The 250354-nt window shown below is 37.7% G+C and overlaps 4 protein-coding genes across 6 annotated transcripts; 1 reads left to right on the forward strand and 3 right to left on the reverse strand.

Moving 5' to 3' along the window:
* Window positions 1–7956: 7956 nt before the first annotated feature.
* Window positions 7957–35915, reverse strand: LOC134660523 (importin subunit alpha-1-like). The gene is made up of 12 exons (XM_063516297.1): window positions 35768–35915; window positions 33216–33369; window positions 31754–31901; window positions 29517–29598; window positions 26434–26651; window positions 23942–24033; window positions 17691–17869; window positions 16676–16795; window positions 14674–14747; window positions 12968–13139; window positions 9081–9182; window positions 7957–8085 (listed from the first exon to the last, which is right to left on the reverse strand). The coding sequence occupies exons 1-12, from the start codon at window positions 35828–35830 to the stop codon at window positions 7957–7959; spliced, it is 1533 nt and encodes a 510-aa protein (XP_063372367.1). The 5' UTR covers window positions 35831–35915.
* Window positions 35916–37064: 1149 nt separating this feature from the next.
* LOC134660482 (homeobox protein PKNOX2-like) lies at window positions 37065–72961 on the forward strand. The gene is made up of 11 exons (XM_063516249.1): window positions 37065–37887; window positions 61197–61296; window positions 62607–62796; window positions 64584–64713; window positions 65647–65723; window positions 66559–66643; window positions 67848–67922; window positions 69855–69994; window positions 70472–70607; window positions 71735–71815; window positions 72846–72961. The coding sequence occupies exons 2-11, from the start codon at window positions 61226–61228 to the stop codon at window positions 72959–72961; spliced, it is 1101 nt and encodes a 366-aa protein (XP_063372319.1). The 5' UTR covers window positions 37065–37887; window positions 61197–61225.
* LOC134660401 (uncharacterized protein K02A2.6-like) lies at window positions 50505–53663 on the reverse strand. The gene has a single exon (XM_063516138.1). The coding sequence runs from the start codon at window positions 53661–53663 to the stop codon at window positions 50505–50507; it is 3159 nt and encodes a 1052-aa protein (XP_063372208.1).
* Window positions 72962–89611: 16650 nt separating the features above from the next.
* Window positions 89612–233150, reverse strand: LOC134660465 (scavenger receptor class B member 1). 3 transcript variants are annotated; one of them, XM_063516217.1, is made up of 14 exons: window positions 232999–233150; window positions 159261–159433; window positions 119053–119144; window positions 118422–118582; window positions 98691–99087; window positions 98016–98117; window positions 97400–97425; window positions 96492–96576; window positions 94051–94184; window positions 93251–93372; window positions 92357–92491; window positions 91190–91308; window positions 90935–91066; window positions 89612–90105 (listed from the first exon to the last, which is right to left on the reverse strand). In XM_063516217.1, exons 2-14 carry the CDS (start codon window positions 159379–159381, stop codon window positions 89665–89667), a joined length of 2067 nt encoding a protein of 688 aa, XP_063372287.1. In that variant the 5' UTR covers window positions 159382–159433; window positions 232999–233150; the 3' UTR covers window positions 89612–89664. The 3 variants fall into 3 exon arrangements, with proteins under 3 accessions (XP_063372287.1, XP_063372288.1, XP_063372289.1); XM_063516218.1 differs by having other exon boundaries at window positions 89613–90105; window positions 98820–99087; XM_063516219.1 differs by having other exon boundaries at window positions 89614–90105; window positions 98949–99087; window positions 232999–233149.
* Between the last annotated feature and the right edge of the window lie 17204 nt (window positions 233151–250354).

The raw sequence follows: 250354 nt of genomic DNA on the forward strand, positions 1-250354 counted from the left end.
ACACTTTTTGTGATTCGTCTCAGGACGCATACGGCTCATGCTTGTACGTTAGATCGGAATGTAACGGACAAGTGGAGATCAACTTGCTATGTGCAAAAAGCAAAGTCACACCTTTGAAACCTACGACGATTCCGCGTCTAGAATTGTGCGGTGCCCTTGTTGCTGCACGTCTGACTGAGAAAGTTCTGAAATCTATCCGCATACCAATAAAAAGATGTATTCTCTGGACTGATTCATCTATCGTTTTAGGTTGGCTCCAAACGCAACCTAACAAACTAAAACAATTCGTTAAAAATCGTGTTGCTGAAATTCAAGAGCTCACTGCTAATCACGAATGGCGCCATGTGCCTACAGCTTTAAATCCAGCAGACATGTTATCTCGCGGAGTAAACATGTCAGAATTACAAGATTTATCCATGTGGTGGAATGGCCCAGATTTTCTAAAGGAAGATGAATCTAATTGGCCTAAAAGTAACTTCGTAAAAAACAATATTGAAATGCCAGAAATGGTAACTGCTACAGCGGTCTCCATAGACACAAATCACGGTTTAATTGATTACAAAAGATTTTCTAAATTACTTAAATTGAAAAGATCACTCGCATATGCACTGCGTTTTATTCATAATTGCAGAAACAAAAATAGTAAAAAATCTGGACCACTCACCACAAATGAACTACAAGATTCGTTCACTTTACTCTTGAAATGGTCTCAAAAGCAATCATTTCAAGAATATGATCATTTAGTGAAAAAACAATCATTGCCAAATAAAAATAAACTTCTTTCGTTATCTCCATTTATCGATGACTTAGAACTAATCAGAGTAGGCGGCAGATTAAACAATTCACAGTTCCCATTCGATAAAAAGCATCCAGTATTGCTCTCATCTAAACACGCATTAACACAACTCATATTTGTCGAAGAGCATATTCGTTTAATGCATGCTGGACCCCAATTATTATTATCATCAATTAAAGAAGAGTTTTGGCCTATTGGTGGTCGCAATTTGGCCAGATCTGTCGCACACAAATGCCTGAGGTGTTTCAAGCTACGGGCTCAAACAGTCAGTCCTATAATGGGTAATTTGCCTGAGCAGCGCCTCAATCCAGGTTATGTTTTTCAAACCACGGGTGTAGATTACGCGGGGCCACTTCTCGCCGCTGACCGTAAGGGACGTGGATGTAAACTAATCAAGGTCTATGTTGTAGTGTTTGTGTGTTTCACCACTAAGTGTCTGCACCTCGAGCTGGTCACAAGTTTAACAAAGGAGGCATACATTGCTGCCTTACACAGGTTTATTGCGCGTCGCGGAAAACCTGCAACTATCTTTTCAGATAATGGAACTCAGTTTGTTGGGGCCAAAAATGAGCTTAATGCTTTCTTAAAGCAGAACTCTTCCTCCATTTCCGAGTTTATGGCGAATGAATTTGTTGATTTTAAATTCATTCCAGCCTACGCACCTCATTTTGGGGGGCTATGGGAGGCTGGGGTTAAGTCTTTTAAACATCATTTAACCAGAGTTATAGGCGACTCCCATCTTACATTTGACGAACTCTACACGATTTTAGTCAAAATAGAAGCTACGCTTAACTCACGATTTCTATCACCAATATCTTCAGATCCATCAGATCTAAATCCATTAACGCCAGGTCACTTTTTGGTCGGACGTCCTCTTACCGCTCTGCCAGTTCCTCCACTGGAAAATGTAAATCCGACCAGATTGCAGCGATGGAATCGCGTTGAACAAATCCACCAGCACTTCTGGACGAGATGGCAGAAGGAATATGTCTCTGAGTTGCAGCAAAAGACAAAATGGAGATCATGCAAAGGACACCTCGACACTGGAACGATGGTCATCATCAAGGAAGACGCTGTGCCACCTTTAAAATGGAGCCTTGGACGTATCGTGCGTGTCCATCCAGGCATTGACGGAGTAAACAGAGTCGCCGATATCCAAACAAATCGAGGCATCATCAGAAGAGCCTTCAATCGAATCTGTCCTCTTCCACTGGATGACGAGCCTGTTGAAAGCAGGACTTTCAACGCCGGGGGGCATGTTAAGGAACCCTAATCTCACGGACATCCGAGGGGAGTGCACCGCGCGGGAGGGGCAGCCGCATCTAATTTGCATAATCACTCTTCGACGTTCGCTGTTGACGAGCGCACATATACTTACGCCCTTTTTAGAACTCAAAATCAGTGTCAAAATGGTGTAGTTAATAAGCCTAGATACTAAAAACTGCATGTACTGAAGAATTTGATTAAAAATAATTGAAAAGTTCATCTACTGAGTATTCATTGAAGTTTACGATCCAAGAAACAATTGACGCCATAGTCTACAATAGGTATGCCAGGACCAATTTCGCCAAGCAAGCAAACACACGGCGCGGCGAGCGCCTGGTAGACCAGCAGCATTCTATTATTGTTTGACAGTACATTTTATAATGTAGGTATCCAAAATGATAAAATATCGATATAAATGATGGTTTGTTTGTTTTGTTTTTTTATCACAGGAAACTTAAGTATATTTTGACTCTTTTGACAAAAGCCCAGTTCTAGGTTCATAACATCGTTAAGTTCGTAGCTTTCATGATTGCAAAACCACTGCATATGAAGTACTTAATATCTGTGTTGTTATTTGACTCACGCGTCTACACGTAAAACGTTTTCAAACCCACTCCGTAGTTAATAATTTAAAATCACCTTTTTAGTGAGATCTGAGGCTTGTGGCGTTAAAGAGATATTTGTCGCCGCACGCTCCAGGATGCAAAATAAGTGACTACTATTTGAGTAGCAGCGTATGTCCACATAATAACTATCCGTGAAGTCCGGTTTTAAGTATATATATATAAGTCAATATTGAGTAAACTATCTATATTATATTTATTTACTATTTTATTTTACGGTCTAATTTATAGTTTTTGCTTACCTATTGATTCATTGGCGTTTGGCATTGTAGTTTTAGCTTGTAAGTATGACTCTATTGACAGTTATAAGATGTACTACGGTATTTAAATAACGCTCGTCTGTAACTACATGATCTTAGATCTATAATAGCGACTCATAACTTCTCTGTTCGACTGTAAGTCATACAAGAGAGTTAAGTAGCGATTGCGATATAAAAAGCTATAAGTAGAAGGCTTTATCACACGTTTAGAACCTTAAGTGCAAATTGCAGATTATTACTCATATAGATGTTAAGGTTGTTCAATTCACTTTGAGCTATAAGCTATAATACTAGCAGCTTAACATGCAATATAGCGCCCAAAACAGCTACTGTAGATCTTAAATCTTTAGATGAACCTTTTAAACACTTTTATCTCACCAGAGCCTGTAAACTGTAAACTAAGACTATAGATGTAGCTATTCTAGAGCCAGGCTGTCTTTAGGTAAGAAAATAGGTGCTAAGTGTCGCCTAATTGTTTGTTGGGATTTATATGACGGTGCGCAGTGACCCATGCTGAACAAAATTCATTATTACTTGGTTATATAATATCTTACACCAATAAATCTTATGTTTTTGGAAAGCTAATGAAATGTCTCGTATATTTTGTAAATACATTAATTGCGATAAAGTTATAATTTATTAAGTAAGAACCATGTTTTAGCAGTACTTATGTGCATGCACGGTAAAAAATCATGTTTTCAATTATTTTGAAAATGACTAAAGTTATGACTACACTTATTGAAAACCAATTATAGTACGTTTAATATTCTTTCAAATGGTATCTATCACGAACTGATCAATAAAATAAAATCCGAGAAATAATGAAAAGTTGACGCCGATCGCCTGCCATTTACGTGACGGCGCTTAGTGACCCATGCTGAACAAAATTCGTAATTACTTGGTTATATAATATCATACACCAATAAAACTTATATTTTTGGAAAGCTAATGAAATTTCACGTACATTTTGTAAGAATATTATTGGAGTAAAGTTATAATTTATTGAGTTAGAAAATCAAATATTTTAAAATATTTTGTAAATTACTAAAGTTATGACTACGGCTATTAGAAACCATTTATTGTACGTTTAATAACCTTTCAAATGGTACCTATCAGCAATTGATCAATAAAATAGAACCCGAGAAATAATGAAAAGTTTACGTCGGTCGCCCGCCATTTACGTGACGGTGCGTAGTGACCCATGCTGAACAAAATTCGTTATTAATTGGTTATATAATATCATACGCCAATAAAACTTATGTTTTTGGTAAGCTAATGAAATGTCTCGTATATTTTGTAATAAAATAATTGCGGTATTGTTGTAATTTATTGAGTTAGGCGCATATTTAATCAGTACTTATGCCATCCATGCACGGTATAAAATCAAATATTTTAAAATATTTTGTAAACGACTACAGTTATGACTACGGTTATTATGAAACAATAATAGCACGTTTAATACTCTTTCAAACGACACCTCACACGAACCGATCGGTCCCATAGGACTCAAGATGTGAACAAATATCAATAATGGTCGGCCGCCATCTTTGCTCCCCTTTTTTTCGACCCGTCCCCCTCTCCATAAACTAAAACCGGTCATTTCGTATTCTAGAGATCACGAGGAACACATCCATAACAGTTTTAGGTATTTAGAAGAGATGTCGACGACTTTTCTCGAAACAGGCCGATTTCCACCTGTCTATAAGGAAGTTTTCTTTGAATGTAGTGGTTATATTCTCTGTAGGCTCAACCCGGAAGAATAGGAATAATAATGATGATAATAAAATTGTATTTCAAATAGTTTAATACTGATTAAAATATGTGGAATGGATGCTTGACATTTTTATATCCTTTTAACAAGGAATTCTTGTTTATTTATTTATATATATATTTCGGGGATCTCTGAAACGGCTCTAACGATTTCGATGAAATTTACTATATGGGGGAATCGGGCGAAAAATCGATCTAGCTATCTCACTTCTTTGAGTTTTTATATGTTTTCCGAGCAAAGCTTGGTCTCCCAGATATTTTTATTTATATATCTAAACCTATAGCAGTGTTTTTATAGTATAACTAAATAGATTCTAATTTACTTTTCTTATTTCAGACAACAACTGGAGAAACTGAAGGACCAGAACAAATCTTAGAGTAGTCTAGTAATAAGCCACCATGTTTGTAAGCTCATAAAATAAATCCACTATTTCTACAACAACTCACTATCATTATAATACAACAGCCATTGACATAGATATCTAGGCCCTAGGGACTGGCTCTACGGGCAATAATAATGAGGCATGACAGGGGCCAGTACAGCGGTGTGAAATCGCTACAATGCGATTGGTTTATGAGTTCGCATTACGCGCGCGATTGGTTGACGAGTTCGCATTACGCGCGCTATTGGTCGCAACTAGTCGCGTTAGACTGCACGATTGGCTGGAATTCATGGGTAACACCGCTGAACTAGTACGATGTTTAGTGCCCCATTAGCCCGTCCTTAGATATTATACGTCAATGACAACAGCCAATAACTTCCATAACTCCCCACCCAAGACCTTACCTCAAGTAACAAGAGCAAGTAAAAAGAGTAACACCTAGCCAAGGTGACAATCACTATCGCTTTGTGTCTCAATCACTATTCCATTCTAGTATGACAGTGACAGTTGCGTTTCCTTCACTACGGAGCGCTAGCGATTAGCATGTTGTCTACATGGCCTGTTGACCACCAAAGACATTAACTGATGCGCATGGCCACAGCCCAATATCAACCTTTGTGTATTCCAACAAGATTCTCACGACTCACTCACGACGACGCGCCCCACAAACAGAATCATACTTACTATAGTTACTATCTTTGTCTTACACTGGTACTATCACCCAAAAGGAAGAGTATAGTTTTCCTGGTTCTGACTGACAAATTGGTTTGACCAACTATATCAAATCGTGGCATGCGTGTGGGGCACGAAATGTACTGACTTTATATCAAGTCAACACTGTTACTGCAAAGTATGTCTGTACAGAATTAGCCCAATAACAGTTCTGATAATTGGAACTGACATGACTTGAGGGGTCAGTCTACTATGAAAGAGTGGTGACCACCCACACATGTCTTCAAACACTTTCAAGGGTAAAAATAGGTAACAATAAATGAAAAACCAATTGCAAAAGTAAAATTTTATTAATAACATACTTGGCTAAAAAAGATCAACTATTTCTTGTTACTGGTTGCTATGGCTACATCTCCGGGGTAACTTTTTTTGCTACGTCCACTGGGCAACTTTTGTCCCTGGGTCACTTTTTTTCTTAGTGTTACCATTGTCTCCTGACTGACATGATAAAATAACAAGAAATAGTTGGTGTGTATCAACTACTTAACTTATTGCAACTTAACAAATTGATTATCACATATCAGTCTCAACCCTGGCAATCTATAAAATCAATATTTTTACAACACCTATGCCAATATTGATATAGTAGTCAGCAGCAGAAGTTGCTAAACGGGCGAGGTGTTCAAAATTATCTTGACATGACTATTATTAAGAGTGTGTCAAGGTAATTTTGAACACCTCGCCCGCTTAGCAACTTCTGATGCTGACGGTAGGCGAAATTGAGATTCACTGTAACCTGATGCCACGAGTTACTTTCAGACTTAAAACATCTATTAATACTATGTTTTGATATTACAGTCGCCGTCAGATATATCGGAGCGGCCGAGGTACTCACAAATATCTGAGCACGTCTGTCTAGTCTAGAGTGCTCGTTCAGATATTGTGAACACCTTGGCGGCAATGATGAATGTAGTCCTAAATACAAATTATCACATATTAAACAATAAATTCCTATTCGAAAATACACTACTTTTAGGCCTTGGTCTTCAGTTTACGCCTAGTTACAATCACCATCAAATAAATCGGGGCTCACAAATATCTGAACACACTTCTATTATCAAGCGCGTGTTCAGATATTTTTGAGCACTTCGGCCGCTCCGATATATCTGCTGGCGACTATACTTAAGCTTTGAATTCCTCCGAAAACGGTGCCGTCATATAGCGGCCGCAAAAGACGGCCGTCTTTACGGTGGCGACATGTGGAAAGTACCACGGCGTCATAACACACCGTCATCCACCAAGGTCAAAGCGGCAAATTTGAAAAATGTAGGCGCGATGGGATAACGTCCCAACGTTGACAATCAACGTAACGCCGTCTAGGAAACCGCGCCATCTTGTTTACATAGACAACGTTCTAGTGACGTCAGTCAACGCTATATAGCGGCCTCCAAAGCTTTAGCCACGAAATTACATGGCCACTTAAATTAATTCAGCGTCACGCCCGTTGGCCGCTTGGTCACAATACAATGGCTTGTGATATCTGGTGTCAAGTAGCGGTACTGATAATTCCACTACTTGACGCTAGATGTCGACTACGAAATGACTCGCGTTTTGGTAACAAAACTGATGTATGGAGTTACTACTGTTTCTATACTTATATTTCTCTATGCCAATATGGCGTCCTTCAACAGTGTGAGGCTATGGCTGGGTGGTAGACGCTAACAACACATTCAGTGCCGAAAACCCGACTATCGGGTATTTTATGATTTCGTTCCCAGGCCGGACGGCCCGATAGTCGGGATCGTGGTACTACAGCTTTATATGGGTGAAACAACTTTTTCTTGTCACTCGTTGCCATGGTTACGTTCTCCTGGGTCACTCTTTAAAACCTGATTTTTAGGCATTTAAAACCAAACCACGCTTTTTTGTGATACTTATAAACCCTTTCCATTGAGGGTCGTCTACCAAACGTGTCAGAAAAACGTGGTGTACACTGTACAATGTTTTCTAACAAACTATGCTAATATTGTCTCTTGGCTAACCGGACAGTAACAACAAGAAATAGTTGATTTAATATTTTTTTGTGGCCCGGCACGGATGTCTTGTTTGGCTGGGTGGCAATGAATGTGTTAATGGAAGACCTGTGTCTTAGACACAGAGGCCTAGGGGCCTAGATGCATAGGGGCCTAAAAGTCGATGTTGTTGGGCTGGCTGGTGCCGAACTGGTATTCTCCGGTGGTCTGCTCCGGCGCAGCGTTCTGGTCCTCGTTGTCGGCGAAGTACGTGTCCAGTATGTGCAGCGTTTTCTTGTAAACCTGAAATATGAGATTTATAAATAAAATATCTGGGAGACAACATACAAAGACTCAAAAATGCGCGTTTTCACAGAGATAAAACCTAGCTAGACCGATTTTTCGCCCCCGAAAACCCCCATATGGCAAATTTCATCGAAATCGTTAGAGCCGTTCCCGAGATCCCCGGACCGGGCTGTTCATATAAATTACGTCATCAATCATCTATTTTTGACGATTAATTTGACCCCCCCCCCCCTAAAATCATTCAAAAATCATGCTTCGAATGACCCCGTTTCCTCCTATGTCAAGCTACCATCATCCGATGTCCAGAACTGATTAAATCGATTCTTAAGGAGTTAGAAAATAAAATATCAAATTTTGGAGAATAGTAGGCACATTTTACGGTAACAATCTTGGAGGATATAATCAAACGGAGACGCCATGTCTGTAATTTTCTGTACAAAACAGTCTGCCGATTTTTGCGGGGGAGGGGAACGTCAAATGTATGCGTAACGTAAAAATAGCCATGTCAGATAAACGTCAGTCCATACGTTGTGTATGACCGTTGGCCGCCTATTTTCGACAGAGGGGAAAGCCTGTTAATGGCTACTCCATTTAGTTGTATCCTCCAAGGTAACAATAGTAGTTTGTGTTACAAGGGATCAAAATGATATATTTCCGTCAAGGGCGTACATTGAATCCTGAATGAAGCGATGGATTCTACAATAGTAGAATCCTGAGCGTAATGAGGGATTCAAGTGTTAACGCCCGAGACGAAATAATTTTGATACCGTGTGACACATACTGCTTTTCACATGAACTATGAGGAAAATAAAAAAATCTTAGTGTTGACACAATCTGATGCTTAAACAGATTATTTACGCTAAAAAAATAATGTGCAAATAAATGTAAAAATAGTGTGCTAGAACAGAAAAGTGCCACTTTGATCCCTCCTAGCAGGGAAGAAAAAGCTCTTTTCCGAATAGGTGGTGTGAAAAAGTATAGTGTGTGCATACCGATTCGTTCTCGTGAGTCTGTAGAGCCTCGATCTTGTCCAGCGCGCCAATTTCCTCCAACTTGATGCATAGTGGTTCCACCTGCCCATACTTCTCGGCCGCCTGATTAAACGAAATAACACTTATAAATAAAAATAAATAAATAAATATTATAGGACACTTTTTACACTAATTGACTAAGCCCCACAGTAAGCTCACGAAGGCTTGTGTTGTGGGTACTCAGACAACGATATATATAATATACAAATACTTAAATACATAGAAAACAACCATGACTCAGGAACAAATATCTGTGCTCATCACACAAATAAATGCCCTTACTGGGATTCGAACCCAGGACCGCGGCTTCACAGGCAGGGTCACTACCCACTAGGCCAGACCGGCCGTCAAATAAATAAAATTTGTTTATTTCAGACCATGAGATCCATATTTTTATTAGTTAACCAGAAAAACTTACATCCTATGTTAGTACTTACATAAAAACACTTATAACTATTGACTATTTACTACCTTAATATTACCATAGAGAAAAAAATACATAGAGTGCTCACTCCATACATCAGTTTTAGTACCAAAAAGACTATTAGCATCTAACATCGAGTAGCGGAACTACCAGTACTGCTACTTGACAATAGATGTAGCAGTACTGATAGTTCCGCTACTCGATGCTAGATGTAGACACTGTAATTAATAGTCAGAACTGATGTATGGAGTGAGCACTCTTGTCTTATTATATTTCTCGATGATATTACTGCGTGCAGAGAGGAACACGGGGCAAAATGGATTATTTAGCCCTGCCTATCACCACCTCTACCCAGTATTTCGTGAGGTGGCAGTCCAGACGTTCGGACAACGTATAAACTATATACATATACTATATACATATAAACTAGAGATGTCATGAATATTCGGCAACTATTCGGTATTCGGGCACTTTGCCGAATATTCGGTATTCGGCCGAATGTTGCCTACTATTCGGCCGAATACCGAATATCTGTTGCCGCTAACGGAAAAGAAAAATTACAAAAAGAAAATACAAAAAATTAGATATAGCTGGTCAACCAAATCTTGACAGTAAAAAAAGGCGAGTAATTCAAATTTTCTATGGGACGATATCCCTTCGCGCCTACATTTTTCAAATTTGCCGCCTTTTTCTACTGTCAAGATCTGGTTGACCAAGTATATATTTAATATTAAAAAAGTATTATTGGAAAGTTGCAGTTAAACAGGAAGACCCTGTTTTTTAAGCATTTGTTGATTATGACATATTTTATTTTTATCATGGGTGTGATTTGATTGACTCTATTAGTACTGTTTTACAAAAAATATATCTTAGCAAACGTTGTGCTTTGTTGGCGAACAGTTCTCATAATAATTGTGACTCACAATGTTCGCATCTCATGCCGAATATTCGGTATTCGGCCGAGAGAGTGGCCGAATATTCGGTATTCGGCCAAACCCACTATTCGGGGCATCTCTAATATAAACCATGCGAGTAGAGTAAGCAATGAATATTATTGAATACTAGCGACCCGCCCCGGCTTCGCACGGGTAAACCTTAACCTTTTGGACGCCAATGACCGATATATCCGCACCGTAGGTTCAACGCCAAAGACCGATTAATCGGTCACAGACCACAAAGCAACATCGACCTACGTGCATATGCATAAAGTTCAATTTCAGTTTTGACACTTCAATGATGTGGCGTCTGAGTGACAGCTTTTGTGTTTGACACGGCGTCGAAAAGGTTAACAAATTAGAAAACCGCATGAAAATACATTTTCGGTTTTCCACTTCCACCTAAATATTTTCCATTCTCCATGATTTTTATGTATTTTATTGACACAATGAAAAACTAGGTTTATAGGTTTTCCTTTTTTTTTTTTTTTTCAAAAAAAGAAAATACAAAAAGTAAATCAAGCGAAACCTATAAACCTAGAATATATTATGCTGAAACGATCGATATCAAAATCAAGGTGATACGTCAAGATTTAGTTAGTCGAAACCGTTTCCTCCCGAAATGGAAATTGTATGAGATAAATTACCTTTTGTCAGTAGCTAAGTGGGCCACACTGAAAGTTTCTGGATTTTGATGTAAGAGACGGCTTATTTTTTCTAACTGGTCCAGGAATTTTCAGTATGCCCTAAGTATATAAGGAGCCTTGAAGGAGCGTAGAGAGCGTGGAGATCTGATCGAGACATAAAATACTAACCCAACACTATGATCTCAAAGACTTCCATAAGATGCTAGAACGCAATAATAACAACCGTCTGAGAGGTCATTAGTACCAGCTGGTGTCTCGCAGGTCCTACAATAATCCTCATAGACACTTCTTTAGCAACAGAGTGGTCAAATCTTGGAATAAAACTCCCAGAAGACGTAGTATCGGCCCAAAGTGTCAATGAGTTCAAGAACTTAGATAATTAGATAAGCACAACGCAAATTCTACTCAACACTGAAAACTCTGTTGATGACTCTGGATACAGGCATTATCAGTTATTTAACTGCCTGCCTGCTTTATAAATAATAATAATAATAAAATCACACATAATAAAAATATAAAATGGACACTTAACTTGGTTCCTTGTCGTTAGCTCTCCAACTCAAAAGTGAGCCACAACTGTCAGACACCCGCTTATATTTGATTAGACTTACCCCTTCCACCACTTCTTGGTAGGAATAACAAGTAAGATGTTTCCTGCACATCCGGTTATCATAATAATTCAATTTAACAAATGTATTTGCTACATTTTAATTTAATTTATTATAGAATAATAAATCGCAAATTAATACGAATTTAATATCATGACTTAGTATTATAAGATACTTTATTTACGTTACTAATGTTCTGACAGTTATGGCCAAGAAATATACATGGAGGGTAGTTGTGTAATTAAACAGCAGTTCTAACTTATTATTTCGATATACGTATTAGCTTAGCAAAAGTGGACTATTTCGTGAAAATGTGTGATCTTTGTTTTTATACTACGTATCTCACACGTGCGTGCGTGCGTGTGTGTGTGTGTGTGTGTGTGTGTGTCAGTAGCTATTAGTGTTGAGTCGCTCACTCGTGAGGCACCTCATTTGTACCACTCATTTTGTTAATTTGTCGCAGTACTTCGTACCGCAAAAATGTCTTACTTCACTCCTCTATTCATTTTACTTGATTCTAAAATTATCTTTCTCCTAAAAGTTCTATTCTTAACCTCCAGAATTGCACTCCAATTAAATGTTACTATTTATTTATTTATAAAGGAAGTGATGAATACATAAATATGTATATACATTAAATATTTTTGTCGCCGTTGGAATTAATGGAATAGTCGACGCTAAAAATATGCTAGTACCTCACCTCATTTGAAGTAAGACATTGTAACACCTCATTTTAGAAAATGAGGTACTCATACAAACTCATTTTAAATGTATGTTATTATTATTATTATTTATTATTTCATTTTAGACAGGCAGCTGATGCTGGTGCGTCTAAATCATAGTTCACTTAGCACGATTTCACTGTTTTGATAGTTTGTCGAGTCTATTTTTAAATTGATTCACACTTGTAGAGTTCACAACTTCAGAGGGTAATTTGTTCCAAGCATTTACTATACGATTTGCAATAAAGTTTTTCCCGATATTTGTTTTATGCTTTGTTGTTACTAGTTTAAGGTAGTGTCCTCTTGTGCGCGTGTTTGGGTTTCGAGTGAACAGGTCGCTAGCAGCAGGTGTCCTACCCATCACTAGTAGCTATACTTGGTCAACCAGATCTTGACAGTAGAAAAAGGCGGCAAATTTGAAAAATGTAGGCGGGAAGGGATATCGTCCCATAGAAAATTTGAATTTCGCGCCTTTTTTTACTGACAAGATTTGGTTGACCAGCTATATATACCTGCATGAGATTAGTGAGTCCGTCTAGGACTACCGTGACGGCGCGGTGGTCGGCGGCGGCCAGCAGGCCGCAGTAGCGCTCCAGGAACCCCGCAGATATGAGCGCGTCGAGCTGCGCGGGGCTCCCGCCGAGGCAGAGGTTGGTGATGGCCCAGGCCGCCTCTTTCTGACATCTGGGAAACATTAATGAATAATGATTTATTGGTAAATAGTTATTTACACGTCATAGTAGGTACATTATGATATTATACAAAGTTGTAAACACTTTAAACTTAATTTAACTTAAGTAACATGTTATTAAATAACGTCAGTTTTTATTTCCTAATTTATGATTGGGCCAATGACTTGTAGTCGGAGAAAAAATCATCAATTTTATAACAAGCTAATTGTATTAATATAGCCTTTAGTTTCCTAACAAACATCTTATCAGTTGGTGTTTGCTTTATATCATCATTCAATGTGTTATATAGTTTAATCCCGAGTACGTCCAGGGTTTTTTTTGACTGGACATTTCATTACGTTAGCAATGTTAAACTGAAATAAATGATACAATTTCATTGTTAGGGTTCCGTACCCAAAGGGTAAAAACGGGACGCTATTACTAAGACTCCGCTGTCCGTCCATCCGTCTGTCACCAGGCTGTATCTCACGAACCGTGATAGTTAGACAGTTGAAATTTTCACAGATGATGTATTTCTGTTGCCGCTATAACAACAAATACTAAAAACAGAATAAAATAAAGATTTAAGTGGGGCTCCCATACAACAAACATGATTTTTGACCGAAGTTAAGCAACGTCGGGCGGGGTCAGTACTTGGATGGGTGACCGTTTTTTTGCTTGTTTTGCTCTATTTTTTGTTGATGGTGCGGAACCCTCCGTGCGCGAGTCCGACTCGCACTTGGCCGGTTTTTTACTGACAAGGTTTGGTTGACCAGCTATAGTCACGTTGTTAAAATTCTTGATAGATAACTATTTAAAAAAAACCGGCTAAGTACGAGTCGGACTCGCGCACGAAGGGTTCCGTACCATTACGCAAAAAAATTGGAAAAAAAATCACGTTTGTTGTATGGGAGCCCCACTTCAATATTAATTTTATTGTTTTTAGTATTTGTTGTTATAGCGGCAACAGAAATACATTAGGTATCTGTGAAAATTAGAACTGTGTGTATCAAAAATTAACGCCATCTACTCGACAGTACGCCAAAGGTATGGCGCCATCGCTCAAAAAGATTGCACCGTACCTTTGGCCTAGTGTCGAGTAGATGGCGTTAATTTTTGACATTAACATATGGACACATATCAGTGAAAGAATAAGGATCAAAGTCAAATGGCGTTCTAACAGTTTTAATGTTCTGTCGAAAGATGGCAGTAAATGTACTGTGACTGCATAATTTACCTTACAGTAACCGCAAACGAGAGAGTCGAAATTTTGTTATCTAACCTCTCTATCACTCTTGCATATTCGAGCGATAAAGAGGCAGATAGTAGAGTTTCGATTTCGCGTTTCCCGGTAGGCCCTTTGTAAACAAACCGCCTTGATGTATCAATGTCATATTTTATTGTCTGTGAAAACTTGTCAAAAACTGTTTAAGGTGCAGTGTGTATAAGTTACTCTATGGTATACTTATGTCGCTAGTGCTGCACTCTGGCGGCAAAACATTGCAGTAATACTCCCTATTCCCTTTGCTTGTACTAAATGCACTTACTTGGCGTCTTCATGCGCTAGCACATGAATTAGTTTCGGAAGCATGCCCTGGTCGATCGCTCGCTGGATTTGAATCTGCAACATTATAATAATAAATATCTGGTTTCTGGGAGACCGAGCTTTGCTCGGAAAACATATAAAAAATCAAAAATGCACGTTTTTCCAGAGATAAGACCTAGCTAGATCGATTTTTCGCCCCCGAAAACCCCCATATAGCAAATTTCATCGAAATCGTTAGAGCCGTTTCCGAGATCCCCGAAATATATATATGTAAAAAGAGAGCAATAAAGAGTATTTGTATTGTATTGTATTGTAAATAAATAAATAAACAAGAATTGCTCGTTTAAAGGTATAAGATATATATGCATGACATTAATTAAACCTCTCCAGAGGGCCTCTACGTGTTGGATCTATATCTCCACACAAGCCTATCAAAAGATCAGGATTTATTTTATAGGCCCGTGAATTCCAAAAATGTAGATACAAATAATATATGTGAAATGTGAAATCATGTGAAAAAAAACCGGCTCTGTGCGTGTCGGACTCGCGCACAAAGGGTTCCGTACCATTACGCAAAAAATAGCATAAAAAACCGGCCAAGTGCGAGTCGGACTCGCGCACGGAGGGTTCCGCACCATCACAACAAGCAATAAAACGGTCACCCATCCAAGTACTGACCCCGCCCGACGTTGCTTAACTTCGGTCAAAAATCACGTTTGTTGTATGGGAGCCCCACTTAAATCTTTATTTTATTCTGTTTTTAGTATTTGTTGTTATAGCGGCAACAGAAATACATCATCTGTGAAAATTTCAACTGTCAGACGGACGGACAGCGGAGTCTTAGTAATAGGGTCCCGTTTTTACCCTTTGGGTACGGAACCCTAAAAACACGTTTGTTGTATGGGAGTCCCTCTTAAATAATAATTTTATTCTGTTTTTAGTAACTGTCTAGATATCAACGTTCATGTGAGATGCAGTCTGGTGACAGACAGACAGACGACTTTTCAAATCAGTACGGTTTTTGAGAACTAGGTAAACTATGGGCACGGGCTACGGGCACAGCCCAGCAGGTTCAGCAGGTAGCCGATACATAAACAATGTACCTGTGTGCCGGCTAGCCAGGCCTCCTTGACCAGCGAGGACTTGCCACAGCCCAGCAGGTTCAACAGGTAGCCGATACATAAACAATGTACCTGTGTGCCGGCTAGCCAGGCCTCCTTGACCAGCGAGGACTTGCCACAGCCCAGCAGGTTCAACAGGTAGCCGATACATAAACAATGTACCTGTGTGCCGGCTAGCCAGGCCTCCTTGACCAGCGAGGACTTGCCACAGCCCAGCAGGTTCAACAGGTAGCCGATACATAAACAATGTACCTGTGTGCCGGCTAGCCAGGCCTCCTTGACCAGCGAGGACTTGCCACAGCCCAGCAGGTTCAACAGGTAGCCGATACATAAACAATGTACCTGTGTGCCGGCTAGCCAGGCCTCCTTGACCAGCGAGGACTTGCCACAGCCCAGCAGGTTCAACAGGTAGCCGATACATAAACAATGTACCTGTGTGCCGGCTAGCCAGGCCTCCTTGACCAGCGAGGACTTGCCACAGCCCAGCAGGTTCAACAGGTAGCCGATACATAAACAATGTACCTGTGTGCCGGCTAGCCAGGCCTCCTTGACCAGCGAGGACTTGCCACAGCCCAGCAGGTTCAACAGGTAGCCGATACATAAACAATGTACCTGTGTGCCGGCTAGCCAGGCCTCCTTGACCAGCGAGGACTTGCCACAGCCCAGCAGGTTCAACAGGTAGCCGATACATAAACAATGTACCTGTGTGCCGGCTAGCCAGGCCTCCTTGACCAGCGAGGACTTGCCACAGCCCAGCAGATTCAGCAGGTAGCCGATACATGAACAATGTACCTGTGTGCCGGCTAGCCAGGCCTCCTTGACCAGCGAGGACTTGCCGCAGCCCAGCAGGTTCAGCAGGTAGCCGATACATGAACAATGTACCTGTGTGCCGGCTAGGATGTTGCTGGCCGCCCAGGCCGCCTCCTTGACCAGCGAGGACTTGCCACAGTCCAGCAGGTTCAGCAGGTAGCCGATACATCCAGCATCCAGGCAACGGTCAGTCTGAAACCAAATTTACCTTAAGCATAGAGAAATATAGTAAAGAAAAAGTGGTAACTCCATACATCAGTTTTCTTATTAAAACGCGAGTTATTTCGTAGGCGACATCTAACGTCAATTAGTGGAACTATCAGTACCGCTACTAGACACCGGGTTCGGCTTCGCATGGGTTAACAAATTATACACAAACCTTCCTCGAGAATAACTAAATCCATAGGTGAAAACCGCATGAAAATCCGTTCAGTAGTTTTTGAGTTTATCGCGAACATACGTACACACAAACAGATAAGACGCGGCGGGGGACTTTGTCTTATGGGCATTTTCACTTAAAAGTGTACCATTTACTTTTTTTCAAAAAATCCATCAACTTTTGGGTTATTTCTACTTAGAATCCTCGTGATTCTATCGATTTAAAAAAAAATGTGTTCTAAAAAAAATTACAGTTTCTAACGCATTTTACGTGCATTTTGTATGGACCGTTACAAAACTGACACCCAAAATTTGTATGAAAAACTGGGAACACGTTTTTTCTGTCTCATCATAGAGAAATATAGTAAGACAAGAGTGCTCACTCCATACATCAGTTCAGACTATTAATTTCAGTGTCTACATCTAGCATCGAGTAGCGGAACTATCAGTACTGCTACATCTATTGTCATGTAGCAGTACTGATAGTTCCGCTACTCGATACTAGATGCTAATAGTCTTTTTGGTACTAAAACTGATGTATTGAGTGAGCACTCTATGTATTTTTTTCTCTATGGTATCATTCAATAGTACTCGTGAATCCCAGTCTAAATAACCCAAAAGTTGATGGTTTTTCGAAAAAAAAAAGTAAACGGTACCGTTTTTTCTGAAAACCCCCATATTTTAAGGTATAGTGATGTGATAGCAATACCTGATCATCGGAGCCGGTGAGCATATTCCCGGCGGCCCTGAGCGCCGGCGTCTTGACGGCGGCGGACTTATGTTCCAGCAGTCTGACGACGCGCTGCAGCAGGTTGGGGGTCATCTGGACCTCCTCGATGCGCTCGTTGGGCCCGTCCGTCAGGTACGAGATGGCCCAACACGCGTCCGCTGTGAATAGTTATGTTAAATTAACCTTTAAGATAAGATAAAGATAGTTTATTTAAGTAGGCATATTACAATGTGCTTATGAACGTCAAATAAAGCTACACCGGCTCCAACCCTACACCTCTGCCCCGAAAAGATTGAAATCCCCCCCTCAATTGGAGGAGGGTATCCCAATATGGGACCGGCAACAAACTCGGCGGGACACATCTTTTTACAACATTACATCTTCTACTTAACATGCTTTTGAACGACAGACGGCGAAGGAATACATAGGTCACTAGATAAGTTTTGCAATAGACAAATATGAAACAAAGAGGTGGCCTGTCACATATACTTTTAAAACTATATGTACATAGACAATGTTTGGCCGGAAAACAATTGTTTTCGTTTTAAATTTATATATTAATAAATAGATTTACATTTTAAAAACGTCGGCGTGGGCTAAGGATGATTTACGAACATTTTATTATTATATTATATTATATTGTTTAATACACTAGCAGCTGAAAGCTGATGCGTGTATATCACTGCACTTGTTTTTTTTAACGATTAATGTTCATTTTTTGTTGTTTTAAGTGTTTGTCAAGTCTGTTTTTAAAACTGTTCACTGAAGGAGCACATATCACTGTTTCTGGTAACTTATTCCACTCACGTACGACGCGGTTCGATAGAAAGTGCTTCCTAGGATTGCTTGTACTGGGTACAACATTTTTATTTCATACTAAGTTAGAAAATAATAAGTAGATTTAAAAAGAAAGTAAATGTTTTCCGGCCAATTTCAGCCAAAAGGGCTGGCATCCAGGGCGTAGAATCCCAAAAAAAAAAGCAAAAATTTGACACTTTCTAGGGTCTGACAGGGCAAGCTATGCTGGCGCCATCTGTTAAATACTTCGACCGGCCAATCCCATTGGTAGAACACCTTTAATGTATTTTATTTTATTTTTATTTTATTTAATAGGTCGGGTTAGGTATAGATACATTCGATAGGTGTCTTAAGTTTATTGCACAGCTAATTATAGGCACACACCACATGTGTAAACTTAAAGTTATATAAATATAAGATTAAGAAACTAAATAAAATAGGAAACGGAAATGCGTTGTAATTCTACGGTTCCAACTTATGTGTTGAGTGATCGGTATTTATATGATCTTACATGTTATTTTATTATATTATACTAATATTATATGGTATAGGAATGAAGAGGTCTTAATGCAGAAGAGAAAAAAAAGCAAAAAAAAGCAATTCATTCAGCATCGAAGCTGTTGTTTGATTTTAACGATAGTTCACATAGTGTTCGTTTATTTAGTCCTCACATCTTAAGGGGACGGTATATGACGTTTTCGATTTAGACCTCACTTTGTGCAATCAATTTGTTCAATGAATGATTAATAACTGCATTAAATTATACGTAAATCTGTTCACGAAGAAGCCGTGTACCGGATCTTCACGCCATAATATTTTTTATTTGCTGTAATTCTCTACAAATCAACACTAAAACTGTCCAAAAATCAAAATATGGAGTTCCGTTTGAGCAAGACGCATTACAGTTTTGTCTTTGACAGTAATTGAGTTGTTGTGGGATTTTGAAGGCTAGATGACTAAACTACCAAATTATTATCTACTTATATTTTTACTCACAAATACAACACAGAAATTCAATCCCAAATGTAAACTTTCGTATAATTTCCATACATTGACGACATCACTCAAAACTCTTCTTCGAGTCAGATGGCCGTTGGCCTTGCATCGAAGCAGACGTGTACGTCGTCGTAGCTCGTTTTTGACATTATTATAGACATTTCATCATATACGCATACGAAAATGTATACCAGTAGATAAATTGTATTTCATAAAATAGGGTAAATAAATATAATCACGTCGAGCTCGAGACAAATTTTAAATGTGAGTTGTTGTTATTTACGGGTCGTAACGGTCGAAAACAGCAGTAAATTATCCTAAAACAATACGATTACAATCGAATTTAAGTAACTTGTTCCTTCAAAACCCGCTTAAAATGAAAAAAAGTTTAAAGACTCGTTTTACTGATTGGGATTGATTTTCATTATGCTGGTATCAATTTTGCGTCATTATAAAAATGTATATGACTTCTGTACGTCAATGACTTTTGATGTCAATTAATTGTAATCTTGTATTTATGTTAGAGAATATTATATGATCATTTAAATATTACTCATCTATTAATACGAAGCGTAATTCGTTTAATACCTAAAGACTTGCAGTGTCTACACCTACTTTGTTGACGTTCGTTCCGTCTATGTATGCGATTACGTAACGTGCTGTTCTGATAATCTTCAAGAATCAAGATAATTAATAACGGCAAGATCAGCATTTAGTACCAGCGAGTTTTGCGGATTTGGAGACCGAGATGAAGCTTACAGGCCAATATCGCTGCGGCCCGGCCTGCTTATTGTTATGTGTATAAATCGAATGTTATATAAATTTACTATAAAAAACAATGTTTTATTTCAATGACATTCTGTGCGTAGAGGTATGTATGTTTCGGTGATTATAAGAAATATGTCCACACAATAATCGTGCAAAGCAGAGACTGCATTATTTCTTTACGGTATAAGCGGTAAGGAAAAACTCATATGTACGAAATATCATTTGATATTTACCACTAGCTTTTCGGTGAAGGAGGAAACATCGTGAGGAAACCTGCATACTCGTAGTGGATACATTTGCGAAGAAATTCAAAGCTGTGTGTGAAGTCCCCAATCCGCATTGGGCTAGCGTTGAGATTATTGTCTATACAGGGTGGTCCAAACCTTGACGTCCAAAAATCGTGGGCTATCAGAATGTACCCCATATGTATGTTAGCCGATTTTTCGTAGTTTTCAAGTTATGATTTTTTAAACTTTTAATTTTTCCTATGAAATTCCGGGGTTCCCATACAGAGTGGCTGAAAAATAACTGCATTCCGTTGCCAGGGAGGTGTTGGGATTATACTGAGCAACTTTTATTATTGGACCAACCCCGAAATCGCGAAAAAAAAATTGGTTTTTTATACATTTTGGCTAGTCCATTTTCTATGGAAGGGTAATTTTTTTTCGCGGTTTCGGGGTTGGCCCCATTGTAAAAGTTACTCAGTATAATCCCAAAACCTCCCTGGCAACGGAAATGCAGTTATTTTTTAGCCACTCTGTATGGGAACCCCGGAATTTCATAAGAAAAGTTAAAAGTAAAAAAAAATCATAACTCGATAACTACGAAAAATCGGCTAACATACATGGGGTATATTCCGATAGCCCACGACGTGAGGAATCTAAACAAAAATTTTTGGACGTCAAGGTTTGGACCACCCTGTATATAGGCTGAATTATTATTATTATTTATAGGCGGTACGGTACCGTTATTATTTATCAATACCGCTTCGTTTTGAAGGTACTATACCTGTTGAAATATAAAGTACGGTACCGGTATAAAATTGCAGCAGGTACAACTATTTTTTATAGGTGTACAGTCAGCTGCAGAGAAAAGGTACCACCCCTGCATACAATCTTCTATGCCTGCAGCTGACTGTACCTAAACCATCACTGGCCGAGCGTAGGCGAAGGTCTCCGTTTCAGCTTGGGCAAAAATACTTTCGTTTGTTCGAATGTTCTCCTTTGCATATCACATTTCTCAAATATCTCGAGAAAATTTGTAAGCAGGTTCGGTAGTTGGATATAATTACTCGGTTTCTTTTTTTTTTATAAGTTCTAATAGGCAGAGATTGTCATAAAGGACTTAAGCGACAGTAGGGTCTGTGGTACTTAAGACCATTGTGATTATTAGTAGTGTCCGATCGAAGATTCGGTTTCGGCCAGTTTCGGCCATAAAATCATGTTTCGGCCGTAGTTTCGGTTTCGGCCAAAAAACGGCCGAATCTTTCGGCCTGGCCGAAACATACGAAATAGTACTTCGTATTATGAAACTAAACTATGTGACAAAGACCAAAAGTTGGGGAGCAAGTAGGACAACAATATTTATATATACAGAAATTTGTGTTTCGGTCGGACACTAATTATTAGGTACTTACTGATTACGCTGCGCCGCGTGGAACGTGAGGTGCGTTGGGGTAAGTGCATACAAATCATTCAAGAAAAAAATCCCTTTTAAGATCACTCGTGTGTCTGCCCCTAATAGACTAATTCAATTGAAATTTGGTACACATTTGTCACATATGACAAAGAGTCGGTGATCCAAAGATGGACTAGTAACGTAAATAAATGAACTTTTAACTTTGCGGCCATTTTTTGTATCGTGTGATATATCAGATATTAAATTATAAGATATTTACTAATAATAAGCATTGGTCAAGTAAATTATTTTTAGATTTTTTTTGCAAGTATGATATAGAACATTATTTCAATGATTTTTAAAATTAAGCCTATCCAAAGGCGACTTGGAAGAAGTGTCATGGGGATCTACATTCGTTGTGTGAAAAACAAGTTTTTTTGTCTAATTATCGTTTAAAACTCAATCGATCGGCAATAACGCGGGCACATAAAACAAAAAACTTCTTTTTTCACTCATAAAACTCCTTAAACCTAATAAGAGCTAAACAAAAACAAGTGCGAGTCGGACTCGCATTCCAAGGGTTCCGTATATTAAGTCCGTCTCACGCTTGACTGCACATTTCTTATAGATTTTCCTGACATATATAGGTAAAGAACTACTTTGTGTATTTTTTTCAAAATTTTAGATTCAGGAGTTTCGGAGAAGGTGGGCGGAGAATGATCATTTTTTGCCTATTTTCATGAATAACTGCTGAACTATTAATCCTAAAATCATAAAAAAAAAATTATTTGAGATTCTTACAATGAGCTCTTTTATTTGATATATAACACTATATAGTTTAAAAAACATTATTTTTTAATTTTTTCATTTACCCCCCCCCCCCCTCCAAAATGGCTGCCGTATTTCAAATTCTCTAAAATAAATTTTATTTACGTTACACGTCCATCTTTGGGTCACAAATTTACATTAGTGTGCCAAATTTACATATGTGTGCCAAATTTCAACTGAATTGGTCCAGTAGTTTCGGAGAAAATAGACTGTGACAGACGGACGGACAGACAGACAGACGCACGAAGAATTATATGTATATGCACTTACCCCAACGCACCTCTCGTTCTACGCTGCGCGGGGTTCATTGCCGCTCCTACCGCCGTAAGTGTAAGTGTAAGTACAACTACATCATCAAGGCTACGATCGAAGATAATCAGTTCAGCACTGAAATAATAGCGGTGGAATGCCAGTATAATATTTAATTATTTATTTTAATATTATAAATTTAATAGCAAAATAAATAGCGAATATACGATACTCGTACAAATAAATCTGTAAAGATCTTAGGGGTACATCAGCCGACATATATTATTAAATTTTATTTTGTCCGCCTTAAATAAATTTCCACCCTGCCGAAACTTTATTTATTTAAATTTCTAATTGAATTGATTTTTCGCCTTATGAATAACCGTATAGAGTAGTAAATAACATTTTACATCTGACTTAATGACATCTGGTTTTATTCGGTTTAACTTTAGAAAACGCGTATCTCGACAAAGCCATAATGTAGAAAATTATCAACAACCAAATGAATTATTAGAATTTAAATACGTCACGTGTGACATGAACAGACAAGGAAAGCAAGATTAAATGTATTGTTTCTCTTTTTTCTTTCAATGGAACGCTTTTCCTAAAAGGAGGCCACTAAACTCAAAACGCTATTTTAAAAAAAACTTGATGGGTCAATGACCTGTCCCAGTAAAGTGAGGTAGTGTGCGTGAAGTGCGCTTGTGTGTGAAATGGGGTAAATTGACAGAATCTGAAAATTTACCCACCTCTACTGTCGCCTTAATTCAACCTTGCACTCGCGGAACGACACCGCTGCCTTAAAAGGCAGGGTCGCCATGTACGGACGGCGTTAATCAAACAACAGCTTCGATGAAGATCATGATTTATTCTGATCTAATTGGGCAAGATACATGTTTTTATATGCAATGCTTACGTACTAAGTATATACTACACCACAGTATAAAGTTTTCGCAGTAAAACTAAAATCTCACCTAACACGTCAGTATCTTGTATTTCCAGTAGATCCGAGACGAAGCGTAGAGCCGGGGCGACCAGCTCAAATGCCACCAGCGGGTTTTTGTTCCTGCAACAATATTACATTTGTAGAAACAATAGTGTATAACACCCTTTTAGAGTATAGTTAGCAGCAGAAGTTGCTGAGCGGGCGAGGTGTTCAAAATTGCCTTGACATGCTGTTAAGCTTTGGATTCCTCCGAAAACGGTGCCGTCATATGACGGCCGTCATATAGCGGCCGCAAAAGACGGCCGTCTTTACGGTGGCGACATGTGGAAAGTACCACGGCGTCATAACACACCGTCATCCACCAAGGTCAAAGCGGCAAATTTGAAAAATGTAGGCGCGATGGGATAACGTCCCATAGAAAATTTGAATTTCGCGCCTTTTCCTACTGACAAGATTTGCTTGATCATCTATAATTTACTTGGAGGATGAAATATCATCAGAAGAGGAAAATAATCGTAGTACGGAATCATTTATTCAAATCTCGTGTCATTTATTCAAAATGGCGTCACCGCTATCTAATAAAACGTTCACGAAACTATCGACACCGTCATGACGGCCGTCATCTTACGTTACGTTGACAATCAACGTAACGTAACGCCGTCTAGGAAACCGCGCCATCTTGTTTACATAGACAACGTTCTAGTGACGTCAGTCAACGCTATATAGCGGCCGTAATATGACGGCACCGTTTTCGGAGGAATCCAAAGCTTCAGCGCTGTTGGCAGCACCGCCACCTTCAAGCCAACCAATGATGTGTGGGAACGCAGCCCTGCAGCTCCAGGATGCCAACATGCACGGCGAGGTCAGTGGCCAACCAGAAAGCGCGATGCTGGCGCCAGAGTTTCGCCTATGCAACGCATCTCCAGGCAGCGCGCCGCAAGCAGGGGGGTGTCACTCCGCAGTTTAGGTACATTTGGCCGGCGCGCCCATCGGACAGGCGTATGGCAGTGGGCTGCCGCTCGGCGTGCACGATAGTCGTGTCACGAGGCGCTCGCGCAAAATTGAAAATACACAATGGCTTCGAAACTTACTTCCGTGAGAATCAGACATACTATCTCCGGATAAAAAATGTATGTTTACATAATCAAAGCTTGTAATTCCTACATATTTATCTTAAAAATAATAAATCGGTGGGTATAAAGTCTATTTTTTTATTCGGTAGACTAAAATGACATTTCATAGTATGAACATCATGTGTCATTTCATACTATGAAATGTCATTTTAGTCTACCGAATAAAAAAATAGACTTTAGGTATAAAAACTTGTCAAGTGATAACCCCGTGCCGACACTCACAGCTTGGTCATAAAACTGCGGCGCGCAAAGGAGATTCACGGTTCGTGCGCGGTTATAAGTTTCAATTTTGCTTGCAGGCGGCGATATAGGTGTAATTTTATACCTAAACCTGACTTTTGTGAAGGAGTGAATTTTTTGTACGGTAGTACTATTAGTTATTCTGTGGTTTTGCTCTATTTTTTGTTGATGGTGCGGAACTCTCCGTGCGCGAGTCCGACTCGCACTTGGCCGGTTTTTTACCCTTTGGGTACGGAAACCCTAAAAACGAACTATAGTATAATATACCTGCAGAAGTTGCTGTAGGTCCACACCGCGGTCCGGAGCGTGCTGGGCGGGGCTCCGGGCGCCATGCTGGGCAGCAGCGCGGGCAGGGCTCCGGCGCGGTTATATCTCACCTGCAGAAGTTGCTGTAGGTCCACACCGCGGTCCGGAGCGTGCTGGGCGGGGCTCCGGGCGCCATGCTGGGCAGCAGCGCGGGCAGGGCTCCGGCGCGGTTATATCTCACCTGCACAAGTTGCTGTAGGTCCACACCGCGGTCCGGAGCGTGCTGGGCGGGGCTCCGGGCGCCATGCTGGGCAGCAGCGCGGGCAGGGCTCCGGCGCGGTTATATCTCACCTGCACAAGTTGCTGTAGGTCCACACCGCGGTCCGGAGCGTGCTGGGCGGGGCTCCGGGCGCCATGCTGGGCAGCAGCGCGGGCAGGGCTCCGGCGCGGTTATATCTCACCTGCACAAGTTGCTGTAGGTCCACACCGCGGTCCGGAGCGTGCTGGGCGGGGCTCCGGGCGCCATGCTGGGCAGCAGCGCGGGCAGGGCTCCGGCGCGGTTATATCTCACCTGCACAAGTTGCTGTAGGTCCACACCGCGGTCCGGAGCGTGCTGGGCGGGGCTCCGGGCGCCATGCTGGGCAGCAGCGCGGGCAGGGCTCCGGCGCGGTTATATCTCACCTGCACAAGTTGCTGTAGGTCCACACCGCGGTCCGGAGCGTGCTGGGCGGGGCTCCGGGCGCCATGCTGGGCAGCAGCGCGGGCAGGGCTCCGGCGCGGTTATATCTCACCTGCACAAGTTGCTGTAGGTCCACACCGCGGTCCGGAGCGTGCTGGGCGGGGCTCCGGGCGCCATGCTGGGCAGCAGCGCGGGCAGGGCTCCGGCGCGGTTATATCTCACCTGCAGAAGTTGCTGTAGGTCCACACCGCGGTCCGGAGCGTGCTGGGCGGGGCTCCGGGCGCCATGCTGGGCAGCAGCGCGGGCAGGGCTCCGGCGCGCAGCACGGCGTCCCGCGGCGCGGGTCCGTCGCCCGCGATGTTGCCCAGCGCCCAGGCGCTCTGCTCGCCCACGGAGCCCCCGCGGGCCAGGAGGCTCACCAGCTTAGGGATGGCGCCGCCCTAGGGACAATATAAAAAAAAATCTATATATTGGTAGGTACAAATTGTACAGAGAGTTACACTGAAACTTACAGATGCTTCTTTTAACATATATATTATTTTTATTTGTGAACTGCATGTATACGAGTGTTTGTTTATACAGAGTGCTTCCTGTAACAGGAGCAATAAATTAAACTGTAGGCTGTACTCCTCAAACTGACCAACATTTGTTCGGCAACTTTTAAAAATTATGAATTCTTTAGACTTCCTGTTTTTTATACAAAATAAATATTGCCTTCAATGTACGCTGACATCAGTGTGTTTGACGTTGCTTGTCACGCTTTAAACATAACAAAATTTGCAATGCATTGCGTCTTAGAATAAACTTTAAAGTGTAATAAAAATGAAAACCTGAGTTATTTTCAAAAGTTGCTGAACAAATGTTGGTCAGTTTGAGGAGTACAGCCTACAGTTTAATTTATTGCTCCTGTTACAGGAAGCACCCCGTATATGTATATAAACGCCTGTCTCGCCACGCTGCCCTCAACGACATCCTTAGAAGGGCTCTTGTCAGTGCCGGCGTCCCCGCAGCTCTGGAGCCCCGGATCGCGCGGGACGATGGCAGGCGCCCGGACGGGATGTCGTTAAGAGCCAACAGGAGTGGTCATTTCTCCATACAAACGTACTCGACTGTTTCCTCCGTGGGGTTTGAAGCTAGAGCAATGATTTTTTCAACACAGATTAATATTGTCAATATCTGTGTCGGACCGTTTTGCTTTTTTTGATATTTTTGTTTTTTAAGGCGCTAGAGCCCTTCAAAAATGGCCAAAATGGCCTAATTGACTATGCCGCAATGAGAGGCGTGCTATTCAAAACTGATATCAATTAGTCAAAAAAGCAAAACGGTCCGACACAGATAATGTCATAATCATTTAGATTTCCAAATTTGGTTACAATTGGTTAAGTTTTGGAGGAGGAAACAGTCGAGTACGAAACCTCGATTTTTTGAGATTTTTACGCAGTATTTTTCGCCTTGTCCTAGTTTTAGGAGCCGCTTCCGTTAGCGAGACGGGTATATTTACCTATAATATTTAAATCTTAGCTCCTGTTGGCTCTTAATCCCATGGAGAATGGGCCGCGCGCTGGTGTGTGACGCTACCTGCGCCGACACGTTGGCAGCGTCCTACATTCAAGCAACCAGCAGAAATGCCGGGGCAGCGGCGGACGCCCGAGAGCGAGCTAAGGCTTATAAATACAGCAAATAAAAATACAGAAAATAAAAAAAACGTGTAATGATTATAGCGAGTTATTCCCACTTTGTAAAATTTTAACTGTACATAAGAGAATTACTTAGAAGAGCATAAACGGCCAGCATTTAACAAATACAACACGAGGAGGGTACGCGAGGGGAAGTTAATACAGCCTCCGACGGTTAATTATTATGGGAAAAGGTTAAATAAATATTTATATAATAAATATATAAGGTTAAAAAAAAAAAGCTGTCTCGACGCATCGCTCGCCCATCAGTCCTACAGCAATGTCTTCATACAGTATTATGGTCCTTAAATGTAACAGGACTGATTGGCCAGATAGAAAAATGTGAATTAAATTTCACGTTTTCTCCATAGTAAATGTATGGAAAAAGTTTTTATTAATTTGTGGCTTTTTAGTACATTACCGTAAGTTGACCCCTAGGAAATTATTGATACTGGATAGGAATGGAATCGATTGGCATACAAAAACAGCATGTGAAAAATACAAGTTTTCATTTTCATACAAATTGTATGGGGAAAGTTTTCCTCGATTTGTGGCTTTTCTAGCAGGAAATTTTTTTTTGGTTCCATACAAGCTTTTGATCCTTAATAGGAATGGGATCGATTGGCATCAAAAAAAAAGTTTGTCAAAAATGACCTTTTTCTCGCACCCTGTATTTTTTTTCCAAAATCTGTAAAAGCCAATCTTCATTAATTTGAAATCGAGGGAAGGTCTTCTTAGACCGTTTTCTCGTAGCAGCACGGGATCTGGTAGCTGCCCTCACTGACCCAAAAAGAAAATCCATCCTGTATATATAATGTGTGAGTGTGTGTGTGTGTGTGTGTGTGTGTGTTTCCGGCCAGTTACTTATGAAGGTGTCTAAGTCGTCTCGCCATCTCTGTCTGGGCCTGTCCCGTCCGCGCTTCTTTTGCGGTATCCGTAATGTATGCTTGTAACAGAACGCAACTACAGACCGTTTATAATGACCCAATGCATATGGAAGTGACAGTGACAGCGACCGACATTTATTAAGTACAGACGCTGTAAAATTAAAATGAACTGTGTAACTTAGAGGTTCGCCTTAGCAGATATTACTAGGAGCTAGATTTAACTAGATGTCGTTTTATCGCATTTGTGTAAAACTTATTTTAAAATTAATACAGACTCAGTGTTAAAATAAACCAATGTTTTATTACTAAACATTACAGTATCCACTTGGTGGCTATACTAGCCCACCTATCTGGATGCATGCGGCAGACGTGACCCACCCAGTCTTTATTCGAAATATACCCAGCTTCCTTCCAGTGAGCTATTTTTACCTATCAGCACAGAATAAATAATACTACTAGGTACAGAAAATTCACTCTAACAAAACGCGTCTGTTACGACAGATATGACCGCTAGGTGGCGCAAGCGCGAGCAGGCGTCCGTTCCGTAGCGGTGCGCGGCAACTACTATGGCTAGACACCAACATTGGTGTGGGCCGCGTGTACTTGTAGCGACGCGACGAAATCGCGGAGTGAGCCACGCCTGCCTGCACCCACCTCTTCGCTTGTGTATAATTCGAACTACCACTTTACCTATCAGCTTAAACTGATTTAATCTAAATAGCTATGCAGATTTTGAACTTACCTCAATAACGGCCATAGTATGGTCATGCGTACCAGACGCGATATTGGTTAGGGCCCAGGCCGCTTCAAATTGCAAATCCACACTGGAAGAAAAACACCGGTTATTCCAAAATTAAGTACATTCGCCGTCAGATATATCGGAGCGGCCAAGGTGCTCACATATATCTGAGCACGCCTCTATTGTCAAAGCGGTAGCGTGCTTGTTCAGATATTGTGAACACCTTGGCCGCTCCGATATATCTGATGGCAACTGTACCTTCCTACATATATCACACATCATATATCATATATCGCCAGAACTCCTTTCAACACTGATTATAGAAATAAAAGGCGCAAAGATATTATATGCATGCAAACCGTACAAAGAAAATACGTATTTTCATCTAGATTCTTTGTCTTTTTGGGCCCATTTTTGTACAACAGGTTAAATGCAACACTAGACTTATACCCACTTAGCTATGCTTGTTGCAAGAATACTCTACGACGCGCCTTTCAAAAAAAAAGCGGCCAAGTGCGAGTCGGACTCGCCCATGAAGGGTTCCGTATTTAGGCGATTTATGACGTATAAAAAAAAACTACTTACTAGATCTCGTTCAAACCAATTTTCGGTGGAAGTTTACATGGTAATGTACATCATATATTTTTTTTAGTTTTATCATTCTCTTATTTTAGAAGTTACAGGGGGGGGGACACACATTTTACCACTTTGGAAGTGTCTCTCGCGCAAACTATCCAGTTTAGAAAAAAATGATATTAGAAACCTCAATATCATTTTTGAAGACCTATCCATAGATACCCCACACGTATGGGTTTGATGAAAAAAAAATTTTTGAGTTTCAGTTCGAAGTATGGGGAACCCCAAAAATGTATTGTTTGTTTTCTATTTTTGTGTGAAAATCTTAATGCGGTTCACAGAATACATCTACTTACCAAGTTTCAACAGTATAGTTCTTATAGTTTCGGAGAAAAGTGGCTGTGACATACGGACGGACAGACAGACGGACAGACAGACAGACAGACATGACGAATCTATAAGGGTTCCGTTTTTTGCCATTTGGCTACGGAACCCTAAAAATGACGTACGATGATACAGACAACTTACTAATAGTCGTAAAATGATTACCTACTGCCTACTGTATTCTGATATTTAATACTTAAGAACCTACTTTTTTGTTTAGGTAATAAGACTTATATTGTGTACTACTTATAGTTTATAATTAAGTGAATAATTAATAAATAGTTAATATTGTCCTTCGCTGCCTGAAACACAGGGAATCCTAGTTCAGGCATTTGTAAATCACTTGTCTTTATAAATTCTTAGTCTTTAAGAGCAACCACTGTACTATACTTTTCTCAATAAATTATTTGTATTTGTATTTGTATATATACATCCAAAAGAGTGAACAATGAAGTTTTTTTTTTTTACCCGACCCCGCAACGCAATGGAGGACAATATGTTTATTTATTAATGTACTAGCGACCCGCCCCGGCTTCGCACGGGTTAACAAATTATACACAAACCTTCCTCTTGAATCACTATCTATTAAAAAAACCCGCATCAAAATCCGTTGCGTAGTTTTCAAGATCTAAGCGTACATAGGGACAGACAGCGGGAAGCGACTTTGTTTTATACTATGTAGTGATGTATGTTTGTCCCTATGTGTCCCTAGACACTCTAGAGAGCGAACGCATGGGCCGATTTTGACTATTCTTACGTCAATTTGTTTTGTCAATTTTTTGCCAATTTTTGGTGTTAGAAATTTTTTCACATTGGCTGCAAAGCATAAATCTAGCAATTATTGGTCCACGGATGCTTACTCCACAGGTGTCACCTGCGCGTCGCCCTCTACTCACCAGTCGTATCTCTCCAGCGCGGCCACTAGGGGCGGTATGACCCCGGCCGAGACCATGGATGTGATGGGCGGGTTCTGTTCCCGGGACAGGACGCGGCGGGTGTCACCTGCGCGTCGCCCTCTACTCACCAGTCGTCTCTCTCCAGCGCGGCCACTAGGGGCGGTATGACCCCGGCCGAGACCATGGATGTGATGGGCGGGTTCTGTTCCCGGGACAGGACGCGGCGGGTGTCACCTGCGCGTCGCCCTCTACTCACCAGTCGTCTCTCTCCAGCGCGGCCACTAGGGGCGGTATGACCCCGGCCGAGACCATGGATGTGATGGGCGGGTTCTGTTCCCGGGACAGGACGCGGCGGGTGTCACCTGCGCGTCGCCCTCTACTCACCAGTCGTCTCTCTCCAGCGCGGCCACTAGGGGCGGTATGACCCCGGCCGAGACCATGGATGTGATGGGCGGGTTCTGTTCCCGGGACAGGACGCGGCGGGCTGCCCGAGCTGATGATGTCTGCAGGGGCAGGTCTGAAGACTTGAGGCCTGCGAATAACAAGTGTATTAGAGTCGGGCCAAGCCACAATAGGCTACATGACTAATTTTCATTTATGGTATCAATCGATCGGGTTTGTTTTTAGGATCAAATGTCTATATGGGACCCGTTGCATTAAAGTAAGACAAAAGTCAGAAATTGTAGTCAAAGGCCGACAGTCGCACTTCACTCGCGAAACGCCCTAAACAAAACGATAAGGGAACGTGACCTCAAGGTCTCTGGGAGCCCATCTTGTAGTATGGACAAAACAAGAAAATTGCGTTTTAGTCGGTGAAATATTGCTTTTATGTATATAGTTGCCATACGATATCTTTTTGGATGAAATGTAAGGAATCGAATGGCACCCTTACTTTTATCGTTTTTGGAAGTTAAAAAAAAACTTAAATTTTGAAACTTTCAGGTCCTGTATTTTTGTAATTTTTCAACATTTTATTTTAATATCCACGTTATTGTGATAAATTGCTCGTTTGCTATCTATTTTAATAGATTTTGTTATAAAATTCAACATGTGCCATCATCCCTATAGGGAACCTATTTGACAATGTCTGTTGGGCTTAAGTGCTTCTCAACTGGCTGAAGATCCTCATCCTTGGCCTCCGGAGACAGACAGGCCCACAAGAGACCTTCTAACTATATACTTATAACTTTGTGGCTATGTTCTTTTGGTGATTCAGAGACAGCTTGTTACCTTTGACAATGTCAGCCGGACTCAGGAGTTTCTCAACCGGCCGAAGGTCCTCATCCTTGGCCTCTGGAGAGGGCTCTGCGTTTGAGGAACTGATCTCTGGTCTACAAGAGACCTTCTGCCTATATACTTACCTATAACTTCGTGGCTATGTTCGCTTGGTGATTAGGAGACAGCTTTAGACTATTACCTTTGACAATGTCAACCGGGCTGGGAAGTTACTCAACTGGCTGAAGATCTTCATCCTTGGCTTCTGGAGACAGGGCCCTGCAGTTGAGGAACTGATCTCCGGCCTACAAGGGACCTTCTGCCTATATACTTACCTATAACTTTGTGACTATGTTCTCTTGGTGATTTGGAGACAGCTTTAAACACTTACCTTTGACAATGTCAGCCGGGCTTGGGAGCTTCTCAACCGGCTGAAGATCTTCATCCTTGGCCTCCGGAGACAGGACTATGCATTCAAGGGGCTGCTCATCCCTAGCTTGCTATAACCCACCTTTGACAATGTCAGCTGGGCTAGGAAGTTTCTCAACCGGCTGAAGAGCCTCATACTTGGCCTCCGGAGACAGGACTATGCATTCAAGGGACTGCTCATCCCTAGCTTGCTATAACCCACCTTTGACAATGTCAGCCGGGCTTGGGAGCTTCTCAACCGGCTGAAGATCTTCATCCTTGGCCTCCGGAGACAGGGCTCTGCGTTTAAGAAGCTGCTCATCTCTGGCCTGCTTGCGGAGCGCTACGCTAAGCTCGGCGCGCTTGCGACGGAGGTCCTGAGGAAATATATTAATTAAATACGTACCCACAAGCCTTATCTAAAATTCGTGTGGCGTAATTTATGGATGACACCCTAATTCCTAATAATGGATGAAGAACAACCATTATTATTTTTATTACAAAAGTTTCGACTATCTTTCTCTCTATCCCTCGAATACGCAAGAGTGACAGAGCCGCAAAGAGTTTACTGTCAGCTTTCTTCCCGTTTCGATGACGTATTGGTGGGCGTTGTCGAGGACTGCCAGCGACTCGCTAGGGGAGTTCACTGTTCGTAGGCGCTTTTCGCTACATACGGTTTTTCCCGTGTTATCGGCTACGCTTGTGGCGCTTAGCTCGCGCTGGCACTGGATGTGTTAAATCACTTTTATGATAAGTAAAAAAATAACAAAGAAGAACTAGTTTTTGACTCCATAATACACACATAATGTACCTACTAAAAAAACTATCAAAAGAGTCTAAAAAGGATTTACCTATGCGCGTGAGCATGGAAGGTTTTATTACAAATAAACATTGATTATTTTTTAACATCTATACAAATAACATGCATTTTGACTTTCCACAGGGGGGGTCTTTATTTTCTTACTTTAAATTTTAATATATCAAGAAGGAAAACATACCTCATCCATTTTTTTTTGTTACCTATTAGTAAAAATAGACAAGCACAAATTCACTAAGTAGGTAGTGAAAGTTACTTTTGACATACGACCCACACACCAGTACTACTACTAGTGTTGCCAGTATGCTAATGCGAAGGGCAAAGGGCCAAAAAAATGCATGTTTTAATTTTATTTTTATACGAATTTCATTGTGGTCTCAGCCAACAAGTTACAAAAATTACTACATATGTAACTACTGCCGTTTTTGTTTAATCTAGATACTTTCAGTGTTTCCCACATATCCATACTAATATTATAAATGCGAAAGTGTGTCTGTCTGCTACCTCTTCACGCTTAACCCGCTGAACCAATTTAGTTGAAATTTGACATAATGACATAAAGATAGTTTGAGTCCCGGGGAAGGACATAGGATAGTTTAGTTTTTATGTCGGAAATCATCCCTGCAGAGAGTGCAAAGGGCGGTAGAATTGAAAGAGTTAATGAATTGCCTAATAATTGAAGTAAGCAATGCACAAATTGAATGATTGCTATTAGCATTATCCAGGCGCTATACTTTAGCTGCTCACTAATTCCACGCAGACGAAGTCGCGGGCAAAAGCTAATATTACCATATTAGGGGTAAATCTTACCAGAGCTTACAAACATTGACTAAATAAGTCCCAAACTAAGCAAAGCTTGTAGTATGGGTACATTGGGTACTAGGTGATGTCATACATACTTATATAGATAAATAGTAAATACATATATAACATACATCTCAGGAACAAATATTTGCCCCGAACACAGAAATAAATGCCTTAGATTCAAACCCAGAAACTCCTGCTTTATAGGCGGAGTCACTACCGATTAGGCTGGAAGGCTATTATTAAATATTCACAACAGTTTTATAAAACTCATGTAACCCAAAAACTACACTTAGTGCCAGTTGTACCATCCGTATTTGACAGACTGATCAACGTCAGCCAGCGTGCCGCAACAGTTTAGTATGAAACTCTCCATACAAATAAATTTAGTGAACGCTTTAACAAATACAGTTTGGTGCAACTAACCCTTAGTTGAAGTGTATAAAATCAACTTGTTTAAGAAATGTTCATGTATTTATTTGTTTATAATCTTATACACTCAATAAAATTTCAACGATTTTCTGGTTAACACCAGTTAGTTAGGAATGCTCTTAACAGAGCATTCCTAATTTAGCGATTGGCAAGAGGGACACCGCAATATGTGCATGCCTTAGTCCCATACTTGTTAATCACTAATATCGCTATTATTATAAAGCCACTAAAAATAGATAAATACTTACATAGAAAATATTGATATCTAAATGAACAAATAATTTGCAACTTTATGTAAATGAATGCCCTTACACCGGTATTCAAACCAAAAGCCATTGACTTCATAGGCAAAGTAAAACTAACAGTAATTCCAAATAAGCTAGACGGTTTGCTATCTTACATAAAAATATATAATCCAGCAATAAATGATTGCATTATTGCAAAAAAGTTACATATTTACAATTTAGATATTTTGATTAGTGCAATTTTCATATATAAATTATATGATTTTTTCACTACCCTCTAGTTTCCCGAGTCTAAATATAACTTTTTGTAACAAAAATCTGTTATAATATGCAAAGTAACATGCCTATGCGAGTAATAAATTAAACATATACCTACAGACAGTATAAAACTTGAAATTGTAGGATATTATTAAAATTATTACGAGTTTTTTGATACAATGCAGAACAAAGGTGTTAACAAAGAAAGTTTATACTTACAGTAGTTCCGATACCGGCGTTTTTGTAAGCGGACAATCGCGAAGTATGATTCTTTTCAGACATGATTTTAACAATTATATAATAAAAGGACCAAAAACTAAAAGATATAAAGATTTCACAAAATCTCGGACACAAATCGACAGCTGGTATCTTCGTTGTGTGATTCGAAATTTAACGGGCGGAAATTAGGGCTGCCAGGGTAAATATAGATTTTAAATGGACATTTTAAGCATAATTATCTCAATTTTAACAGCTATTACAATTTATATTGAGTAAGAGAAAGTTGTTATAAAGATATTATAGTAATAATAGGAATATTAACACTATTAACACATTAACGTTAAATTAAAAGTGTAATACTCTTTTAAGGCTTTTGTTAGCTTGCAATACTAGCCTATGACGTGTTGCGTTCTGAAACTGGATTTTTGCTACAACTTAAACATTCGAATTTTGATTATTCTAAGTCTTAAAATTCCGATATTATGACATATTTTAATTTCCAATTGTAAGGTTTAATAACGAAACATTAAAGTGATTTCTTTAATAGAAGTTTATAACATAATGAATATTTTGTAGATCAATTTGGTACGAATAAGTACACCGTTCTGAAACCTAACCTGTCAAGTGACTAGAACATGGCGCTGCATTAGAAAATATTCGGGAAAAATGTGCAATTACATTATTAATAAAATGAATTGTTTTTATAATTTTAAATGAACAATATAGTTTTTCGGTTCGTTAAAAAAATCGTTATAAATTACTACTTTTTGTCATAACACATGATTATTTAACGGTAATTTACAAATTTAAGAACTTTTACTATTTTTATTATAATGTTGGCATACATGATATATCGATTATCGATTACATGATAATTAATCGTGTCATAATCGGTTGTAAACATTTAAACAAGTATCGGCTGTGATTTTTAATTAAATTTAATTTAGAAGCCGGTACTTGCCGTTGCTGCGCTATATAGGTAGTTTTTTGTTATTTTATCGGCTCTTAAAGTTATCTAAAGTAGGTAATTAAAGATCATAACATAATCAGCCTATTTATCAATTGATTGCGTAATCAGAAGGTAGGTATTAGATATAACGTTCTTTGAAGCGCTCGTTAATTGAAAACCTGTAATCTTTTTCAGATAAGAATCACCCGATTAACCTGTATCAAAGGCCAAGTAAGGCAACTTATTAATTTATAGAAAGTTTTGTGATGGGTGGCAGATTGTAGTCAGTAAATTAAAAGATACTCCTAATTTTAACACGGTATGTATTAGAAAACGTATAGCCAAAAAGAAATAAAACAACCTTTTTATCGTGAGCATCAGCGAACGAGTTTTCAAAGAGAGCAAAGACTTAACTCGATTATTAATCAAACTGCAATGAGACACTGCACCAGATTAATGCAGTCGAGATGAACGTCTGAAAAAAATAGACACGAATAAAATAAGAAAAAGTAGGAGGCGCTCTCACGACAGATATTGAGTGGTGGGACGGGCTTAGCCTGCGCAGAGACGAATTATTAGAACATAAAGACACATTTCATTGCGTCAACCTTTTGTATGATGAACAATTTAAACCGGCGACCTTATTTTAAGAAATAGTTGTAAATTAACGCTATTAAAACGAGTTTAAGAGCCGTCATGAGCGTTTAATTACGCAAACGTTACGCCGCTGGGCGTGACATCACAAATCAGCTCGTTCGGGTTGAAGACAACACGTCGGGCACCCATCCTTTTCTTTCGCCATGTTTAGAAAGGGAGGGCGATAGCCGGCAGGCCGGTGCTGATCGTATTCTGTCGAGGGTGTCGCCATTTTCGTTTTGACGAATATTGACAGCACGGCAGACAGACAGTGGCTCGACCGTCGGCGGAGCGTCTGCCACTATTTTTATTTTGATAGTGAATCACATAACGTGCTCGTGTTGTATTTGTAATAAAAAGCTGTTTATTTAATACTATCTCGCGTGACTTGTGATTGATAAATGACTGTTTGTGATTTTTGATGCTAACCTCCTTTTTAAGCTTAGTGTTTTAAGAACTGCAAGACTGTGATCGATATGTGCAAGATGTGCAGATGACTCCACAGTACCAAACGACACCGTGTTGATTTCTTCTGGTAAGTGAGCCCTATTAAGACCTCAATTGTATTGTATGCTTATTAAAAGCGTCAATGCATATATTACGATTGATATTTCGGAAAATACAATCGTTGGCCGAGCTCAAAGTTGGCTCATGTTGTGTATTAACGTTGCAAAATGGCAGAGATCCTTTGTTGCGGTAGCTCCAGTTTGTTTACGAACTGTCACGGGCAGTACACGGCCTAAGATATATTGCCTGGGCTGGCGACTATGCGTGGGCCTTTACCGCGAAGGAAACTCGACCTTATATTTCGCGTATAAGATATGAATTTCCTTAGCATAGAGCGCGGTAACGGCCCGTAGAATTAATTTATCACACGCCGCGCTTGACAAGTTGAAAACATAAATTCGACCTTGCCGCTCCACGTGGTTTGAAGACATTACGCTTTCTCTTCTTTTACCGATTATTTTCGTTTCGGAATAATCGTATACAATTATCGATTTTTTACTTATTTCCGTTATGTTGGCACAGGATTATATTTTTTTATGAAGATGGCTCGGTATAATTTTGACATTTTGACATACGTCAATCATCACTTAAAAAAAAATTTCTTACTTTTTTACATTTATTTATTTTACTGTTTTTTTTAAATTACCGTTCGTTTTGGATCATTTTCTGAATTTATTAAATGGTGCAACTGGGGCGTCGAGCAAAAGGATGAAAAGTTTTGAAGTGGTATTTTTTCCTTTTATTATGTGTACAACTAGTATAAAATTTTACATAATTATTTTTCTTTAAAAGTATTTGTTATTATCAGAAAGATTGAAATTGTGTTTGTCATTAACATAGCCTGGCCACAGTTAGTATTGTACTTTTCTAAAACAATCTTTTTTAGGGTACCCAAAGGATAAAAACGGGACCCTATTAAGTAGACTCCACTACACTGTCCGTCTGCCTGTCATCAGGCTGTAACTCGTGAACCGTGATAGCTAGACATTTGAAATTTTCACAGATGATGTACTTTTGTTGCCGCTATAACAACAAATACTAAAAACAAAATAAAATAAATATTGAAGTGGGCCTCCCATACAACAAACGCGATTTTAGCCGTTTTTTGCGCAATGGTACGGAACCCTTAGTGCGCGAGTCCGACTCGCACTTGGGCGGTTTTTTAAAGATCTAAGTAATGTGATTGTTGCACTAATGTGCTTTGAAACTTCATATTGTTGATTTTGGAAAAAAGAATTAGTTATGTCCTTATAGTTTCAGTTTAGCACTATTATATTAGTATTCCAATTAAATCATCTGGTGGAAACGCAGCCTAATATGGTGTACAGTCGCCATTAGATATATCGGAGCGGCCAAGGTCTTCATAAAATCTGAAGATGCACTCTTAACACCTTGACAATAGAGGCATGTTCATGGGGTTTACTGTGGGGCTGATTTAAATTTTTTGACTTGAATTTTTGAATTCTTGAATTTGACTGTCAATTTTTCTCATATGGTGGGTAGTGTTTAGGGATTGCAATCCGGTGCGGTGGATCCGGTAATCCGGCCGGATCCGGCACATTTTTCAAGCTACCGGATCCGGCAAAATTTACCGGATCCGGTCACAGACATTTTACCACAGTTTACTTGGTGAGACGGGTCCGCTCTGCAACTTAATCCCAAAAATTGGCACACACACTAATTTTTAACTTAGATTTTTTTTTCTCAGCTTCAAGAGACCATAGCCCTGAGCATATGGTCTTAATTTTAACTCGATATCTCCATGCGTTCCTGAGATAAAGTGTCTTGACAGACAGACAGACGGACAACAAAGTGATGCTATAAGGCAGCGGTCGGCAACCTGCGGCCCGTGAACCCGTCACTTGCGGCCCGCGAGCGTCCCTGGCTATTTTGTATGTAATATTGACAAACGACAACGTCTGATAAAGTCATAAATATTAACAGAGTACGGCTCGCGTCAGCTTCGTTTGCTACTATGTGGCCCTTGGCTGCTAAAAGGTTGCCGACCGCTGCTATAAGGGTTCCGTTTTCCTTTTGAGGTACGGAACCCTGTATACATGTAAAATTTCGTACATAAGCTCCAACTCGCAAGTAACATTTGTATGAACCGGGTTCGAACCAGGGACTTAGGGACTGAAAGTCCCATTACCGCAAGGCCACTAACGCTTCCAACTGAACTTTATGACAAAACAACCTCGTCCCAAACCGAGACATCGCCATTTTCTGAATCAGAGGCAGACATAGATGGTAGGATCCTAATAGATGTGGTATACGCGTGCGTCCGTGAGGGACAAAACATAGGCAATGCGACACTATGATTGGTCGAATTTATTTGTTGCCCACCATAATCCCTACTAATTTATGGTAGGGAATTAAAAAAAAGTGAGACTGTGACCAGGACAAACAACAATAGCGCTTTCGCTGCTATACCCCTACTGAAAGATACATTAGACTATCCCGTTCGGTCATTTCCCCCCGCCCCTCATGCCTGATCCAGTTAATATACTAGACTCATGGAGGCAGACGACTTTTAAATCCACTTGTTTTTACGACTGGCGGATTGACATAGACAATGCCGTAACCGTGGATGACCGAGCGAGCTCGAAGAGAGAGAGAGGGAAAAAATGTTTTTATATATCCAATGATATATATAAGATAAATAAAGTCTAAGAAAAACACGTGCTTCCAAAAATCGAGAAAAAAATATGCACGAAAAGATGGCCTAGGCATGTGTATATATGGCGACAACGTTTGATATTTAACAATTTTAACACATATCAGTGAACAAGGATCAAAGTCAAATGGCGTTCTAACAGTTTTAATCCTGTGTCGAAAGATGGCAGTAAATTTACTTTGACTACAAAATTTACTTCGACAATACGCCTCTACTAAATCTATACTAAATTCTCTGTGATATGTCCGACTGTTTAGTTCGCCTCTACATATGTTGTTTCTCGATCGATTCTTCAGTATTTTTGTGAGCAGGTTCGATAATTATATTATTAATTTATTTATTACTTTATTACCCTGTTGTGTCCCACTGCCAGCAAAGGCCTCCCTCTTTCTTCCACGCGTCTCGTTCTAGGACAATATAACAATATTAGGCCAATCTTCCCGAAAGACGTCAAGATCGTGCCGCCATCTCCTTCGAGGTCTGCCGTGACGCCGCACTATGTTCGGTGTCCACTCAGTAGTTTTCTTGGCCCACAAGTCGTTTGGCATACGGCAGATGTGTCCGGCCCAGTCCCATTTAAGCGGCTGTCAGGGCTTATTATATACTTAGATATTTCTCATGTTTCTAATTTATTGCGATAAATTTCTAATTTTCTATCTATTTAACTACATTTTGTTATAAAATTCAACATGTGTCATCATCTCTATTTCATTTCACTCCGGTCCGCTCAGTCCGTTACCTCTTTTTCCGCTTACTCTTTTTGGTGGACAACGGGCATATAGACTTCTACGCGGACGAAATGGCGGGTAGAAGCTTTCTAACGGCCAATTTTGCGTGGACACCTTACCTTACAAGATCAAATAAATAATACTTACTCCTAATATACACTGGAACCCATAACTTGCCCAGGAAAGTTATTAAAATTTAGCCATATCTTTCCACTTCAATTATACAGGCGGGCAAGAGTACTCTCAAAACCTAACAGACACATATCTTCAAAAGACCCAATAAACATAAGCTCTTCTACTTTTAAGCAGCTCCGAGGCGTCACTTGTCTGTAATGGGGGTCCTTTCCCGCCTTTTTCGCTGTCAAAGTCTTTTTTCGCGGGCGAAATTCCGTTTCGTTTCTGCATCGGTGCCAGATTTTTGGATAATAATTTTAATATTTTCCCTCGGTTAGCTAAGTTCCTTTGTTTCAACACAAAGGAGTAAAGTTTGCGTTTAGTTGATCGAGGAATGAAATATGTGTTATCTTTACGTTGGTTTATTTTTGACTGCGTAACAAGGGGTGTTGGTGTTGTGTTTGAAGTGTGAGTGTGCTCTGACTGTTAAAATGAGTCTATTTTAATTTTAGCCTGCTTTGATAAGAATGAAGAACGGCTAAAGCATAAACTGAAATAGATCATGTTCTATCAATTTGAGGGTATTATTTATTAAATTGGCAGTTTTCTGTGTCGCTGTGAAAAGGTTTCTTTTTTTAAATCGTTGCATAACTGGCTAAAAATGTCCACAATATTAACTTAAATCTGCTGTACTGCTTTTATGTGCAATAAAGTTTAATAGTACATTACATACCTAGGGAGGTGAATTCGTAAATGCTCCAGATCGCAGGTGCTTGTGGCCCGAACCGAAGGTGAGAGCCATAAATATGCGATCTGGGGCTTTACGAATTACCGTCCGTGGTTTGTCTAAAGTTTTACGTCTTGCCTTGGCCAGGAAGTGAGATTCTCTTCTCGCGTAGCGGGAAGAAAATACCACTTACGGGCCTAGAGTGACGTAAAATAAATAAATCTCAAAAAATACGAAACGTACATACTTGAAACACTGAGACATATTTACCGAATACTTTTTTGCAATTTACGTTGTAATTTATATATAATAATGTTTGTAGGGTTTGATGTAACTTTTTTTATCGATATCGATAATTTGCCTTTTATGTTTGTTTATAAAGTGTCATACATAAATACAACAAATTAAAAAAAATAACTTATTCCTATCTAATCTTAATTTAAACATATTTATGTTATTTTCGCAGCACTATTTTTATTAATTAGGGGTTCAATGGGTTATGTATGATTTCAGCTATTTTGTATGTTTGTTTTGTATTCTTATTATATGTATGCTAAGCTACTAAAACTTGATTTAAATGAATGGAAAGGGCTTTAAATCCATTATTAATTTATGGCTCTTTTCTGAAATAGCTAAATCCGCGCAAAAAAGGGATTTTTATAATAATTATGTTTCTACACCCTTATTATTACGCTATTTTCTGACAACTTGAATATAGAATGACGCAACGTGACTGTCCGCCCATAACAAAGCACGACTCGCAAAGATACGGACTCGGAAATGATTTTTCGTTACGTATAGTTCCGATTTCCCATGGGGGCCATGGGTACTGACTGTACTGAGGTGTTGTCTATGTCCGAAAAAGGGTAAACTTTAAGCATAGCCGCTTAAATTCCTTATGTTTCATGTGCATAAGGAGCTTTTTTTAATGGAAATTCATTCAAAAACGGGACAAAACGTTTTTCAAATATAACAATATGTAATAATGCAACGGATAAGTAACTTTTTGAATTTTTCAGTTTAAAATATCTGTCAATACATTGTCAATAAACCCCATAAATGATAGCCGTAGTTTGACATAATGGTGTAAAGACCCAGGACTCAGCAGCCAGTATAAAAAAAACTCAAAAAAGAAACTGTTAAATAAACAAAGACGCTACTCAAACGCGCTGGCCGAAAAGAAAAGCGAGGCTGCGAGGGAAAGCCGCTGCAGGCGGAAGCGGTTCGGAATTCAAATTTGAAATTGGATCGGGGTGCTGACGCGGCACCCTAGCAGTGCGGGCTTGTTGCGACGGTTTTCGCGTGCCGTGCCATTACGGCGAATTTTACAGTCGAGTTCATAAATATGTATACATTTTTTCACCTTATTGCAATGGGTTAAGTTGAAGACATGTATACGTATATGAACTACATGGTACACTATTTTCGTTAACGTAGCAAGCTAGTATTCCCAGTACATTAAGTCTTATCGGAGATCGGAAGATGTAAGATGTTAAATCCCAACAAAAACATGAATGTGAAATGAGAGCCAAGTTCAATATTAAGAATATTCGTCGTTGTTGACTTCCCCGGAAAAAAAATTGAGATATTTGAGATCTATATGGGTGCCAAGTTCTGTTCTACTTTGCATGGGGTGTAATAAGTTCAGGATTTGACTTGTCTAGTTTTACGTACACGCTATATTATTTCTCCTGTTACTTTTCTAAAATTTAGCTTTTTGGTATAAAAACTAGCCAAGGCAAATCCTGAACTTTAATTACAGGGGTGTCAGAGCGGCATCCCCGAACACATATCATACGTTTGCGTCCGAGGTGTGTGTAGTAGCCATAAGAGCTTTTGTTCGTTTCATGCTGTATTATTGAACAAGTGTGAACAGGGATAATATGTGGTTAACAACTACTTTATTTACATTTCGCAATGTCGGTTTAGTAACAGTCAAAATGTAGACTTAATGGGCCTGTTTACACATTGATTGATACATTTGATACACATGGATTCGTGTTTAGTGCGAGTTCATACCAGGGATGTTGCGGATGCCGATTTTTTGTCATCCGCGGATGCGGATGCGGATGCGGATTTTTAAAGGCTCACATCCGCGGATGCGGATGCGGATGCGGATGTCAAGATAGTACCATAAAAACGTCAAATATTACATTTTAGGAATTTTTATTTCAAAAAACCAGCCAAGTGCGAGTCGGACTCGCGTTCCAAGGGTTCCGTACATTAAGTCCCACTCACGCTTGACTGCTCTTTTCTAATAGGTTTTATTGGTTAATGACTAAATTACCTAGCAGTCTAGCATGCTAAGACGTTCCTGTACCGACCTGTTCCACATCCGCATCCGCATTAAATCCGCATCGATTTTATGCGGATGCGGATGCGGATGTTGAAAATAATGCGGAAGTTCCGCGGTTGCGGATGCGGATGCGGATATTCGCAACATCCCTGGTTCATACATTTGCTACTTGCGTTTACATAGTAGCAAATGTATGAACTTATACTAAATACTAATCAATGTGTTAACAAACAGGTCCTAATGAGCACAAAAATATAAACATTCAAATATTTCAATTATACCAAGACAGCAGAAAAAAAAACAATATGAAACCGGCCATTAAATGCACAGTTTCATATTTTGTGTCATTTGTTTTATAATTAATTTCGATCGAAATCCGAATAAAATGTTTATTCGGTATTGTAGATATTTCCTACGTTTAAGTACTAATACATCATTTAGAATTATTTTTTCTAACCAAGATATAAGTGTAACTTACTTGAAATAAATGATTTATTATTAGTCTTTTAAGTCAGCACAAAAACAAAAAACGCAATCAGTTTCAAAATGAAAGGCTGAAGTCAAAATCTTGCTTGCGCCAGACACGATCGCGGCGAGTCAATATTTGAGCAGATGTGCCGGGGAGGCGAAAATGTTATTTTTATGCGACCTACATGGAAATGTCGTGGGGCTGCGACGTGTCGATACTGTTGTCGATGTTCAGGGGTGGGATTTATTAGAAGCGCAGCCAACTGAATACTTTAAAACTACAACTACAACCGTTTTTAAAATAAGCGTTGCATATTTTTCTATAAGGGTTAATCAACTTTTTCTTGTCACACGTTGCTATGGTTACGGTCTCCTGAGTCACTCTTAAAACTCTAGGTTTTTCGTATTTAAATGAACCATACTTACATTTTATGGTAGTTATAAGACCTTTCCATAATGGGACATCTACTGAGCATATTAGTAGAACATGGTACAGCAGTTCTTCCAACAATCTATGCTACTATTGTCTCCTCGCTGATGGACAGAATAACAACAAGAAATAGTTGATTGACCCATAAGGTACTGGCAGAATACCAGCGATGTGGCTTGCCGCATCACAATGCTGAGCCAGCGCCTTTTCTGTGCTACGACACATGGTTTCATAAAGTAATATAGGTAGTTAATAGTTTTTAGTAATTAATTTGTTTTTGCATGTTCTTATCTTACTTTTTAATGCCATGTATGTTGTGGGTAATAGTGGATATGAATGAAGAAATTATCTATCTATCTATCATCTATCTACTTTGCAGTTGCATGCTTGGCACTGCTCCTAATTGTATACAATGAATAGCAACGCGCCCCGCCTTCGCACGGGTTACACAAAACCTTAACAAATTACACACTTAAACCTTCCTCAAGAATCACTATTGATAGGTAAAAACCGCATGAAAACCGACTCGGGAGTTTCAATCAGACAGACAATTCAAATACACTCAAAACAGACAGACGCAGCGGGGGACTTTGTTTTATAAAATGTAGTGATTATAATATACAATCGCCGACCAACATAAGTGTCGTCCTCATTTGTATACAATAATTACAAGCAATAGAAACGGTTCGTCAGTAACGGATAATTGGAAAAAAATCCTATACATGTGAGTAAAAAAACTGAAATGTAGGTTGAATGACTGTGAATTCGGGGGTCTCTACGTTTCCCAAAAGGTTTTAAGTCATAATGTATTGTTTGCCCGCATTTTCGTTAGTCATAAATCATTTGGTTCAGAAACAAGTCACTTTTCAGGATTGCCATAAAACAAACCTAATCTAATCCTTCTTATAGGATCCTGAAAAGTTAACGGTTTCAGTTTTATGTCTAATGATAATATGACAAACAATACATTATGATTTAAAACTTTATGGGAAACAAAGGGACCCCTTGAATTCGGAGGTAAGAAAAACTATATTCACAGATTTTTTGACGATAAGAATAACAACGTTAGTTTTCTAAAAAGGGGGTATTTCCATTACTCAAACCGAAGTAATGATTTGTTGTTTTTTTTGCAAGTCTTTTCTGTCAATATTATATCGATATCGATATCATCGCTGCAACTATCGTCGTCCCCTCCCTACGAACCCTTTCCCCGCCTCGAATTTGTATCTTAATGCCGCGCTTCTCTATTATTTAACGAATATTATCATAAATTCGCCGGCCAGATGCTTGCAAGCCTTATTCCCTCTGTTTTTATTTTTCTACAAATGGAAAATAAGTTTTTTGGACAATGCCGTTTTGGGGTGGCCAGTGTTTTTTGTGTTAGGGGATTTTATTGGTATAGTTGGTCAAAACAAATTGTCAGTAAATAAGAACAAGAAAAAACTAAATCTCGTAAAGGAAGTTTGAAAAACCTGAGTTTCTTCTTTTTTCCTGCCTACTTAGATTTTTCGCTTCTTGTACATAAACATTTTTTAATAAAGTTTTTTTTAAATAATATATGCATCTACTGTTTGTCAGTAATACTGACTCAGTATCAATAATAGGTACCTCTACTTACTAAGCATAGTACCTACCTACTAATTAATTTAACAAGCAAAAATCGTACAAGTGCGAGTCGGACTCGCTCACCGAGAGTTCCGTACTTTTTAGTATTTGTTGTCATAGCGGCAACAGAAATACATCATCTGTGAAAATTTCAACTGTCTAGCTATCACGGTTCATGAGATGCAGCCTGGTGACAGACACGGACGGTGGAGTCTTAGTAATAGGGTCCCGTTTTTACCCTTCGGGTACGGATCCCTAAAAAGTAGCATTTTGAAACAACATGCAACTAGTTTCCGAGCTCGCCCCAACGAGGTGCGAGCTCGTCTGATCAGATGAACAAACAGCCAGACATACACTATAACTAGTTTACGTACACCGTCATAATTAGGAACATTACGATACATTAACTTTTAAGGCGGTGGTGCAATTGAAAATACTAGTTCTAAGTGTAAGGCCTGAGTGAACGCTCGAGTTGGGCGTGCAGCGGGGCGGGGCGTGCGGCGTGCATGTTAAACAAATGCAAGCGCATAGGAGCGGCCTTAGTGCACGCTGCTCACATCACGCGTGAGGCCGACGCCACGCTGCACGCCCCGCCGAACTCTCCGCTTCGAGCGTCCACTCGGGCCTTACACTAATGTGTAAAGAGAATGTGAAATAGAGGCGGATTGTCAAAGTAAATTATGTAGCCACAGTAAATTTACTGCCATCTTTCGACAGAAGATTAAAACTGTTAGAACGCCATTTGACTTTGATCCTTATTCTTTCACTGATTATCGTATGTGTCAATTTGATAAATATCAAAAATTAGAGAGGCTAGGCGAAAGGTATGGTGGTAGTAAAATCCGATCGCGATCATACAGAGTGATTTTAGTGATATGTGAACACTTTGGCCGCTCCTATGTATATCTGATGGCGACTGTAGGTACTTAAACACAAATATCGCCTGAAAATAACGTTTCAATGTTCCTTTGTATCACTACAACTAATAAAACGAAAGTCCCCCGCCGCGTCTGTCTGTTTGTGTGTTTGTATGTTCGCGATAAACCCAAAAACTACTGAACGGATTTTCATGCGGTTTTCACCTATCGATAGAGTGATTCTTGAGGAAGGTTTGTGTATAATTGTTAACCCGTGCGAAGCCAGGGCGGGTCGCTAGTTTTTGAATAAAAACATTACAATAATTCTTTAAAAAAGTATTCCACCTTTTTATGTTTGTACCACGCGTCGACCACACGCTTCGTTACATTCACTTAGCACTTACATTCAGTTTGGGCGATAATAGTTGTGTAATTGATGGAGGAATTCCTTTTTATTTCACGGCTAATTAGTTTTCCTGTAGGCAGAGGAAGATAAAGGAGGCTCATCACTGGGACATGTGACAGTTAAGGCTGGCTTTTTATATTAATTTTGACCTGTTAGAACTTTTTCTAATTACACCCACTTTAACACGTACAAAACAAATTACAATCAAGACTCGTTCGAGCTTCGAGCTGTGAATTCGATCAATTAAGTCAATTATTTCCGAACTGGAGAGCGTAGACAATTACTGAATCTTTTTCAGACCGCGCCGACGTTTCTGCCGATAGTGCTGCCAAGTTCCAGGAGCCGATTCTAACCAAATAGGGAATATTACGCGAAACTCTGCGCAGGGGCAGGCGTGTCTCACTCCGCGATTTCGTCGCTTTGCTACAGGTAGCTAAAAGTACCTACATCCGTTCGGCCCCACTTTTGGAGAAAGCGATAAGCCGCGCGTGGCGCTGTCGCCACCTAGCGGCCTTATCTGTGCTGATCGTAATTAACAGACGCGTTTTGTTAGAGAGTGAGTCTTCTGTACTTAGTACTATTATTTATTCTGTGGCAGGGGGCGCCATTACCACAATCCATCACAATCTAAGGTTCTACCGCAAGCGAGAGAGACATTTTGTTATTTAACCTCTCTATCACTCTGGCCTATTCGAGCGATAAAGAGGCAGATAGCTGAAAGAGTTGATGACTGATCTGCCGTCATAGAAAACTACATGTCGGACGCCTTGGCTCGGGCCCGGCCCGGTCTAGCGTGAGTCATAATTTATCTCATAAGAATAAAGAACATTTATTTCGGATGATGGTTACGACATTCCAGGGGTCTCCGCACTAGGCAATGCCTGTATCGCGGGGAACCGATTACAATTTAAATATCAGAGCTGTAAGTTACAATTCTAAAGTCTAACATTTAGTAAGAAACTATCTTAACTATAAACTAAGGCAAACAAGACCAAATATTGAAACTAAATTTTGTCAAACATGGCTTGCTCTCAAATATGGTTCAAGCGGAGGCAAGGACACCTAACCTCTTATACTGGTTAACTCGAACCCCTTCGCCTCTCACTGTCCTCGATAAGGGTTTGGAATACCCCCTCACTCTGCCGTTTGACAAAAGTGGTGATTAAAGTCAAGTGGCTTGTTGAAAGACTGGCTAACAGGGGTTACAGGAGTTGCCATTCTTTTACCGATTTAAAAAAAGTTCTCAATTCTTCGAGTTCCTGTTATTTATGTAATACTAGCGACCCACCCCGGCTTCGCACGGGTTAACAAATTATACATAAGCCTTCCTCTTGAATTTTCTATCTATTAAAAAAAATCCGCATCAAAATCCGTTAAAGATCTAAGCATACAGACAGACAGCAGGAAGCGACTTTGTTTTATACTATGTAGTGATTGACTGATTTCTCGAAGATTGATTTGATAAAATTTTCTTATGTTTCCAAAGTCATTGTGATCAACTCAGGCTCTAAGGGCCGATACAGACGGACTGCAACTCGACTGCAATTTGTATGGGAACTGCACGCCAACTGCAACGTTGGCGTGCAGTTCCCATATAAGTTGCAGTCGGGTTGCAGTCCGTCCGTATCGGCCCTAAGGGAATGTAGAAATATATAGTGTGTCAAAGGACTGTCTTATTTCAAACATAGCAGAGAGAGTCATACTATCTCTGTCTTACACTAGTACTAGCACCCAAAAGAAAAGGATGAATGTAGTTTTTTTTTTGTTCCTATTTACTGACAAATTGGTTTGACCATCTATAGATACTTAACTATTACTTACTCTTCAAATATTACGAGTTTACGAGGCTAAACTGTAATGATTTTGATATTTATTTTTTAATCGACTTTTGTGTCCATAATCCTTCACGGATTCCCCATAAATTCTATATAATATTAAAATAGTTAAAGATGGCAGACTAAATTTCTCCACATAGCCACGTCTTTCATAAAGATTTTATAAATTCCTTATTACAATATATTGTGCATGGTGTATGCAGTAATATTAAATGCAAATAATAAGAATAGCTGCATTTTTTTGCTTAATTTAGTACTTTATGGTTCGCTTTAACCCTTTAAGGGGCCCACTGATTAACAGCCGCCGGCCGGTATCGGCCTGTCAGTTGTTCGGAACTGTCAAATTTTTGTTCTTTTATGTATTCATTATTTAGATTAATAATAACATATTTAAATGTTTACGTTATTTTATTGAATGACATTGACATGAATGACAAGACTATTTCTTCTATGGCCATAGAGGTCTCCTAATACAAAATAGGTATAACACCTCCGTCGCAAATCTCTATGATCGGTCTTCTGCATCTTGAATTGGTATTACCGTGCTCAACATCTGGTCTATGTGTCTTTTCCAAATATCTCCAGAATCCGTCTTAATCTCGTAATGGAGCCGGCCCAGAGTTTTAGTTACAGTTCCAAATTGCCATTTATTACGTCCGCTAGTATAATCTCTTGCTTGAACTCTCTGGCCGACCGTAAATGACCGGACGGTGTGGTTCTCTTCGGACCTTTCAGGCCTTGTCCCCACATCTTCCCCCCTGGTCTTGAACTGCACGTGCAACATATTTCTTATCGTTCTTTTAAACATAAGTTCATATGGGCTCTTGCCGGTGGTAGTACTCGGCGTTCTCAACAATCGCTCCTTTACCGCTAAGATTTTGTCGTGCAGATTACCTGGTTCAGCGTCCATGCATTTTAGAGCCTTTTTAATTGTCTGGACATATCTCTCAGCTTGCCCGTTGGTAGCTGGATGGTACGGTGCGGATGTTTTATGTACTACTCCTTTTTTCTTAAGGTAATCTTCGAACTCTGTTGAAATGAATTGACGTCCGTTATCAGAAACGAGTGTTAAGGGAAACCCAAACGTAATAAAAATCTCATGTAATTTTCTGATACACCAAGAGCTGGTTGTCGTTTTGGTTGGGAAGATTTCAACCCATTTAGTGAAAGCATCGACAACTATAAGTAAGGACTGTCCTTTCAGAGGTCCCGCGAAGTCAATATGGAGGCGCTGCCACGGGCCGGTCGGAGGCTCCCAGTGGTGTAGTGTAACCGGTGGAGGCTCGTTTTGGTGTAGCCGGCATTCACGACAGTTTCTTACTACGTCTTCTAATTCTTTGTCCATATTTTTCCAATAGACGTAGCCTCTTGCTAGTAATTTCATCCTCACCATACCGAGATGTCCTGAATGTAATTCATCCAATATATGTTTTCTCAGCCCTGCTGGTATCATGACTCGCGTTCCCTTTAAGATACACCCATCTTGAATGGTGAGTTCGTTATCGTTGTAGCCATATCGGCGAACGGTCGTGCCCGCCATTAACGCTTGTAATAGGATGCTGTATTCGGGATCTCTTAACGTTTCTTCAGCGATTTTCACACGGTCAACCGCAATGGTGTTCATTTGATTTAATTGAAATGCGGTATGTACATCAATTATATTGGGAGATATTGTATCTACTGGAAATCTTGACAAATAATCTGCATTACTATTATCGTTGGAAGTCCGGTACTCGATTGTGTAGTTGAAACCGGATAGAAAATGTGCGTAGTGGAAAAGCCTCATTGTGCTCATTGCTGGCAAGGTTTTGTGTGGGTAAAAAATGGTGGTTAGCGGCTTGTGATCAGTCACAAGTATGAATTTGCGTCCGTAGCAATAATGGAAAAACTTTTTGAGACCCCAGAACAGCGATGTAGCCTCCTTGTCTATTTGGCTGTACTTTTTCTCGCTACTTGTTAATGAGCGCGATGCGAATGCAATAGGTCTATCAGATCCATCCGGTAAGCGGTGCGAAAGAACGGCTCCCAGACCCGTAGGTGATGCATCAGTAGCTAAAACCAGAGGATGTTCTGGGTTGAAGTGGGTCAGTACTCTATCGCTGAGTATTTCTTTTTTGATCCTATTAAAGCTTTCAGCACATTTCTGTGTCCACACGAAGTGTGCGTTTTTCTTAAGCAGGTTATTCAAAGGCGTAGATATTGAAGCCAAGTTCGGTATAAATTTGTTATAATAATTAGCCATGCCAAGGAAGGTCCTTAATTCATTTACGTTACTGGGTGGTTTAGTATCTGTAATGGCTTTTACTTTGTTTTTATTCTTGTGTAAACCGTTTTTATCAATAATATGCCCTAAATACTCAATGCTCTCCTTCATAAAATGGCATTTGTCTTTGTTCAGTTTCAAGTTGTTTTCATTTAATTTTTGTAATACTTGTCGTAGTCTAGCCAGTAGTTCTTTTTCTGAAGATCCTTGAATGATGATGTCATCGAAAAAGCATTTGACGCCGGTGATTCCTTGTAGCAGTTGATCCATGAATTTTTGCCATAAATTAGGGGCTACTTTGACCCCGAACATGAGTCTGTTTACTTTAAACGTTCCCTTATGTGTACTGAGGGTCTGCATCATGGTACTTTCTTCGTCCATCATCATGTGTAAATAGGCTTGGCTAAGGTCTAATGTACAGAACAATTCTCCTCCATTCATCTCTACCAGGATGTCTTCTATGATAGGGATGGGGTACTGTTCATCTCTAATTGATTTATTTAGGGTGACCTTATAATCTGCGCATAAGCGTATGCTACCGTTAGGTTTGACAATCGGTACAACAGGTGTCCCCCATTCTGAGTTGTCAATCTTTGTGATGACTCCTTGTTTACATAATCGATCTATTTCGTCATCTACCTTATCCTTTAACGCATATGGAATGCGTCTAGGTTTGACAAAGATTGGCGTTGAATTTTCATTTAAGGTGAAACGACCTTTGTAGTTAGGTATACAACCTAGGGTACCATCAAATACATTGGGAAATTCAGAGATAAGTTTTTCGATGTCTGGGTGTGTTTCTAAATTGAGCTGATTAATATTATCCATGTCGAATAAATTTATTGCGCGTATCCATGTTCGGCCGAAGATAGCATCTAAGTCTTCTTTCATAATGTAGAGTTTTCCATCAAATATTTTATCTTTGCATTTGCAAGTGACATAAGCTACGCCAAACGGTACGAAAACTTCTTTCGTGTATGTCCTCATTGTAATTTTAGATTTGTATATTTTACACCCTGTATTTAATTTCTGGAAATCTTTGTAAGACATGGACGACAGGGCCGCACCCGTATCTACTTCCATGACGGTGTCCTTGTTGTTGAGAGACACGTTTATCATAAACTTATCTGTGTTACGGGATTGTATTAAGTTCATATCCCAGGGTGTGTTGTCATCGACTGTTTCAGTTGAGCTATCCGTGTCGTGATCTTCCGTGAGTTCATGTTCTATTTGTTTGTTCGCTTGCGTAGATCGTAAACAAACTCGAGCAAGATGGCCTTTTCGCTTGCACTTGGTACATGTGTCATTTATGCTTCGACACGTATTTGCTTGATGTTCTTGACTTCCGCAACGGAAACATTTCCCCTTTAAATCTTTAATCGAAAGAGGTTTGTTATCCATTTTACGTTTAAAACTATCGTATCTAGTTTTAATTAAGTGTTGATCTTGAGGTTCTTGCGTAGAGCAGTGTGCAGGTGACATGTAGGTACTGTCCGATTTTGCCAGTTCGAGTGTAGTTGCAGTTTTTATTACGTCTGTGAAACTTTTTACCTTTACTTCCTGCAAGAGTTTTGTTCTTATATCGTTGTCGCGTAAACCTCTTATAAATTGTAGAGTAAGAAATTGATCGCAAATTGATTTCTTGCAGTGAATACACGAAAACTCGCAATCTTGGCACAATCGTTTCAATTCAGAGGTATAAAGCATGACTGATTCATGTGTATCTTGTACTCGCGTAATAAATTTATGTTGGCATGCCCAAACGCTAGGCTTTGGATTTACATATTCCTTCAATATTTTGGCAACATGATTGAAATCCATTTCACACGGATTGTCGGGTGCACATAAGTCGTAGGCCTTTTGGTGTAGGTCTGGTGGTATAGAGCTTAAAAGCATTAGGGTCCGGGTTCTTGAATCTTCACAGATATTTAGTTGCATGTATGTTTCCAACCTTCGTATGAAATTTGTGAAGTCTTCTCGATCATGATATGGTTGAAATGTGATCTTGGGTCGGTGTACAGCCACGGGTGTATTATCGCGCGTGCCTTCAAGACTCCGAGCGTGCTGCGACACCGACACGTAAGTTGAGGATCCCTCGACAGCGGGGGTAGGGCGTAAGCCGTGTAACTTCATTTTTAATTGCAAAATACATTCCTCTGTCGCGTGGCGTTGCTCGATTTCGGTCTCTATATTTTCTGTTCGTGACTCTATTTCATTCTGGATGTTGTCAAACTTTTTCTCGTAATTTTCAAGGCTTGTAAGCCGTTGACATATTTCGAAGTCCGATGTAATGTGTAATTGTTGTAGTTGTTGGTCTAATTTTGTAAGTTGACCACGTACCGATGCTCGCAAGCGCGTAAAGCGTTCTAATTCCTCCGTCATCGTCGCCAGTTTTATGTATTCATTATTTAGATTAATAATAACATATTTAAATGTTTACGTTATTTTATTGAATGACATTGACATGAATGACAAGACTATTTCTTCTATGGCCATAGAGGTCTCCTAATACAAAATAGGTATAACATGTTCTAACTGACAGGCCGATACCGTCCGGCGGACTGTTAATTAGTGGGCCCCTTTAGACACTAATTGGTAAGTATAAGTAGTAATTCTTAAGGCCCCGTAGGTCCGTGTTCCTGTCCTCTCACTCTCACTGAGCATAAGCGTGAGCGAGATGGATGTGCGTCCTTGGGACCGAGGATATCATGTTTTCGAATTTTCATTTGTTGTTAAGTTTTAATAAAAAAAAGTTACTAATCAATGAGTTCCTTCAAAAATAAAATTACGCATTTTTAGAAGCTATTTTCATATTTTTTGCTTTTGTGCGTAACGTAAATTGTTACAAATTTTTTAAGTGCGTTTTAGACCTATGTTCGTGTTTTTTTTTCTATCGAGCGAAAGTTAAAATCAGGATTCGAATCGATGACGTCACTAGAGAAAATCCTCAAGACTGCTAATTACATTTTTCTACTCCAGCACTTAAATGTGTCAATTAAATGACTGACAGTGATATCTAAAGCAATATCATTTGAATGATTTGTCTATAGGCTCATAAGATGACTGCTAGCAGTCATCTTATGAGTATAATACAACTGCTTTATTTTTTTAAAGATACAAGTTCCGATCATCTTGATTGAAAGAGGTATGTTTTCATTTACAATAATAACTCTTTTTTTTAATAATAACTCTTTTTTTTTGTAATAATAACTTTTTTTTTTTTTTTTTTTTTTTTTTTTTTTTTTTTTTTTTTTTTTTTTTTTTTTTTTTTTGCTTCAGCTGTCATAGAAAAAGTAATGTATGCAACAGCTCATAATTGGTTCTTAAAATTCAAGGGTCGAAGTTACAAAACGAGACGTAGTCGAGTAAGAAGAAAGACCCTTATTATATCACTGTTGCATAAACTACTATTATGGCAACCGTATTATGATCTATAAAAAACGATTCGATTTTTAAAAAACTCCGTTCAAACCTTAATGAGTCGCCTTCGCTCGTCATTTAATTTTAAGTTCAACCGGAAATCCCAGTTTCCACTTTCCAGCTGATTCAGCGGAATAAACAAACCGCATTTTTTTTTATTATTTGGAGCATTGGCAACAACAAAACGCTAAACGAAAGCACAGATTAGGCAAACTATCGACAAACGCACGTACTTCATAAGCCCAAAGACAACGCTTCTTTCAATAAATTCCGCATTTTCCCCAGTCTATGGTGTACGTGTATTGTAAATATTCAAAATTCGAACGGATCGAGCGCGCACGTTCGGAATCTAAATGGCTAACTTATCTGTTTCACCGCGTTCGTAGTGTTGCTAGGGTGGCGACAAATATGTATCTCATATATCGACAAATAATAAATTTCGATAATGTATGTGAAAATGTCAGTATGCATGAATCAATAATCACGAATTTTAAAAAGAGGTTCTGCAGTAAAAAGCAAATTCTGTCATTTTTAGCTAACGCATTAAATAATGTTATTTATTTTTAATGACAGTTCTAACCTAATCTTTAGTGGTCATTATATTTGTAGCCGGAAAGTAATAGATAGAGTCTGTGCGGAAAGAGTAAGAGTCGTGGAATGGGGCCCAATCCGCCCAATACATTCCACGACTCTTCTCTTTCCGCATAGACTCTAGGTACGAGTATATAGTATCGATACGAACAGTAGGTGCATCACTACAGCATCTCCAGAAGAATGTAAAGTGTGCGTTTCCGCGCTGCAGAAACATTCTCTATTTGAAGCAATACTCGAGAATATTTCTGGAAAATTCTCTTGTTTGTGTCGGAGAATGAAACATTGTAAATGTTTTGACGTGACTTATCCATAGACAATACTGGATTTAACTATTAAATTAAATTAAACTTAAAAAAACCGCTACGCTATAGCTAGCGCGCTAATACATATATAACAATATAATAATAATGTGAGCCTATTATACGTCCCACTGCTGGGCACAGGCCTCCTCTCATGTGCGAGAGGGCTTGGGCTATAGTCCCCACGCTAGCCCAATGCGGATTGGGGACTTCACATACACCTTTAAATTTCTTCGCAGATGTATGCAGGTTTCCTCACGATGTTTTCCTTCGCCGAAAAGCTAGTGGTAAATATCAAATGATATTTCGTACATATGTTCCGAAAAACTCATTGGTACGAGCCAGGATTTGAACCCGCGACCTCCAGATTGAAAGTCGGACGTCATATCCACTCGGCCACCACCGCTTTACCACCACGTCCACCACCAATACATATATACCTACCAAAAAAATGCATTTTATGCCAAAAATGCCTTACATCATTTTGGAAAAGAGTTGATACTCTTCAAACTACCTACTGGATCTATTTCTATCAAACATAGCTAAAAACTACCGCAAAAAAACTTGCTTTCACGTAAAACAGCATCCTTTAGGTCGTCGCGACATCTATTGTCAAGTAGCAGTACTGATAGTTCCGCTACTCGATGCTAGATGTCGACTACGAAAATAATAGGCGTTTTGGAACCAAAACTGATGTATGGAGTGAGCACTCTATACTTACTATATTTCTCTATGTACATGGCAGTAAATGTAAAGAAGACACTGAGAATAAAAAACCGGACAAGTGCGAGTGGCACTCGCCCACCGAGGGCTCCGTACTTTTTAGTATTTGTTGTTATAGCGGCAACAGAAATACATCATCTGTAATCTGACAAACTGTAATCTTAAATGATATTGTCAATTTATGATTTTATTATTAATTGTTATTTATTATTTTTCAATGTGACATTTTAATGGAAGTTTAATATTAGATAGTAATTTAAGAATATTTTTCTACTCCAGCACTTAAATGTGTCAATTAAATGACTGACAGTGATATCTAAAGCAATGTCATTTGAATGATTTGTTTTTTTTAAGATACAACTTCCGATCATCTTGATTGAAAGAGGTATGTTTTCATTTACAATAATAACCTTTTTTTTATGTATTATATAATATATTTTGGCTCTATGTTTTGCTGTGTGCATAATAATTCATACAAAGTAACCCATTTTCTTAGTCTCAACTGTTTTGTGTCGGGTGCAGTTGTCATAGAAAAAGTAATGTATGCAACAGCTCATAATTGGATCTTAAAATTCAAGGGTCGAAGTTACGAAACGAGACGTAGTCGAGTATTATATATCATATATACCTTATTATATCACTGTTGCATAAACTACTATTGTACGCGATGTATTATGGTAAATTAAGGATTGGAAGGAAGGAAGGATTATGGTAAATTAAGGACATCAATTTATACCGTTTTTTACACATAAAAACTATTCTATTCTATTCTATCACGATTTATGAGATACAGCCTAGTGACAGACAGACGGACAGAGGATCGAGTTTTCGTAATAGGGTCCCGTTTTTACCCTTTGGGTACGGAACCCTAAAAAAGGCCTAGCTACCAGCCAGGTTAATATAAAAGCTAAATTATTAAAACAAACGCCAATAATGACCCCTTGTTCGCCAGAAATCGTTCGGGAGCAATAAGGGTTGTTATTCCCATACCCTATCTTACTATCGTGAAAAGGTAGCTTTAGTGAAACCAGCATAGTTTATTTCCAAATTATAGTCTGTCAAGCTGGATATGCCAGTAGCAGTAGCAATGTAAAGCAAACTAAAGTATGGTATCCCTAGGAAAGAAAAAGCAGCAATGTACATCGAACAAGGATGAAATGTAAACAAAACAGTTGCACTGATAAGATATAAATGACACGCGATTTCCGAGCAATTCAAACGTAGTGTTGCTAACCCGCGATTTTTCAAATTTGCCGCCTTTTTCTACTGACAAGATTTGCTTGACCAAGTATATTAGAGCCATTCCAAATATTTTTTACATAAAATGTAAAGTAGTTATATATACAGGGTACTACTTCACTAGGTACATCTTATAAAACAAAGTCCCCCGTCGCGTCTGTCAGTTTGTATGTTCGCGATAAACTCAAAAACTACTGAACGGATTTTCATGCCGTTTTCACCTATCAATAGAGTGATTCTTGAGGAAGGTTTTGGTGTATAATTTGTTAAGGTTTACCCATGCGAAGCCAGGGCGGATCGCTAGTTAAGTAATATAGTCTATCTCTCTACTAAGACAACTACTATTGAAATGGGAATAAATACGCATACTGATTAGAACCGGGAAGTACCGGTACCGGGTCTTCAGTACCGGTTCTTTCGACACTATAAAATTCCCGGGAATTTGAGAACCGGGAATTCCCGGGAGCATGCCCTAATCTCTATTAACATACTTTGGGATCAACTTATAATGGTGCGTTCACTATGATGTTAGAAAGGGATGACAATAGCAAATCGCTGTTTTCCTCAATTTGCGAGGGTTCTTTTGTTCGTTAATTACGATCCCAATAGCTATAGGCGAAGTCAGGTGAATGGGCAAGTTGGGAAATAAAATAATATCGTTGTTTACATATATAAAAGTACTGTTAAGCTGTTTGTTAAGTTAGGGTCTTAGAAAAACTTCCTAATTCGATTTTTTCCTGGCAATCGATTCCTTTAATTTAAGAGCCCATCAACGTGCACACTAGCGCCACTGCTAAATAATCGTGATCATTTAAATTTAACGAATGATATTTAAAAAAGGAGGCCGCTACGTACTGTATCTTATATTAAAGTACCTTTTGAATACATCAAACTAGTTTTTATGTTGCTGGATTCGTCAATCGATGCGTCCAAAGTTAAAACGGCCGTTTTTGTTTTGAGTTCAACCAATAACAGATCGTTCCAAATTGGGGCAATCCAATTGTCATTTTAGTTTTGAAGTTTACTCCTTCCACGGTCCGTATGATAACAGAATTGTAAGGTAAATTAAAAAGCCTTATAAAAGCCATTATCTGCAAGTCTCGCACGGTATCTTATCTTATATCAATCTGCAACATTTGTGATGAATGTGCCGGCGGTTTAATATCTCTTTTTATTGCCGGGAGTTGCGGCGTGTGTCGGCTATTGTTTGGGGTGAGGGTAATGGTCTCTGGTTTTCTTTGGTAGTGTTTTGTTTAATATCTAAGATATTGCGTGGGCGTTTAAAAGTAGCTATGGAATGAGTGTTGAAAATGCGGTGAATTAGAAATCTTACTTGGTAATGAGTTCAGTTCAGTTGTATAAAAATAAATGAAGATTATACAGTGTACGGTTAGTAAAGACTGTACGGTTATGAAGCTCTTGTAAAGCGATAGCTGGCCTTTACCACAGAATAAATAATAGTACTAGGTACAGAAGGTTCACTCCCTAACAAAAGGCGTCTTTTAAGACAGATATGACCGCTAGGTGGCGCAAGCGCGAGCAGGCGTCCGTTCTGTAGCGGTGCGCGGCAACTACTAAGGCTAGACACCAAAAGTGGTGTGGGCCGCATGTACTTGTAGCGACGCGACGAAATCGTGGAGTGAGCCACGCCTGCCTTTACAAACCGTGGACTGCCGGGTGATTGACTATAAGCGTTTTAAGACTTTTAAGTATAATTCTTCCTTAACTGCACACTTCCACATTAGTTTATTGCATAAGTAGCTATCAATATTTATAGCTGGTCAACCAAATCTTGTCAGTAAAAAAAGGCGCGAAATTCAAATTTTCTATGGGACGATATCCCTTCGCGCCTAAATTTTTCAATATTGCCGCCTTTTTCTACTGTCAAGATCTGGTTGACCAAGTATATATTACACTTTAAACAACATTAATGAGCAAAAAACAAGAAATAATCACGATGCGTCATCACCATTAAGGCGCTCAACCGGAAGTTGATCTGGCAATAAAATTACTGTGAAATGAAATGACAGATGTATAGTCCGACAAAAATTAGAAAATAATAGAGGGCGCCACTTCCTACGTAACTCACATTTTTGATGTAAAAACCGCAGTACCGTTAGTACCATTGAAAATCCGCAAAATGGCGAGGGTCAAATAAACTGTTGTCAGGCTTTGAAATGCGTAAACATGGCAACAATTAAGTATGTTATTTTGGTATGGTATGGTACTTTTAGTTCCATTTTATTTAATTTCTACTATTTTGTGTCGCACAGCACAGTAAGCAGTGGGGAGACACTCCTGACTTCGGGCAAACTCGCCTCCGTTCGGCTCAGCATTGCTCCGAGCAATTATTTAGGGTTGACACAACTTGACGTCCCTTTGCGTGCACGACCACAGATAAGATAATGGCTTGAATTTTGACAACCCTAATAAATAGCCGAAAGGAATAGTGCCATAAGTTAGAAAGGGATATCATGATTCGACCCTGAATCGCTGTCAAACTTCGGTTTTGTAGCAAGTGCCCTTTCTCATTGCCCTCCTGTCGCTCTGCTTCGGTACCGCACCGATGTCAGAGTCCAGGGCCAGATTCTCCCTCATGATGCATCTTATACGCCAGTTTTGTACACCTGTGTCTAACGTGTTTGTCTGTTTGTTTCAGATGGTGGCGGGGCGGGGGCGGTGCTAGGGATGCAGGGCGCCGCGCCCGCCGCCGACGGCGACCAGGCGCAGTTCGAGGCGGACAAGCGGGCCGTCTACAAGTAAGTGTACCTTATAGGAGCGGCCTGTGTACCTTATAGGAGCGGCCTGTGTACCTTATAGCACCTTATGGTAAGAAGGACGAAGGTCACAGCTGATGGCGACCCGGCGCGGTTAGAGGTGGGCAAGCGGGCGTCTACAAGTAAGTGTAGGTACCTTATAGGAGCGGCCTGTGTACCTTATAGAAAACAAATGGTAGAGTTATGCTGGGATTGAAGCTGCGACCAAGCGCAGTTCGAGGGGAACGAAGCGGCCATCTACTAAGTAGTATTAAAAGCGGACCGTGTATCTATTGTGTCTTATTCAAAACGTTCAAGCTGATAAACAAGACCAAGTGCGGGTAGTTCGAAAACTAGCGCGGCTAGAAGATGCTGATGTCAACTTTAGCCAGTCTTCTCCGAGACCACGGGGACAACGCCGTCCTCGAACCGTCGGAGGTAAATCTTAAAATTTAAATTCGCGATTAAGTCCCGTTGTACAATTTAATGAACTCTCTAACTACCGAACCTGCTCACAAAATTTCACGACTATCGGTTGAGAAATGCGACATGTAGAGGAGAACATCAGGACATACGAAAGCATTTTCGCCCAAGCTGAAACGGCAACCTTCGCTAACGCTCGCTCAATAGGGAGTATTACTGCAATGTTTGGCCGCCAGAGTGCAGCACTAGTGACTTAAGTATACCATAGAATAACTTATACATACTGTACCTTAAACTGTTTTTTGACAAGTTTTCACAGACAATCAAATATGACATTGATACATCAAAGCGGTTTGCTTACAAAGGGCCTACCGGGACACGCGAAATGGAAACTCAGCTATCTGCCTCTTTATCGCTCGAATATGCAAGAGTGATAGAGAGAGGTTACATAACAAAACGTCGACTCTCTCGTTTGCGGTAGACCCTTAGATTGTTTACTTGTTGTCTTGGAGGATACAACTAAACGGAGTAGCCATTAACAGGCTTTCCCCTCTGTCGAAAATAGGCGGCCAACGGTCATACACAATGTATGGACTGACGTTTATCTGACATGGCTATTTTTACGTTACGCATACATTTGACGTTCCCCTCCCCCGCAAAAATCGGCAGACTGTTTTGTACAGAAAATTACAGACATGGCGTCTCCGTTTGATTATATCCTCCAAGCTTGTTGTTGATGTGGCGCCCCCTACGCGGACTTTTGCGTAATATTCCCTATTAACCCCTGGAGCGCCCCAGAATTACCGTAGTATGGAACTCCTATACTAGTTACTAGCACACGTGTCTTGTTAGGGCGCTCCACGGGTTAAAAACCCTATTTCTCATTCCAGACATCCCTTGTTCCCGCTGCTAGCGCTCCTGCTCGAGCGATGCGAGCAAGCCACGGCGGGGGCGGAGCCCCCGGCCGCGGACGCCTTCGGGGCGGACCTGCAGGCCTTCGTGCAGCACCAGCGGCGGGACCGGCGCCCGTTCCTGGTGGACGACCCGGAGATTGACGGGCTCATGATTAAGAGCATACAGGTGAGCATTCCATATGAAAGGACTATGCGTCAAAATGGTCCCAAAACCAACAGAGTTGAGAGTTATATATAGGTCATTAGATAGGTATTTTTCTGTACTTCATTTCGTTATATGGGCACCAGGGATGTTGCGGATGCAGATTTTTTGACATCCGCGGATGCGGATGCGGATGCGGATATTTAAAGGCTCACATCCGCGGATGCGGATGCGGATGCGGATGTCAAGATTAGGTACTTATAAAACGTCAAATATTACATTTTTAGTATCATTAAAAAAAAAAACGAAACGTTTAGTATTTGAGCAAGAATATAGGTGCGTTATATTTTAATAAACAGTAACTTGGCCGACTTTTCTGGATCTAGACGATTTCGTTATAGGTAATGACGAAATTACCTAGCACTTACGCCGCCGCTAAGACGTTCCTGTACCGATTTGTTTGACATCCGCATCCGCATAAGCTCCGCATCGATTTTATGCGGATGCGGATGCAGATGCGGATGTTGAAAATAATGCGGAAGTTCCGCGGTTGCGGATGCGGATGCGGATGTTCGCAACATCCCTGATGGGCACCTAGCGGAATTCCATTGCAGAACTGAGATATTGGTATTTTAGTCAAAATGTCGTCACCCTTATTACCTAGGCAATAGAGTCCACCGCCGGGCGAGCGCGGCAAATCATTCGGTGTGCTCGCCCGGCGGTGCGCGAACATCTACCCTGCAGCAATAAATTTACTTACTTGGACTCTATTGCCTAGGTAATAAGGGTGACGACATTTTCGCTAAAATACCAATACATATATCAGTTCTGCAATGGAATTCCGCTTGGTGCCCATAGAACAAAATGAAGTACATAGTAATACCTATCTAATGACCTAACTCTCATTTGTGTTGGCGTTGGGTCCAGGCTCCATACAAAGTTTCCCATGGTCCTTTCAGGCAGTTCATTGCGCTTCAAAAATTTAACGCGAAAACACAGAGTGTGTGATGGGCACCTTTGCACCATGGATTGCATATCACTACATAGTATAAAACAAAATCGCTTCCCGCTGTCTGTCCCTATGTATGCTTAGATTTTTACAACTATGCAACGGATTTTGATGCGGTTTTTTTTAATAGATAGTGATTCAAGAGGAAGGTTTATGTATAATAATTTGTTAACCCGTGCGAAGCCGGGGGTCGCTAGTAATCGTATATAATGTACTAGTCTATTGGGTGAAAGCGATGGACTGAATACTTACTGGGCTATCTGATTTATAATAAAAAACCGGCCAAGTGCGAGTCTGACTCGAGCACGGAGGGTTCCGCACCATCAACAAAAAATAGAGCAAAAAAATTGTGTTTGTTGTATGGGAGCCCCCCTTAAATATTTATTTAATTTAATTTTTAGTATTTGTTGTTATAGCGGCAACAGAGATACATCATTTGTGAAAATTTCAACTGTCTAGCTATCGCGGTTCATGAGATACAGCCTGGTGACAGACGGACGGACAGCGAAGTCTTAGTAATAATAGGGTCCCGTTTTTACCCTTTGGGTACGGAACCCTAAAAATCTGACAGACAATGATTCGCCTTTTGCGATTGAAGCGATTACTCTTACCTTAAAGCGTCATCTAAGATGGCATCGGCTGCGTGTGCGTGACGTGCACTGTTGGAGCCGCACACGCACACGTCACGCAAGCGGTGTGCCGTCTCTCATAAGGATCTGTATACTACAACGCCGCACGTGCACGTCACGCACACGCAGCCGGTGTGCACAGGCGTACTTATTATTCTTTTTCTGCCTTCCAGGTGCTCAGGATCCACCTGCTAGAACTAGAGAAGGTGCAGGAGCTGTGCCGCGACTTCTGCGGACGGTACATCGCCTGCTTGAAGACCAAGATGCAGAGCGAAAATCTGCTGCGGACTGACTACACGGCAGGTTGGTATTATAAAGGTGCTTAAACTACTTACATAACTTACATTGTTTTATGGTACAAAACCAACAGGCAAGTAAGTGTCATCTGACCCCCGTACTAGTGTGAACTGTATCACGGTGGGTCAGGATTCACCGTCCTTACATTTTGTTTACAACTCGTAGGTACCAATCGCTTTATTTTATGCTTAACAATTATAATTATATTTGTATAGATACGTAATATTTAACATGACGACAAGGTAAACAAAAGTTGAATATTGAGCAATTTCTTAACATCTGGACTGCGGCCATTGCCGGGCCGTATTAGAAGTAAACAAGTAGTATATGTAAAAACTGAAGATTATTTCTTAAGGGCGTCTTACTTTAAAAAGTGTATTTTTTAAATTGTCACAATTAGAATTGGAAACTCTCTTCATAATTTTTTTAACGTTTTAATTTTGAATTTCTTCGTTCGAACGCCAATACTTCTCAGATGTAACGAGTCATTTTCAACCCTTGGTTAAATCTTTTTGGTACCTACACGATACGACAGAATGAGAAGAATATTTTTTTTATGTAATTGTAACTGCTGGAATATTTATATAATTGGAAGCGCTGGTGGCCTAGCGGTAAGAGCATGCGACATGCAATCCGGAGGTCGCGGGTTCAAATCCTGGCTCGTACCAATGAGTTTTTCGGAACTTATGTACGAAATATCATTTGATATTTACCACTAGCTTTTCGGTGAAGGAAAACATCGTGAGGAAACCTGCATACATCTGCGAAGAAATTCAAAGGTGTATGTGAAGTCCCCAATCCGCATTGGGCTAGCGTGGGGACTATAGCCCGAGCCCTCTCGCGCATGAGAGGAGGCCTGTGCCCAGCAGTGGGACGTATATAGGCTCAAATTATATTACTGTAACTGCTGTTTTGATCAAATATTGTGTTTTATTCCAGGTGGCGTGGAAAGTAATAATAATCTCTCGGGATCCTTAGACGACCATTCCAGCACTTCCAACTCCCCACAGTATCAGGTATGAAATGTACGTTAATTTATACTTGTATAGGTTTTGTGGTGTTTGCTAATTTATTACAATTTTAGTATGTTTTGGATGGGTCTCTATTGTTTCCCAACCAGTTTTAAGCATTGTTGTGAATAACGCTTATTTTTAGGCTTAAAGACTCGAGCCCTCAAGACTCGTAAGTCTTGAAGACTCGACTATATTTGAGATTTGTATTTATTTATTTTACGCGTATGGATGTCAGAAATCGTCTTTGCCGCATTGAGGCGTTAGGCCTCGAGAGTCTTAAGGGTTCGAGTCTTTAAGCCTCGAAATGAGCGTTATTCACAACACTAGTTTTAAGTCATAATGTATTGTTTGCCCGCATTTTCGTTAGTCATAATTCATTTGGTTCAGAAACGCGTCACTTTTCAGGATTGCCATCAAACAAACTAAACCTAACTTAACCTATCTACCTATAGAATAACCTTACGAAAATTCTGAAAAGTTTATGGTTTCAGTTTTATGACTAATGATAATGTGACAAACAATTACTGATAAATATTGAATAATGTACGTTAAGATTTTTTACAGTTAGTATTTACCTTGCATTGGTGTGGTGAAATTTATTTTACAGTACATACTTTTCCGCACTAGTGCGTAAAATAGCACTTTTCGTGCATATGTCGAAACTTTAAAGTGCCATATGTACTGTAAAACGTTGTTCGATACACGTGCGAATAGGTAATTCGCAACTCGTGTCGATTTAAAACGCTCCCTTCGGTCGTGTTTTAATTTATCGCCACTCGTTTCGAATTTCCTCTTTTTCGCACTTGTATCGAAAATAACTATTTATTAAAACTTCCAGTCGCCCGTGGCTGCGCTGCCAGCGCCGCCTTCCTACCCCGTGTTCCACGCAGACCTGCCCTTCGCGGCGCCCAGGCCCGACCCGCGTGAGTACACACACACCATTATCACCATCTATTCTATCATATCTATTATTATAATTTGCGTGGTATAGTTCGTTATTTTTTAGCATTAGAAAGAAGGTAAACAATCTTGACCTGTCTTTTTATTAAAATAGATATTAAAGAACGCTTTAAAAAATTCGTTTATGCTTCCGATATGCTGCAACGAAGTGTTGGAACAATTTACCGCCACCAATCAGAAACTGCAAATCCGTCACCTCTTTTATTTACTCACAACCCAACAAGATTTAATACCTAAAAACAGCAATACTCTTAACTGTTCATCGGTGGACCTTATGGCTTTTACAATAAGGTTTACCGATTGACAGTTAGTAGTGTGGTCGAGGGTATAAGTTTAGTATAATATATGGCTTTCCATTAGAGAAGGGTCCTAATCCTAATGCTTTATGTCCAATCATCATCTTCCTCGCGTTGTCCCGGCATTTTGCCACGGCTCATGGGAGCCTGAAGCCTGGGGTCCGCTTGGCAACTGATCCCAGTAATTGGCGTGGGTACTAGTTTTTACGAAAGCGACTGCCATCTGACCTTCCAACCCAGAGGGTAAACTAGGCCCGTATTGGGATTAGTCCGGTTTCCTCACGATGTTTTCCTTCAACGAAAAGCGACTGGTAAATATCAAATGATATTTCGTACATAAGTTCCGAAAAACTCATTGGTACGAGCCGGGGTTTGAACCCGCGACCTCCGGATTGCAAGTCGCACGCTCTTACCGCTAAGCCACCAGCGCTATATGTCCAATAAGGACATTTTTATCATAATTTTTGATAGAATTTCAGATAAAAAGGACCTTATTGCACTTGAAGCATAAGGACCGTATTATGTATCCAATTTACATTTTGTTACCTCGCCTAGAAATCACTACATAGTATAAAACAAAGTCGCTTCCCGCTGTCTGTCCCTATGTATGCTTAGATCTATAAAACTACGCAACGGATTTTGATGCGGTTTTTTTAATAGTGATTTATTTTCCTTATAATATGACGTAAGACATGTCAAATTATAAGGTAAATAGCTCACCCCCGCCGAGCTCTGATAATTTGTTAACCCGTGCAAAGCCGGGGCGGGTCGCTAATAGCGATATAAGTGCGAAATTCGCAACGAGTGGCGATAAATGAAAAACCTTGACCAAACGGAGTGTTTTAAAATTTACATTAAAATATGTTTTCAGAATCCCTAGTGGTGCAAGGCTCCACGCCAATTAGTCAAATCGGTGCCGGGTTGATATCGACAGATTCTTTCACAGGTAAATACAATTTTAATTAAACCTCATTGCGGAATTCATTTTTTAGGGTTCCGTACTCAAAAGGTAAAAACGGGACCCTATTACTAAGACACCACTCTCCGTCTGTTTGTCTCTCTGTCACCAGGCTGTATCTCATGAACCGTGATAGCTAGACAGTTGAAATTATCACAGATGTTGTATTTCTGTTGCCGCTATAACAACAAATACTAAAAAGTTCGGAACCCTCGGTGGGCGAGTCCGACGCGTAGTTGTCCGGCTTTTTATTCTCTTCTTTAAATTTACGGCCATGTACATAGAGAAATATAGTAAGATTAGAATGCTTACTCCATACATCAGTTTTGGTACTAAAACGACTATTATTTTTGTAGTCGACATCTAGCATCGAGTAGCGGAACTATCAGTACTGCTTAGGATGTTTCACTTTTGTATGGCGAAAAAAAAGTTGTGATATTTTTCCTGACTTTGCTCACCAATCGAGTCTCCCCACTCTAAAAACTATCTATTTCAATTTTCATAATAATCGATTAACGTTTAAAGGTTGCACAAATTGAAAATGTGGAGCGAGAACCCCATACATTGCGTAAAAATTAACTTTTTTTTTAAATAAAAATATAATTAACTGATACTAAAATGTAATGAAAAAACTGAATTTTGCGTCTAAAACACGATAAAACCACTTTTCCTTTGGAAACAGGTGGAAAAACTGAAAAATCTTAATTAGAACATTTATCGAGTAACCAAAATCAATGTTAACTACTAATTTTAAAATTGATTTATATGTAGAAAGTTCAGTATCACACTACTCACCGCTTTGATGGTAGCCGCTTAAACCATTTTCTACCCTCCGATGTAGAGTCGTTGGTTATTTGAGAAAACTTTGTTGATGTTGTGCAACCTCTAAATATTCACCGATTTAATTTTTTTTTGGTATGTAATCGTTTTTAATCAGGAAGAACCAGAATTCGAGCAAAGTCAGATGAAAATCGAAAATTCGGAAAAATGAAACACCCTAGACTACTACTTGACAATAGATGTCGCGACGACCGAAATGATGCGGTTTTACGGGAAAGCGAGTTTCTTTGCGGTGGTTTTTATTTTAGACTGACAAAGGACCATGGGCAACTTTGTATGGAGCCTGGACCCAACGCCAACAGAAATGAGAGGTCATTAGATAGGTATTTCTATGTACTTCATTTTGTTCTATGGGCACCAAGCGGAGTTCCATTGCAGAACTGAGATATTGGTATTTTAGCCAAAATGTCGTCACCCTTATTACCTAGGCAATAGAGTCCAAGTAAGTAAATTAATTGCTGCAGGGTAGATGTTTGCGCACCGCCGGGCGAGCACACCGAATGATTTGCCGCGCTCGCCCGGCGGTGGACTCTATTACCTAGGTAATAAGGGTGACGACATTTTGGCTAAAATACCAATATCTCAGTTCTGCAATGGAATTCCGCTTGGTGCCCATAGAACAAAATGAAGTACAGAAAAATACCTATCTAATGACTTAACTCTCAACTCTGTTGGTTTTGGGGCAATTTTGACGCATAGTCCTTTGGTTTGACCAACTATACATGAGCGTTTTCCAAAAAAAGTGTACATTTCATTCATGTCTTCAAAATATTGACTTTTGTGCTCATTTTACTCAATCATTTGTACATTCACGCCTCATACATAAAAAAATGTGTCCAAAAATTTCCTTTCCTGATCGTCACATTCTTGTATGAAATTATTTTTTATTTGTATGAACGTGACGCACTGGAAAAAATTTTTTTCATACAAAATTTTGCGACACATTTTTTCATGTATGAGGCGTGAATGTACAAATGATTCTGAGTAAAATGAGCCCAAGAATTTGAAGACATGAATGACATGTACACTTTTTTTGGAAAACGCTCACATTTGATTATCGTAATTTTTGTTGTTGTCCAGGGACTAACTCCAACAATTCTTGTTCCTCAATCTCCGGTTCCCCCCCCCCTGAGGATGAGGATGACAGCAGCGGCAAGCGCGGCGTGCTGCCCCGTCACGCCACGCAGGTGATGCGCGCCTGGCTGTTCCAGCATCTAGTGGTGAGTGCTCTGAGCGTGACCTGTGACAGGGACAACAACAACTCTCGCCGCTACCTCTCCCTCTCACCCCCTCCCGAGGACTCGACACTCGACAGAATCGATTTTAAAAGGCAAAACAGTTTTGCGATTTTGTGTCACATCCATTTTGTATGGACCGTCACAAAACAGACACTTAAAATATGTATGAAAAAACAAGGTAAACTGTTATTTACGGTCCTCGTGATTTTAAGTTGGAATAACCCAAAAATATATTAGTTTTTCGGAAAAAATAATCACTTCGCTTTGTACAGTCAGCAGCAGAAGTTGCTAAGCGGGCGAGGTGTTAAAATGATCTTGACGCGACTTTATTGTTAAGAGAATAAAATAAGAGCGGGTCAAGGTAATTCTGAACAGTGACTGTAACAAATATATCAGTTAATTGATTCTTAGGTCAGAATGATTCCTAACTTTGTAATAAGTTTTTCCTTTCTTTTCCAGCACCCATACCCGACTGAGGAAGAAAAGCGTACCCTGGCGGCGCAGACCAGGCTGACACTACTGCAAGTCAACAACTGGTTTATCAACGCCCGCCGCCGCATCCTGCAGCCCATGCTGGACTGCGCTGATAAACCCGGTGAGTTAAATTGTCATTACCATCCCATCATTACCATCTTCATCATCATTACCATCCCAGTCAAGCATACTGTGCGGACAAGCCTGGTGAGTTAAATTGTCATTACCATCACACCATTACCATACCATCACAAATGTCTTCATAATTACCATCTCAACCCATGTTAGACTGCGCTGATAAGCCCGGTGAGTTAAATTGTCATTACCATCCCATCATTACCATCTTCATCATTCATTACCATACCATACCATCACAAATGTCTTCATCATTACCATCCCAACCCATGTTAGACTGCGCTAAAAAACATCATAGGATATACATGTATGTTATATAGTCTATTATACAGTAGGCTTACTTTACTCCAAGTTAAACTGGTTTTTAAACGCTCGTAGTCGCATCCTACAACCCATGCTAAACTGTGCGGACAAGCCAGGTGAGTTAAATTGTCATTACCATCCCATCATTACCATCTTCATCATCATTACCATCCCAACCCATGTTAGACTGCGCTAAAAAACATCATCTTAGGCCTGGTACGTACTCGTAATTACCATGATAAATAAAACCTGACAAGTTTCTATTTGGCCCTGAGATGGTGTCAAATGTTTTTAATATATTTAATATGTCTGTGTCTCACGGAAGTTTTGTTATTAAAATATTTTTTTCTTCTATTTATTCCTAATTAATCAGAACGCGATACCGAATATGCCCTTAAATGGATCCCCACTATTTTTGTTAGGTACAGTCACCTGCAATAATATGTTACTCTTCGAAGGCCGCAAAAATATGTGACACGCTCTTATGGCTCTACAAATAAGATCGTGACAGATATTTTTGCGGCATTCGTTGTGTAACATATTATTGCAGGTGACTGTACATTGTGTATAATGATTTCTTAAAAGTCAACTCTAATCGAATTTAAACTGTTGTGAGACATACTAACATTGAATAATTTAACGGTGTTGGACTTACTTGTTAGTGCTTGAGAAAGGAGACCTAGGCTCTCCGAAACATGTCGCGCGAGTGACTTAAAACAAGTGGGTCTAAACCGTAAAATTATTCAAAGTCAACTCTAGCATTGATTTTTGAAGTATTTTTTATTAATAATGTATTTTAATGTTTTCCAGGTGGCAAGAAGAGCAAAAATGGATCTTCCATCAGCAAAAGGTACTGGCCCGATGCTCTCTCTAACCCACAGTTCACCGCAGGTAATTAAATAATTAATTTACATTAATAAAACCAAGATTAATTGGTATTCATAGAGAAACATAAGTAAAGAAAGAGTGGTAACTCCATACATCAGTTATCTTAACAAAACGCGAGTTATTTCGTAGTCGACATCTAGCGTCAAGTAGTGGAACTATCAGTACCGCTACTTGACACCAGATGTCATAAGTTGCGCTACTGACGAAAAATGTACTACTAAAACAATTTATCACTACATAGTATAAAACAAAGTCGCTTCTCTGTCTCTCTGTCTGTCTGTATGCTTAGATCTTTAAAACTACGTAACGGATTTAGATGCGGTTTTTTTAAATAGATAGAGTGATCCAAGAGGAAGGTTTCTGTATAGTTTGTTAACCCGTGCGAAGCCGGGGCGGGTCGCTAGTAACTAATATTATGGGCAGGGGTTGAAAATAGAGTTCCGGTTAATCCGCTAAAAATATATTAGCTACAAAATTGTCCAGCATTAGAGTTTTTGTTTGCCGCGACATCTACTGTCAACTAGCAGTACTGATAATGTCCGCTACTTGACGCTAGATGTCGACTACGAAATAACTCGCGTTTTGGTAACAAAACTGATGTATGGAGTTATCACTGTTTTTTAGGGTTCCGTACCCAAAGGGTAAAATCGGGACCCTATTACTAAGACTCCGCTGTCCGTCCGCCCGTCCGTCCGTCTGTCACCAGGCTGTATCTCACGAACCGTGATAGCTAGACAGTTGAAATTTTCACAGATGATGTATTTCTGTTGCCGCTATAACAACAAATACTAAAAACAGAATAAAATAAAGATTTAAGTGGGGCTCCCATACAACAAACGTGATTTTTGACCGAAGTTAAGCAACGTCGGGCGGGGTCAGTACTTGGATGGGTGACCGTTTTTTTGCTTGTTTTGCTCTATTTTTTGTTGATGGTGCGGGACTCTCCGTGCGCGAGTCCGACTCGCACTTGGCCGGTTTTTTACTTATATTTCTCTATGCATATATTACGAAATTAAAATGAATGTGTGTCCAGGTCTCCTGTCATCCTCTGAAGACGAAGACCAGGAAGGCGAGCCTTCAGGAGACGAACAGGAACCTCCCAACGAAGACCAGGAGACCTTCCCCCCCCTACACCAGCCCATGCACTAAGTCAGGTCACCAATTAGACTTCAGGGGTCCGGGTCATAAAATAAAATGACCATCGCGGTCCGTTTCTACTTGAGTTTATTAAAAAAGCGAAAAAATTTAATAATTCGGCGGCCATTTGGTGACCTGCACTAAGTCATACTAAATAACCGCAAAGCGTCCATTAATCACGCGTGGGGTTTTTGGGAATTTTTTGAGTGATATTTGCCAAACCGCCCAACCAGGGTTCGAAAGGATAATTATCAATGATAGTTATCTTGACATTCATCGCGATAATTATCGTGATTTTTATGCCTGATAATTATCGATTTGATAATAACCAAAAAATTTCAACCTAAAATATAAAAAGCGCCCCAGTATTTTTTTTACTGTCAAAGAATTCAACGGAAAGAATATATGTAGACTTCAGGGGTCCGGTTCTTTAGGGTTAATCAACTTTTTCTTGTCACACGTTGCTATGGTTACGGTCTCCTGAGTCACTCTTAAAATTCTAGCTTTTTCGTATTTAAATGAACCAAACTTGCATTCTATGGTAGTTATAAGAGCTTTCCATAATGGGACATCTACTGGGCATGTTAGTAGAACATGGTACTGATTCTTCTAACAATCTATGCTACCATTGTCTCCTCGCTGATGGGACAGAATAACAACAAGAAATAGTTGATTGACCCATTAAATAAAATGATCATCGCGATCCGTTTCTACTTGAGTTTATTAAAAAAGCGAAAAAATTAAATAGGTCGGCGGTCCGGATCCGGACCTCGGTCCGCCATTTGGTAACCCCTGCACTAAGTCATAATAGATAACCACAAAGAAGCGTCCATTAATCACATGAGGAGGGGTTTTTGAAGATTTTTTGAGTGATATTTGCCAAACCGCCCAACACGTGAGCATTAGTAGGGAAAAAAATATATAGATTTATCACTCCATACATCAGTTTTGGTACCAAGAAGACTATTATTTTCACAGTCGACATTTAGCATCGAGTAGCGGAACTATCAGTACTGCTACTTGACAATAGATGTAGCACCGACCGGAAAGTCTTATCTCAACAGCATAAGACTTTCCGGTCGGTGCTACATCTATTGTCAAGTAGCAGTATTGATAGTTCCGCTACTCGATGCTAGATGTAGACACTGAAATTAATAGTCTGAACTGATGTATGGAGTGAGCACTCTATGTATTTTTTTCTCTATGCTATTGTCAAGTAGCAGTACTGATAGTTCCGCTACTCGATGCTAGATGTCGACTGTGAAAATAATAGTCTTTTTGGTACAGGTGAGTGAGCACTCTTGTCTTACTATATTTCTCTATAGCTTTAGTGAGATTCGGCTTGACCCACCCACCGCTAAAGCCCTCACGTAATTAATGGACGAATCATGAATTAACACATTCAGTGCCAGCGCGAGCTACGCGCCACGAGCGTAACCGATAACACGGGAAAAACCGTATGTAGCGAAAAGCGCCTACGAACAATTAACTCGCCTAGCGAGTCGCTGGCAGTAAATGTGTTAATGGACTTGAAAAATGTATTGAATGCTTCCACTTAAGGTCTGTAATACAGCCATGATAAGTAAAAACGAACTTTACTACGATATATTTAAGAGCGAAATTCGGAGTCCTCGCAGAAACTTATTTAAGAGCCCGCGCAGACAGAGCGGTCTAGGGTTCCTAGTTCTGCGTTCTTTCGAATGTAGGTACTTGAGTCTATGGGCCATTTTATTTAAAGTTGTCCCCTACACTTTTTAGGGTTCCGTACCCAAAGGGTAAAAACGGGACCCTATTACTAAGACTCCGCTGTCCGTCCGTCCGTCCGTCTGTCACCAGGCGAACCGTGATAGCTAGACAGTTGAAATTTTCACAGATGATGTATTTCTGTTGCCGCTATAACAACAAATACTAAAAACAGAATAAAATAAAGATTTAAGTGGGGCTCCCATACAACAAACGTGATTTTTGACCGAAGTTAAGCAACGTCGGGCGGGGTCAGTACTTGGATGGGTGACCGTTTTTTTTACTTGTTTTGCTCTATTTTTTGTTGATGGTGCGGAACCCTCCGTGCGCGAGTCCGACTCGCACTTGGCCGGTTTTTTTTTTCAAATTTGGGATTATTTATGTTATTTTTACTGAGAATTATGAGTTCTTTTGATCCTAATAGGAGAAAAAAAGTGTCCCAATATTTCCATACATTTTTCCATTCCGTGACCGTCATACAAGGTCTATGAAAAATGGTAACGGAATGGAAATAAAAACCTTGGGACACTTTTGTTCTCCTATTAGGATAGAAAGAGCTCGTGATTCTGAGTAGAAAATAGAAATAACATGGAAATTGACAAATTTAAAAAAAAGTGTAGGGGACAACTTTAAATAAAATGGCCCCTATACGATAACACAGTAGGCGTTCTGACGAACGCGGCGGTTAAAGCGGAGTTATGAGAGTTTTTTTTATAATTGTTTTTGTGAAGACTCAGGATTCCATTGGAATAAACTCGTTCAAGAAATGATGCATTTGACATAAACACAACAAAATACAAGCATGTAAATAAGTTGTTTACCATAGAGTACTAATAAATTCTTTCTTTTTCCTTGCACCAGTTTTACATGTCTGCTTGGCCCGATGGTTGACTGGTAGAGCCATTAGGCATTAAGCCCGTCATTTGTAATTTTTTTTAATGTTTTGTGTAATAAAGTTTAAATAAAAAAAATAACATGTTGTTTATGGATATCGTGGTCAATGATCAAAAACAACACGAAAAAATTGTAAATATACTGGTGATAAAAAAAACATACGTACCTATTGTAAAAGCGTTATTTCTTGAACGAGTTTGAATATTAAATAATATGAAAAAGACGTCGCAATACTGAAACGGTATACCATAATTTTAAGAATACCTCGATGGCAATTAATATTAGTAGTTTCTAAATTGACTTAAATTATATCTAAAGTATTATTTAGAGTATTCATGATTCTATTTTTATTAATAAATGTCAAAAAGTATTAATATAGAAAACGGATAAATTAATTTTTAATATTATTATATTATGTATGTATATAGTTTAACGTTTAGCGAAAATGATCCATCCTCAAAAACTAAATGTGTAATGATTGACTTTTCTTTTTGACAGTATTTTCCCTAAATTACGTCTAAAAATGTCCTAATTTCAGTATTTTTTACTAAATTATCTAAATGCCTAAGAGTCGTGTTAATAAGCCACTAAATTAATTGCCATTTTATCCTAGTATAGAAACATGTATACGTAAATCATACCTCACTATTTTAAATTCAAATTACTCGTAATTAATGTGACAAAAATACGCTTCCATTTTGATTTTTGTTACAGCAAAAAATGCCGTTGTTAAATACTTATATTTTGTTTTATTTTAAAATATTAAAACAAAGACATCATGTCAAATATTTTGTTTTAAAATATTATAACAAACACTAAAAGTAAAGTCATGTATTATTCGAAGAGGAGAGTTTAACGGCCGAACATAAGCGAGGCCGTTCATAAAGTTTTTACTCAAACAAAAAATGAAATAAAATTAATATTTATTTAACAACGGTATTTAATAGAGTTATTTAACTAGTAAACAAGTTGCCTGTAATGAGTAGTTCCTTGGCCTTTATTGTAAATATATTAATGTTTCTATTCCTTGTTTGCTATTTAAATAACCAGCTTGCGTTTGTCAATTTTCAAACCGGTTGTGAAAGTTTCGGTTTTCGCCCCCAAACGACTGAATGAAATAGAAAATAAAAGTATTTTGTACCACGAGAACCGTCCATAGTCGAAACTTATTTATTTATGAAAAGTATTAGTTTCGTAAAATAATTGTAGATTTTTGAAAAATTATTTCACTCGCCACCTATAAATCAGAAATATTTATAAACAATAATAAAACCTAATAATATTTTAACTGCTTCTTAACAGTATCAAATGAATATAGTGCCTTGTTTCGAAATACAATACTATTGCATAATAATACATATAAATATAGTTTTGTAATTACCTAAGGATTAATTTATTATTGGACTATAAAATCACGAACAAATTATCCGAATAAAATATCGTTTTATGTAATAGGTACAGGCGCCATCAAATATCATAGCGGCCGAGTTGCTCAAAAATATCTGAACACGCTTCTAACACCTCGACAATAAAGGCGTGTTCAGATATTTGTGAGCACCTTGGTCTCTCCGATATATCTGAGGGCGGCTATACATTTCCAATTGTTTTTTAAGTGCTAGGAATTTTTCAAAAATCTACGTTACAAGTTCACTGTAAGTTTTTTTTTAAGGCAGCCATACTAGAGATAGTGAAATAATTTAAGAACTCTAGATTATACGACTCCTTATACAGTTACATATGTATACTCAGAAAATTCGATTCAAAATTGTATACGCTATAATGGAAATACTTTTTAATGTAAGTGTAAATTTATTAAAAAAAAAACACAGTTTATTTTAAACGGCTTTGGAAAAAAGTTCCCTTTTCTGAATTAAAAATGTTTTTTTTTTTGCGAAAATAAATTGAATAAAAATAAAATATTAAAACAGAATTGGGAACTATGTAAATGATTAGATTAAAAGTTTACTTAATTTTGCGTCACAAAAATATGGATGCAAAATTAAATAAATATGGGGCATTATCTATGAAAAGGGTTATTGTCGATGGCGCTTACGCCGCACAGCGTCGCGCGGCATTGTATTTATATCGGAGCATCGTTAATAATGGCGCAAGCGCCATCGACAATAAGGTCCCTTTTCATAGATAACGTCACATATAATATCATTTCATTGCAAGTAGTTGCAAGTGCTTAATAAAAAATAAGTGATGTCGTTTATACGAAGCAACGGATATACGTAAAGGAATGGTGAAAGATAATGATTTTTTTATCATTATTACTGTATACATGTAGTAATAAAAAATGTAATTTTACTAAAGTATTTTAACGAAGTTTTTTTTATAAATATAGTGAAAATGTCCACTCTCTAGTATACTATAGATATACGCTTGCTAGTTCTAAGTTTCCAAGTTAAATATACATATTATTGCATAATAAGGCGCTAGTCAATAAATACATTTTAGGCTCAATTCGTACTTTCTTTTTAAAACCTTTATTTAAATACTTAAGTACACTGTTTATTAGTCACCTGCAATAATTTACGGGTGAATATATATATATATATATACAGGGTGGATTTTCTTTTTGGGTCAGTGAGGGCAGCTACCAGATCCCGTGCTGCTACGAGAAAATGGTCTTAGAAGACCTTCCCTCGATTTCAAATTAATGAAGATTGGCTTTTACAGATTTTGAAAAAAACATACAGGTTGCGAGGAAAAGGTCATTTTTGACAAACTTTTTTTTTGATGCCAATCGATCCCATTCCTATTCAGATTCAAAAGCTTGTATGGAAGCAAAAAAAAATTTCCGGCTAGAAAAGCCACAAATCGAGGAAAACTTTTCCCATACAATTTGTATGAAAATGAAAACTTTTATTTTTCATATGCTATTTTTGTATGCCAATCGATTCCATTCCTATCCAGTATCAATAGTTTCCTAGGGGTCAACTTTCGATAATGTACTAAAAAGCCACAAATTAATAAAAACTTTTGCATACATTTACTATGGAGAAAACGTGAAATTTAATTCACATTTTTCTATCTGCCCAATCAGTCCTGTTACATTTAAGGATCATAATACTGTATGAAGACATTGCTGTAAGACTGATGGGCGAGATAGAAAATTGTGAATAAAATTTCACGTTTTCTCCATAGTAAATGTATGCAAAAGTTTTTCTCGCACCCTGTATGTTTTTTTCAAAATCTGTAAAAGCCAATCTTCATTAATTTGAAATCGAGGGAAGGTCTTCTAAGACCGTTTTCTCGTAGCAGCACGGGATCTGGTAGCTGCCCTCACTGACCCAAAAAGAAAATCCACCCTGTATATATATATATATTCCGCGGCCTTATAAAGACTGTTAAAAAATATAAGGCCGTGGACTGGACATATATAAACTATTTTGTCCCAAACTTGGCTACCTTACTAGAGACAGGCATGCCTCACTCCGCGATTTCGTCGCGTCGCTACAAGTACACGCGGCCCACACCAATTTTGGTGTCTAGCCATGGTAGTTGCCACGCACCGCTACGGAACGGACGCCTGCTCGCGCTTGCGCCACCTAGCGGCCATATCTGTCGTAATAGACGCGTTTTGTTAGAGAGTGAATCGTGTACCTAGTATTATTATTTATTCTGTGCTAGAGAATCGCAGCACAACTTTATCAACTGCCTTAGATAAGGGTAGACCTATAATTAACAATATTTTTAAATAATTAGTGTTGCCGAGCGATAAGAGTGATATGATATGATATCCCAGCCATGAATACATACAAAACGTGTATTATGTAAGTAAGATTAATAGATTGGTTAAACAAAGAAAAAACATGATTCAGTATGACGTGGGATTTTTAGGGTTCCGTATCCGTACCCAAAGTAAACGACCCTATTACTAAGACTCCACTGTCCATCTGTCTGTCACCAGGGGGCCGATTTTTGAATTTCGACCACTCGATTTCATGTATTTCGTTCAGTAATATCTCATGAACCGTGATAGCTAGACAGTTGAAATTTGCACAGATGATGTATTTCTGTATACTAAAAAGTACGGAACCCTCGGTGGGCGAGTCCGACTCGCAATTGTCCGGTTTTTTGAGCTCTAGTCAGACTTATCTATCTATTTAATATTTATTTTATCTCACTGCGTTCGAGCGCCGAACTACCTCGGCAGAAATGAGTGCGTTTCATCCCTTGGTTAACAATCTACTAATTCACAACATCTGCAGGCCTAGCCAAGGTGACAATCGCTATCGCTACGCCATCGAATCGCTTTGTATCTCTCTATCACTCTTCCATATTAGTGTGACAGTGACAGTTTTGTTTCGATCGCCACGGAGCGTAAGCGATTGGCATGTTGGCTACGCGCGGCCTGTATTTACTTAGTTCATAGGAACTAAGTAAATACAGGCCGCGCGTACTATAGAGTTGTTTTTTTTTAGTATTAGAAATTATGTAAACAATCTTCATGTGTCTTTTAATTGAAAAACACATTTTTAAAATAAGTTACGGCAAATATGTAACAATTATGAATCTAATACGATCATTTATATTCTTCTGCTTTCATAAGTAATAGTTACTGATTTTTAAAAAGCGTTTTACAATTAAAAGACATGTCAAGATCGCTTACCTTCTTTCAAGTTCTTTCTAATGCTAAAAAAACGAACTATAAATGTAACGGAACCCTTACATCGGCGCCTGTAACGACATTTTACAATATAAATATTTAGTAGTAAATATTATTTACTGTAGGTACACAATTACATATTTGTTAGTGTCTCGACTTGTCTAGTTGAATCAGCAACGTGATCATAACATAACAGACGTCAATTCATAAAATAAATTAGTGTTTTCTTTTATAGTATTTTTTTATAGTCATTAGTTCTAGTTCGGGGTAAGTGATAGGTACTTTAACTGTTTTTATTTTATAAAATAGTTATTATCGATACAAGTGCGAAAAAGAGGGAATTCGAAACGAGTGGCGATAAATTAAAACACGACCGAAGGGAGTGTTTTAATTCGACACGAGTTGCGAATTACCTATTCGCACGTGTATCGAACAACGTTTTACAGTACATAATATGGCACTTTAAAGTTTCGACATACGCACGAAAAGTGCTATTTTACGCACTAGTGCGGAAAAGTAGCCCCATATGTACTGTAAAAATCATTTCCTGCTAACTTGTTTTATACTGGCACGGCACCTGGGCAATAGTTACTCTTTAGATAAAGCAATTTAATTATTTTATAAACAAAATTAAAAAGCAAGCATATTGAATTACAGTTAAATGTTTTAAGGTGGCCGAATCACCGAATTTTGCTTAAAATCTCTTTTGACTACTGGAACATTAAAAAAAATCGTACGTTTAGAACTTTAGATGCTTCTAACCCACAGCAAGTTTTTGTGATAAAAAAAAGTGTTTTTTAATTCGGAACATTTTTAAGGCAAGGAGAATCTAGGCCGATTTGTGGCGTCGTGTCCCCATCGGTCACAAATGGCAATAGGTGCAATTCAATAATTCAATTCACTTTGTTACTCACTTCTCGTATCACTATTCTATCTATTCTAATATAACTTTGCCAGATTTTGGAACTTTTGAGTTTATTTTTTACAGTTCAACAAAAATGGTCTGGGAAAGGTCAAAAGATAATTATCCCAGAATCTGGTCCGAGTTCACTTGCGAGAAGACGAAGCAGAGGTTCATAATAAAAGACCTGTCAGAAGAATATTACGACATAGCGCTTGGCTACATGACGAATATATTCCTTAACGAATCCGCTATATGTAAACCTTTAAGTAAGTACCTGCTATATTGTAAACCTTTAAGTAAGTAGACGTTTATTTTTGTTGAACTTTGCAAAAAGCACATCGATACTGCGGTGACCAGAGAGCTAGCAGCTTCCTCTCGCAGCGCATAAGTAATGCCATTCAGCGAGGGAATGCTGCCAGCATCTTTGGCACAATGCCTCGGGGGCCTTATTTAGATGTATGTATGTCTTTATCTCTTTACATTTGCCTATAACGACTTCTGGATATAACGACGAAAATTACGAAATGTCGATTAGTTTTTAATTAATTTTGTTATAAGGCCCACTTGCACCATCCCGCAAACCCGGGGTTAAGCGATTAAACCGTTAACCAAGTGTCAAATTGTACTGGTAACCATGGTAACTCCAGGTTTAACCGGTCCACCCCGGGTTAGTGAAGTTTTAGATACCTATACATATTAAGGTATATGTAAAATATTATAGTTATTAAATAGCTACCTACTTTAAAATATATTTCAGGAATCCTAGGAGACCCAGTATCACGTCTGCAAATGCAACAGAAATGGATGAAGATCATGCGATCCAACATGGCGATCATCTGTTGCACTGACGACGATGAGCTGCCGAGGGTCGCGGCCGTGCACTTCACGGTTGTACGGGAGAAGGGACAAGAACAGGTAACCCGCTGATTATCAGTCCCAGGGATGTTGCGGATGCCGATTTTTTGACATCCGCGGATGCGGATTTTTAAAGGCTCACATCCGCGGATGCGGATGTCAAGATAGGTACATAAAAAACGTCAAATATTACATTTTAGTAATTTTTATTTCAAAAAACCGGCCAAGCGCGAGTCGGACTCGCGTTCCAAGGGTTCCGGACATTAAGTCCCACTCACGCTTGACTGCTCGTTTCTAATAGGTTTTTTGGTTAATGACTAAATTACCTAGCAGTCTAGCACTTACGCCGATGCTAAGACGTTCCTGTATACCGACCTGTTCCACATCCGCATTAAACTCCACATAGATTTTATGCGGAAGCGGATGCGGATGGGGATGCGGATATTCGCAACATCCCTGCAGTCCGTCAGACGACATCAGCCTGTCTAGTCAGTTTGAATAAAAAGTTGACAGCTCCGAAAAACTGACTGATAATCAGTGGGCAGCTTGTATGGGTTGGTAATACATGGCAACCATGATATGTTTTGAAGGGGTCTCTATTGTTTCCCAAATAGTTTCAAGTCATAATGTATTGTTTGCCCGCATTTTCGTTAGTCATAATTTATTAGGTTCAGAAACGCGTCACTTTTCAGGATTGCCATAAAACAAACCTAACCTATATCTATAGAATAACCTGACGGAAATCCTGAAAAGTTAACGGTTTCAGTTTTATGACTAATGATAATATGACAAACAATACATTATGACTTAAAACTTTATGGGAAACAAAGGGACCCCGTTTTGAAGTTTTTTTTTTTGAGATAGAGATAGAGATCTTTATTTGCATACCATTGTATAGATGTTACATACATGGACCCTGGAAAGGGTGTAGCAAAAAATTTGGTAGTTCACAATATCACAGTTTGCTTATTATTACTTCTTACTAATTATTATCATTCATATACATTTTCAAAATTTTCTAAATTTCACTTTCTAACTAATACTTCTTGTTAGGTACCTATAAACAAGGATTTCTACATATTCGTGTTAAGTATAACCGTTCGTTTTACTTAATATAAAATATGTTATAATATAGAATTATGTTTATATTTATATATACAACACAAGTTACAAAGTACAAGCTACATACAAGGTACATAGCTTTACATAATATCATCCTCCATAAATTCGGCTATTGAGTATATTAGAGTATTTTTAGTTAGGCATGCTAGTGTTAAGGCAATTTTTACAATAATCAAAAAACTATGCAATAGCTATGGTTATTATACCTACATCAAGTTATGTAAAAATATTTTCCATTATGTCAATATCCAGAGAGGAAAATGAGGACTACATTTTTATGGAGAAGCGGCTATCCCCTTCCCAATAGGGAATATTACGCGAAACTCTGCATAGGGGGCGCCACTCCCTCAATAAGTCACAATCTAAGGGTCTACCGCAAACGAAAGAGTCGAATTTTTTTATCTAACCGCTCTATCACTCTAGTATATTCTAGCGATAAAGAGGCAGTTCGCTGAGTTTCGATTTCGCGTTTCCCGGTAGGCCCTTTGTAAACAAACCGCCTTGATGTAACAATGTCATATTTTATTGTCTGTGAAAACTTGTCAAAAATCAGTACAAGTTACGGTACAGTATAAGTTACTCTATGGTTTACTAAGGCCGCTAGTGCTGCACTCTGGCGGCAAAACATTGCAGTAAAACTCCCTATTAACCTTTTGGACGCCAATGACCGATATATCCGCACCGTAGGTTCAACGCCAAAGACCGATTAATCGGTCACAGACCACAGAGCAACATCGACCTACGTGCATATACATAAAGTTCATCTTCAGTTTTGACACTTCAATGATGTGGCGTCTGAGTGACAGCTTTTGTGTTTGACACGGCGTGGAAAAGGTTAATACAGTTATTTTTTTGTTTCCCAGCCTGCCAAAGACCCTTCAACGTTGAATAAATATGAACAGTTTACTGAAGTGGTGGAGGCACTGACGATGTCAGGGCACCTGTTCGCCAGGTTCGATTCCGACGTGTACCTGTTTTCATTGGGGCTGTTCGTGTTACCGGAGTTCCGGGGGCTTGGGATTGCTACACACTTACTGAAATCTAGGTAAAACCTTAAAAAGTGCCACCCACACACACAACACATTCATTGCCACCCAGCCAAACAAGACATCCTCGTTAGTGTAAGGCCTGAGTAGACGCTCGAAGCGGAGCGTTCGGCGGGGCGTGCAGCGTGGCGTCGGGCTCACGCGTGATGTGAGCGGCGTGCACTAAGGCCGCTACTATACGTTTGCATTTGTTTAACATGCACGCCGCACGCCCCGCCCCGCTGCACGCCCAACTCTAGCGTCCACTCAGGCCACAAAAAAATCGTCATATAAAGCTATAGTGCCACGATCCCTACTGTCGGGTCGTTCGGCATGGGAACGAAATCATAAAATACCCGATAGTCGGGTTTTCGCCACTGAATGTGTTAAATATGACGATTTTGCTTCTGAAGATGTTTGACATGTAAAATAAACACTGCGTGTGCTATCAAAATCGTTGCAGACTTTTCTTGGTCCAACTCTAGATTGGTGCGGCCCGAATTCCATTATTGTTACTTTAATCCGACGTTTCCTTAGGTACTGTGCGGCTTAGTCAATTTGTCTAAGTGTAAGACCTGAGTGGACGCTCGAAGCGGAGCGTTCGGCGGGGCGTGCAGCGTGGCGTCAGGATAACAAGTGATTTGAGCAGCGTGCACTAAGGCCGCTCCTATACCCTTGGATTTGTTTAACATGCACGCCGCACGCCCCGCCCCGCTGCACGTCCAACATGAGCGTCCACTCCTGACCCCGACGCCACGCTGCACGCCCCGCCGAACGCTCCGCTTCGAGCGTCTACTCAGGCCTTACACTAAGGATGTTTTATAATATTACTTATATATTTATTTTCCAGAATTACAATGTGCCGGGCGCTAGGGCTCCGCGGGACAGGCAACGTGTTCTCGACCCCGGGCGCGCAGGCCGCGGCGCGCTCCGCCGGCTACCGAGAGATCGCCGCGCGCGTCTACGAGGGGCAGAGATTAGCTTTGATGGCCGCTGACGTACTGTGATGCTGTATTACAAGCAGATTCTATATGAAAAACACTAGAAAAATAAGTTTAGTATAAGGTTACCAACCACCAACCAACGATCAACCGCTGACGTACTGTGATGCTGTATTACAAGCGGATTCTATATGAAAACACTAAAAAAAGAAGTTTTCTATAGGGTAACCAACCAACCACCAACCAACCAACCAACCAACTAACTAACCAACCACCACCCAATCAACCAACTAACCACCAACAACCAACCAACCAACCGCCCAACTACCAACTGACCAACAACCAACCAACGATTTATAAGAACCTGGATTTTGAACGCGCACTTTGATGACGTGGCCTGAAACCTGAATAGCAATGCAATATGAATGCGTTGAGAAACAAATCAATCTACCTATGAAATTTATGTCTCCCTCTAAAATGAGAGGTTTTAATATCAAGTTGTAAAGTTACTTACATCCATACTAAGAATACAAATGTCTGAATGTAAAACAACGATGTAATCAGCGGGCTTAGCACGGTTCCATTTTTATCGACTATCACTATGCCCGTCACTTTCGCACTTACATACTTGTTAGAACGTGACAGGCATGGTGATAAACGATAAAAATGCGACCGTGCTACTAGGGCAGTACGGATATGATGGTCGTTCTTGTCGTGACAGCGTGATAAGACGGTATCCGACTGGGTATCCGTCACTTAAATTTCAATCGCGCTCTGTTAATAAGTGACGGATATTTTGCGTGGATAAAGCCATCCATAATAGGCCTGCAGGAAAAATAAATATTAATCAAGTTTACCATAACTTTTATTATAAACAAAAATTGAATACAAAAGTACATTCTTAAAAAATATTATTTACAATTCGTAGTACATTCGTATAAAAATTCATATTTACCCATTTCTATAACTCACATGGAATGTAGGCACCCTATTTACTATTTTAAATGAGGTTTTTAAACTTACGTGAACATTTCGACAGATGGCGTTACATTAATTTCAAGTCAAGTACATACATTTGTTTTTTTTTTATGAAAATAAACGTTTCTTTAAAATCATACCATGAAAGTGGCTTTAATTCAATTTTATTTGGTTATTTTTAATCATAAAATCCACATAATCTCTGATAATTAAATTAAATTAATAATACAAAGTAACTGGACATATTAGTGTAAGGCCTGAGTGGACGCTCTTGTTGTGCGTGCAGCGGGGCGGGGCGCGCGGCGTGCATGTTAAACAAATGCGCACGTATAGGAGCGGCCTTAGTGCACGCTGCTCACATCACGCGTGAGCACACAGCCACGCTGCACGCGTCGCCGAGCGAGCGTCCACTCAGGCCTTACACTTATACAATTGTCTTTATGAAACATAACTTTTTGAAATATAAGCGCCATCTATGAAACGATAAAAAATATAACAAAAACAGAAGTCTTGATGATTTAAAGCTATTCTTAAATTTAGCTAGCTGTTGCCCGCGACTTTCTCCTCTTTTGGAGCGTTTCAAAATAACTACCGGAATAATATCTATTAGGTATATTTTAATAAAAACTAATTTGGCCAAGAGAAAAACGCGGGAAAAAGTTAGGTTTTATTATAAACATAGTTTTATTTCCAAAAAATAGGGTTAAAAGATGTAATACCTAGTTCAAAAAATCATCTTTTTAATTTGTTCTTCATATCAATTATTAACCGATTTTTAAAACTATAACCCTAATAGATCCATGAAGTCGGTTAACAAAAATAAATTCTAAGTTTATGTTTAATTATATTGTCCATTGTTAAGAGCGCTGGTGGCCTAGCGGTAAGAGCGTGCGACTTGCAATCCGGAGGTCGCGGGTTCGAACCCCGGCTCGTACCAATGAGTTTTTTGGAACTTATGTACGAAATATCATTTGATATTTACCAGTCGCTTTTCGGTGAAGGAAAACATCGTAAGGAAACCGGACTAATCCCAATACGGGCCTAGTGTACCCTCTGGGTTGGAAGGTCAGATGGCAGTCGCTTTCGTAAAAACTAGTGCCCACGCCAATTCCTGGGATTAGTTGCCAAGCGGACCCCAGGCTCCCATGAGCCGTGGCAAAATGCCGGGACAACGCGAGGAAGATGATTGTCCATTGTCGTTACTGAAAAATAACATAGGTATAGACCAACTTATGAATGTAGCATCATTATCTTAAATTGGCTTATTTTATTTAAATAGTCATATAGTCATATTTTAACAAGAACTTTTATCGTTATAAACAACGTCAATTTTTAGTTCAATAGCTTTAAAATATATACCTACTTGATTTTAGACTTAAAATATACAATTCCACAAAAATTGAGCAAATTCCATTACTAAAACAATCAATTTATTACAAATAATATATATAACTTGTGTAAATATACGTTCCTTTTGAAATTTGAATTTATATATATGTTTATGGTATAATAAATTAAAAAAAATGTTTTGCCTGTTAATGACTTGTCATATAAAATACTTAGTAATTTTGTTATACATACAACAGGACGTATACATGATCGTACACATTTATTTATACATATCACATGCACATTTTATAAATATACCATGTGTTTGTTCTCAACTGGTAACTCTTCAATAAATATTGTTTTACCATACAATTAGACAAAAAAATCCTTACATATTACGACGAAAAATATATTTTTTTACAAAAATACATCTATATCAATACGCTTTACCAGATTTGTATTTGAATTAAAGTTTAATTGGTCAATAAGTTTATTTGGATAAACCAAAGTCCATAACCAGTAATCGAACTTAGATATTTATATTTTCACCCATGTTTAGTCAAGTATTGAGTTCACAATTAATTGAACGAACATTCAATAAAATACAATTTAAACTCAGAGCAAAAATTTAAAAATCATCGATTTTTAAACATATAAATATAACTATTTCCCGAAAAATAAATCTCGAAACTTATTTTACGTAATTTTTCCAAAATTCCCTTAATATACAATTTACAACAATTATGGTTAAGCGTAAATGTCGTAAGGGACTTTTTTTATAATATTTTATACTAACATTTCACTTATTTGGGAACTTGTATAGGTAATGAGCAAATATTCTTAAAAGTAAAAAATTCGAACCTCATTCATACAATAAAAACGGTTATTAACAAAATCATTAATATAGTGTGTCAAAGGTCTGTTTGATTTCAAACATAGACAGAGATAATCATACTATCTTTGTCTTACACTAGTACTAGCACTCCAAAAGAAAAGGATGAGTATAGTTTTTTTGTTTCTATTTACTGACAAGATTTGGTTGACCCAGTATAGGTTTGTATTTACCTATTGTTTTTATCTGTTACAAAAAAAGTTTTGTGATAGGTATTTTAAGACAGGGACAAATCGTTCGTGTCAAATGTCTAAACTCGCGAAACAATAAATTTCCGTGCAAATTATGCGATTAGTAAAAACAATTGACAAAATGTAAAAAATAATTAAAGTATTCATGTCAAATTTATATAATAAAATATGTTGTTTACAATGACACTCCTCACTTTGTTTTGTTTAAATCTGTGCAAAGTTAGCTTACTCTGTTAATTATTTCGAATAACGTTAATTGAATACACTAGTCAACCTGTCAATAACAAATGGGGCATTATCTATGAAAAGGGACTTTATTGTCGATGGCGCTTTCGCCGCACAGCGTCGCGCGGCATTGTATTTATATCGGAGCATCGTTAATAATGGCGTAAGCGCCATCGACAATAAGCTCCCTTTTCATAGATAACGTCACAAATAACAAATGACGCCTCAACCTTTGAACTAAAAGCAATCACGACAAAACGTTATGTTTTTTCTAAAACATAATGATAAGTAAATCTTAATCATTATGTTTTAGACGTTTTTGCTTAAAAATAAACAAAGAATTTTAACTAAAGTGTCATTCAATAGAACTTGCTAACTATGTAAACAAACCGCCATACGAAAATTGACACTGAATGTCAATTTACTAGTAACCTTTGTTTACATAGTTAGCAAGTTAGGTAGTATAGATTCCTAAAAATAATTTTGTTAAAACGTCACTCACTGGCACGTACAAGCATAAAATTTAACGTATTAACACTAACATATGAATATTTGAGAATAGCGTAAAGCTTTTATCTCTTTCCAACAAGTTTAGTCTGAAAGGGACAAATGCTTTTTGACACGCTAATTAGGCATAAAATGTTACGTAATTTTAGCATTTTCTTGATTTATCAACATACTTAGTATGTTCGCAAAGACACTTAGTGTAAGGCCTGAGTGGACGCTCATGTTGCGCGTGCAGCGGGGCGGGGCGTGCGGCGTGCATGTTAAACAAATGCAAGCGTATAGGAGCGGCCTTAGTGCACGCTGCTCAAATTACTTCTGACCCCGACGCTACGCTGCACGCCCCGCCGAACCCTCCGCTTCAAGCGTCCACTCAGGCCTTACACTTAGAAAGAGCACCAAACAAGAAAATTCAACTTGTTTTCATTCATATAGGTAATATATAGTTTACATCGCCCACTATATGTTAATGTTATACAAACACATTCACACTTAACCTAAAAGTTTGGTAACCTAAACCCTAAACTACACCTTCTCTCAGACATTATAAAACTATTATCAGACCTAATCAAAGTCTCACATTCTAAACCTAAATCAGACTTCCCTACGTCCACTACGTCACATAAACTCTGACTATACTCCCTAACGCCATCTACACTAGTCTGTGGCAACAATATATAAGGGGGTTCCCTTAAACATATTTTCTGGGTGCTATGTAGAATCATGGAACCCCGCCTTAAAGTTTCTCGGCCTATCTCGACTATTTCTATGGAATTTTGTCCGATGAGGAAGCTTTTGTACGCCTTGATGAAGACGGCTATGATGGTTAAGATGCCGAAGACGATCATTGAGTAGGTGAGCAGGGGGGCTGCGATGGGGCCGACGGTGGTGGCTAGGTAGATCCATCGCCAGATCGGGGTTGTTACTTCGTGGATGCCCTGGAAAGGGAGAGATGCTTGCTAGCCTTTATAGTTAAATATTTTATTCTGCTAGTTTTACTTAGTGTAAGGCCTGAGTGGACGCTCTTGTTGGGCGTGCAGCCGGGCGGGGCGTGCGGCGTGCATGTTAAACAAATGCGCACGTATAGGAGCGGCCTTAGTGCACGCTGCTCACATCACGCGTGAGCCCACAGTCACGCTGCACGCCCCGCCGAGCGAGCGTCCACTCGGTCCTTACACTAAGGGGGTAAATCTTTTTTTCAAAAATGGACGGCAAAGTCGACGTTGCCGGTTAAAAAATAGGTCGCGAAGTGCGTAGTTTATGGTCATTCAAAGAATTAAAAACATTGGCAGTCTCGATTTCGGGACTGCAATGTTGCATACAAATTCCATTATTTAACGAGTTCCAAACTTTTTAAAACTTTAAATGGCCATATCAAATGAAGGCATAGGTCCATTAAACAGCCAAACAGATGGATCAGCACTTATTATTATAATATTTGTACCGCGACTATTTAGGTGTCTCAAATAGGTTAGCGTATTTTCAGCAGAAAAATACACTTCCTTTTTTTTTTTAAGGCGGCAAGCAAATCTTTTTAATGGTTTTACTTTTTTCTGTGAAAATTAGAACGTTGCTTCTGCAAAATATTTCTATTTCTTGCACCATTTTTGAGAAAAGCACTATATATGACTCGGCTGGAAGGCTACTTGCTGGCTTCGGATTAAATTAAACGGACTCCCAAGGTCGTCCGTTTAAAACGAATCCTCAGCCTGCAAGTAGCTACTTCCGAACCTCGCCAATAATGTACTATTACTCTAGCTTACTAACCTCTTCGATCCACATGACAGGGAAGATGATGTTGGGGAACTTGTTGATGCTGTTCACGTAGATGTTGGGCGCTCGGCTCACCCTGATGTTCAACTGCACGCGTACGAAGCCCTCTAGCGGCACGCCCAGTTTCTGGAAAATTATTATGAAAGTGATTTTGGTTGAATTTCCCCAGATAATTATGCCATATTGAAGACTAAAATAAACATACGCATAATAGCTGTATCGACAAACTAGGTAGATATTTATAGTTACCGGTTGTATCATGAAGTAGGTCTCATGGGTCTTCTGAACTGGCTTCAGCCCCTCGAATTTGTCGAGAAGCGATGGCTCAGCGTCGTAGAAGTGCGGGTACGAGAGGTATACAGGAGCGCCTGAAAGTTAACAATAAATACTTGAGTTATCTTGATAACTTGTTCAATTAAGTACTTAGTGTAAGGCCTGAGTGGACGCTCGCTCGGCGACGCGTGCAGCGTGGCTGTGTGCTCACGCGTGATGTGAGCAGCGTGCACTAAGGCCGCTCCTATACGTGCGCATTTGTTTAACATGCGCGCCGCACGCCCCGCCCCGCTGCACGCACAACAAGAGCCTCCACTCAGACCTTACACTTAGTGATTCCTAAAACAGGTACATGTTTAGTATGTGTCATGATCTTCCCTGTGTTGTCCCGGCTTGGTCTCGGCTCATGGGAGCCGCGTAGCCGAGTAGCGGACATTATCAGTTCTGCTAGTTGACAATAGATGTCGCGGCAAAGTAAAACTCTAATGCTTGACCATTTTTAGCTAATCTTATAACCGGATTATACCGATACTCTATTTTCAACTCCTTCCGCTTATAATATTAGTTGTAAATTGTTTTAGTAGTACATTTTTCGTCAGTAGCGAAACTAGTGACATCTGGTGTCAACTAGCAGTACTGATAATGTCCGCTACTTGACGCTAGATGTCGACTACGAAATAACTCGCGTTTTGGTAAGAAAACTGATGTATGGAGTTACCACTCTTTCTTTTACTTATATGTGACGTTATCTATGAAAAGGGACCTTATTGGCGTTTAAGCGATTATTAATTATGCTCCGATATAAATACAATGCCGCGCGACGCTGTGCGACGTAAGCGCCATCGACAATAAGGTCCCTTTTCATAGATAATGCCCCATATTTCTCTATGCTTTTAGTTGGTTATACCATAGAGAAAAAAATACATAGATTGCTCACTCCATACATCAGTTTTAGTACCAAAAAGACGGAAACGGACGGAAGACGGTAGTAGCGGAACTATCAGTACTGCTACTTGACAATAGATGTAGCAGTACTTATAGTTCCGCTACTCGATGCTAGATGTAGACACTGAAATTAATAGTCTAACTGATGTATGGAGTGAGCACTCTTGTCTTACTATATTTCTCTATGGTTATACTTACTGTATTGGCAAGGGCTGATGTTCTGCAAACCCCGTGGGGGACACTTCTCCCCCTGGCAGTAGCACTTGTTGTCCGGGTTCACGTCGGCCGACTCGAATGTGGAGGCGGGCGGTGTGTACAGACCCGTCTGGATGCCTGGAAGATTGGGAAATAAATAAAAGGACAAGTATGTATTAATAAATATTAAACAACACGTCGCGGATTAGGTAGTAATATCTGGGAGACCGAGCTTTGCTCGGAAAACATATACAGGGTGTCCCAAGAAGTAGTGATATACTGATGCTGGGAGGTAGAGGACCTAGAGGGCTATCTGAATCACCCCCATGTATGTTCCGCGAGTTTTCGTATTTTCGGAGTTATGATTTTTTTTAAATTTTTCACCTATCGCCGAGTACGATGAGATTTTTATTTATGGTGACGTGAATTATGTTCACAGTATGTTCACAACTTCAAGGGCGCTTAAAATAATAAAACATACTGGGTAATTTTATCTTTCTTGGCATTATTTTTTTTTTAATTCCATTCAAAGATCTAACGATAGTAAATGTTACCATACTGAATTGGCCTATCTATCAGCTTAGCACACAAAAAAAATCAAGCATCTACCGCAATAATTCCACCCCCTATCCCTTCCACTATGTAATAAGCTGCATTTTTGATGCCTAAATAAATCATTTTTCATTTTTTCATTTTTCATTTTCATATAAATAAATAAATATACAAGAATTGCTCGATTAAAGTTATTAGATAGATATATAGATTAGATTAGATAGATAGATAGATAAATAGATTAGATAAGATGAACATATCAGCATTATTCAATTTATAGTCGGGTAGTTCCAACTTGGTCGCTAAGTCCGACTTAGTGATAAACTAACACTTAAGAAAACCCACCATCCTTATAGACATCTCGCCTGTACTGCAGGGGAAGTATGCGGCAGATGTCCTTGTCGTACACATGAACTAGGTCCGACTTGGTCACCGCCCGAGGGGGGAAAAACGATCCTTCTGAGGCCCTGAAATCATATAGATTTTGTATATATAGTTTGGCCCAGAACTGTGTCATGTCGAACACAGAGAGAGATAACAGTTTTGAATGATTCACGGTTAGTTTGTCTAGACTTATATCGACCGGGATGGGCTTTGACACCCACCCGCTGAAACCGTGAACCATAATAAACCTTCTCATCCGTGTAAGTGTAAGGCCTGAGTGGACGCTCTTGTTGTGCGTGCAGCGGGGCGGGGCGTGCGGCGTGCATGTTAAACAAATGCACACGTATAGGAGCGGCCTTAGTGCACGCTGCTCAAATTACTCGTGAGCCCGACGCCACGCTGCACGCCCCGCCGAACGCTCCGCTTCGAGCGTCCACTCAGGCCTTACACTAAGGCCTGAGTGGACGCTCGAGTTGGGCGTGCAGCGGGGCGGGGCGTGCGGCGTGCATGTTAAACAAATGCAAGCAAGAAATGTGAGCCCACAGCCACGCTGCACGCTCCGCCAAGCGAGCGTCCACTCAGGCCTTACACTAAGATGTTTTAAGCAGCATCCTGGTGACGACGCTTGCGTTCGTGGCTGTATAGTCCTATGCGAGAGAGGATCCCGCGTCCACACACGCGTCAGGTGTATGCTCCCCCAGGTGGGCCTCATGCGTTTCTCTTCCAAGTCACTAAGACCAAGTCTAGGGTCTATGAAATACCTGATATCGTTGCAGGGGCTGTCCTTCCAATGGGGCAGGTGGTCCAATCCGTTGATCTTGTCCAGATATCCAAATCGCGACATGGACTTTTGGCCGGTGTATATCGTTGACACTTCGTCTAGGGTTCCGTTTCGCTGGAAAATTCAATGAATAGGGAATATTACGCGAAACTCTGCGTAGGGGGCGCCACTTCCACAATCCGTCACAATCTAAAGGTGACAGTCCATTTCCAACCGCAGCTGCACTACTGTTCATTTTACTATGGAAATTGACAGTAACAGCGACGCGTTCAGTACCAGTAGTAGGGTTGCCAACTATTTTTTGGTGGAATATAGTATTTTCCAGAATAAGGCATCAAAAATATAGTACATTTCAAAAAAATATAGTACTTTTAGATAAAATACTAAACATAAGTGTAATATACGTTTAATCGGAAATATAGTATTTTAGCGTACTATATATTTTTCCAAAAGTATATAGTACAGAGAACCAAAATATAGTACAATACTATATAATATAGTACGGTTGGCAACCCTAACCAGTAGTGCAGCTGCGGTCAGAAATGGAATGTTACCCTAAGGGTCTACCGCAAACGCGAGAATTTCGCTGGAAAAGTTAAGGAATAACCATTTGTATTGCTTTTGAGTTGGTATAGTTAGTAAATATTGTTCACAGCTATGCGACATTTCGTAGAATTTTATCTCAATATAATAGGGTTAATTTTTTGAGTATTTCAAATGAATTACCTACCTTTTTGGCCGTATTTTAGATGAAGATGTAAAGTATGACTCACGCTAGACCGGGTCGTGTCCGGGCCGGAGCTTCCGGCGCTTACTTTTCTACGACAGATGATAGGTGATCACGTGGTGCTTTCCCTATAAAACGAAGCTCCGGAAGCTCCGGCCCGGACACGGCCCGGTCTAACGTGAGTCATCCTTAACCTTTTCCACGCCATGTCAAATACAAAAGCTGTCACTCAGACGCCACATCATTGAAGTGTCAAAACTGAAGTTGTTATGTACGAGGGGTATTCAAAATATTCTCGGTATGAGAATGAAAACAAACAAGTACGAAAAGTTTGATATTTTTATTTTTCAATATACTCCCCCCCTATGTTCATACACTTAAAAGATCGATCAATTATTTTTTTTAATCCCTCGTAAAAATATTTTTTATCTTTCGTGTAAAAATGCTCCTCCACTGCCGCCTTCAATGCTTCATCGTCAGAAAATTTATTTCCACGCAGATCCTTTTTAAGATTGGGGAGCAAAAAGAAGTCGCTGGGGGCTAAGTCCGGACTATACGGTGGGTGAGTAACAGTTTTAAACCCACGTTCAACAATAGCTGCCTTGGCAATATGAGCAGTATGGACGGGGGCGTTGTCATGCAGAAGCAGAATACCTTTGGTTAACTTTCCTCGCCTCTTTTCTTTAATTACATCCTTTAATTGACGTAGAATGTTAGCGTAGTACTGTCCTGTGATATTTACACCTTTTTCTTTATAATCGATTAGTAATACTCCTTCACAATCCCAAAATATCGTGGCCATGACCTTGCCAGCTGAAGGGATGACCTTCAACTTCTTGGGATGAGCTGAACCCTTAATGTGCCACTGCATGGACTCTTGTTTACTCTCTGGGTCATAATGATGAACCCAGGTTTCATCTCCAGTAACTATTCTTTGCAGCACCTCATCAGGATTTTCACCGCACAGGTCAATAAAATCGGAACAACAAGCTACACGCATGTCTTTTTGAAGCCGAGTCAGCATTCGCGGAACCCATCTTGCACTTACTTTTGACATATTAAGATGGTCATGTATAATATCATGTACGGTACCAATAGAGAGATTGGTTACTTGTGCTATAGATTTTACCTTCACTCGACCATCTTCCAATATAAGTTTTTCCACTTTATCAATATTTTCTTGTGAAGTAGCTACTACAGGCCGGCCAGGTCTAGGGTCATCTTCAATACTCTCCCTTCCGCGTTTAAACTCGCTTGACCACTTTTGAATGGTAGATAAAGAAGGAGCAGACTCACGGTAAACACAATCCATTTCCTCTTTTATGGTTTTTTGATTTTTACCCTGTTTTGTCAAGAATTTTATCACGCATCGATGTTCTAATTTAGTTAACATTGTCAATTCGCACAGGATGTTCATGTTTGTTCAGCAATTGCAGAAAAACAAAAGACTATCTCGGTTCGAATTATACTTTTTTTTAATGTCAATGAATAAACCTTAGCGGCCAGTAACGAAAGAAATTTTAGAAGAGGTCGTAAGATATCAATACCGAGAATATTTTGAACGCCCCTCGTATATGCGCGTAGGTCGATGTTGCTCTGTGGTCTGTGACCGAATAATCGGTCTTTGGCGTTAAACCTACGGTGCGGATATATCGGTCATTGGCGTCCAAAAGGTTAAGTAGCATGATTCTTACCGCTAGCAACAGTCCCATTTGACTGTTCGGTCTCTTGCCTTTGGGGTAGAAGTAATGCGCCAGAGTCACTAGGGGGTCGTCGTATCTGTAATACACAATTTACATTTACATAAACAGGATTCAAGATTCAAAATATTCCTTATAGCGACCCGCCCCGGCTTCGCACGGGTTAACAAATGCATAAACCTTCCTCTTGAATCACTCTATCTATTAAAAAAACCGCATCAAAATCCGTTGTGTAGTTTCAAAGATCTAAGCATACAGACAGACAGACAGGAAAGCGACTTTGTTTTATACTATGTAGTGATAGTGATTCATATTCATGTAGGCTGCAACAGCTGTTGTTTAGGAGGCGTTAATTAAATTAATTGCGTGATGCTTTTTTGGGGCGTTCGGATAATCACGATAAATATTACTAGAAATTTAATTTGCGCGCTTTAATTTTTCATCCAATACGAAATCGGGAACTTCATACTCGATATAGTAAAAATGACGATAATTTTATTGAAGTGAAAACTTCTTTAGCGGCGCTGTGCACTTTTTGTGATGGGGAAAAAATGTTAAACTCGCGAGAGCGTAAGACGTAAGATGTGAGTTTTCACTTCTGCCGGCACTCCCGGAGTGCAACCCGTTGATTAACATTATTATTGACAGTATAATAACTGGAATCTGGATTGACATGAAATAAAAAAAATAATGGGACTGATGGCAATATCATTCTTACTGATCCTTATGTCCGATTTGAACTAATTGACTTTGTACGCCGACAACACCGACGCCAGACCGCTCACCACGAATCCGGCTGCCGAGAATTACGCCTAATTCCGATGTGTTACGAGAGATGGCATTATTATTAATGTCATTCTTAGTTGTGGTACTGTTAAGGTCATGACTAAGGAGGTACGCACCCAAAAACCAGCTGTTCAGCTGTGACCTTGACGAAAGGTTCCGCTGTTTTGTACGCCATCGACAGAACTGACGCCAGCCCGCTCACCACGAGTCCGGCTATGTTGACTGAGAATAACGCCTGATTTCGAAATGTTACGAGAGATGGCACTATTATTAAAGTCATTCTCTGTTGTGATACTGTTAGGGCTAAGGCTCATTAAGACGGCGCGCGAACTTGCAGATAGGTACATTGCGGACCATTGAGGTTACATCAACTCAGCCGACCGATCAAATGACTCGCATGCGAGTTCTCGCACCGTCTAAATGGGCCCTTAATATCTGGTCCTTAAGGACGAACATACCAGCTGTTCAGCTGTGACCTTGACGAAAGGTTCAGCTGTCTTCTTGTACGCCGACAGCATTGACGCCAAACCGCTCACCACGAGTCCGGCTGCGGCGGCTGCTGAGAATTACGCCTAATTCCAAGATGTTACGAGAGATGGCGCTATTTAGGTGTGATTCTGTTAATTTGTACTTAATTTTGACTTGTAAAATGTAATTTTATTTTTACCAATAAAAAAAAAATCATTGTTCTCAAGGAGGTACGCACCCAAAAACCAGTTGTTCAGCTGTGACCTTGACGAAAGGTTCAGCTGTCTTCTTGTACGCCACCGACAGTACTGACGCCAAACCGCTCACCACGAGTCCGGCCAGGTTGGGAGAGAACGATGTTACTGTCTGAAACAAAATAATGGTATTATAAGGTGTTGTATGCTCCATTTTTAGGGTTCCGTACCCAAAGGGTAAAAAACAGGACCCTATTACTAAGACTTCGCTGTCCGTCCGTCTCACCAGGCTGTATCTCATGAACCGCGATAGCTAGACTAGTTGAAATTTTCACAAATGATGTATCTCTGTTGCCGCTATAACAACAAATACTAAAAATATGTACAATAAAATATATATTTAAGGGGGCTCCCATATAACAAACACGATTTTTTTGCTCTATTTTTGGTTGATGGTGCGGAACCCTCCGTGTCCTCCGAGTCCGACTCGCACTTGGCCGGTTTTTCAATAACGTTCTCAGAGCTAATTAAAGACTTATGTAAGATAATTCTGGGCCAATTTAAGGATGACTCACGCCAGACCGGGCCGGGCCCGTGCCGAGGGGTCCGAAACGTCATTATCGATGACGGCTGATCGGTGATCACGTGGTGCTTTCCATAAAAAACGAAGCTCCGGAATGTCCGGCCCGGCCCCGGCCTGGTCTAGCGTGAGTCATCCTTTACAACTCTAGTTAAAAAGACTCACCAGTAGAGGAATGTTCGGCACTGTCAACTTCTGGTTCTTGTTGACGGACAGTTCGGGGACGAAGCGCAGGATCTTGTGTTGGTACGTAATGGTCTCGTTGTCACTTTGATCACCCATTGTTAGACTCACCAGTAGAGGAATGTTCGGCACTGTCAACTTCTGGTTCTTGTTGACGGACAGTTCGGGGACGAAGCGCAACATCTTGTTGTGTTGGTACGTGATGGTGTTGTCACTTTGTTCACCTATTGTTACACTCACCAGTAGAGGAATGTTCGGCACTGTCAACTTCTGGTTCTTGTTGACGGACAGTTCGGGGACGAAGCGCAGGATCTTGTTGTGTTGGTACGTGATGGTGTCGTTGTCGTGGAACTTGATGTTTACCTTCTCCATGTCTTCTCTGAAAAGGACATATATTATTAAGTAAAAAAAAGTATATTACAATTCGCTTATGACAGTGTTGTGAATAACGCTTATTTTTAGGCTTAAAGACTCGAGCCCTTAAGACTCGTAAGTCTTGAAGACTCGACTACATTTGAGAATTGTATTTACTTATTTTATGCGTATGGATGTAAGAAATCGTCTTTGCCACCTTTGAGGCGTTAAGCCTCGAGAGTCTCAAGGGATCGAGTCTTTCTCGGAATGAGCGTTTTTCACAACACTATAAGCTTATGAACGTCAAATAAAGCTACAACGGTTCTTACCCTGTAGGGTATAGGTGTACAATACAATACAATACAAAAACTCTTTATTGCACACCTCATTACAGAAAACAATACAAATAATACAGAAAAGAAGAGGTTAAACTACAGGCGGTCTTATCGCTAAAAAGCGATCGCTTCCAGAGTACTTCCAGGTGTATCTCTGCCCGAGAAGATTTAAATCTCTCCTAATAGAAAGAGTGTATCGAAATATAGGACCGGCAAGAAAACTTTTGATACCAAAGAAAGCGAAAGATTTCTAAATTGAACGAGCTTAAACGAGTGGTTCGAAAAGTAGAATATTGAGTGTTGCGAGGTATTTAAGGCACGAGGGTTAAACAAACTTTGAATTTTTATACCATACTAACGCAAAAAACACTTGAGTGCATCACTCAAAATATCATCATCACGCAGACGAAGTTATTACGATTGAATTTGCGATCCAGACACTATTATTTGTTTAGTTCACTCCAATTGTAGACCGTAGTGTCAATAGTAATGTTAAAACTTCAATAATTAATGACATTAATATTGAAGGTGTTTGGCCCCCGATTGATTGATATATGTCAATTGTTTAATAGCTAACTTGTCCACAAGTTACAAATAATTTATTACTTAATTTTAAACCATTGTAAACTTGTAAACGCTTAACAAAACACATATTTGTAAATTAAGTAATAAACAAATGACTTCACGGTGTTAACTTCAAATTAAGCAAGCTTTGTCTCATTGTAGTCAAATTTCACGGTTGCCGCATTCAATGTTCCAGCCTTTGAGTTGTGAATGGATACTTATTATTGGTCACGGATAGTTAGCCTACCTAGCGCGACGATAAACGAACTTTGGTCAAAGAGAATTAACTCTGTCTATAGGGAATATTACGCGAAACTGTGCATAGGGGGCGTCACAATCCAATGGTCTACCGCAAACGAGAGACTCGAAATTTTGTTGTCTAACCTCTCTATCGCTCTTGCATATTCGAGCGATAAACAGGTATAGCAGAGTTACAGTTAATATTTTCTTCGGGTTGGTGTGGTGAAAAATTTTATATTTCACTCGGGGGAAAATTTTGTTTAACCCTCGCAACGTTCAAGATTCCATTTTTCGAATCAATTTTGGAATCTTTCGCTTGCTCGGGTATCAATATTAGCACGAGCGGTTAAACAACAACTTTGCCCCCTTGTAAAACAACTAAGTATAGTAACCTAAACAATGCCCTTTTCAGTAAGTAAATTGGCCAATTAGGCAATTATTCTGTCATTTTATGTATCAGGAATATATAAATAGTTTAGCCCATTGGCACATATATAGACTGACATGTGATATAATGACTTATTTCCTTTATACATAATAGGCATCTAAAAGAGACCGACTAGGTTTATTGTACAGTCGCCATCAGGTATATCGGAGCGGCCAAGGTATGCACAAATATTTGTACAAAGCCTGCATTATCAAGGTTTTAAAGCGCATGTTAACATATTATTGAGCAACTTGGCCGCTCCAATATATCTGACGGCGACTGTTTGATTGCTGTATTTTATATAGTATTTACTGCTTTATCGAGACCTAAGTGCCATTTGCGACGATTAAGAACTCATACCAATATAGTATGTTAAACGCTACTAATAAAACGGCATCTTTATGTAGAATAATATCCAATTTTACATCATATTTTATAGCCTATAGGCGTCATTGTCAGAGCTAGATCGACCTAGACCTAGACCTAACGTAATCTATAAAGCTAGGCGGAAATGTGTCGTTTTCAAGGAAAAGGTACAGTTCGCATTCGAAGATTATTTTTCTAAAATAGCTATTAATACCACGAAATGTCTACATTCATCTTCGTCTCGAGCTCATTCCTTACTTTGCGCTAATGTTAAGAAATGTAATATTAACTTTGAGTTTAGTCAAGTAGATTCAGCAAATATTGTTAAAACATTCAAGTCACTCAATTTAAAGAAAACGGAAGATTTATGGGGAACATCAGTTCGAGTCATTAGTCATGTCATAGACGTAATAGCGCCTTACTTAGCCGTAATTTATAATATTTCAATTTCACAAGGCGTCTTTCCAGATCTTATGAAATATAGTAAAGTCATTCCTCTTTTTAAATCTGGTGACTCGAGTAATATGGCTAATTTCCGACCAATATCAATACTTCCTGTACTAAGTAAAGTTTTTGAAAAATTAATGTTAAATGATCTACTGGGTCACTTCAACAGACATACTTTACTTACAAGCAATCAGTTTGGTTTCACAAAGGGCCGTTCCACGACCGATGCTGCTTCGGTACTCATTAAACATATTTATAATATTTGGGAAAATTCTTGTGATGCAATTGGCATATTTTGTGATCTTTCTAAAGCATTTGATTGTGTGGATCATGGAACGCTCATTTTGAAATTAGAACACTATGGTCTGTCAGAAAATGCCCTAAACTTTATGTCTTCTTACCTTAGCAATAGAACACAAACAGTTGTTGTAAACAAAACCCAGTCTAGCGGAGCTGTAGTCCAATTAGGAGTGCCGCAAGGTTCTATTTTGGGTCCATTCCTGTTTTTGGTTTATATAAATGATTTGCCATGTATAGTAGAAAATCTTTGTGAAATAGTTCTTTTTGCTGATGACACATCATTACTTTTTAAGGTTGATCGGAAATCTACCGATTATAGTGTAATTAACAGCACACTCGTTAATGTACTTAACTGGTTTACTATGAACAATTTGCTTCTTAATGCTAAGAAAACCAAATGTATTAGATTTTCTTTGCCGAATGTTAAACCAGTCGATACTAAAATACTTTTGAATAATGAATGCTTAGAGATGGTAGATAAAGCTCTGTTTCTTGGTTTAACATTGGACAAAAATCTACAATGGAGTCCTCATATCGGAACACTAGCTAACAAATTAAGTTCGGCCGCTTACGCCGTGAGGAGAATTAGACAACTGACTAATGTTGAAACAGCTCGCCTTGTTTATTATAGTTATTTTCATAGTGTAATGTCATATGGTATTCTGGTTTGGGGCAAAGCAGCTGACATACAGACTATATTTGTCTTACAAAAGAGAGCCATTCGTTCTATATATAACTTAAGAGCGCGTGAATCATTAAGAGAACTTTTCAAAGAAATTAATATTTTAACTGTAGCTTCCCAATACATATATGATAGTATTATTTATGTTATTAAGAATCTAGACTCCTTCACTAAGAATTCTGATGTCCATAACTTTAACACTAGAAATAGAAATAAGCTTGCTATCAGAAAGTTTCGTGTCCGTAAAGTACAAAAGTCATTCGTTGGGCAATGCATTCATTTTTATAACAAGTTACCTGAGAATGCTTTAAGATTACCCTTTCCAGCTCTTAAGAATTACTTAAAAAAGTCATTGATGTTAAAAGCTTATTACAGAGTCGAGGACTACTTGACAGACAAACATGCATGGTCCAAACCAGAAACTAACTAATAAAAAGTAGTAGCAATTAAAAACATTGTATTATGTATAGAGTTATAGGTGACACAGCTCAGGTAAGCAGGAAAGCACATCAAATATTATATGTTGGTAATTAATAATAATCAATCAGATTTATATAATATGTTTTCCCATTTCTTTTAATAACTTTATTTTCTTTTCCTTTTGTAAGAATTTGATATGTTTTCTGAAAGAGCTACGATTTTGTATGATTCCATGTACATATGTATATTTTCTAAATCAAATTTCTATTACACCTTATGTGTATAATTGCATGAAACGGGCCTTGCGTGCGGTGTAGTACAGACGTGTTACAATTTTGTGCAAAGAATAAATAAAATACACCGTTGTTATATTGTCGACCTTATCACGAACAACTTAAAACTCAAATCACAGTTACTAACAGTGCATTCCTTATCGCGTCTAAGCCGAGTAGTCTGCACTTTGATCGCTCAAGCACCACGGAGCTGCAATGTGTTCACTTCAATCATCAAATGGAGGCGTTATTAGTGGCACCCGTGAACTCAGCGGATCACAACCAAACCTTGCAGCAGGTGCTGAACCAGATTTACAAAGACCGAGTTTTCGTAACAAACGTAAACTGTCTGATTCTTCTAGTGACATTTTAACGGAAATGGCAGATTTAAAAAAGCAGATGGCTGAAATGATGACCCTATTAAAATCTTCTAGTAAAACCCAGACAGAAAATATAGAAAAGCTTTGCCAGGACGTGAGTACTATTAAAAATCAAATTAGTAACATATCGAGCAGTATTGACATTGTGAGTGCTGAACAGAACCAGTTGAAGACCGACGTAAAAAACTTGACCACATCCGTAACGGCCGCCGAAAATAAAGTGAAGGCAATAGAAACGGACCTACAGTCACTTAGATCAAGTATTGCTCGAGCACCCACGGCTTTGACGCCTGACAGCTACAATCAGCTCGTTGCTGAATGCCAACAGCGATCAATTCGAGACAAGAATATCATTATAGTCGGTATCCAAGAAGCAGGTTCTGAGGCTGCAGATAGAGAGGCCGTTGACAAAATTACAAAAACAATATATAACGGCTGCCCTGAACCGCTTCAGATCATTCGCCTAGGTAAATACGTCGAAAACAAAGTCCGCCCAATAAAGGCGACCTTCGCATCAAATGCTATAGTGAAAAACATACTCCGAAATAAAAATAAAAATAAAACACACAATGTTAAAATATACTCAGACCAAACGCCCTACCAGAGAGACTTTCTAAAAAGTGTACAAGAAGAACTTCAAGCTCGAACATCCAATGGTGAGACAAACTTATACATCAAATATGTAAAGGGCATACCAACAATTTTATCTTCACAGCCAAAGAACTCGGGGACGGAGACAACGTCTGTGTAAAATTACTTACGGCCAGCAAGGACAAAATTTGGTAGAAGAAGTATAATTTATGAAGGTGCCCAACTTTATAACAAGTTACCAAAAGATATCAAGGAATTGAACATAGCTTCAAAAAACATCTAGAACTCTATTGTAATAAATAATGTAATAATTAAATGATTTTGTGCATGTATATTTGTTAAGCAAATAATATGCACGTTTGATCAAATAAATTTTAAACCGTCCAAAAAAAAAAAATAGTATGGTAAATATTTTGAAATTTACATACATTATCAGTATAAAAAATTACGTAAGTAAACTTAATATCTAATAATTGTACTATATTGCATAAAACAACCATTATTATGTATGTCTAAATATTAAACTTAAAAAATTGCTAAATATTCATAGTTAATACCAATACAAACTATACTGTTAAACAACATAGGGTAACGGCACCAGTGGCCAGCCGGGTACCAGTGGTCAGCCTTTTGAGCCGTTTATTGGTCATAAATATCTGGTATATTCGTTTAAACAAATCGCGAGTACTCAAATAGGAGCTTTGATTCCTTATTGGTTAATACGTCACACGACAGGTGCGGTGAGGGAACGGGGGGAAGAAATATACTCGTTCATACTGCTGTTTGTCGACGAGTGCAATAGTGTCATGTCCGCCATATTTTTTACTGCACGTGGTGTTCTCTTAACAGGCAAGAAAAACTATGTTTTAATGTTAAAAGTTAATGTTGTTGTTAATGATTGGTTTATTTATTAGTTTATCTATTAAATTGCATTATATTTGAATGAAAATATAAATTTTTCACTTATAAATTGAGGGGGCTGGCCACTGGATAACACTTTTTTCCAAAGAATCCAGTGCCCAGCCCCCCACGGCTGACCTTTGGGTTATTCTTTTATTTTATTATTTTCGAGCCAATGCGACCGTTAGGACCGTTAAATTTACATTTTCAAATTTAGTTAGGCATGCCCTAGTCAATTTAAAGTAAAACCCAGTAGTCAGCCGCATTTGAAATAACGTTTTAATGCGGCTGAGCACTGGGTTTCGCGGATCCAGTACTCAGCCATTGACCTTGCTTGGTACGTCGCCGCCAAAAATATGTCCACATTTTTAAACCCTATCTCATTGAAATAAGGTTCAAAAGTGTATACATATTTTTGACGTTAACTATACATAACTATCATTTTGCTTTTTCCTGGTCGGTATATGACTGTTTATTAATGATAATTAGATCTGCATAGACTCGATTAATTATTTTTTACCGAATACCTACTAGGAACATAATTATATATTACAATATTACCTGATTTACCTCATTAATTTTTGACGGATTAATTATTAGAAAATAAATATTGCAATTCTTAGTTTGCAAGAATAATTAAGTACCTATGGCCAACAAATTTCGTGTCATAAGAATTGTATGTACCTATAAGATTTTTTATTTATTAAATAAGTAAATAAGTAGGTAAGTAATACATATGTATATGCAAAAAAATTATAAACTAAAATTAAAAACTACAACTAACTACAATAACGATAACAAAAATTATAAAGAAAAAAAAATATTATAATATCGTTGATTTTGATATAAATATTAGTGATTTTGATCTAATTATTATGAATAGTTTATATAGGCTGAGTACTGGGTACACAGAGGCTGCTTACTGGATTTTGGGGGCTGAATACTGGAGAAAAGTGCCACTTCTTGTTTAAACTTAATTAGAGATATTATAAAGAGGATTGTTTTTTTTTTTAATATTTTGTTTTAAAACTATGATAAACAATTGATCTAACCATGTCATTTGTTTAATTATCCGACTAATCCTGTAGAAATGCCGAACGTTCAAACTTAAAAAAGTCGTTATAAGGCTGACTACTGGTGCCTTTACCCTACTCACCAAAATAAACATAAGTAAATAACAATAAACTAAAATTATAAATGCAATATCCTTAATCACTTATTTTTTATCGATAAAATTACATAAGATTCATTTACCTACTTACATCAATAAAGAAACAATGTATAAAGAAAAAAAAAAACTATAAAGAAATAAATAAAATAAAAAAATACCTAAAAACGATAAAATATGAATATTGCAAATAATTGTAATCTGTTAAGCTATTTCCAACAAATATAATACTCTGCGTTATTATACCCAATTGACTTCTCCACGCCACCTGCTTCGTAGCTCGCCGACATTCGTCAGGCTCCGAGTTCCCTTTGACCCGCTGACGGACGCATGATTAATAAACCAGTGTAACGCGACTCACTATTCCCAATAACCGCACTAAATCGGAAGTCAGACTTATGTTTGATGGCGTAAACTCGCAAGCGCTTGGTAGCGTTGGGAATGCATCATATTTAATTGTACGGGTTAAGCTATCCGAGCCGGTAGTAACGTATTTCTACCCACTTTGTAACCATAACTACTGTTTTGTATTTGTACTTAATAATGACTTATTTATTTTACATTGTCTGCACGTTAGTCCTAAGATATAATTATAAAAATTGTATTCTCAAGTAAGCGAATTTTGTAAATTCTTATTGAGAATAAAGTTCTTAAACCATATAATTCTATAGTAATTTAAATTGTATTTTTTTTCCCTTATTTTCTCGTAATGCATGTTAATTATAAGATGTAATTATTTTTGAAAAGATGTGTCCCGCCGAGTTTGTTGCCGGTCCCATATTGGGATACCCTCCTCCAATTGAGGGGGGATTTAAATCTTCTCGGGGCAGAGGTGTAGGGTTGGAGCCGGTCTACCTAGCTTTATTTGACGTTCATAAGCGCATTGTAATTATGCCTACTTGAATAAACTATCTTTTATCTTATCTTTATCTTATCGCCATCAGATACGATGAAAACAAAAAGTCACGTGACCATTTCCATACATCGATTGGCATCACTACATAGTATAAAACAAAGTCGCTTCCCGCTGTCTGTCTGTCTGTCTGTATGCTTAGATCTTTAAAACTACGCAACGGATTTTGATGCGGTTTTTTTAAAGAGATAGAGTGATTCAAGAGGAAGGTTTATGTATAATTTGTTAACCCGTTGCGAACGTCGCTACCCGGTCGCTAGTTTCCTATCAAATAAATTGTTAGTTTATTTTATTGATTCCTGTCGGTCATTGGTGCCACGTATAAAAATAATACGAAAATTGTACATATGTACATATACAATAGGTAATAGTATGATTTAATATAAACTCATTACTCTACCTAAATGGGTTCGTAACCTGGGTTCTAGCAGAATTATCAGTGCTTCACCCGAAAGAGTGGAGCGTATTACTGAGCCAGAACCCTTTTGTTTTGCTGCTATCTAATGCATTACATCCGAAATTGAATATTAAAGCTACTACAGTTGCCATACAAATGTAATCTTTATCGGGAAGTGACAATTATGAACTTGGCCGACTAGACGGCCGACTAATCGGCTAGTAGGCCAAAACCATAGTCGGTACATCACTAATAATGACCCATATACGCTAACATCTACGTAATTTACTTTCTATACATCTCGCACTAAGCACGAGCGAGATGCATAGAATCATATAGAATCAAGTTACGTTCTCGATAGCGTTTATGTTAGTACCAAACTGGTGGTAGCCACACTTTAGTGAGAGTTATTGACAGAGCAGTATTGACATTTTCCGTTCGCCCGGGCCTGTCAAAAACTGATCACACAGATTATGTTTTATTGACAATGTCGTAATCTACAGTATAAGTGTCAAAATAACCTAAAAATACTAACTCTTCATTGGAATTTGAGTCGTATGTATAAAGCTATAGAGTTGATATTTGATTTAGGTTTTGTAGAAGAAGGTGCGTTTGGTTTATGCTTTGGCAAGTTTGTCGAGTTTCTAGCATTACGAAAAATGCCAATGTATGTTTGTGTACAGTCGCGCTCAGCGTGTGAGCTTCTGAACAAAATGTTAACAAGAATACGGTTTTCAGAAATTAACCTTCCCTTTTTGAAAGTTGGTTATAAATGTTACATATATTGTGTCACCCGTGCCATCAAAAAGAATAGATGAATATTTTACCAAAATCGTTTGAGTAAAGGGGCCCACTGATTACCACACCAGTCCGCCGGACGATATCGGCCTGTCAGTTGTTCGGAGCTGTCAACTTTTTGTTCTAACTGACAGGCCGATATCGTCCGGCGGACTGTTAATCAGTGGGCCCCTTAAGTACCTACTTTTCACGCTAGGGTTGAACACACGGCAAAAACACACCTATTTCTATAGCTAGCAATTCTTGTTTATTTATTTATAATTATATATATTTCGGGGATCTCGGAAACGCTCTAACGATTTCGATGAAATTTACTATATGGGGGCTTTCGGGGGCGAAAATCGATCTAGCTAGGTCTTATCTCTGGGAAAACGCGCATTTTTGAGTTTTTATATGTTTTCCGAGCAAAGCTCGGTCTCCCAGATATTACAAGTACTAAGTAGTAGTAGACAGTACCTAGTTTATTTTACGATAGATTTATATACCATTGCTAACTACCACCTTACCACTATAATATGTAAATATGTATGTAATAAAATTTCAAGTTGTATTCTATACTCATTATACGAGTACGTATTGTTTTACATTATCCTCGAACATCGTGTTGAGAGATATAAACTTAACTACACTAAACTTAAACAGAAATTAAATTCCTTGACCGTAACCATAACCCTAAAAACCCTCGGGTAAAAACGAAGTAGTTTTCTAACACTTGAGTGTGTAGGAGTACATATTCAGTATAGGAGTTATTCGGCACAGGTTTTTTGTCATTAACCCTTCGTATGTCTAAGCACTGATCATCAGTGCGCACGAATTTAAACCCATTGTTTAAAACAATAGGTTTAAATTCGTTCGAACTGATCAGTGCTTATACATACGAAGGGTTAATGCTTATTTGGCTATTTATTTATTTATTTAAACTTTATTGCACAAAATATATACAACAATGTACAAATGGCGGACTTAATGCCAAATGGCATTCTCTACCAGTCAACCATAGGGCCAAACAGAGATACCTTCAATTGGTGCAGAGAGAGAAAATATTCTATTTCATTAAATTTAATCCACTAAACACTTGCGTGCGCGAGAGTGGGGTTTTCGTGTGAAGAAATCACGAGTCGCAAGCGGCCTACAGCGCATGCGCTAAACTAAAGTGCACGTTCTAACATAAGTACTCTCTGCTCTACCGCGAAATACGTCAATTCATAGAGAAATATTATAAGTAAAGAAAGAGTGGACATCAGTTTTATTACCAAAAAGCGAGATATTTCGTAGTCGACATCTAACATCAAGTAGTGGAACTATCAGTACCGCTACTTGACACCAGATGGCATAAGTTTCGCTACTGACGAAAAATTTACTACTAAAACAATTTACAACTAATATTATAAGCAGGAGTTGAAAATAGACTTCCGGTGCATCCGGTTATAATATTAGCTAAAAACAAATTTTGGGTGTCAGTTTTGTGACGGTCCATAAAAAATTAATGCTAAAATGCATCACAAAACTATAAAACTGTATAAATGCAAACCAGTACCATAAAATGGGGTAAGTAGGTGCAAAACTGACGTTCAAACCTCGATGAAATTTTATTTTTACATACCTATGCAAACTGAATGCTGTATATAATAAGTGTTCCGGACGTTTGTGTTTTAGTTTTTATTTTATTTTGGGTAGTTCCATTCCATAGCTTTGACGATAAACAGGAAATCCCACCTCACCCCGTAGTCTCTCGTATTTGGGGTGAGTTGGGTTTTCATACATAAGGTGATTTTGGAAGATTGTTGTATCGTTTTTTTTATTATGAGTATTAATATAGCTCCATTTTAAATTGGAATACATTATTTTTGTAGCAGTAGACTTAAAAACCCATCTCACTCCCCTTTCATCCCTTCTCTCCCCGTGAACCCTACTCACCCCATTTTACGGTACTTAGTTTAATTTGTAAATATATTTTTATTTAATAATTCTCGTTTTAGACTCGACTCTATTCATAGTAAAAAACTAAAAGTATGCGTTTATTATTTATTTTTCTATTAATTGGGCCAAAATTCTTTTCCTTGGCTTGTTTTTTGTCCCCAAAAAATGTGACGGAGTGAAGCTTTTGTATCGGGTGAAATTTATGAATCACTCTATCTATTAAAAAAAACCGCATCAAAATCCGTTACGTAGTTTTAAAGATCTAAGCATACATACAGACAGACAGACAGACGGCGGGAAGCGACTTTGTTTTATAATATATATAGTGAAAATACAAAAGAAGAAGCGTGACAGAGACCAGAGTGGTCAGAAACAAGACAACGAAAATAATTTTGACCCAATTACCAGTCACACATACATCGGTCGAACGAATTTTAATAATTGCCGTGAATTGCCAAATATCCTGCTCAAAAAGGGCTATAATCTTTGCTTTACTCGGGCGCTTGTGTTCTTTGACAACCGTATTATAAGTGGAGGCATCGGCATTCCTTGCGACTTTGCTTTTCTTGATCCATCAGATATAATGGAGCGGCCAATGCAATGTGCTCAAATATATCTGAACATGTACCTACTCACAACTTTGGGCAGAAATCAAATTATTTTATTAAATATTTTGATTTGTGGTTCACCACTGAAGGGCTTCGTCACTTTTTCTTGAATATCATCATCTTCCTCGCGTTGTCCCGGCATTTTGCCACGGCTCATGGGAGCCTGGGGTCCGCTTGGCAACTAATCCCGTGGCGTGGGCACTAGTTTTTACGAAAGCGACTGCCATCTGACCTTCCAACCCAGAGGGTAAACTAGGCCCGTATCGGGATTAGTCCGGTTTCCTCACGATGTTTTCCTTCACCGAAAAGCGACTGGTAAATATCAAATGATATTTCGTACAGGTACTCCGGATTGCAAGTCGCACGCTCTTACCGCTAGGCCACCAGCGCTTTTTCTTGAATATATAAAATCTAATATATGGCTTGAATAAGTACCTACCTATATGGCCTAATATTGCTATAGAACGAACCGCATTGAAGAGAGGGAGGCCTTTGTCCTGCAGTAGGACACAACAGGCTAACAAATAAATGACATCTATTTCAGTTTATAATGTACCTCCTCTTTAACGAGCCGGGGTTTAAACCCGAGACCTCCGGATTGAAAGTCACACGCTCTGGCCGCTAGACCACCAGCGCTCTATAAGTATAACATAATATATTTTAAGCTTAGAATAAATTTAAAAGTGGAAAAATTACTGTCTTGGGTGAGACTTGAACTCACGGCCTCTGGATCGATACTCCAGCGCTCTGCCATCTGAGCCACCAAGACCCAGTCCAAGACCTCATCCATAGCCAGCAAATCTTTCCACCATATGGGTCAAGGGACCCGAGCGACATCTACCGTAAGAGCGTTACACTTCTTGAACGGCTACCGGAGTTCCAAGTCATATTGGAAATTCATCAGTTACGCTTAAGCTTAATAGCATCGAACGCAGACGTTTCTGCTTGTTAAAAATTAAAAAAATAATATATTTTATTGATATATTATCGTACCTATTCTATGATTCCTCGAAAATGTTATTTTTGTGTTGCGAAAGACTTATTTATTAAGTACAGAATATCAGAATCAAAATTTATTTGTACCTATAACATACTCGTATACAGGGGCGTATTTACCCTAGGGCCATCCGGGCCATGGCCCGGGGCGCCAACCCTCAGAGGCGGCATGGGGCGGCATACGCCGCCCCTAGCGGATTGCATTTTGTTTATCTTCCTTGACTACTGGGGCGGCGAAACGTAATAGGCCCGGGGCGACAAATTTCAAAATACGCTCGTATATAGAGGTGGTATTTTAAAATACATTTCGATCACTATTCTTATTCACAAATGCGGATGTAGGTACAAATTAAATGTCACGCCATTTAAATATTAATTTTTATTATATATATTTACCTACCTATTTAAATTTATTATTTATATGCATAATTTGCATTGTATAATATAAAAAGATCCTTTATGCATACCTTGATAAAAATGTAAAAATCTAGATTGTAGACGACCTTGAAACGATGTCTAAATACTAGATACCTACTAAACAGTTATAGTCATTAGTTTCGTAAGATACTATGAGAATGATTGCAACAAGTTCAATGTAAAATAATTATTAAATAAAAACATTCTAAAATCGACTTTATGCCTCACAAAATAGAGTTTAAAGATATTTTCAAATTGAAGTGTAAGTACCTACATGCAATTTGTGAAATAGTCACAAATTAGTCTTGTTTTGTTTTTAGTTGCGGCGTTCACCGTTTTAAGTGACCGTTGCCATAGATTATGTCAGACGGTGTATTTGTATTTAAACGCTGACTTGACCGCCAGTGACAGCAGTGATATTACTTTTTCACTCCTCCTATTCAGAAAAGAGCGTTTTCTTCCCTGCTAGGAGGGATCAAAGTGGCACTTTTCCTCCCTGCTAGGAGGGAGCAAAGTAACACTTTTCTGTTCTAGCACACTATTTTTAAATTTTTTGGCATATTATTTTTTTAGCTTAAATAATCTGTTGCATCTAAATAATCTAAGCATCAGATTGTGTCAACACTAAGATTTTTTTATTTTCCTCATAGTTGATGAAAAGCAGTATGTGTCGCACGGTATTAAAATTATTTCCTCTTGGGCGTTAACACTTAGAATAAAGAATAAGAATAAAAATTGTTTATTGCCACACACATACAAGAATACACAAACGATAAGAGAAAAACAAACGATTATACATGTAGATAGGAGACATAACATAGTTTCTTAAGTCTATAACAATGGTGTGACAAAAGGAATGGACTCAGCATTTGCTGTGTTACAGACTAGCTGTCACAGCGCTGGTTTTCAGTTCACCCCTAATTACGAATAATATATTAAAATATAAACAAAGTGTTTTTTTTAATGTATTAGTTACTAAGTCTAAGATAACTTAGCAAAGGTAAGGCAAGAGAAAAAAAAAAGGGCATGGGAAAAAATAAAAATATAACTAAGTATTAGCTAGGGCAAGACATGACATGAAAAATTACTAGGTACTATTCATTAGATGTTTCAAGGGTGCTTAAATATTCTTCTGTTTATAGAATAATATTGATTTCAGTTTAGATTTAAAAGTATTTTGGGACACATTATTTCTTAGAGGTGGAGGCAGATCATTCCAGATTTTGGCTGCTGAGAATTTAAAGCTCCCTCTATACCCAACAGTTTTGTGATGCGGTAAGGATAATTTATTTTGTATTTTACTTCGGGTGTTCAGATGGTGCTCATCCTTTAACCAGTTAATTTTTTCATAAAGGTAGTCGGGTTTCTTGGTTGTTACAGTTTTTTTTATAAGACAGGCTAAGTGCAATACTCTTCGGCCCGCCATTTTAAGTATACAGTTTTCATTAAGGTATGGTGAGATGTGGGCTCTCATTGGCACCGAGTAGCAGAATCGCGTGCACGCATTCTGTACTTGAATCCCTGTACACTTGAATCCCTCATTACGCTCAGGATTCTACGTTCACCTCACTACGTTCGGGATTCTATTGTAGAATCCATCGCTTCATTCAGGATTCAATGTACGCCCTTTACGGAGATATAAGGTAAAGGGCCCCAAGTTCGTGATAGTACGTTATTTCGTTAGTTTTGTTTCTGGCGCAAATAATAAGGAATTCTAATATTTTTTATTCAAATTATACATATGATAAAAATCTGTATTATTTAATCTCTTCAATAAAATAATAACCAATATTTTAGTGATTAAACTGAGAATAATACGACCGTCGAAACTGGCAGACGGCCGCGAACAGCTGTGTTGTATGCGTGCACTTTTCTTAGGCGTAAGGTGCGCGCTCTCACTTGTTAAGCTTATAGGAAGGAAAAACTAAACCCATTCGAATAAAAGTTTTTGGGAGTGTTTCTGTAGGTTCCTTAGTAATTGATTTGATAAGAAAAAAGATTGAATATATGCATAGAAATACCTTAAAATTGCAATAAATCGACTCACGAAATAGCGGTCATTTAATTTTTCGTGTGTCTCCTATTTCGTGCCACTAACGAATCAAGGATTTTCTAGATACATTTTGAGTGCTTGTTTTTAAATATAACAACGAAGATAATTAAAAAAATAAATTAGATAACAATTAATTTATTTCATGAAGTTTCGTATGAGCGAAATTCGGTATATGTTTTTTTCACTAGAATTCTCATAAAACAAGTTTGAATGTGACCCGAGTTTAAATGTTTAAGGTATATTCCACGTATATTCTCAATATTCTCATATTAACTATTTACTACCACAATTTTATTTATAATTCAATTTATTTGATTTATTTTTGTGTATGTTTACATTTAACGTAAGTATAAGTTAGTTATTTTTTTTTGTAAAAAGTTTTTTTTTTTTTTTTTTTTTTATTTATATAGTTTCGGATTTTAATCAAGTATAGTACACATATGGTTTATGAAGTCTTAATTCAACCATTAAAATCGACGAGTACAAAAATCTTTAAGCTAGCTCTCAATTATTTATTTTTTTAAATATTATTTTTAATTTGACTTTACAATTACTCGTAAGTAGGTAAGACCGTTAAATATTTAAAATGATTATCAGCAAATTATCACCAATTACTCTAAGAAAACTTTATACCGAAACAGGGGACACGAATTCACGAACTTAGGAGCTGAGCGAAATTCGTATCACGAAATGGGAGCCAATAAGAGGTTCACGAAAAAAATCATATAAAAAAAAGTTTCAACTAAAACCCTATAATTTATACATTAAATTATTAACAAAGAACTAATATAACTTACTCAAAAGCTTTCAAGGTATTGATATGCTTAGTAATATTTAAAAAAATATACAAACTCTCAAGAGCGCTTAACCTGCCGAAACAGGGGCCCTTTACCTTATCATTTTGATCCCTTGTAACACAAGCTACTATTCAATGCATACTTAATTTATCTTACTTTTTGGGTATAGTTCAAAATTAAAATTATATATAGTTGGTCAAACCAATTTGTCAATCAGTAAGAACCAGGAAAACTATACTCATCCTTTTCTTTTGGGAGTTTTGGGTGTAAGTAGTAGTGTAAGACAAATATAGTATGATTATGATTCTTTGTGTCTATGTTTGAAATGAGACAGTCTTTTGACAAACTATACCTATATATGTTTTCTCGCACACATATTATACGATATTATTGACCACGATTAATTCATTACAGTGTGTCAAGCCATTTCTGTCAGTAGAAAAAAGTGGCAAATTTAGTTAATGTAGGCGCAAAGGGTTATCGTCCCATAGAGATTAGAATTTCGCGCCTTTTTTCTACTGACAAAGTAGTTTGATAGACTATACATATTACTAAATTAGCTTGCCGCGTCTCATTCATTTGTCTTTTTATACCTAATAATTGTTTTATTACAATTGTACAGGATATACAGGATGTTTAAAGGTTAATTGTAGTTGGTAATAAAGTTGAAATAATAATAAATCTTTATGATGTTGAGTTCTAGCTGCACATATATAAAATATAAATATAATCTCTTAAACGGCCGTAGTAATGGCAAAGAACATTTTACATTATCTCTTAAAGCAATCTCTTCCAAGCGACCTTCATTAAACTGTTTCTGGTAGGTATACTTTTATTCGATATTTTATTCCCTCAAAGTCATCTCGTGAAATAAATATAAAATCACAATTATTCAGTTAATTTTTGGGACCTGAAACTAAACGGGACGTTTTTTCAACTCTTAGCCAAATATGAAGTGAAAATAAAGGTCATACGTCATACTGACATACTGGCAACATTATTACTGGAGCATTCCTGAGAAGTAACCCTACGTGGGATTTTAGGCTTTGTCCAATGGCTAAGGTAAGGACAGCCTGTATACCTGTATGGTCAGGTTTAGTGATATTGGCATAGCTGTTCTAATCTGTGGTTTAAAACTAGTTAAATGCGCTAGACATATGCAGCTAATTTGGGAAAATGGGAGTGAACTGGGGCCGGATGGATCACTTAATCCTAATTTGAGAGTACGAAAATGTTGACTGATATTATGATTAGTATGTATAATAGTTTCTGTAAGGAGCTCCGGTAGCCGTTTAAGAAGTGTAACGCTCTTACGGTAGATGTCGCTCGGGTCCCGTTGACCCATATGGTGGAAAGATTTGCTGGCTATGGATGAGGTCTCGGTGGCTTAGATGGCAGAGCGCTGGAGTATCGATCCAGAGGCTGGGCGTTCAAGTCTCACCCAAGACAGTCATTTTTAACTAAATTTATTCTAAGCTTAATAGCATCGTTCGCACTCGCAGACGTTTCTGCTTGTTAAAAATTAAAATATGGATAGTTTTTATCAATCATCATCATCCTCATGGAAGCTCATGGTACCAATTCACTCCGGTGTCCCCGTAGTGATTAAGGCCAGACCGCGCGAAATACAAAAGCTCGACGGTCACTGCTCTTGACTCACAAAATGACCGCCGCCCGTCGCTATACTGGAAAGCTAGTTAATGACACGCTATACACCGTGTTTTTTTTGATTTCCGTTAATTTCAAGGGTGCATTCCTGAGCTTAAATTAAAGTATCTTTCTCAAAGACACCGATATTCTAATTATTAACTCCATTCCGGAGATAATCAATAATTTATTTTTTTCCTATAAGGCCTCTACAAGCGTGTACACTTGCCTTAGGGCCGGTTTACATATTGATTAGTGTTTAGAATGAGTTCATACATTTGCTACTAAACTTAAGTACAATCTCGGTCGATCGAAGTTCGAAATGACATTTATATGTCACAGATTTCAATTGTTTGGTTGAGTTAAATGTAATGCCCGTGTTACAACAACGCTATATGCTACATATAATTACTTTTTAAAAATGTTTTGTAAAAAAAGCAAAAAAAAATTTTTTTTGAAAATTAACTATGCCATTTAGTTCTCTTAAACGTACTTAACCATACCCCGAAGTTAACGGAATTCAATAAAAACACGGTATATATATATATGATGATGAAAGTTTTTAAAAGTCATGGTTAGGAGCACACTAGTTCGATATTGTTGGAAATCATCGCGAGCGCGGACTTCAGAGCCCGTACCATGAGTCACTGACAGTGTCAAAACTGACATTTACGTTATCGAGAACGTAATTTACTTCCTATACATCTCGTTTGCACTAATATGCGAGTACGAGCGAGATGTATTAGAAAGTAAATTACGTTCTCGACGGCGTTTATGTCAGTGCCAAACTGATGGTAGCCGTACTGGCCGGTTTATGCGGTTCTGGCCGCGTAGCCATCGTGCCAATCGCTAACGCTTCGTACTCTTCGTAGCGATCGAAACGCAACTGTCACTGTCACACTAGAGTGATAGAGAGACACAAAGCGATTCGATGACGAAGCGCAAGCGATCGTCACCTTGGCTAGGCCGCCTGTTTCGGCGGTTCCGTGGGAATCTGCCAAATCCTACACCGGAACATGCGATACAACAGAAAACCACCGTGTCGCCGAAATAATTTATAGCTTGTAAGATTTTTATTATTGTATGTATGTTAGTTTGTAAGTTATGTATCTATGGGCCTTAGTTGCCTAATACAATATGTAAATGATATTTAATTAATTTTAACTAATTTTAATTAATTTACACACTCGTTCTCGGCCTGTCTCGGAGTGTCTCGACCATGAATCTAGTTTTTTAACTGGATCGGGTATGAGGGGTGGGGGGGAAATGACCGAACGGTAGGAGTAGCAGCGAAAGCGCTATTATTGTTTGTCCTTGTCTCACATTTTTTTAATTCCCCACCGTAAATTAGTATGGATTATGGTGGGCAACAAATAAATTCGACCAATCATACTGTCGCATTGCGTATGTTTTGTCCCTCACGGAGGCACGCGTATACCACTTCAATAGGATCCTACCTTCTATGGTCTCGACGTGTGTCTACAGCTGGCATAAGTGTAAGGCCTGAGTGGACGCTCAAAGCGGAGCGTTCGGCGGGGCGTGCAGCGTGGCTGTGGGCTCACGCGTGATGTGAGCGGCGTGCACTAAGGCCGCTCCTATACGTGCGCATTTGTTTAACATGCACGCCGCACGCCCCGCCCCGCTGCACGCCCAACTCGAGCGTCCACTCAGGCCTTACACTAAGGGTAGATATGCGGTTTGTAGTTGGTTTGTAGACTTACCTATACACAAAAGGGCCAACTTCCACCAGTTTAGGTTTCTCGCCATGCTCCAGGAAGCCGCTGGGGTTGGTGACGTTGAAGATGTAGACCTTCGTCAGCCGGACCACTCCGGGCTTCTGCCAGTACGAGTAGCTCAGCGAGCCGTTCCACAGCTTCAGCTCCTGTTGCAGACATACATACATCATGACATGCCTGTGACTTTGTTTTTTGCCCACAAAGTGTGGGAATAATAGTACATTATGATACAAGTGTGAAAAATAGGAAATTTGCAACGAGTGGCGATAAATTAAAACACGACCTGAGGGAGTGTTTTAAATCGACACGAGTTGCGAATTACCTTTTCGCATTGTGTACCTAGTTATTGTACAACGTTTTTAGGGGCCCACTGATTAACAGTCCTCCGGACGGTATCGGCCTGTCAGTTGTTCGGAACTGTCAAAATTTTGTTCTAACTGACAGGCCGATACCGTCCGGCGGACTGTTAATCAGTGGGCCCCTTTACAGTACATATGGCCCTTAAAATTTTCCACATACGCACGTATAGTGCTAGTTAATACCGCACTAGGGCGGTAAAGTAGCACCATGTGTACTGTAAATAAATATTACACACATTAAGCGCTGGTACACTCACCCTAAATATAATGTAGTCCAACCAAGGTACGAAGGAAAGGATGATTCCGAGGACCACTGTACATATGCTGAACAAAATAACAGCCAGGCGTCCTGCAACAAAAAAAAAAGGTTTTTAAAAACACGAAAAAAAAAGAACTAAACATCGAAACAGGAAGGTAAATGTAACAATTTTCTCGTGCTTAGTGTTTCTTCTTTATGAAGCTATTTTATAAATGAAATAAAATAAAATAAATCCAATCTAATTTCAGGGCCCCTTTATGTATTAGAAAAAAATGATTGTTCTAAGTGAATAGGTACCTAATTATAATTCCAAAGAGTCACGTGTTCCATGTTATGATTTTGTTAAGGCTAGCCAAGTTAAATCACCTTACAGGGAAAACCAGCCATTGTTAACTACGTAATAATAATCGTAATTACCTAGTTGACATCTAGCTTAGACTAGACTAAGTGTGATTAATAGTAGTAGAGGTTTAAAGTCAACTTTAGGGTCTCGGCGTGTCGCTTAGAATAAAAAGTTGACAGCTCCGAACAACTTACAGGCCGATATCGGCCGGCGGATTGGTCCCCTTTAGTCGAAACAACAGAAGTAGATGTTGCTGTACGGGCATGTACCATCGCTAGGGTTGCCAGATGGTCGGGATTTGGCGGGATTCTCCCGATTTTTAGCATGTGTTCCCGATTCCCGACAAAGTGGAAATTGTCCCGAAAAACAACTGCACGTTGTAAAACAACAATTTCAAGTTCCAAACTGTCGTCGAGCGAGCGAGCGACCTGCTGCGTCGAGCGCGTCAGCGTTATAATAAACGTCTATGGGCAGAGCAACTGACGTAGTGCCAATAATGTAAAATATCGTTGTTTTGAATACAGTTACTTTAATTTGAATAAAAAAAAATTCCCGACTTAAGTCTCAAAATCCCGAATTTTTTTATTTTTTCCCGAGAATAGTGCCTTTCGATCTGGCAACCCTAACCATCGCGCATACTGTTACCCGTACATCGGTGGACCTTATGCCTTTTGTAATAAGGTCCACCGATGTACAGTTAGGATTGTTGCTGTTTGTACAGTGGGCCAGGAAAGTGGTCTACCAGTTTTGACAAAAGTTTCTGCGAGATCTAACGATCGCTAAGATTGACAATTGTCACTGACATTCATGTCAAATCGACCTTGTCGTCCCATGACGTTCAAACGAACCTCAACCGTAGGGTGGTAGACCACATTTTTGGCCGACTGTACATCATGGTACCTCTGGCTGTCAAATGACATTTGACAATTCAGTTAATAAAGGAGGGTGGGCAAATTGGCCTATATGACCAATAAGGACAAGCAATATGTCACTGGATAGCTTATTCTAAGTTCTAATACTTTTACTATGACAGATAGTCCCAAATCTTTGTGTGAAAAAAGTTATCACCGCAAAAAGTAGTTTGAGTTTAAACGTGACTGTATCGTTTTTTTCGATACTAATAAGTTCCTATGTCGCAGATCATTAAGATGATTTGGTGTTACGATATTTTATTTTTTATTCGTTTTCTTATGTTTCTTATTATTGTACATCTTATAAGCGCTTCGAGAAATGGGTCCGTGGGGTGTCTTAGGACAACAAAACCAACAACACCAACAACAACAACAACATTCCTAGACGCACATTAGAGATGAGTTCGCCGAAGGGCAATGATTCGTCGGAAACAGCCGTTTTGCCTTCTCACTCGGTTATTAAGATTTTAAATACCTCGCCGTCGGCGCTGGTGCAATTGTAAAGAGTTAGCGTATTAGTAATAGTAGTAAAACACTTTATTATACAAAAATCAGAACAAATCAGGAAAAATATCATTCGTCATTAGTACAAAGGCGAACTTATCCCTTTAAGGGATCTTTTCCAGTTAACCTTTGAGCAAGTGAGGGAGAATTGGAGACGGTAGACATCCGTACTGTACCAACGGCGCAAAAAATAAAAAAATAATAATGATAAAACACGAAAAGTTTCTACTTAAAATATTATAATACTAGCTTACCTACTACAAATATATACATATACATATATACAACTAAATACATACGTAATCACGTATATAAACTTGGTCAACCAGATCTTGACAGTAGAAAAAGGCGGCAAATTTGAAAAATGTAGGCGCTAAGGGATTGCGTCCCATAGAATTTTTTTTTTTTTTGAATTTCGCGCCTTTTTTTACTGACAAGATTTGGTTGACCATACTTGTCCCGCTTATATACGTATAACTTTAACTTTAAACTAATTAAAAAAAAAATATTTCATGAAATACAGAATTATCAATATAATTTAATGTGTTTATGGTGTTATTATGTACTTTTATGCAATGAAAAGGTTTTATTATCGCTCTTTGTGATCGACTTAAATATACCTTTACTCGGAATTTTTTTATTACCACTTATTTAATATTATTTACTCAGTTAATTCCGTCAGTATTTTATTACTTTGCTAAGTGCCACTTACACCATCTCACTAACTCGGGGTTAACCGGTTAAACCTGGAGTTACCATGGTTACCAGTGCAATTTGACTCTGGGTTAACGGTTTAACCGCTTAACCCCGGGTTAATGGGATGGTGCAAGTGATGCTAAGTATCGACGCTTGCGTGTTCAAACTATCAATACCTGTCATTATCTGTGGTTTTTATATTGTTTACTTTTAATTTATGAGAATATTTAATTATTGTTGAAAAAAATAATACTTTAATTACTTTTAATTTAGGAGAATTATTAATTATTGCTGAAGCGCTGGTGGCCTAGCGGTAAGAGCGTGCGACTTGCAATCCGGAGGTCGCGGGTTCAAACCCCGGCTCGTACCAATCCGTTTTTCGGAACTTATGTACGAAATATCATTTGATATTTACCAGTCGCTTTTCGGTGAAGGAAAACATCGTGAGGAACCGGACTAATCCCAATAAGGGCCTAGTTTACCCTCTGGGTTGGAAGGTCAGATGGCAGTCGCTTTCGTAAAAACTAGTGCCCACGCCAATTCCTGGGATTAGTTGCCAAGCGGACCCCAGGCTCCCATGAGCCGTGGTAAAATGCCGGGACAACGCGAGGAAGACGACGATTAATTATTGCTGAATATAAAATGATGTAATTAGAGCTTCCCAGAGCTTTCTGCGAGTTTATCCGTTAATTAATTAGAGTAGGTACTCGTAAACACGTGTACCTAAAGTCATAAAAATAATCATAAAATTGTAATTGAATTTCGTATTTTAAAGTAAAGTAGGCACATTTAATTTAACGGTACCGCTCGAGTTCGAACCAGTGACCGCCGCCGAGCTAACCTCAGTAATCAGTAATTTCCTCCGCCTGATGAGCGTTCCGTTTCCGACACACTAACAGACAGACACGCGAGCACTATTCCTACTACAACTATATATGGGGCATTATCTATGAAAAGGGACCTTATGTCGATGGCCCTTACGCCGCACAGCGTCGCGCGGCATTGTATTTATATCGGAGCATTGTTAATAATGGCGTAAGCGCCATCGACAATAAGGTCCCTTTTTATAGATAACGTCACATATGTATAACGGGTGTGGCCTGTAATACGAGCAAAAAATTAAACTGTAGGCTATACTCCTCAAACTGACCAATATTTGTTCAGTGAGTTTTAAGCCGACCACTGATTAACAGTTCGCCGGAAGATATCGGCCTGTCAGTTGTTCGGAATTGTCAAATTTTTGTTCTAACTGACAGGCCGATATCGTCCGGCGGCCTGTTAGTCAGTCGGCTTTACAAATAATGAAGACTTCGTATTTTTCATACAAAATAAATATTATCTTCAATGTAGGTACGCCATTATCATTGTGATTGACGTTGCTTGTCACGCCTTAAACATAACAAAATTCGCAATACATTGCGTCTTAGAAAAAGCTTTTAAAAAAGTGTATTAAAAAAACAAAAGTTATATTTAAAAGTCGCTGAACAAATGTTGGTCAGTATGAGGAGTACAGCCTACAGTTAATTTTTTGGGTATTATAGAGTGTGTAAATCCCACATAAATCCAATACGGGCGATAAATTAAACCAGATATACAATTTATCCGTTTATTTATTTAATTTAACTGGCGACCGAAGAGCTGTGGCGACTTCCTCGCGCAACGTATCAGCATTGCGATACAGCGAGGAAATGCCGCCACCATCCATGCCTCAAGATTTAAGCTAGTTATTAATTTAGTTACTTAAGTAGTACCACTGAAAGTATATATATTTTATGTAAATAAATATTCCCAATTTATCCGTGTAATCATTATTTAAGAAGTTTTTATAAAGTTAGACTTAACTAGCGACCCGCCCCGGCCTCGCACGGGTTACACAAAACCTGATCAAATTATACACCTAAACCTTCCTCAATCACTCAATTGATAGGTCTAGAGTATAATAAAATTAATAAAATATGTAGGTAATTATAGTTAAGTTCAAAGCAAACAACGCCATATTCGTAGTATAAGTACGAGTAAGTGCGTCAATGTAAAAATGAGCCTAAATAATAATGACTAATTAGGTAATTATTTGCGCACTTCTTGCTACTTTCTGAATAAACAAAACGTCAAGTTTGACATTAGGTCACGTCTGTCATTTTTCAAGCTATTTTATTTGTTTTGTGTGTATTTTAATTTAAACTTTCGAGGTGTAAAATAGTTGTTTTTGTTTTTTGCTGGTAACATTTGCCGAATAACTAAACTGTGACGTCCCACGGATAAAGGTACCTTATGGCCGTTGGCGCTTATGCTATTATTAACGCCGCTTCGCCGCCGCGCGCTATTATTATTGCGGCACTATGCGACGTAAGCGCCAACTGCCATAAGGTACCTTTTGCCGTGGAACGTCACAACTAGAGAACTTTATTTAAGAGGCAAACACAAAAAGCAGCTTCCATTTAATCGATAATATTACGTTCTCATTTTATTAAATTAAGAGTCCGCATCAAGCTCGGTTCTCCATATTTTAAAACGACTAGCTAGATTGCTCTGAAACTTTGTACATACTTACAATAGGATAAGGTATATCTAGCTCTGTAATTAGTTTATGTAGCTTTAAATACCATAGTTAAATAAAAAGCGAATTTAAGTTTTTCATACAAAAGTTGTTTTTGATCTATTCCGTTTGTTTTATAAACTGGAGCTATATGGGGCATTATCTATGAAAAGGGACCTTATTGTCGATGGCGGTTACGCCGCACAGCGTCGCGCGACATTGTATTTATATCGGAGCATCGTTAATAATGGCGTAAGTGCCATCGACAATAAGGTCCCTTTTCATAGATAACGTCACATATAAACTAATTACAGGACTAGATATACCTTATGTCATTGTATGTGCAAAATCCAACATTTAACGAGTTCCAAACTTTTTAAAACTTTAAATGGCCTTATGGCCATATCAAATGAAGGCATAGGTCCATTAAACAGCCAAACAGATGATCAGCAGTTATTATTATAATGTTGGTACCGCGACTATTTAGGTGTCTCAAATACGTTGGCGTATTTTCAGCAGAAAAATAGGTACACTTCTTTTTTTTTAAAGGCGGCAAGCAAATCTTTTAATGGTTTTACTTTTTTCTGTGAAAATTAGAACGTTGCTTCTGTAAAATATTTATATTTCTTGCACCATTTTTAGGGTTCCGTACCCAAAGGGTAAAAACGGGACCCTATTACTAAGACTCCGCTGTCCGTCCGTCCGTCTGTCACCAGGCTGTATCTCACGAACCGTAATAGCTAGACAGTTGAAATTTTCACAGATGATGTATTTCTGTTGCCGCTATAACAACAAATACTAAAAACAGAATAAAATAAAGATTTAAGTGGGGCTCCCATACAACAAACGTGATTTTTGACCGAAGTTAAGCAACGTCGGGCGGGGTCAGTAGTACTTGGATGGGTGACCGTTTTTTTGCTTGTTTTTTTGCTTGTTTTGCTCTATTTTTTGTTGATGGTGCGGAACCCTCCGTGCGCGAGTCCGACTCGCACTTGCCCGGTTTTTTTTTTGAGAAAAACACTATATATGACTCGGCTGGAAGGCTACTTGTTGGCTTCGGATTCAATTAAACGGACTCCCAAGGTCGTCCGTTTAAAACGAATCCTCAGCCTGCAAGTAATAGCTACTTCCGAACCTCGACAATAATGTACTATTACTGTATATTTTTTTGGTGTGCACTTTTACCTTAACAAAACATTGCAAGTTTTCCACGCGTAAGAAAATTAACATGTTTTTGTTTACCACCATCACAAACTCTAGGGTAAACCCCGGTAGCATCATTTGATTATCCATCATTATATTACCGTTTCATAATGACTTATAACTACTGGTCTATTATTACACTTAAGTCCTTTTAAATATACGCAGTAGATAATGAACATAATGATACCGGCTTTGAACTTTTGACCTACTGTTATTTTATGCTATATTATGTTAAGAGGTACCACAGACTTGTAAGATAGACAGGTACAGTGAGGTTCAGAGATAGCTGACCCCCTGCAAACAAATGTCAGTTATCTCTGCAGCTTAATGTATGATCGCTTAATTGTAACGTTATCTATGAAAAGGGACCTTATTGTCGATGGCGCTTACGCCATTATTAACGATGCTCCGATATAAATACAATGCCGCGCGACGATGCCGCGTAAGCGCCATCGACAACAAGGTCCCTTTTCATAGAAAATGCCCCAATTAAGTCACACGAGCGATTGGAAGACGAGCAAAGCGAAGAGCCATGTTTCCCCGACACTCTTCGTTTCGCATTATCGCTTCATCTCACTCGTTTGGCTCCGCCGGCTCATTCTAATCATGAGTGGGAAAGAGCGAGCAAGTAACACTGAGGAGTTACTGAGCGAGTTAAATCTGAAGAGTTGAAGAGTGAGTGAGTGCAATCAAAAAATATAGTTCATTTAAATCATTCACTCGTGAACGACACATGTCTAGCGCCTATGTGTGATGACCGTGAGTTGTTACATGCTGTGTCTAATAGGTAAGTCATCACTGGTTATGACTACTGAGAATTCATCACGTACAAGTAATCAAAATCATTGTCGAGTAATTGTGAAGTGATTAAAGTTAATTTTATGATAAAATTGGTTTATATGGTTGACACATGCAGTTAGCGTGGTGGTGCCAAATGCACTGAGTTGTCATATTTTTAATATTAAAGGTATAAATAAAATAAACTGGCCAAGTGCAAGTCGGAGCTGCCCAAGGGTTCCGCACATCGCACTTTTTTAAAGTTTTGATTCATCTGATATGTCATACAACCATGTTCCTTTCTAATTTCCTGGTTTACGCTCCCTCTTAAGAAATGAAAATCAGGTAATAAAAAAATAACTAAAAACGGGACTCTATTACTAAGACTCCACTGTCCGTCTGTCTGTCTATGTGGCTGTGTCTCATGAACCGCGATAGCTAGAACCTTGAAATTATCACAGATGATGTATTTCTGTTGCCGCTATAACAACAAATACTAAAAAGTACGGAACCCTCGGTGGGCGAGTCCGACTCGCACTTGTCCGATTTTATTTATTGAAGCCAAGCATGATCAAGTTGTTATTCATCATAATTATGTCAACAGTAACAAGTAGAAAAAGGTCTTAAATCGGTTCGTAACACGCAGTTCTAAGCCATTTTAGCCTCGTGCCGCCCACCATACAAAATTATAGCCAAGGAAGTTTGAACCTTGTTGTATTTTCAATTAAGTTGAATTTCATTTAGGTATTCGAAAATTTTACGAGACAAATGAAATGCTACCTATTTTGTTATTAATTAAGACGAAACAGGAGCTGAGATTTAAATATTTTAGGTAAACATACCCGTCTCGCTAACGGATGCAGCTCCTAAAATTAGTGCGATAAGGACAAGGCAAAAAATCCTGCGTAAAAATCTCAAAAATCGAGGTTTCGTACTCGACTGTTTCCTCCTCCAAAACTTAACCAATCGTAACCAAATTTGGAAATCTAAATGATTATGAAATTATCTGTGTCTGAGCGTTTTGATTTTTTGGATAATTGATATCAGTTTTGAATACCACGTCTCTCATTGCGGCATAGTCAATTAGGCCATTGTGGCCATTTTTGAAGGGCTCTAGAGCGCCTTAAAAAACAAAAATACAAAAAAAAGCAGAACGGTCCGACACAGATATTGACAATATTAATTTGTGTCGAAAAAATCATTGCTCTAACTTCAAAACCAACGGAGGAAACAGTCGAGTACGTTTGTATGGAGAAATGACCACTCCTGTTGGCTCTTAAGGTTGACATTCCATCGAAACTGATCGAGTGTACATCCTAATGTACATTGGGCGGCACGAGGTTGCGAATGCCTATAAAAAGGTCAAAAACATGTTTCCCTTAACATTTTGTCCTTAATTGGACATTTGGATTGGAAGTGTTTTCGTGATCGAGTCAGTCTGTAGGGTCCTTTCTTAAGGCAGGTAGTTATTGAAATAATGTGGACGGCATATTGTATTGACTTTATCCTCTGACTTGGCCAAGACCAGACCAAGAGTAACAGGCGTATTCTAATTTTAATATAGGATATGAATTTGATCTGGATTAGATATGGATCGGATCTGGGCGTTTTTTTTGTTGTCCCAAACACTTTTTTTTTCAAATTTGGGATTTTTAATGTTATTTCTACTCAGAATCACGAGCTCTTTCTATCCTAATAGGAGAAAAAAAGTGTCCCAAAATTTCCATACATTTTTCGATCTTTCCATTACGCGACCACCATACAAAGTCTATGAAAAATGGTGACGGAATGGAAATAAAAACCTTAGGACACTTTTTTTCTCCTATTAGGATAGAAAGAGCTCGTGATTCGTGACCGTCACTTAAGACGGTTTTGCTTGAAGAAATTTTTGCTGACAGATCCGATCCATATCTAATCCAGATCGAATTTGTATCTAAAAGCCATTTTCATTTGTCAAAATAAAGATTCAAATAAAATGGTATGGGAGGCCTTTTTAATCTTTTTATAGGCCCCTGGGTAGCTAGAGGTTTGCAGTAGCACAGAAAAAATAATAGTACTAAGGCAGTAGTCACAGATCTTATATCAAGATAAGTAGTTGATACATGCAAAAGAGTTCAAGCGCTGGTGGTCTAGAGGTAAGAGCGTGTACGACTTGCTATCCGGAGGTCGCGGGTTCAAACCCCGGCTCGTACCAATGAGTTGTTCGAAACTTATGTATGAAATATCATTTGATATTTACCAGTCGCTTTTCGGTGAAGGAAAACATGGTAAGGAAACCGGCTAATCCCAATAAGGCCTAGTTTTCCCTAGGGGTCGGAAGGTCAGATGGCAGTCAAGTAAAAACTAGTGTCTATGCCAATTTAATTCTTGGGATTAGTTGCCAAGCGGACCCCAGGCTCCCATGAGCCGTGGCAAAATGCCGGGACAACGTGAGGAAGATGATGATGACAGGCAAAATAGTGGCCATCACAGTTTCAAGGGACTGTACGTATATGGTGTTAATTTCAACTTGATACCTCCACGTATTCCCGAGATAAAGGGTCTTGAGAGATAGACGGACGGACAACACGGTGATGCTATAAGGGTTCCGTATTTTCCTTTTGAGGTACGGAACCCTAAAAATAGAGCATAACCTATTAAATAATGCATAAGGATGCGGAAATTCATGTTAACAATAGACATAAAAAACTAAAAGTCATTAGCTATGATTGTAAATTAGAATCATTATTACCACAACGTAATGATCCTGACATAGATTGTGGCTGCTCAGACAATCTCAGTAATGTTAATGTGTTTTTTTATCATAGCTGAGACAACACTTTTCTGTTATTATTTTTTAATTGTAATTATTTTCATGAACCAGCATTTTAATCTGTCAATTAAAGTCAGTGATGACTTAATTAACTACTTTGAGTGACGTAAATAATGACACTCGCTCACTTTGTTTTATTCAAGTCGGAGCAAAGTTATAGTAGTCTCTAGTCAAATCCACTATTTTGACTTTTATACCGGGCTAATCATAAATTAAGTCATCTATTTTTGAGGATTTTTGACCCCTCCCCTCCCTAAAATCATCCAAAAATCATGATTCGAATGACCCCCTTTCCTCCTACGTCATGCTACCATCATCCGATGTCCAGACCCCCCCCTTATGAATAGCCCCTTAAGGCATATTTAGTACAATTAAATAAATAAAACCGGCCAAGTGCGAGTCGAACTCGCGCACGAAGGGTTCCGTACCATTACGCAAAAAACGGCAATAAATCACGTTGGTATATGGGCCCCACTTAAATATTTATTATATTCTGTTTTTAGTATCTAATACCTTTAAACGAGCAATTCTTGTATATTTATTTATATATGTATATTTCCGGGATCTCGGAAATGGATCTAACGATTTCGATTAAATTTGCTATAGGGATGGGGGTGTTGGGGGACGAAAAATCGATCTAGCTAGGTCTTATCTCTGGGAAAACGCGCGTTTTAGAGTTTTTATATGTTTTCTGAGCAAAGCTCGCATCATCTGTGAAAATTTCAATTGCCTAGCTATCAAACAAAACAGTTCCACGGATTAAGATATAAATGACACGCGATTTTCGAACAATTCAAACGTAGTGTTGCTAACCCGCGATTTTTCAAATTTGTCGCCTTTCTACGGACAAGATTTGCTTGACCAACTATATCATACAGAAATATGTAAATAAGTTATCAATTAAATTGAAGGGATGTTTACAAAAACAACATAACTGCTTGCATAAGCGGTTGACACTTTTTTAAGAACATTGTTAATCGTTTCAGGTGTCAACCAGTGTAGTCAGTTATGTTGTTTTTGTAAACATCCCTTCAATTGATATAAAAACCGCAGATATATTAGTGATAGGTAATCTAAACATACAAAGACATTAAAAGCCTAGACTCATTATAAAGTCTGGCGATATGCCAGGTATGCCTTCCTATAATGATTTAGTAGACAAAGATTATTAGGTATTATGAATCATAGAACAATAGATAGGAAGTTAGGAAGGTAATCATTTAATAAATTATCTTATGCCTACTGATTTAAAATAAATAAATATTGGGGGACATCTTACACAGATCAACCTAGCCCCAAACTAAGCAAAGCTTGTACTATGGGTACTAGGCGACGATATACATACTTATATAGATAAATACATACTTATATACATAGAACACACCCATGACTCAGGAACAAATATCTGTGCTCATCACACAAATAAATGCCCTTACCGGGATTCGAACCCAGGACCATCGGCTTCGCAGGCTTTTGTAATTAGAAAACTTGCGTGAAATATAAACACTTAGCGCCAGTTGCACCATTCCCCTAACCCAGGGTTAAATTATGTCTGCTGTGATTAGTACGAAAAAGAATTACCTGTATGTTTCGTCCGCTTCGTAACGCTCACGTTTTGAAGAATTTCATCAATTCTCCAGACTTCTCTAACTTTGCGACCATAGACATGTAACCTGGACATGGTTTAGCTATAAAATTATTGGTCACTCACTACGGTCACTCACTACGGTCACTCACGATGGTCACTCACAACGGTTACTCACTACACTTGCAATTAAAACACTGAGTATTTATTGATTTGATATTTAGAAAAACACTAAGGACACAAGTAGGTAATTTAACTTGAAATTGTTCAGTTGATTTAACAACAGATTTAACACTAATTAAAACTACAGACACCATTTTTTTTTAATAAACTAAATAAGTAAAATAATCACCGGTCTAATATTTGAACTATGCTATAATATGCCCAGTGCATGCCCAACTAAGCTACCGAACCTTACTCGATAAACTGTATTAATGAAATATAAAATAAAATGTATTAATGAAACAATATTTTACTAGTGTTAAAAACATCTTCACTTAACGACTGATGAATGTTTGAATTTCTTCCAAATACTTGTTTAGTGGTGGTCGGAAGTAGAGTCAGTCATAATAAAGACTGTTATTTCCATGTAAAGTTGTATTAATTGCCATTGTTGAAGATGGTGCCACCACGCATCGTGTAGCAAGATCTCAGGTCAATATATTTTGTATAGCGCATTCTGATTAAGTTTAACCCTTAAATCGACACAAAACTAATACCAACTAACTAACTAAATACGGCTCAGCGACTCAAAGAGGATCTTGGCCTTGGAAACGAGAGCACACCGCTTTTCCCGATCCTGCGCCGTTTCCTGCCAATTATCGGCTTGAAGCTGACGCAGATCCGCTTCCACACTGTCCCCCCAGCGGTATCTGGGCCGACCTACCGGGCGGCCACCAGTCGGTCTTCCCAGGTACGCCCTCTTGGCAGCCCGGTCCTCTCCCATTCTTAAAACTAGTGGCTCTGTGAGCTGTAGACCTCGCGAGCATAGCTTATTGGGACCGTGCACGATGACGCCACACAGCGGTTTGATCATTCAATAATACAAAGATTATAATTTATTAAAAAAAAATACGAAGTTTAAGTGAAAAAAAAATACAAAAAGTTATGTCTTACTGGGGATCGAACCCAGACTTTATGTGTGCAAACAAAAAAAGCAATTGTTTACAAAATGCGCCATGATAGTTCTTAGCTAAGCTGACGAAATTCGGCTACTCATTCTCGAGTACAAACTAAATATCTAAATACCGCCTAAACCAGCAATACAATTTTTCTGCATTTTTTGCCATTTACTATGTAAATATGTCTCAAAAAGAAAATACTCTTATGATATCGATACGACTGTTTGTTTAAGCGCGAGGTATTACAACTCCTCCATTTTTGAAAATTTCCAAAAACGGGATCGACAAAAAAATTGTATTTACTCATAGAATCTGGTCACAAAATTTCACAAGCATCGGTTGAGAATTGTGACCTGTAGGTCAAAACGTAGACCTTCGCTACGCTTCGGTCAACAAGACGCGCAACTACCAATGTGCCAATTTTTTAAATATTGCAATGGGCTTAAAGTGACATAACAAGCAAGCAGGATGCCTATATTAAGAGACACTGCCCTTTCACATTTTGTTTTAAATTAGGTATATGCCTTAAAAGTAGATGAGTTGGAGGTGGCGTATGGTTTTGTATAATTTGAAAGGTACCTATAATAGCAGGCGTATGTGTTTGTGTGTGTGTGTGTGTGTGTGTGTGTGTGTGTTTTTTTTTTTTTAAATTTCAGTGTTTAGTCATTCCTGATATTATTAGTATTACGGATATTATGTGGCTTGCACAACGATGGCGCACGCCACTGTATTATAACCAGTCTTTACCAGTACTTTGTCTCTGGACGGAACAATAGAATTTATTCAAATAAGTAAATAACATATTTTTTAAACATTTTTCCTCATTTCAGCAAATGAAAAATAAAATTACTACCTATTTATTTATGACAATGCGTACGCATAGAAAAATAAATAATATGGTAGTTAGGTATTTAATTACGTCATAGATGAACTGGGGGTTAAATAGTTTTTTTTTACAGACTGAAGTACCTACATAATCCTGTACTGAAAATTATACTGAAGAGTGAAGATCCCTCAAGAAATATATATATTTTATATAACTCTTGCCTCCTCCATATATTATTTACGTCGAAATAAATCATGTACCTATAGGTATACCTACATAATATTGACATGGAAACACAGGAAATGTAGACCTAGGCCAATTTGTATAATTTTCAACTCTGTCTATCGAGCTAAGGGCGGTTACAGACTAGCGTATTTTTACGCGCGTTGTTCGGCCGTTTCGGCGTTACGAGATTATACGTTACATTTCCCTAATACATTTGATTTTTACGAGCTTACGCACAAAATTTTCCCTTTGGACTATACGAGCTTACGCGCGCGTATGCATACGCTCGTATAAAACGCTAGTGTGGTACCGCCCTAACGTTACTTCAAAGATGGTTACTTTTACCGATTTTTTTTACTATTGCATTTTAGTACGTCACATGCGTTATATGGGCAATATTGCTGACAAAATCTTTCGATTTAGGCAATATTAGACTGGTAGAGAATGCTTTTGGCATAAAGTCCGCCTTTTGTACGATAAGTTTTTCTTTTGTGCAAGTTTAAATAAATAAATAAATATTTCCGAAAATGGTAAAACATGCTAAAGAATCATCTCAATTCCCAGTCCTTTATAACTCTTTGACGATCCAGATTGAAAAAAAAAAACAATAAGTACACTCTTTTTTTTGGGCAGTCGTGTAAAAAAACACAATTCAAGCCTCATCGTCTCTTTAGTCCTAAAAATTGTACATAAGAAAAAAAAATAAAAATGTGTTAAGTACTTGCCTTTGAATTTGTTATAGGGTGGTAATATTTGCTATATTACTATCTAAAGCTTTTCAGTTTAACAGTTTTTATTTTAATTTATTTATTTTAGTAAGTAAGCTCTTTATTTGCGTTAAATGTGGTCAACAAAAGGTCTAAAAGGTCTTGGGTTTGTTATTTTATATAACCTTCGAGCTTTGAGTTAGCCTATATTTAGTTTGTCTGCCAAAAACCAGAATTTTCACTGTCCTAGGAGAACGTTATCATTAAAACCTCAGTTTCGAAGTTAAAATGAACAAACACACATATAGGTACATCTGCGTTCTTTGAAAATAGAATATTTGTTTAGGAGATACACAGACATACAAATCGATGAACTAACATACTCTTCAAACATCCTCAATTCCTCATATGCGTTAAATAAATAATTATTTAATTAAATAGGTACGTGATTCCTTATACATAGTAGGTACCTGTGGTCACAGATTTAAGGGTCCAGTCTAAATGTCCGTGACTGTACAACTTTGGAAACAAGTCATATTAATTTATTATATGTAGGTAGTTTGTCAAAGGACTGTCTCATTTCAAACATAGACAGAGACAATCTTATATCATTGTCTTACACTAGCACCCAAAAGAAAAGTGATGAGTATAGTTTTTTTTGTTCTTATTTATTGAGAAATTGGTTTCACCAACTATATTTGTAATTTTATCATGTCAGAGCGGGCAGGTTGGAATACCGACATGACTTATTTAAAAAAAATGTTTGACAAATGAACAAAAAATCGAAGTAAGACTATAGTAGGAGCATTCCTCCTATATGTACATTGGCTACAATACTCAAACACATACTTATGTATATTAAATAAATACTTTTATACATAAGAGATGATCCAAGGCTATACGTCGAATAAACATTTGTTGTCATCATGCGTCATATATGCCTTTTCCGGGATCCTAACCCGGGACTTCCAGCTTCTTCGAAACATTTCCCAACTAAGTTAAGTTAACGAACAGGGTCGAATTCCAATGGATCAGAACCCGAAGTGTAAATTGTATTGCATAGCGTGACGAGCGTTTGCGTTATGTCTATTTTTGTATGGGATTTTGAACAGCGCGCCAAGCGGGACGTTTTGGAAACTCAAAATCCCATCCAAAATGACACTTAACGCAAACGCGTACGTCACGTCACGCTATCGAATGAAATCTACACTTTAGGGGTACGTGTACCATACTGCGTGAACTTCACTATGCTTAATACAATGCTGTGAAATTAACTGTCGAGATTTATTCGAAATATTCTATATATCTTCAAAAGAGTGCACAGGATTCTATAAAGACAGCAACGTGAGTCCATAGCCTAAGGTTTACCTAACCGCTTACCATCAGGCCGAAAGCTCGATTGCCGCCAACTTGGTATAAAAAACGACCTATCAAAAATTACAGTGCATAAAGATATGTCCTTCCAATCCAATTCTCAATTTAGTTGACAGTTTTGTCTGACACATCTATCAAATTTGGCATTATTGCTGCTTTTGCCAGTGACATAATACATCCACACTGTCGATGCACTCAACAAGTGCCTCAAACCAGTTGACCAACGAAAGTGGTCCAGTGACACACTTCGTCGTTTACGGAGAGTAGGTATTCACCGCCGACCGGAGTGTTTGAAAGCGACATGGTGCAGCTGCAGATATATCGGAGCGGCCAAGGTGCTCACAAATATCTGAACACGCCTCTATTGTCAAGGCAGTGTGCGTGGTCAGACATTTTTGAGCACCGCGGCCGCTCCGATATATCTGATGGCGACTGTACAAAAGGTTTCATCTTAGTTTGAGAAAACCAGCGAAATATGGACAAAATACCTTTGCCATTATACAAGTGTTACAACTACCTACTGCTAGGGTTTTTTGAAGGGGATTTTTAGAATGAATATGCCTGATCTAATTGCCATTTTACAAGATTTACAACATATTATATTATTAAAATTGCTAGAACTTTTAGATAAAGGAGAGAATTGAAAATGTTGGAAATACTGCCAAAAACTCTAGGTATTTTTAGCAATATTTCTCTAATTGTTTGCAATATTTGCCGACTTACTGATTGTTTAAACTACGCATGGTGACCGATTTCATCTATTTGTGTGTGGCAAAAAAACATTTTGCCTTCTGCTAATATTAAGGTTGCACTCGTTACGTTGACAATAACCACCAAATTTTATTGTCTACATCTAAAGCGTGTATTTTACATTCATTTATTTAGGCATAAAATAAACTAAATTAACTAAATAAAACTAAATTAAAACTAATACTAAATAAAATTTAAATAAATTGAAAACTTGGACCCCTTTGGCATGGTGCCGAGGACGCTGTCAATATTTGACGCTGGCAACCGAACGTCAGTGAAAGTATTATTTAAAGATACATAAAGGTAATATTTAAGTATGTACTGGGATATCAGAAAATATGTTTATACGAAAATTAAATTATCAAAGAAATACAATACCTATACTGCCGTTAATTCCTAGAATTTAAATAATAATAAGTAATAAAAATATTGCCAAACTATCCCTAGAATACCTACTAGTGATAATATGGCAATATTTCCGCCTAAATTGTCAACGGCACCGTCTCACAGACTTTGCCAAGTGTACAGACTCCCCGAACCGACCGGTTTCTCTCAACGCTTTGACGCAATATCGACGGTAGATATAAAGACATTTTGTACCTTATTACAATTACATAAGGTGCATGAAAACATGAATGTGCCACATTTCTTTGACACACAAGTTTGCTGTATTGATAAACATTGACATGCCATTTCTGGCTTGCGGACTGTGGAAACTAAGAAAAAAAAACGCTTGCAGTAAGGAAAATTGCAAAAATATTTAAATAAAATCTTTCAATAACAATCAAAACTTACTACTTAACCTAGTGTGTCTCTACAAAAAAAGTATGGCCAAAAGGAGGACAAATAAATATTAATATATTTTTATAAAAAAACAAGTAACAAATACCTACTAAGTCTTCGCATTGTTTTTTTAAGAGTAATGACACTAATGACAGGTTTTTTGTGAGTTTTGGTTGCTATCCATTAATTTATTGTTTTTTATTGTTTCCTAAAGAGCAACGCAAAATAAAATTTTGTAGGTATGACGAGTCACGATTATTATTTTTATTGTATTTGATATAACTTCTTGCCTTATTTTTTTAGCAACCACAAGAGATTCACACCTTTTTCATACATTTATTTATGAATTGAAAATTTTAATTTCATAAGCGAACCTAAAATCCGTTATATCTTAACCCATTTACAACTTGTTTATGTTTAATGTTATTAATAATAATAAAATCCGGAAATATATAATACACTAATAACTTATGGTTGTGTTTCCGATACTACCCGCTGCTTTTTATGTCCAATATATAGTAAATGTCATTAATATTGACACAAAAAGTAAATTTTTAATTTATTTTCCATGTCTGTGGCAAATAACGCCAATCAAAACTTAATAAATATACTTACTGAAATGAAAACGAGACTTCATTCTGATAATACATTTCATTTCATTTAATTTTATCGATAACCAATTGTAATATTGCCAACGGCAACTATAAAAATGTCGGTAAGTATGTTTCCACATTATATAATCTTAAATAATTCATCCTTGACCCAGTGATCACGCGGTTTTTGACACGTAATACTTCTTACAACATAATTTCACTGTAAAAGCAATTTTCGTTAATAGAATGAAGGTTTATAATTACATGGCAATCATCCTACATGAGTATATTAGAATATTCACACTCATTATGCATTAGTCGTAATACATCTTGTTCTTTTTTGCAAGTTTTTTTACATATATTTAATATTTTTGTATTATTAACACGTTGTAACATGAATACCTATGAATGATGATAGTAATTTTTGCTTAATATTGGCGTCAGGTGATTGTCTAACCTTTCCAAGCCTTTGTGAGTTACAAGTGGCATCAATTTCCGGTTATAATTGACATTAATTTATATTTTATCCCTTTCTTACAAATACATGTAAGTCTAAATGACAGTTTATGGAAAACGATAAATAGCTAATTGAAGCTTGGAGCGCCATCCATTAATATTTAAATTGTAAACTGTATTTTTTTCTTCATTTGACCTAGTTTTTTTTGTACAGCTATTGTTTTGATTTATTATAAAATACAAGTGCAATATGTGACGTTCCACGGTAAAAGGTACCTTATGGCCGCTGGCGCTTACGTCGCATAGCGCCGCAATAATATTGCAGCGGCGTTAATAATAGCGTAAGCGCCAACCGCCATAAGGTACCTTTACCCGTGGGACGTCACATATGTTTACTTATAGCAAAAAAAAATGGATTGATTGATTGTTAAAAGGTACCATAATTCATCTACTAATGCGACATAAGCTCTTATCTTTCCAAGATCCTTATCCTTGGGAAAGACACTTATTCTAGAAGTAAGATAACTGGCTGTGGTTTACCACGGGCATTAAGACATCACGATTATGGTCGTACGTGTGTGATAGAAACGTTTATGGAAAAGTATTGCAAGCCGTTATTATAAAAAGTGGGTGTTTCATGTTATTTATATTTGTAATATACGATCGATTGTACATACTATGAGTCCTACTATGAGTCCTACTATGAGTACTATGAGTCCTTTTTAGGGTTCCGTAGCCAAATGGCAAAAAACGAAACCCTTATGGATTCGTCATGTCTGTCTGTCTGTCTGTCTGTCCGTCCGTCTGTCCGTCTGTCTGTCTGTCCGTCCGTATGTCACAGCCACTTTTTTCCGAAACTATAAGAACTATTCTGTTGAAACTTGGTAAGTAGATGTATTCTCTGAACCGCATTAAGATTTTCACAGAAAATTAGAAAAAAAAAACAATAAATTTTGGGGGCTCCTCATACTTAGAACTGAAACTCAAAAAAAAATTTTTTTTTCATCAAACCCATACGTGTGGGGTGTCTATAAAGGTCTAGTAGTCTGTAAGTAGGTCTTCAAAAATTATATTGAGGTTTCTAATATCATTTTTTTCTAAACTGAATAGTTTGCGCGAGAGACACTCCCAAAGTGGTAAAATGTGTCCCCCCCCCTGTAACTTCTAAAATAAGAGAATGATAAAACTAAAAAAAATATATGATGTACATTACTATGCAAACTTCCACCGAAAATTGGTTTGAGATGAGTAAGTAGTTTTTTTTTAATACGTCAAAATCCCCTAAATACGGAACCCTTCATGGGCGAGTCCGACTCGCACTTGGCCGCTTTTTAAGTATTTAGTTCGGATAATTTTGACGTCATCATAAACAGCTTTATGTTAATGATGGTATGTAATATTAATTAAAAAATATATATTTATGAAACATTCTTCACAATATTCCCGATTTGGAGTTTATTACTAAAAACAAGTAGTATAACGACAAACAATAAAAACCATTAAAATAAAAATTACAAACTAAAATATAACATATTCCCGACTATATCTTTGGCAATATTTCCCTTCCGCAAAAAACTGAAAAAATATTGCCAACTCACAATTAGCCAAGACTTACAAGAAAGATTACGCCTGTATTGATGTCGGATGCAACGTAGTAATTAAGCATAATTACTCGTAGACAGCAATTAGCTCCAAGATCCTCATCTGTTGCATTGCATCCTTTGCGGTTCAGCCGCGAACCGTGTCGTTGCGATGCGGTAACTAGGCCAAAATTAAAAAAAAACTTTAGAGTATAATTATGACAGTTTTCTGTCAAGATTACGTCTGTTTAGAATAACATTGACCGCGAATCCATGTTTTTTGCAGTTAGTTATTTAAAAGGCGGAAGAATTGTGTGACTTAAAGTAGTGCAAGAATGGTCATATAATTACAGTTTTGAATGATTCACGGTTAGTTTCACTAGACATATCGACCGGGATATGAACCGTGATTATTTTTTGTATTGTTTTCGAGCTCCCGATATTTCGACGCAGTTACTTGCATCTTGTTCACGGGTAATAATACAAAAGGTAGTTCATATCCCGGTATTCCCGGTCGATATAAGTCTGGTCATATAATTTCATCTCAATAAACAAAAGCTGTTAACTTTTTTTTAAATTTAAGTGTTATTATGTTTTACAAAAATAAAAATGTCGTTAATAGTAAAAAAAATAGTATAGGCCGTTTACTATTTCAAACTTAATGAGCTAGTTTAGCTAATCATCTTTGGACGTTATAGCAATAACTCTGGTTAATTTTCGGCAAATCTTCCACAGTTTACCCCAATTTGTTGCAAACATTGATGCAAGCGTTAGCACTCACATAATCGCACCCGCGGCTCGCCCGAGCGTAGCTGTTTATCTCCACTGCCATATAATCTTCCTCGTGTCTTTGGGCAGGCGTGGCTCACTCCGCGATTTCGTCGCGTCGCTATAAGTACCTACAAGTACATGCGGCTCACACCAATTTGGATGTCTAGCCATAGATAATAGTAATAGTTGCCGTGCACCGCTACGGAACGGACGCCTGCTCGCGCTTGCGCCACCTAGCGGTTATATCTGTCGTAATAGACGCGAACAATCAAAAGATCCTTTCTCGCGGGGATCTCGGAAACGGCTCTAACGATTTCGATGAAATTGCTATATGGGGGTTTTCGGAGGCTATCTAGCTAGGTCTTAGGGAAAACGCGCATTTTTGAGTTTTTGTATATTTTCCGAGCAAAGCTCGGTCTCCCAGATATTTGTACTAATAGAAATGACGTAAAATAAGTACATATAGTTTGTCAAAGGACTTATTTCAAACATAGACAGAGATATACTATCTATGTCTTACACTAGTACTAGCACCCAAAAGAAGAGGATGAGTATAATTTTTTTGTTCTTATGTATCGTGATGCAATGGACATGCGTTCGTCTCGCTCGAAGCATTCGATATGATATAATTGCATTGCCCAAGTCCAATGTTTATTAGCAGCTCATAGCTCATACCAATTTAGCAATACGCCCAATTCATATAAAACTAGCGACCCTCCCCGGCTTCGCACGGGTTAACAAATTATACATAAACCTTCCTCTTGAATCACTCTATCTATTAAAAAAAAAACCTCATCAAAACCCGTTGCGTAGTTTTAAAGATCTAAGCATACATAGGGACAGACAGCTGGAAGCGACTTTGTTTTATACTATGTAGTGATAGTGATGATTTAAGATTAAAGTAGAACAAAATGTGACGTTATCCATTAAAAGGGACCTTATTGTCGATGGCACTTACGCCGTTATTAACGATGCTCCGATATAAATACAATGCCGCGCGACGCTGTGCGGCGTAAGCGCCATCGACAATAAGGTCCCTTTTCATAGATAATGCCCCAAATACTTGTGGAAAAACAATTGTGTCAAACACATTTTAGAAAAACGTCATTTCTGTGGACATTACTGTCAGATGACATCTGGAGAAAAACAGTGGCTAGAAAATGTCCTTTTATTTTTGCCTTCTCTTTCTTTTGAACAATAAACGATAATTAAATGTATAAAAAATATACAAGCATTTTTTGTTTTTGCGTCTTAGCAATATCGGGTCGGACAATGTGAAATAGATAAATATACAACCATGATATAAGAGAGCTTTCCAGTCTAGTACCGTGAATTTGAAGGTATCGTCTTGGGTCGTCCCATTCGTTTTTCGTCAAGTTCTTTAAATTAGTCCTATTCTGCATTCGTCACCCATTCTACATTCGTCACAATCGTCGGTGGCTTTCAATGTAGAATGCGTGACGAAAGCAGAATAGGACTAATTTAAGAACTTGACGAAAAACGAATGGGACGACCCAAGACGATACCAATTTAAATTTCGCGCCTTTTCTACTGACAAAATTGTTTGACCGGTTATATCTCAGTAGATAAGAATAGAACATAAGACATCAACGAGTTTATTTTTCATTAAAACGAAGCTAGTTGATGTCTTTTATTCTATCCTTTGGTTTTGTCCTCTTGACCGCGGCGAGACGCGATTAGTCAAATTCATTATAGGTCAGGGTCACTAAAGTGTTTCGTAATGAATTCATTATATGTATGTGACGTTCTCAACCAAAAGGTACTACATTGTCAATTGACGATAAGGTTCATTTCTAATTGAAGCTATATGGAAATAGCACCTTATGGTCAGCCGACAATAAGTACCTTTTTGGTTGCAAATGTCACATTAGTCGGGAGCAAATGAGCGTTTCTTTTATTTTTTGTCATTTTTATATATTATGATGTCCCTTTCTGCCACTTTTGTGTTATTTTTAGTCAGGATCGCGAGCCTTATTCATCCTTATAGGAGAAATAGTGTCCTAAAATTTCCATAAATTTTTCAAACTTTCATTTTTGTTACCGCCATACACTTAAAGTATATGGGGAAATAGTAACTAACACAATAGGAAAAAACCCTGGGACATTTTTTTATCCTATTAGGCTCGAAAGAAGTCGTGATTCTGAGTAAAAATAACACAAAAAGGTCACAATATACATATATAAAAATCGCAAACAATAAAAAAACGCTCAAAAATAATGAAAAATATGCGTTTAAAAGTTTAGTTTACGAAGTCCTAATTCAACCATTAAATTCGACGAGTAGAAACGCTCTAAGAAGAAACAGCGTTTAAATAGAAACTACGGCGAAGCATTCGTCGTCCTTGTATCTCATAATGGCGGTATTTACTCGTTTTAATCACACATTAATGCAGTCTGTTGCAAGAGCATGATCAGACTCGGCAAAGGTTGTTTTGTGGTTAGAAAACGATTAACTGTTCTACATTACGATGTTTCCTTTTACTGAGTAACGGCCCGATTCCAACTTTAAAATACGTCAATTAATAGATCTAGAAACGATATGGATTAGGGCTTGTGCACAAATCACGCGAGGTTCGGTAGCCAAAAACCTCACCAAATATCACCAAAGCAGAAGTCGAAAACACCTCGCGTGATTTGTGCACTACCCCTTAGATATGTCAGTGTCATATGTGACGTCTTGTTTGAAGAAACGTCACATTTGACACATCTAATCCATATCGTTTCTAGATCTATTAATTGACGTATCTTAAAGATCAAATCGGGCCGTGTGGCAGGTTTTTTATTCATGTATTAAAATACCTATTTGGTACCTACTCAACATCGGTAAGAGTAGAATAAACATTTGCATATAGCGTAAACTAAAATAACCAAACATAAGAAAATATTTAAATTTGGAAACAAGTAATGTCATCCACCAATAAATGTGGTAAAAAAAAATTTGTCAACCCTAGGGGTAGGCGAAATTTGGCAACAAGGTGGACGAAAAGTACCCTCACCAATGTTTTATCCAATTACCAAGTTAGCCATTATGTATATGTATAGCAACATAAGTATAAAGTAACAATAAATAAAGTAACCTAAATAAAATTAAAACTACCTACAAAACTAAAACTACTACTTAAAAAAGGAAAACTAAAAATCAATATCTAAAGAGGGCCCCTGGGGCATAGTACCAAGGATACTGGCAGCATTTCCTCGCTGAATTGCAACGCTTATTCGTTGAGCGAGGAAGCTGCCAGCTCTTTTGTCCCCAGTGACCTCAACCAGCCGTTTGGATAAATCTGTGAATAAATTTTGAGCTCCCGGACCCCACGGACCGAGGGTCTCGACACCGAAAGGAACAGAGTTGTAATTGGCGTCGAGACCCCCGTATTTCCGCCTCTTGAGGGTCTCGGCAGCTTCAATTTGTATTGAACACGCCTATTTTATCATCGTAATCTTCAGATATTAGGTGGTATTCACAGTGAACGTTGCTCCGGTGTGCGAGAGATTTTTATTTCCATTTCTTTCTTTCCTATGCTTATGTTTAATATAATTATAAATATTATTATAGGTAATTCGGGATGACCTCGACCTTCGCGACACAGACCATGCCTACGCCTAGTGCGGGGTTCACTGTAAACTGTAATGTGCCTGTTAAACTTTTATTGTCAATAAAGATATGTGACGTTATCTATGAAAAGGGACCTTATTGTCGATGGCGCTTACGCCATTGTGAACGATGCTCCGGTATGAATACAATGCCGCGCGACGCTGTGCGGCGTAAGCGCCATCGACAATAAGGTCCCTTTTCATAGATAATGCCCCATACTGTTATTGTTACCATTTTTCATGGGATTTCATGACAGTAATGGAATGCGAACGACGGTAACGCAGAAACGAAAAATGTATGGAAATTCTGGGTTTCTCCTACTTACCTAGTTAGGATCAAAAGAGCTCGTGATTCTAATTAGAAATAACATAACCATTCTCAAATTGGTCAAAAAAGTTTAAAGTATAATTTTATTATTTTATTTTATTTCGGCAATATTGTAATTTCAAATGATGCCGGAAATATTGCCAATTAAAGTATGTATTCTTTAAGAATAAAAAAGTAACTTATTAAGTAAGTAAATAATTAAATTCGTACGCTGAAGTAGATCAATAGTAAATTAACATTAAATGAGACGTAAATAATGTAAAACAAATGTAAATTGTCATTAGTACGTCGGTAATGCTATTAGAATTAATTAGCTGCCACTTAATAACTCAGAAAGCTACATTTATGTATTTTGTATGTATTTGTTCTGGAGTAATATCGTTCACATCGTTAATTTTAACTTTAATTATATGTAATTAATTTAATCTCTTATTATTTTCTTATCGTAAAACAGAAGAACAGATATACGAAAGAGTTATTGCCCATTTTAAAATGAGATTGCTGTTTGCAGTCTTGAATGGAATAATACCTTTAATTATAGAGAGCTTTCCAGTAGAGTACGCAAAGCTTGCTGAGTGGCCTAAGTAAGGTACGAGATTGAAAAGCTTGATTATGTCACTATTACATACAATATTTTTTCTCAAACCTAAATAATTAAAGATAATTATGTAAGGTCAGCTCAGTACTCTCAGTAGATAAAAAAATAGTACAAAATACAATCAAGACACTTCTTATTCATTAAATAGTACCGCGTTGGTGTCTTTTTCTCTATCCTTTGCTATTTACGTTTAAACCGTATTAAACGAATTAATTGAATTGAATTTATTCCTTTTAACCGCGGGGACACGTAGGTAATTGGTCAAATTAATTACAGTTGACTAAAGCGTTTCGTAAGAAGTCATTATAGTGTCGGGAGCCTATAGTGATAAGTAGGTATACGAAGTTTTAATTCAATTATTAAAGTCGACCAGAGACCGTATCATGAGTCATTGACAGTGTCAAAACTGACATAAACGCTTTCGAGAACGTAATTTACTTTCTATCTCGCTTGCCCTCATATGCGAATACGAGAAGACGCATAGAAAGTAAATTACGTTCTCGATGGCGTTTATGTCAGTGTCAAACTGGTGGTAGTGGTACAGTAGAAAAAAAACTTTTTTACTTCTATATCATGTAATTCAGACCTCCACAGTTGTCCTCGCTTCGCTCGGCTGCCCACCAACTAGCTGTATAATGAACAGTTACATCTTAATAAACCTTAATTTAGGGAATACGTTTTCTAGTTTGTGGCTACTGAGGTTAGTGGATCGCTAGAGACTAGGTTCAGCCTGCGACTTTGTTCGCGTGGAACTGAAAAAAATAAATCCAAAAATAGCTTTTTGAGGAATTAATTCCCAGCGAGTTGGAAACCGTGTTAATACTTTCATTTGGTCCTAAATGCGTGTAATCCGAGTTTGCTCCATCCCAGGACGTGTGCATAAATTTTTACTCAATCAGCGGGTTTTTTAAAACCGTCACTTAACAGTTTTCCCCGTATCTTTAGTTAACCTGACGCACACAACCTTGCACACTTCTACTAATATTGACTCGTAAAATACCAAATATACAATTTAGAACTTTATTGCCTTGGTAATAAGGCGATAATATACATATTGACCTCGTATAGAATCGATGGTAAATATGACATTGGTATTGGGAAACGAAAGTCGCTGTCACTTACGACCTTTGAGAGACACGGAGCACATGTTTAAGCGAAGGGACAAACCAAAGAGTAAAATGTAAATATTGTGGATATAAGTTTTATGGACAAACTGTACGGCTACCACCAGTTTCACACTGACATAATCGATAGCGTGTGCGTAACTTACTTGAGATGCGCAAAGCGCTCCACTGAGTTGAAAAGATTGATGCATTATATCTTTCGCTCGCGGTAAATATGTATCACTCATTTCGCTCATTTCGCTCAGTGGATCTGTAAGCTATATTGTTCACGAGTGAGTAGAGAGAGATATCAATCAATCAGATACCCACAGCCATAAGTGCGACCAAGATGGCGGATCACGCGATGCGACACGCCATGTTTTCCCGACACCCTCCGAATTCTTCCGAACCGCTTCGAAACCTTATCGCATCGTCTCACTCGCTCGTCACGCTCGGCCGGCTCATTCGAATCATGAGTGGGAAAGAGCGAGCAAGGAACACTGAGATAGAGCGACTGAGTTAATTACTGAGCGAAATGAGCGAGTTGAATCTGATGGCCTACCGCGAACCCCGTTCGACGTGTTGCATCTCAGTCGCACTTGTAAATTCGTACGTAAGTGTGACAGGGAGGCAACACGTTGAACGTGGTTCGCGGTAGGCCCTCAGAACTGAGATGAAGAGTGAGTTTAGTCAAATGATACAGTTCATTTAAATCACTCACTCGTGAACGACACATGTCTATAACTTACTTTCTATTTATCTCGCTCGTACTCGAATATTAGTGCGAGCGAGATGTATAGAAAGTAAGTTACGCCGACGTTAGTGAATATGTCAGTTTGACACTGCTAAGGCAGTCGTGGTAAGGCTAAAGAATTGTCATTTATGATAAGTTTTCATACTAATATTAAAGTCAAAAGGATGGTGATTAAACTACCGTCAAGAAAGATTGGAGTGTCCTTCGTACCTTGTCACAGTGACAGTCATACGACATCGCTAGGGACTTTATAAGTTTATATCTATTGTCACTGCGACAAGGTACAATGGTACAGTCACCTGCAATAATATATTACTCTTCGAAGGCCGCAAATATATGTGACACGCTCTTATGGCTCTACAAATAAGAGCGTGTCAGATATTTTTGCGGCCTTCGTTGTGTAAACATAATATTGCAGGTGACTGTACAAGTGCAAACCGAATTCCTTGACTGTATGTGACCCAAAATATAGATGTCATAATATTTGCCTTTCCTCATGTTAACTCATGTTAAATATCAGCCTGTACTTAACGTTGAAGATATAAGAAAACCAATAAAGTTAAAGATATTACACGCAGTCATACTCATGTCTCCTTGATTGCGACAGAGACTAGTTAAAAATATAGATCGGCGTCATCCAATAGACGTAACCAATATTGACGATAGTCAGAGCTGAGACACCTGAGACCCTCTTGATTATCATCATCATCTTTCTCGTATTGTCCCGGCATTTATCCACGGCATTGAAGCCTGGGTTCCGCTTGGCAACTAATCCCAAGAATTGGCACTAGTTCTTATGAAAGCGACTGCCATCTGACCTTTCAACCCAGAGGGTAAACTAGGCCTTATTGGTATTTGTAGTTAGTCCGGTTTCCTCGCGATGTTTTCCTTCACCGAAAAGCGACTGGTAAATGATACAAATTAAATTTCGTACATAAGTTCCGAAAAACTGATTGGTACGAGCCGGGGTATGAACCCGTGACCTCCGGATTGCAAGTCTCACGCTCTTAGCCTCTTGATTTTACTATGATTATTATAATGATTGTTATAAATTTACGTATTTTTAGTTGGCCCATACTAAGTAACATACATACTTACAAGGTAAATTAAATAAAAGCTTGTAATAATGAAATAATGTTTTATCTTTGTCTTAGATTGGCAGTCGTTATATTTATCAGGTCCCCGAGTTAACGAATGCGGAAACATGTTATGCCCATGCTAGAGCACAGCCCTTGGCCTAAATTGCATTATAATTATGTAAACTAAGTATGTATAGTCAAACTTATTTATACAAATTAACAGGCAGAAATATGTCAACAGAAAAATTCAAAAAACTTTAGTACAAAAAGCCCTTCTTGTGTGTACTTATGTAGGTACAATTTGTAAAAAAACGCACAAACTTACTATATTGTATAAGTAGTTATTGTAGGTAAGTTAATTGTACGTATTATAACTTACTTAATCAAAGAATTTAATTTCCTTTTTGTACCTTATAACATAAGTTTAGACTTAAGACTTGTAAACTTTTTGGGAAACAATAGAGAGCCCCCTTTATCTCGGGAACGCCTAGGGCCTAGAGGTATCGAGATCAAATTAAAACCACATACTCAGATCCACAGTCCCTTGAAGCTGTGAAAAAATCAAACTTCTAAGTTAACGTAAAAAAAAAGATACGGCCGCGTTTATGTCGCAAAAAACATATTTTTCGACACTCTCAAAAGGGAATCAAAATGATCAAAATTTATAGGGTACTTTCCGTTGACCTAGAACTATGATATTTGGCAAGTAATATCGTCTTACACTTTAAGTACAGGGAAAAATCTGAAAACCAATAAAATTTATCAAAAATAAAGATTTAATAAAAAATAAGTTAAATTTGTGCAGAACCCTCGGTGCGCGAATCCGACTCGCACTTGCCCGATTTTTTAATAAAAAGCTCACGACTACAAATTGTTCAATGTCAAAAAGGGGCTTGTCCGATGCTTAACTGCCAATTTCATATAAAAAACATCAATATCATACCAAAAAGGCCATTTCCTCGCGCACCGGTACTTCTTGACGACCCGTCAAAATATAACCAGGCTAAGGCCGGGCTAAGGTCAGGTCATGCAATTAAAAGTAATCGGTTAAAAGAAACCGATTAATCGATATTATCGATTATTATACATAAGTTACACGTGTAATCGCACGTGATCGATCATAATTAAGTCGTAAATGTCAAGTTTATAGTTAGATGCAATTGTCATTCTTAGGTTAGAGCGGCGCCACACTAAGTGTGATACGTACGTACGATACCGCAACTAAAATTTCCATGTGTTTCACGGCCATATTCGAACTTTAAGATACGTCAAATACTAGAGATTGAAACGATATGGAATGGATATGACAGTGTCAAACAAGTGTCAAAAGTGACGCGTTTGTTTGAAGAAACGTCCAATCCATATCGTTTCAATCTCTAGTATTTGACGTATCTTAAAGTTCGAATACAGCCGATAGAAGGTATATAGGATCCTATAGAAGTGGTATACGCGTGCCTCCGTGAGGGACAAAATCGAATTTCGAATTTATTTGTTGCCCACCATAATCCATACTAATTTACGGTGGGGAATAAAAAAAATTTGAGACTGTGACAAGGACAAACAATAATAGCGCTTTCGCTGCTACTCCTACTAAAAAATACATAAGACTATCCCGTTCGGTCATTTCCCCCACCCCTCATAACCGATCCAGTTAAAATACTAGATTCATGATGTGTTTAATTATGGTAAGTACATCAAGCTTTGCTTATATCCCGTTTTTATAACCTCGTGCCGCCCAATGTACATTAGGATGTACACTCAGTTTCGATGGAATGTCAACCTTAATTAAAAACAAAGTATGTAGCATTTCATTTGTCTCGTAAAATTCTCGAACAAATGAAATTCAGCCTAATTGAAAATACAACAAGGTTTGAACTTCCTTGGCTATAATTTTGTATGGTGGGCGGCACGGGGCTAAGATTAGATTAGATTTTCTAGCCTCAAATATTGGTGTTTATACTTGGTCAAGCAGATCTGAGAAATAACTCATTTATTGCACAATAAGTGTTATAAAATGAATATAATACTACAATTAAGTACAACTAATACTAAAGCTAAAAAATTAAAAATACCTATCGAAATTTTGCGCCTTTGGTAAGGTGCCCATCACGCAGGCAGCGTTCCCGCGCTGTATTGCTATGGCCAATCTTTGCGCGAGAAAGCTTGAGCAGATCTTGTCAGTAGAAAAAGGCGGCAAATTTGAAAAATTTAGGCGCGAAGGGATATCGTCCCATAGAAAATTTGAATTTCGCGCCCTTTTTTACTGACAAGATTTGCTTGACCAGCTTTAGTTAACTTTTTCTTCCAAAATTCTAGGGTTCCTAATATGATATCTAATATTGCGGTACAATAATATGTACCTACGCTAAACGCTTATAGTTACTCAAATTTCAATTTTGAAAAAAAAAAAGTTACCATTACAATTGAGGAAATAAAATTTCTAATCTGAAAAAAAAACGGGGTAGTTATAGTTTGGGAGTCAATCTATCTGTGTAAGATTTTTTCCAAATACTTATTTTATTTATTTACTAGCGATCCGCCCCGGCTTTGCACGGGTTACAAAACTTTAACAGGGGATTATATACACCTAAACCTTCCTCAAGAATCATACTATTGATAAGTGAAAACCACAATAAAATCTGTTCAGTAGTTTTTGAGTATATCGCAAACATACACAAACACACAGACGCGGCGGGGATGAGCCATATTCGAACTTTAAGTTACGTCAAATGTTAGATATAAAAACGATATGAATCGGATATGTCAGTATCAAACAAGCGTCAAAAGTGACGCTTTTGTTTGAAGAAACGTCACTTTTGACTCTTGTTTGACACTGACATATCCGATCCATATCGTTTCAATATCTAATATTTGACGTATCTTAAAGTTCGAATATGACCGTTGTTTTATAAGGTGTAATGATTTCTAAGTGTATAAATTATTGATAACGTGTGAGATAGATAAAATAAACTCACATATTTACACTTACCAAACTATAACATAAACATTTGCGCTACGCATGCAACCTACAATTGCAATTGCAAAATATAAAAGTGCATTATAGCCAAACGGAAACATGACGAAAGGACCCAGAATGCAGTAATGCACAAATGCATACTGGGCCAGTAGGACGTTGACGCAAGATGCAATGCCAAAGACACGCATGCACTTTTATATATGCACGTATACAGGGTTACAGGGTGATTTGAGATGGGGGCTGTTTTAGGGTTTTTTTTATAAAAAAAAGTAGGGGTGGCCTATGTAATGTGGTTTCGATATGAAATTAGTAATAGTAAAAAAAGAAAAACATTTTTACTATAACTGATGATTGAAAAAAGTAAGTACCCTACCTAAGTGCTAATTTAACCTCTCAAGTCACATATTTTTCGTGCTGTTGAAAATTCGATTTGATTTTGTACTTTCAAAAGGACATCGGGACTAAGGGACTGGTCTTATTTTAAAAATCTAACAATCAAAATCGTCTTTGCTTTGCAACTATGTTGAAGCATACCTACATACAATACATAATACATAAGAATAGGTATTAGGTAGTATACATGACCTTCTCAAATCATATCCCCTCTTTTTATTTCGGCCGTAGTCGGGCAGAAACATCAGCCATATTCGAACTTTAAGATACCTACGTCAAATATCAGACATCACCAAGATATGTCAGTGACAAACTAGTGTCAAAAGTGACGTTTCTTCAAACAAATACGTCAATTTTGACACTGACATCTTCATGATGTCTTATAGATATCTAGTTCAAAACCCGAATACGGCCCAATAATATATACGAGTATAGACATCGGCCTAGCCAAGGTGATAATCGCTATCGCTTCGATAGCGAAACGCTTTGTCTCTCTATCACTCTTCCATATTAGCGCGACAGTGACAGTTGCGTTTCGATCGCTACGGAGCGTAAGGCGTAAGCGATTGGCATGTTGGCTACGCGGCCTGAGGGGCTACCGCCAAAATCGAAATTCGCAAATTGCGGGGATCTTTCTCTTTTACTCCAATGCAGGCGTAATTAGAGTGACAGAGAAAAATGCCCGCAATTTGCGAAATTCGATTTTCGCGGTTATATTAGCCCTGATGTCCTATGAGAAAACCGAGTAAAATATTTCCAATAATTTTCTCTGACGTCATCACAATAACTATTATCACGACCGGGATCTTCCCATCATCACTGTATTTAATAGAAGGAACGAGTGACGTCGCATGCCGTCATTACCAGAGACATGATAATAGTAAAGACTGCTAATATCCATACAAGGATTTCTTTTAAATACTTGGTGACTACCGTTTCTTAAGGCCCTGTAGGTTCATGTTCTTCTCTCACTCTCACTGAGCGTAAGGACTCAGATACACTTGTAAGTTTTACTTACGTAAGTAGGGACAAAGCTATTTGTTAGAGGGAGATAACTATATTCATCTCTCATTCTGCAGTATAGCTGTGTCCCTACTTACGTGAGTAAAACAAGTGTATCTTGGGCCTAAGCGTAGCGAGATGGATGTGCGTGCTCGGGACCGCGGAAATCATGATTTTTAATTTTAATTTGTTGTAAGTTTCAACAAAAAAAATGTAATCAACGAGTTCCCTAAAAATACAATTGCGCATTTTTAGAAGCAAAATTTTCATAGTTTTTTTATGTATAATTTGTTACTGCGTTTTAGACATTCATGGTTTTTTTTCTATAGGTAAGATAGAAACTCAATAAATCAGTATTCGAATCAATAAAGTCAATAGAGAAAATCCTTAGGATTGCTAATTAAATTTATGGCAACCGTATCGTGATCTCAAAAAGCGGTACGATTCTTCCAAAACTCCGCTCTCTGAACCTACGGCACCTTAACTAGATTAAGGTGTGTAGATTTAATAGATTTTTAATAATTTTAATACAATTAGTAGGTATGTAAATGTTGTATAATGCTCGTTGAAATATTACAAGTTAGTAACAAGCTACAGATCAAAGGTCGTTTTGCAAATAATGCAATAGTTTAATATTTATTTTGTTACGCAAGGCAGCAAAACTGTTGTTTACCTCGAGTTTATTTTGGGACTTCAGCAATCAATAGATTATCGAATTTAAATTTTCTGCTGATTTTAATGTAATAAAAACATTTATTGTAGAAACTTAAATATAAATACAAACTAAATATATAAAAAATAACTACCTAATAAAACCCGTTCTAGGCTGCCCCCGACGCAAAGGTGCCCATCACGCTCGAGTTTAAAACCTGTTAATTTCTTTTAAAATCGGTTAAAAACGTGAATGTTTAATGATCACACGAACCTAACCACCATAAAATCGAAGTTAAGGATGACTTACGCTAGACCGGGCCGGGCCCGGGCCGAGGCGTCCGGCTCATCATTTTCTAAGACGGCTGATCGGTGATCACGTGGAGCTTTCGATAGAAAACGAAGCGCAACCATCCAAATGCCTCCAATGCGTTTGCATTTGTTTAACATGCACGCCGCACGCCCCGCCCCGCTGCACGCCCAACTCGAGCGTCCATGCACTCAGGCCTAAAGCCCTTGCTACACGGTCGCCGACAAGCCTTCAGACCGCGTGGCCTTGGTCCGTCCCGGACCGTGTAGACAGTTGTTTCCAACAAAATTTGACCAAAACTGACCAAGGTCAGACCAAGGTCAGACGGTTAGAAGGCTTGTCGGCGACCGTGTAGCGAGGGCTTTACACTAAGGCCTGTATGAGTGGACACGCTGCTCAAATCACTTGTGAGCCCGACGCCACGCTGCACGCCCCGCCGAACGCGCCGCTTCGAGCGTCCACTCAGGCCTTACACTTACACTAAAGGGGCCCACTGATTATCAGTCCGCCTGATATCGGCCTGTCAGAACAAAAAGTTGACAGTTCCGAACAACTGACAGGCTGATATCGTCCGGCGGACTGATAATTAGTGGGTCCCTTTAAGTATTTGAACTGGGACACAGTAGCGATTCTTTTTGCGCCGATGTAGATCTCAAATCTACTGATAAGTAATCTGTGATTCCTTACCTTGCTATATATCTTAACATAACACATTCGTATTATTTAATATTCCTATATCAATTTTTGCAGAAATTTCGCTTTCGACCGTGAATTTTTATCGATTTCGAAACTAGTTTTAGGCTATTAGTCTAGATTCTGGCGGCCTTATGCATAAATGTCTCTCACTCAAATTATTTTATCGTAATGTACCTTGATACTACTTACAATAATTAGTATATTTGACGACCGGTCTGGCCTAGTGGGTAGTGACCCTGCCTGTGAAGCCGCGGTCCTGGGTTCGAATCCCAGTAAGGGCATTCATTTGTGTGATGAGCACAGATATTTTGTTCCTGAGTCTTGGTTGTTTTCTATGTATTTAAGTATTTGTATATTATATCTATCGTTGTCTGAGTACCCACAACACAAGCCTTCTTGAGCTTACTGGGGCTTAGTCAATTTGTGTAAAAAAAAGACCTATAATATTTATTTATTTATATTAATAATTAGCGACCCGCCCCGGCTTCGCACGGGTAGTTCAACGAATGTACACAAAATCTTTAGAAATTATACACCAAAACCTTGCTTAAGAAACACTCTATTAATAGGTGAAAACTGCATGAAAATCCGTACAGTAGTTTTTGAGTTTATCGCGAACATACAGACAGACGCGGCAGGGGATTTTTTAACACGGTTTTATTAGGTCGACCTGTATGTAACTAACTAGGTATGTAATGGAATCTTGCAAGTTAAATTTGATGCACTTCCCGGTTTCCGATTGAGCTGAAACTTTGCATACACATGTAAGTCGGGTGACAATGCAATATTATGGTACCATCGAGTTGATTTGATGATGGAGACAGGAGGTGGCCATAGGAACTCTGTGATGAATCAGAATCAGAATCAGAATCAGAATCATTTATTTTGCTAGAACATTACACAGATGGTACAATTTGTCATGTCAGTAGATGGGTTACATGAATGCATGTTCTGCCTCACTTGGCATGCAAAACTTACACTAAGTAATACATTTAGCCTAAGTTTACGATAACATTAAGTTTCTATAACTAATAATTCGATGAAACAACGCAACCTAATTGTGTTAGGGGTTTTTAGAATTGTCTCGATGAGTATTAGTTGTCTGTCGTAAGAAAAGTACAGTCAGCGATAAAAGCGTGTACCAAAAAATATTTTTTTTGCCAAAAACTTATTTTATAATATGTATTGATGTCATCATTACTTACTGATAATATCTGGATTGCAAGAAAACACAGGAAGATACGACCTTGTGTCGACAACCAGGCAACCAGACGTTAAACTTTCCTTTCTCGTCCAATGTCAATATTAACAACCACTTAAGGGACAAACCCAGTTAGTAAGAAGCTTCAAGGTTGCAAAATGCGTCACACTGCAACCAAAGGTTACTTTACAAGAATTGTGGAAAAAAGGGCTTCCTAAGCCCGTACTAAGTCACTGACAGTGTCAAAACTGACATATACGCTATCGAGAACGTAATTTACTTTCTATAAATCTCGTTCGCACTAATATGCGAGTACGAGCGAGATGTATAGAAAGTAAATTACGTTCTCGTTAGCGTTTATGTCAGTGCCAAACTGATGGTACGAGGGGTGTTCAAAATATTCTCGGTATGAGAATGAAAACAAACAAGTACGAAAAGTTTGATATTTTTATTTTTCAATATACTCCCCCCCCTATGTTCATACACTTAAAAGATCGATCAATTTTTTTTTTAATCCTGCATAAAAATATTTTTTATCTTTGGTGTAAAAATGCTCCTCCACTGCCGCCTTCAATGCTTCATCATCGGAAAATTTATTTCCACGCAGATCCTTTTTAAGATTGGGGAACAAAAAGAAGTCGCTGGGGGCTAAGTCCGGACTATACGGTGGGTGAGTAACAGTTTCAAACCCACATTCAACAATAGCTGCCTTGGCAATATGAGCAGTATGGACGGGGGCGTTGTCATGCAGAAGCATAACACCTTTGGTTAACTTTCCTCGCCTCTTTTCTTTGATTGCATCCTTTAATTGACGTAGAATGTTAGCGTAGTACTGTCCTGTGATATTTACACCTTTTTCTTTATAATCGATCAGTAATACTCCTTCACAATCCCAAAATATCGTGGCCATGACCTTGCCAGCTGAAGGGATGACCTTGAACTTCTTGGGATGAGCTGAACCCTTAATGTGCCACTGCATGGACTCTTGTTTACTCTCTGGGTCATAATGATGAACCCAGGTTTCATCTCCAGTAACTATTCTTTGCAGCACCTCATCAGGATTTTCACCGCACAGGTCAATAAAATCGGAACAACAAGCTACACGCATGTCTTTTTGAAGCCGAGTCAGCATTCGCGGAACCCATCTTGCACTTACTTTTGACATATTAAGATGGTCATGGATAATATCATGTACGGTACCAATAGAGAGATTGGTTACTTGTGCTATAGATTTTACCTTCACTCGACCATCTTCCAATATAAGTTTTTCCACTTTATCAATATTTTCTTGTGAAGTAGCTACTACAGGCCGGCCAGGTCTAGGGTCGTCTTCAACACTCTCCCTTCCACGTTTAAACTCGCTTGACCACTTTTGAATGGTAGATAAAGAAGGAGCAGACTCACGGTAAACACAATCCATTTCCTCTTTTATGGTTTTTTGATTTTTACCCTGTTTTGTCAAGAATTTTATCACGCATCGATGTTCTAATTTAGTTAACATTGTCAATTCCCACATGATGTTCATGTTTGTTCAGCAATTGCAGAAAAACAAAAGAACATCTCGGTTCGAATTATATTTTTTTTTAATGTCAATGAATAAACCTTAGCGGCCAGTAACGAAAGAAATTTTAGAAGAGGTTGTAAGATATCAATACCGAGAATATTTTGAACGCCCCTCGTAGCCGTACTTGTGTCGACAACCATGCAGGCAACCAGACGTTAAACTTTCGTTTCTCGTCCAATGTCAATATTAACAACCACTTAAGGGACAAACCCAGTTAGTAAGAAGCTTCAAGGTTGCAAAATGCGTCACACTGCAACTAAAGGTTACTTTACAAGAATTGTGGAAAAAAGGCTTCCTAGTCTAGAGTTCTAGACACGTTGAAAATGGCGCGGGATTCCCTTAATTATTATTGAAGTGAAAACTTCTTTAGCGGCGCTGTGCACTTTTTGAGGTGGGGAAAAATGTTAAACTCGCGACAGGTCACGTGATCGACAGATTCGACAGATTGAACATTCGTAAGACGGACAAGTGACCTGATCGAAAAACTGTTACAATGTCATTGAGTTTTCACTTCTGCCGGCACTCCCGGAGTGCAACCCGTTGGTTTTTTTTAAACATTTTTCTATGGATTGGTGTAAATTGGGAAACAGGCCGGGGAAACAGGTAAAAACCGGACAAGTGCGAGTCGGACTCGCTCTCTGAGGGTTCCGTTTTTTAGTATTTGTTGTTATAGCGGCAACAAAAATACATCAATTTTGAAAATTTCAACTATCATGGTTCATGAGATTGAGATACAGCCTGGTGACAGACAGACAGACGGACAGAGGAGTCTTAGTAAGAGGGTCCCGTTTTTACCCTTTGGGTTTGGGTATGGAACCCTAAAAATTAGCAGTTCACCGTTTTCCACCGATTTTCGAGAGACGAAATCGAGCGATCGAATTTCAAAAATCGCTCCCGGGTAAAAAAAGGCTTAATGTACATCCAATCTGCACTCTATTCATGCATTTTGTAGGTTTTTCAGTATTAAGGTGAATTTCATAAAAAACCTCAGGGGACCCAAAATTGCCATTCGAAAAAAAGCTTCGGGAAAATGATCTGTGTGCGGCTTACACTAAGGCCTGAGTGGACGCTCGAGTTGGGCGTGCAGCGGGGCGGGGCGGCACGAACCTAGCCACCATACAATCGAAGTTAAGGTGGATGACTTATGCTAGACCGGTCCGGGCTCGGGCCGAGGCAACCTACACATCATTTTCTATGACGGCTGATCGGTGATCACGTGGTGCTTTCCATAGAAAACGAAGGGCAACCTACCGTGGTCCTATGTGTGACATCTTTATCAATGTTGCCATCGTTGCTGATAATAAATCCAGAGTTATTTGTACGCGTGGTAATAAATAAATAAAGCACGCATTGAAGTAAAGAGTGACGACCTAATACATATTTTAAATGTAAAATAGGCCCTTGAGGAATTGTACCAAGGATGCTGGCGACATTTCCTCGCTGTATCGCAATGCTGATACGTTGTGCGAGGTAGCCGCCAGCTCTTCGGTCACCAGTTACGTCAACCAGACGCTTCGCGATCTCTGCGAACAACTTATGCGCGCTGGAACCCCATGGACCTAGAGTTTCAACTCCAAATGGTACAAAATGGTACCTACTCTCTACCGAGGCTCTTATATTTGTTACGTTTTAAGCTAGTTTTTAATATCTTTTAATACCTTTTTTCCACTGTATATATCTTGTTTGTAAGTAAATGATTATTACTGTAAAATACATAGGTAATTTTGAGTTTTTATATAAGTTTTCCGAGAAAAGCTCGGTCTCCCAGCTATTAATTCTTACTAACGTTAATAGTAACGATGATACAGTTGATAAACCGCAAGACTGCAGCATACGTCATATTGCAAAAGTTCCGTAATAAGAATAGTGGAAAAACTGATTCCCAGATGCTTCAGACATGGAATACTGAGCTGTGGCTAGGGTTTCTACAGATTACTCATAAGTACAAAGTAGTATAAATAATTAAGGTCATGATGAGTCAACAACTCGCGGTTTTATTAATAAGACATTCGTTGAGTTCGTGACTAGCGCCATCTAAACGGATATATAGAAACACATTGTTTATAGTATTCGCCAGGTGCGAAGTCGGTGGAGGGGGAAGTGGCGCTGATCGTCACAAACACAGGTAATCTTATGGAATGTCCGCCATTAGTACTAGCGGCAGCCGCTTGAACTAATTTTACTCCATAAGATTTAACGTAGAAAGTCTGCCAAAATGAGGGCAGCACCAGTCGTGCACCTAGCGAATACTTATATGAAAGTTCGGGATATGAGTGATATGATCAGAGATCGGACAGATTTTCGTCATTGCTCGCAATAATGTGGACATGACTCCAAATTTGATTAAATAATTAATCATTTAATTATTTTAATTAATTTTTTACCTGAGATTTAATTTTGTTCCCTAGTCAATAAATAGCACTAAAATATATTTTTGATATAAAAAAATGAGTACCTACAGAAAATTTGAAAACATACCGATTATTTTTTTTAAATAAATTTACATTATAAGAAATCTTTATGTTATTTATTGATTAGGAATCAAAATTAAACCTCAGGTAAGAAATTAATTCAATGATTCATTATTTAATCAATTTTGGAGTCATGTCCACATTATTGCGAGCAATGACGCAAATTTGTCCGATCTCTGGATATGATAGATGCCATTTTTATATTATGACAGTTTTTACAAAAAAAAAGAAAATAGGTATATAATAATTAAAATTTTCGCGTTTTGAACACTTAGGTAACTCGCATAGTGAAACCTGTGTCGAAACGTCGGTAAATAAAGGTAATAATAGTAGTTTGTGTTACAAGGGATCAAAATGATATATTTCCGTCAAGGGCGTACATTAAATCCTGAGCGTAATGAGACGAAATAACTTTGATACCGTGTGACACATACTGCTTTTCACATCAACTATGAGGAAAATAAAAAAATCTTAGTGTTGACACAATCCGATGCTTAAACAGATTATTTAAGCTAAAAAAATAATGTGCAAAATTTTTTAAAAATAGTGTGCTACAACAGAAAAGTGTTACTTTGATCCCTCCTAGCAGGGAGGAATGATCCCTGCTAGCAGGGAAGAAAAAGCTCTTTTCCGAATAGGTGGTGTGAAAAATAAATTTCGCGATAGACCCGTCTATAAATGTGAGAAAATAGGTACATACATATATGTATCGTACCCCAGTCCCTCGTAGGGACAACCTGTCTGTCCTAACCTAACCTACAGCCGAAAAATGGCTCGTATAAGTGGCATGTAGGCATTTAGGTATGATGGGAAGGCGTGGCGCGAGCTTATGAAGGCCCTCTGCACTCTGCAGAGGTGCAGAGGGCTTAGAACAACAACAACAACATGTAGTATACAGAATAAAGTCCACTCACCATGATTGAGTTTGCCCTGCTGCGATATGAGCATGTTCAGGGGCACGTCCCCTCTCCCGGGGGGCAGGCCCAGCAACCGTCTCGCCGTCTGCCCCAACGCCAGAAACTGTTTGTGCCCCATTTTGGGTTCCGTAGTACGTCACTGTGGTCCGTATTGTCTACATCCGGGCAAGCTGGAACAAAATAAATAATAAATAAATATTAGGGGACATCTTAAGGGGCCCACTGATTACCAGTCCGCCGGACGATATCGGCTTCTGCTTAATAGAAAAATATCTGGGTTCCGAGCAATGCTCTTCTATTTAGATATTTTTCCTTTCCAGCTTGGGCCTTGCCCCGCTGCTGGCGGCACCCTAGGTTAGGTTTTTTATAATGTGTTTATATGTATAAAAACTCAAAAATGAGAGATTTTCCCAGAGATACGACCTAGCTAAATCGATTTTTCGCCCCTGTAAACCCCCATATAGCAAATTTTTAAAGATTTCTGTTATGTATGTATATTGGTGGAGGGTAGGGTTAAGTCTCCCCGCGCGCCCTCTGGCGCCGGCTATTTTGTAACAGTTGTCAGTCCGGTAATAAACCTATACTGTACTGAACGCAGTCTTCTGTTTTACACCCCCGAGAACCCTCCGTACCATCCCTCTGGGCTTATACTTACCCGTTAGAGCCGTTTCCGAGATGCTCGAAATGTATATACAAGAATTGCTCGTTTAAAGGTATAAGATTATAGATAATTAATTTACCTACTTAAATGTTGTTGTGCCATTGAGGTTGTTTTTAGAGATCGCTTTTTAGCGATAGGAGTCCGTCTGTGGTCTGGACCAAAATAGAGTAATGTTTAATTTTTCGCAAACGGCACGGTGTAATTGATAGTTAGGAGGAGTAGAGATCGCTCTTCAGCGATAAGACCTCTTGTTGTTTGGTAGACCAAAATATGTACCATAAGGACGAAATTTGCTTGTATCTTTATACGAATAACCTGTCAGAACGTCCTTACGGCAAGCGACAATGTGGTACCTTTTCCTTAATAATGTTTCATTTTTTGCATACGAGATTACATTTTGCGATAGATAAAGCTGCATGTCGAATGTGTTTATGTTTTAGGTAATACTAGCGACCCGACCGGGGTTCGCACGGGTAAAAGATGACTCACGTTAGACCGGGCCGTGTCTGGGCCGGAGCTTCCGGAGCTTTGTTTTCTATGGAAAGCACCACGTGATCATCTGTCATAGAAAAGTAGGCGCTTCGGCCCCGACAATGCCTGATCGGCCCGGTCTAACAAGAGTCATCCTTAAACCTTAACAAATTATACACTTAAACCTTCCTCAAGAATTACTCTATTGTTAGGTGGAAACTGCATGAAAATCCGTTCAGTCGTTTTTGAGTTTATCACGAACAAACATACATACAGGCGCGGCTGGGAACTTTGTTTTATAAGATATTAAAATATGGAAAACAAGAAAACTGCTATTCAGACGGTGAATTAAATGTGGTGTAGGTAATTTTCAATAAAATGTGGGGAATCGAAAGTTAATTTTTTTTTTAATTTTGCAAGGTAAAAAAATCTAAAATATTAGTTTTAGTACCTAGCTAGTAAGAAAAAATTGCATGTTTCTTCAAGTGAAATGTATACGCCTTCAAAATTATTATCCACCTATTTATCACTACATTTTTGCAAATAAACATATCTTTAACTTTTGAGATCTTGTATTTTTTTTTACATATTTTTAGTGTCCAATCTATTGTGAATTGTTGTGTACTGTGTATTTTATGTTTATTGTTTAGTTTAGTTTTATGTTTTAAGTCATGTATTATTGAATGTAGTAGTTTTTAAGGTATTTATTTATTGTGATAGATTGCTTATTTTCTATCTATAATCTATAGTTTAGCAAGCCATTTTCTTCAATAGGAAAAGGCGGAAATTTAAGGGTAACATTCCATTTCTGACCGCAGCTGCACTACTGGTACTGAGCGCGTCGCTGTTACTGTAAATTTCCATAGTAAAATGAACAGTAGTGCAGCTGCGGTTGGAAATGGACTGTCACCTTAAAATGTAGGTGCGTAAGGTTGTTTTCCTATAGAAAATTTGAATTTCGCGCCTTTTTCTATTGACCAAGTAGTGGGTTTTTCAGAGTATAATTTAACTTGAATTTCTCATAAAATTCAAGATGTCTAATCATCCCAATTATAGATAGTGTAGAAAAGATAAATAGACGAACATCACGGTTAACACATATCACGATTATCACGATGTTAGTGAGGCGTCTAAAATCACGTTTCTCACATTAGATCACTTTTAGTAAGTACTTAGATAAGTACATAAGTTATCTCCAATTGTGTAATAGGATTTGTGAGAATGGTTACAAATTATTATCAGTTAAATTATTACTGTGTGCACTTTTTTTATTTCACTAGCAAATATTATAAAATATATAATTTAATATATATATTTATATATACTCGTATATAGGGTGTCCAGCGGCAAATATTAGATTTCAATTTGATTATAAAAAAAAAGATAAACAGGGGGTTTTTGAAAAAAAAACGCATCTTTGGATCTAATGAAAATATAGGTATACTCATATTGAAATTGAAACATACATAGATAATAGATTCCCGGTGGTAATATTACCTATTGATAATTTGATAATGCAATTTAATCACGAGCGTAGCAAAAATGTAATCTTGAGCATTGCGAGGGTTTCAAGGCACAAGGTTAAACAAACTTTGCTACCGAGTGAAACAATTATTAACTTTTTTGAAACAATATTTTTCACCACACCAACGCGAGGAAAGTCCTAACTGTAAAACATTACAAATCAAATCCAAATGAACGCCATGAAATATTTATTATTCAAAATATCAGCCAACATGAGGAACTACTCAAAATTTGTATCAAACTTCTTTGCCACTCTTTTGGATAAAAATTAAAGAATAAAAGAATAATTTAAAGAATAAAAAGAGCCTTTAGTGCGACATAAAAGAGTAGAGAAATAAAATGGAACTAAACAATTTCCATTAATTTTTTTTTATTTTTTTATTTATTTACACAAAAGGTACATGGTCACAAACAAAATTTATGATTTATCTTATACCTTTAAACGAGCAATTCTTGTTTATTTATTTATTTATTTATATATATATATATATATTTCGGCGATCTCGGAAACGGCTCTAACGATTTCGATGAAATTTGGTATATGGGGGTTTTCGGGGGAAAAATCGATCTAGCTAGGTCTTATCTCTGGGAAAACGCGCATTTCCGAGTTATTATATGTTTTCCGAGCGAAGCTCGGTCACCCAGATATTAACAATTATGAATCATATACGATTATTTTCATTCTTTAGCTTCCATAAGTAATAGTTACAGATTTTTAAAAAGCGTTTTTGAAGTGAAAACTTCTTTAGCGGCGCTGTGCACTTTTTGAGGTGGGGAAAAATATTAAACTCGAGACAGCGTAAGACGATCACGTGACCGTAAGATTTAGATGGCCACTCATTTAGATGGCATTTAAATCAATAAAGAAAAACTCAATGACATTACATGAAAAACTGTTACATGTAATGTCATTGAGTTTTTCTTTATTGATTTAAATGCCATCTAGTGAATTTCGCTCTAACTGGTATTAATATAACTCGAGTACTAACAGTGATGTGCTTAGGGGTTTCAAGTAATTAACGCTAACGCTAGATGGCGTTAACCTCAATTATACATAGTGCATTTTGCACTAGTCATTGAGTTTTCACTTCTGCCGGCACTCCCTGAGTGCAACCCGTTGTTTTTTTAACTAAAAGACACCTCAAGATCGCGTAGTCTTTTTCTAAATGCTAAAAAAACGAACGATAGTGTGGTGAAAAATCGAAGTTGCGATAGGTATTAACCGTAAAGTCACGGGCACTAGCACAAATCGATTACATAACGTTACGCAAACACACACAATTGACAGACAAACATTCTAAGAGCCTGTTCGCTGTGTATTGTGTACACTTTTTTATGCGATCTGGGTGCGTAGCCAACGTGCCAATCATCTACAAGCACGGTCGATCTGGCGATTTCATGTTTAGGTGTGGGTGGAAAAACTCACCGGAATGCGATTGCCGAGCGCCTATACAATCTATCCACCATATAATTCACGACTGCTCAAAACGAATGTACCCTGGTGACCCTCTGGACTTAATAGCGTTTAGTGATAACGCAGCCCAATGGGTGAAGAACCTAGACATTAATTTGTAAATAAAATTGTAGAACGACTCATAATGCCATACGAATAAATAAATAAATCTACAAACAAAAATCAAATGTCACTGTCGCACTAATACGGTAGAGTGATATAGTTGCACAAAGCGATTCGTTATCGTAGCGCAAACGATTGTCACCTTGGCTAGGCACCCTGAGATGTTTGCAGTTGGCGACGGTCGTTGGGAACAAAGGTTCTTTGTCTAAAACTAGATGGCGTTGTCATGTGTCATTATAGTAGCTCAAGAGCTATTAAGGTGCCGTAGGTTCAGAGAACAGAGTTTTTGAAAAATTTTAGCACTTTTTTAGATCACAATAAGGTTTCCAAAAAAATTATTAGCAAGCTTGAGGTTTTTCTTTATTGACTTCATCGATTAGGATCCTGATTTTTTGACTTGCGCTCGATTGAAAAATTCACGAACATAGGTAGGTCTAAAACGCACTATAATTTTTTTAAATAATTCATGCAAAAAAGGTAAAAATGCGATAGTTGCTCCTAAAAATTAGCAATAATATTATGTTTGCCCGAATCTATCGACTAGGTACATTTTTTAAATTACAACTCACAAAAAATACATTCCACTACGTCACGTCCATACACGTGAAAAATTTTCTCAACTAATAACGTGACGTAATGGAATGGACATTTTGGGACATCATTTTTAATGGCGGGATGGAGAATGCTGTCGATTCTGAGTAGAATGAGCCCAAGAATTTCCAGATCTGAAAGAATCTGGTTTTCGATATTTATTTTAGAACAGAACAGGTTATGGTAACCGGTTCCGGTCCCTGGGTAGATTTATATAAATATAAGTTAACTCGCGACCCACCCGAGTTCGAATGGATTACCCTTTACAAATTTTACACCTAAACCTTCCTCAAGAATCACTCTAGTGATAACTAGGTGGAAACCGCATGAAAATCCGTCCAGTAGTTTATGAGTTTCTCGCGAACATACATACACACAAACAGACAGACGCGGCGGGGGATTTTGTTTTAAGGTGTAGATAGTGATAAGAATGCATACAAGAAGTATTTGTGCTGTTTTAGAACGTACCATCAAGGCGGTCAAGGCAACATGGCTGCCGAGGAGGAACGTTCGCGTGAAAGCCGATGTTGACTAATATTTTTGCACATTACAAGTGTCAATGACGTATGACAGTCGTATGTTGATAGACCAAGGTCAATACAGGGGGCCTAGCCAAGATTCATATGTTTCATGTGTTTTATTCGCGATAAACTTATAATTTCTTTAGTTTTCAAACTGTTCGACTATGGAAATCTCTACCTCTTGACTAAGAGTCACCCCCACTGGCGTCTCCCAAGCGTCGGTGTCTAGCCACTATGGCTGCTGCTCGACGGAACGTTGGCGATCTTGGCCATCTTCCATAGCGCTGATTAGACGCCGACGCTCAAATGGCGCCAGCAGCGAGCCTTTAAGGCGCTCAATTTTTTAACTCTTTAACCCCTCGAACGCCAGTGTCAAAAATTTGCTACTGAATTAATAACCTTCTGTCTGGGACGGATACGGGACAAGGCAAGTTGAGGGGTTAAGATGATTAAGATTTTTCATAAACTCTGCTGGCTGAACCTTAAGAATCATAGTTAAAAATGTCATATTGACAGGTGCCTTCCCAATTAATAAGTATGTAATTTTTTGCCACCTGATAGGTACCGCTATACTCGTTCTTGATTGATATTGATATCTCAATTCGATCAGACACATTCAACGTTACGCCACTCACGGTGATTCATCATCACTACATAGTATAAAACAAAGTCGCTTCCCGCTGTCTGTCTTTATGTATGCTTAGATCTTTAAAACTACGCAACGGATTTTGATGCCTTTTTTTAATAGATAGAAGTGATTCAAGAGGAAGGTTTATGTATAATTTGTTAACCCGTGCGAAGCCGGGGCGGGTCGCTAGTAAACTATAAACTTATCAATCATTTTTTAACACGTTCGCGTTCGTATCGGTAGCTTTTTGTTCATCATTAATCAAAATGGGTCTTTAATTTTGTGTTGATTTTGATGATAGAAATGTTGACCATGGAACAAATGATCCAGCGCTGCCCTCTGCATTCATACTCTGGACCACCGGGAGACCTCCTTCATCTCACATCAAAACCCATGCAGCCGCATGGCTGAACACACTGAATCTTAACATCTGACTTTATAATTATTTTGTTAATTTTAATTGTTAACCTGCGACCCGCCCCGGCTTCGCCGGGGTTAACAAATTATACATAAATCTTCCTCTTGAATCACTCTATCTATTAAAAAAACCGCATCCAAATCCGCTGCGTAGTTTTAAAGATCTAAGCATCCATATAGAGACCGGCAGACAGCGGATAGCGACTTAGTTTTATACTATGTAGTGATGATTGCCTATATTTTAAGTACTTGTGCCATACCTCTAGATAATAAATAGGTGAGATGTTGAAAAATATAGTGTTTGTTGAAATTAAAGTTGTAAGCCGTTAGTAGCCTCTATTCCTGCCGTTTTCAACCAAAAGAGTAACATATGGGCTGATTTAGACGGCGCGCGAACTCGCATGCCATTTTAGTTACATTGCGGACTTTTGGTTACGTCCAATTCAACCGACCGATCAAAACCCGCAATGTAATGAAACTCGCATGCGAGTTCTCGCATCGTCTAAATGGGCCCTAAAAATGGGTCTTTAATTTTTTGTAATGTTGATTTTAATAATGATAGAAATGTTGGAAAATATTTTATAGTGTTTGCTGTTTGTTGAAATTAAAGTTGTAAGCCGTTAGCCTCGTTTTCAACCAAAAGGGTAACTTATTTATCGGTTGTCAATAAGGCGCTATTTCCATTTCCATTCCATTAAGGTCGATTTCAATTGAAAACATACATGTATTATAATTACATATATTACGAATAAATTATAAAAATAAACCATGGAAGGCGATAGAGTGGAAGTTACGACAGAGCCCTTGGTTACTTATTGCACAATGATGTTTTATTCGCTTTTGTATTGCATTATGCAGGAAAAATTAAGTAAAACGTAATTAATTACGTCTAATCTCCTTTTTAATGTTAATAATCCTAGTGGCCTCTGTGCGGTTACTATGGAAAATCTACAGAGGCAATTATGATCAACAAACAGATCATAAAATCAGGCAGGTAATGAAATTCCTAGTCCAGAAATAGGAGCCTCTCAAGAGACACGATATCGTGTCTCTTGAGAGGCTCCTATTTCTGGACTGTTTGCCTATCCCTTACCATGATGTCCTTATTGCGATTCTGTTTAGGACCTAAACTGAATTGCTAAAGGACGGAGATACGAGAATATAAGTTATACAGCTAGCTTTTATTATAGTAACTATAGTAACCTAGTAACTTAGATTTATTTTCGAACTTTTTTACGTGCGACTGTGATAATGTTTTACATTTTTTTTTTTTTTACATAAAAGAAATGTCTGGCGGAACCCAAACTAGGCTGAGCCTGTATCATGGGGCCCTTGAGTGCAAAGCAAGTTTGACATTAAGATTATCATGCTAGTGCTACACTTATTACTTACACTTAACAAAGAGCATTAACTATAAAATTTATAAACTAATAGGATACAAAATAATCGCGCATGCAACTTATATGGTGTGTGTGTGTGTGTGTGTGTGTGTGTGTGTGTGTGTGTGTGTGTGTGTGTACGTGTATGAGAGAGTTAGTACCGGGGGATCAACTGGCGAGGAGAAGAGACTCCGCATCCTGGTAAGACCTGAGGCAACCTGAAATACCTATCTTATCTTATTTTATCTATCTATCTAATCTAATACCTTTAAACGAGCAATTCTTGCATATTTATTTATTTATTTATATGTATATATATTTCGGGGATCTCGGGAACGGCTCTAACGATTTCGATGAAATTTGCTAGGTATATGGGGGTTTTTAGGGGCAAAAAATCGATCTAGCTAAGTTTTATCTCTGAGAAAACGCGCATTTTCGAATATGTTTTCCGAGCAAAGCTCGGTCTCCCAGATATTCTTACCCATAACGAGCAATTCTTGTACATTTATTTATATATTTTGGGGATCTCGGAAACGGCTCTAACGATTTCGATGAAATATGCTATATGCTTCGGGGGCGAAAAATCTATCTAGCTAGGTCTTATCTCTGGGAAAACGCGCGTCTTCGAGTTTTTATGTTTTTCTCCCAGATATTATACCTAATTACCTACCTATTGGATTTATATGACTACTGTCAAAATTACGATTAATCGAATTAATCGATGTAACGATCTGATTTTAAAATGACATGCTTAAATTACATGAAACTTGACACATTTCCGCCATCCGCTTTAAGATTCCTTTTTGTTCAACATTACACAATAGGGTATTTTACTACTAGTCAAATCAGTTTCTTTTTTCGAACTGTCAAAACGATTTTGCTACTATCTACTAGCATGTGACGACACGATCAAATTACCTACTCTTTATAGTTTTATACGGGTTTGAAAATAGAAACTGTGTTTAAAAATAACTGTCTACGTTTCTCTATTAATCTTCTGGTGCTTTATTTCATGCGTGGTGTAAAATAATTTATTTAAATACAGTCAAATACCCAATTATGTATGGCTTGTGGCTTTTGGGAAGTGGACGGAACTGAAGTGCCGTTAAGTTCAGACGTGTTTGACCGATTTCACTTGACGTGACCAATTAGATACACAGATAGAAGGTGGAATGATGCACAGATCGAAATATTTCGTTATTCGGAGCAGAAAAATAAGTATAAAAAATTCCAAATTAAAAAAGACTTGTGCGTACACACTCTTTGTAAGGCCGGGAGAATCAACTTTTTCTTGTCACGCGTTGCCATGGTTACGTTCCCCTGGGTCACTATTTAAAACCTGATTTTTAGGCATTTAAATTCCCCAAACATGCTTTTTTGTGAAACTTAGTATCATAGAGGGTCATCATCTACTAAGCGTGTCAGAAGTGTAAAAATAACAACACCTTGAAGATATTTATCCATTTATTTTCTTGTCTTCTTCCAATTCACAATAATCTCTTCTCTTGACAACCGCCTGCTAGCACGACTCAACAACCAAAGAGAGCTGTCCGCCAAGTGTCTTTCTTTTTATACCCAACCAATAACAGTCTTCAATTTCAAACTACCCTTAACTTTAAAAACTTATTAAGTAGGTATGCTAGGTCTTATTTCAAACTACCCGTAACTTAAAAACGAATTAAATAGGTATGCTAAATACCAAAAACCCTACACTCGTCCATCCTGACTCCGTGTATGTCCTCATACACGTGCCAGGTGGAAACCCTACACTTGGCCGACAGACTACGTATACTACTTAACAGTGGATACACTAATCGCATAGGATACGAAACAGTTTCAATCAGGCATCAGCAAGTCAAAATCTCAAAAACATCATCTAAATAACCTTTCGTATGCCTGCCACACAATTTGGACTAGAATTTACAGTTTCAAGGTTATTAATTCAGTGGTAAATTTTGACTAAAGCATACGAAGGGTTAAAATTGTTACTCTTCTGCCGGAGACATCCTGCTGGAGACGGCTCGCACCGGACTCTGGCGGCGCGAGGCGGGCTCCTGCTGGAGACGGCTCGCATCGGACTCAGGCGGCGCGAGGCGGGGGACGCCGGTAGAGGTGCGGCGCTCAACTTGCTAAAAATATCCAACATTGGGTTAATAATCACAACAGTGTACACCTTGACTAGTAATTCAGGGTAACAGATCATTAATTGCCATTTATTATTCGATTTTCATGAGTAATGATCATCTCTATCTGCAGGTAGATAGTACACGAACCAATTCAATTCTCGTGACTGAAACAACAGAGTACACGAACCAATTCAATTCTCGTGACTGAAGCACTATCAATCTTCCTGCCATATATAATATGAACCAGTTCAAATCTTTTCTAAAATGGTAGTACTTAGCTGTGTCAGCACACGAATCAAATCAAATTCTCGTGGCTTCAACATCATTTTCCATTATCATGTCAAGAAATCTTCAATTATAAACCTCACTCTTGAGACAGGAATATTTCCCGAGAACCTTTCAGTAACTTTAACCCCGACTATAATTTATAAAATATTACTATGATGAATAACAGCGATAATTAAGTAATTATTGTGTACAACTTGACCTATTATGTTCCCATTATCAATGCATTAATCATCTGGTACTAAAAACCTATACCTAATAGCTCCCCTCCCAATGTTTTCAGAGAAGGTCGTATATTCTAGCTTGTTAGGATTTATCCAAGCTGACAAAGTACTTAGTCCATCAATTGCAAGACGCGTTGGGATTTTCAGACTATTAGATTTTTTATAATATGCATATTGTTTTATGAAAGACTTGAACAGTATATTAATTCACTAAACGTCTTTACAGCATACCAAATCCCGCAGTTCGGGAATAAACATAGCACCTAAATAGGCGTGTTTCCGCAGAAAAAGGACCAGTAATATTTTCTCTACACGTTGAATTAAATAAATTATACGTTTCAAATGTTACATGGCAGACATAAACGATAGAACTGCAAAAACCTGATGTTTTACCTATCCGTACCTTCCGACTTGTTCTAGAATACAATCAAAAATGTATACCATGGAATCGCATATTTTGTAACTGAAATATGGTATCATTTAACTACTGGGGTGATTACGACGACGTTGTAATTATGTTTAGGTTGTAAGAAAACTGCCCACGCAACATGTATCACCAATATCCACTCAGAGATTTCTTCAAGGAAATACTTGCGTTAATTGAGATCTACATACTGGAGCTTCGCCTTTTTGTAAACATAAAATATTAAGAATAAATCTTTTAATTACGATTTGCGCACTAGTATAAATATAATTATCAAATTTCAAGTTCGGCAATAAGTAAAAGTATAAAAGTGAATTCTTTACCGCAATACGTGTCTTTAATAACCTCCCAGTTGAAATTAATATCTCTTATTATTAAATTATCTCTTTTAAAAACTGCCTCAATGGTAATCTACTATTATTGGACGAGTTTTTTATAGTTCATGCATTATTTAATATATCAGCTTATCTAGTAATGAGATAATGTTTATTATTGTACATCTATTTTTATCAAGGCTTAATTTAAACATAATATTTAAACATAATAATATAACCAATAAGAGGCCATCAATCCTCCTCGATCTCGGTTTAATTGTGGTGAGTTCTACAGGTTCAACCATGCACTCTTCATTATCGCTTATATTAAAATCATCATATTAAAATCATTTCAATGTAATGCTGCAACATTAACTGCAGTAACCTATGAATTAAAAATATGATTCAATAATTCAATGATTCAATAATTCAATAATTCAATAATTCAACGATTCTACAATTCAATAATTCAACGATTCTACAATTCAATAATTCAACGATTCTACAATTCAATAATTCAACGATTCTACAATTCAATAATTCAACGATTCTACAATTCAATAATTCAACGATTCTACAATTCAATAATTCAACGATTCTACAATTCAATAATTCAACGATTCTACAATTCAATAATTCAACGATTCTACAATTCAATAATTCAACGATTCTACAATTCAATAATTCAACGATTCTACAATTCAATAATTCAACGATTCTACAATTCAATAATTCAACGATTCTACAATTCAATAACTCAACGATTCTACAATTCAATAATTCAACGATTCTACAATTCAATAATTCAACGATTCTACAATTCAATAATTCAACGATTCTACAATTCAATAATTCAACGATTCTACAATTCAATAATTCAACGATTCTACAATTCAATAATTCAACGATTCTACAATTCAATAATTCAACGATTCTACAATTCAATAATTCAACGATTCTACAATTCAATAATTCAACGATTCTAAAATTCAATAATTCAACGATTCTACAATTCAATAATTCAACGATTCTACAATTCAATCAACCAACGATTCTACAATTCAATCAACCAACGATTCTACAATTCAATCAACCAACGATTCTACAATTCAATCAACCAACGATTCTACAATTCAATCAACCAACGATTCTACAATTCAATCAACCAACGATTCTACAATTCAATCGACCAACGATTCTACAATTCAATCGCCCAACGATTCTACAATTCAATCAACCAACGATTCTACAATTCAATCAATCAACGATTCTACAATTCAATCAACCAACGATTCTACAATTCAATCAACCAATGATTCTACAATTCTATCAACCAATGACTCTACAATTCAATCAACCAATGACTCTATAATTCAATCAACCAATGACTATAATTCAAGCCCAATAACTATAATTCAAGCCCAATGACTATAATTCAAGCCCAATGACTATAATCATCATATTAAAATCATTTCAATGTAATGCTGCAACATTAACTGCAGTAACCTATGAATTAAAAATATGATTCAATAATTCAATGATTCAATAATTCAATAATTCAATAATTCAACGATTCTACAATTCAATAATTCAACGATTCTACAATTCAATAATTCAACGATTCTACAATTCAATAATTCAACGATTCTACAATTCAATAATTCAACGATTCTACAATTCAATAATTCAACGATTCTACAATTCAATAATTCAACGATTCTACAATTCAATAATTCAACGATTCTACAATTCAATAATTCAACGATTCTACAATTCAATAATTCAACGATTCTACAATTCAATAATTCAACGATTCTACAATTCAATAACTCAACGATTCTACAATTCAATAATTCAACGATTCTACAATTCAATAATTCAACGATTCTACAATTCAATAATTCAACGATTCTACAATTCAATAATTCAACGATTCTACAATTCAATAATTCAACGATTCTACAATTCAATAATTCAACGATTCTACAATTCAATAATTCAACGATTCTACAATTCAATAATTCAACGATTCTACAATTCAATAATTCAACGATTCTAAAATTCAATAATTCAACGATTCTACAATTCAATAATTCAACGATTCTACAATTCAATAATTCAACGATTCTACAATTCAATCGCCCAACGATTCTACAATTCAATCAACCAACGATTCTACAATTCAATCAATCAACGATTCTACAATTCAATCAACCAACGATTCTACAATTCAATCAACCAATGATTCTACAATTCTATCAACCAATGACTCTACAATTCAATCAACCAATGACTCTATAATTCAATCAACCAATGACTATAATTCAAGCCCAATAACTATAATTCAAGCCCAATGACTATAATTCAAGCCCAATGACTATAATTCAAGCCCAATGACTATAAATTATGACTATAATTCAATTAACCAATGACTCGATCATTCAATAAACCAAACGACTCGATCATTCAATAAACCAAACGACTCGATCATTCAATAAACCAAACGACTCGATCATTCAATAAACCAAACGACTCGATCATTCAATAAACCAAACGACTCGATCATTCAATAAACCAAACGACTCTATAAACCAAACGACTCTAATTCAATAAACCAAACGACTATAATTCAATAAACCAAACGACTATAATTCAATAAACCAAACGACTCTATAATTCAATAAACCAAACGACTCTATAATTCAATAAACCAAACGACTCTATAATTCAATAAACCAAACGACTCTATAATTCAATAAACCAAACGACTCTATAATTCAATAAACCAAACGACTCTATAATTCAACAAACCAAACGACTCTATAATTCAATAAACCAAACGACTCTATAATTCAATAAACCAAACGACTCTATAATTCAATAAACCAAACGACTCTATAATTCAATAAACCAAACGACTCTATAATTCAATAAACCAAACGACTCTATAATTCAATAAACCAAACGACTCTATAATTCAATAAACCAAACGACTCTATAATTCAATAAACCAAACGACTCTATAATTCAATAAACCAAACGACTCTATAATTCAATAAACCAAACGACTCTATAATTCAATAAACCAAATGACTATAATTCAATAAACCAAATGACTCTATAATTCAATAAACCAAATGACTCTATAATTCAATAAACCAAATGACTCTATAATTCAATAAAGCAAATGACTATAATTCAATAAAGCAAATGACTATAATTCAATAAAGCAAATGACTCTATAATTCAATAAAGCAAATGACTCTATAATTCAATAAAGCAAATGACTCTATAATTCAATAAAGCAAATGACTCTATAATTCAATAAAGCAAATGACTCTATAATTCAATAAAGCAAATGACTCTATAATTCAATAAAGCAAATGACTCTATAATTCAAATAATTCAATAAACCAAATGACTCTATAATTCAATAAACCAAATGACTCTATAATTCAATAAACCAAATGACTCTATAATTCAATAAACCAAATGACTCTATAATTCAATAAACCAAATGACTCTATAATTCAATAAACCAAATGACTATAATTCAATAAACCAAATGACTCTATAATTCAATAAACCAAATGACTATAATTCAATAAACCAAATGACTATAATTCAATAAACCAAATGACTATAATTCAATAAACCAAATGACTATAATTCAATAAACCAAATGACTCTATAATTAGATACTAATACTAGATACTAGATACTAGATACTAGATACTCGATACTCGATACTCGATACTCGATACTAGATACTCGATACTCGGTACTCGATACTCGATACTCGATACTCGATACTCGATACTCGATACTCGATACTCGATACTCGATACTCGATACTCGATACTCGATACTCGATACTCGATACTCGATACTCGACCAATAAATAAACATAGCAACAAATCAATCAATTCACAGAAAATGTGCCGTTAATGAGCTAATTATTGTCCAATTTTGTTTATAATCAGATGGCATTATAAATGTGGAGCTTCCTTGCAGTTCAAATAGAAATCACAAAAGTTGGTCAAAGGCCTGACCGGCTGAGAACCACTCATAGATCGTATCTATTATTTCGTAAGATAAGATATATACGCGTTATTATATCGCATTGACATATTTAGGCAAAAATTTATCATAATTGGTACACAAGTAATAGTTTCTATCGGTTCATCAAATTTATTTTTCTTAACTTATCCTCTGGCAATATTTTCATCTTATACTTATGTTATATGTGCTAGATGTCGATGAACGAGATGAAGTCAAGCAATTCACGGTATCTAACACACATTACCATATCAAATCATTCATAATATAATAGTAAAAGTAGGTGTACATGACCTGATGTCCAGTGGCGCGTGCCTCTCGCTAAGGCTGTCGAAGCGGGGTTACTCCTGACTTTCACAACAGGACTCTGCTTCGGTCTGGATTCCTTTTTCACTGCCGCTGTTATTCCAGCTACATTCCCTTTCGCGAAGACCGAGGCTTCTGGTGTTCGCAAGCGCCGTTGATCATCATGAGTCATCGTCAGCCATATTCTCCAACAACTCGGCATGAAACGTAAAAGTATCCGGTGTTACATATACCTATATACTATATCATAATACCTTATAAACTATAAAGGAATTATATGACAAAATAATGTTTAATGGTAGTTCAAATTATAAACATTCATTTATCTCAAAAACTATGCGTCGTAGCAAAAAAAATGACTGAAAATTCAATGCCCCGTTTGCATAGTAAGCCATCTACTTATATTCCACAAATTTTAACATTAAGGATCAAAATCAAAACTCAAAATCTTCAATTAAATTGCGAGACCTGGTTATAAATCATAAATATCAATTTATCTCTGAAACTATGCGCCGTAGTGAAGAAATAATGAAAATTAAGGCACCCTTGAATACTCCAACCAACACATATCAAGACCCCACGTGTTGACATATTCTGCCTAATTCCCACATGTGTGTGGGTAAGTAAGTAGCAAAGAAGTTAATAACTACAGTCACGTATCTATTTATTAAGAAGAACACGTGTACTTGATTTTGTTAACTGAACATTATTATGCCTAGCTGTCGGTGGCATGGTGGTTAAATACTTTGAATTCTCGACCAACTGACGCATATATTCTTATGATTACACATTGATATTATGTCCATTTAATTACATTTATGGGTCAAACTAACCTAAGTTTAACTGATATGCAATTAGATAGCCTATAATCATAATCATCATAATATTATTAATAAATGATGCAGGTACTCATTTAAATTAAATAAAAATGTTACCAGTACCATATTTCTTACGTAATCCATTAGAATTTCGTATAGTTAATTAATTATCTCCAACCTCAGAATAAGGGTCATGTTATCAGTTATCTCACTAAATCAATAAGTAATAGCAGTAGGCGTGTACTTACGTTCTGCACACTTCTGAAGTGTAAAAATAACAACACCTTGAAGATATTTATCCATTTATTTTCTTGTCTTCTTCCAATTCACAATAATCTCTTCTCTTGACAACCGCCTGCTAGCACGACTCAACAACCAAAGAGAGCTGTCCGCCAAGTGTCTTTCTTTTTATACCCAACCAATAACAGTCTTCAATTTCAAACTACCCTTAACTTTAAAAACTTATTAAGTAGGTATGCTAGGTCTTATTTCAAACTACCCGTAACTTAAAAACGAATTAAATAGGTATGCTAAATACCAAAAACCCTACAGAAGAAGGTGGTGGTGTCTTCTAACAAACTTTGCTGCTATTGTCTCTTGGCTGACCGGACAGAATAACAACAAGAAATAGTTGATCCACCCACCTAACAAAAACAACTATTTGTAATTTGAGCCTCGTTGTATCATACATTGGGATGAACTTCGTTTGTTTGAAGGCCATGCAACCAAAGAAATGCTACTTTATTTGGTTTTTGATAGGTATAAACTTATATTATATCTACAAATTTTCAGCTTCATCGGAAACCGGGAAGTGGGTCAAATTTTACTTGCAAGATTTGACCCGTACAAACATAGTTAAACATAACATAGGTACATTACATTCATTTTCCTCGCGTTTTCCCGGCATTTTTGCCACGGCTCATGGGAGCCTGGGGTCCGCTTGGCAACTAATCCCAGTAATTGGTGTGGGCACTAGTTTTAACGAAAGCGACTGCCATCTGACCTTCCAACCCAGAGGGTAAACTAGGCCCGTATTGGGATTACTCCGGTTTCCTCACGATGTTTTCCTTCACCGAAAAAACATAGGTAAGTACCTACATTACAATTAAAATAAAAGCTTGTAAAAAGTGGGCGTTAATCAAAAACAACAGCAACAGCACTGTTTAGAACCTATTAGCTTATCTCATTAGTTAAATACTCTCGGGCATATTTATCAAGGTCATTCTAACGGTCCATCTCAAAAAAGAAAGCGTAACCAGAAATAGCTTTGACATTGACACAACGCATTAGTCAGAGATTTTTTAATATGAATATCTATTCACAACTATACCACATCGGTCGCAAACAAGCATACGGTCCGCCTGATGGTAAGCAGTCACCGTAGCCTATGGACGCCTGCAACTCCAGACGTGTTACATGCGCGTTGCCGATCTTTTAAAAACCTGTATTAGGTACACTCCTTATTATTTATTACATAAATGGGTCAATCAACTATTTCTTGTTGTTATTCTGTCCCATCAGCGAGGAGACATTAGTAGCATAGATTGTTAGAAAAACTGTTGTACCATGTTCTGCTAACATGCTCAGTAGATGTCCCATATGGGAAAGATCTTATAAGTACCATAAAATGCAAGTTTGGTTCATTTAAATACGAAAAACCTAGAATTTTAAGAGTGACTCAGGAGAGCAACGTGTGACAAGAAAAAGTTGATTAACCCAAATATTTAGATTGGTGTTTTATAAGTAGTCACACTATTATATATATATATATAAATTATAAACTGAAATAGATGTCATATATTAAAGAAAAAGTGACGAAGCCCTCCAGTGGTGAAGGCCGGATTCGAACCGCCGTCTTTAGCAATAAATATTATTATGTTTACTTTGCTTGTCAAGATTAGACAACAGCTTGGGATATACATACCTAACATACCTACTGATGTGTCCTTCAGTCGCCGTACCACGAGTTGACACTTGATGTTTACGTTAGCGACTGCGTAATCTCGATCGCTGTCCATCTCGCTCGCATATATAAATCAATCATATCGACTAGGTAAGTAAAACAAAAGGGTCTCTATTGTTTCCCAAAAAGTTTTAAGTCATAATGTAATGTTTGTCCGCATTTTCGTTAGTCATAATTTGGTTTTTCTCAGAGACGCGTAACTTTTCAGGATTGCCATAAAACAAACCTAACCTAACCTATCTATGGGACAACCTTACGAAAATCCGGAAAAGTTAACGGTTATAGAATTATGGATAATGATAATATGATCTGACAATCATTACATTATGACTCTCAATAATTATGTCAAACAAAGGGATCCGGTTCTTGTTAAATTGATGGTTCTGACCTTGAAAGCTCACTGGGTCAATGTCAAATACTTATAAAACCATTAAATTATAGGATCTTGTAATAATTTTAAATCATTGAATAATTTTATGGTATAGACTCACTTGTTTTAAGTCACTCGCGCAACATGTTTCAGAGAGGCTAGGTCTCCTTTCACACATGTCGCGCGAGTGACTTAAAACAAGTGAGTCTATATAATTTATACAGTGTGTGGCCTATAACGCGGGCGAAAAATTAAAACGTAGATTCTACTCCTCAAACTAGACAATGTTTGTTCAGCGACTTTTAAAAATAACTTGTGGTTTGTATTATAATACACTTTAAAATTTAATCGAACACGCAATGTATTACGAAATTGATTATCCACTCGCATGATTCCGATTTTAACAAAAGGTGCCCTGAACTGCTCTGCCATTTCGCAGATACGACGGCACAGTGTCATGATATTTTTCAAAAATCGATAACTTTACTTCTGCTAAAGCATTTGCAACGATTCTTTTGGTTTTTTAATGATAAAGAAACAAAGAATTTATTTTACTACTAAAGCATTGTGCTGTTATAATAAAAATAATTATTAAAAATTCACAAAGTTGACCCAATGAAATAATGTCCGCGTTATAGTAGAAAACTATTTTTAATTAAAAATCTAAATCGATAACGTATCTTTTTTTTGTATTCAATTTAAAGAAGACTTAATAAGCTTTTAATTGGTACTAAACATCTTGATAGCTCACCTATGAAATTGCCGAGTAAAACTAATTCAAATTCCGATAAGAAACTTTCGAATTGCTCAATCTGCTGTGAAACTATATATTATGTTCATGATTTTTTTGTGGCTAATTTAGAAACTGAAGTACTAAAATATAGTAAAAAACAGTTTAAGACACTAATAATCTTGAAATAAAATGCATAACTTATGCAATTATAACGATGATAGTAGCTATATAACTTAAAATAACAAAAGAGTATCTACGTACCTACTAAATTTTGGTGTTTTTATAATTGCCGATCACCAACAACCGAACTAACTTATAACTACACTAATACGTTTAATACATCCACCATAACACACACTTCACAACATATTAAGCACAATAAACCAATAATAACTATTAACACATAAAATTATACTGATTACAAACGTAAATAAGCCGGTAAACTGACTTCTTCCATCTCAAAAATAAAGATGGCTACCCATTTAGGGTGGAGACACAACAGCGCGCGGTGCAGATGTTCAACAGAAATAGGAACTTTAAAATTGTAATACCTAATTAATTATTTATTTAATCGTATAATTATTTAGTTTATTCAATGTAAATAGCAAAGAAATATTAGTAAATACAAATTATAAATAAGTAGTAAAAAAAATCCCAAAACGCGTATGCAACGCGTCTAGTACACCACATGCCTTACGATATGCAGAAATGCTTTAAGCAACCACAGTTGCCGGGTTTGTACTTACAATTTACCGTCACATGTTTTGATCGCTAATCCTGTGTAATACACAGTGATTTAATACATTCTATGGTTTATTAATGTAACTTAATAATCGAACTAGTTAATGTCTATTGGTTGCTCAAGATATATTTAGTAATCTTAGAAATGTAGGGCATTCAAATAAGAAACACGTCAAGAATCTACAGAACTATTGTTTTGAAGTGATATTATTTGGTCATCAATATTAAGTAGGTCTAAAATATAGTTTTAAACTAATAGACCAATAAACGCGGAGTAGTTTAATATACATTACTAATAGAAATATCTAAATTTGAATACTTGAGGCATTTTAAAACACGCAGCAACTTTTTACACATCGCACTTCCTGAACAACTTGCAAAGTAAAATAGATAAGAAATACTGTGGTTGTGTCTATATGGTTGAAACATTTTTTAAATATTGTCACGTTGGTAGTCTGTGTTTTAAAAATTGTTTATACCGTATCTGTGCAGCCCTTCACAGATAATAAATAAAAAACCGCATACACTCCTTTTGCAACTCGAGTTGCGACGATCATTTTAGAGGTGCGCAATCTTGAAACTCTAGTTGCTGGAATCATGTGAGTGGTTATGCCTGTACGGTGACAAGACTGACGGGCAATGTCAATTAGATGGAATTTAAAGTACATTGAAAATATTATTTAGTTTGTTTGAAAAAGGGACAATTTTAAGACTACATAATTTCAAAAAGTTGTTGATCAAAAGTTTTATTGTTTGAGGAGTAGAATCTACGTTTTAATTTTTCGCCCGCGTTATAGGCCGCACACACTGTATAAACCGTAAAATTATTCAATGATTTTAGAATACAGCTGCCCAAACTGACTTGGTTTTTTTCAATGCCTATATTATGAATATTATGGATACCAGATTAAATTAACAGCAATAGCGTATTCGAATTGTATTCGATCTCTTTCAAAAGTGACATTTCTTCAACCAAAAACGTCGCTTTACACTGACAGATCACTCAGCTCAGTATCATATCGGAAACAGATCGAATAACAAAAATTCGAATACGCCTGTTAGTTCAAAGTAAGCAAAATAACCAGAAGATTTTCAGTTTTTTCGGCGCGCAAATTTAAAACAGTGTCATAATCTTGTACGTTTTTCCTGTAACTCACATTTCCATACACAATATTGAAGTGAAAGTGTAAACATCTGGCATTGGAAATGTCACAACACTCACAACTGCAGCCGCAAAAACTAGTCCTGCTGTTATATAACGAGACGCTGACACAGAGACATACAAACCGATTTCCTGAATGCAACTGAGTTCGAGCTGAGATGTAGGACGTTGTAGATACGGCCATTCACGTATATCTCAGGACTGGCCTTACGGGCAATAAGAATGGGGCATGAATGGGGCCAGTACAGCGGTGTGACACCGCTACAATGCGATTGGTTGATGAGTTCACACCACGCGCGCGATTGGTCGCAACTAGCTGCGTTAAACTGCACGATTGGCTCGAATTCGTGAGTGACACCGCTGAACTAGTACCATTTTTATATACGTCAATGGATACGGCCCGATTCGAACAATGCTTATAAGACAAAGCGGTACGATACCGATCAGTCAGTGTCAAAAGTGACGTGTTTTGGTTGAAGGAATGTCACTTTTGAATAGCAGTACTGGCCGCGTAGCCAAGATGCCGATCGCTTACGCTCCGTAGCGATCGAAACGCAACTGTCACTGTCGCACTAATATGGAAGAGTGATAGAGAGACATAATGCTTTTCGTTGTCGAAGCGATAGCGATTGTAACCTTGGCTAGGCCGGCAGATCATTCCGCTACTCGATGCTAAATGTAGACTACCTACTTAAATACATAATAGGAAAACTGATGTATAGCTCATTTTTATTAGAAAGAATTTTCATAGTTTTCGTTTTTGTGCAAAATATTATCATTTTTTAAAGTGGTGTTTAGGCCTATGTTCGTGATTTTTTCTATAGAGTGAAACTAAAAAACTCAGGATTCAAATCGCTCAAGTCCCTAGAGAAAGGCCTCAAGATTACTAATTTAATTTTTGACCACCGTATTATGATTTTATGATCTACATAAGCGCTACGACTTTTCAAAGCTTCGTTTTTCTGAACTTACTGCGCCTTAAGAGTCCATCAACGTGCACACTAGCGCCACTGCTAAATAATCGTGATTATTTAAATTTAACGAAATATATTTAGAAAAAGAGGCCCGCTACGTACCTACTGTATCTTGTATTAAAGTACCTTTTAAATATGTAGGTACATCAAACAAGTTTCTATGTTGCTGGATTCGTCAATCTATGAACTCAAAACAAAAACGGCCGTTTTAACTTTGGACGCATAGATTGACGCATCCAGCAACATAGAAACTAGTTTGATGTATTCAAAAGGTACTTGAATACAAGATACAGTAGGTACGTAGCGGGCCTCTTTTTCTAAATATATTTCGTTAAATTTAAATAATCACGATTATTTAGCAGTGGCGCTAGTGTGCACGTTGATGGGCTCTTAAAGACAAGGATAACAAGCACGTGAAATTGACATGTTAATAATTTTTAATTATAATTTTAGTGTCAATCACATTGTTATTTAAACGGACATGTAAATTAAATGGGACATTATCTATGAAAAGGGACCTTATTGTCGATGGCGCTTACGCCGCACAGCGTCGCGCGGCATTGTATTTATATCGGAGCATCGTTAATAATGGCGTAAGTGCAATCGACAATAAGGTCCTTTTTTATGATAACGTCACAAATAAGTAAATGCGACAGAGGTAAGCATGCATTTCGAAATAAAATCATAATTATACGCCATTAAAATATAAGGTGATATGAATTGTGCTTTTTATACGTATAATTAACATAGGTAATATGTAAATGCATACTTTTATCAATGCCACTCGTTGGTATGAAATAAATTTATTTATATACTAGAGGTTTCATTTTCAAGTTCGTTCTTTTACGATCTCATAAAATAGGTACCCGTATTAAATTGCTTTGTTCAAGTTTTTTTGAAGTGAAAACTTCTTTAGCGGCGCTGTGCACTTTTTGAGGTGGGGAAAGAATGTTAAACTCGCGACAGGTGACCTGATCGAAAAACTGTTACAATGTCATTGAGTTTTCACTTCTGCCGGCACTCCCGGAGTGCAACCCGTTGTTTTTTTTTTACCTGTATGTTATTTTAGTAAAGTAAATTTATTTCGACATAAACAATTATATATGGAGGAGACTCTTACTAAGTTACATTAAAAAAAAAACCGGCCAAGTGCGAGTCGGACTCGCGCATGGAGGGTTCCGCACCATCAACAAAAAATAGAGCAAAACAAGCAAAAAAACGGTCACCCATCCAAGTACTGACCCCGTCCGACGTTGCTTAACTTCGGCAAAAATCACGTTTGTTGTATGGGAGCCCCACTTAAATCTTCATTTTATTCTGTTTTTAGTATTTGTTGTTATAGCGGCAACAGAAATACATCATCTGTGAAAATTTCAACTGTCTAGCTATCACGGTTCGTGAGATACAGCCTGGTGACAGACGGACGGACGGACGGACGGACAGTGGAGTCTTAGTAATAGGGTCCCGTTTTTACCCTTTGGGTACGGAACCCTAAAAAGTTGTTGTTCAAGTTATACTCAATTTTGTTTTATTCATTATGTAGACATACCCAAGACATATCCAAAAGTTAAGGGCTATAACGCTTATCGCTTATCTTTTGGGTATGTCTACAGGAAAGACGCGAACATAGTTTTGTTTTATTAATTAAGTTATAGGGCAATTAGGGCATAATAGTAGAAAATAATGAATGAGGGTAATCAAAACTATCTCTGCTCTAAATTATATGTACATTAACTACCGCTAATCTTAATTTAGGTAATTAAAGAGCTGTGGTTAAAATTCTCAAATTGTTAAGATAATTACTAATTATGAACCAAAATTGAGTTCGTTAACCTTATTGCAATTCGTTACATAGGGTTTATAATATAGTATGTAATGTACCCATTAATAAAAAGTACTGCTGTTATTATACACATACAGGATGAAATTTTAACCACCAGCCATACTCTGCGTAATAGTGACTATATAGGTCATACTGAACAACTTTTACTATGGGGAAAAACCCAAAATCGCGAAGAAAATCAGCTGTTCTGTATAAAACAGTGATTCACAGAAATGTATGTGCCGCCGGAATTTTTTCTAGCGATTTCGGGCTTGGCCCCGTGTCCGGGCCGGAGCTTCCGGTGCTTACAGATTTATATGATAGATGACGGTGATCACGTGATGCTTTCCATAGAAAACGATGAAGCTCCGGCCCGGACACGGGACGGTCTAACGTAAGTAAGTCATCCTTGTTAAGTATGACCTACATATTCACCCCTCAGAGTTTGGTTAGTGTTAAAAAAATAGCACCTGTATATCATTTTAGCCAAGTTTAAATCTATCTATATATATAAATGCAAGTGTCCTGACTGACTGACTGACTGACTGACTGACTGACTGATTCATCAACGCAGAGCCGAAACTACAAAAGCTAGAAAGTTGAAATTTGCACACTAGGTTGAATTTGTAAAGTGTACAAGAGATAAGAAGCGATTTTGAAAAATTCAACCCCTAAGGGGGTTAAAAAGGGGATGAAAGGTTGTATGGGGTGCAAGTTTTATTTCAAGCGAGGAATGTACTAATAATGTGTTGTTTTGTAAAAATGTACTATATTAAAAAACAAGAAAATTAATTTCTGCGTTTTCGAAAATTCATCCCCCAAGGTGGTGAAAAAGGGGTTGAAAGTTTGTATGGAGATCAAATATTTTTGTGAGTGTTGGACTTGAAACTTTGTATATGGGGATATTATTATAAGACGGGAAAAGTAATTTCAGCGTTTTTGAAAATTCATCCCCTAACAGGGTTAAAAAGGGGTTGAAAGTTTGAATCCATTACAAATGCTTTGAAACTTCTTAGAAAGGCATAATAGCCGATGACAAAAAAAAGTAATTGCGACGTTTTAGGTAATTCAACCTCTAAGGGGGTAAAAAAGGGGATGAAACTTTGTCCTGGGGTGCAAATTTTATTTTAAGCTAGGACATTGAAACTTCGTAAAAATGTACTATATTAAAAAACAAGAAAATTAATTTCTGCGTTTTCGAAAATTCATCCCCCAAGGTGGTGAAAAAGGGGTTGAAAGTTTGTATGGAGATCAAATATTTTTGTGAGTGTTGGACTTGAAACTTTGTATATGGGGATATTATTATAAGACGGGAAAAGTAATTTCAGCGTTTTTGAAAATTCATCCCCTAACAGGGTTAAAAAGGGGTTGAAAGTTTGAATCCATTACAAATGCTTTGAAACTTCTTAGAAAGGCATAATAGCCGATGACAAAAAAAAAGTAATTGCGACGTTTTAGGTAATTCAACCTCTAAGGGGGTAAAAAAGAGGATGAAACTTTGTCCTGGGGTGCAAATTTTATTTTAAGCTAGGACCTTGAAACTTCGTAGAAATGTACTATATTAAAAAACAAGAAAATTAATTTCTGCGTTTTCGAAAATTCATCCCCCAAGGTGGTGAAAAAGGGGTTGAAAGTTTGTATGGAGATCAAATATTTTTGTGAGTGTTAGACTTGAAACTTTGTATATGGGGATATTATTATAAGACGGGAAAAGTAATTTCAGCGTTTTTGAAAATTCATCCCCTAACAGGGTTAAAAAGGGGTTGAAAGTTTGAATCCATTACAAATGCTTTGAAACTTCTTAGAAAGGCATAATAGCCGATGACAAAAAAAAGTAATTGCGACGTTTTAGGTAATTCAACCTCTAAGGGGGTAAAAAAGGGGATGAAACTTTGTCCTGGGGTGCAAATTTTATTTTAAGCTAGGACGTTGAAACTTCGTAAAAATGTACTATATTAAAAAACAAGAAAATTAATTTCTGCGTTTTCGAAAATTCATCCCCCAAGGTGGTGAAAAAGGGGTTGAAAGTTTGTATGGAGATCAAATATTTTTGTGAGTGTTGGACTTGAAACTTTGTATATGGGGATATTATTATAAGACGGGAAAAGTAATTTCAGCGTTTTTGAAAATTCATCCCCTAACAGGGTTAAAAAGGGGTTGAAAGTTTGAATCCATTACAAATGCTTTGAAACTTCTTAGAAAGGCATAATAGCCGATGACAAAAAAAAAGTAATTGCGACGTTTTAGGTAATTCAACCTCTAAGGGGGTAAAAAAGGGGATGAAACTTTGTCCTGGGGTGCAAATTTTATTTTAAGCTAGGACCTTGAAACTTCGTAAAAATGTACTATATTAAAAAACAAGAAAATTAATTTCTGCCTTTTCGAAAATTCATCCCCCAAGGTGGTGAAAAAGGGGTTGAAAGTTTGTATGGAGATCAAATATTTTTGTGAGTGTTAGACTTGAAACTTTGTATATGGGGATATTATTATAAGACGGGAAAAGTAATTTCAGTGTTTTTGAAAATTCATCCCCTAACAGGGTTAAAAAGGGGTTGAAAGTTTGAATCCAATACAAATGCTTTGAAACTTCTTAGAAAGGCGTAATAGCCGATTACAAAAAAAAGTAATTGCGACGTTTTAGGTAATTCAACCTCTAAGGGGGTAAAAAAGGGGATGAAACTTTGTCCTGGGGTGCAAATTTTATTTGAAGCTAGGACCTTGAAACTTCGTAAAAAGGTATTAAATTAAAAAACAAGAAAACTAATTTCAGCGTTTTTAAAAATTCATCCCCCAAGGTGGTAAAAAAGGGGTTGAAAATTTGTACGGAGATTTTTTGAGAGTACGGGACTTGAATCTTTGTATTTGGGGATATTATTAAAATACAGGAAAAGTAATTTCAGCGTTTTGTAAAATTCATCCCCTAACAGGGTTAAACAGGGGTTGAAAGTTTGAATCCATTACAAATGCTTTAAAACTTCTTAGAAAGGCATAATAGCCGATAACAAAAAAAGTAATTGCAACGTTTTTGGAAATTCAACCCTAAGGGGGTTAAAAAGGGGATGAAAGTTCGTCTTAGGGTGCAAATTTTATTTTAAGCTAGGAACTTGAAACTTTGCAAATAGGTATTAAATTAAGATGCAAGAAAACAAATTTCAGCGTTTTTAAAAATTCATCCCCCAAGGTGGTAAAACATGAGGTTAAAAATTTGTACGGATATCAAATATTTTTGAGAGTGCGGGACTTGACTCTTTGTATTTCGGGATATTATTAGAAGACAGGAAAAGTTATTTCAGCTTTTGGTAAAATTCATCCCCTAACAGGGTTAAACAGGGGTTGAAAGTTTGAATCCATTACAAATGCTTTGAAACTTCTTAGAAAGGCATAATAGCCGATTACAAAAAAAAGTAATTGCAACGTTTTTGGAAATTCAACCCCTAAAGGGGTTAAAAAGGGGTTGAAAGTTCGTCTTAGGGTGCAAATTTTATTTTAAGCTAGGAACTTGAAACTTTGCAAAAAGGTATTGAATTAAGATACAAGAAAACAAATTTCAGCGTTTTTAAAAATTCATTCCACAAGGTGGTAAAACATGAGGTTAAAAATTTGTACGGATATCAAATATTTTTGAGAGTGTGGGACTTCAATCTTTGTATTTCGGGATATTATTAAAATACAGGAAAAGTTATTTCAGCTTTTGGTAAAATTCATCCCCTAACAGGGTTAAACAGGGGTTGAAAGTTTGAATCCATTACAAATGCTTTAAAACTTCTTAGAAAGGCATAATAGCCGATAACAAAAAAAAGTAATTGCAACGTTTTTGGAAATTCAACCCCTAAGGGGGTTAAAAAGGGGATGAAAGTTCGTCTTAGGGTGCAAATTTTATTTTAAGCTAGGAACTTGAAACTTTGCAAATAGGTATTGAATTAAGATACAAGAAAACAAATTTCAGCGTTTTTAATAATTCATCCCCCAAGGTGATAAAACATGGGGTTGAAAATTTGTACGGATATCAAATATTTTTGAGAGTGCGGGACTTGAATCTTTGTATTTGGGAATATTATTAGAAGAAAGGAAAAGTTATTTCAGCGTCTGGTAAAATTCATCCCCTAACAGGGTTAAAAAGGGGTTGAAAATTTGTATGGCGTTCAAATTTTATTTTAAGCTAGGAACATGAAACTTCAAAAAAATATATGTTATTAAAATACAAGAAAACTAATTTCAGCGTTTTTGAATATTCATCCCCTAAAGTGGTGAAAAAGGGGTTGAAAATGTGTATGGATATCAAACATTTTTTCGAACGCGGGACTTGAATCTTTGTATTTCGGGATATTATTAAAATACAGGAAAAGTAATTTCAGCGTTTTGTAAAATTCATCCACTAACAGGGTTAAACAGGGGTTGAAAGTTTGAATCCATTACAAATGCTTTGAAACTTCTTAGAAAGGCATAATAGCCGATTACAAAAAAAAGTAATTGCAACGTGTTTGGAAATTCAACCCCTAAGGGGGTTAAAAAGGGGATGAAAGTTCGTCTTAGGGTGCAAATTTTATTTTAAGCTAGGAACTTGAAACTTTGCAAAAAGGTATTGAATTAAGATACAAGAAAACAAATTTCAGCGTTTTTAAAAATTCATCCCCCAAGGTGGTAAAACATGGGGTTGAAAATTTGTACGGATATCAAATATTTTTGAGAGTGTGGGACTTGAATCTTTGTATTTTGGGATATTATTAGAAGACAGGGAAAGTTATTTCAGCGTTTTGTAAAATTCATCCCCTAACAGGGTTAAAAAGGGGTTGAAAGTTTGTATGGAGTTCAAATTTTATTTTAAGCTAGGAACTTGAAACTTCGTAAAAATATATGTTATTAAAATACAAGAAAAGTAATTTCAGCGTTTTTGAATATTCATCCCCTAAAGTGGTGAAAAAGGGGTTGAAAGTTTGTATGGATATCAAACATTTTTTCGAACGCGGGACTTGAATCTTTGTATTTCGGGATATTATTAAAATACAGGAAAAGTAATTTCAGCGTTTTGTATAATTCATCCCCTAACAGGGTTAAACAGGGGTTGAAAGTTTGAATCCATTACAAATCCTTTGAAACTTCTTAGAAAGGCATAATAGCCGATTACAAAAAAAAGTAATTGCAACGCTTTTGGAAATTCAACCCCTAAGGGGGTTAAAAAGGCGATGAAAGTTCGTTTTAAGGTACAAATTTTATTTTAAGTTAGGAACTTGTAACTTTGCAAAAAGGTATTGAATTAAGATACAAGAAAACAAATTTCAGCGTTTTTAAAAATTCATTCCCCAAGGTGGTAAAACATGGGGTTGAAAATTTGTACGGATATCAAATATTTTTGAAAGTGCGGGACTTGAATCTTTGTATTTGGGGATATTATTAGAAGACAGGAAAAGTTATTTCAGCGTTTTGTAAATCCCCTAACAGGGTTGAAAATTTGTATGGATATCAAACATTTTTTCGAACGCGGGACTTGAATCTTTGTATTTCGGGATATTATTAAAATACAGGAAAAGTAATTTCAGCGTTTTGTAAAATTCATCCACTAACAGGGTTAAACAGGGGTTGAAAGTTTGAATCCATTACAAATGCTTTGAAACTTCTTAGAAAGGCATAATAGCCGATTACAAAAAAAAGTAATTGCAACGTGTTTGGAAATTCAACCCCTAAGGGGGTTAAAAAGGGGATGAAAGTTCGTCTTAAGGTGCAAATTTTATTTTAAGCTAGGAACTTGAAACTTTGCAAAAAGGTATTGAATTAAGATACAAGAAAACAAATTTCAGCGTTTTTAAAAATTCATCCCCCAAGGTGGTAAAACATGGGGTTGAAAATTTGTACGTATATCAAATATTTTTGAAAGTGCGGGACTTGAATCTTTGTATTTGGGGATATTATTAGAAGACAGGGAAAGTTATTTCAGCGTTTTGTAAATCCCCTAACAGGGTTAAAAAGGGGTTGAAATTTTGTATGGAGTTCAAATTTTATTTTAAGCTAGGAACTTGAAACTTCGTAAATATATATGTTATTAAAATACAAGAAAACTAATTTCAGCGTTATTGAATATTCATCCCCTAAAGTGGTGAAAAAGGGGTTGAAAGTTTGTATGGATATCAAACATTTTTTCGAACGCGGGACTTGAATCTTTGTTTTTCGGGATATTATTAAAATACAGGAAAAGAAATTTCAGCGTTTTGTATAATTCATCCCCTAACAGGGTTAAACAGGGGTTGAATGTTTGAATCCATTACAAATGCTTTGAAACTTCTTAGAAAGGCATAATAGCCGATTACAAAAAAAGTAATTGCAACGTTTTTGGAAATTCAACCCCTAAGGGGGTTAAAAAGGGGATGAAAGTTCGTCTTAGGGTGCAAATTGTATTTAAAGCTAGGAACTTGAAACTTCGTAAATAGGTAGTTAGGTAGTAGGTTTTATTACTGAAAATCTTCTAAGGGGGTTTAGAGGGATTATATCGAGGACAATTTTATTCAGTTAGGGGCTTGAAACTTAGTAGGTTGTGAAAGACAAGTCTCATGCATTGTATAATATTAATAATTAAGAAATGATTAACCGTCCTACCGCAATCTCTTGCTGCATAATGTTCTAAGCTAATGTAGAATATGTCGGCGAACAGATGGTCCTGGCGGCGGTGGGCGCGTGGGGGTAGTACCTAGATGTATTACTTCACAGCCAAAATAGTAGGTATGCTACCAACGCATGAGATAAACATTCGGACTCATTAACCATACTAGTGCCTACTATTATTTCAGTACTAAATAATCAAAATAACAACGATCTTACGATGGAATCGGATTCGATAAAAATAAAAAAATCACATGAAATCGTTCAAATCTTTATTTAAGTCAAACTACACCGGCTCCAACCCTACACCTCTGACCCGAGAAGATTTAACCCGGCAACAAACTCGGCGGGACACATCTTTTCAAAACAACACATAGTTTCTATATTTTACAAAAGTAAGCTTCTAATGGCACATAAGAAATCAAAATAACACTTGGAATAAAACACTTAGCTAAACGGTTAAACAACGTGAGAATCTATAAGCTTTCAGAATAATCCTTCAGGTGTAAGCCTTCAGGAACGTAGCGAATTAGGCACGAGCTTGGCTAACGTCCGATCTCTAGCGCGGTCCGATCAAGAAGAAGGAAGCCAGTTCCAGCGGCGGAGTCAACCGCTCCCGCCTCCAATTCAAGTTGGTAAACCTGCCTGACCAGTCTACCAACATAACGACAAAAATGCCTGCTCGTGCCTACCTTCACTCAAGATACACATCTTGACGTTCCAAAGCCTTCTACCTGTCATTTTAGTTCATCAATACGCCAATAGATGGTGGCGTTACTCTCTACGCAACTTTATGATTCCGTTACAAGCAAATAATATGTAGCCAAACATTGCTAATCGATTTTATACAGGCGTTTAAAGCTATGAACTGTAACACTGCAATACGTCCTTCTGGTGTCTCGCTCCGACACGGCCGTCCTGCGCTACACACGTCCTCGTGTGTGGGTGTATGCATTTGATACTGAAACAAAACATACAGCACAGTATCTCATCGCTCGGTCATTCCTGACCAACAATTTGGGTCTCACTCAAATTACTATTGAAATCAAACTTTGTTATCAATCAAACCAAAAAAAATAATTGTTCAAAATTACTTTAACAATCCTCAATTCTCTAGTCAAAAATAGTCCATCGAGCAACGACTTAATAAAATAATCATCAGTAATCATCGCCGCTATCTAACGGATACACTCCAATAATCATCGCCTCCATCTGGCGGATATTCTCAAATTTATGTGAAAACAGAACAATCCCAAACACAAATCACAACAGCTCTAATTCATTGCTCGACAGTATCACTACTATTGTCGTCAATATCAATTTACGGGGAAATTATCTGGCATTAAAAAAAAATTGGTCATATGTGATCTAAATTTTTGTAAGACATCCTAAAATAAATAACATTCTGAATTGATAGTTCCAATTTTACTCATATGAACACAGTACATAAACGGGAATTCATTTTTAACAAAACACCAGTCCTTCGGTGCATTGCCAGTCCTTCGGCAGATACCAGACCCTCGTCAGAAGTAACCATCTCAGCCGCGTAAGTGCTACTCCTCGCAAAGAGCATTCTGCACATAAAAAGCAGACCACGTGCACCTCTTACATGCTCCGGCACTTCTGATGCGGTCACTAAACAATACCCAGTCCATCGAAAGCAAAACACTAGTGCCCAGTCCATCGGGCGTACTTTCAGTCCATCGAAAGCAAAACAGTATTGCCCAGTCCATCGGGCATGCCTTCAGTCCATCGAAAGCATGACAGTATTGCCCAGTCCGTCGGGCGTGCCTTCAGTCTATTGAAAGCAAAACAGTAGTGCCCAGTCCATCGGGCATAATTTCAGTCCTACGAAAGTACAAGCTTTCAGTCCGTCGAAAGCAAAACAATGTTAACCGTGAATTCCAAAAAAAAGAAAATAAAAACAGGTCTTTAAATCATGTTACTCAGAACCATTGGTACTATCAGCGTCAACTGATCAACTGAAACTGAACATTACTGATCAAAATCACTAAAGATAGCTTTCTTCTTTAGCTTTAACAACAGAAACTCGCTCAAGACTTCTATGCAGAAGCAAAACATCTCAAAATAATCCCAACGAAATGGGAACTGCTCACCAGCTTAATAAAGTATGATGCACGCGACCAAGTCAAAGGTGGTGGTGGTGAGGTCCAACCCAAGCACGGAGGCTGATCCTTTCCGCTTGCCGTTGCTGCGGCAGATTGCGAGAGACACGATGTGGTTCAACATAGCTGGCTGTTACTGAAATCATCATTTGCACGGTATCAGGTTTATCGTGTATGCAGGCTAAACTCAAAAGGTTTATGAAATGCAAGGTAGCAGACACAAAAACATGTTTCCAATGTATACGGGACTTCAAAAATCTCAGAATAAAATTTAAACTTCAATGAGTGCGTTTTATTTAATTCCGTGAACAAACAAACACTTGTTCCAAAAATAAGTAACACGGTAAAATGGGCCAATACGAAAAGTGACAGCTTATTAGTTACGTTCGACTGTTATGCTTCGCCATTACACTCAAAATAAAATTCACTAATAAACAATTAGAACGAAACCTGTCCTTTTATTTCCAAATCTCCAGCACAGAAGATACTGCACAGCTGCTTCTGTGTCACGGGCGTAATGGTGTCTGCAAAGTTCGCTCGGCTCTGGCTGCAGGACACTGTAACATTAATTTTCATATGCGTAGCTCATGTTTCCATAGTATGCACGATTTGTGATCTATCACGGCATTACGAGCAATAATTTGTCGCAATTTTATTAATTACTAAACGTTACAGGGTAAAGATTACATAATCCTTGCATTGGCAAATCAGCAGGATCAATTTCTAACGGTGCATTGTATTTTCATGAAAAAAAAATATTTTTTGAGGGTAGATGCACAAGTGAGCGATGAAATAATATCACGTCGCGACAGCCAATATTTGATTTTAATTAACAATATGGATTTTACATCAAAATAACTTAAGATCACTTTGATTTAAATGGATTTTAAAAATTAATTGTATTTTCATGAAAAACAATTATTGAGGGTAGATTCACAAGTGAGTGATGAAATAATATCCCATCGTGATAGCTAATACTTGGTTTTAATTAACAGTATGGATTTCAAATCAAAATAACTCAAGATCGCTTCGATTTAAATGGATTACAAAAATAAATTACAAAGAAACGTAACGATCACCGAGATAACGTCACGTAACGACCGCTATGCTCGACTGCCTCAATCATAATTCACAATTTCACAATAATTCTCACCAAATAACAATGAATTACACTCGCCATTCAATCAAGGTTAGACACGTGAGCTTACCTTACCACGTGTTCAGATTATGGAATGTAGGTCACCAGAAATACACCACGCTCCCAGGTGGCTGTGTAAGCAATACATGAAACTCCGCATCGATCCCACTTGCTGATGTCGGCGAACAGATGGTCCTGGCGGCGGTGGGCGCGTGGGGGTAGTACCTAGATGTATTACTTCACAGCCAAAATAGTAGGTATGCTACCAACGCATGAGATAAACATTCGGACTCATTAACCATACTAGTGCCTACTATTATTTCAGTACTAAATAATCAAAATAACAACGATCTTACGATGGAATCGGATTCGATAAAAATAAAAAAATCACATGAAATCGTTCAAATCTTTATTTAAGTCAAACTACACCGGCTCCAACCCTACACCTCTGACCCGAGAAGATTTAACCCGGCAACAAACTCGGCGGGACACATCTTTTCAAAACAACACATAGTTTCTATATTTTACAAAAGTAAGCTTCTAATGGCACATAAGAAATCAAAATAACACTTGGAATAAAACACTTAGCTAAACGGTTAAACAACGTGAGAATCTATAAGCTTTCAGAATAATCCTTCAGGTGTAAGCCTTCAGGAACGTAGCGAATTAGGCACGAGCTTGGCTAACGTCCGATCTCTAGCGCGGTCCGATCAAGAAGAAGGAAGCCAGTTCCAGCGGCGGAGTCAACCGCTCCCGCCTCCAATTCAAGTTGGTAAACCTGCCTGACCAGTCTACCAACATAACGACAAAAATGCCTGCTCGTGCCTACCTTCACTCAAGATACACATCTTGACGTTCCAAAGCCTTCTACCTGTCATTTTAGTTCATCAATACGCCAATAGATGGTGGCGTTACTCTCTACGCAACTTTATGATTCCGTTACAAGCAAATAATATGTAGCCAAACATTGCTAATCGATTTTATACAGGCGTTTAAAGCTATGAACTGTAACACTGCAATACGTCCTTCTGGTGTCTCGCTCCGACAAATATATAACCACCAATATACAAATCCACGCGTACGAAGTCGCGGGCAACAGCTAGTACTTATATAAAATCTCTGCCTCTTTAGTCGTCTGTGTGCCAATAGAAAGAAAGGTGTGAATGTGAACGATACCCACCCAATGTGAAAGTATTTGTCTAATTCATCTCTGAGCGACCATTTTCCGTGCGATGGGCTAGGGTATTGTGTCACTGACAATGGTAAATAACTAAACGGTACTATGATTATCTATATATATAAATGCAAGTGTCCTGACTGACTGACTGACTGACTGACTGACTGACTGATTCATCAACGCAGAGCCGAAACTACAAAAGATAGAAAGTTGAAATTTGCACACTAGGTTGCATTTATAAAGTGTACAAGAGATAAGAAGCGATTTTGAAAAATTCAACCCCTAAGGGGGTTAAAAAGGGGATGAAAGGTTGTATGGGGAACAAGTTTTATTTTAAGCTAAGAATTTGAAACTTTGTACAAATGTATTATATTAAAAAACAAGAAAACTAATTTCAGCGTTTTTGAAAATTCATCCCCCAAGGTGGTGAAAAAGGGGTTAAAAGTTTGTATGGTGATCAAATATTTTTGTGAGTGTGGGACTTGAAACTTTGCATATGGGGATATTATTATAAGACAGGAAAAGTAATTTCAGCGTTTTTGAAAATTCATCCCCTAACAGGGTTAAAAAGGGGTTGAAAGTTTGAATCCATTACAAATGCTTTGAAACTTCTTAGAAAGGCATAATAGCCGATTACAAAAAAAAATTAATTGCAACGTTTTTGGAAACTCAACCCCTAAGGGGGTTAAAAAGGGGATGAAAGTTCGTCTTGGGGTGCAAATTTTATTTTGATCTAGAAACTTGAAACTTTGCAAAAAGGTATTAAATTAAAATACAAGAAAACAAATTTCATCGTTTTTGAAAATTCATCCCCCAAGGTGGTGAAAAAGGGGTTGAAAATTTGTATGGATATCAAATATTTTTTCGAGCGCGGGACTTGAATCTTTGCATTTGGGGATATTATTAGAAGACAGGAAAAGCAATTTCAGCGTTTTGTAAAATTCATCCCCTAACAGGGTTAAAAAGGGGTTGAAAGTTTGTACGGGTTTCAAATTTTATTTTAAGCTAGGAACTTGAAACTTCGTAAAAAGGTATTAAATTAAAATACAAGAAAACTAATTTCAGCGTTTTTGAAAATTCATCCTGTAAGGTGGTGAAAAAGGGGTTGAAATTTTGTATTGATACCAAACAGTTTTTCGAGCACGGGACTTGAATCTTTGGATTTGGGGATATTATTAGAAGACAGGAAAAGTAATTTCAGCGTTTTGTAAAATTCATCCCCTAATAGGGTTTAAAAGGGGTTGAAGTTCGTATAGCGTTCAAATTTTATTTTAAGCTAGGAACTTGAAACTTTGTTAAAAGTTATTAAATTAAAATACAAGAAAACTAATTTCAGCGTTTTTGAAAATTCATACTCTAAGGTGGTGAAAAAGGGGTTGAAAGTTTGTATGGATATCAAATATTTTTTCGAGCGCGGGACTTGAGTCTTTGTATTTGGGGATATTATTAGAAGACAGGAAAAGTAATTTCAGTGTTTTGTAAAATTCATCCCCTAACAGGGTTAAAAAAGGGTTGAAAATTCGTATAGGGTTCAAATTTTATTTTAAGCTAAGAACTTGAAACTTTGTAAAAAGATATATTTTTAATATGCAAGAAAACTGATTTCAGCGTTTTTGAAAATTCATCCCCTAAGGTGGTGAAAAAGGGGTTGAAAGTTTGTATGGATATCAAATATTTTTTCGAGCGCGGGACTTGAATCTTTGCATTTGGGGATATTATTAGAAGACAGGAAAAGTAATTTCAGCGTTTTGTAAAATTCATCCCCTAACAGGGTTAAAAAAGGGTTGAAAATTCGTATAGGGTTCAAATTTTATTTTAATCTAAGAACTTGAAACTTCGTAAAAAGATATATTTTTAATATGCAAGAAAACTAATTTCAGCGTTTTTGAAAATTCATCCCCTAAGGTGGTGAAAAAGGGGTTGAAAGTTTGTATGGAAATCAAATATTTTTTCGAGCGCGGGACTTGAATCTTTGTATTTAGGGATATTATTAGAAGACAGGAAAAGTAATTTCAGCGTTTTGTAAAATTCATCCCCTAACAGGGTTAAAAAGGGGTTGAAAGTTTGTACGCGTTTCAAATTTTATTTTAAGCTAGGAACTTGAAACTTTGTAAAAAGGTATTAAATTAAAATACAAGAAAACTAATTTCAGCGTTTTTGAAAATTCATCCTGTAAGGTGGTGAAAAAGGGGTTGAAAGTTTGTATTGATATCAAACATTTTTTCGAGCGCGGGACTTGAATCTTTGGATTTGGGGATATTATTAGAAGAAAGGAAAAGTAATTTCAGCGTTTTGTAAAATTCATCCCCTAATAGGGTTTAAAAGGGGTTGAAGTTCGTATAGCGTTCAAATTTTATTTTAAGCTAGGAACTTGAAACTTTGTTAAAAGTTATTAAATTAAAATACAAGAAAACTAATTTCAGCGTTTTTGAAAATTTATCCTGTAAGGTGGTGAAAAAGGGGTTGAAAGTTTGTATTGATATCAAACATTTTTTCGAGCGCGGGACTTGAATCTTTGGATTTGGGGATATTATTAGAAGACAGGAAAAGTAATTTTAGCGTTTTGTAAAATTCATCCCCTAACAGGGTTAAAAAGGGGTTGAAAGTTTGTACGGGTTTCAAATTTTATTTTAAGCTAGGAACTTGAAGCTTCGTAAAAAGGTATTAAATTAAAACTGCAAAAAATTTGTATTGATATCAAACATTTTTTCGAGCGCGGGACTTGAATCTTTGGATTTGGGGATATTATTAGAAGACAGGAAATAGTTATTTTCGATACAAGTGCGAAAAAGAGGAAATTCGAAACGAGTGGCGATAAATTAAAACACGACCGAAGGGAGTGTTTTAAATTGACACGAGTTGCGAATTACCTATTCGCACGTGTATCGAACAACGTTTTACAGTACATATGGCACTTTAAAGTTTCGACATACGCACGAAAAGTGCTATTTTACGCACTAGTGCGGAAAAGTAGCCCCATATGTACTGTAAAGTAATTTTAGCGTTTTGTAAAATTCATCCCCTAACAGGGTTAAAAAGGGGTTGAAAGTTTGTACGGGTTTCAAATTTTATTTTAAGCTAGGAACTTGAAACTTCGTAAAAAGGTATTAAATTAAAACTGCAAAAAATTTATTTCAGCGTTTTTGAAAATTCATATTTCAAGGTGGTGAAAAAGGGGTTGAAAGTTTGTATGGAGATCAGATATTTTTGTGAGTGCGGGGCTTGAATTTTTGTACAGAGGCATTTATTAGAATACAAGAAAAGTAATTTCAACGTTTTTAAAAGTACATCCCTTAAAAGGGTTAAAAAGGGGTTGAAAGTTTTTATGGGGTTCAAATTTTATTTTAAGCTAGGAACTCGAGACTTCTTAAAAGGGTATTTTATTAAAAGAGAAGAAAACTTATTTCAGCGTTTTTGAAAATTCATCTCTCAAAGTGGTGAAAAAGGGTAAAAAGTTTGTATGGAGATCAAACATTTTTGTGAGTCTTTGTAAAATGGCATTTTATTAAAATACGCGAAAAGTAAATTCAGCGTTTTTAAAATTCATCTCTTAAAGGGTCGAAAGGGGGTTGAAAGTTTGTAAAGTTGCAAACAAACTTGAAACTTCGTAAAAAGGTATTTCATCAAAAGAGAAGAAAACAAATTTCAGAGTTTTTGATAATTCATCCCCATGGTGGTGAAAAAGGGGTTGAAGATTTGTATAGAGGTCAAACATTCATTTGAGTGCGGGACTTTAATCGTTGTAAACTTTGTATATGGGCATATTATTAAAATACAAGAAAAGTAATTTTAGCGTTTGTAAAAATTCATCCCCTAAAATGGTTAAAAAGGGGTTGAAAGTTTGTATAGGGTTCAAATTTTATTTAAAGCTAGGAACTTCAAACTTCGTAAATAGGTAGTTAAGTAGTAGGTTTTATTAAATAGAGGACATGAAAATCTTCTGGTTGAGAGGGATTATATCGAGAACAATTTTATTCAGTTAGGGGCTTGAAGCTTCGTAGGTTGTGAAAGACAAGTATCATGCGTTGTAATATTAATAATTAACAAATGATTAACCGTCTTACTGCGATCTTTTGCTGCATAATGTTCTAAGCTAATGTAGAATATATAACCACCAATATACAAATCCACGCGTACGAAGTCGCGGGCAACAGCTAGTTATTGAATAATCTTCTTTGGACCGATTGTGGCGATTGTATAATTATACCAAACTGTATAGATATATACCTTACAGACGACTGGTCTGTCCTAGTGGGTAGTGACCGGGGAAGGACATAGGATATTTTTTACCAATCATCATCATTCCAAACAAACGAAATCGCGGGCAGCTAATAAGTGAATATTTGCATATAGTGACCTCGAGTCGAGTTAAGTGCTCCTTCTAGTGTGAGAGAATCTGTGACGCGTTTCACACATAGTAAAATGTGAAAGGGTTCTAAATGGCCAAGCTAAATAAAAAACTAAAGTTTCACATATGTTTATGTGGGCTTATGTGTGTCAAGGGTAAATTATTATATGAGCTAAATAAACATGTATATGTATATAATTAGTTTTGTTGCTTTTTGTATCAAGGTCGCTAAAAAGCGTAACCACTTGGTGATATGTTAAATCTTATACCTTTAAACGAGCAATTCTTGTTTATTTATTTATTTATTTTCGGGGATCTCGGAAACGGCTCTAACGATTTCGATGAAATTTGCTATATAGGGGTTTTCGGGGGCGAAAAATCGATCTAGCTAGGTTTTATCTCTGCGAAAACGCGCTTTTTTGAGTTTTTATATGTTTTCCGAGCAACGCTCGGTCTCCCAGATAATAAAGGCAATAAAGCATGACTCACGTTAGACCAGGCCGTGTCCGGGACGGAGTTTCTGGCGCTTCCTTTTCCATGACAGATTACAGGTGATCACGTTGATGCTTTCCATAGAAAACGAAGCCATGGAAGCTCCGGCCCGGACTCGGCCCGGTCTAACGTGAGTCATATTTGTTTTGGGGACAACCTAGCCCCAAACATGGGTAGCCAACATGCCAATCGCTAACGCTCCGTAGCGAACGAAACGCAACTGTCCCTGTCACACTAATATGGAAGAGTGATAGAGAGACACAAAGCGATTCGATGGCGAATGCAATGACATCAAACCAATATTTGAACGGTATTCGAATCGGACTTGTCAGTAACGCTACGGCTTACGTAGGCGAACAACGCGCGAACGCCGCGCGGCGGCCGCGCCGCTTCGCGTCTAAATCGCTCACGTACGAGTAGGTATGTACCTATACGTATCAAGTTATCAACGGTTTGTTTCATCCAAGCCGCGCCGCGCCGCGCCGCGCCGCGCCGCGTTCGCGCGTTGTTCGCCTACGTAAGCGTTGCGTAAGTATAAGTATTAGTGCGAGCGAGACGCCCGCGCGAATGACAGCTAACTGATATGATTCCAATCACTCCAATATTATTCTAATATCGGTTTGATGACAGAGCACGTTTGAATTGGCATGTGAGCTCATTTGTATATGTCATCACTACATAGTATAAAACAAAGTCGCTTCCCGATGTCTGTCCCTATGTACGCTTAGATCTTTAAAACTACGCAACGGATTTTGATGCCGGTTTTTTAATAGATAGAGTGATTAAAGAGGAAGGTTTATGTATAATTTGTTAACCCGTGCGAAGCCGGGGCGGGTCGCTAGTAATACCTAAATATAAAAGTGGAAAAATTAGTGTCTTTGAGTTTCGTTCCCAGACGTTTCTGCTTGTTAAAAATTAATATTATGTCATAATATTTACAGTTATCTATAACACCCTGTATACTAAGCTGTTATTATATGGGGCATTATCTATGAAAAGGCCTTATTGTCGATGGCGCTTACGCCGCACAGCGTCGCGCGGCATTGTATTTATATCGGAGCATCGTTAATAATGGCGTAACCGCCATCGACGATAAGGTCCCTTTTCATAGATGACGTCACATATAGCCACATTTCCATTATGCCCTAAAGATGGCATGGCTGGAAACCATTATGTCACAAGGTTTTTTCCTATTGCCATCATTTGAGTCATACTACAAGATAAGTATGTTTGCTATAGTTGGACAGGGTTTTTTTTATGATATACTGGCGACCCGCCCCGGCTTCACACAAGTTAACAAATTATACATAAACCTTCCTCTTAAATCACTCTATCTATTAAAAGAAACCGCATCAAAATCCGTTGCATAGTTTTAAATATCTAAGCTTACGTAGGGACAGACAGCGGGAAACGACTTTGTTTTATACTATGTAGTGATGAGGCAAACGAGCAGACCGATCGCCTGACGGTAAGCGATTACCGTCGCCCATGGACACCCGCAACACCAGAGGGGTTGTAGGTGCGTTGCCGGTGATTAAGATGGGAGTACGCTCTTTCCTTGAAGGTTTGAAGGTCGTGTCGGTCCGGCAATACCCCGGGCGACAGTTCATTCCACAGTTTAGTAGCAAGACATCAGAAAGTCCTTTATTTCCATCATTTTTAACATTTTAGGGCGAAAAATCCTGCGTAAAATTCTCAGACATCGTGTTGGAAAGTGTCTTCGTAAACTAAAAGAATCCTGTTTATAGGTAACTGCATAAACGCACGTGAAACAAGTTTAAATGTTTGAATAATATAACAGCTTTTGTTCGCGTGCGTGATGCCGACACATTCTTTCGACCTTACTACTAAACAGACTAAATTTGTATCAGTGCTTATTCTTTCGACAATATATGTGACGTTATCTATGAAAAGGGACCTTATTGTCGATGGCACTTACGCCATTAATAACGATGCTCCGATATAAATACAATGCCGCGCGACGCTGTGCGGCGTAAGCGCCATCGACAATAAGGTCCCTTTTTATAGATAATGCCCCATATATCTTCGTATGGACTTCTCATAGTTTCCTTTTACGCCCAGTTGTAACAGGTTATGGGCCCAGCACGCTTCCACTGCGCCCAGTTCTAACACATCGAGGTTTATCGTTCTCGACATTTGCCTCCTCCAAAACTTAACCAAGCATAACGAAATTTTGGAAACGGAATGAGAAAGAAACGGTTTATCGGTGTCTGACCGTTTTGATTTTTGCGTTTATTGTTGCTGATTCTGTTTACGGCGCATTGATTTGGCCGTTTTGCGCTATTTGAAGTAACCTTCTTCTTAGAAAAACAAGAATACCAAAAAAAGCAAAACGTGTAGACACAGATATTGGTAATTGAACTCATACCTTCGCCTCGGCTAGTCTGTGGCCATGAGTAAGCCCATTTATAATAATAAAAAAAAAAAATATAAAAAACGACTCGGACAGACAGACAGATGGACGGACATGGCGAAACTATAGTTGACTACGGAACCCTAAAATACATGCCTAAAATCCAGAGAGGAAAATGTCTTGAACGTTCGTATGGAAAAATAAGCTGAATCGGAGACCGTAGACCGTAGGTCAATAATAGACAGGGCTTTAAATACCGGTATTTTCGGGTAACGTTATCTTTCATACCGGTATTTATATCGATACTATTGTACCTGTATGCTTTCATTTTGTTTTCATATGACATGACATAACGGTATTCCTACAGTAGGTATAGGTGAACCAGGATCTATTGAGGGTGCGCCATGTTGCGGAATTTCACTGGAACTAATTTTTTCATACTACACTGAATTGTCACCCTATACATGAGAATAACAGCGCCCTCTTGACAATTATCATATATTACTGGTCAGGCTATAGGTATGTTATGTTTAAAATTTCGTTTTTTTTGAAGTGAAAACTTTTTTAGCGGCGCTGGGCAATTTTTGAGGTGGGGATAAAATGATAAACTCGAGACAGCGTAAGACGATCACGTGACCGTAAGGGGCGTAAGGTTTAGATGGCTACTCATAATTTAGATGGCATTTAAATCAATAAAGAAAAACTCAATGTTATTTGACATTTATGTTGCGGACTCCTTTTCAAGACTCTTTACCTATGTTCAAATAATTTGACGTTGTCAGCATAGCAGTATGTAAATAAACATGTCAATGAAAAAGTGTGATCTTATTTGAGAATGATAATAATATATAATAAATAAATAGAATACCTCCGCTAAACGTATGTATCGTGTTATCGGGCGTCGGTAACATAGTGAGGTGAGTTTTCACTTCTATCGGCACTCCCGGAGTGCAACCGTTGTTGCTTGTTTTTAATTATAAACTGATCGGCGATTGGCTCTAGTCACACCTGATGGAAAGTGAAGACAGAGCCTAAAATGGAGCTCACCGGTTCAGTAATAGCCTATATATTCACTCTAGTTTTAAGCACAAACGAAATGTCTCGTTACGATACCGGTATTATTGCATACCGGTTTAAAGCCCTGATAATAGACCCTTTCAGCTACGGATCTATTCAGTGCCCTAGTATAAGGCTACGACTACATTGAAACTTAAACGCTAACCTCCACAATGGACACGCAACACTCAGCCTTGTCGTGAGCGATGATCGTTTATCCGCACGTCAGTCTGTTGCTGCAACAAGATTTACCACGATTTTACTTGATATACTAACGTAGATGGTTTACTCAAAAAGCTATGGAAAAATTAAGGACGGAATGGAGCGCAGTATGCTAAACATCAAAAAAATACAAAAGATTAACCATACAAAAAAAAGACAACACACAAAGAGCATAGATGCTCTCAGCTATGCCAAAAAACTTAAATGGAGGTGGGCAGGCCATGTAGCACGTACCCAAGACAGGCGCTGGACAGTAAGGGTAACGTCAATGGAAGGGACCTCTAGGGAAAAGAGGGAAAGGAAGACCCACTATGAGATGGCAAGATGATGTTACCAAAATTGCCGGGCCAAATTGGATACAAGTGGCCAAGGATCGAGATACAAGGAGGGCTTTGGAGGAGGCCTTCACCTGTGAACACAGGGTTCTTGAATAACTATTTACTTAAAACATAAATCAAATAGGTATGTAAACAATTTTTAAATGTTCAAGAAATAACAGGCTTTTTTTTATTACTAACGTAGATAGATTTTAAGAAGGTAGGGTAATTTGACAGTAACTGGCCACCGGCCAATAACTGGCCACCCTAAACTAAAAATGAATTCTATTCACCTATAAACAGAATTCATTTAAGGCGATATGGGATTTTGAGTTTCCTAAACGTCCCACTTGGCGCGCTGTTCAAAATCTCGTACAAAAACAGACAACGCAAAGTGCAAACGCTATCGAATGAAATTTACACTAGGGGTTCGGGTCAAACTGCCGTATTCGAACTTCAAGATATTCACAAGAGACGACACGTACTAGATCCATTCTAGATACGTCATAGTTTAGATTTCAACTAGTTCTCTTTTGCAGCGCAATTCGGGCAAAAAATATGTCACTTTTACTATCAGATCGTGTTAGATAACTATTAGATGTGAATTATATCGCTAAGTAATATCTTGTGGAAATCGTTCAAGAGTATCTCCAGAATCGCGGAAATGTCAAATTTGACAGGTTAGATCTTAAACATATCGTTATCGTATCTTGGCGATGTCTAAACGATATCTAAAAGATGTCTATTACAAAATCAGAATCGGGCCCTACACTTATTACCTACTTATCATGTTTTGAAGTAAATAAATCAAGTCTCATTTAATCAATATCGTAAATAATTCACAAACTTTTGTATCGTGTCGCAACCGTGTCGTCACCGTGTCGTTGCCATCTCCGGATCAAGGTTTATTGGCGAGACACAAAGAAATGTCACAGAATGTAAATGTTATTGATAAAACTAAAAACGATTTAATTTATTGATTGATAATTCCATTATTTATCCTTGAACCGGGTGATATTAGGAGAAATATGAATGTGACCGATGAATAATAATACCACAGAATAAATAATAGTACTAAGTACAGAAGACTCACTCTCTAACAAAACGCGTCTGTTACGATCAGCACAGATATGGCCGCTAGGTGGCGACAGCGCCACGCGCGGCTTATGGCTTTCCCCAAAATTGGGGCCGAACGGATGTACTTTTAGCTACCTGTAGCAAAGGGACGAAATCGCGGAGTGAGACACGCCTGACTATAATACATTGTGCAACATGGGGCGAAGTTAAATATTGCAAACGAGAGTATAGTTAAATCGCGACGGCTAGCCGGAGCGATTTATAGACTCGAGTTTGCAATATACTTACGCCTCGAGTTACACACAATGTTTTTCATCACACGTGCGATACAAAAATGAAGTATAAAGACAAAAAAACTGTTAATTATGGTACTAGAAACTTCATAACTCCCTAGGGAAAACGCTTTTTCTATTACTAAGCCTAAGCCTGCGTGCAATTCCACATTTACTGAGCGAGTGTGATGAAAAGTAAGTTTTTATCCAAACTTGATATAATTTAACATAACTTGCCCTATACTAAGCAAGTTCAAGTCGTCGGCTTTGACCCGCTTTACCACAACTGCGGGCTCAGCACGGCCGTCGTTTTTATCGACTATCACTATGCCCGTCACTTTTGCACTTACATACTTGTTAGAACGTGACAGGCATGGTGATAAACGATAAAAATGCGACCGTGCTACTAGGGCTGAGCTAGTTATATCGGCGGCCCTTGATTTTAAAATACTTGAGTGCATTTGACGATTGTGACTATAGTTGGTCAAGCCAATTTGTCAGTAAATAGGACCAAAAAAAACTATACTTATTTATTTAAGCGTATGGCGTTACAGTGTAGGCAATATAATATATGCTAACAGTGTAACTTATTATAAGTCGACATCGAGGCTACGCAGCCAACCGATCGCTTCAGGTGTCAGATTGGTATAGAGGTCCTCCGGGCTGCCATAGAAACGTCTCTTTGGGCAAAAACTATACTCATCCTTTTCTTTTGGGTGCTAGTACTAGTGTAAGACAAACATAGTATGATTCTCTCTGTCTATGTTTGAAACGAGACAGTCCTTTAACACACTATAATTTTAACTTTGACGTTAAGATTGACAAGTAAATGGTAGATTAATAAATACTAACTTACGAAAAAAAAGCAGAAAAAATACTGCCTTGGGTGATCCAGAGGCAGAATTGACAGATTGAGAGACAGGAATCTTTCCACTTTTAAATTAATTTTAAGCTTATAGAATCGTTCGGAGACGTTTCTGCTTGTTAAAAATAAAAAATAAATATTTTACTGATGCGTTAAAGCCTACGATAGCAGTCATGCAGTCATGTTATAGATATTGGCCACTCAAGAGTAATTGGCCACTCTTAACAAGATTTATGTTGCCTTGTTTCTTTCTGATTTGTTAAGAGTGGCCAATTACTATGGAGGGGCCAATAACAATAGCAGTCACCCTACGCATAGTTCTTTCGCAGAGTCTTTTCCTACTAATAAAGTTGACTTCTCCAGAGTATACCTACTTATTTTATAGGTTTCTAATTTTTATTTGAAATATTTTTAAGATCTACTTGTTTTTTTACTTACGGTTATTGCACAGTTTTAACATAACATGCGTCATTTGCGTACCTGAAAAAAGAGATTTAACGATAAAAGCTTGTATCAAAAATTATTTTTTACTAGAACATTAGGGCTCATTAGGCGGCGCGCGAACTCGTATACGATTTTAGTTACATTGCGGACCATTGAGGTTACATCAATTCAGGCGACCGATCAAATGACGCAATGTAATCAAACTCGCATACGAGTTCTCGCACCGTCTAAATGAGCTCTAAGAGTCACCAGCAAGCTTCCCATACAAACGGAGATTCGTTCTCATTTTAAAACTACGTATTGGGGCGTTTTTTTTTTTTGTTGTCCCTTACACTTTTTTTCAAATTTGGGATTTTTTATGTTATTTCTACTCAGAATCACGAGCTCTTTCTATCCTAATAGGAGAAAAAAAGTGTCCTAAGGTTTTTATTTCCATTACGTCGCTAGGTATTTTTCATAGACTTTGTATGGCGGTCGCGGAATGGAAAGATCGAAAAATGTATGGTAATTTTGGGACACTTTTTTTCTCCTATTAGGATAGAAAGAGCTCGTGATTCTGAGTAGAAATAACATAAAAAATCCCAAATTTGAAAAAAAAAGTGTAGGGGACAACAAAAAAAAACGCCCATTGGACTGTAATGAAACTTTGCATATACAATAACATGAGGTATGTACCTATATCTAGTTCTAGGTAGCTTCAATTTATAAAACAAAAGAAATAGAGAGAAAGCAAGTTTTGTATGAAAAACATTAATTCGCTGTATATTTTTTACTATGGTATCTGAAGCTACATAAACATAGTTATTATTATAGTTCTCTTTATTTATTTATCATCTTAAGTTAGGTTAATTTATAATATGGATATAAAAATAAAATACAAAAACACTTACAAAAACAATACAAAATACTTATAAACATATTATAAAAAAACCTAACCTAGGGTGCCGCCAGCAGCGTGGCAAGGCCCAAGCTGCCGGTGGTCAGGGCTGCAGAGAGAGGAACCGACGGACTATCCGCGCCGTGTCCAAGATCACCGCCTTCTGCATCTGACCCTTGATCCAACCACCTAGCGAGAGTCTCTCAAGATGTTGGTCGAGACTCTTCGCTATTAGACCGTTCGCTGATACAACTATCGGGACAATGATCGTCGAATCAACATCCCACATGGCGGTTATCTCGTGAGCCAAGTCTAGGTACTTACTGGACTTGTCCTTCTCGGCTTTCACGAGATTCTCATCATGGGGGATGGTGATGTCAACGAGCACGGCCCGGCGTTGCGCTCGATCTATTATCACAATGTCAGGCTTATTGGCTACAATAGTCCTGTCAGTGATAATAGATCGATCCCAATAGAGCGTGGCACGGCCATTCTCGAGAACCGGCACAGGTGAATACTTGTAGTACGGTACTTCGCGGTCCACAAGACCGTATAGAAGAGCAAGCTGCTGGTGAATAATCCTGGCTACGAGATTATGTCTGTGCAAGTACTCGCCGTTAGCAAGATGAGAACAACCGGAAATGATATGCCTGAGTGACTCTCCGGGACGGCGGCATGCCCGACAAATGTCGACCGTACCGTCCCTCAGGATATATTTCCGATAGTTGTTCGTCATCATTACTTCGTCCGCAATTGCACAGGCAAAACCCTCGGTTTCTCCGAAGAGGTCCCCGAATCGTAATCGTAATTTATTATAGTTATTATTATAGTTATTATTATTTAATGTAGTAGTAGTTAAGTAATTAACGTAGTCATAAGCCAAACTAACAATTCTATGGATAAATTATTATCTGAAATAAAGAATAATAATAATAAACTAATAACAGAAGTAGATATAAGTACCTTATCCTATTGTAAGTACAAAGTTTCAGAGCAATCTAACAAGTCGTTTTAAAATGAGAGCGTGACTACGTTTGTATAGAGAATCGAGCTTGCCGGAAAAACCGGCCAAGTGCGAGTCGGACTCGCTTTCCAAGGGTTCCGAACATTAAGTCCGACTCACGCGTGACTGCACATTTCTAATAGGTTCTCCTGTAGGTAAATAACTATATTTTGTGTATTTTTTCAAAATTTTAGACTCTGTACCTAGTTTAGGAGATAAAGGTATCATAATATGCACACCGCGCTTACGCCAAGTACTTATAGCATGTTTCCATGTTTGGATCTACCCGCACTGTGTATAATTGCATAGCGGCACTAAATATAAATTGTTTTGTTTTGTTTTAGCGCTCACTTTCTACATATTGTAAATATTTAGTTTTTAGGTTACATAAGTTTAAATCCATATAATTATAAGTTTCTCATATAAGTGAATTGTTACAATTCTTTTGAGAAAATAAAGATCTTTGAACCAAAAAATATGTATTTCTATAAATGTAAATGTATACGACCGTTTGTTTTTTAATTCCGTTTTTCCTTTCGAGGTACGGAACCCTAATGGCTCCTCTACACGATGGGCCAACGCCGGCCACTCCAAGGGACGCATTTATGCGTTAGAGGGAGCAAGTGATATTGCTATCTCATTCTACCGCATGGCTGCGTCTCTTGGAGTGGCCGGCGTTGGCCCATCGTGTAGAGGAGCCATAAAAAGCGTTGAATCTTACAAAAGGTTATTTGACCGTTAAGGTCATGAACTTGGAACATGCAGTGAAATGAAAGCAACGTCAAAAACTTTCGTATATCGCGGTCGAGACGAAGAATTTTGTCAATTTTTAATTTGCATACTTTCGTTTTGAGGTGTGACGGATCTTTACGAACATGTATTAAACTTGACTTCGATTTTGACAAGATTTTTTGGGTTCTTTAGCCAAAGTAGCAAAAACGGAACCCTTATAGTTTCATGTCCGTCTGTCTATCCGTCACAATCATTATATACTCGAAATCAATAACCTATATAACCGGGATAACGCGAAGAAGATTATGAGTCTGAGTATTAGTGAATATAAATAAAAAATATTCTGACGAATTGAGAAACTCGTTCTTTTTTGGAGCCGGTTAAAAACTGATGAATGATTACATCAATATGCCATTCATTCAATCAATAAGCTTAAATTAGGACAACCATGAAGATGTTTTAAGACTCCTTGGCATTGGTAAACAACTGTTTAACGGCTTTTTTAAATATCAGATAAAGATAACATGCGTTTTTCATTCACATGCAAGAAGAAAAAGAGTGTTAAATTATCTGTCAGATAATTTTATATGATATTTGAAAAATCAGACCTAAATACATATATGCGTACGTACTACTATATCACTACATAATATAAGTAACAAAGTCGCTTCCCGCTGTCTGTCTGTCCCTATGTATGCTTAGATCTTTAAAACTACGCAACGGATTTTGATACGGTTTTTAATAGATAGACTGATTCAAGAGGAAAGTTTATGTATAATTTGTTAACCCGTGCAAAGCCGGGGCGGGTCGCTAGTGAATAAATAAGATACGATTACCCGAACCTTTATTATGTAACGGTGTTAAAATAAGGCTAATCGAAGAATAATGTGAGTATTATATGCCGATATTATTTATTAACCTCTTGGACGCCAATGACCGATATATCCGCACCGTAGGTTCAATGCCAAAGACCGATTAATCGGTCACAAACCACAGAGCAACATAGACCTACGTGCATATGCATAAAGTTCAATTTCAGTTTTGACACTTCGGTGACGTGTGGCGTCAGCGTGACAGCTTTTGTGTTTGATACGGCGTCGAAAAGATTAAGCAACACTGGGTCTCATCAGTGCTAATGCTAAATAACATTATTAACAAACATAAAAACAGTGAATGCCCAATGTTGCTCGCAGCCTTTTCACGCTGGATTACCATGGACCAGGTTTTTGCACCAGGAAATTTTTAAACAAATATAACTATTTACTTACTCAAATGAGATGTAGAAATAAGCTTTAAAATTACCTCGGACATTGCCTTTATGGCCTTGAAGAAAAGTATTTTTTCGAGACTCACACACGCACACACACACACACACACACACACACACACACACACACACACACACACACAGTTCTTTTTGGCGCCCCCCTTGGCGCGCCTAGAGCAGCCGCTCCACTCGCTCTACCTTAGATCCGGCCCTGAGGGCTTACCGCGAACCACGTCCGACGTGTTGGCTCTCTGTCGCACTTGTAAATTCGTACGTAAGTGTGACAGGGAGGCAACACGTCGAACGTGGTTCGCGGTAGGCCCTCTGGATAGCAGAACATCAACTGCTACGTTGAACAAGTCATTACAAATTTAATCCGGGTCCTAGCCAAGATGACTCGTTTGAACAACGAAATGAAAATGTAGCGTCTCTCTATCGAATTAATATGGAAGTTTGATAGAAAGACAGATATACATAGAGTTTCGTTTTCTGCAATGACAATCGTGGATAGAAACTTCAATAATGTATGCAATTTTCGACGTACAATTGTCGCCTAGGTCCCCAGCTAATATAGTGTAAATATATGGCGCACTTTAATCACATTCACTCATTCGTTCATTCAATATATTTTTGCTATAGATAGAAGTCTATGTATAGATGTATATATAATCAATGTTTTACCTCAACTTTTTTAGTTAATAAAGAAAAAGAAAACTAATAACATACTCTATTCATTAATTTGCCATCAAATGTAATTCACAATTCAATTCAACGACTCACCAATTTATTTTTGCGTGCGTCAAAACAAAAACAAATGACAGCTCGCACTCAATTCTTAACAAATGGTCGAATCGCGCCGGCCATTTTAACTGTAAATGTAATTTTGTATTTTTTCTCATTGCTACCTACTGTTAGTTCAATGACATTGAGGTTTTTTATCTCGTGAATTTGAATGAAAATGTAGGTCAGGATTTTATAATAAGTGTTTTTGTGACATAATGTCCTGTTGTTATAAGGTTGCCATGTTTGTACAGTCACCTTGTTATCATATGTTACACAACTAAGGCCGCAAAAATAAACACGATCTTACCTATTTGTAGAGCCATAAGAGCGTGTCACATATTTTTGCGGCCTTCGAAGAGTAACATATTATTGCAGGTGACTGTACCTATGTAAATAAAAAATAAAACAGGATGTTTTTAATGACCTGCAATATTTTACGATGTGAATATATAGGTCATTCTGAGCAACTTTTACTATGGGACGACCCAGAAATCACGAAAAAAATTGTCTGTTTCATACATTTTGGCTGATTTGATGTAGATATTTTCTATTATAGAGTATAGAAGTATATTAGAAGGTAGCTGGTTGAATTGACTATTTCTTGTTGTTATTATGTGTAAGTCAGGCGACAATAGACACGGTTTGCTGAAATAACTCTTGTACAGAACCAAATTATACAGGATGTAATAACACTAATAACCACCAACCATACTCTGCGTAGTGTCTTTATAGGTCACTAGCGACAGTAGCGACCCGCCCCGGCTTCGCACGGGTTAACAAATTATACATAAACCTTCCTCTTGAATTACTCTATCTATTAAAAAATACCGTATTAAAATCTGTTGCGTAGTTTTAAAGATCTAAGCATACATAGGGACAGACAGCGGGAAGCGACTTTGTTTTATACTATGTAGTGATGAAATTTTAACCACCAATCATACTCTGCGTAGTGTCTTTATAGATCACTAGCGACCCGCCCCGGCTTTGCACGGGTTAACAAATTATACATAAACCTTCCTCTTGAATCACTCTAATATCTATTAAAAAAACCGCATCAAAATCCGTTGCGTAGTTTTAAAGATCTAAGCATACTTATATATAAAAGTTTAATATAAGTTTTGTAAAAAAAGACCCGAGAATTTTAAGAACCAATTATGAGCTGTTGCATACATTACTTTTTCTATGACAGCTGCAGCAAAAAAAAAAAAAAAAAAAGAGTTATTATTAAAAAAAAAGAGTTATTATTTAAAAAAAATTGAGTTATTATTTAAAAAAAAAAGAGTTATTATTGTAAATGAAAACATACCTCTTTCAATCAAGATGATCGGAACTTGTATCTTTAAAAAAAATAAAGCAGTTGTATTATACTCATAAGATGACTGCTAGCAGTCATCTTATGAGCCTATAGACAAAGCATTCAAATGACATTGCTTTAGATATCACTGTCAGTCATTTAATTGACACATTTAAGTGCTGGAGTAGAAAAAATCTTTTAAAATGTACGTTGCACTGGTCTTATATATAATTTTTGTACAACAATATTGATGCTAAAAGTTTGTCTAAGGATATTTTTACTGTAACCTGTACATCCGCGGTATTGCATCTCACTTGATCTCACTCAAACACAGAAAATTATATTGAGATCATTACTGTGGCAAAATATTAGGTATAAGCACAGACTACATATATACAGACGCTGCTATCCCATACATTCAAATGTGACCGCCTAAAAGCGCACCATTACCAGATGGCGTCACTGAAAAAGCACTGTTGCCTATCATGGATACAAGATGGCGCTGTGTCACATCCAAATCATAGAATTCCTAACGACATCTATACGTCTTCATTGAAAGTTAGTAGACATATGTCGTTGCCAACGATTAGAAGTAATCAACAGATGTCGCTTTATAGCGTATTGAATAAATCATGAATCTAGTTTAAAACTGGATCAAGCATGAGGGGTGGAAGGAAATGACCGAACAGGATAGTCTTATGTATCTTTCAGTATGAGTAAAGAGAGTTCGGGCACTTAAGGAGTACAGGGAGGGAAGGGAGAGGCAGGGTACAGAGAAATAGCGTAGCCAAACGGTATAACCATAAAGTAATTTCGGAAAACGATACTGTGGTGATGATAATATTTATATATTATAAGAATGCTACATAAGTCTTGCCGAAACTATTTAAACCGGCTGAAAATAAATACCTGTCATAATAATTTTGCGCATGCTACCATTGGTGCATGGCAAAAGGATTAGACATTACTACTGGCGTAAGTCCGTCTATATGCCACCATGCCACTGGTACTTGAGCGTTTCTTTATATTTTTTTAATCCAATTGCTCAAAAAGTTTAGTTTTTGTAGCTGCAAATCGTGCGTAAAGTTTGATTTTTTTACACTAGTGCTAAAAAGTAATCTGATTGATACATTTTAAATAAATGAGTATTATGCGAGACCCGCTTATAAATGACCCACCTGAACAACGCGCGATTGGGCATAAAGGAGTATTATTCGAGACCCAATAGTATTACTTGAACAACGCGCGACAGAATGAAGCTGACGTTCGTACAATACACTTTATACACTTAATATAAATGTAATTAATTAGATATATATCAATATAATGAAATAACAAAAGATTCATGTTTTTTTACATATAGCTGGTCAACCAAATCTTGTCAGTAAAATAAAGGCGCGAAATTCAAATTTTCTATGGGACGATATCCTTTCGCGCCTACATTTTTCAAATTTGCCGCCTTTTTCTACTGTCAAGATCTGGTTGACCATGTATAATTATATGTTCTGAAAATTAATTTTATTAATTTTAATAATACAATTTCTCTTCAATTGGCATAATGCTGACAACAGTGACAACAGAATCCACATTGAAAAAAATGGCAATTAAAAGTAAAACTTTTTTTATTCCCTTCCCGCCTTTTTTATTCAACATTTAAAGTGATTTATGTTTGTAAGTAATTGCCAAGAAAGCATAAGTTATTAAATAAAAATGAGTGATTCAGACGATTTTGGAGTTAATTTAACGCCACCAGATATCAAAGCAAAGGCATCCGTTGTAAGTGACAGGGTTGTAACCGCGAAAATCGAATTTTGCAAATTGCGGGCATTTTTCTCTGTCACTCTAATTACGCCTGCATTGGAGTAAAAGAGAAAGATCCCCGCAATTTGCGAATTTCGGTTTTGGCGGTAGCCCCTCAGTATATTTCCGGAAAAATCGAAAGCTCGGTACTCGTGCAAAATGACATACTTCTCGCACTTATATCGAAAACTACTATTTTTTGCCATTTTTTATATTGTGATCTTTTTTGCCACTTTTGTGTTATTTGTACTCAAATTCACGAGCTCTTTCGATCCTAATGAGATAAAATACCTCAATTCATGCTCAATTCACTCTTATCGTGCCTTCTAAAAATTTACGATACAAGTTGCATTGCAATAACTATAAAAAAGTAACTGATTTGACTAGTACGAAAATACCCTATTGTAACAATACGATGCGACGTTGTCGAGTTAAACTGGACTCGCTTCGCAGTAACTCATAGCAGTTTGGCAACGTCGCGTCGTGCTTTTATTTTTAAGCAACAGATTTGTACATGATTTGTACCATCTTAGTACCTATACATACAAAGATATGTTTTCATAACGTTCCTTTTCAACTTCTCCCATGGCAAAACCCGTACCTATCAAACCTGAAATTATTATACAAAAGCATTTAATGTTTGTTTTAATAAACTTTTTCTGTTATAATTAGAATAAATATATCTAATTTTGCGTATATTGACCAGGCAGGTGTTTGTATCACTAATTATGTGACCTATAAGTATAGACAGACAACAGCGTGCACAGAAACGTCAAAAACGGCATCAAGTAATGATTATTGCTATTTTAAAATTAGTCCCCTACTTCAGGGTAATGTTATACGCCTGTTCCTTAAAAAAGCTGAGGGCCTACCGCGAACCACGTTCGACGTGTTGCCTCCCTGTCACACTTACGTACGAATTTACAAGTGCGACAGAGAGGCAACACGTCGAACGTGGTTCGCGGTAGGCCCTCAGAAATGGACACTGAGGCATAATTATCATTATTTTGGAATTTAAGTACTATATAATATTATTTGTAGTCTTTTGGAATATCATATTTTATTTGAACTAATAATATTGTATAATAATAAATCATAAAAGCTCTATTTAGGGACAAGAAAGAACTTTCAACGGCAACACTAAAAATAAACTGTCAAATAGTCAAGTCGCCACAAAGCGGCACCGCGTTTGTTGGTTGCCTTTGCTTTGTTTCTGTTTATACAAACTTATTAATTTCATATTATAGCTTCATTTGAACTATAGTACAAGTACGTGAATAGAATACCTAGACGTGTCTTGCTTGGTGCAGTTGCGTAGGTATGCTAAAAGGAAAGTTGGAAGACCGATGTGGCGCTTTAAAGACTGTGCTAAGCGTGACATGTGCCCAAAATGTGGGAGGTCGTGCCGCTCACGCATCGGCCTCCACAATCACCAAACCCGTTGTCTAAACAGCAATGCATAAATCGTCTGCAATAGACGAAAAGACCTGTGATGATGACGTGAATTGCCGATGTAGTAACGGAACACTACTAATGGTAAAACCTACATATTAATCTGACAGTGTCTACTGTTTGCCAATAAATGATAAAATTGATAAAAAATTAACACTTCAGGTAAGTTTGTTTTGAATACAAAGGTTAATTAAATAATTTATCACCACACCAACTGGTAAAGGCCCCCTTGATTGTTCAAATACTAATGAGAAAATTGCATTTATGATTTATCCCACATGTGGGGCAAAGTAATCAGATCTAAATTTTGAGTTTCCTTATGTTAGCTGGTAGAATTTACTTTTAAATGATGATTTTGAATTATAAATTCTTTATAATGTTCATGTGGATTTGATTTTTTTGGTATTTTATAGTTGGTATTTTCCCTGCATTGGCATGGTGATAAATTCTGTGTTTCATTAGGTGGCAATGTTTGTTTAACCCTCGTGCCTTGAATTCTCACAACGCTCAAGATTCCACTTCTCGAACCACTCGCTACGCTCATAGTTCAAATCTTCTGCTTGCCCTGGAATCAACATTAGCATGAGCGGTTAAACAACTGCTTTGCCCCCTTGCCCACTAATAACTATTGTCAAGTTTTATTTTAACCCCCCATGCTAATATTGATACCCGAGCAAGCAAAAGATTCCAAAGTATTTAGAGTTAGAGCAAGAAAGAAGAAAGGTACGTCATAATTTCAAAGATGTTTGACATTTAAAATAACACATGTACTGCGCAGGCGATCAATATCGCTGCATACTTTTCTTGGTCTAAATCTATACAATGGTTAGTGTTTGCAAACAGACTCCAATGTGAAGGCAATGTGTATTAAACTTTATTGTGATATTATTACATTTTATATATAAAAAATATGTTTCTGATTTCAGGACCCAGCCTCTAGCCACTAGAAGTTACAATGTATGCAACAAGAGAGTGAAGATGAAATAGTCAATGCATCTCTGTACAGTCGCCATCAGATATATCGGAACGGCCAAGGTGTTCACAATATCTGAACACGCACTCTAACGCCCTGACAATAGAGGCGTGTTCAGATATTTGTGAGCGCCTTGGCCGCTCCGATATATCTGATGGCGACTGTACCACAAGTAAAATATTTTGAGTGGAAGATGGTTGAGATTGATTCCTGTTTCAACGGACAGACACATGCTATGAAGATTCTCTTAAAAATAATAAAATACAATTAATAAATTCAATGTTTAACATGATAGTGACTTTATTTTGTCTACCCACTAACAACCAATTTGTTCAATGCTGGCGGGCAATGGCGGTAAACTTAAATATTTGATGTGGTATGAAGCTAAATGTTTTGAACATAATGGCAAGCCACTAAAAAGTTTTAATCCTAGATTAGCCATTAAACTGTGGCTGCCAGTCTGATTTGTTAATTGTTATATAAGTACAGTCAGCGTCATATAGTAGGTAGCATCCAAAGTATTCAAATAGTTCGGTACACCATATTATTTGTATGGCGTACTGAACTATTTGAATACTTTGGATGCGACCTACTATACGACGCTGACTGTACTTAATTTAAATATATATAAATTGTATATTATTTCTACGGCCTCCTAGCTAGTCAGTAGTGACAGTGACCCTGCTCTGCTATGTGCTATGAAGTAGGAGGTCCTGGGTTCAAATCCTCATAGGACATTTATTTGTTTTTTAATTGTGTGTGTATATATTAATGGTCTATATCTATTCCCATCTGTCCACACCTCTTGTATGGCGGCGGGGACAAATGGGCCACCACCATGGGACACCATATTAATACACTTTTAGGGGGATCCGAACCTAGGACTTCCAGCTTTGATATGATCATAAAATATAAGATATGTATGTATTTACGAGGGGTATTCAAAATATTCTCGGTATGAGAATGAAAACAAACAAGTACGAAAAGTTTGATATTTTTATTTTTCAATATACTCCCCCTCTATGTTCATACACTTAAAAGATCGATCAATTATTTTTTTTAATCCCTCGTAAAAATATTTTTTATCTTTCGTGTAAAAATGCTCCTCCACTGCCGCCTTCAATGCTTCATCGTCAGAAAATTTATTTCCACGCAGATCCTTTTTAAGATTGGGGAGCAAAAAGAAGTCGCTGGGGGCTAAGTCCGGACTATACGGTGGGTGAGTAACAGTTTTAAACCCACGTTCAACAATAGCTGCCTTGGCAATATGAGCAGTATGGACGGGGGCGTTGTCATGCAGAAGCAGAATACCTTTGGTTAACTTTCCTCGCCTCTTTTCTTTAATTACATCCTTTAATTGACGTAGAATGTTAGCGTAGTACTGTCCTGTGATATTTACACCTTTTTCTTTATAATCGATTAGTAATACTCCTTCACAATCCCAAAATATCGTGGCCATGACCTTGCCAGCTGAAGGGATGACCTTCAACTTCTTGGGATGAGCTGAACCCTTAATGTGCCACTGCATGGACTCTTGTTTACTCTCTGGGTCATAATGATGAACCCAGGTTTCATCTCCAGTAACTATTCTTTGCAGCACCTCATCAGGATTTTCACCGCACAGGTCAATAAAATCGGAACAACAAGCTACACGCATGTCTTTTTGAAGCCGAGTCAGCATTCGCGGAACCCATTTTGCACTTACTTTTGACATATTAAGATGGTCATGTATAATATCATGTACGGTACCAATAGAGAGATTGGTTACTTGTGCTATAGATTTTACCTTCACTCGACCATCTTCCAATATAAGTTTTTCCACTTTATCAATATTTTCTTGTGAAGTAGCTACTACAGGCCGGCCAGGTCTAGGGTCATCTTCAATACTCTCCCTTCCGCGTTTAAACTCGCTTGACCACTTTTGAATGGTAGATAAAGAAGGAGCAGACTCACGGTAAACACAATCCATTTCCTCTTTTATGGTTTTTTGATTTTTACCCTGTTTTGTCAAGAATTTTATCACGCATCGATGTTCTAATTTAGTTAACATTGTCAATTCGCACAGGATGTTCATGTTTGTTCAGCAATTGCAGAAAAACAAAAGACTATCTCGGTTCGAATTATACTTTTTTTTAATGTCAATGAATAAACCTTAGCGACCAGTAACGAAAGAAATTTTAGAAGAGGTCGTAAGATATCAATACCGAGAATATTTTGAACGCCCCTCGTACATTTACACATTGTATTATTGCTCTCATACATATAGGGATATTTTTTTAAATGTCGGATGTCTCTTCTCTTTTGAGCATGAATAGAAGCAGGGGATAACTGACAGAACGGGATAGTCTTATGTATCTTTCAGTAGGAGTAGCAGCGAAAGCGCTATTATTGTTTGTCCTTGTCACAGTCTCACATCTTGTTTTATTCCCCACCGTAAATTGACCACCGTGATTGGTCGAATTCATTTGTTGCCCACCATAACAAATAAATTCGACCAATCATAGCGGCGCAATGCGACGCTATGATTGGTCGAATTTACATGTTTTGTCCCTCACGGAGGCACGCGTACACCACTTCTATAGGATGCTACCTTCTATGCTTTTGAGCAAGTTTTTGTCACCTGCCCTGCTATTCAAACTACTCAAGAATTTACAATGTTTTGTTACCAAGTAGGTCGATTAGTGTAAGACTGTCCTAAAATATATGTATAGCTATATGAGGACAATTTTGTAATGCGTAAGGTTAAGTAAATTAATATACAAACAGCAACACTCCTAACTGTACATCGGTACAGTTAACACTTAACAGTGTGGCTGATGATACCATGTAGGTTTAATATATTTTAATTATTATCACGTTTCTAAGAACAATAGTACATTATTGTCGAGGTTCGGAAGTAGCTACTTGCAAGCTGAGGATTCGTTTTAAACGGACGACCTTGGGAGTCCGTTTAATTGAATCCGAAGCCAGCAAGTAGCCTTCCAGCCGAGTCATATATAGTGCTTTTCTCAAAAATGGTGCAAGAGATATTTTACAGAAGCAACGTTCTAATTTTCACAGAGAAAAGTAAAACCATTAAAAAGATTTGCTTGCCGCCTTTAAAAAAAATAGAAGTGTATTTTTCTGCTGAAAATACGCCAACGTATTTGAGACACCTAAATAGTCGCGGTACCAACATTATATTAATAATAAGTGCTGATCATCTGTTCGGCTGTTTAATGGACCTATGCCTTCATTTGATATGGCCATTTAAAGTTTTAAAAAGTTTGGAACTCGTTTAATAATGGAATTTGTATGCAACATTGCAGTCCCGAAATCGAGACAGCAATGTTTTTAACTTTTTAATTTTTAGAATGACCATAAACTACACACTTCGCGACCTATTTTTTAACCGGCAACGTCGACTTTGCCGTCCATTTTTGAGAAAAATTATATTATTTATTACTTAATAATGTTGATATGTTGTCTGTGATATGATCATAAAGTATGAGGATTTACTACAGTGACATCTATTGATAGTCTTTCTCAAACAATCGAGCTATTTAGTGTGTTACAACGGCAAGAAACTAACTGTCTAGTAATGCGATAGATGGCGCTTAGAATAGTTCATGCCATTATTTATTTATTTTTTTCTGCGTCGATTTACTATGTGTAAATGGATGTTTTAAAAGGTTTTTGTTGTAATATGCTAAATAAATTAGAACTATACATGTTAATTTAAAAATTGGCAAGATTTGAAATAACACAAATATATATTTAGGCCCAATGGTGCTCTGAGTGACATCTCTTGGATTTTTGTGGAACTAAGCGAGGCTTGTATGGGCCGATTACTCTATACTATACTTACTTTATGGTATAAGTATCAAACTAACCACCGTAGGGAACCATTATGACTCAAGTGCCATAGTTTCAGAGATACAAGTGATTAAAGGCGACGTATATATACGTTGTCGGGTTAAGATAAAGTAAATATTATCAGATTATTATGTATTAAGTTAAGTGTTTATTGCAAGTAAAAGTGCTATGCGCGTTTTGAAACTGTTCACCGCCGGTTTAATTCTACGGTTACTGGGTTAGTGGTGTTGTAAGAAACCGGTCGGCGTTGAAAGCGTACTCGTACGTTGTAAAACGAATACTGCGATAAATGAAATAGTTTCTGGAAAACCGATTTAAGGTGACCCAGGAGACGTTTCCAAATCAAAGACAAAAGGAATTACCATAACAGTTTTGAATGATTCACGGTTAGTTTCACTAGACTTATATCGACCGGGATATGAACCGTGATTACCTTATGTATTGTTTTCGAGCTCCCGATATTTCGACGCAGTTACATGCATCTTGTTCATCTTGTTACCCGTGAACAAGATGCATGTAACTGCGTCGAAATATCGGGAGCTCGAAAACAATACAAAAGGTAATCACGGTTCATATTCCGGTCGATATAAGTCGAAGGGTAACATTCCATTTCTGACCGCAGGTGCACTACTGGTACTGAACGCGTCGCTGTTACTGTTAATGTCCATAGTAAAATGAACAGTAGTGCAGCTGCGGTTGGAAATGGACTGTCACCTTAAGGAATTACCACTCAAAAAAGTGATCCAGGAGACGTACCAAAACAAAGACAAAGAGGAAAAATGGATTGATCTCTATCTACGTATATTCTTAATTATTTGAGACGAAATGGGACGGCCATACAAACATGAATTGTGACCAAAACGTAGTTAAATTTTTTATTTATAGTTTATAGTTTAGGCTTAGTTTTTAAGCTGTGTTAATAATTTTCTATGGGACGATATCCCTTCGCACCTACATTTTTCAAATTTGCCGCCTTTTTCCGCTGACAAGATCTGCTTGACCAAGTATATTATTAGAGTAAGGAGCTTTAAAACACTCTATGGTTATTGTTTTTCGCTCCTAACGATACATGAAGGAAAATGGCGACTACATTTGCACGCGGTCATCCACTATTCCACTATCTTCCTAATAAATAATAACAAAGAGTTTCAGTAATAAAAACTAATTAAGAGTGATTGTATTGTAAACGGATTATCGTTCATTACTAAATTAGACATTCCAATACAGATAAATAAACAATTTATGTTATGAATTAATATAAAAAAAAATTAATGTCTAAATACAAAAAGAGGGTCAAATATTTTGTCCAGTATTTTGAACAGTGCCATATTAAGGGTTAACGGGTCTAACGCAATTACATTTCATTTGTTTACCTTTTTTCCGACTGTTCAGCCAGGTTGCACTAGCTGTGGTGTGTGGTGGTGTGGTGTGGTGTAGTGTAGTGTGGTGTGGTAGATCCGTTAATAACATTAATATGTGTACAAAAACAATACGCGAGAGTTTAAAGTGTTTTTTTTTTGTTTATTAACCGTAAAGTGTTAATGAAGCACTTATCTATACGACGAGGCAATGTAAGGGCTCGTCTTATCGCAAACGGCGCTTAAGTCCTTTTTCACACAGTAACATACATTGCGGAATTTGCGCATAGGTAGTCAATTAATTATGTATACCGTTATTATAATCATAATTCATAATGAAAATTTATGTATGAGGATCTGAAAAGCCTAACATAAATCCCTTGTCGAAATTATAAAGAAAAAGGCAGCCATCTTGAATTTCCACATTTTTTATTCAATCGCGTCGAAAGTTAAATTTTAAATATCTGAGAGACCGAGCTTTGCTCAGAAAACATATATTATAAAATCTGAAAAAAAAAGTCATTTATTGTCGCAAAACATACAGTAACAAAATGAAACAAACAAGGAAAAAGAAAAAAGACACAATAAGCACATAAGTCCAATAGGGTTGTTAACTGTATAAATATATATAATATAATTATAACTAAATGTAGAAGGAGAAGTTAATTTGAACGTAACGTCGTGTGTGCGTTTCATATACCTACACTAGTATCTAACCGTTCCGACAGTTCGAGAAAAAAAAGAAAGAACTTGATTTGACCTGACAGTCAACCACCCTATAAGGGCAAATGCGTGTTTTCCCGTGGATAAAACCTAGCTAAATCGATTTTCCGGCCCCGAAAACCCCCATATATCAAGTTACATCGAAATCGTTAGAGCCGTTTCCGAAATCCCCGAAATATCATCATTATTTTCCTCGCGTTTTCCCGGCATTTTGCCACGGCTCATGGGATAGGTAAGATAGATGTATATGAGTATTCTCTATAGAACTTTTTTGGCAAACCGCAGTTCTCAGTTCGTGGCAAACTACTAGTTTGAAATGTAACATTTACTTAAGTAATAAAGATACTTGTAAGGTACGGTAAGGAAAGGTACTTATATGTAAAGATGTCTTAACCGCCAGTCGTCTGTCATTTTTATCGTTTTTATCTAATTTAGGGTTGAACCCTCGATCTCTTGTGTAAACATTTTGTTTACATCTTTATTATCGATTCAGGAACTGATGAATATAATAAGTTCCGTTTAGTAACGATATCATACTCAGGTCAAATGTTACTGAAATATATGCCTGCTTGGCGATAAAAAAAATTAGAAGTTTGGGTAGGTAAAGTTTTTTTTACTTTTTAATATTTTTGGGTTTAAAGATAAAAGATAAGATAAAAGATAGTTTATTCAAGTAGGCATAATTACAATTGCGCTTATGAACGTCAAATAAAGCTAGGTAGACCGGCTCCAACCCTACACCTCTGCCCCGAGAAGATTTAAATCCCCCCTCAATTAGAGGAGGGTATCCCAATATGGGACCGGCAACAAACTCGGCGGGACACATCTTTTCAAAAATAATTACATTTTATAATTAACATGCATATGCGAGAAAATAAGGAAAAAAAAAAACAATTTAAATTACTATAGAATTCATGCAATTATACACATAAGGTGTAATAGAAATTTGATTTAGAAAATATACATATGTACACGGAATCATACAAATTCGTAGCTCTTTCAGAAAACATATCAAATTCTTAAAAACTTTTTTAAGTACCAATGAGTTACAAGTAAGGTCAATGAGGGAACAGTGGCTATACACAATTCACCTGTAAACAGAATTAATTTTAGTATAGGTAAGGTGGCTAGTTATTGAAGGGCGGCCAGTTATTGAAACCTTATACAATTATGAATGTTAAATATGAATTATGTTTAAAAAGGTGAACAAAATTAGGAATTAAATGAACTTGTCTGCAAGTGAAGTAAGATTCTTTTTTTTTTATATTCATACTTTTATTTATTTCTTTGTCTAAATTTATACGTACAAAACTTAAGAAACTAAAATAATTCTATTAAGTAGCTGCATTAAACGGTGGCCAGTAATCGACGATTTACCCTACCTATTAGTAAAGTATAATACGATCAGAATATTAAAATAAACAATTACAGATGTATATATATTTAATATGCATGTATTTATGTGTTACCGCAATTCCATGTAGAACCATAAAAGTATAATATAAGCATGTTACATATTACTTACATGGTTATTATTACACTTATGTCCATACTCGTATTATATTTCCGAGGAATATTGAGTCAGATACTAAATTAGTGCAATAATAGGTAAGGTACTTACAGTCAGCGTAATGTCTGGTATGCGTCACTGTTTTGAATAAAAAGTAAATCATCAGTTCATCACCATCAGACTAATTCTTTTTTTAATTCTTTGGAAGCTGCCAAGGCCCCTATTCGAGATGTAGCTACAACTGTCAGATTTCGCGTCCACTTCAATTCAACAGTTGATTGAATCGCATGTTCATCAACTGCGGATAATATCGTTTGGTTCAACTAATAATGCAACAAAAATTGTCTTTGTTTTATTACTACATACTTTAAGGTTTATAATTGGTTGTCACCTAACTATGGATTGCTGGACACAGGATTGTTCCGATTCAAAGGGAGTTCAACACGATACGTCAAACGTCGCTCGTCGAATACCCCTCCAGCTTTACTATAGTGTGTCAATTTGTCAAAGGACTGTCTCATTTCAAACATGGACAGTAGGGATTGCAATCCGGTCCGGCGGATTCGGTAATCCGGCCGGATCCGGTACATTATTCAAGCTACCGGATCCGGCAAATTTCACCGGATCCGGTCTCGGATCCAGTAAAAGGAATAAAAGCGCTTAAATATTAAATAACAGCTTAAAACACTGCTAGAATTTAAAAGTTCACGCCAATATTCGAACGTAATTCTATTTTAATGCTCCCCTCCCCGCGTTCCCGCTCGCAAACAGCAACACAACAACTTGTTTGTTAGTTGACGCCAGTCTTCTACCGACGATATATGTGTCGTCGTAGTGTTGGTTGAGATTCCCGTACACCGTAAGTAAGTACTGAATTGTTTTATATTTAATTAATTGTGTAATGATAATATAACGTACATGTTGCTTCGTTTAATTTAGTACAAACCATTATAGCCCAGTTATAATAAGTGTTAACTGCATTTAAAATAGAATGAAGAAATGTTTATAAGACTTAATTCAGCAGTCAAAGTAAAGTAAATAGAATATGTTATTTTTTTTATTATTATGCTACTAAATAAAGCGAAGAATTGAAAGCACCTTTTTGTGGTAGTTGTGGGGCTATAGATATTTTAAGAGAAAAAGAAGATTTTAATTTGTGAGACTGATTATTGTAATAAGACTTAGTGGTTACGTATTAAAAACGTTGATTTTTGAAACCTCAAACTGTCGTTTTATTAACCCATTAGAAAAATATCCTTAACTGCGCATATAACGCTAAAAAACATAATAAAATAAGTGACTGGACGAATTTTTCATCCGCAATACCAATCCGGCCGGATCCAGCCGGATCCCCGGATTGAGGCCAAAATCCGGCCGGATCCGGCCGGATTCAAAACCAGACCGGATTGCAATCCCTAATGGACAGAGAGAATCATACTATCTTAGTCTTATACTAGTACTAGCACCCAAAAGAAAAGGATGAGTGTGCAAGGAGGTGTGTGTGTGTGTGATGAGTGAACAAAAAACTTTTTGTTCCTATTAACTGACAAATTGGATTGCGATTAAATGATTATGATTATGATTATGATTTGACCAACTATATATCACATTAACTATAGCAACTCTGTTATTTTACTTTCAGCCTTATTGAGTTTTATGAGGTAATTACTAACGAGAGAAAACACAGATCGTTTACAGTGTAGGTATGTCGAAAGTAGGTAGATTGTAACATAGCAAATAACTAAGTATAGTATAGGCAAAAGCAGCTAGAATCTGTCTAAGCAGCACTTTTCAGAGCCCCTAGTGTAAATTTCATTCGATAGCGTGACGTGCGTTCGCGTTTGCGTAATGTCTATTTTTGTATAGGGTTTTGAACAGTACGGCTACCATCAGTTTGGCACCACGGATTTAGAGTTAATAAACTGGATCGAGTACATTGACCAAAAAGTGTGTCCACATGAGAAGTCAAACTAGAGCCCTGCATCTCGTTCTAATTAGGGTGACCATAAGACATCTGTATCTGGGATATTAGGATAACATGAAATATATCAGTAGGGTGTGACATTTTCTAAATAAAGTGAAATTTTAAGTAGTCGGGTTTTTTCTTTCATTTGTAGTCGGCCTCTTTAGCACTCACTCATGGTATGTTCATAAAGGTAGGCTTCCCTTTTGTCCACTTCAGCTTTTTTTAAGTGTAAGCGTCATTGAAGATCTGTTTAGCAAATATGACGTTTTTTTTAAAGTTGGTGCCTTTTTTCTATTGACGGAAATGTGTCCTACCTATAAAGAATCGATTGCATATATATAAACAGTTTGACACACCTTTTCCGTAACAAAATATTATGTATAAATGAGAGTCTGTAATGTTTAAGGAGTTAAGCACTTTGGTTTTTAATTTTGGCAATTGAAGGGATGTTTACAAAAACAACATAACTGACTACACTGGTTGACACCTGAAACGAACATGTTCTTAAAAAAAATGACAACCGCTCTAATCAGTTATGTTGTTTTTGTAAACATCCCTTCAATTAGGTATTCTATAACAAATCTTAAATTAAACATGCCGAAATAAAGACATGCCTATTAAGTTAAACTTACTTTTACATTACCTACGTTAATAATAAGAATTCTGTGAGACCGATTCACAACGTGCCGACATCATAGTCACCCTAATGAGTTTGACAATGTTGTCTTGTATTTTTATAGTAAAATGTAATAATTGTGGCTTTCTTGTGAAACAATATTCCACAATTAGCAATTATTTCACTCCAACAACCTTTAACATAACATTTCTTCACAATTTTTAAGAAATTTCGCATTCACGTGTTTTGAAGAAATGTCATCAAGTTGGGGATACCAATTAATATTTAAAGTTACTACAAATCCTACCATACTAAAATTTAGGTTTTTTTTGCTGTGTATGCGCTTGGTTTAATCAGTTAATAATATTGGCATCATAATTATTTACAAATTACTTAAAATATATCAGAACTGTAATCTGAATATCGCACTAAAATTGTATAAGAAGGTAATTAAATTCAGTAGTTTAATGATATAATTTCTACCACAATGGTATCTTTTTAACATTGGCAACATGTGCGAGTGAGACACAGGGCTCGGGTTTTTCTATCTCAAGTGGACCGTTTTCTCTAGTCTGATACGAACAACTTTCTGTCTCGGTGATAAGGTTCAAATTAGTATGGCAAAAAAAGTGACAACTCGCTCCAGTTTAAAAAATATAACTTCATGTTTGGCACTGACATAAACGCCGTCGAGAACGTAATTTACTCGCTCGTACTCGCATATTAGTGCAAACGAGATGTATAGAAAGTAAATGTCGGTTTTGACACTGTCAGTGACTCATGGTACGGGCTCAGAGCGTCAAGCGGGACGTTTTGGAAACTCTAAATCCCATACAAAATGACAGTTAACATAAATAAATGCGTAGGTATGTCACGTGACGCTATCGAATGAATTTTTCACTAGGGATATAGGTAAAAAGATACGCAGTGATTTTCTATACCTCTCGCGTCAATTGCTGATCCCTATGACAGTTTATTTTTATATGGAGTAGGTATCTCTCATTTTGTTTTTAGAAGTTTAGTACCTACATTTATTTATGTAGAATGTACCTAAGTTGTACAGTCGCCATCAAATATATCGGAGCGGCCGAGGTGCTCAAAAATATCTAAACACGCACTCTAATGCCTTGTGAATAGAAGCGTGTTCAGAACTTCAGATATTTTAAATAGGCCTTAAGTAAAGCTAAAAAAATCAATAAATATTCAAGTCAAACTATTGGAAATTGTTTACTTTCGTCGGTCTGCCTACCATTAAGGGGCCCACTGATTAACAGTCCGCCGGACGGTATCGGCCTGACAGTTAGAACAAAAATTTGACAGCTCCGAACAACTGACAGGCCCATACCGTCCGGCGGACTGGTAATCAGTGGGCCCCATTACGCAAATCCTTGCCCAACGGCCGGCACACCTACTGCCATAACTTAGACTAGACAATCTCTTCAGTAAATAGTGAACTTCTTTAATGATCTCAAGGACGTATATCTAGTCATCTAGTTCCCTTTGGTCCGGCAACGCGCATGTGGCTCCTCTACACTATCGGCGATGATAGACAATGACTGAGTGGCGGCATAGAGAAAAAAATACATAGATTGCTCACTCCATACATCAGTTTTAGTACCAAAAAGACTATTAGCATCTAGCATCGAGTAGCGGAACTATCAGTACTGCTACTTGACAATAGATGTAGCACCGAACGGAAAATCTTATGCTGTTGAGATAAGACTTTCCGGTCGGTGCTACATCTATTGTCAAGTAGCAGTACTGATAGTTCCGCTACTCGATGCTAGATGTAGACATTGAAATTAATAGTCTAACTGATGTATGGAGTGAGCACTCTTGTCTTACTATATTTCTCTATGGTGGCGGGCACGATATAGTGTAGACGGCGTAGGGCCAAGGCGGAAACAGTGGTTCAAAAATAGTACATTACTGCAGAGGCTGTGAAGTAAGGGATTGCAGGACGAGATCGTGGTAGACGGTCCGCCGGACTGGTAATCAGTCGGCCCCTTAAGCAGCATCATAGTAAGACAAGAGTGCTCACTCCATACATCAGTTAGACTATTAAATTATTAATTTCAGTGCCTACATCTAGCATCGAGTAGCGGAACTATCAGTACTGCTACTTGACAATAGATGTAACACCGACCGGAAAGTCTTATCTCAACAGCATAAGACTTTCCGGTCGGTGCCACATCTATTGTCAAGTAGCAGTACTGATAGTTCCGCTACTCGATGCTAGATGCTAATAGTCTTTTTGGTACTAAAACTGATGTATGGAGTGAGCAATCTATGTATTTTTTTCTCTATGGCAGCATATAATTGTTTGCTATTAAGGTGTTACTAGGTCAGTTTGCAAAATTTTCTAAGAACAAGAATTTAGGTCAAGTTAAAATCGCAATCACATAAGCAAAGAAGTTTGATGTCGTACAAGTATGTGGTTTTTCATCACACTAAGTACTCTAAGTATTCCCCTTCCCTACTTAAGAGCCCATCAACGTGCACACTAGCGCCACTGCTAAATAATCGTGATTATTAAAATTTAACGAAATATATTTTAAAAAGGGGGCCGCTACGTACTGTATTTTGTATTAAAGTACCTTTTGAATACATCAAACTAGTTTCTATGTTGCTGGATTCGTCAATTTGTGAACTCAAAACGGAGATCGACGAACATAGAAACTAGTTTGATGTATTCAAAAGGTATTTTAATACAAGATACAGTACGTAGCGGCCCCCTTTTTAAAATACCTATATTTTGTTAAATTTAAATAATCACGATTTTAGCAGTGGCGCTAGTGTGCACGTTGATGGGCTCTTAAGGAGTATTTTAAATTAATTTATTTATTTGGGAAACATACAGCACATAACAACACAATAAGGTAAAATATATAGTTAGAACATAAGCCAATTAGACGCGCAACCGCAGATATACGAGGGGTATTCAAAATATTCTCGGTATGAGAATGAAAACAAACAAGTACGAAAAGTTTGATATTTTTATTTTTCAATATACTCCCCCCCTATGTTCATACACTTAAAAGATCGATCAATTATTTTTTTTAATCCCTCGTAAAAATATTTTTTATCTTTCGTGTAAAAATGCTCCTCCACTGCCGCCTTCAATGCTTCATCGTCAGAAAATTTATTTCCACGCAGATCCTTTTTAAGATTGGGGAGCAAAAAGAAGTCGCTGGGGGCTAAGTCCGGACTATACGGTGGGTGAGTAACAGTTTTAAACCCACGTTCAACAATAGCTGCCTTGGCAATATGAGCAGTATGGACGGGGGCGTTGTCATGCAGAAGCAGAATACCTTTGGTTAACTTTCCTCGCCTCTTTTCTTTAATTACATCCTTTAATTGACGTAGAATGTTAGCGTAGTACTGTCCTGTGATATTTACACCTTTTTCTTTATAATCGATTAGTAATACTCCTTCACAATCCCAAAATATCGTGGCCATGACCTTGCCAGCTGAAGGGATGACCTTCAACTTCTTGGGATGAGCTGAACCCTTAATGTGCCACTGCATGGACTCTTGTTTACTCTCTGGGTCATAATGATGAACCCAGGTTTCATCTCCAGTAACTATTCTTTGCAGCACCTCATCAGGATTTTCACCGCACAGGTCAATAAAATCGGAACAAAAAGCTACACGCATGTCTTTTTGAAGCCGAGTCAGCATTCGCGGAACCCATCTTGCACTTACTTTTGACATATTAAGATGGTCATGTATAATATCATGTACGGTACCAATAGAGAGATTGGTTACTTGTGCTATAGATTTTACCTTCACTCGACCATCTTCCAATATAAGTTTTTCCACTTTATCAATATTTTCTTGTGAAGTAGCTACTACAGGCCGGCCAGGTCTAGGGTCATCTTCAATACTCTCCCTTCCGCATTTAAACTCGCTTGACCACTTTTGAATGGTAGATAAAGAAGGAGCAGACTCACGGTAAACACAATCCATTTCCTCTTTTATGGTTTTTTGATTTTTACCCTGTTTTGTCAAGAATTTTATCACGCATCGATGTTCTAATTTAGTTAACATTGTCAATTCGCACAGGATGTTCATGTTTGTTCAGCAATTGCAGAAAAACAAAAGACTATCTCGGTTCGAATTATACTTTTTTTTAATGTCAATGAATAAACCTTAGCGGCCAGTAACGAAAGAAATTTTAGAAGAGGTCGTAAGATATCAATACCGAGAATATTTTGAACGCCCCTCGTATTCTCAGAGAATGACCCTGTAAATGTAACTGTACCATAATCTTGCAATAAATACATTTTTGATTATTACAGGCTTAATTAACTTGCAATGTACCTAATGTTTGTGAAGGTCAAATTTACAAGTTAAATTTGACCCTCTTCCCGACTTCCAATGAAGCTGAAAATTTGCATACATACCTAAGATAAAGATAAGATAAAAGATAGTTTATTCAAGTAGGCATAATTACAATGCGCTTATGAACGTCAAATAAAGTTACACCGGCTCCAACCGTGCTCTGCCCCGAGAAGATTTAAATCCCCCCTCAATTGGAGGAGGGTATCCCAATATGGAACATACAATGTAAGTCGGGTGACAATGCAATATTATGGTACCATCGAGCTGATCTGATGATGAAGACAGGAGGTGGCTATAGGAACTCTTTGATAAAACAACGAAACTGTAATTGTATTTGGGGTTTTTAGAATTGTCTCGATGAGTATTAGTTGCCCTTCGAAAAAAAAGTACAGTCAGCGGTAAAAGCTTGTACCAAAAATGAAATTTTAGCCAAAAACTTATATTATGATTTGATTTAAGCACAGTGGGCTTGCTTTTAGTACGCCAATCTGACAAAATTTTGTACTAAAACACAAAACAGTGACCTAAATTACCTATTTCGTAACGGTCGTTGACGTAACTTAAAAGTTAATTAAGATTGTTTTCAGTATTACGAGGTTCCACTTTACAGTGGATTATATCCATTTCCGTTTTTTGAGTTCCGTACCAAAAGCAAAAGGTAAGGTGCAATTCTATTCGTCTGCCTGTCTGTCACGTCGCTCTCGGGAAATACTAACCATATCGATTGAAACTTGGAATATTACTACGTGCACTTCAACTCTTTTGTGGTGCACGTGCCGCGACCGCTGCAGGAGACCATCGAGTGCGCAGACTTCTGCGGGCCTACCGCGAACCACGTTCGACGTGTTTCCTCTCTGTCGCACTTGTAAATTCGTACGTAAGTGTGAAACGTGGTTCGCGGTAGGCCCTCTGGCCGAAAGGTGTGTTTCGGAGGTTCCGGGGCAAACTGCCGAATCCGACACAAGAGCAGCCGATGCAACGGAGCCACGCCGTTTTGTCGACTAAATAACTAGTGTTTAGTTTATAAAATACATGTGTATGTTAGTCTGTAAGGTATTTGTAATATGGGTCTTGTTGCCTGATTTAAAATTCTAAATAAATACATATATATAATCAAAGCTAACCTAAGCTAAAAGTAGTGTTTTTTTTTTATTATTTATAATGGCGACCTTAAGCTTTGACTGGGTATGGGTCAGAGAATACAAAACTATTTGGATATACCTACGCAAAAAAGCCCAGTAAAATATAGCCGGTCAAACATTTTTGTCAGTAGAAAGAGGCGCAAAATTATAATTTTTTTAAATTTGCGGTTTTTCGGGTTCCGTACCTCAAAAGGAAAAAACGGAACCCTTATAGGATCACTCGTGCGTCTGTTTGTCTATCCGACCATTCCCTCCCTTTATCTCCGAAAGTCGGTACTGGGTCTAAAATTTTTAAAAAAATACACAAAATATTTCTTACCTATAGATGACAGGAAAACCCATTAGAAATGTGCAGTCAAGCGTGAGTCGGACTTAATGTACGGAACCCTTGGAACGCGAGTCCGACTCGCACTTGGCCGGTTTTTTTTACTGACGGAAATGGCTTGATATACCATAGTTGTATTCTATGTATAAAAATAAAGCTTTCGAAAACATTCTGTCACTCGTCAAAAAATGTGACGTTATCTATGAAAAGGGACCTTATTGTCGATGGCGCTTACGCCATTATTAACGATGCTGCGATATATAAATACAATGCCGCGCAATGCTGTGCGGCGTAAGCGCCATCGACAATAAGGTCCCTTTTCATAGATAATGCCCTAAATAATGTGTGTCAAAGCCACAAGCCTCGCACTACTGTCATGCACATAGATTAATCGAGTGACACCGAAAGTAGTAAAGCCAGTTTCGAAAACTGATTTATTAAAATATGCAACTATTTTGTCATTAATAATAGGATTCATGAATAGATAAAAATTATCAAAATTAATTTATTTTTAAAGTTTTCAAACCAAAAATTAATAAATTAAAATGATGTCCTATTTTTATTGTTTACCTACTTGTAAATTGTTAAGCTTTTCTTAATATTGGATGAAAAAAATATCTAAAATTATTTATTGTAAAGTTAAATCAATGTAGGTACCTATTGTACTTACTTAATCAATCTGAGTTTCGTTATTTAAAACATTTGTAATTAGTTTGGCGTCGTTACTTTAAAATATTAAAAATAAATAGGTACTTAATAAATAGTTATATTTAACTTTCAAACACGTTTTAAATTAGCATAAGAAATTGTGCTAATTAAAAACGCGTACCTAATAAAAGTTTAATAAAGTTAAGCGGCATTTAACTTTTTCAAATCTCAAAGAATCACCTACATAGCATCTAACAAAACTTCAATAACATTAAACCTCAAAATTATTAATATTTAAAGTCAACTTTCTTTCATTAAAACATTCATAAGGCAAAGTACCTATCATGGCATCGTCTGCATCTACAGCCTCTCGGCTCACATTTCACTCAAGCGACCCACTGACACATTTACCCCCGCTCTCAGTGAAAGCAAAATTAGCAAAAACCAATAATTACATAAGATTATTGCAATAAAATTACCTTAGCAAAATTCCGATTATGTGTACACCATTCACAATCACTTATCACAAGAAAAACACACTTTTCGAAAAAAAAAACACTTTTTACAAAATGGCGCGCTGTCACTTGTCAAAAATGCCGGGAAGCGGGGCTTGTTTTTTTTTTAATTTGTCGCGAATGCAGCAGCGTTGTGCGTTCAGTCTATGCGGGCTCGAACGCCCGACTGCAACCAACTCACCACTCACTGCTAACTTGATGAACAATCATTCATTGCTACAATGAGGCATTGTCATTAAGTTACTTAATTTTTTTTGATGACGCGCGCGCACTGACGATGGTTTTAATACGCAAAATAATCGATTTCAATAATATTTTTCTGTTGTTAGTTTAGAAAATTACCTACGCAATTGAATATTAATGAGAAATAGATACCTATGTAGAAACTAATAAAAACAAAAAAATATTATTGAAGTTGAATCAATAATATTTTCTTGTTTTTATTCGTGTAAGTACCTACACGGTTTACTAGAGTAGGGTTCAAAAGAAGATTTGTAATTTTTGAAAGTCGATATATAGTCCGTCAAGCCATTTCCGTCAGTAGAAAAAAGCGGAAAATTTAATAACCGTATTAGGCGCGAAGCTTCGATCAACACGGGCTTCCGACAGGTCGGAAGGGATAGGCCCAAGCGATATCTTGACATTCAAATCATTCTACCATTTTTCGCGGGGGGGAACGTGCACACAGTCGCACTTCTCACACACTTACGTACAAAATCCAATCTGGAATGACGACACAAATACATAGAAAATGACACCCTACACAGACAAATCTTGCACACCTCGATCTGTTTTTGTGTACGGACGAATCACAAGTGTCACAACACGCACACTAACACATTTTCGTCAAAGAATTTTATTGTTTTCTGAGAGATGAGAAGTCGGATTTGTCGCTCGACCGATCCGCAATTTGTACTGGGCGAGCAAAATCGATAAATCCAGCAATTACATGAGACTAAAATATAATAATTGTGTTTAAATGTTATTAAACGTATGACATGTAAAAAAAATATTACATGTGAAATGTGACACCTTCTTTTTACACGACTGCCCAAACAAAAAGAGTGTATTGTTTTCAGCGTTCATGTTTGTATGTATATATTTATTGTAAATTTGATGTCCCCGACCTCTTTTTACAACAAAAAACCGAGCAATTAGGCATTTTTTCTGCTGCTGTGTTCACTCGCGCGTCTGGAGTCGGTCTAGTTAAAAATCCGAGCGCAACTAGTTTTATTACCCGCGCTAGATCAGTTGATCTTGTACTTAGGCAGAGGGGAAATAGTGCGAATGCCGCATCCCTTCCGTGTTGATCGAAGGCGCGAAGCGTTTCCGTCCCATAGACAATTTGATTTTCGCGCCTTTTGCAACTCCCTGCTTGTCATTAAATGTTATCCCCTAGACTGTAGTAGTGCTTAGAAATCTTAGAATATGATATCTGTTGATGAGCATTGGTAGCCTAGCGGTGTGACGTGCGAGTTTTACGCCAGAAATCATCGATTGAAAGTAACGAAACCTCAACTCATACCAATAAGTTTTTAAGGGCATGTTACAAATTTATAATTTGATACTATATTTTATTAGTCGCTTTTCAGTGACAGCAAAAATCGTGAGAAAAGCGTCTAATCCTAAGGCACTACACTTGTAAGTTTTACTTACGTAAGTAGGGACAAAGCTATTTGTTAGAAAGAGATAACAATATCCATATCTCATTCTATGGTATAGCTGTGTAAAACTTACAAACTTACAAGTGTATCTTGAGCCTAATAACGCCTTTATTCCCTTCTTAACCCCTAGTGTAAATTTCATTCGATAGTGTGACGAGCGTTCGCGTTTGCGTTATGTCTATTTTTGTATGGGATTTTGAACAGCGCGCCAAGCGGGACGTTTTGGAAACTCATAATCCCACACAAAATGACACTTAACGCAAACGCGTATATACGTCACGTCACGCTATCGACGAAATTTACACTGGTACTGATATTGAAGATCAATAAAGTCACGTTTGTTAAAACTAGTGCTTATGTTTATTCTTGGGCTTAGTCGCTGAGCGGACCCGAAGCTCCCATAAGCCATGGCATCGACAACGATAGGAAGGTGATGACATTCATGACTTCATGGTATGATGAGTATGAGTATGAGTATGGTAGAGTCATGGTATGGTGTAAGTAGAGTCGCAGCTGGGTCAAATACAAAACTGTGTTCGTCTTTCCTGTAGACATACCCAAAAGGTAACGGTTGTAAAGGTTAAAAAGGGATAACTGTACAGTTCTGAGTTCTGACGTACACACAAGTTTTCTCTCCTGTGGACAATAGTTAACAGCTTGTGGACATTAACCTTTACAGCCCTTAACTTTTGGGTATGTCTACAGGAAAGACGCGAACACAGTTCTGTGTTTGATCCGCTAGTGATTGAAATAACGCCAAAAGAAAAATGTATATACATACAAGTATCGGGATAACAGATGGGCGTTTTTTTTGTTGTCCCCTACACTTTTTATTCAAATTTGGGATTTTTTATGTTATTTCTATTCAGAATCACGAGCTCTTTCTATCCTAATATAGGAGTAAAAAAGTGTCCCAAAATTTCCATACATTTTTCGATCTTTCCATTCCGTGACCGCCATACAAAGTCTATGAAAAATGGTGACGGAATGGAAATAAAAACCTTAGGACACTTTTTTTCTCCTATTAGGATAGAAATAGAAAGAGCTCGTAATTCTGAGTAGAAATAATATAAAAAAACCCAAATTTGAAAAAAAAGTGTAGTGGACAACAAAAAAAAACAGATAATACGAAAAATCGCATGACTGTTTCCATACGTTAAGGTTCCGTCACGCAGGCGCGTTTTCCGGGAGGGGCGTGAGCGTTTTATATGTAAAAGCGGCGCGCCCCGCTCACGCCGTCACGCCCCGCCTGTAAAACGCGCCTGTATGACGAAAACTTTATTTAAATTTCGATTATCGTTCTCTATCAAAGATTTTCATCTTAGGTTTTTTTTAATACCACATGGCAAGCATATGGGCCGCCTGATGGTAAGCAGTCACCGTAGCCTATGGACGCCTGCAACTCCAGAAGTGTTACATGCGCGTTGCCGACCTTTTTAAAAACCTGTACACTCCTTTTTTGAAGAACCCCATACTGTAGACCCTCGGGAAAACCTCGGATCGGAAGGGAGCTCATTCCACAGCCGGAGCGTCCGCGGGAGGAAATTCCTCTTAAACCGCACAGTACGCGACCATTTAGGTTCTAGGGTGTGTGGATGAACACCCTGCCGATGGCGAGCGGCGCGGTAGGTACTTGCGTAGTAAAAAATATAGTCGTCGTTAACTACGGAACCCTAAGAAACACTAGCAGCCAAAGGCACCTTCCAAACTGAAGGCCGTGTGTTCGACGCCCGGTTCGTACGATCGAGTTTCTTGGAAAGTTTACGAAATATCATTCGATATTTCCTGTAGCTTTTCAGTGAAGGGAGGTAACATGAGGAAAACTGCAAGATCTTCAAAGATACACCACACCTTAATAAAGGATGACTAACGTTAGACCGGGCCGTGTCCGGGCCGGAGCTTCAGCGCTTACATTTCTATGACATATGACCGGTGATCACGTGATGTTTTCCACAGAAAACAAAGCTCCGGAAGCTCCGGCCCGGACACGGCCCGGTCTAGCTTGAAGCATCCTTAACTGTATACCTAATCCGTATGGGGCTAGTTGGGGTACTACAAAATTATAATATTTTTCGGGACTTTGAATAATTTTACGGTTTAGACTCACTTGTTTTAAGTCACTCGCGCGACATGTTTCCTTTCTCAAGCACTAACAGTGCGCAAGCACTAACAGTACGCGATACACGGCCGTCGTGAACGCTGCTCGCACTGTTAGTGCTTGAGAAAGGAGACCTAGGCTCTCCGAAACATGTCGCGCGAGTGACTTAAAACAAGTGAGTCTAAACCGTAAAATTATTCAATGTTAGTCTTAATCGTTGCAGGAGGTCTTTGGAGGTTTATTATAAATACTGGAAGGCACTTTAGTTTGTTAATACATTATTTATTATTTAATTCACAAACACAACATTTCATGACGGCTTTTGGAAGTAGAGTAATTGACATTCTCAAGTTTGAATTAAACATCATTCAAACTTGAGCTTCTGTATTCAAATTAAATGTGTCAAGCCAGTGTCGATTGCATATACACCCTCTACATACCAACACACCCCCTCAATCGACTCTGCTTGAAGCATTAATTTACAGCGCTATTCTTTAGTTAAGACAATATTCCAATAAATAATTTCATATAAGTAAAGTAACCAGAAAAAACATAACACATCCTGTATATTTCCCTCATATTACATCACCCTGTATATTTCCCACATATTACATCACCCTGTATATTTCCCACATATTACATACATGTAATCCCCATTCAACAAATACATTACAGTAAATTCTCATTCAACAAGATAAGTACTCAAATATTCCTCCACTCGATACGTCACCACAAATTATCTATAATAAACGTTTTATTCTTCCACTCTTTAATAAATCCTTTATTCTCCTGCTCGACTCATCAACAATAATCCTCTTCTATATTTCCTTTATACTCCCACTCGATTCTTCCATACTAATCATATTATATAAAATAAAACCTTTATTCACCGACTCAACTCTTCAACATCACTAATAATCTATACCTAATAACAATTCTAATACCAATTATAAAATATTAAAATACAGACTTAGAAACAAAAAAAACTCAAGGATATTTATCAGAAACGATGTAAAATATACCTATTAAAGAGAATGTTACTCTTCTTCTTTTTTTTTTGTGATGGATGAGGTTAAATAATGATTCAGTTACACTTTCTACACTTACACCCCCTTAAGTGAATCATTATTAAGCACCACCTCAATTTTGAATACATTTTGTTTCTAGAATCCTTGATCCTCAAGTTTTCTTTCAATAAGTACATATTTCTGTATTATAATATAAAAGTTTACACACCCTATAAAAAAAAAACTTACATACTACGATATAATATAAAAGAAAAACCCCGACATTTATTCAAAATAGTTATTAACGTTCACTTTAGCCCGCACTTATACTACATTGTCTACACTCAATAGCTCACATTATCACTAAAACACTAATCTTCGTTGACATTTTTCAAATTTTACAGCTGGTAAACTTTTCGTTAGTATATCAGCCAGCTGTGATCCAGTTGGACAGTATTTTACTGTAATCTGATTCTCGTCGATTTTCTCCTTTAGATAATAGTATTTTACGTCTATATGTTTGCTTCTTTTTCCCATGATTCCTTTCTTCATAAGCCAAATCGCAGACTGATTATCCACTCTCATCTCAACTTCGAGTTTTTCTTTGGTTATCTCATAGATCAGATCCCTTACGAACAGTAGTTCCTTACAACATTCTGCTGCTGCTATAAATTCTGCTTCTGTACTGCTGAATGCGACTACTGATTGTTTTCTTGAGCTCCATGCCACTGGTCCACCATTCAGCCAAATCACAAAACCAGAAGTGCTGCGTCTAGTGTCTGGATCTCCCGCAAAATCCGAATCACAATAACCCCTGAGAACTTTATCATCTTTACTAAAGTGAATCCCTTTTTCTGCTGAACCTTTAAGGAATCGCAAAATTGTTTTAGCATTGTTTAAATCATTTAAATTTGGAGAATTTTGATGCCTCGAACAATAACCTACGTGAAAACTAATGTCTGGTCGCGTTTTATTCGAGAGATATAACAATGACCCTATCATCTCGCGGTAAAGCTCATGAGACTTTGTATCAACTTTAACAGATGGATGTTCTTCTATCATAATCGTTGGGCATTTACATTCTTTTGCATTTTCAAGATTAAATTTTTTTATGATTTTCTCACTATATGTCTTCTGAAAAATTTTAATCCCCTTCTTATCTTGCTTTATATCCAAACCTATATAATTAGTTACTTCATCTAAAATTCTTAGTTCGAAGGATTTTTGAATTGTATCTATTATATGCAATAGATCTTCTTCTCTTTCTCCGAGTACTAATCCGTCATCGACATATACTGCAAGGATAATTTTCCTTTCACCTTCCATGACAAAGATGCATTGATCAAGTTTCATTTGTTTAAAACCCATCTTTGTTAAGAACTCTGTAAACTTGATATTCCACATTAGTGGAGCTTGTTTTAAACCATACAAGCTCTTGTTTAGTTTGCATACTTTGCCTTCTTTGTCACTGTAGCCTTTAGGCACCTTCATATATATACATTCCTTCAAGTCTCCATGTAAAAAGGCCGTTTTCACATCAAACTGCTTCATCTTTAGACCTTTCGCTGCCGCAATTGATAATAGAATTCTTAAAGAAGTAGTATTGACTACCGGACTATATGTCTCATCATAATCTATTTTGTACTTTTGTTGAAAGCCCCTTGCAACTAGTCTGGCTTTATACCTACCATCAGACTTGACAGTAAAAATCCACTTGCTAGTAACTAATTTCCTTCCTTTTGCTTCTTGTTCATCCACAAATGACCACGTCTTATTTTCTTCAAGTGATTTAATTTCTTCTTCTATAGCTTGTTTCCATTTGTCCTTTTCTTTTGATTCTATTGCCTCCTCGTAGGTCAACATCGATGCTTCAGTGTCATAATTCATTAAATAATCTTTATATCTATCGGGTAGTCTACGTTCTCTGGCAGGCTGAACTCTTCTATTTTCATTATTATCACTATCATTATTTCGATTACGATTACTTTCAACTCGATTTTCAACTAGTTCAGTATCAACAGGTTCTTCATTTCCATCATAGTATTCTTCATTACTTTCTTCTTTTTCTACTTCTCGGTTTGTTTCACTTTCATTTATTTCAACTTCATTTGTTTCATTGTTATTTGTTTCATTGCCATTTGTTTCGAATTCATTTGTTTCTACTTCATTTGTTTCATCTTCATTTGTTCCACCTTCAATTGTTCCACCTTCAATTGTTTCACCTTCAATTGTTTCACCTTCATTTGTTTCGTCTTCATTTGTTTCGTCTTCACTTGTTTCACTACTCAATCTTCTCAAATGAATATCGCCTTCTCGAACACTCTCCATATTTCTACTACTCATTCTTTTTCTTAACATTTCACCTTCTCGACCTTCATTATTGTTGACTCTACCACCTTGATTTTCTTCCTGTCTATTAACTTCTTTATTTCGTGTTGTGCCTTCCCTAACCGTCTCTTCATTCTCTTCGAATATCTTCCAAAGACCTCTAATGCTTTCATCATTTTCTTCATTTAGATATATACCTTGCTCGTCTTCATTTATTCTTACATCCCTGGCTCTTACAATTGTTTTCGTTTCATCCACCCATATTTTGTAACCATTTCTGATATAGCCAATCAGAATTCCTTTATTACATCTAACTTCTAACTTTCGTACACCTGAGTTTATTTTATAATAGGCTGTTGAACCAAATCTTCTTATATGCGATACATTTGGTTTGAAGCCAAACCACATCTCAGCTGGAGTTTTGTCTTTACCTTCGGTGGGGCTTCTATTTATTAGGAAGCTGGCAGTTGTAAGTGCTTCGCCCCATAGATAGTTTGGAACACGGCCATCGAATATTAATGCTCTAGTTCTTTCTAACAGGGTTCTATTCAGTCTCTCCGCTTTTCCATTCAGTTGCGGCGTGTAGGGTATTGTTAGATCTAGAATTATTCCTTTAGAGTTGCACCAAGACATTAGATTATTGTTCGAGTATTCGCGTCCATTATCGCATCTTATTTTTTTCACTTTTGAATTGAAATGATTTTCCGCTAAAGTCACAAACTGTTTTATTTTGTCAAAGGCTTCACTTTTAAAAGTAATTAAATAAACGACACAAAAATGTGTAAAGTCATCTAAGAAAGTAATAAAATATTTTTTGTTATCCCAAGTGGGAGTTTCTATTGGACCGCAAACATCCGTATGAATTATTTCCAAAGGGAATTTAGCTTGAATTCTATTGTTTTTGAAAGGTTTTCTAGTCATTTTCGCTTTGACACATATTTCGCAAAAATGTTCTTGATTTGCCCCCCCAATTTTAATACCGTTTACCAATTTAGCTAGACGCGGCACATCCGATACGTGACCGAGCCGGCGATGCCAGATATCGACATTCTCGGAGAACAATACCTCTCGAACGATATTTGCAGAAAATTCTGTTTCATAGAGACCGTTTCTAGTTTTATAACCAGTAAGAATAATATTATTATGTTTCTTTACAGATACCTTATTTCCAGCGAAGAGTACAGATGCACCGTGATCAGTGATTGAACTTACAGATATCAGGTTTCTAGAAATTGCAGGAACATATAGTACATCTTCCAGTTCAAAACCATTTGTGTTGACTGTACCTATTGCTTGAGCGACGAGGTTCTCTGCATTGGCACATCTTATATCTACATTTATATTTTCTGTGGAATTTATGATATCATTATTGTAAAACATGTGGGAAGAAGCACCTGAATCAATTATAGCTCTAGTACTAGTCGTGTGTTTTATTTGTTCACTCACCAGGCTGAACGTACGGCAAAATCTTTCAATGTGTCCCTTCCTATTACATTTCCTGCATCTTTTTGTAGAAAAACATTCACTGGAAGTGTGTCCACTTTTATTGCAAATGGTGCACTTTTTATTAAAGCAGAATCTCGCAATATGACCTGGCTGATTACAGTTAAAACACTTCTTTTCATTACTTTTCATGGCCTCTTCTGTTTGTGGATGTATTTCTGAAGGACTACTATCAAATAGCTTAAGTTCTTTTTGAATACGTTCAATGAGAGTATGTATGGTTTGATCAGATTTTGGAGTTACCTCCCATACAGTTCTAAAGAAATTTAAATTAGCTGGTAAGATTGTTAAAATCTTTTGTATAAGCATGTCATCATTTATTTTATTTGTGGTAGACTGTAGTTCGAAACACATATTTTGAAGTTTGCTAATATCCTGAAGTATATCTCCGCTGAATTTATAGTTGTAGAATTCAATTACCTTTAGGTGGCTGTCTTTTTCCACTTTGTAATTAAAGACAACATCTAACTTATCGAAGATATCCTTTGTAGTTGAGCAATTAATAACATAATGTAAGATATTCTCATCTATTGATTTTAAAATAAAATATTTAGCCTTTGCGGCTTTACCTTTATCTTCGCTGTCTTCTCCAACTCCTTTGGCGTCCAGAAATAATTTTGCTAATTTACGCCACGTAGGATAGGAGGAATTTAAATTCAATTTGTTTAGGCAATCCATATTCTCCATCATTTAAAATTACGAACGGTATACTGAAACGTCAGACTGGTTGCTAGCCTTATTTTGTAAACAACTCCGTTGCTAGGCTTATCTTCTGAAATATTTGTGTACGAAAGCGACGAAAGCTGAATCGTTTTCCTGAAACACTAAAATTACTTATTTTACTTTATCTTGTGGGCTCCATAACCTCTTAATCGTTGCAGGAGGTCTTTGGAGGTTTATTATAAATACTGGAAGGCACTTTAGTTTGTTAATACATTATTTATTATTTAATTCACAAACACAACATTTCATGACGGCTTTTGGAAGTAGAGCAATTGACATTCTCAAGTTTGAATTAAACATCATTCAAACTTGAGCTTCTGTATTCAAATTAAATGTGTCAAGCCAGTGTCGATTGCATATACACCCTCTACATACCAACAGTTAGCATGTCTCACAACAGTTTAAATTCGATTTTTCGGGACAATGTTACACAGATCGACATAGCCCTTAGATTATGTACTTACACAACTACGCAAAAAGAGACTGAGGTGTGCAAGATATGTCATTGACGTGTGTCGCGTGTGTCATTTTATATGTATTTGTGTCGTCATTACAGATTAGATTTTGTATGATGAATGAGAAGTGCGACTGTGTGCACGTTTCCGCAAAAAATAGCAAAACGATTTGTACGGTAAGATATCGCTTGGGCTCCTCCGGAAGCCGGTGTTGCTCGAAGCAAGCTAAAGGTTCCGTCACTCTAGCGCGTTTTCCGGGCGGGGCGTGAGTGTTTTATATGCGGCGCACCCCGCTCACGCCCCGCCCGGAAAACGCGCCTGTGTGACGGAACCTTAAACTCGCTTTACCGTCACAACGCTCACGCCTGCTAGCGCCGTGCGTTGTACATTCGGCTTTAGTTAGCTGGCAACGCTATACTATAGATGGGCAAGCAAATCTTGTCAGTAGAAAAAGGCGCGAAATTCAAATTTTCTATGGGACGATATCCCTTATTCGCGCCTACATTTTTCAAATTTGCCGCCTTTTTCTACTGACAAGATCTGCTTGATAATCTATATAAATTTATTGGGTTTTTTTAATTTACTTACAGTAATGGTCAATGATTGCACAGGATCTGTATGACTGCCTGAGATAGTACAGACTCCTTATCACTACTACATAGTATAAAACAAAATCGCTTCCCGCTGTCTGTCCCTATGTATGCTTAGATCTTTAAAACTACGCAACTTTGATGCGGTTTTTATTAATAGATAGATTTATTCAAGAGGAAGGTTTACGTGCGAAGCCGGGGCGAGTCGCTAGTGTAATAATAAAATACCCTTAGATACACATAATTGAGGTAGGTAATAGGTATACGTTTTACGTAAATCGTCTTAGTTTTTATGACGATAGACGTCAGTCCCTATGGAACTTCACTACTGCACATTAATCATCACAATGGCTTCGTAAACAAAGATCTAATGGTGTGCTAATGCATAAATATTATTAATGACAGGTAAAATTATGGAAAATCCATCTTGACAAGAAATATCGGAGCTGCTTGAATCGCAAGTATGTACCTATAGATAGATCTGTCTACGTGCATGGAAGAAGAGGAAACAACAAAACACATTATTAAGACAAAACAGGAGCTGAGATTTAAATTTTTTAGGTAAATATACCCGTCTCGCTAACGGAAGCGGCTCCTAAAACTAGTGCGATAAGGACAAGGCGAAAAATCCTGCGTAAAAATCTCAAAAATCGAGGTTTCGTACTCGACTGTTTCCTCCTCCAAAACTTAAGCAATCGCAACCAAATTTGGAAATCTAAATGATTATGAAATTATCTGTGTCGGACCATTTTGCTTTTTTAGCTAATTGATACTAGTTTTGAATACCACGCCTCTCATTGCGGCATAGTCAATTAGGCCATTTTTGAAGGGCTCTAGCGCCTTAAAAAAAATATCAAAAAAAGCAAAACGGTCCGACACAGATATTGACAAGATTAATCTGTGTTGAAAAAATCATTGCTCTAGCTTCAAAACCCACGGAGGAAACAGTCGAGTACGTTTGTATAGAGAAATGACCACTCCTGTTGGCTCTTAAATTGTACAACGGGACTTAATCGCGTATCTAAGTTTTAAGATTTACCTCCGACGTTTCGAGGACGGCGTTGTCCCCGTCTCGGAGAAGACTGGCTTAAGTTGACATCAGCATCTTCTAACCGCGCGAGTTTTTCGAACTACCCGCACTTGGTCTTGTTTATCCGCTTGAACGTTTTGCGCACTAGGGAACGCAACACACATTCTCCACACTCCAACACTCATTCTGAATGCAAACAGGTAGAAGTACACAGGACCAAATACCTAGGGACTCCGTGCACACTAAAAGAGGCAGTTACCAACCTAAAAACTTTGCTAGGCTTCATGGAGGAGCTGGGGTGGTTAGAGTAGCGCTACCTCGTTTCACGCAAAGTAGGCACAATGGTTGTCGATTTGCGGAAAATGCCCAGAAGCACTAACTAACTAACCTAGCTATAGACAGAAAAATAAGCACTGTATTATAAATCCAAAAGTAACTTTACAGTACAGATGGTGCTGCTTAAATCCCGAACTAGTGCGGGAAAGAGCACTTTCCGTGCGGATGTCGAAAGTTCAAAGTGCCATATGTATTCTAAAACATTGTACGATACAGATACGAATAGGTAATTTCCTCAATTCTTCATTTCCGCACTTGTGCCGTAATCGTTGTAATAGTTATTTACGATACAATACAAGTGCGAAAAAGAGGAAATTCGAAACGAGTGGCGATAAATTAAAACACGACCGAAGTGAGTGTTTTAAATTGACACGAGTTGCGAATTACCTATTCGCACGTGTATCGTACAACGTTTTACAGTGCATATGGCCCTTTATACTTTCGACATACGCACGGAAAGTTCTCTTTCCCGCACTAGTTCGGGAAAGTAGCACCATATGTACTGTAAATAACTATTGTCTGTCCGTATAAAATCAAGTGACACGAATAGGCTTCAAGAGTAAAGCCCTAATACTACGCAACAAGCCGTAGGTACTAGTTGTGGTACTATGTAAATATTCTAAGTACTTAGGTACTTTACTATTATATTGTATTCTATAATTGTTATATTATATAGGAGGCAAACGAGCAGACATACCACCTGATGGTAAAAAATGGCCGTCTTCCATGCACCTGCGACACCAAGTTGCTAGTGCGTTGCCGGCATTTAAGATATAGGTTATAGGAATGCCCTTTTCGTGAAGGTTGAAAGTCTCAAATATCTTACGGATAAATATCCAGTGTGTTTGTCCCCTGCTTTGTTTGCAATTTTTTGTTTTGTTTTGTTATGTGATACCTAAGAAAAAAAAATTATCAATAAAATCTGTAGCTATCAAATATTTATACAAATATAAAAACATTTCATAATATAAAAATAAAATGTCCAAAGAAATTAAGCGTTTGAAATGCCCTTAAATAATAGATAATTTAAAGCTTACTTTAGTCTTAGAGAAATATGGTTTAGTTTAGTTTTAGTTTTATTAGTTAATTTCTTAGTTCTTAGGGTTTTTATTTATTGTTGAAATATTTTATTTGTTTAAAGATTAAAACAAGTAACAAACAACAAAATACCCTTAAAATAAAAATTATAACTAAAATTAAAAACTAAGTCCAAACTATAAATAAAAAATTTGGTCTAAATCGCCGCCTATTGGCAGCGTGCCCAGAAGGCTGGCAGCATTGCCACGTTGTATGGCAATGCTGATCCGCTGTGCTAGATATGACCCAGCCTTCTGGTCACGCGTCAATTCTACTAACCTACGGCTGCACTCGTTAAAAACCCTGTGGGCGCATTCCCCCCAAGGCCCCATTGTCTCGACCCCAAACGGCTCAAATATGCAACCACTATTTATGGTTGCATACTTGCGCCGCTTGAGGACCTCGGCCGAAGTGAACCAGCCTTCACTGCAGTGCCATGAAGATGAGACAGTGCCAGGGTATCGGCACAGGTTGCGTCCCAAACCAGGGGCCGTCCCATCCTCCATTATTTGTAAACTAGGTCAAATTAATGAGGTAAAAAGAAAAATTTACTAGGTCATAGGAATTATTATCTCGTTAACTAGCAATCTTATAAAATTACACTCAATCGACAATCATAATTAACATTGAAGACCATTTTTTGAACCCAATGTTGCGAAAAGGCATTTAAATTAGAGGACTACTACTGTCATCTATCAGGGAATAGATGAACTACATGATAAGCAAGTGTTCTTCTAGTCAACACTAGATGCCGCTAGTAGTCTGCTAAATCGCCATAACTAATGTTGTAACTAACAAATGCGTTTTAAGTTAGTAATCAATAAATTTAAGAAGTTAAGTTTTTTGTATTAATCAAATATCAAACAATCAAAGTTAACTGTAAATCGAGTAAAATATTTTGATCTTCTTTTGATGATTAAGGTTCAACTACTCACTACTAGATGGCGCTAGCAGTCCTTAAAAACCATGTAATCAGAATTTCTGACTCACCATCCGCTCACATGCATAATGTTATTTAATGTTACACGTCCGTTTGCTGTAAATCCCGCAAGATTATGATATAAAGCAATAGGATACAATTAAAACACAATACTCTACACTCACTGGCAAATTAAAAGTAAATTCCAAGGACCTTCTAGTCAAGTTCTTGAGTAAACGGCCCTTTGTAAATTCTAACACCTATTGATTAAATTATGTAGTTCAGTTTTGTACATTTAAAAGAAGGTTTCGTTTTTATAATTTCCGCGTTTTACATCAATTTTAAATACGTATTTTTTCAGTAACAACATCAACAGCCAATTGACATTATTGATCGTTACGGAAACTCGGGATAGATGGCGTTGAAACTAAATAAAGTAACCCGTACAAATTAAAAAGCACACTGTTACTTGTATAGGAAAGTAACTACGTTAGTATTTTGAATTCAAGAGGATGTAACAGGTGTCGGTCGTGCTATGTTTTGTACTTTTCCCACTCACCGGATGAATGCCAGCTGTTTTACATACCAGCTTAAAAAGACTACCCGATAGTCAGGGTAAATTGTCCCTAATCCTTTTTATTAAGATTTACAAAGGCGACAATATTTCTATTTTGTTAAAAGAAATAATGAAATACTACGAGGGTGAATTGAAAAGTTTTGAGCCTGAGGTTGATAATGATAATAAAAGGAAAAAATAACACTGGGAGGTAAGACTTATATATTTTTTTTATCATAATGCACTATCTTTTGTTTTTCTTCTGTCACAATTGCACATTTTGTGATCGAATTACTAAAAGAGGTTCGCGATTTCCTTTAGAATGGATAAAATTGAGCACCGTCCTGTCATGAAGTACTTACAAAAAAAGGGGTTAACACCAAAGCAATTTTTTGAAGACATGTGCCAGACTTTAAAAGAATCCGTTCCATCATATGCCACTGTAGAACGATGGGTAGCAGATTTTAAACGTGGCAGAGAGGCAGTTGAAGATGAACCTAGGTGTGGTAGACCAATAACGGCTTCTACTGACGAAAATGTCAATATAATACTAGATATAATTATGAATGACAAGCGGTTGAAAGTTGCAGAGATAGCGGAGACGATTGGCATTTCCTATGAGCGATTAGATACATAATGACCAAGGATTTTGGATTTTCTAAGGTTTCTGCTAAGTGGGTACCGAGACTAATTTCAGCTGAAAATAAACGCACCCGCCGTACAGTGTCACAGGATTGTTTTGATCTGTTTCAGCGCGACCCACAAGATTTTCTTGGTCGTTTCATAACTATAGACGAGATTTGGGTCCCACCACAATACCTACACCGGAGTCAAAAGTGCAATCCTAACACTGGAAAAGGAAAGGGTCCCCACCTCCTAAAAAAGCTATGGCCATTTTATCAGCGAAGAAGGTAATGGCTTCAGTTTTTTGGGATTGCAAGGTTGATTATCTTGAAAAGGGTAAAACCATAACTGCTGATTACTATTGCACCCTGTTACAACGTCTGCACGAAGAAATTAAAACAAAAAGACCAATAATTACATAACTGTGGGTTTGAATTGTTGCCGCATCCACCCTATTCGCCTGACTTGGCCCCTTCTGATTATCATCTTTTCCCGAACCTAAAAAAACACTTGGCAGGACGGAAATTTTCGACGGATATTAAGGTACAAGAAGCTGTGACTGAATATTTCGATCACCTTCAAGATTATTTTTTTTACAAGGAATAATGAAGTTAGAAGCAAAGTGGCAAAAGTGTATAGATAGTTTTGGAGACTATGTAGAGAAATAAAATTGTTATAAAAACTCAAGTCTTTATTTTAAAAGTTAGGCTCAAAACTTTTCAATTCACCCTCGAACGTTCTACTATTAAGCTAAGTTCCCTACGAAGTCTGTTATGAAAAGTTAACCCCTCAGGCGGTAATGACAGCCGGCTCTCAAAGTTTGCAAATAGGCCAGCCAGGCTGCTGGCTAGAGACCAAAACATATTCTATCACTTTCTTGATTGCAAAACAGGTAGAGTAAAAGAAAAGAAAACAATATAATCCTTGAACATGTTTGGCAAACGTATTCAAAATAAATTGAATGAACGAGGTGAATTAGTTAGTCTTTGAAAATGGCGCTCTAAGTTTCCAGCGCTCACCAATATAAATTTATTATGAATATTACATGTTATTATAAGTTTTATACCTATATATATAATGAGATTTAATATTATATAACTTAAGAAATAAAACAAAAACAAACACGTGATCTCGTTTATTGGAATGTTCTTAAACTCGTACCTAATACTCGTGGACATCACTCTATAGGCGCAAGTTACAGATTGAAAGCATTAAATTTCCATGATTCCATTCCGATTGTGGCGGTCCGTGCTGCTTTTAACATCAAAACTACAACTACCTAAAATATTCGTACTCCCATCCATACCCCTTTCAACTATTTTGTTGTCTAGTCAGTTGGATGGGGTAAACGTAACATTGCGTCTGGCAACACCAGTATTGTGCCATGCCCTAGCGAACGGACGGAGGCGACGAACAACTGTTTATGTAAACTTTCTGTCAAGTGCATAACTGTTTCAAAATAGTGTTATTTCGCGTAAAATAACATCTCGCGTATCAATCGCGTTGTAGCAACGCTAGTTTCCATAAAATTATTCGTGCTCCTTCCGTGCAAAGCACAATTATGACGATTCCAGTGCCTTACATCCTGTGAAAAAAAGGTTGAAAAACATGTTTTTAAATTAGTCAGTTGATTGTTTCTTCAGTTTTATTGTTGTTTATCAGTGTAAATAACAGTTTTAAAACTCACCTCCATATTAACGAGAAAGCTTTAAGTGTTCTGTGATTAAAAACACTGTTTATGTGCATGTCAATAAAAAGTTTTCTAGCGTGTTTGACTAATCAAAAATGTCTTGTTTCTCGACATGATTACGAATAAAATTAACAGAGTGCAGGCTATTAAAAGTAAATTTGAGAGCCTGAATCACGAGAGTGAACCACTAATTGTCAAGAAAGCTGTGCAGCGGGAACAGCTGGGTAAACAAAATTCATACCCCATTCAAAATGGTGGCAGTTTCGAAGAACAGTTTCATAAGGATAGTTACGACAAATCGTCGTTTAACGACAAAATGCGGCAAGAATCTGACTCATCCGCCGAAGACTGGCCGGCTGCACCAAACCTAAGTTATTTATACAATAAAAGTGACGTGAAACGCAGTGTAAGTAATATCAAAACATCTTTAACCCGGCAATCCAGTGACCCAGGCAAGAAACTCCATAGAAGTCACGCATTTCGTTGTGACCGGAGCAAGATCCAGCCTCAAAGACACGGCAGTTGCAACGGCAGAAGCGAAACCAGTGATTTTACTCTAAAAATGGATAAAAAGCTAAGCAATGAACGGTTAAAAAAGCTTGGAAACTTGTTAGAAGACCAGATGAAAAAAGAAAACTTTGTAGTGCCAAAAAATAGCTCCGTCTTACATGACTCTATACCGAATTCTGAGGTGCCAAAACATATTCTAGATCAGTATGC

The sequence above is a fragment of the Cydia amplana genome, chromosome 27 (assembly GCF_948474715.1).
Source record: "Cydia amplana chromosome 27, ilCydAmpl1.1, whole genome shotgun sequence".
NCBI classification, from domain to species: domain Eukaryota; kingdom Metazoa; phylum Arthropoda; class Insecta; order Lepidoptera; family Tortricidae; genus Cydia; species Cydia amplana.

What these genes read in the sequence shown, in the direction of transcription:
- LOC134660401 (XM_063516138.1), bottom strand. Translation starts at nt 53,663, where the DNA reads ATGGATAACAAACCTCTTTCGATTAAAGATTTAAAGGGGAAATGTTTC.
- LOC134660465 (XM_063516217.1), bottom strand. Translation starts at nt 159,381, where the DNA reads ATGGGGCACAAACAGTTTCTGGCGTTGGGGCAGACGGCGAGACGGTTG. An exon ending in GTTGGCCCTTTTGTGTATAG is followed by an intron (nt 99,088 to 118,421) that starts GTAAGTCTACAA and finishes TGTCCTTTTCAG; the next exon opens with AGAAGACATGGAGAAGGTAA. An exon ending in GCTGAACAGCTGGTTTTTGG is followed by an intron (nt 96,577 to 97,399) that starts GTGCGTACCTCC and finishes TGTGTATTACAG; the next exon opens with ATACGACGACCCCCTAGTGA.
- LOC134660482 (XM_063516249.1), top strand. Translation starts at nt 61,226, where the DNA reads ATGCAGGGCGCCGCGCCCGCCGCCGACGGCGACCAGGCGCAGTTCGAG. An exon ending in GGCTGTTCCAGCATCTAGTG is followed by an intron (nt 69,995 to 70,471) that starts GTGAGTGCTCTG and finishes TTTCTTTTCCAG; the next exon opens with CACCCATACCCGACTGAGGA. An exon ending in GGACTGCGCTGATAAACCCG is followed by an intron (nt 70,608 to 71,734) that starts GTGAGTTAAATT and finishes AATGTTTTCCAG; the next exon opens with GTGGCAAGAAGAGCAAAAAT.
- LOC134660523 (XM_063516297.1), bottom strand. Translation starts at nt 35,830, where the DNA reads ATGTCTGAAAAGAATCATACTTCGCGATTGTCCGCTTACAAAAACGCC. An exon ending in CCCGGCTGACATTGTCAAAG is followed by an intron (nt 31,902 to 33,215) that starts GTGGGTTATAGC and finishes TGTTATTCGCAG; the next exon opens with GCCTCAAGTCTTCAGACCTG. An exon ending in CTAGCGCATGAAGACGCCAA is followed by an intron (nt 13,140 to 14,673) that starts GTAAGTGCATTT and finishes AATGTTTCCCAG; the next exon opens with ATGTCAGAAAGAGGCGGCCT.